This window comes from Lycorma delicatula, chromosome 2 (assembly GCF_047948215.1).
Source record: "Lycorma delicatula isolate Av1 chromosome 2, ASM4794821v1, whole genome shotgun sequence".
Taxonomy (NCBI): Eukaryota; Metazoa; Arthropoda; class Insecta; order Hemiptera; family Fulgoridae; genus Lycorma; species Lycorma delicatula.
In genome coordinates this window covers 202,392,892-202,641,845 of record NC_134456.1, presented here as the reverse complement: position 1 = coordinate 202,641,845, position 248,954 = coordinate 202,392,892, and the positions used below count along the sequence as shown (strand labels likewise).

General features: G+C 28.4%; 1 protein-coding gene and 1 non-coding gene across 3 annotated transcripts; one reads left to right on the top strand and one right to left on the bottom strand.

Annotated features, from left to right (window-relative positions):
- Positions 1-100,119: 100,119 nt before the first annotated feature.
- Positions 100,120-218,807, bottom strand: LOC142319580 (protein Wnt-6-like). 2 transcript variants are annotated; one of them, XM_075357032.1, is made up of 5 exons: positions 218,655-218,807; positions 151,220-151,440; positions 115,308-115,424; positions 109,348-109,586; positions 100,120-104,275 (listed from the first exon to the last, which is right to left on the bottom strand). In XM_075357032.1, the coding sequence occupies exons 1-5, from the start codon at positions 218,720-218,722 to the stop codon at positions 103,814-103,816; spliced, it is 1,107 nt and encodes a 368-aa protein (XP_075213147.1). In that variant the 5' UTR covers positions 218,723-218,807; the 3' UTR covers positions 100,120-103,813. The 2 variants fall into 2 exon arrangements, with proteins under 2 accessions (XP_075213147.1, XP_075213148.1); XM_075357033.1 differs by having other exon boundaries at positions 109,348-109,568.
- On the top strand, positions 161,957-162,028 carry TRNAP-CGG (transfer RNA proline (anticodon CGG)). Its single transcript has one exon. It is a non-coding gene; the product is annotated as a tRNA-Pro (tRNA).
- Positions 218,808-248,954: the final 30,147 nt, after the last annotated feature.

Below are 248,954 nucleotides of genomic sequence, written 5' to 3'. Positions count from 1 at the left end.
ATCAGTAAAAGATACGAAAATTAACCTAAATCGTTACTTGATTTAACTTCATAATTTCTTAAATAATAAAAAAATTTATACAATTAAAAAAAAAATATATATATAATATATGGATGACTTTTATAAAGCGTAATCTTTAATATCCAAAAAAACGCGATTGTCATTGAGACTTACATCAGCGAAACATTTTATTACCCATATAGGCCTAAAATATATAAATATCTTTAGACTTTTTGTTTTTATCTTATTGTTATTTATCTGCTTCATCTATAAACATAAGTGTGTAGCATAAATGAAAAAGTATGAGGAAAATTCTATTGTACTGAAAATGATGCATTAATATGGTATATTTTTATGATGTTACATATGATTGTAATCATAAGATTAACTTATTTTTTTATAGCAATAAAATATTAGAAATAATTTATTTATTATTTTTTAAATTTGTAGGCCTACATCATTTTGTAAAACGATATATTAAGTATGTATATTTTTATTATTTTATATAATTTATTATTTGTTTGATTTTTTTTTATAAAAAATGAATAATTAAAAGTTTTTTTAATGATTGAAAATTGTATATGTTAAAGTATATTTATGAAAAAAAGTTAAAATGATGTGTTCTATGGAGTGTTATTAATTCCCAAAAAAATTTATATATAGACGAAATGAGAAAAAATAAATATATGAAGAGGGAAGATTTTTATAATATTATTGTTGTATTTTATTTTATCCTTCAGCCAAAATTTCCTATTTGCTATAAATATGTAAAATATTTTAATCTATACATATAAGAAAATTGAATAAAATCAAGTATTAAGAGAATTTATCTATTTTATTATGTCTTCACCAATATTAAAAAAACTCTTATCAACATTCTAAAGAAATGAATTACATATTTGTGGCAGAATGCAGGATTAGCTGCAGCAATAGTAGATGTTAACAGATTTAACAGCTCTTTAATAAATTTATTGGACATAAAAATCTTTTGGTTAAAACTTTTAAATATAGGCTTAACTAAGTCAGATAAATATTTCACTACGGCAAAGGAATAACTCCAACATATTACTGCAGTGCAGTGCAAACGGAGCTCATCGTTATCGTATCAACCAATGCAACGATAAAAAAGTTGCCTGCAAGGAAATTATTCAATATCATACATCTAACAAATAAAATAAGTTTTTTCCAAAATAAAAATGTTTTTATTACATCTATGTTCAGATCTTTGTGTACTACTGCCAACAATATCCAGACATTTTACTGAGAAAAGATTTGTGTATATATGTACCTTTTTTGCCTTCAATCTAACGTGAAATCGTATAAAAAAAATTAAAATATAGCATTTAAAATCAATTTTGAAAATTTCTATTTTTTTGATACCTTTTAAAGCCGAAAAAAAATCAGGGATATACTCTTTTATAACATTCAGACTTTTTTGTAAATTTTGAACATAAAAAAAGGATGAATGACTATTTTTTAACGATAAAAATAAAAAGTAAAATATCCATTAATTTCATGCTTCAAAGGTATACTCTAAAAAAAACTTCGTGTGGATTTCAATTGTTAAACGATCATCATCATTATAGGATAAAATGAAATTAATAAAAATAAGTACTGATATTTAGTTATTAATTATTTACTTTTAAATTATATTGGATAAGTAAAAATTTTACCACTAATTAAAAAAAAAATTAAATAAAACTTTATTACAACGTACTCCCAGACATTAGTAAAATATAATATTTTTATTTATTTAAAATGTGTACGTTGCAATCTGTTCAACTAGTGAACAATAAACAAGTCCCCCCAGACCAAATGAGATGAGGATAATATGTAAATGAGATGTAGTCTTGAGTAGACTCAGGCCGAACATTCCTAAAATGTGTGGTTAATTGAACCACAAACTAGTAAACCACACTACTCTTTAGATTTAAATTTGTATAAAAGTAATTAAATTTTACTAGGATTTGAACCTCACAACATCTACTCTGAAAATCAGCTGTTAAATAAGCGATTTGCGACGATGTGTATACCACTGCATCAGCTTGAGCTGGCAAAATACTGTATGAATTATTTAAAAATTTTTCTCGTTGATATATTTTTGGTATTGCATTTGCTTTATTTATTTCAAGTTGTATTCAAATTTATGAATTATTTATTTAACATTTTTTTTTGTAGCCTACTTATATTAACTATTGTTTGTTTTTAACTACTGACTATGATTGTTAACAAGAAATAAAATTATTCTTTATGGTAAACGATTTATGAGTCATTTTATTTTATTTTAATACCCGTTTAGTATAGCTCATTTCGGTTTAAAGATAAGTGACTTATCTTCTTATTTAAATATACCTTTCACTTATCTTTAAATAAAAAGGTCTGGTAAGTTTTATTAGCAAAACAAAGTAACCCTAGAACTGACTCTGTTATTAATGAAAATTAAAAAACAGCTGACTAATTGTAAGTTTTGCTTTAATTTCAATAAGCAACGGGAAAAAAATTGATTTAAATACTGGATAGCCGGTAGGTTGTCTTCGCTGAAACGATTTGATGGAGCAGTAAAACGTCAGCTTTATAAACAATATTTTATCTCTAGAATTTTGAATATAAAATTTGTTGTTTCGATTATTTATTTTTTTGTTTACAATATTACAAGTTTAAAGTTTTAATAAAAAAGAAAAAAGAGATTTTTTGCCTCATATTATTAATACTTTAAGATATATTTTATGTTCTTTCTCTTAGGTAGATTTCATAAGAAAGCTACTTACTATAATGGGTAACTGAAAATTAATAATAGTAGTCATTCGACTACCTGAAAATTTCGACATATCTTCGCAATTTCACATCCCCCCATACCACAAAACCACCGTCAGTTCAAAAGTTTATATATATATATATATATATATATATATATATATATATATATATATATACATACATATATTTCACTTTCTTGTGGACACGATAACTGCCGTAATTTTCCGCTAATCACTTTCAAATTTATACATAAAATATAATGACTCAAAATCTCGATCGAGTTCGTTAATGGGCAAAATCGGACCATGCGGGTGGAAATAGGGGCTTTTTCGAAAAAAAATATCGCTATAACTTTCCTATTAAGTAAAATATCGAATTCGTTTAAAGTTACTACTATTCTTTGGATAAGGGCCTAAGATTTATCTATGTAAAGTTTTTTGATATCACCAACCATTGGTCCAGGGGGTGGTAAAAATGCGGTTTCGAAAACAAAAAATCATACCTCTCTTAATAGGCACAGTATAAAATCGGTTTAAAGTGGTCGTTTTAGTCCTCTAAATATTACCTGAAACCTTTGTGTGAAATAATTTTTGATATGACCAACCCTTACGGCAAGGAATGATCAAAATGTTGCTGGAATTGTAAGATGATGGGGGCTTTTCGTATGCTAAACATGTGAAACTTTTTTTCACATGCAACCGTTATCATAGAGTAAATTTGAAGTTCTTCTTAACTTTAAGGTGGAAATATTTTTTATCTCCTACTTTTTTTTCTGTCTGTTTGTTTTCCTGCTCCTCTGTTGTTTTCCTCCTTCCAAAATAAAATATTTATCTCCAATATCTTCTATAGGTTTTCCAGTACGTTTACACAGTTCATGTGCAAGTTCCCGTTGTAATTTTTTGGCAAATCTGATAAGTTTTTTCTCGCTATTCCCGACCCCGAAGTTTTTTCTCTCTATTCCCGGTGTATCGAGAATATTATCTCATTAATGAGTTAAAGCTGTGACAATAGCTCAAGAACAACACAAGTTATTTTTATTTTTAATTCTGATAATACATTTCTTTGTTCTCAAATCTTCAACCATTATTCTTGAGGATCTTCAACCTACCACTACCTCTAGGTACATTAACGATCTTAATATTAAATCTTATCTGAGTTATCTGCATTTGCTCATTCAATAATCAAATTTTCCCAACATTTTGCGTAAATTCTGATACCTTTATATCTAAATCCATCACCTTTGAAACTGGATGACGAAAACCGGGATGATCAGTAGCTATTTTAATTTTATCCACCTTTTAATTTTTGCCTTTTTCTTTTGGTTGTTTGTTCATAGCATTGACCACATTTTCAACTTCTATAATCTTATTCAACTTGATTGAATAACAGACCTTTGTAATTCCAATTTCCTTATAAACCTCGACATCGAAAGCAACCTTCTGAAATTTCGAATGCCTGTTTACTTTCTTCTTTAGCCGGAACAACCATGTCATCATCGAAAATAAAATCACATATTTTTTTTTAAAATTACATGTGATTTTATAAGAGCTTTGATCATCTATGGTTTCCGTGAGTTAGCCGGACATCGATCTTGTATTAAAGTGTGAGTTATTTTAATATTTATTTTACACAAGATAAAGAAAATTAAGTTAAAAATATTATTGTAAATAACTATAATACTGTTTAGTTGGAATAAATTGCTTAAAATTATTAACCGATAATGTAAAGGGCAAAAATGTATAATAAATCTGTGTGTCAAATTACTTCGCCAGATGTAAATAAAACTATTGAGGACCATATAATACATTTTTTAAATTGTCCAGACGAAAGATTAATAAACACATTTAATGATCCAAGAGCAAAATCATACGGAATAACAAGATTCGAATCAAACAATTTATAATTATTCTACTTTCGAAGATAATTTCTGTAAAGATCCAATAAAAGATCTTCTGATTCTTTTTCTTATCGTTTAAAATAGGAAGTAGAAGTAAGATAATTTTTTAACATAATGTTTAATATCACTTATAAAATAAGAGACTGAAGCCTTAAAAAATAAATTTGTTAGTTGAATATATTAATAACTACAATAAACTTTCTTGTAAGAAATTTATAAAATTTATTCTTCTTTCTAACATTATTTAATTGCGATTGTTCATCGTCTATAATTAATTTAAGATTTCTTTTTCCAGAATTTTGTCATTTTCTATAGATATAGTTCTGTTAAAATTAATTCCTAATTTAAATGCACTATTAAAACTAATTATTAATCGGGTAAAATTTTCTAAGCATTTAAAGTATATTTTTAGAAAATTTTCTTGATTATATTTGCAACTATATTTTTTACGAAAATTTTCTAAGGCTTCCAGATAATTAAATTTAAATATTAAAAAAATAATGTATGTTTTGTATCTTTACATTATAAGAATAATTAAAATGTTATTGTAAAAAAAATATACTAACACCAAGACGTTTACCTTTTGTATACAAAGAAAGAATTTGGTTATTATTTTTTATTTCTTGCATAAAATCATCGAACATAATTAATTGTGTTTTCTCTTTGCTAAAGCTGTTATATATTTTATTTACAAACTCTAAATCTGATGTTATAAAAAATTTTATTTTTTCTTCAAATTTAAATAATTTTAACAATTTTTTATCTGCACTAGTAAAAACACAGTATATAAAGTCGAAATTGTCAATAGCGTCAATATCTAAATAGTTAACTATGTTGTTTTACTGCCACGACAACCGATTAATTTGCAAGTAAATGGGTGTATAAAGTCTATAGTTTGCTCGTATTCTAAGAGTTTTTCACTTTTAATGGATATAATTTTATCTAGAAATGTATTACTTTTATCGATCTCTTGATTTTCTGTTTCTAAATTAAAAGTTGTTTTATTTTCTGTTTAGCTCTTCTGTAAATTATTATGGCGACAGTTATTATAATTTGATATTTTATCTAAATATCTTTCATCTAAATAATTCCAAATAAAATTACAATATTTGATAAATCTGGCACTTTTTTTAAAATATCTTTGCATGTTAATTTCTAGAATAAAAATGTATTGTTACAACTAATTTTCCCACTAGCATTTTTGTTATAATAATTCTTATAGTGTTAATCATTCTTAGATTGTTATATTCGTCTGTGGTTAGGATTTTTCTTTGTAGAAATTGAAAAATTTCAATAAATTTTATCACAAAAATACAATTTAAACATAATTAATAAAAATGATTTTATTAACAGATAAAGAAGATTTTATTACAATTTTAGAAGCTGCAGTTGAATGGGGCATAAAAGAAATTAAGGAAGATGTATTGACACTATATGTAGATCTAATAGAATTAAGCAATCTAAAAAGAATAAAAAATTATTTATAGAAATAAAAGATCAGGAAAAAACGATGGAAGAATTTAAAACAGCTGTTGTAGAAAAGGTAGAAGAATTAAAAAAATAAGATAATAGATAATAAATTAGATTGTCTAGTAGAATAATAAATTAGAACTAGAAAAATATAATAAATTAGAAGGATTAATTAAAATAGAAACAGAACTAGTAAAACTCGAAAATGAATATCTACATAAATAATAATATAGTTTTATTTTAAATCTACTTTATATTTAAAGTACTCGAAATACAAATTATTAGATTGTTTAGGGTATGTATTTTTCTGTTTCTCCCTTATGTTTTTTTTTTTTTAGTTTTTAACGTATTTTTCTGCTTATGTTTTACATTTATGATTGATTAAAAAGGCCAAATTCCTATTAACATTTCTGATACTTTTCCTCAAAGAGAAAATAAAATAAAACAGAAAAATTGTTTTGGCTACTCAAAAAAATCTGCATAGTGTTCTCTTTCAGAGTTTCTAATCTATATTCAAAAATAAGGAAAGAGAGGTTGAAATAAAAATAAGAGCTTAAATCGAAATAATGTAAGTAGCCAAAAATATTTTAGAAAATGAAGATTTAATTAACTAACATAAATGATTACTTAGAGCCAATAAAATATCTTTAAACATAACTAAAACAGAATAAATAAGTTTTTCTACAGATTGTAACTGTAATAGAATTCTATCATAAAAATTGTGACTGTCAAGAATTATACTTGCCAAACACTTAAAGCGCCTACAAGTATCTAAGTCGCAACTTAACGTTAAAAAAGTTTAAATAACGTTAAAAGGGTTTAGAAAGCGTTAAAAGACCTTTAATTTAATTTTAATTAATGCTAATCGAACAATAATTTAACGCTAAATCAACGTTTAAACAACGTTACATAAACGTTTGTCAAACGGCCGTAATGAATCTTAATAAAACGTAATTACATCATAAAAAAAAAAACGTGAGGCTACTTAATCGATCACTTTTAAAACTTTAAATATAAATAAATTGTTAAATTCTGTTAGCAGTTTTTTTAAAATTATTTTTCCTAGTGATAAATTAGTCACATTTTTCTTAATATCTAACGTATTGTAAAGCAGACTTAAAAAAAGCAACTAACGTTTTACGTCCTTAGTAAAACGTTACAAACGTTTTGATAAAGATCAAACGACCGTAATGAATCTTAAAAATACGTAATCGAACGTTTAACAAAAACATTGGACGATCTTGACCGATAATAGTTTATAAATTAACTGTCAGGCGTTAAAATAACTATCTAATATAACATGACTACCTAAAATCACATTCATAATATAATTAATTATTTTTTACTATTCACTAAAAATAATACCCTTTAAGACTAATAAAACATTGTATTACTTCACTACTTGTCGGGAAAAAATTAAAACACATTTTAAGATGTTTATTTATTTGGTAAATTAACTTATCAACAGTAATTAGCTATTAAAAGTAACACAATGCCCTAGTTTTCAATTTTAAGTGTTTTATTTTCCTTTAAATCTTATACAACACTCTCACATTTAATATCATATTACCGGTAATTTTTTTCTGGTTCTTTTAATGTAAATCCAACAAATATTTTATTACTAATATACAAATCAGAATAAAAAATCTTGTCATATATTTTATTTATAATTTGTTGGAGGCCTGAATACGGTGAGAATCTTTTCTTAGAATTCCTTTTGAAATACTTAAACTGAAATATTATTCCTGTATTATCGTTTCCGTTATAATTAGTATGTTGATAAAATCGTGCACAGGGATTATTATTATTTTATTATTATCGTTTGATTTAGGTCTACTTCTACTTTGCTTGGTTTCTATACTTGCCTGTCTTTTTACTTGCTTGAATTAATTATATAATTTTGGAATTTCAGCCGTTACATCTTGAAGATCTGCTTCTTTCTCAGGCTTATCTATATGGGTAAACAAGTTTAATATATACTTACTCTACATACAGCTTCTGATATGTTACCCTAATGTGTGTAGGAATTAATATATTCAAGGAATTCCTTTATTAAATTTATTCCTGTAATATAACCACGCATTAGGTGGTTATATTACAGTGGTGGTTATCTAAGGGAGATAGGTAATATTTCCTTACGTATCTCCTTATTTGGAATTTTAATAGTAACTGTATTATTGTGTACCATAATATGTGTAAAATGTCTTAAATATAACATAAAATCTAAAAATAAATGTACATCTTCAACTAATTCACCATATTTTCTGTTTTCAACTATTTCACGTAATCTGCAAATTTCATTAACTGTAATTTTATTATGAATTTCTATTTCTTCTGTTACATTGCTCAAAAGATTAAGTGTTCTCATTCTAATATCTCCATTTACAAGTATTTTCTTTAAACTATTTACCACCCCTGTTTATCAAATAATTATAAAACACTTTAGTTTTAAAATATATAATGTTAGAATAAGTACTTAGAGCTTAACACTGCTACAAACTATGTTGTACCCATCGTACCATTCTCCAATTTTAGCCACTTTATCAGACTTTTTAATTTTTCTGGTATTCCAGTGACTTCTAATGTGAATACATATTATAACAAAACGAATAATTTTGTCAAAATTGAAATTTACGAATATTGTTTGCATCCGCTTTGACAACTCCCGACAGCCTTACAGAAGCGTTAAGGAGAGCCCTTTTTACAAAACTGGTCGATTTTAGTAAATTTGAAATAAATTCTCTAATAAAACAGATAATTTTGTCAATAAAATTTCCGGAATTAAATATTACTTTTAGTACTGAAGAATCGTTCTCGTCTATGAGTACAATCACCCTTCTGTTAAAATACGAATAAAGAAATTCCAATAGAGATTTTAAAGATGTTACCATATCACATTCTATGTCGACAGAATTTAGACTAACACTTCGTTCCGGAAAATAATAACTTTTTACTTTTCATCCAAGTAATTATTATTCAGTAAGTATTCTTGCGAAGTATATGTCATTTCCACCATATCCCTAAAACGTCTCCTAACTTAATAGCTTAAAGTCCAAATATACAACAGGGAATTTTCTGAAATATTTGTTAAAATTATCCTTATTTTTATACATATTTAAATGTTCACTATCGTATATTTTTACATATTACTTCGAAAAAATCTTCTAGTTTTCTGTTCTTTTTCTTGGAATTTTAGTACCGTTAGGGAAAACTTGCACTTCACAAAATCGGCGTAACATATCCAGCTGGTACTTTTTCCGAATCGCCGAGGCGCTGTTATTAAAACATTAAATCTTCTTGATTTAAAAATCATTTATCATATTCATCTTGACGACAAAAAATACTTTTCAAGAATTTACAATACTTGAGAAATCACTACTAGGAGTATCGTTCAAATAAAATTTACCCTAAAACAAAACATCGAATAAAATTGTTTAATATGAATATTTATAAAAATTAATATTAAATACTTTCTTATTAATTTTTCAAATTTCTAACTGAGTATTTTTATTAATAAGAAGACAGTTACTAAATTAAACATTTAATAAATTTTTACTACTCAATATTAATAACAAAAAATATTATTTTCCCGTAAATTTTCTGTACTCAGAAAACCTTCTAAATTGTTAACTTCCTCTATATTATGTGCTTTAAATAAAAAAAAATTAAAAGTGAAACATTCTAACGCCAGAAAAATATAATTCGTCTCAAATAATGAAATATATCTTTGGGCTAGTATGGAATAACTTGGAATAAACGCACAAAAAACTATTTGTTTCTTCTTTTATATAAAAAAAAAAAAATCATTTCAACGCTTCCATGCAATTTATGTTACAACTTAAAACAGCTCATGGTATACATAAATGATAAATTACCTTTTTTATCCTAGAAAGTGTAATATTTATCTTCAATGGGTTCTAATTGAAGAATCTCTTCTGTTTGATTTAAAAAAACTCAAATATAAATGCAATTCTACAATTTTTATGCCTTACCTGATAATATCTAATAGTTCAATTCAGTTAAAGTAGAGTTCCACAATTTTTTTTTTGTATATTGTTACCATTAGAAACTCTAGAAGATCTTATAGTCACCACTATCTTGTAATTATCAAAATCTTTAGATCTTGATAAAAGATATCATGATGTAGTTAATACTTGAAATTAAAAAAAAATATATTGTTTAGTTCAGAAGTTATAAATAAATTAAGAACATTAATAAAATGTTATAAAAATTATTGTTAATACTTACAAATGAGTTCCCAAAAAAGTAGACTAAAAAACGATACTAAAAGATACATTGTCGTATTTTATTCAAAATTAACTGAAATCGCAAAAATAATTCAAATCGTGTATTCCATTCCTAAACATCAGTAAAAATAGAAGTTGAACACTGTTTTATAGAGAAAAACAAGGTAGTAAAAATAACTCGTGTCATGTTATCTGAAATAATTATATACATTCCATTTGATAAAATTCCTCTTAATAAAAAAATAATAAACCATTCTAAAATATTTTATCTCAAAATTCTATTATCGAGATAATAAGCAATCATTAGATAATTAAAAAGACAATAATCTTTCTATAAAGCAATTGCCAACAGCAAGAGAAAGTAAGTACGTAAAAATTAAATTTTTGACTAAAAGTACGTTCTAAAAAATAGAACGCTTGGGAGAAGAAAAATTTATCTTTTCATACATATTTAAAGTAATATGTGATGATACAATAAAGCAAACATCATTCTGTAGGAAACGACTGTTCTTCTAAAATATAATTGGCCACCAATACATGAATTTCGGGGGAATCGGTTTACAATACGTAAACCAATATTTCAAAATTATACAAGAACTTTTATTGACATTTGTTCATTTTACTTTTCTCTTTTTTCTTCATTTATATTTTGGGAGATTCCTTCATTTATTTTTTATTCTTTAATATATTTTTTTAAAAGGTAGATTAAATTTATCATTAAAATCGTAGTAGTTGAAAATTAAATCGAACATAGAAACGTTTTCTGTTTGTTTTATGTCAAAAATGTATAGTGGTCGAAAGTTACTAGTTATGTTAGAAATCGTACCTATTTGATGACAATATAGAACGAGATTACAAATTCGTTGTAGATGATAATGGAATTCCTGTGTATACGAAATGTTTTGTGAAACAAATTAGATGTATGTTGTCGATTAGGTTTTGACCTATGTGGTGTTTACGAAGATACTATGAGTAAATGTTATTTCGATTTTTATCGGGCGTTTGATGATCTAAATAGTAAATGGAAACAAAGGAATTCTATTAATTGTGAGCTAATAATTTGCCGTATTCTTAGAAATTTAGGTTTCGAGTGTTCTCTTATTGATTTTAAAATGAATCATAAACATACACCCAGCCAGAGAAGTGGTTAATGAACTCGGTTGGGAAATAATTTTCCAATGTGCAATAAAGATAAAGAAATGAAAGATTAGAAGAGATCATTTAAATGTTTGTTACTTAATTAAAGATATTAAACAAATCTTTAAATGCGGGGAATATTGTGAAAGATATCAAGTATCTGTTATGCTTGATAACAAAGATATCAACACCTTATGTTATCATTAAAGACAATATGGTTGACTGTGTAATACAAAGATGGTCTGAAGGCGTGAGGCTAATTAAGGGCCGTTCCTCAAAACTCTTTTCCTTTCTCTCCGATTTCCCATCACCCGAACAGTTAGTACCATACTTTGATGGCAGAGTCACGCAGTTCGAAAATAGAGATCGACTGCTATAGACCGCAGAGGGTGATAGCGCAGAATTGCAGCAACTTGAATTAAAGATCCACAGCTATAGACCCCAAGTGTGATCGTGAAGAGTTCACAAACTGTAATTAAAATTGTTAATCATGAGAACAGAGTGGGAATTGTAAATTATGTGAATTCAACGTGAGAGATTGTTTGACTTTAATTTCAAGTCAAAATTATTTAAAGAAATTGTTAAGTGAGAATTACTTTAAGAGAATTTGAAGTCAGTAAATAAAAAATTTTCCAAATCATCACCCTTATTACTCGTGGTGTATCTAACTTGACAAAATTTTTGTGGTATTTAAAAGTTGACATTTACGCAAGCACAGAAAGAATGGCGACGAAAAGAAAGAAATTTGTTGTATCAATGGAACAAAAACTTGAAGCAATCAAGAGACTGGAAAAGGGAAAGACAATGCAGAAGATAACTGTCGACTTTGGCGTCGACGGGTAACAGTAGAAGACTGAAAAAGGAAACGAATAGAAACAGAAAAATAATGTTCATCAAGAGTTACGGGGATGTATTAAGAAAAAAAAAACTATGAAAAAATGAGACTATGAAAAACTGAGTGAAGTTTTGTATATTTGGTTTACACAGTTCAAACCCACCGGGTTGGTCTAGTGGTTAATGCGTCTTCCCAAATCAGCTGATTTGGAAGTCGAGAGTTACAGCGTTCAAGTCCTAGTAAAGCCAGTTATTTTTACACAAATTTGAATACTCGATCGTGGATACCGGTGTTCTTTGGTGGTTGGGTTTCAATTAACCACACATCTCAGGAATGGTCGAACTGAGACTGTACAAGACTACACTTCATTTACACTCATACATATCATCCTCATTCATCCTCTGAAGAATTATCTAAACGGTTGTTACCGGTGGCTAAACAGGAAAAAGAAAAGTTTACACAGTTCAGGGACAAAAGTGCGGGTAATTCAGGGCCTATTTTACAGCAAAAGGAATGATTTTTGGAATGATTTCAGTTAAGGGGATCCAGATTCGCAGCAAGTGTCGGTTGGCTCGACCAATGGAAGAAACGCTACGGTATCCGTTAGTTATGTGTTTATGGTGAAAAACTGTCGTAGAATTTTGAAGAAATAGAAGCGTTCAAGAAAACATTTCAGGAATTAGAATTTCACTAAAACTGAAAGCTTAACGGGTGATCAAATGATTATGATGATCAGAAGATAATCGGATGATCAGTCTGGCCTTAGTTACAAAATGTTACCTAGTAAGAATCTTACAGCCAGAAATTAAGCATCGGTCCCTGGCTACAGGCGTAGTAAGGAAACGCTGACAACTTTTCTTGCATGCAGCAATGGTACAACAAACCTCAAAATGGACCTTGTAATGACTGGAAAGTCCCAAAACCCTAGAAACTTAAAACAGTTTCAAAAAACGCCCTTTTTGTAAAATACTATAGTCATAAAAGCGTATGGATGAGCAGTGAAATTTTCAAAGAATGGTTCTTTAAAGATTTCATTCCTTCAACAGAGAAGTTTTTGAAAGAAAACACTTTACTCAGAAAAGCTGTTTTTTCCTAGATAATGCTCAAACGTACCTTAATGCAGAGGAGCTTCAAGATGACATTAAGGAAATTTTTCTGCCCCCCAATGTAATCGCCATATGCCAACCTGTGGATCTGGGCGTTCTGAAAACGGTAAAAAGGAACGATCGCAGGAAGCTACTGACCACAGTGATAAAAGAAATTGAAGGACAAGACATGATTGGAAAATTAAAACGCATCAATGTAATGTTGCTTATTGGATCGCACGGGCCTGAGCTGACCTAAGGGCTAAAACAGTTGCCAAATCATGAAAAAAGCTGCTAGGGGATATGAAAACGGAAAGCATAAATGAATCCGAAGAAACCAATCTACTTTTAGTACAATGTATCCCTGGACATGAGGACGCATCTTTGCAAGAAATCTAAATTTTTAATTTATCTCTTGGGATTTAATGATGAGTATTTTTATTAATAAAAATTGATCATTATACTTGAATGATGTTTGGTTCTAGGTTCCCAACTTTTTGCTGTTCTTATTGAAATTGTAAAAATTTGCTTATCTTTTCTATTATTTTTTAGAAAGCCGTTTCATTTTCCTCGTTAATGAAGCTACTCAACCCTATTAGACATCCTGGGTCGTTAGCATAGAAAAAGCATTGTTATGGAAAAAAGACATGATTACTTATTTGACGAAGCTCAGTAAAAAGGTTAGATGTTAGAAGCAAACTTCAGGCAGATGTTAAATAATAGAAACAAAATCTTATCTCTGGAGAAAATTATAATTTATAAATAAATTTACGTTTCAAGAAAAATATTATTCTACAAAAAAAAATTTCAAAAATAAAAATATTTAAACTGAATTCACATTAATAAATAATTCCTTTATGTATGAAAGCAGTCTTCAAATCAATTATCGAAACAAAGAACGAAAGTATCTATTCCACAAGCAGCTCTCAGAAAGTATTAAAAGCCACCAACACCAGTATTCTTAAATTTACTATAAAATTAAGAAACTTGGGCAGTGTTATGACCGTCCACTTACCTTATCCTGTAGTGGCAAAGTTTTTACCCGCTGGAAAAACATGCATAAAATGGGCGAAAAGTTAAAAGGGAATTTGAAGACATTGTCCATACAGCACTATAAACATTAAGCAAAACAACAAAAATAGAGAATATATCAGCTAGTCTAGACCTTCTATTACCCGGGTGTATATGTAAGAAAAGAGATGTATTCCTGTCGATAAAATTCTTTCATTAGAGTTTTATATTACTCGACGTTCGTGGTCTTGTAAATAAAAAAATACTGTACATTTGGATTTGTGTATGAATTTATTTATATATGTATAACTTTTGATTTACAGTATGCCTGATAAATTATATTTTAATGAAATTGTGTTTTGATTTATATTTAACTTTATCGTAACATTTTTTGATTTGCGTATCAGAAAAAATTAAATCTATAATCAATATATGATAGCTTGTATGTGATACAACTGCCAAAATCTCTAATTTAATGCAAAGAATTTTAGAATCTTATGTCTAGTAATTACTGTATTTTAATTCTAACTGCAAAATTTCTAATTTTATATTGCAAATTAAGTTAAAATTAAAAAAAAAAAACAGAAATCCTAATACTTCAACAAAACTTTTCTATTTTATTAATCACAACTTTTAAAACAAACATATTAGTTTAATGAATTAAACCGATTAGAACTAAAATTAACTTTAGGATTTTTATTTAAAAAAAAAAAAAAACTTAAAATTACATGGAGTAAAAATTTAATTACACACTTGAAACTAAGTTAAATAAATAAGGATTATATACGAATGAAACCTTTCATAATTATATAATAACAAGAAAAAAATTGTATGTACATTCATTGCAGGCGTTCTTTTATGTCTAGTATTTTTTGTTGTTTTTTTAATCATATAATCGAGCCATTTAATTTTACGCACGAATAAAAGCACACAACAGTAATTAAAAAATTAATTAACTTTTCTATGATGAAGTGTATTAAGAATCTTTTTTTTATATAAAATTAAATACAAGCTAAGTGGCAGACGACTGATCAGTGTACAAGAATAAAGAGAAAAAAGGTTATACTGTTTACAGGTAAATGAGATAAATAAGTTTGTTCAAATTATTTTGCAAGTGAAGTAGAAGCTAATTATAAATGCAATATTAATAAACCAAGATACACAATAACTGAACCATTATTATACAGAATTAGTCAATGAAAAGAGAACATTGGCTTAAAAACTCTTTCCAGAGAATAAACTTTAATGTAAATTTTTATGGGTCATCTATAAACGACGTCACACATTTAGGGGATCCTGCTAAATTTGGATATTTGTGATAGTGAAGTAAGCCGTACTAAGTAGGATTTCATATACTAAATTAAATTATACTAAGAAATTTTATGTTGGAAATCTTTTGTAATATTCTTTAGATATGAATATTATTTACCCATTTACTAATTAATTAAATTTTATACATTTTTTAGATGAGTATTAATTCTTTGAAGTGGTAATTGTAATTAATGTTATTAGTTACAGTTGTCTTAATCTGGAAGACATAAAAGTACATTTCATTATTAACAAATATAACATTTGCAAAAATATATGTAGTTTAATAATAATTGACGATAACGGACGAATGTTATTCGAGTTTATTTTATATCACGTTACTATTATTAATCATAAAAATTTTAAATCCAAACATAACATTTGTAGTAAAGTATACATGAAAATGTTTTATAATTGAATTGTAAGAGGGAGTTGCTACTACATGACGTTCGTTTTAGGGGCTTATCTAGGATCTAACCGAATGTAATAAGTGGAGAGTGGAATAAAAGAAAAGCAAAAAGATTTGTAGTATTCTTTATGGATGATCTCTACCCAGTTTATGGAGTCATTAGGTTATTGATAAAAATTAACAAATAATTGTATGAAAATTTATTTTCGGAGAATGAATATATGTCATATAAAATGTGCATGATCTAAAATTTTAATTATATTTTCAAATTAATCAAAAGCTAGCGACTTGATAAACCATTCTCAAACATCTCAAAGAAAGAGGAAATTATTACATTAGATATAATCATAGAAAAAATAGAAAAAAAGACGATTTTTGTGATATATTTCCTGAAAATTCGAGATAATTAGATGAAATACAACGAAGATGTAGAAAATAGACTTCTGAAAAAATATAATAAAATGCTCCTAAAATCATCCTACATTGCGGACGACTTACACTTTAATCCTTTCAAATAGGTAGTAGTTGAAAATTATTATATCCTTATGGGCTTAATAAGAATAATTTGGGATATTTTTTCTTCTTTAATAATTATGAATATAAAAAGAATTTAAATTACTGACCTAGGATTATTAAAGGAGCGTGCGAATGACAATTTTGTGTAGAGTATAATATTTTTTTCAAATTTTCTACATTTTTTTAAACATATATATTTATGTAATCTATGAAACTCCCGGTAACTTTAGGATTTCATCGATGTCATACATCTAAATCGGTTCAGTCGTTGAATTGTTACGGTGGAACAAACATACATACACCTTAAATAAATTACACTCTTTTTTGGGCAATCGTATAAAAATATTCACGTGCGAATTATTATGAGAGTAAAAAGTATAAGTTAGCAGAATTTCAATCAGTTTAAACTAGACTATAATGAAATGTAATAAAAAATATACGAATAACTCTGATTTGGGTTATTAATATAAAACAGGAAACAATTTTTAAAACATTTAAAAATTTTCTTATTAATAAAGGTAAAAATAAATTCCACGTTGAAAAACAAACGATTTATGGAAACAAAATTAAAATAAATATATGTTAGAACAATAAAAATGAAAACGGAACTGCTACTTTTTAGTAAGGAGTACTTAAACTTTAAATAGTAAAATCTATTTGCACCTTATTGACATCTGATTTTGAAAAGAATATTTAAAAATGTTTGAAGAACTGAACGTTAGAAGAATGTAAGAAAACTATAATTTTAGGGTCATGAGGACAGTTTTATGATTTTTTTTAAATTTTTAATGACTTTAAGCAGATTTGAAATTATTTTTAAAAGTTGTAATAAAATCAGTTCCCCAAATATACAATCTAAGAAATAAATTTTTATTATTTTAGGGTTATAGTAACTTGTAAAGCTAAATAGTCAAGAGTTCCACACACACACACACACACACACACACACACACACACACACACACACACACACACACACACACACACACACACACACACACACACACACACACAAACGCGCGCGCGCTTGTAGTTCAGAAGCAAATGCTGCTGAAGCAATTTGCAAATACTCTTTTTTATATTCACTCATATTTTATTTTCACGGTATCTAATTTGAATGTTAATTGCTTGGTAAATAAATGCAACCAGTTATTGTTATCAAGTGGATGATGACGCAAGTAATATGACTTTTATTTACGGACAACGTTGAAGTCTTGCCAAATATTTTTGATAAATATAAAGATATGAATCTAAATAAAAACATTTATGTTAATTTTACGCAATAATTTAATTTGCTGATCTCCGTAGCGGACTGGTAATGTCTCTATCTTTCATCCGGTTGTTCTGCGTTCGAATTTCAGTCAGGCGTTATATTTTATCTTATCGCTACAAAATGTTCATCCCATTATCATCCATTCGCATGTTGTTACAAGGTGTCAGCCTAAATAAAGACGGAATATAGAGAAATCATTGTTGTTAAGCTTTCTCTTCTGAAGAAAATTATAGATATTCAATACATATTTTCATTGTTCCAAGGTAACAGATTGTAAATATTTAATTGTGTCAAAAATACTAACAGCAGTAAGGAAAATAGTAAAGTTATTTATTAGAAAATTTGATACATAAGTAAAGTATTAATTTATTAATTTGAGAAATTAAGGATAATGTCAAAGTTATTTTTCAGGATGGAGATGATAATACTTTAAATACAGATCAGAGGAGCGAGATTTAAAAAAAAAATATATAGAATACAGTGTTCTGTATTTAGTTCAAATATCAGTTTTCAAATTTATAAATGATACATGAAGATACATAATTTTAATAGGCTATGTGTATTAAGGTAGGTTGCAAATTTGTCAGAATGTAGCGACCACTTTTTACTGATAAAGATATTTCGAAAATAAATTTCGGATTCTGAATTTTATATATATATAACAAAAAAAAGAATATGTATATATATATTCTTTTTTTTTTGTTTATTTTTTTACTTCCTTATACAACGTAAAGGAAGTATTGTGATCGCTAAAAATTTCGGTTTTCATATTTCATTTTAACGAAAATTTCCATTTAGACCATCCCTGAATCGATTTTGACTAGTTTCGGCGTGACGTCTGTACGTACATATGTACGATCTTGCATAACTCAAGAACGATTAGTGGTAGGATGCTGACATTTTGGATTTAGGACTGTTGTAACATCTAGTTGTGCACTTTCCCTTTTGATTACAATCGACTGGACCAGAAGAATAAAAAAAAGCCCAAAATCCCTCCCAAAAAATGAATTTTGGATTTTTTTTAAGTACAATAATAAGCCCTCATTTAGAGCTTTTCAACGATATATGATAAGTGGTACTTGTGATATATATAACCAAATAAGGCTTTAATTAATGAAATACGAGTATTTGGATCAAGGAGGGAAGAAGACACATCGGTTGGAGTCAGACTTCATTAACCACTGATTGTAAAAAAAATTACGATGAATAATAATTCAATAATAAAAAAAAATTAATAAATAAAAATATATCACATGTTATTAATGAAATAAAATTTTATGTAGTTTTAAATATGTGTATATGTAATTTAATAGGCGTACAAGGAACTAATGTGGTGACCCCATCAGACGTTTTTGTTTTAAAAAAGATATTCTGATTTCATGTTTGTATTTTCCTGATTTTAGATGGGTTATACGAGACACCAAGCATGATTTTATAACTGATATTTTAATATTTTTTAACTATGTCGGGATCTCAAAATGTTGAAAAATAAAAAAAAACTGGGGACTTAAATTTCTATCGACCGCTGTATTTTCTATTGATTAAATATATATATACTTAAGTGGTAGGTAACTTATTTTATCGGTGGTTAAAACTTATTTTATGCAATGTAAGCTCCTTTTTATATCTATTTCTTGCAGTTGAAGAAAAAAAATAACCAAATCTACAGCTTATATTGGCAGAGACAAGTGTAACCGATACCAACTGAATTTAAAAAAAAATTACATAAATAATAATTCAATAATAACAATAAAAAAGTTTTTTTTAAAATAACAGAAGTATTAATGAAATAGAATTTTATGTACTTTTAATTTTAAAAAAAATGTTTTTATATGTAATTTAATAGGGGTACAAAGCAGTCATATGGTGTCCACATGAGATTTTTTTATATTGCGCACGAGTAGGGAGAAATGTTATATAATGAGAAAGTAGAATGCAAGATTACAGGTTTCGATCTGAAAGAAGCAAATGCTGCATTAAAGATGTTATGCGTGATGGAAATTTTGCAACATTTTAGTGACTAAAAAGGTTAATTAAAAGAAAGTAGAAAAACACTGTTCTCTAAAAAATTAAACTAACTAAATCTTTTGGGTGATTCTGGGCAAAAATATTAATAATATTATTTTCTAGAAACGAATTCTGAACAACTATAATATATCAATAAAAACTGAAATCAGTATCTTGATTTTCTCATCATAACTGTGCAATCCATTAAACGCATATTTCTACAATTTCTGTGAAAAAATGAAAAATCTATACTCAATACTTATAAAGTTTTCTCCATTCCCTGCTTAGGTCAGTTTGATTTTATCGACTGTCTTACTTGACATCCTTCGTAATTTTACTACGTTAATAAAAAAATAAAAAAATCAGTTTTCTGATTAGTATGTTATTCTGTAAATATCTTATCTTCTCAAATATCAATTAGGTTGTTTTAATTAACTTTTTCTTGTTTCATTTTATTGTTTGTCTTTTATTCTTATTAATTTTTAAATTGAAAAAAAATGTTTTTCTCTTAAGAATAAATCTGTCTCTACATCTTTCTTCCAACTAGTAGTTTGCTTCAAAGTAAAATACAAAGTTATACAGGAGAATCCTAAAATAATTATACTTGCTATGCTTGAGTAGTTGCTTTATTCTCATATTTATGATTCAGATTAAGTTACTGTAATAGACAGTTTATTCAAATAGACTTATCATTTTTCTAATGTGGTTTACACTGAGATAGTTTAGTATAAATGAAATAATGGATTTTTTTTAATATTGTTTATTTCTCTTAGAAGAAACTAGAATACGTATGTACAGAGAAGCACACACACACAAACACACAGACATATATATATATATATATATATATATATATATATATATATATATATATATAATATTTGAGAGAACTCTATCTTCACGAATTTAAAATATTATAATAAAAAAAATAGTTGTTTATGGTATAAGATACAGAAGTGATATAAGGCATTGTATTTAATCGTGTTTTCTCATCCTTTGAAAACTCATTGAAAAAAATTCTTTTTAGTGTTCCCACAGTTTGTCAATTTTGTATAAAAAGAATTCAGGTTATCCACATTTTGCCCGTTAATAGCTTTTACGTATAAACACATAAATTTTTGCAGTTAGTTATTATTGTTGTATTTTCTTTCCATAATATCATGTTAAGAATTTACGCTAGAATTAATTTAAATTTTTTTTTTAGACAAGACTAATTTACAACATAACGTAAGTTATGTACACAATATGAAATTCCTTTAGGATGAGATGCTTGCTTCTTCTCTACTGAAGAATTCCTCGCGTAGCTTCCGCTTAGTTATCTCTAAAATAGCTAACTTTAAAAGAGTATTATTATTTGAAGCTTTGCAAGTTGCTTCATCTTATGCATTTACTGTTTGTTATTAGTAAAACAATCATTTATTTTATCTATTTCCATGTTTATTTATCTATATATACAATTCGCATACTAACAACATAAGCATGCTTATAAGCGAACGCACAGATACCGACTCAGATGAATGTAAATGTTACTATGGATAGAGAATTTTCATATTCTGTAGTCTTGTACAGATTATATGCAAAACTGATAAGTCAGTTCTTGTCTGTTTCATCAATTAGGTCTGATAATAAACGTGCATTTGAATTTTAAAAGCTTTTTTTTTAGTATCTTTTAATAATTGATTTCGCATTTGTAATATAATTTTCTGTAAGTTTGTATATTTCTTCTCAGTTATTAATTTTCAATATTTCCATGTTAATAGAACAATTTTGAAACTAGGTTTACAAAGTTAAGAGTTAGTAAAAGCGATTTATTTTGTATTCATGTCGAAAAATGATAGAGGCCTTAAATGACTGTAATACGATATTTTTTGGATGTTCCTTAATACCACTTTGTGTAGCTTTCGACTAATGACTGGTTATTTTAAGGATATGAGTTGTATTTATTTAAATAAAATCCTCTCAGAAGTCCTTGTTTTAGCAGTACGAGGACTGATGAACTAGGAGTCCTGAGCTGTATGCAGTCTTTCATTTATCTACGTTTATGTTGTTTAACCTACACAGGGAATCCAGATATACTACGTAAACAAACGTATTAAAATTTTTACATCAAAATTTCAGTTCTACTATTCTAAATTTAAAAAATAATTACAGTAATATTTATCTAAGAAAATAAGGTAAAAAATCTATACTATTATACAAAGAGGAGGAGGTTTTCCTGTGTTCGGGATAAACAAAAAACTACCCGATCAATAGCAACCAAATTTTTATCCATGTTTCTTGGCATAACTGAGAAGGATTTTAGATATATTTCAACTCGAAGAAAAAAATATATATGTGTAATAGTAGAGATTTTCCGGTTGAAGTACAAGATTTAATGAATTGAATAAATGAATTGTGAACGTCTATCACTGTGTGAGCTGGGTTTGAACTGAATGGTTATGAATATCAAAAAATCAATTTCTAGAGATTTTGAAATTCCGAGTTTCAAGGGCTAAAATGGAGTTTTGAATTTTTCTTTGAAACCATGATATTTTTCAATTTCTCGGTAACAAGTGAAGAGATCAATCTGATTTTTTGCGAGTATAATCTTCATGTCAATAAACCAATTTCAAGATTTTTAAAATTCGACTTTGAAAGGGGATGAAGAAAGGTAAAAAAAATTTTGAACAATGATTGTAAATTGTTCCAATTCCGACTATAGTAAATGAGATATTCAGTAAATCTGGCTTTCCAAATACTCTTCAGATAATTATTTAGAAACAATTTTCGGCTTTTTTAAGGGTTGCGAAGGTATACGGTGCTGTGGCTCAACCGACAGAGCCACTGCCATCGTTACTGTATGTGTGACTGAGACAGTGTGACTGAGGCACTGACTAAAAAATATAAAATAAAAAAATTGACCGCTACGGGAAACGCAAGTAACCAAATAGCGCGGGCGAAGCTGCGACGGGGAACTAATTATTATTTATTAATATGGAAAAAATTCTTCCAAAGTTAGAAATGCCGGAGAATTGAGACCTCCCGCACCATTTAACACCTAGTCATAAGAGTAATTACCCATTTTTTAAGATAAATACCCATTGATTTAAGATAAATCGTTAATTGCTTAACGATTTCAAACGAAACTAAATTTATCTTACCTTACAAATTATAGAATGAATATTTTATAACTTAGCTAGATCTGTCATTTTGATTTCGTTTAGAAGTGAATTATGTTTAAACCCAAGAGAATATTGAGGTAGCGGATTTCATATTCAAAAATGTATTAAAGAAAATCTCAGTATATAAGTGATTATTTTTAAGAACCCATCCCTTTCAATAAATATTCATGTGAGTGAAGCAACACAGTCGTTTTAATTCTGTTGCGATAAATCAAATATCTTTCATTTAAATCCACTGATTATTTCAGATGTATCGGTTGGAATGGCAGGACAATTAATCTAGGAATAGTCTTAATATTTAAATCTTGGACATTCAGTTCCTGTTTTTTTTTTCTTAAACAACAGCCACCATTTAATGTTAGGTTAAATTTTAAAACTTCTCTGACCAGGAGACTTTACGGACAATTGATATATAAGTTACACCTTCAGATCCAGAGTAAATCAAACAAAATTATATATTCCTGAGATTTTCAAATTTCTTGTTTTTAATAATATAACAAATATTACTACTATTATTATTAGAATTATTATGTAGTAATTAAATTTTATTAAAATATTGTAATATTGTTTGAATTTATGTTTATTTTAAGATTTAATTGTGATATTACACGTAGCTTTAATCACCTAATTAATAATAAGAGTAATTTTCTTGGGAGTTGTTCTTGAAAGTAATTAATTGAAAGTTGACTCGCATTAATAATGTGTACTTTTATTGAGATTTCATGATAGGTTTAAATGAAAAGTGTACAGCATTAGAAATTATGTCAAGTTTGTATGCTGTGTATATATTTTTTTTTTCCCATTAATAAAGGTAAATATAAAAAATTCTAAATTAAAAATTTCATAACTTTTTTTTATCGTACTATTACCGAGTAACCATCCCGACATCTAATTACATTCTACATTTCGAAATATAAAGATGGAATGGAGAAAGGCTCACAGCAGCTATTAACTACGTTGAGTAAGCTCAGTCACTTCAAGGAAATATTCTTCAAGGAGATGAATGGTCCAGAAAATCAGAAGGTATGAGATGGGACGAAAGGCTGAGAGAAGCAGAGCTTCATTAGTGGTAAAATGTAATTAACAGGTTAGAAGAAGAGCGGTCATCAAACCGTTGATTGCCTATTGGTTATCCTCACTAAAACTATTAAATCATCAACTCAATCCCCCACCTGAGGATAAATTTAATGTAATTCACAAGTATATATATATATATATATATATTTATTATATGTGATGTACTAAATATACCACTAATAGTAAATGTTATACTATGATATTTTATTTTAAATTCTTCTCTGATGTTTCATTAAAAACTGTTAGGATAATTTTTTTTATAAGTCAGGGAGCTTTTAGTTTCGTATTATTGCCTATTATCTTTTTGTATTCATTATCTATTTTGTGTTTCTTAAATTTGTATTCATAATAGAGAGAATGCTAGCATGAAAATAGTCCATCAAGTGAATACAAATATTTTTAAACAAAATTTAAATAAAAAAAGAATAATTAAAACCAAGATTAGAAAATGTACAATGTAATTGTGATATTATTATAATTATATTTTAGTCCTGCCTGGTGTAAAGCATCTTTCCACCGATTTTTGCTACATGGCTTAAGATTGATTACTTAAACAATTTTAAAAGTACTACAAAAATATGCAGAAGGAAACCATTCAAGTAAAAAAAAAAATCTGATGTTTCATTTGACATCAAATGAGTTCCTTGTATGCCTATTAAATTACATATAGCCTACACATATTTAAAAGTTCATAAAATTTTATTTAAATATATAAATATCAGATGTTATTAACATCTGATATTTTACTTTTTTTGTTATTATTGAATTATTATTCATCGTAAATGTTTTTTTACAATGAGAGGTTAATAATTATTAATAAATCAATAAGCAGATGAAGTCCCCTAAGTCCACATCGAACCGATGTGCCTTCCCCTAAGATCCAAATATTTCATTAATAAAAATTTTATTTGGCTATAAATCTGGAACCAATGAAAATAAGTACCACATAAGAAATATTGTTGAAAAGCTCACAATGAGGGCTTATTACTGCAATTAAAAAAATAGTCCAAAATCCCCCAAAAATTGGATTTTGGGCTTTTTTGGACAGTTTTTATCAAGTCGACTGCAATCAAAAGGGGAGGTGCACAACTAGATGTTACAACAGTCTTAAATCCAAAATTTCAACATCCTACGGATAATCGTTATTGAGTTATGCGAGATACGTATGTACAGAACGCCAAAACTAGTCAAAATGGATTCAGGGATGGTCAAATTGGATATTTCCGTTGAAATCTGAAAATCGAAATTTTTCGCGATTACAATACTTCCTTGAAAGTACAAGGAAGTAATAATACAAAAGAAATATTTGTTTAAAATTGTTAAATTAGTAAAACCTAACTAATATCCTAAGGTGTTGTTGTATTAAAATTACATAATTATTAACTGAAAGTAATTTAATTGAAAGGATTCTTTAAATATTCAAACAAAAATTAATATAAAAAATTTATTAGAACTTATTTTCCTTCTCATTTACTATGATAAATTTGAAAACCGTTTCCATTCTTGATAACCTCGTTTAGAAAAATATTATGAAAAAGTATAAGTTAAATTAATTCAAAAAGAAAAAAAATGAGAAAAATTTACCCAAATTTTTGAGTTGGGGTTTTATAACCTACTTTCTGAGAAATTCTAAAACTATTTCCACCTTGAAAACTTCTTATTTAGAAAAAAAATTTAAATCGATTAAAATAGTAAAAATGTAGCGCTTCACCTATTTTTAAGGCTTGATTTGTACTGCCTCCATAACTTCTGTTAACGAATAAAACACTGTCTCACCCTTTAAGGCCTCACTTAGTAAAAATTACAATTCAAATTGTCCCAAAAATTAAAATTTAGAAAAAATACTGTACAGCTTTCGCAAGTATTTTAATATTAACATTTCCTGTGATATTTCCTGATAAGGTGCTAATAACGCAAAGGATTTTTTTTTTCATTTTTTAGAATTAAGTCAAACTGAAACAAGTGATGAACCGGGAACCGCAGAGTTCAAACCTCAACCGGCTTACATAATTTACGTTTTAATGTTATCTATTGATCGATGAGAGCTAACAGCAGCTAATGTAATAGAAATTTTAATCAGACTTCCCGCAAGGGTCTACAGCTGATCGCGTGCTCCTTTAATTTAGTTTCCCGCGTTCCGGGTTGATAGTCATCTTTGGAACATCCTGATTTCCTAAGGGGAAAATAATCATCTTGTGATTATTCCAGTTCCACATTATATATATGTGATTGTATATGTCTGTGTGTGTGGAATCCACACAATCATTCCTTTCCTAATTTTGGTGGGATTCATCGGAGATGGTTCATAAAGAACTTAGACACTGAACACGTACTTAAGTTATCAGCCTAGACTTCTGTCAGGTAGCCACCGATACAAATCACTTGGTTTATATTTCCATCAGTGATGCATTAAAGTTTTACCGCCCTTGCTTGTTAGGATTAACTTTTCAAAGATCCACGAAACCTAGCTCCTAGCTCTAAGTGCGCCTAGCTCTAACTGATCGAAGTATTTTTTTTGGACTTTGAAGAAGAAGATTAACAGAATTTTTAGCCGTCTTATTGCCATTAGATTTGTCCGAAGACAAAGTATTACTACCTGTAAAGAAGCTCTAACTAATCACTTTTGATTTAAGATTTATCTCTATGATTACATGAGGGTCTGAAGTGCTATGTTAGTAAAAATTGGTCATCTTCGAAGTGTTACAATAAAAGATAGACTCATCTGAAAATGACTCATTCAGGATCAGTTTCATGATATTCGATGGCTGGGAAATGAAACTCTTCGTCTATCTGGATCAAATTTTGAATGGCCATGGAAAATATGACTTACATTCTTATGCTCAGCAAAATTTTATTCATTTATATCTAAGGACAGTGACCTTAAAGAATTTTATTACTTAGAAACTACGGCAAAGAAGTACATGGTTTCCTATTTTACCATATTTAAAGGACGACTGTTTTATTTTTACTACTACAGTTTTTTTTCATTTTAATACTTCCAGCTTACATATAAATTTCATCCGTAGAGTTAATTTATTAAAATGAATACTCGGACTTTTAGCTAATGATAATATTTAATTTCAGAGAAACAGTTACGAGTAATTCTATATTAAATTTTTATGTAACCATTCGTAATATTTAATTTAAATAATCATGTTTAAAAATGAAATATTATTTGATGATTGTAATTTAATGTTATGTTAAGCGCCTAATTCTTTTTAACAACAAATGACAGCGCATTATCTCAGAATTATGAGTGATGCATTGTAGTTATTAGTAAGAGGAAAATCACAAGGCTGCTATCAGTACATCAGATGTGTGTTCATAAGTATTAGTTTATATCCGTTTTAATTAAATATACTTTTAACAAATTTCATGGCATACTCTTAGAACATTTATAATATTAAGTATGACACGTGGTCTTTTTGAAAGTTTTAGGATTCTGTTTTTTAGTAAAAAATAATTTAAATAAACTGCAGCAGGGAAAAAATTAAGAAATATCACAAAATATTTCTCAGAAAATTAAATTTTTTATGTTTCCAAATTAAAATATTATTTATTTATTTAACTTAAAACGATAAAAACCAAATTTTTCCGCTGAAATTTAATATGAGATTATTTTTTTAAATTATTTTCCTTGTTATTGTTAAATAATGCATTGTTATCAGCAAATCGGCTTACTTTTAAATGAATTGTTAAACATAAAATATTGTGGTTAAAATATTTTGGAATATTTAGTTAACTAGGAATGAATGATACTCTTCAATGAATGAATATCCCCAATAATCTGCATCCAATGATCACCAAGATTATTTAAATTTTTCTGAAATTTTATACATTTACATCAGAATATTCTTGTTTGAATTATTGAGTTAGTTTAATCGGGGAAAAGTAACATTGTTTTTCATAAAGTTTTAATTTAAAAATTCCTACCATTAGAAGACTGAATTTTACTTCCTAAATTCAAAAATATTCCATTAACAATTTTTTTTACGTTGAAAATTATACATGTTGCATGGTTTTAAAGACTACATACACTCTGAAGGAAAAATTAGGAAAATCAGGAACTTTTTTCATTTTTTAAAAAAAGTATAATCTTTTCATATTAGGCACTTTTACAGTACGTAGGAAGATGGTTTTTACACGATCTTTTCAGAACGGTTTATCTTTCAATGCTAAAATTTAATATAATCGATTTATTCTTTATCGAAGTCTAGTTTAAATCTCGTTTTGTTTTTTTTTATGATGTACTAATTTTCAAATATAAAGATAGTATAATCAATCCGGTTTTTAGGGAAAACACTTATTTCACAAAATTAAAAAAAAAAAATACTTTATATTGATGAAGCAAAAATAAATAATATCGAAACATTTTTATATGATACATTTTATAACAAATAAAAATACAAATGAATACATTTAATGTGTTCAAATAAATTCATGTTTATTGTGTATGCTGAAGATTCGATAAAAAATGTTCTAAAGGATGTAAGGATTAGGTTTGGAAGAAGACAAAGAAATTGTGTAAGGTTCGTAGGTGGACCTCAGATAATTTAAAAATTGGAAGGAATTAAATCAGAATAAGACATGAAAATGAATGTCAAGAGGACAGTAGTGATCCCGATAGGAAACAATAAATCAATGAATGTCTGCATAGAATAATGAAGAATTGAACAGGTCGTTAGGATGTATGTTTGTTAACAATATAATATAAAAATGAAAAAAAAACAAAAAAACTGCAGAAATCATTTAATATAAAGAAAGAATCATTATGCAGTAAGAGGCTAGGTTTGATGAAGCGTCTCTAAAATATTATGCTTGAAATCTGCTTCTCTATTTATGTGAAAATGATACCAAGGAAAAGGAACAAGGAAATGCTGGTTATGGAGAATACTGGAAAGAATTAAATGCATAGAACGAATTTAAAATAAGAGAAATATCGAACAGAAAATAATGAGATTTGAAAGAAAATACAATTGATAATGGATAAAAAAATCCCGACGAACTGATTCGGATATGTAATGAGCAGATGAGAGTAAATTAAAACACGGTAAGGCTTAAAGCAATGGTTCCCAAACTTTTCCGAGTCGCGACGCCATTTTTCAATTAAAAGTTTTCTATAGTGCACTGCCCTAAGCAAAAGTATGACTACTCTTAAGTAAGAGATAAAAATAAAGAAAACTGTGTATCTTCATAATTTTTTATTTTTTTTTTTACTTTATTAAAATTAGATTAATAATTAATTATAAATGTTTTGGTTGAATTAGTTATGAAACTTTTATTACAATATTTCGCGGCATCCCTGTGAAAAGGCCGCGGCTCCCCGAGGCGCTGCGGCTCACAGTTTGGGAATCACTGACTTAAAAAAAAGAGAACTGAACGATTTATAAAGTTAAAAACAATCTAAAAGGGAATGGACGTAATCAGGAAATCAAATTTAGCTGGAAATAGAAAACCATAGAGATGAACATGCTGGGTGAGACCAGCATCAGAATCCCATACATATACATATATACGTATAGGTAAGTAGGGCATATCGTGTAAATTCAGAGAAGAAGAAACTGAAAAAAGTCATCCATCAAACATTTGTAAATGAGCATTGATAAGCTACATAGTTTCAGAATCGATCGGCGACCTACGAAAACCTAATTTCATAGTTTATTGTCATTCTAATTATAATTCCATTTTTTCTAATATTTTTGAGGTAAAATTCAGCATTTATACTTCCCGAATATTATTATTATTGGTAAGTGAATTTATTATTATTCCGTATCTACAATATAAGAGGTAGGAGATATATACGTCTTATATTTAGAAAATTGTACAAGCTAAACTTTCAAACTCTTTAATTTTGCTATTAATTTTTATTGGCGGTAGTTTTACGTTCTACATTGCACACTCCATTGAATAGGTTAATGAAAGGACTATCAAAGTTAATAAAAAGGTTTTTTGTTTTGTTCTCTGAGATAAAAGCTTTTTTCTCATGTATATATATATATATATATATATATATATTTTTTTTAGAGAGAACTGTAGTAACAAAAGCGTAAAATAGAATGCAGTTGTGTGAATAGAACACACGCAGCGTTTGGTTACATTATATTGTTGTTTCAAATGAAACATGGTACAGATTGAGTCAAACTGTAGATAATCGATTGCTGCTCTGGATGGTTCCGGCCCAATTACACAAAATCGTTGCAACAGCGCTCCGCTCTTCATATTAACTACTGTATATCAAATAGCAGAACGAAATAACTTTCAGTCTCTATCAATATTGGAACAATACAATCGTTTGGACCTCACAATTGGATCTGAGACTATGTCTTGTTTATCTTTCCCAAAGGTTAATGTCATAGTTTAAATCTCTTATTCACTGTAGGCTTTCTTTTACCGTTTCTTATTTCTTAATACTTTATTTATTGTATCGTGTTTTTTATATTGTACTCATAAAGTTTACTTGCGTTAGAAACTTTTATTTATTGTATAAGGTATAGTTTTGTAATTTTTATTTTAATGTGTATACTAAAAGAAAAATAATAATTCAGAGAACATACCGTTTCAAAAATACTAATCTGTTGAGTTCCATCAATTAAAGTAAAATTTTATAAATATATTATTTCATTTAATTTAATTAACAAAATTAATATATATAAATAAAATAAAATTATACCGCTACGAAAGAAAAAAATGTGGAAAAAGTTGAATTCCTAGCCCAATGTCTTCAAAATTCTAAAACAATAAACGCAGTAACATTTAAAATTGAATATCCGGAAATAAACATAAACCAAAGATGTAAAATAGTAATGAAAAATAGATCATTTTAACAGCTTGACATATTTGAAAACAATATAATGCTTCAGTTAAACTTATTAACTTGCTGTATAAAAATTTCACCTTTTGGTGACATTTTGTTTTTATGCGATAACTCTTGCAACAATAAAAGATCCTTCTATTGTATAATGCAGACAAAATGTTCACAAGAATTAATATAAAATTTATAAAATAAATAATTACTTTTTTTAAAGTTAGATCATAATATTAATTACCTTACACACACGAGCGCGCGCGCGGGTGCGCAGAAAACACACACACACAGAGAGAGAGAGAGAGAGAGATACGCAATTTATCTCTTTAGCAATCTTTATATCTTTAGTATCTTTTAGCAGTTATTATTATTAAGATATATGTGTTAGCAGGACCCAATATTGTACAGTTTATAAAAACAAATAAATAAAAATTATTAATATTATTAAAAAAAAAAATTAATTAAGGTTTCGGTCCTATACTACAACATTAGATGATACTTTATAACATTTTTCACGATTATTGCAGTACCCCCTACAGGCTCTATCCTCTGGATGGTTAGTCGTGTAAACTGAGTATCCCCGGAGACGGAAATAATTACGGTTAGTAAAGTGTGTTGCAGAAACTAATATAGCATCCAGTGAGTCAGTAAATGTTCCAGGCAGCAATCCTGAGGAATCTAGCCATCGATAGATTTTGGCAATCACCGTGGTGAGTAGGCTTATCAGGTTACCTATTTGCTGTAAAGGAACTCTACATTAGATGCTAGGTTCTTCAGCTTGACCTTAGCAGAGTTGCAGACATGCAACTCTGCTATTGCGCTCAACAGCCATAGCATATGTTCTCGGACCAATGTTAAACGTTTTGTCCATATTTTTAATTGTTTCTTGACCTAACGTAGGGAAGTTGGCGTTGCTCAAGTCTAACGTTTCTCGTTTCTCTCGATTTTGTAATGAATTAGTAATCCTAGTAACATGCTGGTCCTTTGCCTCTGTTTTTTTCTTTAAGATTTCTTTATACACCATGCACTCTTTTTAGTTAGCAGGGTGATCGGATTGACAAAGGGTACTTGTCGTCGGGTATTTCTATCCTGTCTAAGACAATCCTCAGTTCTATGACTCTCTGCACACTTAACACAGCAATAAGGCCGCACGCAATTGTTTTTCGTAATTTCACACTGTTGGCATTTCATGAACTGTACCAAACCTGGAGGTTTCCTTGGTGTTTTGAATCTAACATTCAAAGTTGGCTAAATATTTTAGATTAAATATTTCTTTATTATTTCCATTCGGTTCCAAATTGAGAAAGAACATGACAACCGCTCTTTCGTCACTCTGTAGCGTACATTATCTTCAATTTCCTCCTTGATGACCTCGGTAGGAATCGAGCAGTACAGATTCCTCAGCATTAATCGAAAAGCTCTTTCGTCCTTTCTCGAAAATGTATGCCCAATTAATCCTTGCGCACGCAATAAATCAATGATCTTTTTGTGTCAATATTCTTCAAAACAACTCGTAGTTGTTTAGCATTAATTACCCTTATGCAGTAGTCGTTCTTGGATACGACCGTTTCAAGCAGATCGTAAAGCATCATTACATTTGTTATGTGCTACATAGCACTATCGACAAGGGCTTAATACAGTTCTCCCGGCTATTTTCAACGATGACATCCTCTATCAGGAGGTTTCGTATTTATTAGATAGAGGAAAATCATTTGTGTTGTCTTTTGGACTACGCAACTTTGGTGTACGCAATACTAGTATTGTTTTCCACGGTAGGGGCCAGTCTGAAAATCGGTAATCTCAACATTGGTTTAGCTTCCAGATATGTCACCCGCATCGAACGTTAAAATATCTTCTGATTAGTTTTTGGTGAGAAAGCTTCTTGGAGTTCTCTCCGAAGACACCAGGGATCTACGCTTCGTGTTAAATAAAAAAATTAGCACCATTGGAAGTCTCATTTTCATCGTTTAAACTGCTGATAGCTGATTCATGATCGCAATCCCCGATGTAGGCTAGAGGTTAACCCGCACAGTCGTTTATAAAACTGAATAAAAATGTCTTATCAGGAGTAGAAGTCAAAAAATAATTCTATAATACAATATCCTTTCAAGTTCTCTTTTATATTCTCAAGATACACTATTTGTCTTTTCACAAAAAAAGGAAGATTTTTTTTAGTTACTACAATTAAAAAAATCAAATTGTGTAACTTGAGAAAAAGTGATTGTATATTTAACTACAATCACGTCTATTATTATTGTAATAATGAAGCAAGTTATAATCGGCAAAGAAAGCTTATCAACAAATATATTTTACTTCTGATGTAAATTTTACGCCATGTATACACAGGACCGATCACATACCGGCAACCTCAATTGAGATCCTTGACTGGATTGGACTTTTAAGATTATCTGCAGTCTACTGTCCTCCCCGCCATGAACAGGGATGACTTGTTCTCTGAATTCCTTTCGATGTTGTGTATCCGTTTTGTAGCAGGAGGTGACTGGAATGCGAAGCATCCTGTCTGGGGTCCAGGCTCATCACTATTCGAGGAAGAACTTTAAAGAATTGTGTTACCAACATGCGCCTGAATATCATTCCTGGTTGCAATCCACGTACTGGCCGTCGGATCCGACGAAGGTCCCAGATTTATTAGATTTTTTGTCACCTCGGGTATTTTGCCGGTGTACACTGAAGTTAGGAATAGCTTTAATTCGTCTTCTGATCAATCAGTCGTACTTCTTACTACTGGTTAGTAGTAAAAAAAAATTAACCGTCTGTCCTACACAATAACAGGAATGGGGCTCTTTTCAGAGTTGGATTGAGGACAAGCTAAGTACGCCTGTTCGTTTGAAATGTAGTGCTGATATGGGTTATGTGACGCATTACTTAACCGCAATCCTGCAGCAGGAGGCAGCTTGGCGGTCGACACCGGAGGATAGACTTAGAGACTTTCACCACCTACCCGAGGGAGGTTACGAATCTTATTTCTACTAAGAGGAAACTTAGAAGGAGATAGCAATATTACAGAAGGCCTGAAAATGGAACACCTTTGACAGGGCTGGTCTTAGATTAAAAGGCTGCTGACGCCTACCAAAAACGAATCGTTTAGAAACTTTATTGAGAATCTCTCCGCTTTGCAAAAGAATGATTACTCACTATGGAAGGTCATGAAGGACTTCATAGACCACCACCATCGTTCCCCCTTTGAAAACGTTGGAAAAGTCGTGAGCTCGAAGCGACAGTGAGAAAGCTGACGTATTCGGAAGATACCTTACGAAGGTTTTTCAATCTTTTGACATAGAGTGGCAGGCGAGGAAGAAATTATCGAAACATTCCTAAGTAGTCCAATTCCTATGACTTCCTGTGAGGTTTCTCTTGTCAGCAGAGATTCTGCGAGTAATCAAGAGAGGAGGGTATCCAATGAAAGTTCCCGGGCACGTCTTGATAACGAATAAATGTTTTTCTTTCATTCACGGCCATCAAGAATATAACTCATGTCTTTAACGCATTTTCGAACTACCGAGCTTCCCGACAGAATGGAAGATGTCGGAGATGGTAAGTACAGACAGAATACAGCATTCAACGCAAAAAAAAATTAAATAATATCCTTTAAAACAGTAATTTATAAATTTATGAAATTTAACTATATAAAACATTTTAATTCTATAAAAAAAAGAAATGAAAAAGTTGGAAAAATATTAATTTAAAACAATGTGAGTTGGTAAAAATTGTTATATTTTTTTAAATAATTCAGATAAACTAACGACATAACACGTTTTTAACTCTTAATTCCAAAAATAAGTATTATATTAATTTTAACTGCCAAATTTTTCATTCTACTGCAATACTCTTCGGGTTGGAGACAATGAACGTTCAGTTTAAAAAAAAAGTTAATTGAAAAACAATAAAGTTATTTGTTTTGTGTTATTTATGAAAGAGGGTATAACCTACAGGTAAAAGAAAAATGTTAGCCAACTTATCTTTTAATAAAAAAATTATGTATGCAATGTAGCTCTTTAAGGCAATGAGACATGAAAATAGCGAAGCACAAGAATCCAAAAATATTGGGAATAGAATTGTTAAAAACTTCCCTTAAATGACATAAATATGGCCCTAACTCTCCTCTGATAATTTCCATATCAATTAGAAACTCTGAATCCAAAATTCAGAGACACAAGTATTAATTCTCGTACTAATTTAAAGAATTTGTATGTCCAATTCCGAGTATTAAAGCCAACAGACACACACACACACACACAAAATTCCTTGAGTTCATAAAAATCAATCAACTTAATCTAGTCAAACTTGATTAAACTGAAATTTAACAGGTAATTGAGGGTATGTAATGTAAGAAAGAGGTATGTTTTGATAAAAAAATTGATAGGGTAGAAAGGAATGGAAGAAATGCATCATACTAGTAAAACAGCTGAAGAGTAAGCAGAATTAGTGGAAAGAAAGATACAAGGAGATATTTTACTAACTGTTAACTTTTACAGACATATTAATTTTTGGAGTAATCTGAGGCTTTGCAATCATAATATATTTTTATGCCGAGAATGATGTCATGAGATGTTATAGGAATTTTACGATAGTAAAATTAGTTTAATTATCTATTACAAAAACATATAAATATTACTTAACAGACTGTATTTTCTGAGAAATTCTTATTTTCAGTCTTGCGTTGCTTCGATAAAACTAATTAGAAAAAGCATAAAGGAAAGTGAGATGATAAAAACATATTGATGCACCACGGAAGAGGAACAGAGAGATAGGCCTAGTTATGTTTGTGAAAGCTTCGAACATGCGTGCGGCGAGGTCATCAGTCATGTTGAACCGACATTACCGTTGGCTATTTTGCTTTAATGTTATGCACATGTCGGCTTTAATTTATATTCCACAAACAATTTAAATAAATCGAAGCCTGCCCGTGTACTGCCAGCGGCCGACATATTTATTTATTATCATTTGTAAATAGGGAGTCATTGTTCCGTTTAAGGCTGAATACATTTCAATTCAAACCTTTCTATATACTAGTGTTAGTTACTGTGTCGCTTTAGTAACCGATTTGTCACTAATTGATTATAACCCCCTTCATGTCCGAGACAAGATCACATCTATCAGAAAGTGGCGTGTTTTTATGGACATTATAAACATGTCTGAGCTCAGGAGGGAGTCGATGCCAACTAGCATAAATGAAGCAACCCCCACTGCGGTAGGTTGGTTAAAACTTTGAAATAAATAAATAAATAATCGATAAACGGTTGCATTAACTGAGACTTTATATAACATATAAATTACACCGCGTTTCATTACCTTTTCGCCTGTCACTCGTATAATAAACCTTTAGTCAATTCACATGTTAATGGGTACAACTATTCGCATTAAAATTAAATACTTATTAAAATTACTAATAAAATTCTACACCGTAGTTTAAAATAGTAGCACGTACTTGAATTTAATTTTAAATTCACATTACCTTTCCCACATGCTGGGTTAAATGTTATTCTGCACTACTTTTTATACGATGCGCTGCTGGGTATAGAAACCTGATTTAACCATTAAACTAATAATTTTTAAGTAACCTTATTTGTAATTAAAATAAGTGTCTTCATTTTCACTTTTAGATCAGGAAAATGGATACTGTAATATTACTTATTGATGTATAAAACACTTAACCTTTATAAGATCTGATGGTTTATATACACATGAAAAAAAAACATTCTGAAGTAGATTGAAATTATTATGTAAAAAAAGATTAATAAAAAGATGTAGTAGAGAAAAAATACATCCTTCACCTTTTTCAGAATACCATCATTTAAATACCTTAAAAAAATAATCGGGAAAAAATCTTGTAATTATTGCAAAGAAAAAAACACAAATTCATAAAAGAAATATTATCAATAAGTAAACCATAAAATCAAGATAATTAATTTCGACTTTTGCCTACGTAACTATCTCGCTGCATTTAAGAAGTTTTTAATGCATTTAAAAGAGTGTTTTATTTATTTATTATTATTTGTTATTAATATTAAATTTACCACATAAACTTCAACTTTTAAAGTACGTACATGATAATAGCAATCTTTTTTTCTACTTTTGCTGAATCTCGTTTATTTTTAATCATCTTCCATATTGAAGCTATTAGTAAGTCGTATGATAGACTATCACTTGAAATAGGCTCATCCAATGATAATCCTCAACGAGTGCAAGAACAACTGATATGATTAAATACAAGAAAACTAGTAACTATAAAGCAACTTAATAATATTTGATAGTATCTGAGAACTTAAGCATAAATTTACACGTATAATAATGAACTGATAAAATCCGATAAAGATGCTACTCACCATAGGATCTACCTTTCAAAACAGAGTTCATACATTTCGCCACACCAGACTACAGAGATATTAATCAAATTATGATAAGCAAGTATGATAATATAAAAGACACATAACTTAGAAGTTAATTATCGATAAATATAATTTAAATAAAGTTAAATTCAGAATTAATCTTCACACAATTAATCAAGTCGGATACGTAATAGAAAAACAAAAATGAATCATTAAGTTTAAGATAACCGTAGATGAAAAATAAACGTACATAAATTTGAATAACCGAAAATAAAATAAAAACAATTATAAGAAGTGGTATCTTCAACAAAGTTCGTCATCATAACGGTCCATCAACCAGATCAAACACGTACAACCTTTTCAGCCTCCTAACATCCTCACTGTTGTCAAGTAAATTTGAAGCAATATGATTAACATACTTCTCCAGCCTAGACACATATCTCAAAACTAGGCGTTCAACATCTTCTCGAACGTATGGAATTCCTATGTATCGTGTATTCCTCGCCATCCACGGCGCTTGTGTTATGTTCCATAGTATATTATTCTGGAACCATTAATGATCACATTACTGTTACTGGTTATGTCCTGGAGTTAAATTCCATACCGGCTTCAAGAGATTCTCGCATAGAACCTTAGTAGACGAAGAAATCCCTTATCCAATATTCAGTACGTATTTAAAACTTAATAACAAGCAATTTCTTAACATATAAAATAAGCCTGTCTGTGATTCGATACCGGAACTTTCAAAATGGCTATTCTCCGCCATGGTAGTCAGCACTTTTATTTTTTTAACTATTTATTTTTATAAAAATTTATTTACTTAATATTTTTTTAATATACTGTATATTTTTTGTGTTAAAATTGACTAATTTTATTTACTTTAGTTATATTTTTTATTATTGTTTAACAATTGCACATCTAATTTTAGATTTTTGTTTACCTAAAAGTTATTTTAGCTCTTCTCTTGCTAATTTTTTTAAAAGAACGATTAAGCACCATCAGTCTTTTTATTCAGATTATTTTCAACGAACGAACATTTCATTATTGAACTTCATATATATATATATATATATGTGTGTGTGTGTGTGTGTGTGTGTGTGTGTGTGTGTGTGTGTGTGTGTGTGTGTGTGTGTGTGTGTGTGTGTGTGTGTGTGTGTGTTGCGTGCGTGTGTGCGTTTGAGTGTGTGAACACTATTTGTCTCGGATTTTTATTTAAGATTTGGATTAAGCAGTGTTATAGAATACACACACGAATGGCCTTCAAAATTATGATTTTTTATTCATTACGCAAAAACGATATAAGCTATCAAAGTAGTTCAAATGGTAGTAATGTTAGATAATAAAATACTAAGGTGGTAAATGCTACTAAGGTAAGGTAATGTAATGTAATGTAGTGGTACTAATGTAAGATTTAATAAACTGCATAAAATATATAAATATCAATTTTTAAATTAACTGTAAGACCTCAAAATGGCGGAAAAACCATAACTTGTTTTAATTTATTTACTTTTTAAAATTTAAATAAACAAAGAGTTAATTAGTTACTTTTTTGTACAGAAATATTAATAATGTTACCGATAATAAATATATAACGTACCATATATATGTATATAATATATAATAACTATTTCATGTAATTTTTTTTTTTTTTTTTTTTTGTAAGTGGTAGTTAATACATCCAATAACATTAAATTATATCTTATAATCTAATGATAATGATAGTACTACAGGAAAAGATTAAGAAAAATATAATACTTATTATTGTCATGTAACAATTCAATATTGTTGCAATTTAGAGTTTAATATATTTAAGTAATTTTATATATATTAATTTTTAATATACAAATTTGAAAATCAATGTATATGTCCGTCTGGACTGCTGTTTGTTTAGTCGGCAGGACAATTGATTTATAATTTTTTTAATGGAGGTTAAGGGTAGTTTTAGTTATAAATTTATCCGGACCTCAATTACCGGATTAAACAGAAAAATTGTCATAATTTACACTGTTATTTTTCATGTATTAATTAGTCGCTTATTCCATAACGTTTCGCAAGAAATAATTTCATTATTCTCGCAAAATTGAACTTTGGAATATAGACGTAGTTTTATTTTCATGTGTCATTTATAAAAATTATTAAACAGCATATCTCTGATTAAATTGAAAATTCCATACATGGTTTTACTATTTTTACAAGTAGGTGAGTTACTGAACTGAAAAAAGTAATTTTTCTAGTAAGCGCTACCTACGCTCTTACAAAGGCTGTACCCTCTATAGGATGAATGTTGACTAAAATTATATGCGTTTTTTGTAGAATTAATTTTATTATTGTTAGTGCTTTTATTTAAAACTAGTGTAAAACCCATTGTGTTAAATAGCTACCATTTTCATATTCACAAATGTTACATAAATGTTTGTTTAATATTCTCTTTACCCATATTCGAGAGATCGACAATATTTGTTAACAGATGTTGCTGAAAGGATTTTTTTACTAGATATAGCCGTCTACACGATTAATATCTTAGCAATTTCTGTTATTTTTACATCGATTGCTTAATATTTATCAGATGAGGGAGGGGACTGCCCCTCTAGATGAAAAATATATTTTTGGCATTTACTCGTTTAGAAGGTGATTTAAAAAAAAAAATAAAGCACAAGAAGAAAAATTAAACCCGCACTTTTTAATTTACTTACTCCGGATGCATTTTGGCAAAAACGTTTCATAGGAAAAAATAAACTTAATTAATTTTCGGAAGTCTTTTCATTTCAAACAGGGATTGAACATTTCATTTCATTGGCTTAACTTTATCGGTCATCTGTATAGTTAGTACTTACAAAGGATGGATTCTAATGAAAATATTATTTATAAATTGAAAACCAGCAAATAAAATTGTAAGTAATATTCACAGTCTCTTAGGATTTCAAACAGGAGATCCTTCTTCCATCTTATGGATACAATAAGTTTATGATTTATGCTTCGTGAATAGAAGTAGGTGAATATTTCGGTAGAGAAAAAATAAAATAAAATTTGAAACTGTTTTCGTACAAAATATTATTTGCCGGTTTTACTGATGACTCTCTTCTGGAGAATAATTTAGATCTGGCATCTGGATGAAAATCGGGTTTATTCAGCTCGTATTTAATAGTTCATAAACATAAATTCTAAAATTTAATCCATGTACTTTTAATTTAGCCGTTTACTTGTTTATAACCATTATTTAAAATTTATCAGCCGAAGGAGAATTTTTAGCCGCTATTTAAAAAATGCATACTTTTAGATAAGTATAAATGATAAACAAATACGACATTTTGAAAATAAAATATACTACAGAAAAAACACATATACATATTTTTTTTGAAAATTTAAAAGAAAATTTTGAAGTAAATATGAAGAAAGAATTCAAAGAATGTAGTTTATTGCTTAGTATAATAAATTAATTTAAAAGCAGAAATTATTATACAAATATTCAGACTAATATAGTGAGTAAGTATAATTTTTATTCCATACAACATTTTTTTCTTTTTGTTATATAAAAGAAAGGAATTTGTCTTTTTAATAAGATAAAATGTACGAATAGAATAAAAAAATTGCTTGCATTAAATTTTCTTTGATAACAAGAAAAAACTACAAGAAATTATAAGACAAACTATAGATTATATACATAAACTAGGCCTTCTTGTAATATACAATATTACAAAAAATAAATATGTTCAAATAAGAATATTTATAAAACTGTTCAAGTATTTCTTACGGGAAAAATGTACGTATATATATTTTATATTCATCCACCGGGAAATTTGTTTTTATAATCTTTTACTCTAAATTTTTTAATATTATTTAGCACTAATTTATTATTATGGTTTTTTCACTTTAAAACAACATAAAATTACAGAGATTTCTCGTGATAAATGACTTGAATTTTTTTACTAAAATAAGTTCATTAACCTAACAAGATTATCCATATCGAAAAGATATTCTAAATAAAAAAATAAACATTTAATTTGATTTGATTAATTTGTGTTTCTTATATCGCCTCATTTATTAATTGGATAATTTGTACTCCTATTAGCGCGTGTCGTGTACATGAATTAATAGCATTTTATAAATGGTATTAGTCCTTTAACATTGCGGACTACACAATATTACTGAGTAGTGTTTACTTTACTTCATTAAGAGTCAAAACGAGTCCGGTTTTCTTGTAATTGTCAAGATTGAAGATTGATTGATCAACCGCAGCTTGTTTTCCCGGTATTACGATCATTCGCACCATCTTCAAGATGCATTGTCGATACCACCGTGGATGTATAAAGTAGAATACAAATATAGAGATGACCTCGGGGGCATTTACCATGGCTATCTGTCCGACCGATTTGTCTAAACCCGTCTTTTGCGAGGAAGCAGCAGCGAGAGCGACGGTCAGAAGCTGAAAGTATCAAGAAGTCCGGTAGTTGTGACTATAGGAGTTACCTTAGCACGGGCCGGTATCCATCTTTCGGTCGGTGACCGTGGGAAAGTTAACTGTCACAAAAAATAACCCTCGTACTGTTGTCTTTCCAGTCTCAGCACATCACGTGCCGGTATCGCCTGGAGCCCATAAAACTACCACCGGCATAGTTTTCATTTTCTCAAACTCGAGCTGCCGTTTACAATCCGTCCGATTGTTTAAGATAAAGAACATTTTGGAAGCGGTTAAATGATGTTTCATGTTATTCATTTAAATCAAGTCGGTGAACTAAACAGAACTAAACGGTTTGTTTTTTTTTTATGTAAACTAATTTAACAAATTCCTATGTTTTTCAGGTTTGTAAATAAATAAGCATTACAAAACCCTTTTATTCTAGAAGAAATAATACAGCATTTTTTAAAACTACAGTAGTTGATTTACAATGGATTTACATAAAAAAAAAATGGTTATGATTCCAATTTTTTTTGTATGTAGTAAATTAAACTGATGAGGTTCAGCGAACCAGAGAAATTGAAAGCAAAATATTAAATTATAAAAATAATACACTTATGTCTCTATTTTATTTAATTATTAAAAATTAACATGGAAAAAAAAACATCTTTAAAGTTCTAGAGAAAAATTATATTTAGATTAATTTAAACGGATAATAATTTTTTTACGTGTGTAAAATGTGTTATGAAAAAACGTCCTTATTTTTTTAACTATAACGTTCTATTTCTTGATTTTCATAAAATTTCAAAATGCTATAGATTTATTTTATTTTCATATATATTAAACTTTTCATAGGTTTTTGCTTGTAATTATTTCTTATCGTCGAATTATGTAACTGTTTCTTTGAAACTGTTTTAAATAACTGTAAAACAATTTAATTAATTAACTCAATAAAATTATAAAAATTTAAGTTTAAAACAATAATTGTTAATTACTACTATTTTTTAATTATTGTAGAACAGAAATTTTTTTATTACAATATAAAATGTATAACTTCTAATCAATTCAATTCATATATTACAAAAATATTAAATTGTTTTTATGATTATGCTAGTAGCAGTCCGAACGTACACTCGTTCGAGAAGTATAGCTTTATTGAATTACGTAGTTTGTAGAATCATTTAAATATCGCAAACTCTTAAATTTCCAATATTTAAAAAAAAATTAAAACATTAAAATTTAAATTTTTAAATAATGTTACAAGTATAAAAAATGTTTCTACAAATAGTTTTAATAAAAAGTGAAGTACCAATTATAAAATTATCAGAAGGCTTAGAAAATCCAAATATTTAGAAGAAACTTGTGTGGCTTAATGAAACTAAAAATATAGAAAAAAATATTTCTGTATCCATTTTTGTTTGCCAGATGTTTGAAATTGAAATTCTAAATAAGCAAAAAAAAAAAAAAAACAAAGACCTCTTTCTATATGCTATTAATAACTCAGAATGATAATAAAAATAACTAGATGAGTTTTACTAAACAATAATTGCAGATTATGACAGTATTTTCATTATTAAATGAAATCTCTTTTGAAATAAATATTAGTTAAAACATAAGTTTTATCCATTAGTGACGTAGAGTCTAGAAAAAATGTCACATAATATATTTGTAATTTCATAGAGTTGTGTTCATCGAAATACTATCTATCTATCTATATATAAGAGTGAAATATAAAATATGTATTTTTTATTGTGTGCGTGCGTGGCAAGTTTTTAAATATGTGCTTGCCTGACTACAGAATGAATGTGTGGATCTACGTGAACATTCATCGGTGTATGTTTGTAGGTATGTTTTAAGGATAAATTCATACTACTCGTCTTTCGTAGCAGCTAGAATCAACAAAAATATTTTACAACATACGAAGTAATGATATCAAATAACTCGTATTTTTTTGCACTTAATAAGTGGAATTTTGAAGTTTAAAAAATCAAATTTAATGTCTCCAATTCAAAAAAAAAAAATTATTATGCTGTTATTTGCTCTGAGATATTGTGTAACTGTCAACAGGGCAATAAATCTTTTTATGTTTTAAGATCGTATTCTTCAGTAAATATGTGGTTTAATTTAAAAAAAAGAACATATCACAGCAAAGTTTTTGTTAGCTGAGGTTTCTTTTAAATGTAATTAGCTATGAGAATCAACGTAAACATTCCTTTATGCTACATTCAATAATAAAAAATATAAAGTGGTTTACTCCAATAAAATGTAATTTTAACATAAAAAATATCTGAAAACAATATTTTAAAGAACATTTTATGCCATGGTAGAAAATATTTCTTAACATAAAGTATATACATAATTATCATTTAACTTCTGTTCATCTACTTTTAATGTCTCAAGCAATGTAAGATTTGAAGTGTCTAGAATTAATTCGCTTTCGAAAATTCCGATACCACCAGTATGTTTATATATGGATTAGATTTATAATGATTAATTTAATACAGGTTATATGTACATATGTGTATGTTTTGCGACGTAATTAACATCACTTTAAAGCTTGCGCAAGGAATTTTTTTTTTTGCATGATATCACCACATAAGTTTGAAACTTGTGCGAGGGATATGGAAATGGAATTTTGTAGCGAATGAAAAAATGTAATATTATTATTAATAATATATTAATATTATTATTTTATATTATATTTAGCGTGAGTAAAGTACTAGGATTCACTGGGATTAAAGTCGATTTTTTTTGGATGAAATAGTAATTTACTAGATTATGTAAAGTAAAACTGTCACCAGAAAAATTAAAATATATTATTGATTTTTGATTATTTAAATTTTTTAATATTTTTTATTTAAAATTTTTATAGTTGTAAATAGCTTTGAATAACAAAATAAAGAAACTATATTTCGATTTTTATTAGTTTTGTACTTTCCATGGTAATGATCCATGTCAGTATTAAGTTTCGTTATAAATTGTTTTCGAGACTTGGAGGATTTATCACTGCTAAAAAAATAACTTCAAGGACACTCTGGAAGCATGATGAGATGTTTAATAACAGTAATTTAGTAATTTTTGTAGGATTTTATTTATAAAATCCTACGAAGAGGGGTTTTTTTGTTCCGGGATAAACCAAAACAATTCTCGATCAATCGCAACCAAATTTTTACCCATTGGAAAAACTGAGAAAGTATTTAGATATATTTCATCTCGAAAAATCTTCAATATATATTTATATAGTAGTGGAGATTTGGCGGTTGAAATACATTCTTTAATGAATTGAATTAATGAACTGTGAACTGTGAGTTTCTAGCCCCGGGGAGACCCCGAGGAGCCCCTGTGTTTGCCTGGGTCCTGAGGATCCAGATTCTGACAAGACGGGCCGGCTAGAATTATTATAATATTACAATATATGTAAAATTTTAATCAACCAGGCATCAATTCTGGTAGAAATTAATAATCATTAATGAAGAAACAAAGTGATTAAATGAAAGAAATTTTTAAATAAATTATCAGAAAACTAATGAAATTTGACAATAAAATTAATGGTAGAAGCTAGATGAGATGAATGCAGAAAACGAAGATTACGGTGAAACGATATTTTAGCTCAGTAAATAAATTTAAAAAAATAAAAACAAATACTGTACATTCTATTTTTTCTGGATTCATATTTCGCATTTTCCATTTTATAAAGGGTTCAAATCAACAATTTTGGTTAATATTTTTTATAAGATAACTAATATACGAATAAATGTGAAAGTTTGTCGATTTGTCCGTTTGTTTGCAACAGGATCACGCGAGAACCAGCCGACTGATTGCTTTCAAGTTTTTAGGATACTTTTGTGTTATCCCAGAAAACGTTTTAAGCCGTAGATCGAGGCTCTAGCCTTCTTGGGGGCTAATATATTAAAAATATTCATTACGAATATCTGAAAAATATTTAGTATTCTCACAGCGAGCCCTGAACAGCTAGTCCAATATAAAATAACAACTGCAGTAAAATTAAAAAGAAATAACATCCCCAACAGAACTTACGTATAGATATATGTACAAAATCACAGTGGATTTTCTTTAATGCTTCTTTAGAAAATATTTCTAAAACTTGTATCTTAACGTGCGTAATTATTAGTCTGTGCGTTTTCATACCATTGTCATTTGACTTTTATTATTATTAAGATAGTTTATTTGTATATATATATATATATATAAGGGTTAAATATATATATATATATATATATATATATATATATATATATTTAACCCTTTATTTAAAATCGGTTTACCCAATTGAATTTTTTCATTTTTCCCAAATGAACCATTAATTCATATGACACACTATGATATGAAGAGGATCATCCAAAACTATTCCACAAGATTAAAATATACGAGTAAATATGCCAAAAAAATAATACTTTATAACAAATTGAGTTGAAGTTACATAAGGTGATTCTAAAAACAAGTCCAATTAGTGGATAATATAAACAAGGAATAATAATAAAAAGTCATAAAACACATTAAAACATTTTATACTTAATCCGAGACACATGTCTTACTGTTAGGATTTATAACACACCTCAAATAACATCCCTCACAGGCAGCATCTTTGCCTATTCCTCAAAGAATGCAAACTTTGATAAGATCGATTATTTACATTCTCTAAGAAAAATATAAAAAATAAACACGATAGTTAAATAAAGTGAACCGTAGATAAACAGAAGACAATAAGTTAAAAAAGGAAACATTTCAGAAGACGAATAGGATAACTAACAAGCCATCACCAGATTAGTCTCACTAATAAAGCAAAACTGCCTAAAAGAGGCATATCATCTCTACCATCAATACTCCTCGCCTGGGTTCAACACATGGAGCCTTTTGAGCCGTCTGATATCCATCCCCCGTTTTCCAGAAAATTTAAAGCGCATGATTAGCATGCGAATTCATTCGGGATGCGAGCACAAACGCCCAATCACTGACAGACAAACGGGGAACTCAGATGCCCGTGTGTCTCATTATTACTCACGAACCACGGCGGCTGCGTTATGTTTCTTAGTACCTTGTTCTGAAACCAACGAATGATATCGACGTTACTTTTGCTTGTGGTGACCCGTAGTTGAATTTCCTAGGTCCAAACTGGCTTTAAGAACGCCTTGTATAGTAATGTCTTGTTAGAGAGAGAGAGAGAGAGAGAGAGAGAGAGAGAGAGAGAGAGAGAGAGAGAGAGAGAGAGAGAGAGAGAGAGAGAGAGAGAGAGAGAGAGAGAGAGAGAGAGAGAGAGAGAGAGAGAGAGAGAGAGAGAGAGAGAGAGAGAGAGAGAGAGAGAGTGAGGAGGGAACCCTTTTCTAGAAATCGGAACATCCTCCTAATCTTAATGTTAAGTTACTTTACAACTGGTTATAAATACTGACTGTTATGAACATTAGCACACTTAATAATGATTACAGTGTCTTGAAAGTTCATAATTTATTGAGATTCTAAATAAGATGTTCAAAATTAAATACTTTACAGTGTCAGAATTGTATTTACACGCTAATTTGCCTATATTCTTCTTAATTTTGAGGAAAAATCCACAGAATTACTAGCAAATTTTCAAAAATACAGTAAACACAGAGAGATTTAATTTTAATTGTCACTTAATTTAGATCTTTTTATGTTGATTTTCCAGTGATATTTTAATTTTATAGGCAATAGTCATTAATACAGAACTGTTACTATCATTAATGTTATAATTTTAAGTTTTTCTAAACAAGTTAAGTGGAAGGGAACATTAATTTATCGATTTAAAAGTTGTGAAAATATTGTGAAGAAATGGTAGAAGTTCGCAAAATATTCTTGTTAACTTTTTTTCATATACATTGTTTATTTTATATATTAAATATATATAAACACTTTTAAATGCTTTCGTTTGTGTATCGGTAATGACGTGTAATGAAAATAAAGTTAATTTCTGGTATTGATGGTAGTTCACTTAGTTTGAACTATTATTAGTAATTTAGTTCTCGAAAGAAAATTTTTGCCAGATTAAAAACTTTTTTTTTGTTATACAGTTCTCTTTTAATATTAACATACTGATTTTAACTTTCATAAAAACTAATTATGGGGTAATTATTATGCCTAGTACACATTTATATCCTGAGTGATGTAATGATATTATATTATTATTAACATTTCTTTGATATAATAATAATAATATTATAGATCTTTGGTAAGGACCATTAGAAACTAATTAAATTTACATTTGTTAGTGCTTTCATTTGAAAAGAATATGCAGAGAGCTAGACGAAAGGAATCTGCACGGCGCAGAGTAGTTGAAATGTATTACAGTGGAACTTCGATTATCCGAACATCTATTAATCGAAATGTCTGTCATCGAACTAAATTTTTAGATCAATAGTTAATTAAAACAACTTATAAAAGTAAGTTTATTGATTCTATATAATAGCCATTATTATAAATTAATTAAAATGCATTTAACAGTTATTTTACTACAAATAATTAAATATAAATTACTGCATTACAAACGAAAATATCACATAACACAAACTCATACGTAACATTCCAACAGTACGTGTAACAGAATACACTGTTAACTTATATATAATTTATTATAATTTAAATTCTGTTACATATATATAAATTAATATTCCTTCAATTATAGATGTGGTAAATATTTATATTTTGATGGAGAAGATACCCACTAGCATTCCTCCGGTGTTTATAAATAAATAAGTCTTCAGAATTAAATAGCTTCCAATCTTTTAGGTGTTTGACTGCTAAATTTATGAGAAAATTATGGATTTTTGTAATTTTTTACAATTAATTTCATGTGTAGTACTGAAATGTTTAATCTCTTCTTGAATTATGATAGTGTCCGCAATCATTTCTATGTATTACAATGCTGTTTAAATAAAAAAACATTATAATACATACATCAGAGTGAACTTGCGATGAATAAAAGTTTTTTTGATTCGGATCGCAGAATATCTCAATGCTACTGTGACTTGTATACGTCACAGTAGTATGTTATTTGTCAATAAATAATTAACAAGCAGTATTTTCTATATTAATCATAATCATCTATTAACTGCTAATTTTGACTTTCTGTTGAACAGCCAATAACTTTTTTGATACTTCTATTCTGCATTAGTTTTCAAAATATATGCTAATTTTGTTTTTGTTTTTTTAAAGTTATTTATGCAATCACATGACATAAATGAATTATGTCGTATAAAAGAAAACCTTTAGTATCGTATGAAGTACCTTTACAAGTTGAAAAACTGATATTTTTAGCAGTTTCAAGTCACGAGCGGTCCAAAAAATCGATATTCCATTTTAGTTCATTTATAATTGTCCCTGATCTCATTTAATTTTGTGATTGCACTATATATTTTAGACATTTACCTAAAATGCATGCCCCTTATGGATTAGGCATTTTTCTTGAGAGATAATTTTTGTTTCTCTTTCTATAGTTTTACTGAACTGCTTTCTATGGTTTTTCATAAAAAATAAATAAAATAACGAATTGGAGTAAAGGGATAGTAAAGATAGTTTTCAGTTTTACTTGGTAAAACTGAAAACTATGGCGAGTTTTATGTTGGTTCTTTCATATAATTGTTAAAACCAATATTTTTCAAAATTAGTCTACTTGATTATGACTGATTATTGCTTCCTCTTATGCAATTTAGTACATATTCTTACACAAATACTTTTCACCTACTTAAATTTTTTAATATCATTTATACTAATGTTTTTCAATTTAACCGTAAATTTATTTGAATACATTTATTCATTTAAATTAAATTATTAAATAGAACTTAGAGAAAAAAAATAGCTTCATATTGAAATATGGCATCATACTAAATATTTTTAACGTAATTGAAGTTAGTTTCATACCGCCTATTACATAAAAATTACATACATTTTTAAACTAGTACAAACGATGTAATTTTTGTTTCCCTTGGACAGATCACTTTGTTATTATGTTAAAAATGAAATATCTTAAGTACAGTCAATACTATATATATATATATATATATATATAAATTATTGTTCACTTTCAGTTGGCTCGTCTACAGCATTCGTTCTCAAAGTGGGCGATAACGCCTCTTGTCGGCGTTGGATGCCTTCAGGGGGGCGGTAGATGGCCCACAGAAAATTGGGGGCGTTCATAAAATAAAAAAAAAATTCAGTGAGAAGAAAAGTTTTAAAAATTTGAAAGATTTTTTTCGTGTTTGATCGAGGGATTGGGAAAACAAAAAATTTTTTCAATAAACTGCATTAAAATCGTTTAAAAACTTAAAATTTTAACTTTAATTTATTTTTTTTTAAGTCTACGATTTTTCTGAACGAAATATTTCACTTTAAAGAAAAAAGGTTACTTTTGTCTTTAATCCTGCATATCTCCCAATCTAAGCAACGTATTGATAAAAAAATATGGAAAAATACTTCCAAATATGATTAAATACGCGTTTTAATTGCTCTCATTAAAATGTAAGTTTAAGCTTACAAAGAAGATATGCCACGTTTAAAACCAATAATTGCAACTGCTGTTTTTAAGAGCGCATCTTAAAAACAGTAATTGTGATTATTATTTTTAACAGATGGTAGGTTTAAAGATTTTATGCGGGCTAGAAAATTTTTGATGCTCAATGTGGATGGTGAGCGATAAAGTTTGAGAATCAGTGTTCTAAAGGATTTATTTTATATGAATCCTCGTATCGAATAAGTTACAACCTACAAAAATGGGGTCCGAAAAGGTTAATAATGTTGTTTTTTAGTTAACAATCGTTATAAATTTACAATAATAAAATTATGATTCTCAAGTGTAAAATTTTTATATCTCAATAAAATCACTTTGTCATCCTTTTAAAGAAGCAATTTACACAAAGACCTAATTAAAAAACACTAAAAGAAATTCCAGAATTATTGAAACTCGTAACGTTGGTGTTCAATTACAAAAAAGGTACTTTAAACGTAAATATATTATAAAATAGAATAAATGAAATTATTTATTCCGTTGATGTTTTTTTATTCGTTTATTTCGTTGTTATATTTAGTTTATTCTTAATTATAATCAATTTATCTACAGTATAAACTGTTTTATTATCTGATTATTCGTAAATTGTTTAGGAATAAACCATTTTGTCTTAAATGGTAAATGGATCGTACTTCGTAGAATCTGGTGAGATTCAGCTTGTGAAGGAATAAAACTATGAAGACTATTAATTATCTTTTCTTAGTATTTATGTTACCGGCCACCGTGGCGCGAGTAGTAGCGTCTCGACCTTCATCCGGAAGTCCCGGGTTTAAATCCCGGTCAGGCATTGCATTTTTCTTACTCTAAAACATTCAATTTTCACATTCCATTTACAAGCTTCAAAGCGTCTGTGTTATTTCATCAACGAAAAATAAATAAATAAAATAAGTATTAATCCTGTGTATAGTTGAAATTTTTTCTTATCCTCTTCTTCTCCATAAAATCGATCGAATCATAATTAGTCTTGTTTTAATCCGTATTTCAATATTAATACCTTTCGTACACACTGATGTTAACTTTATAAAAAATTCTGATCTCATTACGCAGTCCTTATACTAGACAATATTTAAACACTATAAAACATTAGATTTTTCTTATTAACATTACTGCATTTTTAATGTGTTTAATGAATATTTAAGTTTAATACACAAATTGCTGTATTAATCTGGTAATTTAATGCCATAAATAAATTGCGATTTAAATGATTAAATATTGATGTTTAATAATCGCTTAATGATTTCGTATTGCAAATAATAGTCGATAAAATGTTTTTTATGTAATATAAATATTTATTTTTGAATAGAAGGGGAGAATAATTAAATAAGATCTCACTGACAAAATATATTTAATGTGATATCGAGATAGTCGACTCACATATTTATTTATTCGTAAAATAACAATAGGCGGATACCTAATTGTAATTTATTTTGCAGATGAAAGCTTAAATTTTTACCAAGTAAACAAATAAATTTAGAAGGTTTATGATCTCGATTCAAAGATACTTCTGGAAAAAAGGCAGAGATGCTATCTTTATCTGATATGGTGGACGATATTTACTGGGAGATATAGAAAGATTGCAATAATCCACCATATTCTGAGTGAAAAAAAAAAAAAAAAAAAATATATATATATATATATATATATAAAACTGAAGCAGAGTAATTGAGAATCATATTTTTTGCTGTTTACAATACTAATTATAAATATATTAATTTATAGAATTCTCTTTTATAAATACAATCAATTAATTATAATATAAAATATAGTCATTCTAATTTAATAAAACATCTATAAAAAATTAATATTTTGTATCCATTTAATATTAAATAAATATTCCATAAACAAAGTATCATTTCCCTCACTTTTATTGATGTAATATTGTTATGAAGAACGAGGATATTACAAATGAAACAACATAATTTCATGATTATATTTTATTGCTTCTGCGGAACAAAATGGGTTAACTTCTGTCTAAAGGTAATAAACAATAATTGTATCTCAATCATCGGTGATATAAACATAAGAATTAAAGCAGTAACAGCAAAGCATTTGTTTTCTACATCTGTTCAACTGATCGTGTCCGCAAACGAAGCGTGTATCCTGTGTGGAATCCGTAATGTCCTCGATGTTAACTGACTCATCATCTAGCGAGTGTATTAGTCATGTTAATAGTTTTTCTTCTGTCATACCGCCAGGTATGAGATAGTTATGAGATATGACGACATATCTTGCTCTCTGAATAAATATTTTATGACTTTTTCAGGGTATTTTATCATTTCACCGCAGGATGAGATCAGATAAATCCAACTAGCAATTTTTTTACCTTTCATATCTGTATTAAATAGATATGTACTCTGCACTCAATTTTGTATTACGACTAATTTTTTCCTAATCTATTATTTATAATTAGAAATATAGTTGTTAACACAATATTAGTAGCCGATGAATAATAAATTATATATTTTATTTCAGAAAAATTGTAAATCATTATGCTACAGATTAAATAACGGATCAGTTCTTATGAAAAGAATTATTTAGGTAAAGTTATTAGATCTATTATTATTAAATTAAAACTAAAGCGGATTTTTTATGTTACATTTAATTTTAAATAAAAATGACAATCTGCCACAAGCAAAAAATTTTTGAAGAAGCGATAACTTCTTCACTTTCCTGAGGAAGTGGAATTTTGACGTGTAACTTCTCATTAATCTTGATGAGTGAAAAAGTATAATTTGTTTGAAGGGAAAAATATACGGATTTAAGTACATTAATTATCGATCCTGATTGTAGAAGTTAAATAGAAAAGTGAAATTACAAAAAAAAATATTTAAACCATTTTATTAAAAAAAAAACTGGGCGCATCTGAGCGACACTTTTATCCTTTTCTTATAATAATGTTAGTACTCTTTTTAATTTCTAAAAATATTTTACATAAAACATTTTCAAAGCTGCATTATATGCCCTGTCCTATAATTTCTACTAAAGAATAATTTAGAATACAAATGGATATTTTTTGTGAATAATTATTTTACATTATCTGTTCCAGTATTTTATGCATGTGATATATTTAAAACACCTGATTTACGAGATTACCAGTCAGAGTTTCCTTCATTAGAAGTATTAATGCTCCTTATAAAGATAATCCCTGTAGAGAATATTATGTGCCTAAATATCAGGAACAATGGAATTGACATGATTTTTAATAATTCGATATTCAGCTCAAAGAAGAAGAAACAACGGGAAAAATCTCATTTATATCATCTACATCAAGCATGGGAACCTTGCCTACATAAACCTTGCCTACAAAATTTACATTTTACTTGAATTAGTTAACCTGTCTGTACTGTAATGGATTATGGATTATAATCCAATATTTGTGTAAGTATCTGTGTTTGAGTGTGTGCACGCGATTAAATATTATAAAACAACTAAAAATATGATTAATATTCCGTGTAAAGATAATAACATACAAAATATAGCGGAAAAGATCTTGTTTATTATTATTCACAGTACAAATAAGAAACGGGAAATCAGTTTGTATGTTTTTAACGTAGAAGATCCAATTTCAAGTTTCAAACATTCCTTCGGAATTTTTTCAGCTTGTTTCAATTCTGTTGCAATGCTTTAAATCACGTACCGGTATGTAACATATAACATTAAGAACAAAAGTCTTGGATTAAAGTGTTTTTGTTATTGGTATCTTTCTTTTAATATTATCGAATATTAAAAAAAAAAAACATTATATTTTCACGTATATCTATTCATATTTATATTTCTAGACAAATAAAGAAAGCCAGAATTAACCTTTAAAATTGGTAGATTGGAATTAGTTACAATTAGGTATAGTATTAAAATTATTTTTGATTATTCAGAACCGAGCTTCAAATTTATGTTATTAATTTATTTTTTAATTAGATTTGTTTTGCTCATTTATCAATTAACTTGAGTATTTACAGATTACCAGTGTACTGTACTTTTTTGAACTAAATCAATAACTTGCTTCAAGGCTCATCAATTGAGATCGAAGAGGAACACGACATGCGAGTATATAAGACCTAAATGGATTCTAGCCTGTTTTGAAGAAGTATTATCGGACAAAGAAAGATTACACGTGATTTTTTTTCTTAAATAAAAAAGGTAAAGAGAGGAAATTAAGCTGATAGTAGGGTCAATATTTTAAATCTAAAATTTTAGATTAGTTTTTGTTGAAAAAGAAGTTAAAAGTTTCTTTAAAAAAGAAATGTAATGAGAAATTTGTAGATCCTAGGTTAAGCTTACGTACAAGTTACTGTCCTGTTACAGCATATTATGAGTATTTGTATACATGTATGTACATAGTTATTATTTGTTATGCAGAGATGTCTAGACAACAAAGTTATTATTCATAGGCTGTGTAATACGAAGTGTTTCAAAGAGGACGCAACACGAATTTTGATTAAGTATATTAATCAATTTTTTTCACTGCAAATATTTAGATCAATTGTACCTTAATTTCTCAACTTATGTTGAAAATGATTTCTCTCAGTTGGATGAACATTCTTAAGCTTTTTATGACACAACCGCTTTTCATAATACCTGTTCTCAGTCAAATTATTATTCATAATATCATTCAAATTATTTAATGATCTGGATCAAACTGGAATGGATTAGGGCTTTATCCTGCCCAATATTGTGTAAAAATATCTTTGTATAATTATTACTAAATTATTATAATAGACGTTTCCTCTACTGAGTGGACATTTTATGTAATGCATCTTTCCTTAGAAAAAGAGACATTAATTTAATATTCTACATCTACTTTCACAAATGACTTTGACTCATGAAAGCTGGATTTACTCATGTAGTACTGTGTGCGAACAGTACCGCTACCATGTCGTGACTATTTCAAATGAAAAATGGTCTAACCTATTTAAAATCCTTAGATAGGCTATTTTCAATTTACATATGTAGGACTTAACGCGTACCGTGCTCAGACGGTACGTTCTTTGATTGCTTCGAAGAGGATTCATCAAGGTCATGTGACAGACGAGAGTCCGGCAATTAATAATTTTTCATGTCAGATTTGTAACATTTCCGCTAATCTTTGCTTGTACAATGGCCTCTTCTTATCGCATCAACTTGCCATGGAATCTTTCCTGATACGTCAAAATAATCGCTGAATTTTTTACGAACTGCCGTGGCTGTTGTGGTGCCACGGTCTTAGACATTTGCAATGGAAGTAGGTCAGATTCGGAATCGTCAAACGAAAATTAAAAATTTTATTCCTGAAGAATATTATATAGAACTCAAGCAGCCAGTGTAACTTTTTCAGTTTACGTTTTCAGGCTTCATCTGAAAACGCCCGTAGAGTACGCGGAATCTTTGCACCGGTTGGCCAAAGCATTTACTGAGGTACGCCGGGCTCTTGATAAACAATTATTAAATAATTTTTTGATTTTCATTATTCTGCGAAAAAGATTTTGGGTAGGGTCGCAGCAAATATTTCTTAAGAGGGAAACCTTCGTCTCCCACCAGCACAAAAGCAATAGATCTGATATTTCGATAGTGGTTTTGGTGGAAGTATATGAACATCCCTTGTTCCAGATGCTAGAATCTAGAATCTCAGAATAGCGCCATCACTAGATTTTCCGTACCCTCCAGTCGTGGATGTACGACTACAAACTTGTAATTAGCATCAACTATAGCCAACAACACTATTGAAAATGGACCTTTATAATCAAAATACAGTGAACCGCTATTTGGAGGTGCTTGTATCACTACGTTCCCGTCAATCGCACCAATGCAGTTTGGGAATGGCCAATAATAGTTAAATTTTCTCTATAAATTATGAACCAAATAGGTTTTTCTTCTTTTTTTTGTTTTCTTCCGTTGTTCTTGTAAGAGCTCATATAAGCAGCAGGCAATAATTGCGGTCTCTTTGTCTCGATCCATGACACAACGTTTCCGTCTACGAACTAGGGAGTACTAATGAGCTAAAAGAAAATTAAGATGGAAGGAATCGGAGTTCGGTACGTGGACAGTACCATATGTGTAAACTGAGACGGTCGAAGACAGTCACAGCACGATAGTGGTACAGTACGCGCACAGTACTACATGTGTAAATCCACCATAAATCATTTGAATAAAGTAGCATTAGTCTGAATTGCTTTCTCTGAGGGTAATTATATTCATTGTATAAGACAAATTTCACTTTATAACAATTTTTTGCTAAACAAACTGATGTTATCTCTTGTGGGGAATCTACAGATTGCTTTTCGCTGGGATGCTACACTGGTATGCTGCAATACATTTTGTGAAGAAGGCACCTAGAAATCATTTCATTTCCTAGTAAGCCTGTATTGGGATGCTTATTATTCTTGAGAACAGCTTTGTCATTTTAAGATGATGGCATTTTAAGGTTTCACATCGGTTTGGTACAACATCTGATTATTTCACTTAATTTAAAGACTTACACATAAGCTAAGAATTTTAGAATCAATGTCATACCTAGAATAGAATAGAATCCTTTGACAGATGTTATACATTTATGAAATTCATAAATATAAATTCATAACTTTATAAAATCTACAAGGCGTCTTTACGATTTAAAGGTCGTATATTATAAATCTGTCCTTTAAAGAACAGTTTTTTTTTTTTTTAATTACTAACTTTCTCTATTTCTATACTATTCCGTAAAAAACATGAAAGAATCTATTAGTTGGTTGAACAGTAGACCTTACTCATTTTATTCTGAATTTAACCATTTAAACTATACAATGGAATTGAGTTAATAGAATGAAAATATAAACGAACTGTCGATCGTGTTGATTGTTGAAGGTTAAGCCAGTGCTAAAAATAATCTTACCGTATTAGGAACATTGTAAGTACTGTTTCTACGGATACCGGTCATCACTCACCGACTGTCGAGTAATTCCACTACAATGTTTTTTTTTTTTTTTTACAATAAATAATAGATATTCAACGACGTTAATATTTAAACAGTAGTAAATACAAAAAAAAAAAAAAATAATAAAAAAAAAATACTTACCAAGCAGAATTTAGTAAGGCTTGACAGTCGGTGGCATCAAAAATAGTTGTGCTGACTGTCATTTTGAAACGAAAAATTTTGTGGACTGAAACATACACGTCATTCTGTCTATTAGCAAGGAACTGTTCTGCAAAATTTTATAAAAACCGGGAAACGTGTTTGACCGTAGTTGTGTCGCAAACATATAAACAGATGAAATATCGAAAAGAAATATTTAAATTTATTTAAGAAGAAAAGTAATTTTAATTATTTAAATTAATAAAAATAAATTGAAATTAACAGGGTTACAGAATTGAAAAAAGTGAATACAGAGTAATTTGTGACCTCTTTATAAAATATATACTGAAATAATTTATATTAAGTCACTTTTGTTAAGAGAAACAGACCGCTTTCACCAGGAACTAGTCTACCGCTTGTACTTCAGAAATAACATGCTGGCATAACAACTTGTTAAGATAAAATAATTATTACTGGGCAGTAATATAATGTAACCATTTTGCTAGTTTTATGTCATTTCTCACAATTAATAAAGAACTTTTATGTCATTTTTAAACTTGTTCTGCTGGGAAGTTTAAGTAACTAAAATAACCTTATATTGCTGATTACGTTTTTAAGAATACATTTCTATGTTTTAATTGTTTTTAACATAACTTGCATACAGTTTTATTTTAAATTAAATAATAAAATAACATTTAATTGAAGTAATAAATAAAGTTTTATTACTCTGACCTGTAGTAGTTTTATTCCTATTCTCTCACATGTATTTTCTCTCACTCTCTCTCTCTCTCTTTCTCTCTCTGTCTCTCTTTGAACTGAACGTAGGCACTTTTATGAAAAGACAAAAAAACGAAATTAAGACTCTTACATGAAGTTAAAACGAAAGAGAGAGACAGAGAGAGAGAGAGAAAGAGAGAAAGAGAGAGAGAGAGAGAGAGAGAGAGAGAGAGAGAGAGAGTGAGAGAGAGAGAGCTAGAGAGAGAGAGAATAATGTTCCTTGATTTTTTATGATGTATAATTATTTCCCTTCATAATTTATTTTTTCTAAACTTACATTTATATACTAGGCTGAAGTATGCATATATACATACCCTACCTACATTTGTTTTAAATTTATTATTAACAATTTATTTAGAAAAAAAAAATTACTATACAGTTCAATGTTATTAATTAAAAGAAAAAAATGTATGTATTTTAAAATCAATTTTCTTAAAGAACGTTTACATTGTTTTATTTTTTACTGTGATTGAAAAAGAAACCCTAAATCACAAAGACGTCTGTCGTATGAATGATCAAAACCCATTATTATGTGTAACTGGAGGAGTATAAAAAGTATACTTATGCGTAGCTTTATATTTATATAATTTAGCCTTTAATTATTATAAAAATCAGTCAAAAAAGTTGTTTATTTGCAGTAATCAGTGAGCTAAATGGTAGAATACAAAAACATAAATTCCATTACAGAGGGAAGTAACATAGAAATGTATTCTATCACCACCTCTTTCTAAATTGTCCATAAAAGAAATAATAAACGAACTGAAGAAAACATAAAAGTGTCAGTATTCATGAATGAATCGTTTCTTTAAGCTAAAACTGAAAATCTAGTGGATTCCAGTGATTGCTAGGAGAGAGTTTCATTTGATAATAAAGTAACAAAAAAGCAGAAAGTTTATCAATCGCACTTTGACTGTTAAACAGTCAACAACCAACCGGGTTGGTCTAATGGTGAACGCGTCTTTCCGAATCAGCTGATTTGGAAGTCGAGAGTTCCAGCATTCAAGTCCTAGTAGAGGCAGTTACTTTTACACGGATTTGAATACTAGATCGTGGATCCCTTTGTTCTTTGGTGGTTGGGTTTCAATTAACCTCACATCTCAGGAACGGTCGAACTGAGACTGTACAAGACTATACTTCATTTACATTTATGTATATCATCCTCATTCATCCTCTTGAAGTAATATCTGAACGGTAATTCCCGCAGGCTAAACAGAATTTAAAAAAAACACTCATCAAACGGAGTTAGTCAAAATAAATATAAATACATGAATAAAATGTAACTAAACACATAAGATATAATTATATAAGAATAAATAAATTAAATTTTCTTGAATTTTTAGGAAAAAAAGAAGAATCAAATTAGCAACTAGGCCAAGTTGAAAGTAAAATAATAATTTAAAGTGTGGTTTAACCTCATACTATCTCGCATACTAGGTAGACCACCACGAATTTCCTCACATGAAGAAGGACAAAGTGGATTGAACTACTCATAATAAGATTATATCATATTAAACATTTTCTATTATTTTTTAAAAATAGGTAAGATTTCTTTTTTTGGGTTTGTTATACAATTGTTTTTGTTTTTTTCATTACAATTATTGATGTACGGTTCATGGGCGAAATCTTAGTTTACTATAAAAAAAAATCAAATTATAAATGAAGATATAAAAAGTAGACTGGTGCAAGTAAGAAATTATTTGCGCAAAAAAAACATCTGCTTACAAAATATTCATCTGATAATTAAAGAATTTATAAAGGAATTCTTTAAAGTATTAATTCTGTGGAATATAATACTTAATCGATTTAATTATGATTAAAAACGTAAGTTGAATTGAAAAATTTATCTGATTGTACTTAATGATAAATTATTCATCAAAGGAAATTACAAGCTTATTACTTTTTTGCCTGAGTCAATCACTAATTTATGTATTTCTTTTTTGTAACTTATGAAAATTTGAAAAATCTTTCTCTGCTCTTATTTATTAACGTTATAAAATGATTAATCATGATATAATTTTTATTAGATTATTTTATTCTACAAATGAAGTTATATAATTTATTTTATGGATTAATAAATAATATATTAAAAAAAAAAAAAACAACCGAATGTTTTGTTACAGATTATATGTTAGGTAACTTTCTAATAGGAAAAGTACTTATACTGAACGAGCTGTAAATGAGATGTAAGTGTATTTTATTAGTGAGTATGCGTGCACGTATGTTTTATGCGTGCGCGCGTGTGTAGTCAGCTTTCATCGCAGTGGATGACTTGCGATTTCGATGACAGCTTCTTCAAAAAGACGACTCCTGCCACGTTACATGATATACATTAATTTCCTGACAATAGGGACAAGCAAACACAAAGAGCACTTCGCCGGTGTTCCACACCGAGCTCGGTTTAATGATCCCACAAGCCACCGCCACCGAGCTGAGGCTCCTGATTGATGATACGAAGAACAGTTGATGATATCATTAACACAAAACCGGTACAAGTGTATCACAACTGTAAAGCGTATCAAATCTATTATACTTAATATTTTACAACATCATCCGAAGAACAAACAGTTGTTAAATTACATTTTATTGATTATTTAGAAGGTTACTCGTCGAATGATATTACACATTCCAAAACGAAACCGTAAAAATGTATTTATTATTTGTTAAATATTACGATTTAATTTACAACTTTTAACAATAAACACATTACCATTGCCTATAATTAATTAATCGATGTTATATTCAAATATCGTAATAATGGAGTAATGTAAATTGACATCTTACGTAGCCGATTTTTTTACCACTCTGTTATTGACTCGGTCGGAGCGGATGACGTATTTAATACAGTCACTCACCAGTACTATACCATTCATTAGAAACAAATGTGGTTGGTCATTTACTTTCTCTTTCTAATATTATACACATTCGAATCATTATAATCGATCGAAAATGATGCAATACTTTAATATTGTTTAAAAACATTATATTTTATAATACGTTTTAAATTACTATTTTATCAATAATTTTTTCCACTTTCTTTGAAGAAAATGACGATGAATTTTACAAGAACTTATTCGTAATCAATCACATTACTATTAGATGTATAGCTTACTTACTGTTAGTATAAGTGAAGTAAATTATTTTAATTTTTCGGGATTGTAATATTTACTCGTACTTTAATCTGTTGTTTGTGTTTATAATGAAGAAATAACAAATTCTTCAGAGTTTTAATCTATTGTTAAGGTAAAAAAAAAAAATTGTTGGGGAAGGGAAAATCATCAAATACTTTCAAAAAATTAAAAAACCCTTTTTTTATACAAATGAAATTTTAAACGTATTAAAAAATGGATTTGGTATATTGAATTAATAATTAAAAGTATTTAATAGCAAAATATAAAACTTTTTTGTTATTGTTACAGAATTTTTTGATTTTATTATAACAATTTTCAACTCAATAAATGGAAAATATCATGGAAAGTGTAGCCGGTTAGAAGAAAAATTCACTATTTATTAGTTTTGTAATTATTTATTAATACAAAAATAAAACAAATCTAGGATTTGCATTTTATTAAAACCGAATATTTGTGTAATATTACTTTAATTAATTTTTTTAACTTATTTACATCGTATTCACTCTTTCAGCATTAAGATTTACCGAAAATTACCTCTTCTGCCAATAAGATGAGTAAGTTAATGAAATATTTGCAAAATTTTTAAGGATGAAAAATATTTTTAAAAAATTTAGCAGGATAATAAAAAAATCATGAAATGATAAAATAAAAAAAAATTACAACTTATAATACTGAAAACCGTACAATATTATTAAAATATATAATAAAAAAATCCCTTTCAATACACCGGAAGGCGGAGGTAGATTTCATCGGTGCTAAGTAGTAGATAAAAAAGATTTCCACCTTAAAATTAAGAAAAACTTCAAATTTACTCAATACACAAATGTTTACATGTGAAAAGAATTTCACATGATTAGCTTTCATTTCTAACAAATATTTTGGTCTTCACTTGCCGTAAGGGTTGATCATATCAAAACTTGTTTCAGAAAAAGCTTTTAAGTAATGTTTAGAGGACTAACAACCACTTTAAACCGATTCGATACGTGCCTATTAAAGGAGGTATGATTTTTTTTTGTCTTCAACACCTAATTTTTTCCACTCCCTAAGAAAATGGTTGGAGATATCAAAAAACTTCACCAATATAAGTTTTAGACCCATGTCCAAAGAATAGTAGGAAATTTAAACAAATTCGATACTTTACTTAATAAGAAAATTATAGCGATATTCTGTTTTTTCATAAAAGCCCCCATTTTCACCTACATGATTCGATTTGCCCATTAATGAACTCGACCGCGATTTTAGGTAGTTATATTTTATGTATATTTGAAAGTGATTTGCGCAATATTACGGCAGTTATCGTGTCCATAAGAAAGTGAAATTTATATAAATGTATATATAACCTTTGGAACAGACGATGGTTTCGGGATCTGGGGTTATGAAATGCGAAGATATGTCGAAATTTTCCGGAAGTCAAATCATGGGACCCATTGCAATAGGTAGCTTTCTTATGAAATCTACCTAAAACATTAGGTTGTCCAAAAAAATAATTTGGATAATTCATTCGGTTTGAAAAACAGATATTTTACATAAAAATAAAAACAATAATTTAATTTTAATTATTAAAGATCTTTTACTGATTTTGAATAAAACTCCATTTAAAACCATGACCTCGTTTACATTAAATATCGAACCTCTACTTACTAAATATCTCGTCATTATTTTCAAGTCTAAGTATAAAGTGATGTGTTGATATTAAAGTGTAAGCTGCCCTATCCTATTCGTATTGTATTATAATATAATATAATGTTAAATTTAAACTTGTTTTCATATTAAAATTTATTATAAGCGGGTCATTACACGTGTATTATTCGTATTTTTTTATAAATTTTGTTTTTATAAGATAGGCATTTTTAGTATTATTACGTTCTATTAAATGAAATGTTTTATCTCTTTAATTTTTAAATAGCAAATGCAAAAATATTTTTTATTACTTTAGACCGGAAGACTCGTTTATAATTGTATTTTGTAATATGTCGACATTAGAATATAAACAATTATATACATATATATATATATATATGTAACCTTTTACTTCAGGATTATTATCTTTTTTTCTGTTTAGCCTCCAGAACTACCGTAAGGTATTATTTCAGAGGATGAATGAGGATGATATGTATGAATGTTAATGAAGTGTAGTGTTGTACAGTCTCAGGTCGACCGTTCCTAAGATGAGTGGTTAATTGAATCCCAACCACCAAAGAACACTGGCATACACTATCTAGTATTCAAATCCGTAAAAAATATATTTTTGCCTTTGCTAGGATTTGAACCTTACAACTCTCAACTTCGAAATCAGCTAATTTGCGATGACGAGTTAACCACTAGACCAACCCGGTGGGCTTACCAATTAAGCCTGCTACTCTTCAAGATCTGCGAAATCGAATTGTTACAGCAGCGAATTCAATAACCAGGGACAAATTATCAATAAAAATAATTAACTGTTATTTATAAATTTAGATTTTTAAATCCTTATACGATGTAAAGAAAATATTTTGATCGTAAAAAATGTTGGTTTTCAGATTTCAACGGAAATTACCATTTGACCATCCCTGAATCCATTTTGACTATTTTCGGCGTGACATCTGTACGTACGTATGTGCGTATGTATCTCGCATAACTCAAAAACAATTAGGCATAAAATGTTGAAATTTTGGATTTAGGATTTTTGTAACATCTAATTGTGCAACATTCCTTTTGATTGCAATCGACTTGACAAAAAGTGTCCAAAAAGCCCAAAATCCAAAATATTTGGATTTTGAGATTTTTTAGCTGCATTAGTAATCCCTCATTGAACGCTTTTCAACGATTATCATAGGTGGTACTTATTTTTAGTAATTCCAGAGTTACAGCCAAATGAAATTTTAATTAATGAAATTTTGGATCTTAGAAGGCCGTATCACACCTTCTAGGTTTGGATCTCACGTCGGTTCGTATCAGACTTCATATCCTTTTTTTTAACTTTTTTAATTTAAATATATTGATTTATTAGTAATTGTTAACCTGTGATTGTAAAAAACACTTACAATAAATAACACTGATAAACATAATTTTTGTTTCCTAACATGTGATACATGATTTTAATCTTTTTTTTTGATACTGAAAACGAATATGAACTCAGAATATTTCTATCACTCACCATTTTTGAAAAATCTTTAAATTTTAATTATAGGATTTTAAAAAATTTTTCTACTTATAGTTAGTATTTTAAGCTCCTATATTTTATTTTGTTAGCTCATTTTTTATTGTTTAACTTTGTTAATATAATTTGTAAGCTATAAATAAACAATACTAAACATAGAATTAAATCATATCATAGCCCCATATTATGACATCATATCTAATACTGAAGAGAGAGCCTTCATGAACAAGATTAATAATGTCTGTGTAGGTTAAAACATGTAGCTGAAAACACAGCTGTGTTGTTTATATTAAGAACTGGATTTAGGAATGAATTAATTTTGTTCAGTCTTATTGCTGTCTTAAGTTTGTTAAGAGTGCAGTATCATAATGTCCAAAATTGTGAAAATGATGTGGATGCCTTTTGTTATGTATCTGGTGAGTTTACCGTAAAATCAAATAGAAAAAACATTACAACTTTAATTTAAAAAGCATATCATTTGTACTTTCAGTGTAAAATTGGATGATTTGAAGGTTATACTATTTTGTTAGGCATGCAGTTAGGCTGTACTAAGTACATGTGTTTTCTTTGCGAATGGAACATCCGAGCTAGGGATAAATATTATGTTACCAAAGAGTGGAAGAAACGACACAACTTAACTCCAAATGGGAAAAATAATATTCATGAGCCTAAGTTAAAGCCCAAAAAAATATTTCTACCCTCTCTCCATATCAAGGTAGGACTAATGAAAAATTTTGTAAAAGCAATGAAGAAGGATAGTCCCGGATTTTTGTACATCAGGTAGAAATTTCGGAACGTACGTGAAGGAAAAATTAAAGAAGGAATATTTGTTTGTCCTCAAATAAGAGAATTGGTCAAAGATGGTGTATTTAACTCGATGTAAAACATTTTGAAAGTGCAGCTTGGGCATCATTTAAAGACGATAGCAAAATTTTTCTCGGCAAACAAAAATCCGACAATTTCCATGATATTGTTAATCAACTTCTTACTTCGTACAGAGCTATGGGGTGTTATATGTATTTGAAAATACATTTCCTCCATTCACATCTGGATTTTTTCCCGGACAACCTCGGAAACATAAGTGACGAACACGGTGAACGTCTCCAACACGACATTTCGGTGATGGAAAGCCGCTATAAAGGGAAGTGGAATACTAATATGCTAGCCGATTACGGTTGGACATTAATTTGGGATGTGCCTGAGGCTATTTATGAAAGAAAAGCATCAGCAAAATCATTCTGATGCAGGTATGGCCATGCAAATTTATAAATTTTAGAGATTTTAACTATATTTTCCCTTAATTTTTTTTGAAGCGTAATTTATTTCAAACTAAAGGTGGTAGAAAAATTGTATTTACAGATGTAATGTACGCAAAAATGCAATTCAAGAAATGGTATTACAATTAGGAAACATTAATTTTTTTTGTCTATTAGTGTTATTAATAAATCTATATAATTAAATTAAAAAGAAAATGAAAAAAAATTTCACCGGTGCTAAGGAGGGGATAAAAAAATTTCCGCCTTGAGAAAAACTTCAAATTTACTCAATACGACAATAGTTGCATTTGAAAAATGTTTCGCATGTTTAACATACAAGTCCCATCTTACAATTCCAGCAAGCATTTGGTCATCCCTTGCTAAGTGTTGGTCATATCAAAAATTGTTTCAGACAAAAGTTTTAGGTAATGTTTAGAAGACTAACGACCACTTTAAACGATTCGATACTGCGCCTATTAAGGTAGGTGTAGTTTTTTCTTCAAAACTCCATTTTTTCCACACCGTGGGCCAATGATTGGTTATATCAAAAAACTTTACTTATAAACGTTTTAGACCCTCATCCAAAGAATCGTAGGAACTTTAAACAATATTTTACTTAATAAAAAAGTTATAGAAGTATATTTTTTTCGAAAAAGCCACCCCATTTCCACCCCCATGGATCGACTTTGGCCGTTAACGAACTCGATCGAGATTTTTGATCAAGTTTTTCTGTAGGAAATAATTTGTAAGTAATCGGCGCAAAATTACGGCAGTTATCGTGTCCACAAGAAAGTGAAATATAAACTTTTGAGCTGACGGTGGTTTTTGGGTCTAGGGATGTGAAACACGAAGATATGTCGAAATTTTCCGGAAGTCGAATCATGGTACTCATTACACTTGGTAGCCTTCTTATGAAATCTACCTAAAAGATTATACTAAATTAAAAAAGTAGCAGAATATAAATTTATTTAAAAAATTTTCAAACACTGTTGATCAAGAAGTAAGGACTACAGAACAACTTAATTTTCTTGTTATTTGAATTGTTCCAACTGTGACGGTAATTTGTTATGGTTAAATAAATATAAAGGAATCTTTTTTTGGATTCTTCTAGAATCGTAATTGAAACAAATGCTCTTTTTTCACTTTGAATTGTTGATTACTTTTAATCGTTGTTAAACAGTTGACTATATTAAAACAGGTAAAGCTAAACTATACAACCAAAAACGATTTATATATATCCCGGATATCCGGCATGTTGTTTAATTCTATACGGACATACCTGAAGCAAAAACTAATCAAAGTTTTTAAGTTCTCAGAGGTGTTGCAGACATAATAAACATGCCATAGAGACCAGTATTGCCGAACAATAGGCCGGAGTTTGGGTGTGGAAAATTGATGCTGTAAATACGGATACCGCCTGATCGCTAAGTTAAGTTAAGAATAAAAGTGGAGATGATACGAGTGTAGTATTTATTAATTGAGAGGTATCTGATTAGCATAATACAGTGGTAGATAGGTAATTAAACACGTTGATGCGGTGTTGGTGGGCGGATTGCTAGTTCTTAGTTCTGGCGATGCCCGCGCGCTAGCGCTCGTGATGCGTGACTGCAGACCGGCCAAATAAACCATATCACTGCACGATTAATATTATTATTGTTACCACACTGGTCCATGTCTGGGCCGCCGGTCACGACACGCTATTGATTCTTCATACTTCATTAAGTTATTAGTTGGAGGCGGACATCCCAGCTCTCTTAATGGTTCCCTCCCCCTTTCTCACTCTGCATCCCTCTCTTTTTCACTTTCTCGCTCCCTCCCGCTCTTGCTATATCTCTTTACCTCCCGGTCAGAGAAATTCTTTTTTATATTCGTTCTCCACACTCATTATGCTGAAACATTGAAGTTGATTTTATATTTAAACGCAGTGTAATATAATAGTGTAAATTTATTAATACAGTTAATATTTACATTGTCGGTTTCATGATTACATTTACATTTAAATCAAGATACTACTATAATAATAGTAGTAATAACTATAATGATCAAAATAACTACTTAATTATTATTACTGATAGTAATTAATTACGCTCAATAATATTACGTGGCTTATTATGTACTCATTGAATTCATGAATTTATAACGTCTACAGAAAACCATTACGTAAACAATATTTTAGGCTCACTATATGTTATATAATTATTACTAGAAATTATAATATTAACCTGTTTTAGTCATAGATTACTTAAGGATTTTCAATTTGGATTTTATTTATATTTCCACAGTATATTTTTACAAAAAGTTATGAATTTTTGAAAAATGTTTAGAACGTGTATATTAAATCGTTAGAACTATCTTCAAAAAATTCTTATCAATTAAAAAAAAAAAATTGGCTGTTAATATTTTATTTTATATTTTTTTTATTGTTTTTAGTGAATCTCAGTTAACGTAAAATACCAATAACAAGTAAGTACGTACATCACAGTACCAAGTATGTGTTAACAAAAAACCTTGAATTTTCGAAAAAAAATTTGGACTTAAAATGGGCAAATTAGGTTCATGAACTTAATTAAATAATAGTTAACATTTTTTTTTTTAATTTATAGAAATTTTTGAGGATAGTTAGTTCTAAGGATTTAATGAATAGGTCCAAAACTTTTCTTTCGAAATTTAAGATTTTTGTTTTTTACACACACGCGTGCGCGCAAACACCCCCCCCCCCACACAAACACAGAGCAATAGCATATTTGACAATTATTTTTCTGGTTTCGCCAATTCGGATACGAGATAAACAGAATTTAGAGTGAAATTATGTCGAATGGAATCTTTCAACTTCTTTTACTTTTATTTTTCTAAGTAAGATGTATTATCAATAACGACGGTTCCCTTTCTGAAATTATAAGAGTTTCAACTGATTTATTTAGATTAAATCAACAAATTTCTGGCCCTTGTAAATATTGATCGGAATCGTTATAGATTTAAAACTAAGTCAATTCTACTTTTGCTTATAAGCAGTTTAATTGGGTTAGCTTTGAATAAAAGAACGTTGACTTGAACAAATACCTTTTTCTGGATTATATATTCTGGATTTCTGGATTATATACACAGGCATATTTTTGCCGGACAATTTCTCTGAGATTAGTTATTAATTAACTATCAATCTGATTATTTTTCTTTTTACGAGTATATAATTATCTAAATAACTATTTTGGTAGAGTTTTTGAGTAAGTTATACATCTTTTTATACCTATACAATCTTGGCCCCTAGAAATATCCACATCCCTGTACGAGCCGCAGTGGTAAAAAAATAAACAGGAACATACGTTACTAAGTTGCCACTTATAACTTCGGCTATAATGAAAACAAAATACAATATACGATATTTTTTAATGTAAATTATATCACAAATAATTGTTCAACAGATATTGAAATAAACTTGAAAATAAGATTACACTCCAAAAATCGTTTACAAAAACGTTTTATTAAAACCTAACTTGGCCATTTCGCTTCTTATATAATCATAATCAGCAGATATTACGGAAAATGTAAGAAATAAATATATGTAAAAAACTAAACTCGAAATGGCCGTCTAGGTTTACATTTTAAGTGAAATATTTTATAAATGATTTTAGGAACGTAAATCTTATTTTCCACTTTATGTAAATTTAAATTATCTGTTTTTATTTATTTTTTTGATAAATTTCTTTGCGTAAAATAAATCGTCATTAATGACGATCCCTTTTTAAATATTCATTTAAATATTTAACTTACTCATAAGCAACGTCAGTAGTAAAAGACCAGTTTTTTCCACCCACCTAGTCGAATATCATAATATCCTGCGACTATACCTTGCTGATTCGATCCGACATGTGTTTAAATACCTGTGTTTAGAATAAGAAAAGTCATAAAGATAAAGCGTATATGTTAAACAAAAGAAAACTAAAACTGAAATATAAATGAAAACTGAATACTCGGTATAAAATAGATATTGAATTAATTTAATTTTAAATTTTGTTGGTTATTCGGCCGTACCATGTCAATTTTTAAAATGTAAATCTAAAGAAAAATATGGGAAGCTTTAAATAAATGAATGAATGAATAAATAAATAAATTCTACATTTTGATCGATCGTAGCAGATGATTTATTAATCTAGTTAAGATTGTACAGCAAAATTATTTGTGTGTAATATAATTTTTATAAAAATAATGCGTTAACTGTTTTAAAATCATTGAATAACTTTTTTTAATATATTTCCCTGCAATGCTAGAAATAACAAAACAAACCGCCAATTATGCAAAATAAAGCGTTTATTTTATAAGTCCTGAATTAACACTTAACTAAACACTGAAGTGACACTTAATTTAACTTCTAAACTTTAGTTCAGAATACATAATAATAGCAAATAATTTCTCTGTCCATTCTTTTTCAGTCTGAAATTTTCCAAAATGCTAAAGTTTTGTATTTTTCATACTGTGGAAAAATGTTTATTAATTATAGAGAAAGAAACCTATTTTTCCAATGGGATTCCGAGAAAATTTTTATAAAACAAATATTTTTTAAGCCAAGATTATTTTAGTTACAAACGGTAAACATTTTATCTTCATCTAAACGTTATCTTCACTTTTAATTTTTTGAATAGTGTACTATATAAAAAAATCGAATCTTGAAAATTGTTAGTATTTTCGTACTCTAGTATTTAGATTAAGATTAATAATAATAATAATTGTAGACCATTTAATCACTGGCTGTCCGATTCTAGCTCCGACGGAGTACACCAGGAGGCACAACAATGTGGCAAAAATTGTACACATAGAATTCTGCAATAGATACAAGTTAGAGTTTCAAAAAGGGTCCTACTATACTTATGAGCCAGTCTCCTTTTTGGAAAACAACAACGCAAAAATTTTCTGGAACCAGGGAATTGTATCAGCAAAATCCATCAACTGTAATGAGCCAGATATAGTAGTAGTTGATAAAATGGAAAAAGTAACTTACCTAATAAACGTAGCAATCCCATCATGTAACAACACTAAACACAATGAGAAGCTGCGAAATATACAGGTCTTGTTTTTGAAATTAAAGAAATGTGGAATTAAAAAGAAGTTTATATAATCCCAATAATTATGTCTGCGGAGGGAATAATACCATCTACTTTGCACAACAGTGTTGAAAAACTGAAGATTCAGTGGAAGACCCTCGCGCTAATGCAAAGGAGCGTGATAATTAATACTTGCCATATTGCCCGGAAGGCACTTAGTCAACAATAGCAAGCCTAATCTCGTTGGTATAAATTACTCCGAGTTTAAAGAATGTCACCGGTAAAAGTAAAAGCTGTGAAAGTGCGGGATAATAATAATAAGATTTTCATAAGTGATATTAAGATTTAGTAACATTAAGATTTTCATTTCGATATTTCAAACGTTTTACGTTTCAGACACTTCAAACACGTATTTCACTGAATAAAACGAATAAACAGTAAATAGGAAATGAAAAAATTGGTCATATGAGAAAATTAACTGATTTTAAATCGAATGAAAACTATTTTTTTTTATAACTGTAAAACCATGAAACATTTCCAATGTTTTATTTAAGGAATGTTAATATTTTTTATAAAAAAATGTAGAGGTAAAGTTTTACTACACTGGTTCATAGTTGTAAATAATCTACATAAAACTATAAATTTTAATAAGCCTAATTAATACATAACTGAAGAGAAATAATATTAAAAATTTTATCCAGCACTGAGTTTATCATTCAAAATATTTTTAAAAAGACTTCATAGTTTTTTCAAGAAAATTCAGTTGCTTTCCTAGTTTCATAATACTTCTTACTGTAAATATTGATATTTATTTTTAAAAATTATTCTTACATCAGATAAAATTTTCTTTCTAGTATGGAAATGTTTTGATACAATTTGAAAGATGAAATTCTTTATCAGCAGCAAACTTTCTAACTCTTTCAGAGATAAAAAGTTTTATTTTAAGAGCTAATACGATTTTTTTTATATAGGTTCCCGATAGTTCTTAAAACTTGGTTTCAGAAATTATTTCAAAGTATGAATGATAGTAAAATATTGTTGTTATTATTCTTAGGTGATTTAAAAAAGAATATTGTTTGTTTTTAATTTAACGATGTAAACCTTATTTAGAATTATTAATATTTATTCAAGTAAAAAATCTGGTTTATTTTAAACAACAAAGCAAAGTAAATATCAACCTATCAAAACTTTATATTATAAAATGTTTCACCTTTAAAACAAGTTTAAATGCAAATATTTTTACTTTACGTATTATTTTATGAATAAATTTTTATTTTATATTAAATTCATCTGTCTTTACTGAATAGTTCGTTAGAATTCTTACAAAATATTTATAGTGTGTCATTTTGTATGATTGCGGGATAATTCCTTACGAGACGTTAATCCTTTTTAATACATATGTTGTACTGTTATGTTATATATGCTTACACGTACACACACACGCACACACACTTACACACAATTGTAATGATATTATGAATTCGTCGCCGTATTAAATGCGATCTCACTTGATGTGAAACCTTTTAAGATGACAAAACGTAAAGGATGTTGTTCGTTTAACATTTTTAAAGCAACAACAGGAGAAGAAATCTATATACATATATATGTATTTTGTATGTGAGAAGCGTTTGGTAATCGTTTTGACACTCAGCAGGTAGCCAGTTTGATCTCGATCATATATGATGTGCCACTGTAGCGTATATTACGATATAGTAAGAAGGAATGTGGAACCGGCATTCTATATGTCTTTCTCTCAAGTTTTTATTTATCTATCTTTTTATTTATTTATTTACTTTTTTTGGTCAATGTTGTAAATTATACAGACATTTTCCATCGCTATAATCAAAATCTGGTGTCAGAAGAATCAGTGGGAAAGTGTTAAATTATTCCTTTTAATATTAATCTAATGAAATATATGTAAAGATAATTTTGTTATCTCGACTTAACCAATCAATTAGTTTTTGGTTTTTGAATATAACCCGTTAAATGAGGATTCAGTTACTGCCTGTGTTGTTAAACCTAGATATATGTTGGACTACACTAGTTTGAACTTTCTGTTTAGGATTCAGTTAAGATTTTATATTTAATAATATCATCCTATTGCAACAGCTATTCATAAATTTATATAATTTACATTTTTTGAATAAATTTATAAACATTATTTTTATAAATTTGAATTTTTGTTTCACGCAATACTTTTTATTATTACTTATTTAAACTTATATTTGTCAAAAGTTGGAAAAATATATCAAAATACACTTTTGTATGAAACAGAATAACGATTGAAATAACTTTTAAAGTTAGATTCTTTAGTACAATGTGGAGTCAAGATAAATATTATACCAACAACATGACATTGCAAGTGAATATTACAACAAGTATACACTTTAAATTAAAACAGAAATATTTATTTATTTTTTTATAACAATTTCTATGGAATAATATGAAAAAGAAAAAAATCGTTACACAAAGCAGAGTTTTGTTGTATACATTTTTCTATTTTATTAAAGAAAAAAATAAATCGCAATGAAATGTATTTTGAGTTTTCTAAGTTCTTATTGATCATATATATCAGCAGACCATAAAAAATAATCATTAAACATTTAATAACATAAACCGTAAATCAATAGGGTTCATAAAATGTTTAAATTAGACAAATAACTTCTTGTAATGTAAATATCCGCTAAAAGAGAAATTTTAGAAGCTTGTCGTATAATCAGTGAAAACGAGTGTGAATGTTCCCTAATGTTTATAGTTTCATTCAAAAACAGCTTGAGATAAATGTTCAAATTTTATATTAACTTTTTAAATAACAGAACAGTAACGCATAAAAAGCATAGCAAAAAACATAATGTTGTTTGCTATGCTTTTGCTATCCGTTGTCACTGTAAATCAAAGGAAGTAAAAAATAGAAGAATAAATAAAAATGTCAGTTTACACCAACATATTACATTGTTTTTTATTTCAAAGTTAAGCTGATTTTTACTGTAAAGGGTTAATTATATTCAGCCTCGTTTTTATGTTTAACGAAACCCTTAAAAATAAGGATTTTATGTTTAATGAATATAATTAATTTAAAAATAATACATCGTTCGGCTTAAGTTAAATTATAAGTTTAAGCAAAGAAATGTCATGCTATATAAATAAGTTAAATGAATTAAATTAGCAATAAAAGGAAAAATTTTTTTTACGAAAGAATAATTATTTTCATGTTAGTTGAATTGTTAATACTTTATCTAATGTATACTCATATACATATTAACAACATCCGGTTTTATAAGATGTTTCAGAAATATATACATGGAAATATGAGCTCGCGGCCGTATCTGTTACACAATCATAATACGTTTGTTATTTTTTAATTTGGAACTGTGACAAATTGAAGACAAAAATCCGGATAGGGTACTATATTTTAACAGGAAATGATTAATTCTAAAAACATCAATGTAATAAAGATGACTTATTCGGTACTTACCGAAACGCATGACTTGTAATTTTAAGAAATTATCGCAATAGAATCATTTGCTTTGAATCACAATAATTGTGATTCACTCTAACGATTTAGATAACTGATGAAATTATACCGTACCAATCACAAAGGACAGCAGACACGCGCGCGCACACACAATTATGCGCCTTCGTACGTGTGTACGTTCTTACATGTCTGGAATGATATAGGATTGTAAATTTAGCATAAGAAGGCTAAATCGATTACTGTGTTAGAAAGAAATATGAGTAGATAGAAAATTGTTACAGTATACATTAGGTATCCGTTTGGAAATATATTTATCACTCCTTTCATAGGAAAGTGATTTTGCACAATAAACAACTTTTTAAAAAGAAAAGATTGTAACAGATAATTTTATTATTATACTTTTTCTTTATAATTCTGTTTTTTTCTTATTTTAAGTCTTCACTTGGAATCAGGCGGTTATACATTTTTCTTCATGGTGCACGGTAGGCTATGTAGCTTACTAAAATTATTAATTAGTTTCCTTGCATTTTAGCCATCGAAAATTCATTGTTATTCCATTGGAGGTAGAGTTTCTGAATAAAATTAACGTAAACAAATTATCTTATTTTTTTCTTTTGTATAAATTATTTTTTGAAAGGATAACCTCATATTAATCGGAATAAAAGGAGAGAGAAAGATAACTTCACATTCTAGTCGATTTTATTAAATTTAAATTAACAATTTATAGACAGGAGTACATTTTTTCAATAAAATAGAAGAGTAAAAAGATAACCGCTAAGTATTTAGTGGTGAAATTTTCCATAAACAATCTACGCCTCCAGCAATTTCAAAAATGTCTAATTAATATTACGATTTCTTATTCAATTTCTTTTTATTGGAATGTAGAGTTGTTAAATGCTACTGTTCAGCAAAAGACAAAGGTAATAAATTAAATAATAATATCATTTAAAAAGATAATACAATGATAATGCATTTAATAGATTACCCATTACATTATAATTTAAAAGAATATTTAAATAATATTTAATACTATATTAAAAACATTTTCTTTACCTTTGTATTCATTAGCAATTTATAAACATTTAATTTTTTTAATGAAATATTGCACAACAATATTATTTATTTTTTATCCTTTTAAGTAGAAAATAGAACCACATTGTTCCTTAATCTAAGTAACTTCAGCTACGTAAAAACACTGATAAATTTATTTCAAGAAAAGTGTGTATTTTATTTATTATTGTGCTAAGTTCAATTATTTTTTATTTAGAAGAATGGGATTTTTTCCTAATGGAAAGCCTTTGTTAAAAAACTAGCAATTGGAGTTTGCGAATTTGAAATCTGTAGCTTTAATAGAAAAAGAAAAGATGTCTTCATCTTAATTGACATTAAGATAAAAGGTTTTACTTTTTTCCACACGATACAAAATTAATTTTGTATTATAAGAAAAAAGTTCGAGCAGGATAGATGTAATTATTCTTAAACCTATAATTTACTTGAGGAAGTAATTAAATTAATAGTAAGCAATAAGGAATATCTAAAAAAAAATGTTTCCTTACCTCTTGAGTATTCCTTACCTCTTGCGATAAAATTCAATTTTACAATATTTTCTCCAAAATTATTGTTCTAAAAAATTTAAAACGATTCATATCCTTATAATTTGTAGTAAATATTCTTTAAAATATATATTTTTTCATTTTAATGCAAAAAAACGAGATAAATTCTTTGAAAAATAACTTCTTTAAAAAAAAAGTTCACTTTTAAATTCATACCAGTGAACGGTTGATGAACATTGTGATAGCACATCAGCTCATTTACAATGTGTCTTGTTTTTTTTTTTTAGGTAAATTTCATAAGGAGGCTACCTATTGTGATTGGTACCATGATTCGACTTCCGGAAAATTGCGACGTATCTTCGCGTTTCACATACCCCGGAGCCCAAAACCACTGTCAGTTCAAAAGTTTATATATGTATATATATATTTAACTTTCTTGTAGACATGATAACGGCCGTAATTTTGCGCCAATCACTTTCAAATTATTTCCTACAAAAAAAATCTCGGTCGAGTTCGTTAACGGCCAAAATCGATCCATGGGGATGGAAATGGGGTGGCTGTTTCGAAAAAATATATACTTCTATAACTTTTTCATTAAGTAAAATATCGAATTTGTACTATTCTTTGGATAAGGGTCTAAAACTTATCTAAGTAAAGTTTTTTGATATCACCAACCATTTGTTCAGGAAGTGAAAAAATGGGGTTTTGAAGACAAAAAAACAATCATATCTCCGTTAATAGGTACGTATCGAATCGGTGATTGTTAGTCCTCAAAATATTACCTAAAGATTTTGTCTGAAACAAGTTTTAATATAACCAACCCTTACGGAAAGGGAAAACCAAAATAGTGCTGGAATTGTAAGAAGATGGGGCTTTTCGTATGTTAAACATATGAAACTTTTTTCTCATGCAACCATTGTTGTATTGAGTAAATTGGAAGGTTTTATTAATTTTAAGGTAGAAATTTTTTATCCCCTACTTAGCCCCGGTGAAATCTACCTCTACCTTCTGGCGTGCCGAACGGTTTTTTTTTTTAATGTGAAGGTGAGCCTAAAGTAATATTTTCTTCAAATTACAATCGTTACCTTCCATCCATAATCATTTATTAAATTAATAAGTACACAAATGAAATTTTTTTGGGCGTAAAGGTAATAAAAGTGTCTTTAAAAAGGTCTTTAATTTTGTTTGTTAACTGTGTTAAAATCTCTATATTTTCCTCCGAGGTTTTCCTCTGATATAAACCTCACCGGTCAAATTTACTTTTTTTTATCAATAACTTTGTTTTGATACCTCTTGTATTGAATTTTTAATTTATTTTAACCTTACAATGAGCTCTTGTTCGCAATTATTATACTAGAGGTATATTAGGATTCGTACATTTTTTAAACTGATTATGATTTTTTTTTTTAAGTTGTGGGAGAGTAGGCTTTAATTTAGATATGAGATTGTGGGTAGTAGGATTTTTCGATATATATTTTGTACTTCTATAGCTTAGGCTTGGATTTTGACAATAATTGAAAACATTTTTTTTTAATCTTCGGTAAAAAAATCTAAAATTTTGCTAACATCTAGTATTCTATAAGACAAATACGTACATATATAAGTAATTAATACGTATAACAGTAGTATTATATGTTTTATAGGTAATACAGTATAATCCTTTTTTACCGGAAGTTTTCTCCTCTAAATAACGTCAATACTTAAATAAAACCTCTAAACATATTATGTTGTCAATGTTTTAATCCTTTAAAGAATGTTTTAGAGTATGAGACTTTCTAGGTGTAAAAGTATGGACATGAGATATTAACTAAAATGTAAAGTAAAACAAAAATATAATTAATTATTATACCAATAAAAGCCTAGGAATAATGTGCAACAAGAAAAAAATAACAAAAAGAAATAGAAATAAATGTCTGATGTAAGATGTAATGGGTGTGTTTTATTATATATATATATATATATATATACACACATAATGGATCAGTGAATGGGAAGACTGATAAAAGGAAATTTATAAGTAAAATATAATCGAGATACTGTGTTAGGGTTAAGATAGAATGTGAGGGATAAATGAAATACCTCTACGAACTCTCTGCCACCCATTGACTAAATACTTTTCGGCAGCTACTAATTTTAATATATAATATCCTTAAAGAAGGGTTAGCGGAAGGGATGGGCCAAGTATTTAACTATATCTTGTGAAGTGATGTGATGTTGTGTTGCCGTCAGATGATACAGGTTTTGATACGATACGGTTGTCTTATTTTATATCGCATTGCTTTTGGTCTGTTAAATATTTCTTTATGGTGATGATTGGACAGACGCACGAACGGAATAGTCCTCCTACCAAATTTAGCTTAACTCGTTTATATAAAATATAAATGGACCACTGATTTCATATATTAAAAAAAAAAAAAAAAAAACATAAATAAACTACCTTTATTCATTCAGTGTGCCTAACTGATGCATAAGCTGCATTAATAAGGCTGACTAAAATACTAGAAATAAAATATAATGTTTAGGAAAGATACCGATTGCTGCTTACATATTCTTTTATCAGAAATTTTTTTTTTATGAAAAGTTTTGTAAGTAGTATAATAATTTAGCTCGTAAAATATTTAAATAGTAATTTAGAGAGTAATCCTATTAATTTCTATTTATTTAATGTCTTAATAATGAATATAAAATATGCATTATATATATATATATATATATATATATACATTGAACTATTTTGTAATTTAGAAAAACTGTGGTAGAAAAAATTAGCTGATGAAAATATTAAACTAAGCATTCACAATTAAATGTTTATACTCCTGAAATTTCATGAATTGTAACTTCATTGTTATAATTTATTGCTTTAGCACACTAATCTGTGACTTTACATTATATATCCTACTTTTATCATGATTATGCATACCTAACACAATTAAAATACAGTCGGCTGTAGTCTAGAGTTGACTTCTCTGAAAGTAATATTCACTATACAGTCAGTCTGTATTGTGTGAAAATATCCTTTGGTAACTTGTAGAACTGAGTATCAGGTGCATTTTAATGAGTTTGATGTATCGATGTGAAATAGTACATTCGGCACAGTGAAGGAGGAATAAGATTTAATCTAAAATAAGGATATATCATAAAATAATTTTTGTAAATCAATACACCTAAGATATATAATTATGTGTTTATTTAAAAATATATGATTTAAAAAAAACCTCATGGTCTAAATTTTATTTTAAGGTTTAATTTATAAAAATAATTACATATATTATTTTGTTCTTTAATTCATCTAATTGTTAAAAATAAATTTATTATTATAAATCTTAGTTAATTATTTATTTTATCCATTTTAATCTTACTTTAATTTTCGGTAAGTTTTTTCTAAATGGTTGTTACTTAATTTACAATTGGAGCTTTTTTATTTGAGCCTTCGATCTTTTTTTTTTTTTATTATAAATTAACAATTTGAAGTTAGGGGGTAGCTTCAACTATTGTAATAAGAAAGTCAAAAAAATAAATAATTGAAATAACCATAAAAACTATTTAAATAAAAAATTCTAAATAAAAAAGTAAAAGAACCAAAAAGAGTACAAAAGATTTTTAAAAAAAACCCGGTAAACCACTTAAATTTCCTTATACAAAAATCTTGGTTTAGGATAGTTTACCGGTGATTTGCGACCAACACCAGATCGCACGGCATCATAACACCTTATAAAAAAGTCACATTTATGGTGCGTACATTATATAAATGATTGTAGAATTTTTTATGAAATGGAGTATATATAGCAGTTTTATCCTCATTGTTTTGTTAATAGCCTCAAAACTTCTTGAATCGTTCGAATATCTTCTATAATGCAATTTGTAGTATGATTTGCAGAAGTTGATACTGTTATGTATAATGCTTATTTATATTTTGTGTCTGTGGGCGAATGAGAATTCATTATATCCACGTAACGCAAAACAATTTCGAAATGTTACACACAGAAAGCGAAAACAAAGATCTCAAAAGATTTTAACATTATAAAATTTAGAAATCCACTAAAATTTACAAAAACAATGTTTAAACGAACAAACCAATGTAAATAGAATGTACGATTCGATTTATAACTGAAATGGTTTTTCAATCGTTTTTATATGAATGTCATTAATAAAAGTACTACCTTAAAATATCCCGTTGAAGAAGGAGCTAGTAATTAGCTCAGAAAGGCCTTTGAAAGGGAAAGTTTATTAACTTCATAATGTTTCATTCAGTATTTAATCACTGTAATGTAATTACCATAAATAAACATATTGATCTCATTGACCACTGTAATATTGTATTGGAATTATAATACTAAGAGAGTAGCTTAATACAGCCGGAAAGCTGTTCTGTAATGCTACAGAATTAAATAGGATTAAAGATAAAATTTAAGTACATTAGATTTAATAATCAGTGTTGAGGGTGTAATTTTGTCGTTAGGATTTAACTAATAGTGCTATTTAAACTGAAAAGCCTTATATCGTGAAAAAATTAAATTATAATTGATTGATTAATTTATTACTTTTAATTAAGTTTAAATGAATCTTTTTTTGTCCTAAAAGAGTGGGGAATAAACAGCTATGGTCCCGGTGAAAATTGGTAATATGAAAAATGCCATGCCTGACCGGGATTCGTACCCGGGACCTCCGCACGAAATGTCGACATGCTACCTGCTCAGTCACGGAGGTCGGCATTAAATGAATTTAATTTAAATTAAATATTGTTTTTCGATATATTAAATTATTTCCTAAATTGTCACATTTTGAAAAAAAACATTTCACAAAACTATTTAATATAAGGACACATAGATTTAAAAATATCGAATCGAAAAAAATGTTTGTGATTCAAAATGAATAATCGACTACGTATCAGAAATTATCAGCTGTATTTAACGTGATAATTGAAACAGACTAGGGCTTTGTGTTTATAATTGTTTAATTTCTTTAATCACTGGAATATTATTTGCAACCGTAACGCTGTAAATCTTTGAATAGCATAAATTTATTTCATATTGATAGAAAGAGACACAAGCCGTGCATAATTATCTATTTTTATTACATATCTTTTTTAAATTTATTGGAAAAATAAAATATTTTGCTTATAAATCATTGATTTACTAATCAAGAAAAAATTTAACGTATTATTAAGTTTATTATTTTATACAGTTTTATTTGCTTAGAATTAATTTTAATTTAAATATTAAAATTACGGAATTTAAAATATAACCTCAAACATTAAATGTTATTGAAAAAAAAATTCACCTACATAAAGACTATTAAAATATTAAGACTGTATATAAGTAAATACCTACGGTTTAAAATATACATAGTAAACAATGTAAAAAAAGTCTCAGTGCATCTTTAGTGTTTGCTGAGGATAGGCAGCGATGAGGTAGGTGTGTTCCATAAAACTGCTATTGTTCTCTTCTTATAATATAAACAGAAACAGCTATTAATGTCCTATAAATCATTGGAGATTCAAAAAGCTTTCAGTTAGTATAAATGCTAATAATTATGTTAATGAGTGAAGATGTCGCCCATCTGGAAGAGTTAGCTAACTGAGCGGTTAGGAGACTTTGACGGTGGATAAACGCAGATTGCTTGTTCTTTGGCAAACAGCCAGATGACCAATTAATCATTGCCTCTATGCCAGTTTACATGATCTCTAAATAGTTTATAAATTAATATTTAATAATAATAATAAAAATCTTATTAAAAATATTATGGTTATATTATTCTTATTATTGCGAACTATAAAATAAGATAATAAATCAATAGAAAAATATTTATACAGATATATTCGTTTAATAACGAAATAAAATAAACGACTATTTAATATTGTTATTTAAATTAATTTCTTGTTTTTCTGTTTAATAATTAACTTTTATAAAATTTATCAAGGTTATATTATTTTCTTTGTATAAAAATTCATTAGAAAACTAGGTATAATTAACCATTAAAAAAAGTTGATTGAGTAATTCTAATCCGGAATATAAGAATTATTCATTCTTATTTATGAAATGATGATGGCACCACAGTAATATTTTTAAACCCGAACCATAAAATTACTATTTTTTTTTTTTTTAATTGTCATGTTTACAAAAATGGAAAATTATTTCTAAATTTGTGCCATTACGTTACAGATTGTTTCTCTCAGGATAAAAAAAAATTAAAGATTAACAACACAATGATCTATCTAGTGGTAATTGATTGGAAAATCAAGAACGTAATCATTCGTTCTTTTAAATTTATTATTAGATACAAGCAGATAAATTACTTTTTTTAAATTTTGATTATCTGATTTAATTTGTGACTATTGCAGTTCGGTTGATTGAAAATCAACGTTTCGATTGATAATATTTCACAATTTCAGTACTGTTTATAAATATTTTCCTTAATCTATTTCATCTATAATATACGTTATTATGATGTTCTTAACTGACAATATATTTTATTAAAATAAAAATAAAACAAACATTATTTATAATATAAAAAAAGGAATTTCTAAAATGTTGTAAGTCTCGTTTTTTCTTAGACATTCGATAGTTTTGGTTATTGTGAGAAATATTTAGTTTTTTCCAGTTACGTAGTCACACAGAATGGTTGGTTGTAATAAAATCTAGTAATTCTGGAAATTAATCTGCACTTTACTGAGGGCTGTCAATGGTGGAATTTTTTATTTGAAAATTTCGTATACAGGAAATTGAAACCAGACACACTAGAACAGTAGTAAATACTGGAAATTATCAATTTATTTTACATTTCTTTATACAATAATAATTATTAAATTATAATATTTAATTTTTGGAAAAAAGTTTTATCCGTTTCTTGAACTTATTTGGTTATAATGTAGTCTTCAAAATCATTTTACTGAAGGAGAAAATCTTTAAATTTTATCTATTATTGATAAAGTTACCATATTAAACTGTTATTATTAAAAATTGTTATAATTTAAACATTTTTTGATGTTTTTTTATATTATCCGATTTTAATTTTTATAAGAAAATACTTCATCGGTGGCAGAAACAAACGATTTGAAAATTACAGTTTTTTTTTTATTGAATTAATATTTTTAAATACGAAGTTATATCGAGGAATAATACTTTTTAATGGTTTGAAGAGACATATCGTATAGAATTGATCAGAAGCTGCCGATTAACGATAACCAGTTTATCGTGAAAGTAGATAAGGTAATAGAAGGCTTTAAAGAAAACAAAAAGATCTAAGATCAAGACGGTCGGGTTGATCGGATCATTTACTAAGATCATAATCATTGAGATCAGATTTCAAAAGAGCAGTTTTAGCTCTTCGATTGCCTACAATGTCTCGGATCTCTTGACAGCCAAAGCTCGTTCGCTCGCTCTCAAACTCGAAACTAAGAGACGTAACATTACATTACACATTCATCTGCATCTATATATACTTCTCCATCCACACTAGTTCCAATTAACATACCTGGACATTAATTGCTTACCCTGTCCTCAACCGTTCGACTTCGATCTTAACAATGGGATATGAAAAAAGTAACAACAATAGAACATCACGTATACAACAATGTGTCAGTTAATGCCAACAAGAACGATCCACATAGAATTTTATTGAATAACTTTAACTAATTTTTTCTTCTCTTCTTTACTGACGTTGGAATAATAGTGGCAACAAATTTTGAAACATAATACTTATCGTAGACATTTGATGATATCGTAGACATTTGAAGTGAGCTGTTCACCACGGGAAAAATATATATACTCGAATAATTCATGATATTAAAGGGCAGAGATTATAATTATCGTTATTATTAATTCAAACTGGTAACTAAGGAATACTCAAAAAGCGATTTTTATATTCAAATTTTTAGCGTTTTCTTGTTGTAATATTTATACCAACAAGTTTTGTGTTTAATCAAATTTAAAAAAAAACAGTCGAATTTAAAAAATTGATTTAATTTTAGTTTTTAAATAAATCTTTAAAGAAATTATGCATGCATTTTACAGTATACAGTTTTTAAGGTTTACAGGCTATGCACCACATTGATTACTACAGTAGTTGATCCCGCTGTAAAATTTTTGTTCCAAAATTTCATATCTTTTTTAATCATTTGTTTTATTTAATAAACTAAAATAATAATTTTCTTCTCGGATGATTACATTTGACAAATATACTTGCTTAGCTTATTATGATATATAAATGGTTTAAAAAAAAAAAACATTATTATTAACTCATAAAATAAGCGCTTAAAACTTCCACTTAGCAAAAAACACAAATATCTTAATGGACAGTTATCTGACGAGACTACTTAACCGAAAAAAAAAATGTTAACTGAACATAGTAATTAAAGAAACAAAAAAAAACTGTAAACTTATTAAACGGATTCCATATTAAAGAAGAAATGTTAAATTATGAGGAAATTCTTTATGTTTCCTCATAAAATAAAATAGAAATAATTTCAAATCAATGAATCACAGTCAAAATTCTTGTCGTGTATATAAGTAATTTATAAATTAAAAATTTCTCTTGATTTCAGCTATTAGAAGTATTAATTAATGTGTATATTGTAAATGACTAATTCCTGTTTGTACTTCGAAAAAAGGTATTACTTTTCTTAAATCTTTTTAACTTTTTACATACATAAGATTGTATTTAATATTAAATATTAAAAATATATATAATATATTTAATATTAAATATAAATATTGCGTGTACATATTAGGTACCACCTCACTCCCATTTCGATTTATCTGCCTTTTGGTAGTAGCCAACTTGATATTAATTACAGGTTTCAAAAAGCATTCCTATAAAAGGTTTCCTATAATTTTCGTTACTGAGGTAGATATACTATTGGACATTGCAAGGATGTGGTATACTCGTATAGTGAATATTATTACGCTCAGAGGCAATAACTCTGACTAGTATTTTGAACCTAAGTGTTTTGTGTGTTTTATAGTAATTAAGAAATAGTGGGACAATTAGTAACTGTAAAGTAACAAATCAATCCATCCCTTCTGTTGTGAAATAATGTAGTATATCGCTAAGTATAAATGGTATTTCTACCTTTAAACTCTATTTTATATAATGATTTAAATTATTTTATTTTATAGTGTTTCGAATACCTATAAAAAATCCTTTCTTTAACTTCACTCATCAATCTACAAAAATTTAAATAATCAAATTTTAAAATAAATTGCTGATAAATCCAGAACATAGTTCAATACTTTACTAGATAAAAATAAATGTGTATGTGTATAATGTATGTGTGTGTGTGTGTGTGTGTATAGAATTATTGCCTTCACTGATGAGTAAAAAATCATTCTAGTTCAATTATTTTATGAAATGAACTGCTTTAACTGATGATACGAAATCTTGCGTATAAACAAATTACAAGAAATAATAATTTCGATAACGCATAGAATGCATTTATAGTTTTATATTTATGAGCATTGTTAATGAAATATTTAAACTAAATTATATTAATATAATCTATTAGGAATTACAGCAGTTGAATAATTAACAACGACAAAATGATTCATTCAGGTCGATTAAATGAGATTAGGTCCAGAGTAATAACATATAGTTACTACTTAATGAATAATTAATATTATTTAAATATAATTACTATTTGTATAAACATTTTAATCATCAATTCTAATTTCCCTTACTGTAACTTTTAGAGCAGTTTGACGTATTTTCCTACAAAATAATTACGATGAGGAATAGTACAAAGAACTAAGATATATAATTTGTCTTTCTATTATAAAAATTAATTATTACGTTAAAAATGGAAAAGTGTTATTTTCTCTTCACTACTGTTTTAAATTATAATAATTAATAAATAGTAAGAGACTCTGGACTTAATGCTCGTCAACTTTGGGATTTTCGTCTCACAAAATGCATGAAAATTGCAATAATTCGATTTTATTTTTTGAAGTTTTATAACTATTCTGAAAATGTAATGTTACGGAACCATATTATTTGTTTATTTACTTTGAAATCTTCTTTTCAAAAATTTTTAAATTTCAACATTTAAGTTGATAAAATTTAAGTAATACTGGTTTTATTTTGTTATAAAAATATTAATAGCCAACCTTTTTGATTTTTGCTAGTTTTCACATGACATGCTTATTTACGAGCTCATTAGTTATTATATTATGTTTATGATTACTAAAACGATTAATATCAGTTGTTGTACAACTTACATAAAAATTGGGGTGATATTCTAAAAGTACAGGATTGTAAACAAACAAATCACCTGCAAACATTACTCGATATATTAAAAATCACTTAAATCAAGAGCTGAACAATTGAAAATGTAGCAATGTTTTTAGGTGGTAGAAGTATTTTTTTTAAATGTACCTGAAGTTGTAAAATATTTTATTTACGTAATAAAATTACAAAAGTTAGATAAAAAAAGATAAATTAAAAAAATAATTGGCACAAGACAGAAGAGGTTTTATGAAAAAAATTTGTATGAAAGATAAATCAAAGAATATACCGTTAAAAAAAAAACATAACAAAAACAACAACGTGTTTTCCTAATATTTCAAAAATGATTGTGTAGTATTTATTGTTAGCGAAATGTAGTAAAAAAAAAATACAAAAGAATAGCGGTCTTTGAAATGTGATGTAACAGATATTAGATAGGTTGATAAAGTATTAGGAGAAAGTGAGGAGAAGATAAGGTTCTGGTAAAATATTACAAACGACGTAGGTTGGTTTCCAATGCACTAAGACATCAAGTTTTAGTTAATTTACAGATAAAGGATGTGTAGAGGGTAATAACTAAAGAGAAAAACGGAAGTTGCTTTTGGATAATTAATATCATATCCATAGCCAAGGATGGACAATCTACTCATGTTGACGTTAAGAGATTAGTACAGAACAGACAGGAATAGAGAACATAATTAAACCGTCAAACCTGTTAAGAGAAAAAAAGATAGATAAATTTCATGAATTTCCTTTTAAATACTGCTGTTACCTTTTTAGTAATTCTTATTGGTTTGTTATCAAAAAGTTCAAAAATAAAACATTGTTGCGGGTAATACTTGATGAATCATCTATTTTGAATAGTCGATTATTTTACATAATCCTTATTTTACATAAACAAAAAACACACACAGACACACACATACTCAATAGATACAATGCTATGAGTATACAGTACATGATCAGCGAAAGGAAAAACATCTGATAGCATAGGATGATGCAAACAAAAGAGTTTTATGTACGTTTCACGTATAGAGGGGCTTTTTAATTTTACTATAATTCACGTAAGAGTAAACGAATTTGTTTGGAATAATATGTTTTATTTATCATTTTATGTATAAAAAAAAAGTTTGTTATATGCCCTACAAAGATACAAGGTTACGAAGTGAAAGTACTCTACTTCAGATATAAACTAAATGTCATTCACAAAGATTACTGTCAAGAGTTATTCATTGTTAAAGTGTTACATGATCAAAACAACACTGAAGAAAACATTAAATATTTAAATTAGTGATTATCTTATCCTTATTAAGCAAAAATATATCTCTGACCCAGTACACCCAGTAACAAATACTCACGGATATAGCCTGAAAAAAAATTAGTCTATATATTGAAATCTGTTCATAACAATTCTGTAATTATTATTGGGGTAAAAAATTGGGGGATTGTAATGCTAGTATGGATACTGGAATCGAGTTATTCATAAATTAAAAAAATATATATAAATTTGTAATGCGTAGGACGACAATTTTTAATTAAACCCGGACAATTGTCACTGACAAATCAGTAGGTTATTTTAATCACCGAGCCGCAATCCATGAATTCTACGGAAAAATTTTGACAGTTTCTAATTAATCAAGATTAATAATTCTGTAAAAGTCATATAATCTTGGTAAAACGATTTGCGTACCTTTACTACAACAAAGTTTTTTGCATTAGCCTAATCAAATTTTGAAATTCTGCCCTTTATCAGAACTTTATTTTATTTTTTCTAAACATCTAACAGTTATTTAGAATATGATAATTTAAAAAATTATCATAGTCTAAATAATTTAAAAAATTATCAAATAAAAAGTTGAATCTCATAAAATGTATTTTACCAAGAAATTCGGAATTTAAAATAATAGTTTAATGAAATTAATATTTCATCATTGTCACGGAAATTGTAGTGCAAAATCCAGTCTATTCAATTTTTATACAAAATTGACTATAAAATTGGAAAATGGTAAAAAGGTTTTCGTAAAGACCAAAAAATTAAAAAAATCTGTGCTTCATTAGCAATAAATAAAAATGTTTACTTAAATAAGTAAATCGATATTTATAAATATCAATAATACAAGTAATCTTCTTACCTATAAAGCCGAAAGTAAGTTTCTTTGTTTGTTCTCGTACCATCTGAGAATCAACCGACCGATTGTTTCAAATTTGCAAAATACATTTGTGTTATTGTGTTATCCTAGGAAAGGTATTAAGTCATAAACCGAGGCCCTAGACCACTTGGAGGTGAAGTTGTGAATTACCTATATTTATTAAAGAAAAAAAAAAATAATCCTTTTACTTCGTTATTATATTTCTGTCACCATTGCAATAGAAAAAAATTTTTTTTTTACCTCCGGGACGAACGTTAGGTATTGCTTCAGAGAATGAGATGAATGACAATTTTTGTAGCGCGTGAAAATATCATTCCTGACCGGAATTCGAACCTGGGACCTCCAGATGAAAGGCCGAAACGCTACCACTCGTGCCACGGAGGCCGGCAACAGAAATAATTTAAGAATGTGTACTTTAATTACTATTGTTACTGCTATTCTGTCTTCTGTAATTAAGTTTCTTTTTCAGGTTTTTTTAATAAAGCCTGAATACTTCAAATTTCATTTATCAATATTATTTTCACAATCATGTGGATAACGAACTCTGGGGGTTCCAGTGGCTAGACGTGAATGGTTATGGAAGCGAGCTCTATAGGAAGTCAAGGGGACGGGGCCCCCTGGCAAGATAGGAGCGACGAGCGAAGCGAGTTCTGCTGTCCTGAGGTAGGCCTCGTGGCCCTAGGAGGCCGCGGGGAGCCCCTGGGCCGATGTGGGCTCGGATCCCGGAGCCCAGGACGTAAGCTAAAGATAACCAAATTAAAGAGAAGGGATTACTTTTACATGAACCAGCCAATTGGAGCAGCGGTCAGAAGCTGGCTTCTAGATCAGTTAGTTTCAGGTAGAATTTTCGAAAAAGTCTAGTATTTTTTTACTACCATTTCCATCTCCTCTTATATTTTTATACATGCAAAACCATGCACAAGATGTTTTACAGAAATAAAATATGTATATACGTTATTTACAAAAACGTTTTGTAAATATTTTTCAATAAAAGAGGCATTTTATTTTATCTATACAAATATTTCCAAATAATTTTTGTCATGACAGCCCAATAACCCGAAACCGATTTGAAAGAAAATCTTGAAAAGTTTTGTATGTTTTATAAATCCATTTTGATGATTTGGGATATTTAAAGATAATGATGAATTAAAATTCATCTATTACATTTTCTATTGATAGTTTTAATAGTAATAGGATTTCATTTTAGGGAAATATAGATTAAATGCGGAATAAAAACACAGAAAGAAAATCCTACTTAAACAATGAAAACAGTAAATAATGCTAAAATTATATTGGAAATCGTAAAAGTAATTAATTAATCCTTACCTAATATAAAAAGTAAAGTATTCATATATTAGTATCTGTTTTAGAAACGTTCTATTTAGAAACGTATTGATATTGAACACTCAAAAAATGTATGCAGACTACGTAATTATAGGATTACGAGTTACGAGATTTTAATAATTTGAGATATTAAATTTTTCAGGCGAATTCGGCAATATTTATAGTAAGATTTTTTTTAATACCTGAACTTAAATATATGTATATTGCAGAATTAATATTACATGAGCAATTAATACATCAAATACGTATTTATTTTCATACTACCTTATAAATTAAAATCAATCACAGACAAAAGCTGCAGAGTTAATATGCCGAAGATCCAGGTTTCCATTCTTAACTTGGACTTTATCACAATTTCATCTTTTCCTCAAAAAAATACTTTAAAAAAAAATTAAAAATATAAATAAATTTTAATTTTCTTCACAAAAGTTTTCAAATATTGTTCTGTTAAAATTTTAATTCTCTATTCTTCTGCATTAATTGAAGAAATTCTATTAATAATATTCAATTTTCATAATTTTTGTTTTAGTTTCAGTTTTATTTAAATAGGAAATTAAAATAATTTCAACCTTTCCTTAAATTAGATTTTTTACATAAAATTTTTTAAATCCACGTATTTCAGTTAAAAAATATTAAATAAAAATGTAGTGTTTTAAATATTGTGCTTAATTAAGAATAAAACAAAAAATAATGAAATGAATTTATAGTAAATAGTAGGCCAGTATCGGTACGATTTAGCCAAGTTTAATTCCATTTATTTCGTGCGAAGAGAACAGTAGAGACAGGAAAAAAATATTATCTTGTAATTATGGAAGCTTGTGCATACTACATCTTTTGCTTGCGAGTTCAGTATGCGTGCGTGTGTGTTTGTGTATGCGCGTGCATGAGCGTCTATAGTCTGTAATATAGGTATGCGTTTGTGTGTAAATACTGAATGGTTGTAATGAAGAGATGGCGTGATGGCATGGATTCGAATCCGTACAGCGGCGGTAGGGATCCGAGAAGGGAAAGGGGTTTTCAGACAGTCAGTGGGCCCACACGATCGCTAAATTATTTCCTCACATAGGAGTATTACATAATGTGATCATATTTAAAAACAAATGCATAAAATATGTTAGCGGTAATTTACTGTCGAGAAGGAGGCATAAATAATACAGACTCGCCAAGCGGGCAGACTGGGTGGTCCACCACCTCGAAGGCTCCTACCTACCCCAATTATCTGACCTAATCATAAATTAATAGTGACCTCTCGATCCGTGTGCTCATTAATAAATCAACCGATGACCTCCGATTGTGTTACAATCTTCACATCTTTACTACATTTCTTTGTCTTAATTCCTCCTTTTTCCATCACTTTATTTCACCCATTTTTCCGTAGTATTGTTCACCACCTTGACAATTATTCATAATAAAAGTTATACACACAATCTACTAGATTATTTTTCCTTGTAGAACGTTTGATATTTTCTTCAGATCTTTATTTTATGAAATATTTTTTCATTAGAAAAGTACACGTCATGTCTCAAATGCAAAGTTCTTCTGATATCCAACAACTTACCGAATTTTAACAGTATAAAAGTATGAGTACGCAAGTGTATGCAATTAAAAAAATTTCACGGGTTGTTTATACATGATTTTTTATTTTGTTATACAAAGTAAAGGAAGTACTGTGATCGAGAAAAATTTCCGTTTTCAGATTTCAACGAAAATATACATTTTGACCATCCCTGATTCCATTTTGACAAGTTTCAGCGTGACTTCTGTACGTACGTATGTGGTACTATATACGTACCTATATATCTTGCATAACTAAAAAATGATTAGCCGTAGGATATTGAAATTTTGGATTTAGGACTGTTGTAACATGTAGTTGTGCACCTCCCCTTTTGATTGCAATCGACTGAACCAAATGTGTCCAAAAAATCCCAAAATCCAAAAAAATTGGATTTTGGACTTTTTCTTAACTGTAGTAATAAGTCCTCATTGAGAGTTTTTTACCTATACCTAACATATGAGATACTTATTTACATTGGTTCCAAAGTTATAGCCAAATAAAATTTTAATTAATCAACTATTTAGATCTTGCAAAGGGAAGGCACATCGGTTGGAATCAGACTTCATCTCCTTTTTTAACTTTTTTTTTTTAATTTAAATATATTGATTTATTAATAATTATTAACGTGTGATTGTAAAAAAGGTTTTACGATATATAATAATTCAATAATAACAATAAAAAAAATTATGAAAAATTTCAGAAGTTATTAATGAAATAAAATATGTACTTTTCATTTAAAAAAAAAAAAATGTGTAAATATAATTTAATAGGCGTACAAGGAAGTCATGTGGTGTTCAGATCAGATTTTTCAGCTTGCCTTCCTAACAAGTATTGCATAATTTATTCCAAAAAAAATATTTTCAGCAACACTATTTTTAGATATAATAATTTTTTTTGTTAAATACAAATAAACAGTGAAAAAGAAATCTCATAATTTTCGAATACTTATTAAGAATAAACTTATCTGTTACTCTCTGTATCAAGTGTTTGTGTGGGTATGTATTCATATTTTCAATAATAATTCTAATTCCTAATTATGTTTGATATGCTACAACCCTTTAAATATGGCATATGATGTAATCAATTTCATTTTCCCTTGCTGAACTATGGCAACTATATTTAATATAATACAATTTAAGTTATATTTATGACTTATAATTTAGGTTTTTATATATTCTACCTTTATTTTTTTAAGATGTTATCAGTATTTCTACATGGATTTTATCTTTAGATATCGAGCGTAAAAATCCTTGCATGTCTTATATTTGAGAAAGATAAACATTAAAATTTATGATACTGGAAGGTTAGTTTTTTGTAATTTTTTAATAAATCGGCCACATAGCTTCTATGTTTACTAAACGATATTGATTTTTAAGTCTTAAATCAGCACATTATTTTGTGTAAACTGTCATTTAGTTTGAATTTGACAACGTAGAGACCGCAACAGAGTCGCCGTCAACTCTGGATTAATATCTATTCTACTTGAATGGCGGTAAAAAAATGATTAATTTTATTTGTAAGATCTAATAAAATGAACGACCGCTTAAGGAAAATAACTTAAAGCTTAAAATTTGTACAAATTTTAGATATTTTTAAATAAACTAATAAAGGGTCCCGTTATTAACTACTAAAAGTTAGATACATTTCTAAAGAAAGGTATCTGGGACTTCACCTGGATCGGTGTTTGACCTGGAAGTGTTACGTGAGGATGAAGAGGAAACAGCTAAACGCAAGGTACAAGAAACTTCATTGGCTGCTACGGAGGAACTCAGGGCTCACGTTATCCAACAAGATCTTAATTTATAAGGCTATCCTGCGCCCAATCTGGACGTATGGTGTAGAATTGTGGGGAACGGCTAGTACTAGTAATGTGGAAATTATACAACGATTTCAGAACAAAGTAGCAAGGGTAATTGCCGAAGCTCCATGGTTCACGCGGAATAATGAGATTCACGATTATCTGGAGCTCCCGTCGGTTCGTGAGATTGCACAACAGCGCAATGTCAAATACATGCGGAGACTTGTGAATCATGTAAACCACTTTGCAATTAATCTACTCGATAACAGCAGAGACGTCCGCCGGTTGAACGTACTCGACTTAAGGTCTGCGTAACAATTTGGAATCTAATACCGTCAAGTTTACTGGTGTCGTATCTAATTTCTTGTTACTTCTCTTTCTTTATCTTTTTTATTTGTTATTAATGTTTATTTTGTGGACTATATGGTGATGAAATTAATGGTTTGTGATTCATGACTGAGCTTGAAGTTTCATATTTGACTTTAAGTTTACTTGCAACTATTTATTGTGTATTATTTATTTTGAGGTTCCTTAAGGACCTCCATATCACGTGCTTTTGTCAGAAAACTTACTTATGGCTCCGTAGGAGAGCCGATTGTAATTATAATTGTTACTGAGCAAAAAAAAATTCTAAAGAACTTAACTCTCTAAATTTAGTAAATTAGATACCTTTAGATTTTGGTTACTTGAAGTAATCTTTATGATTTGTTAATTTAATAGTGCAATAATGTTGTTTTTTGAGCAATAACTCTGTAGCTATTCCGATATCTTACTTATAAAAATATTCTAATCACATAACCGGAAGTAAGCAAATAAAGCTTGTAAACAATTTAAGCTTTTCACGTGTTAAAATTTGTGAGATATACCGAGAAATGTGTTTATATTTCTTATCAAATTAAAATTTTTTCCGGTTTCGTAAAACAGTTGGTGTCTGAATCTTTAAGAGTAGAAAGTGTTAAAAGAATTATTATTACCTGTATAATAATCTTATAGCCGACGGTAAAATCAAATTATCTTTTTTAATGATTATTTCTACTCAAAAAAGTAACTTGATATTTATGCAAATAAATATTTAGGGCCGTAGATGAACAAACCCCATTATAAAAAATGATTTATACGCAAAAAATTGTCAGAGGTATTGCTAAAATTTTCCGGAAAATGGCTCGCGCTATGATCCCTGACCCCCCTATCAATTATCCCTCCACTACTTTAAGAACCCCGACTCTAAACTTTAATTGCATCAACCAAATCAGTAGAAGTCATAAAGTCAAATTTGAAAATTTTTGATCCAGTCAATCCCGATTTATTAACCTGTTTAAATGCCAAGTTATTAGTTGTTAGTTCCATAAGTAGGAAAGAAAAATTTTACCTTCTTTTTTAGCATTTATTAACTTTTAGAAGCCCTTCTGTCCAATAAACCAAAATTGAGATTTTGGGATCATCAGTATACACTTTTCCTATGTTGTAACATAAACTTTACTATACCTGTCGGTAAAGAACAAAAAAACGTTTATTTATTTTTTTAAATAAAAAATAAAATATGCTGTTTTGCTATTTAAAAATAGATTGTCTGTCTATCGGCTCCTTAGTTTGCTTAAAAACGTATCCTTTCCTAAAATTAAAAAAGTCAGTAAATGGCAGTCGATATTAAACTGTATTGCAAATTCCTCCTTAATCTTTCAAAAAATATAATTTGAAAATAATACAATCTATTAAAAAATTACAACTATTTTTTTTTTAATACTTGGAGATTTACAGTAGTAGCCTGCTTGAGGTAAAACGGTGAACATGTAGTTATTTATAATTATTTTCCACCATCGCTTAATATGTTAAAAATATTTTCACCAAGAGAAAAAAAAAGTAAAAATAAGGTAATAATAAACAATTATTGAAATGAAATAACCACGATAAAATGCCTCTAATAATGTAAGTCTGTGATAATCAGTTGCATATTTTAAGTTTGAAAAGTCATCATCCATCTGTAAGGACAAGAAAAATCAATTAATATAAAAATGAAATTTATGGAAGATGATGGAACCTTCGCAATTATGATTCTAATAACAATGAAAATTAGCAAAAGACCGTTTTATTGTTGTAAACGGTTCTTGTGAATTATATTTTGATACTTACAATGAAATTGATAAGCTTATTTTTCGTCTTCCTGAATACAATAGACTAATTATGCATCTGAATATAATTTTAATTTAATAGAATATGTAACTGATTCAAGTAGACAGAAAAAAGGCTAATTTTTAAAAAAATATATTTTAATTTGCTCTAAAAAGATTTTAATTAGTAAAAATGTCAGTTTTTATAGTAATAATAAACAAAAAAGTTACTTAAAATAAAACTGATTTTTTGGATTTTATTACTTGAAAGGAAACGGTTTATTAATTACTTCTCATGTCGGTATAAGAATGAATTAAGTATGCAAACGCGTTAGACCAGCACGTGGATATTATAATGCATGGATGTAGAGTGTCATAATTACAGACCGTGAATGTAATTGGTCTATTAAATAAATGCACGACCACTAATTAAGTGACACGTCAATTCGTCTCAATTTCAAGTTCTAGTTTAAGGGTCGATAAAGCAATCAGAAACTGATTTGTTGTATGTTTGTCCCTAATTGGTGTGGTACCGGTCGGATGAGGTAGGGAGATGATTCTTGTAGTTGGGTGGGCTATCCACTCCCTGCATTACCAATTTACTGAGCGTGTATTATAGACTTTCTTGGCCCGCTCAGTAATTGAGTGTTTCCCGTAGGTGATAAAATCAGCGGTAGTAGAATCTTCTTGTCGGGTGACATGCTCAAATCCCCACCTCCTGACTACCTGTATCCGTATACAACTTACCTGTATGATACACTGTTGCTTACAATCGCATTTTAAGGCAAACTGATCGCGCACAGAATTTTATAAACCTTTGTATTCAGGTAAATAACTTGGACATTTTTATGTATTCTGCTGTTGTAATATGGAAGGAGAATATCCTATTAATTTAAGGAAAAAAAAGCAAAATTGACTAAATAATTTGTGAGTTTTTAAAACATTTATTACCAGATTTAACCATTATGTAACTAAGAGTCAATTTTGTATAATCTTATTTCATTTACCAATGAATTTTTTATCCTTAAAAAAACAAGTTAAAATATTTTGTTAATGGGTTGTGATTTATTATTTCACTAATAAATAAAATTTTTATAACATATTTTAGGATAAAATTCATTTCAAGGTCTTCTTCTTTTGTAACCAAAATGGTTTTATTTTTAACTCCAATTAAATACAAGTCAGATATTTATTTTTGAAAATTTTTGGCTTTTTATGTCAAGAAAATCTCAAAATTTTTCGTACAATAAGCTTCACATGCTTTTCCAATTAATTTCAATTCAAACATATAATTTGAAGTAATATATTTATTTTGCAAATCCTATAACGGCCGGCCTCCGTGGCGCGAGTGGTAGCGTCTCGGCTTTTCATCCGGAGTTCCCGGGTTCGAATCCTGGTCAGGCATGGCATTTTCACACACGCTACAAATCATTCAGCTTCATCTTCTGAAGAATGCCTAAAGGTGGATCCGGAGGTTAAAAAAAAAGTCCTACAACGAATGTAGAGATCCAATTTTTATAGACGCTAACGGTTTTTGCTTTTCTTACCATATTATTTCTTTATACCACGTTTTATTTGAAATATTTTTGCTAAAAAGTTGAATTATATCTAGAGGACGTTACCCTGGACATAATCTGCTGTTGTGACATTTTTGAGTAAATCTTGTTAGTTTCTATGTCCATATTAAGTTGCCCTATGTTAACATTTAGCTCTCAAATGCTTTATCTTAAATTTTTCCAAATTTTATCAGAAAATCGGCTCACCTGAAAAAAATTGAGCTTTAACTTAATTTCAAAAAAAAGTAATTCTAATAAATTTACTGCAGTTCAGAAGTTCAACAGTATGTGGTCATATAAAGAAAATGCGCTATTGTCATAGATTCCAAACTTTTCTATTAGAAAAAAGTGACTAATTCATAGGGTAGGTATTTTTGTAGACATTGAGTGATTAATATACTTGTATTCATCAGGAAACTTGATTAAATAAATCATTCGTTCTTATAATTCCAAAAATTCACAAGCCACTGATGAAAAGCCTCTGTATAGCTCTGTAGTTAAAAATATAAACAGTATTATCTTTGAGAAGAATGATTAGCTCCATTCTGAAGGAAACAATAATCATTTATTGTTATGGTACAGTTGTTTTGTAAATGTTCATAGGTGAAAATATATTTTTTTGTTGAAAATAGTAAAGCATGGTTTCAGTTAGACATCTCCTTAGATTTATATGTACAACTAGCCAATCAATAAATCTGAATATAAAAATAATCAGGTATAAAAGTTGTATCAAATTACATCAGATATAATGTGGTGTATTTTAATGGGCTCTAAAAATGAGATTTACAAAGAATACCTCCATAAAATCTAAGAACTTAAAAAAAATAAGATTACAGATTTTGGGCATTTAGAAAATTTTCGAAAATATAAAGTCTAGGATGTTGTCAGGCAACATAAAAAGAAATTTAATTTTATGATAAAATTTTAAAATTAATTTTTTATGAAGCAGCTGTTACACATGTGATGTAATCAATATCATCTTGGTAACGTAACATAAAACTTTACTTTCTAAATATCCAGTGTGTAAAAGAAAACTGATAGAAGTTTGGGTCAGGTTTGTTTCGCTGGTTGTTTCCACATCTGTTATAACACCCGCCCCAATCGGCATATTACATAGTTTCTTTCTGGACAAGGTGCTTTCCGAGAAAGGTTGGCCAGATTTGGTTTGATTAATCAAGCTTGTGTCCGAAGTGTAGGGCCGTTGATGATATGTGCCATGTCTAATATGTCTACCCCTCGTACGAAGTTAAAGTACTAAAGTATCTAGAGAGCTTGCGAGGATTAATTGTGGTTTTGATCAGCAAGTTAATTGGAAAGCCGAAAGGGAATGGAACATACTTGCTGGCTTCCTTGTCATTCTTTCGGAGAATGACTGAGGGTCTGATGCTGTTATGAATATATAGACAGAATAGCAACCCGGGTGCGTAGAATCCGCCTGGGTGCTTACTTCGACAAGATAGGCGTTTCGGCATCGAGACTTGGTTAGCCTAGATATTCGCTGTTAGGATGAGATGGTTGTATGAAAACTCTGTAACGGAGCTTCGATGTATGAGATTGTAGACGTTGACCTCGCTACCGAAAGCGAATCACAGCAGAGAGAGTTAGGGTATGTTTTCATTAGAGGCTTATTAAATTTGTGAATCTGTTTCTTGATTTTTAAATAAATCAAGTGGACTTTGAATTGTAGGACAAAATTGTTGTTGCGATTAACACTTGTTTTGCAGGTATGTGGATAGTATTTTTGGTGTTTAAAAGACTCAATAAAGTAATGATCTGAATAACAAGTCTAGTTGAAGTTTTGGGAGGAAGTGCTTTTCTGTGAAACCTTCGGTGTTAGAGGCAGGCTCGGGGATCGCGTTGCCACGAATCAGTTTATTTTATAGTTGAGGGTTGTAAGTTATGCTAGATGGCCGTGGTTGGAAGAGGCCTACGTATGCGTAGGCGTAATAGGTTGTGCAAATACATTGATAGAAATATTGGCATCGTGACAGAGGCCAAACTATGACTGTGTTGTGTTATCAATTCTAGAGGGGTTATCAAGTTTAGTGCCCATCAGGATAGGATCGGAGGTGGTGGTGTGGTGACCGGAATCGTAACAAGGCGGGTGTCTTTTCCTATGGGTCAGGATCTATTATAACAGAAAATCAACGGTCTTTTATTTTTTATTTAATAATTTTATTAGTTTGTATTTAGGAAGTTAGTTAAAGGATGTTTTTTTAGTAACGTATCTACCTTTCCTCATCTCAGAGGTATTTGATTTTTATTTTTCATTAAAAGTTATTTTTTTATTTTCTGTAAGAACTTAATGTTTTCATCTCCTAATATCAGTAAAGCTTTTTACATCACCTTATGTAAAAGAATTCTCTTTTTCTCTTTTTTAAACTAACTATTTTTATTATATTGCCAGTCATTATTGCTAATATTGTGAAAATGAACATAGTCACTTGTAGGTCTAATTTTTACATGTATTTAATGTATTTCATATTATTATTTAAAACAATAATCTACAGTGGGTTTAGTAAAGAAAGGAAATCACTTCACTCTTCAGTTTTTTGAGTAAAAGTAATAACTAATTACAAGTTGCACATAAGGAAGCCATTCCGGGAATAATTTATAACACATGTCAGGCTATAGTTACCGCAATAAAAGGAATTTGTAAACTATATGACTCATTTTTGAATGAACATTTTTTTACAAGAATTTTTCCTATTAAATTCAGTGAAGTAGCATCTTATTATTAGCATTAAACGTTAAATTAATGACTAGATTTTTATTAATGAATTGGTTATTAAGGTAATGTCTTATTAAGAAAGGATTGAATTCCAAATTATACGTCACTATTTTATGATGAATATACTTTGGTTCATAAACTAAATAGATTGGGCACATTGCTTAATAGTAGGGAAACAGTACTAAAGCAAGATATACTATCTGTGGGCACAATAAACTGATATTTATTGGAGAATTCTCTGATCTATATTTAGGAGAAAAATTTCATTTGAAAGATGCTGTGATCGTAATTAAAATAATTATTATCAGGATTGATCTTTTATTTTGATTCAGTTGTAGCAGAAATCTTTTGGAAATCCCTTGACGCTCAAACTGAGTTATCTCCTCTTCTTTCCTTTCGGCAATTGATTTCAGGTATATATCTGGTCAAGAGGTTTATTTGTAACTAGCTTAAATGACTGAATACTGCAAGGGAAAATATGTCTCATAGAAAAAATTAAGAATAGCATTGTTATGAAGAAAAGCTAGGATGGATAGGATAGTTTGGAGAACTACCAATGCCTTACGCTACGGTGAACGTATATATATATTTTTTTTCACGCAAAAGAATTTGATTTTAACTAATTCAATCTATAACTTCTTTTTAATTATTCTTTTGTAATTTTTATAATACATCGTATACCATTTGTTTCAACTAAAATGTAGCGTCACATAAAAGCTGGAAAATTCAAATTTAAACCAGGACAAATATAGTTAATTTTATTCAACTTTTATTGCCTGTATAGATACAAGAATACTAATACCAAAAAATTAGTCCAATGCCAAGTTACTTTATACTAACCAAAATATTTCGCTCTCTTTCTTGTTTTGGGTCGAATGAAAAATACTCCTGAATAGAGGGTGAACTGAGCTTGAACATTATCAAACACTCTTACTGAAAATTGTGATTATAGTAATATAATATAATAGTTTATAATAAAAAAAGAAAAAAACAATTTATATTTAAGGCATTTATTTTCAATAAACAATATTAAAAAAAAAAATACATTCAAATATATATATATATATACCTATATTAAAGCACATATTACAGCCAAGCAAATGACTTAAGCGGAATGCTGTCAGCCTTTGATAAATGTAATTTTGTAAAAACGTTTTAATTAGATTTTTATAATAATACATTTAAATTTTAGGTAAACTATTATTCTGATATCTTAAGTGTTCTCAGATTAACATATACTTTTTATTTCATAAAGCGATGCTTCAAAAATAAAATTAATTTTTAACAAAATGTAATAAAAAATAATTATTTTAATAAGAAAACATATTAATTTTTTAAACATGCTGGTAGAAAATAGAGTAAAAATAAAGATAAAATTTCTATCTATTGAAAGGCATTTCTTTGCATGTAATCTAATTTTTTTCGAGTAAATGATATCAAAATTAATGAGAATTATGCAATAATAAACATTATATTATGCTTAAAACAATATCACATTATGTTCACATTTAACGGATGCACATTAATACAGAAATAAATAACATACAATTTATACAATTAACTTTTATTGTGAAATTTACAATATTGATTTTATACCCAGTATATTCATTAACTATAAAAAAAAAATGTGTAATTATACCGCAGTGAGATTTGCAGGAAAAACTTTTAAATAAAATCATATAATATTGTAGATTATTGTATTAAAACATATATATTTTTTTATTTACAATGTATAAATGAATTCCGCAAATAAGTATTTTAAATATATTAAAAATTATTTACTGTTTAGCAATATAAATGATTAAAATTTACATATTTTTCGAGAAAAAACAATCTTATCTCATAAAAGAAGTTAATGATAAAACATAATTTACGAGAAAAATTAAGAATTAAAACACTGTATAATTTCATTCACACGTTTACATTTCTTTTTAAATTTGGTCGTTCACAAATAAGAAAAATAATGAAGAAAGTAAATTCTTTACTATTATCAAATGCAGAAGGGTAGCTAAGCTGATATATATCAATATTCAATTCATAGGTTTTGTGCATTTTAATTGTTACAGCTTTTGTTTTTAATTTTATTGTTTTATTTTATTTCATTTCCTTGATTCTTTTTCATAAAAAAAATCATAAGCGGAAAAATTTTCTGGTAAATAGGTAGATGCTTTTCCTTATATTAACGAACTAGATAAAATATCTTAAAGATAATTCAATCAGACTCAAACATATTATACTGTATAAAATAAATTATCATTACAACAAAAAGAATCTTGATTTTTTTATTGTACCAGACAATATCATAAGCTCCGTAATGGAAGAAGTTCTGGGCAAAACTATTTAAAAATATGAAAGATCTAGCCAATATGTATTTTTTGGCCTATGATCGTTGTACCTAATAAACGTGTACCTAAATAAATATCAGTAATTCATCTTATACAATATCAGTCACATAAATGAAATGTAGTACAATTAATTGTAGTCTAACGAAAAATACTTCGATAAAAAGAAGTTCAAATAGTTACAATTATACTCTTACTGGTCTTGAAACGAGGGACTTGGAGAATTATTTATTTAGAGCAATGTAAATTTATACAGAGATAATTTAACCAAGACATTCATTCTATTGTTCTGACTATTCAATTTAAATTTTACAGACGAAAGGTCTGTTATACAGTGGTAAAAATAATGCACAGTTACTTTGTGTGTTGGATGTTCACCTGGTACTACAATTGATGGGAAGGAAAGTTTGATGAAAACTTTGATTTCGAATATTACAGATTAATATGTATATTAACTAAAATTCCTTCTTTTCACAAAAAAAAAACATTGTAATTTTATTGTGAATATATATGTATTATTAAACAGGTTTAATAATACTATTTAAACAGGTTTTAATTAAAAGTAATCTCAAAACAATGATAAAATATAATGTAAATATATTTATTTATTTTCTGACATTTTCTCTAATAAACATCCGTTATATTTTAAGCCAACATTTTATTTTAAATAAAACATAAATAGACATGCTTTTTTTTAAATTTATTTATTATTCTTAAGATACTAATAAGATTTTCATTGTTAGTTAAACCCATTGAAATCAAATAATATAATTAATAATTAATATTTATAATAACTAATTAATAAATAAAAAAACAGTCAGATGATCCAAGCAATTACTAAAGCTGTATTATTGAATTACTGATTGTAGCGTAATATGTTTACATAACAAAATGTAATTGTAAAAATATAAATAAATTACATCTATACGTGACGTATAAATTATCAATACTGTATTTATTAAGCATTTTTCACTGCTATTGAAAATGCTTTATAATATAAAAAGTGTTTCTGTAAGAAAATATAAGCATAAAAATTCACTGTCAAAAAAAAAAAAAATTAAATATATTTTTATTATAATTATTAATGAAAAAATAGTTAATGCAAGGCACATTGGAAAATTTATTTTTTTAAATATTTTATAGTTAAAAAAATATTTCTAAAAATCCTTATAATCAAAACAGAAAAGATTTTCGAAGTGATATGTAACAAATTCATACTATTTTTTTTTAACATTATTGTAATTATTATTATTATTATAGAAAATTAACATAAAAAAACTTTTATTTTGGATAGTAATCTTTATTATATATATATATATATATATATTGTTCTTTTAGAAAAAAAAAACTAAAAAATATTTTTATAAAAATTGGACAACATAATAAGAAATAAAAATCGCTATTTTAATAATCATAAAAAAAATAAGTATAAATTTTATAAGCTGAGCTTAATCTTTTATTTTCTTCATTTACCTTTATAGATAATAAACTAGTAAATGAATAAAAACCGTTAAACTTACTCGAACATAATCGTATTTATTAAATCTAAATCATGTTACATAAATTTTATGTCCATTATATTTTTTTTTCATGGTAAATTATTTTCAACCAAATTAATTAAATTATGCTACATATTACGACATATACATATATGAAAACTTATGTTATTTTATGAAAGCAGTGAAAATTGCAATATAAGGAACACCTACACCCTTATTAAAATAGGCACACTGATAATTATGTAATGTTACTCTAAAATTACTTTTTTTGTTGATATGTGTGTGTAAAAGTGTTTAATTTTTAAAATGAGCGTTTACGCACATATATTTTAACTATTTTTTTGGACATGTAAATGTGCATAGCTATTATAACTGAAAGACAAATACTTGTTTTCTTCTTCTTGTTTAAAATACTAATAATAGACAATAAAAAAATCAGTTTCTACTTTAAAAATAAAAAATTAAAATCGGCTTGTATAAATAAAATAAAAATCATGCATAAATATGCATAAATCAATAAAATTTTACACTTGTAAAAATGTTTTGAAAGAAAATAACATTTAAAAACAAAAATTGAAAAATATTTTCACATAAAAATATACAACTTGTAAAGCCTTTTTATGTAAAGCCCTAAGTTAAATTCATACTACGAGTCACTCAAATGAATTCTGTAAAAAAACTAGTGTTTTTATTCCAGAAAAATTTAAAGAAGAAGATTTACAAGTCTCACGAGTCAGTTAATTATATCTTACTATGCTAATATCTAAACGATTTAAAAATCGCAATTTTTCAATGTTCGGTCGCACTGTTGCTTTGACGAAATATCCCTAATGACACTTTTAAATAGTCATCGACAAGTGTTGATGGTCCTACGATGAACACATGTACTGCATGTAACTTCGCAGCACCATCGAAATCTACACTTACAATTCACTTTTTCTCGTATTTGACGAGAATCATAACCGCGTCCACAACACAAAAGTTCACACCCGTCGACGCCCGGTGATGTGGCATTACATTCTCGGCCTTGAGTTCCGAGAGAGCCGGTCTTACGATCCGGCCAGCAGAAATCCGGCGAGTCTTCCGAGTAAACTAGGTCTGTTCTGGCAGGTGGTTTGATGGTCAAACCCTCGGGCATAAATCTGTGTCCGTCATTACTAGGTATCACTTTAGCGGCTCCATCAAATCTTTCTTTCAGTCGGTAACCTACTTCACGAAATGGCGGCATCTTGCGCCAGCACGTCCTCAGTGTACACGAACCGGATAAGCCGTGACATTTGCATTCCGTTCTCATGAAGTTCTTTACAGACTGAAATAAGAGAAAAAAAACAAAAACTGCTAAATCTGTTCTAAGTATGAAAACAGAAAAAACTTTAGCCTAAGTCACTTATATTTACAAACAACTCATGTTAAGTTGAACAAAAAAAGCGGATTGTATAATCTAATTCTTTTTATTAAAGATATATTTCAACCAAAATGCAATAAGAACTTACAGTTCCTTATAAAATTAGGATTTTCATAGTAGGAATCATACTTTTTCCTTTAGATTGAAAGATCTGTAGGGACTTAAGTAATTTATAACGCAATCACATATTTTGCAATTGGTATTCATTATTTATTTTTTAGTTTGATACATAAGTTTTGATACGGTAGTAAGGACAGAAACAATAAATATATAAACTTCAATAATTTACATTTTATATGTAGAATGGAATATTTAAAAAAACGTTTAGAAAAGTAGAAGAAAAATACGTTAAATTTACAAACGCATTTAAGGTAAATTATGTAATATTAAATTATATCTGTGTTTGTGTGGTCGTACAATAAATAGATGAGCATTGATATTGCTTTGGATTAATACTTTGTGCTTGTGTTAAGTCTTTATAAAATCGTTATTAATATGTGTAAATGTTTCAGCTTATTGGTATTTAATAATAAAAAAAAATCGAATTGTTAGTGGGGAAATGACATTTATTGAGAGTTGAGGGTCATCAGTGATAATTTATATTTTTTAATCTGAGAATCTACCATTTTGTGCCTCACGAGCACCTTACATGGAGTAAAATGTTTTTGTGTAATATCTGCATTTTTTCCAGACCATTTACCAGTACATGTTATGTGCACCACAAATGATGTAGTATAACAAACGGTTTAATATACAACACAAGATGAAATAGCGCTAAGTACAATGAGTGTAATCTTGTAAACTATGTGAAAAAATTATGTGTCATTCAGAAATAGATTAACTAGGCTTTATTGGACTTTTCCAGTCAATTGAAAAGATGCTATAGAATAATTAATGGATCTAACTTGTAGACAGATTGTAATTTAAAAATAAATTATGTTTATTTTTACCGAAAAATTTACTGTCAAAACACTTCTTTAAAAGTAAACAAACGATTTTTTAATCAAAATACATTATTCTTTTAGAAGGCGTTGAGAGAAGAAATTAAAATTTTTATTGGTGCAACTGAACATTCCAAGTCTTCCTATAATTTAAATAAGTGGAACTGATCTTTTAAAGAGATGCTGCATTTATTCTACAAACTTTGAGAATTTCATTTATCAGTAAAATAAAAATCAGTTTGCATTTTTTTAAAATCTACTTCTTTTATGTGAATAAAATTCAAGGTGTAATGATGTGAAAATAAGCACAAGTCGAGCACTATCATGACTTTTCTATGGCTTGGCTAATAAATTTAATCAATAATTTTTTTTTGAAGCAATATCATTTTGTACTTAATTTATATAAGAACTATTATGCGTTCTTATAAATAATTATTAGTTCTATTAAAAACTTAAAGTTTTTTTGTAGCGACCAACAAAATTGATTTCATAGACCGACCGATAAGTTTTACCTAATATCAGTTTTACAAATTTTTATAACAATTACAGGTATGTAATATACAAGATTATCGTTTAATGGAGTTTACTCACAAGGATATTGAAAAAGTGTCGGAAAGAATGTGTCTTAGTTGTACTGTAACACACACACACACACACACACACACACACACACACACACATATATATATATATATATATATATAAACGTTTTTGGTTCAACAATTTTTTGTTTATCCGAAATTTTTTCCAACAATGGCGATTTTATTTCATTTAAGCCTAGAAGGACCTTTTTCTTGGTGATGAGGGCTTACGTAACCTGAGAGGCTATTTCAACTACTGATAAGGCCCAAAGTCATACAGGTTAAAAGTTAACAGTCAGACTCTACTGAAGCGTCTATTTAATATGTAAGCCACTTACACATCAACAACCGCCACGGTTGACGTGTAAGTGGATGGCAACAAACCATCACTGCCCAGTGATTTTTTTAAATCCCTGATTTATAATCAGAGCAGAATTTTCTTCTGTTACTTGTTTCAGAGATAAAATTACTTGCCATTCTTTGAGGAATATAAGGTCATCATAATAAACAATTTTTTTTTTTAAATCATAAAAGGTAATTCAACATGTGAAAATCATCAGGAGATGAGATACATATTTAGATTGAAATAGAAATGTAGAAGAGAAATTCAGAAAATAAAAAAACACATGATCTTGTATAAGTAAACATAAGTAGTAATCTTGTATTTCCGGTAGCATAAATAAAAGTAGTTTACTACTAAAAACCCACAGGGTTGGTCTAGTAGTGAACACATGTTCTCAAATCAGCTGATTTGAGAAGTCGAGATTTCTAGCGTTCAAGTCATAGTAAAGCCAGTTATTTTTACACGGATTTGAATACTAGATCGTGGATACCGATGTTCTTTGGTGGTTGGGTTTCAATTAACCACACATCTCACAGGATTGGCCGAACTGAGAATGTACAAGATTACACTTAATTTACACTCATTCATCCTCTGAAGTATTATCTGAACGGTAGTTACCGGAGGCTAAACAGGAAAAAGAAAGAAAACAGATTACTACTGAAGAGAGTTAAAAGAGCGAAGAAAATAAATCAACAAGACCGGGAAAAATAATTGAAATTGAAGAGGAGATAATAAGGAGATTATTGTAGAAAGAGGTAACAAATACAGTAACTGAAGGAAACAGTTATAATAGGCAACTTTGTAAATGAGTTTCGGGTGAATTCGTAAGGTTCTTTTAACATAGCAATGGAATGAACAATTAATTTTGTTAACGAAGAGGAATAAAGAAACAATGGGTAACGATAAAAAAAATAAAAACTTGAAGAAAAGATACACGAAAAAGGATCTTTTTAAAGAAATTGTGTTATGAATTAAGATGAGTAATACAAGAAGCAAAGGGCATGTAGACCAATATCAAAATACGACAATTTAGAAAAAAAAACGATGCGTATGTGTTTAATGTACAAAAAAAGTTAAGACTACATTGAATATATGAGTCACTAAAGAAATTTCCGGTTCATTCCTTTTTATAAAACTCTTTGCCATCTTGGAAAGAGAGAGAGAGAGAGATAGAGAGAGAGAGAGGGAGAGAGAGAGAGATTCTTAAAACGTGGAATGAATGTGTGGAGGAAGTATATCAATTCACAGAAAGAAATGATTTTCCTGTAGAAGGTCATAATGAAATGTAAGAGGATGAAATAGGAGTAAGAATCCTAAAATCGAAAGTTTTGGAAGCAATAAATGTTATAAAAAATGGAAAAGCTGCAGGGTTTGATGAGCCGACAGTAGAAGTGATTAAGTTTCTAAATGAAGAAAGATTACATAAGATGGTGAAATTGATTAATGTAATTTTCAATGGCGGGATGTTGAGAATTTAACGAATAAAGCAGTACGAACATTTAAGTAAAATTGATAAATGATTATAAATGTGAAAATAAAATAAAAATTAGAATACCAATGATAAAGAAAACTTCTAAAGAAACAGTTCGTTATTATGTAGTAAAATGGGACTAATATCTGAAGAAGAATCTCATGTGTAATCCTATGATTCAGATAGTATGACTGGATACATATTTTATGTTATCAATCATCATATACAATTACTGGTGTAAGTCTATGTAAATGTAAAATATGGATAATGTTTTAATGCCGGCCGAGACGTGGAGGCCCGTTAGAGAAAAGGTCACTCCCCTGGGCCGTGTAATACTACTGCAGGATCCGGACCGAAGAGACCGGAGAAGAAAAAAAAATGAATAATAAGGAAAAGGGAGAATGAAAGATTGGACATTTCAAATGTGAGCATAAAGGAGATTAGAGAGGAAACATATAATAAGAGAAACTTTGTTTAAAACAGTGATAGAAGGATCAAAAAGGATAGAAAGGGCAATAAAGAGAGGTCGAAATATAGTGAAGATTGTAGACAATCTAAAAAACAAACAGGAGCTACTAAGAACTTAAAAGTCTTGCTAGGAATAGAAGAATATAGAAATGAAGAATGTGCAAGGATCCTGCCACAGAGTATGTAACCTGCACAAGGTAAAAAATTGGGTGATTTTTAATTTAAAAAAACCTTGTATGTGTGTTAATTGCTATGTAATCATTTTCTTGTGAAAGCTGCTGCTCCATCAACTGTATTAATGAGAAACTTTTAATCAAACTTTTATCAAAATGTATATTCCAGTTATTCCAGTTTTGAATCATTTCTAACTGAAATGATTGAAAATGATTTAAAATAGAAAAAAATAGCCTACAATTAAAATACGTCGATCGAAAACGTCGCGCTACAATAATGAGAAAAGGCTATCAATTAGGTAGTTATTAGACACGTTTTTAGAAGGGTTGCATGTTTTAAATTAGCGTAAAATCAAGCTGGATGGAAAAAATTGTCTAAAACGGGTACTAAAAAGATTGGGGTATCACCACGAAGTTTTCCAATCAATCAAGTTAACAAACTTCAATCACATATTCAAAGATACAACGCGACTAATTTAGATTTATAAATACAAAAAAAGGCTAATTTAATAAATATGTCTCGACCAGTAAGTAAATAAATATGATTAATAATATTGCAGCATAATTTTTTTCAACGATGGTGTTTTTATATAGATATAGACCATATATATTTTTATAACACGTTTATTTTTGTCGCATTTTTTTCAGTAATGCGTCGTAACTTGTTGACACAAAACATGAAGTTTCTTTGTTTTATTTATCCAGGTGTAACATGACGGCTAATAGTTTTATGAGGAACTCTAATGTGATTGATGACCGGTTAGCTTGTTGTTGAAAAAGGGCATCGATAAGGATCTGTTGGCCTCTTTTTATTGCTTGCAAGATCATGCTTAGGTAGCGGCAATAGAGGTTTACAAGATATAAAAAGGTGGCACGAAGCAGACTTGTGCTGCTGTTTACACGAACACAGCATCTCTAGTGAAAATGCTGTAGCTGTAGTTTTTTAAGAGCGTGAATTGTGAGAACAGTTGTTAAAAGAGACGTGACAAGTATACTGACCAAGCGCCCGGCGTCGTTGTTGTGCAGTTTCACCAGCGTCTTGATATCGCTACGACGTCGCCGGTACGGCGCGTCTAGAAAAGCGCGTGACTTTCGATAGCCGAAGTTAACGTTGTCACCGCATCCACCCCACTCCCAGTCGGTGTCTTGAGGTACTCCTTCTGGGGGTGTGACTCCAGTACCTGTCATATCCTTTGTACGCCCTCCGCTTCCGACACCACCTGAAACATACCTCGCCACTAGGGCGTTCTCACAATGCGATCTTTTGTATCAGTTTTTATGTTGAGTGTAAATTTTAAAACGTATGGAATTTACAAACAAATAAATAATTTATAAAATAATCTTTAGTGTGCACATGCTACCACATAGATAACTTATTAATTTTTGAGTGGTTAAATATATTCTAATGATTACTGGATTGCAAGAATCATATTATTATATACCAAATGAGTACAACTTCGAATTAAGCTGTTGTTCAATTATCGATTTATAAATTAATAAAAGTAATTAAATAAAACCATTTAAAAAATAAAATCATCGTTAAAATTTGCAGATTAATAGTAAAATAACACTCTTTGATTAAATTGTACATTTTAAGTGTAAATTACTTAAACAAAAATGTTCCTTTTATTTATGCAAATCAATAGTAAAATTCCTCATATATGAAATTAAATTAATTTTCTATTAAAGAAACAATTACAAGAGAATTAGTTTATCTCTAGTTGAAGAGCAAACTGGAATGCTGTTAATACTGTTAATGCCAAAATGGTTACTGTGCCAATCGTTACAATTAGTTCTGCTTAATTTTTGACATGCTAATAAAAATTACATTTTTTATTCTAGTGGTACATCTAGACCATTAGATACTAGCGTTCATTAGATGATAATAAAAGTGTATGTAGGATTCAATATTGCCATAACTTGTAACGAACAATATTATTAGAATTAAGTGAAATAAAAAAGAAAAAAGGGAAAAAATTTTAAGAATATTTATATTTCTTATTTTTTTAAAAATATGTCACTATTTAACATATTTTTTGTTCATGAAATTTATTCAAAACAAAAATTGAGAGTAGGGACTAGGGTGTTTTTTAGTAATACATATCCCATGTTATTCAGTAATATGACAAATAATATTATATGTACATATATTTGAAGCGTAAAAAAATATATATTTACTATAATTACTTCAAATTTATCTGTAAGAATGTTTATAGCATTTATCTGTAAGATAAATACTTAATATATTTTTGAACAAACAAATAAGTGTATACTAATAACTAACAATAATAATTTTGGTTTTTTTTTAATAAACATTAAAAATAGCTTGTCACTAATAAAGTAGGATATTAAAAATTAGATATTATCAAAGTCGTAATAAACTAAATACTATCTTCTGAGATAAGTAATTCAAAAATTAATTTTTCTTGAAATTTGATTTTAAAATATTTAATTTTAAAAATAGAATTAAGTATGATATTTATTATTTTGCATTTGATGTCTTGATAAGAAGTCGTTATATATATATATGTGTAACCTATGTTGAAAGGGTGAGCAAACAGAATTTAATAATTAACAATAATAAATTATTATCATCTGTTTTGTAAAGTACAAAACCCGGCTTCGAAGCTCTGATTCGAAATCCGTTCTCATCAGAAAAACATGTTTTTCTGTCTCTTATGATCATCCACTTATAAAAATAAGATCAAGGAAGAAAAGACTTAATATATAAACAAAATACAACAAATTTTGGAAAAAAGTCTTAGAAATTTAAAATTGGTGTTACATTTTTTTAAAGTGGAGAAACAAAATTTTAATTCAAGGGAAAAGTTATTGTCATCCTAACTGGTAAAATATTAAATTTGGTAATTGGAGGAGCTCTGTTAATTATGCAAGTAGTAAAGTAAAATAAATTAATAATTATATCATATTATTTGTTAGTGCCCTACATCAATAAAATTTTATACATTTTTTCAAATCTTCATTATTGTCTGTAAAATAGAAGGTATCAAAATAATTTTATCTTATATCAAAAATTTTATTAATATTTTTTAAGTTGTTATTAGACACGGAGGACCACGAAGATTCCTTTGCTGGTCCTCCTTCAACAGCAAACCGTGGACGGCCATTATGAACGAATTAGAATGAAGAGGCATTAGCCCTTATCTCAGACCGGCGATTAATAGTTATTTACATGGGAGGGAGGTGCTGACAGAAACTGAAGATGGTGAGGTACGGTTTCTAATGCAAGGGGGAGTGCCCCAAGGTTGCTCTGGAATCTTGCTTGCTCTGGAACGTGTCATTCAATGGGGTGTTGCGACTCGGATTCCCTGCCAACGTATCTTTAATCGGATACGCTGACGATTTGGCTTTGTTAGCTTCCGGCCATTCAGAAGAAGTGGAAAGAGCAGCCAACTTGGCGATTAGAAGAATAATCATTACGCTCCGATCCAAAGGATTACAGCTTTCTCCTCAAAAAACATAAAGTACTCACAAAAACATAAGTAATGGCGGTGGCGGACGAAGAAAAATATATCGTATTAGTATCTATGTGGATGGAATCCAAATAGGCATGATGCTACTTGTTAAATATTTGGGCGTTTGGTTTGCTCAGAGTGGTCTGTTCGATAAACACCATCAAGAAGTCCCAAACAAAGCAGAAAAGGCTCCCTCAGTCGTTTGATGGGCTCTAAATGGGAGCAAAGAGCAGAAAAACGTTAACTATTAATGGCAGCGGCTATAGTTGTGATTATCTATGCTGTGCTTACACGGTACGTCGCTTTCGATAAGAAAAGAAATGAGCGAAAGTTGATCTCATTGCAACGTCGGACCACGCTAAAGATTACGGTTGCGTACAAAACGGTGTCGGCTGTTGCGACGGAGGTATTGGCGACAGTTCCTCTCATCCGACTGATGGCTTTGCAAAGAAAAAGAAGATACGAAGGAATGTCGAAGGAGGACCATTTTATACCAAGAATGGCAGAAGGCGTGGAACGCGACACAATCCGGTGAATGGACTCGCTTGATAATTCCCAGAATAGATCCTTGTCTGGAGAAGGGTCAGGGTGATGCGGGTTATTACGTTACCCAGCTTCTTTTCTTTTCGGTCATGGGGAATATGGAGCGTACTTGCATAAATTTTATCGAAGAGAACTGCCCAAATGTATGTATTGCGAATTGATAGACTCGTCCCATCATATATTTTACGAATGCCACAGATGGAAAAGACTCAAGCAAAGACATGGCCTGGGGTGGATTGCTCCTGAAACCACTGTGGCATACATGTTACAAGCCACCGCAGAATGGGAATTAATTGGAATACTGGTTACGGAAATAACACAGCAGAAAGAAATTGAATACCTAGACTGGCGAATGATCTGAAAAAAAGAAAAACGAATCCCGGCGACTGGGACGAGATCAGGGAACTGCATAGCCGGGCCCGGCCTCTACCGTCTCAAAGCTTGAGGCAGGCAAACAAAGTTAATTAAAGACCGAGTCCTGGCTGGCTGGGCGGGGACCCCGGGAACGGCATAGCCGGGCCTGGGTTCACCCTTGTCCCGTCAGTTAGAGGCAGGCTAATGATGGTAAAAGATCCAGAACCAGTGGACCATGCCGGACATACTGCCGGCGGGTGGAAAGGCCCATTAGAGTCGCAGGACACTCCTCTGGGTTGAGTTAGTATCCACATACTTGATTGCAGGGCCAACCCAGGAGAGCAGAAAAAAAGTTGTTTAGAATATAAAAATTCTATTAAAATTAATGATGAAAGTTATAATCTGCATTAATTTTTTTTTTCTTTTAGTACAGGAGACATCATTTCCTAATAATGTTACTTCTATTGTCGCTCCTCTGCAAATGGTGGGTATGTCAAAACAACTCCCTTTATAATTCTCTATGCAACGAATCTTTATAAAATTATGATTTTTGGTAATGGTTATCTTTCCTTCATTTACATTTTCCTAACTTTTCCATTTTTTAAAGTTAATTTATATTTTTTAATGTAATATAATTCATTAAAATTAAATTATTAAACCAAACTTAATATATTCCAATTACATCATACCTTATTATCAACCCGTAATAATTACGATAACTACAGTTTCGCCTGCCTCCATAACAGAGCATTAGCAACTCTGTCTTAAATCCGGATAGTTCTGGCATCAAATTTACACCGAGCATAGAGTTTTTCTCTGGCTTCAGAATACACTTCTCATGTAGGAAAAAAGAAGAATTTATAATTTGATGGGAGTATGTTATTAACAAGGAGAATAACCAATTAATAAATAATATATAATTGCATAACATTATCCAGTTATGAAAACTTAGAAAAAAATTTCTATTTCTTCGCTTTCGCAAAATATTTGATTTTTTCATTACCTGTAGAGTTATGCTGCAAGAAGGAAAGTATTGTAATCAGTCAGAAGATGGGGTATAGATTTTTTTCATTTTTCGACCGTTTCATGACCCACGGATCCCAAAAAATCCGGGGATAATGATCGCACGTGCATAAGTATTTACATGTGTTGGCGTGTTTGAAGATTAATAAATTTTGACTGTTAAAATCGATTTTTATGATATTTTCTACAGAAAATCGCGTACATAGAGCAATTTGTTGGGAAAATTTTGGGGTCAGTATTTCAGACAGGTAGGGGTAGATATTTTTTTTGGGTCAATTTTCTTAGAATTTTGCAAAATAACCCCACTTTATGTTAAGTTCAGTACATCCGTACAAACTTATTTTACCATTTAAAAAAGAAATTGCTCCAAAATTCCCTCCTTCCCCAATAATCTAAAAAACGTTATCGTTTTATTTATGGCATATCTTTGTAGGCATAATAGTAGTGAAAATGACCTAAAAAATACTTTGGGGCAATATTGGGGGAGAGGGAGCAAATAAAAATTTAAAAATATCTATTTTTTGAATTTTTTATAAATTTTTGGTTTATTTAAACTTTTTATAATAGTATTAAAATAAATTCTCATCATAATTCACATCCCCCAAATAAAAAAAGAAAATTTAGGCATTTTTATTGGTTGACTATTTTTCAGAGGAATTTTTTTTTAGTTTTTTCCATTTATCATAGTAAACGTATAAAAATCAAAAGATTTTCTTGATAGGTGATTTTGTAGGTTGGGAAGCAGAAAATTACCGATTTTTGAATTTAAAAATTTTAAAATATAATAATAATTTTACAATAAAGTTTCATCTTAGATTACCCCCATCCTAAAAAAGAAATCTTAGGTAACTTGTTTTTATGTATCATTACTTTTTCACTATATAAGAATAAATAACCAATACCAGGTAAGTATTACAACTTTATAATCATCTATTTTATTTAATTTTAATGGTAAATCTCGTTGTTGTATTGTAAACTGTATTTAATAATTTAAACAAATTCCTATAACAAATACAAAAAGTTTAAAAAAGTGAAAAATGTTAAATTGAAATAAAATTTATTGTGAGAATTAATAAAGGGAAAGCTACATTTTAGTGATCGGTAGTATTAGATGAGAATCGTGTACGTTGCAAGGATTGTGGCTTCCTTGTACGTTTTCACTGATTACGCTCTTATAGTGTCTTGACTAAAATCATCAGCTTTTAGAAAAGGTTTCACAAAAAAGGTTTCATTAAAAGAGAGGCTTTAAAATTGGTGACTGCTGTTTAAAGTCCTTTAACCAAATTAAAAAAAAAAATAATTCTTTTTATGGACTTTGAAAGACCGATAAAAAAGTAATTCTGCGCAGTATTTTAATATTATACTATGAATAACATTTTTATTATACTATTCAAAATAAATTGTACAAATTTTAGTAATAATCCGTGAAAATCTTGTACAATACCGTAAAGAGCAGTATATTAAAACTATTGGTTACAGACAATTATACTTTAGATTTTTCATTTATATTAATTTCAATACATTTTATGATCGTATATTTATAGTTTTAAACGGCTTTCTTACCTTTGACAGTTTTGTCACAGCTACATTGTATGAGATCTCCCGTCGTGCATGCTCTGGTCAATGAGAAAGTCACTCCAGCAGACATGATAGCCGTCACGAAACTACTCTCCCTTGTGTCTGCAATAAAATAATGACACTGTAGAAAATTTATCTTTACAGATATATGTTTCAGACAATATTATGAGAAGATAAAACTAAACTAATGTAATATATAGTGCAATAAATTAAGAAATATACTTATTACAAAATGTTATCACATCGTAAAATTATAAATTCAATTACGTATTTTATTTAATATACAAGTACACTATTTAGTCGTAGTAACATAAAATTATTTTAAAATCTTAAAACATGATGTGAAATTTAAAATCTTCGTGTCGGAAAAATAAAATTATCGTTTGTATAAGACGCATTAGTTCACCTGTTCATGGTAGAAGTACGCTTCAAGTGTTCTAGGAAAGTAAATATGGTAGATTTTTATCTGGCTGTTGTCGAGACACGGTTACAAATACTGAGCTTCCTATAAGAAAACTGGTAAAAAGGGCTTTTACAAATATTATATAATCCTTTAAAATTAACTTATCTTTAATCTTAAAATTAATATAAAGTTTATTTTTTGTTCCACATTTTTCAAATTTTATTCTAACTTATCATCAAATAAAGATATACAATAAGATTACACCCAGAAAATTCGTCTATACATATATACACGAATTAACTCCAAAAAATTCCAGGTTCATATTTATTTCACAAAAAAAATTAATAAACTCATATAAAAAATTTTACAGAATATTTTCTTTTGACAACTGCTCATTTTTGCTAAGTTCATTATTTTATTTTTTATTTTTTGGAAGCATTCCTAAAACCTATCCTTAGAAACCTCCTACAGAGTGACTCATTGTTGTCGAAAATTGATTTATAATTTCTCTACAAATTTTACTAAAAACTCTATGAGTTAACTTACAACTCAATTTAATTTTATAACCGAAAAAAAACGTTTATTCGATTTTGTTCGAATCTGTTTGGGCTTGTCAGAAACTAAGTTGTAGAATTTAATTACTTTAATTTTTCAGGTCAACAATCTTACAAAACCGTTAAATTCACTTTCTATTTTAAGTACCAAAAATTTTAGTATGGCTACATTTACCAGACATTTTAGTTATGGATTTCTTGAAGAAGAGATTAATGCAAAGTATGTTGCCAGCTGTGACTTGAAAACAAAACATTTCCGGATATATATATTTGTAGAAAACTTTTTGCTTAATTTCACATACCAGCTTCCTAAATATTGCCGTGCAAATTTTTTTTTTGCATGCTCCAAAAAAAAAAAATAAATAAATATATATATATATATATATATATATATATATATTTATAGAAGGCAACTTAATAAAAAAAAAAAAAAAAAAAAAAAAAAAAATTATCTAATCGTCTGTCGTGCACTCCAAATAGAAATCTCATACCAAAAACTAAATCGCTTTGAGGTAGAGACATTCGCTAAATTTTATTTTTAATATTAATATTTAATGAAAATATTTAATGGTTGCCATTTGTTTAGTTGTCTTTTAGTTTAATGTTTTTTAAGTAAAAAGTTATTTTTTAAGGGACTTTAGAATTGTGTGACACATCCTACATTTCCGTTTAAAATTTTGTAGCTGCCCTCCCATGGGAATTTCTGAATGTCGAAAAAAGTAGATGTTTGTAGGTAGAAGGAATTGCTAATTCTTTTTTTTTTATTTTTAACGAATTAAAAATTATTTTAGGGATTGCCATACTTTATGAATATCTAATATATATAAATATATGAATACTGAATTTTCTAATTATGAAGGAAGTGTTTTCTACATTGAAATAAGTAACTAGATTTTAAAAATGGGCTGAGGAGTGAATATAAGCAGTTAAAAATATGAAATTCTTTTAAAATAAGAGTAAAATTTATGTTCAAACTGATTAGGATTGATTGATTAGGAGAATATTTTTTTTAATATTAAATCATATTAATCCTAATGTTTTTAGATTTACGCCTGTTATAGAAAGGAAAGATTGGAAAATATAGGTTAATCAAAACGGTATGAATGAACTGATTTTTCAACTAGTAAAAGCTATGTTGTCTTAAATAAGATTACGCAAATCACTATAATGTATGCAAATTAACGCAATACATAACCAAGATATAAATAAATATGAGTAGCTTATTGCGCAATATAAATATTTTCTATTTACTTTTTTAATTTTTGCTTATTCTATAACATGATTTTATATTCAATAATAGTCGCCATTTATTAACCATTCAATAATTGCAGAATAATTACGCTCATGAATAAAGAAAACAACTATTATGTATCTAGCAATAAATAAGCAATGACTTCATAAATGGGATTGTTTCACTTTAAATATGTTTTAACTATTTTTATTTAATTATTTTATTATACAATACAGGTAATTCTTACATACTCGTATAGATATTTAATAACAAAATCATATGCAGTTTGCGTTTCATAATTTATTAAATATATTCTTTAGAAATTTCCTATTTTGATTTCAACTGTTTTAATGTTATTGTAATTTTGTCATCGTCTGTTTAAATTTATTACTAAAAATATGTTTCTTAACTTTTTTTGTATAATATATTAGCTTTTTTGTTCTACCTCATTTTTCTTCAAACATATTGTTTTTTTTTTTGGAATAAGACGCTGAAATTTTCATTTCTAACTCTTTGTTAGAATAATATAGAATACTTCTTAACTAGATTTGATTTCACTTTCTAACAATACTTACTAATTTCATACCATTTTTTTATATTTATATTTCTTCCTTTATTTTAGTTATCATCTTCAATTAATCAATATCATAGAACCTATAAGCTCTCTTTCTTAAAGAAATTTATATTCTGTGACCAGTCTTTTATATTGTGATGTCATCAGTTATATACTTCAGTGATACAGTGAAATTTTAATCTTTTCAGAATTACTTTTTTTAATATCAGTAGTTTTTGAAAGTGCTCCAAAAGAAAAACTAAACTTATTTGTTTTTATTAAATAATTTTAAATCTTCATCATAATATTTAAAATCTGGAAATGTTTCTATCACCTAAATAATACAATTGAATCGTCTGTTTTAATCGGTTCTCTTTCCTATGTACACCTACAATGTAATTGAAATAATGAGAATAAACTTAAAAGTAAGATTACTTGGAATTGTATATTTATTTTTAAATGCACGAAATTTTTATTTAAATTTAACGTTTATCAACGTAAAAATAACATATTAATTAATATTTTTCAAATTAAAATCAAAAAATTTGTTTTTTTATTTAAGCAAAGGAATGTAAGTCAAAGATATTCTTGAAACAAACCATTTTTTTTCCACTTTATATGAGGGAAAAGTGGAAATTTCCTCTTATATAATGTAACCTAAACCTTTGCTTTTCGTTTGGACACCTTTAGTGAGTAATAACAATTTTTTTATTAAATTTTAATTTTCAGTTTTTATTTCAGAGCGTTAAGAGCATATTAATTAATTATTGCTTTTACTATTTTTCTTAATGTCTCAAGACACTTGAGTCACCGTTCAGAGAACTTTTTTTATGAAATTACGGGCTCAACTGCTATGATTATTAGCCCAAATGTAAATTTTTATCGTAGAAAAATGCCATGCCTAACCGGGATTTGAACCCGAGACATCCGGATGAAAGGCCAAGACCGCGGAGCACCATTCAGAGTTTCTTTCTTTAAGAATAACAATTATTATATATCCAGTCCTTGTGGTGAACAAAACAAGGTTGTCTCATGATGGGAAAAATATTAAAGGTATTTCGATTGACATACTGATGATAATTAGAAAACTACTTTACTCAAACTTTTCCTTAGTAATCCTATCACAGCAACTTGTTTGCCTTGAAAATAGTTTTTCCGTTTTCGGAAGTTAAATATCTACGTCACTTGCACCATTATTTTTACGGTATTTAACGTACACTTTAATCGATATTCCTATTCTTTCGTAAATTTTATTTTTTTATTTGTATTTAATGTACATATTTTTTAATTAATTTCTTTAAGAATACTATTATTATTTTTTTTTTTAAATAAAAGAGCTTTACTTATAAATATAAATATTTACTTTATAAACGATATCTGAACGCTCTTTTCATATTTTAGAAGACATAAAAATAATAATTTTTTTACCAAGCAATTAATTTTTTAAAAAATGTTTGATTTATAGGTTTACATAAAATACGTTAATTGATTTTTGTTTTATTTCAGCTAAAAACGTTCAATAAAATTTTATTTTTAATGATTTTAAGATTTATATTTCATCATAACTCATGATGTATGATTAGTATGTACATAAATGTTTGTTTGTATTATGCACAATTAAAACTGAAACACGTTTTACAGTGTATCATTACAAGGTTACTAGGTAAAATGTAAGAAAACTGCCAAGATTAACTTAAGAAATAAATAATTAAAATAATTATACAAGAAATATTTTTCTGTGTAGAAAATTATTTTATTTATAATTGGCTACCGAACATTAATGTTAACTTTAATAACAGTCAATTAAAATCTCTTATTTCTAATGAAATGTATTCATAATGACTCATAACACTAGGTTTTTTCTGCTTCTCAGAGGAATAATAGATACTTAAAAAATTCACTTTGATTTACATCAGTGAAGAACCCAGAAATCAATTATGTTGTACTAGTAAAGGATTCAATTCTTATTATTTATTAGCCTTCCAACAAATATAATTACAAATAAAACAATCCGTTATCAATTATAATATCAGCAAATTATATTCTCAATTTGTACATGGCATTGAGATCTATAACTTTATTATTAAAACCAATTAATCGATTTTATTGAGCGCTCGATTGACGTATATTAAGATTATGATCGTTCGAGATTGGTTTTAGTCGTAGCTACAAGTCGTCCCTCTAAAGTCAGCATTGTCAAATTATCACATATCGGTAACTAGGTACCCTATCAGTAATCTGTCTACTCTCGTATAGAAAGCTACTCTTGCGGTTACGGACACTGTGGATGAATAAGATTGACAATTTCAACTTCTGTCAGTCGGTAAAATAAGGAGAGAGAGAGAAAGGGAGTTAGAGCCGGTCAAGACTCTATCAAATAATTTCACTGACTCTATCGAGTAAAAAGAAATTAACGAGAGTAAGTAAAAAGTAATTAACTAGGAGTTTGTTACGTCTGAAATCTCTACTCGGTGTTTAACTATGAAAAACGTAGACATAAACCTAACAGCTGACTTCCAGGGTGAAGTTACGTAGGCTAATCCAAGAACTTATTTAAAACATATTTATGTTTTGCAATTCTATGTATGTATGTAATGAAAAAAAAATTATGGACTGTAAAGCACATTCAGAAGAAACGTGGATTATCACCACAATTTATATATAAAGAAATCATTAAAAGTTTAAATAAAGATTATTAACATTTTAATGTAAATTTCATTAAAATAAGTGGTTAAAGTAAAACCCTCAAAGGGATGGGATATAAATAAATAAAAAAAAGTGATTTAAAATAATAGTATAAAGAAGCAATAGGAAAAATATTATGTATCAGGGAAAAAAGAGATAATGTAAGAAAATGAATAGATGACATTAAAAAAGGATAACCTGTTATAAAAAACAGGATGTGATCTATTTTTTCTTGCTATTACAGCATAACGGAAATCTGCAATACAGTAATTAATTATATTAACACAAAATTAATTATATTTAATATAATGGTTTTAACTTCACAATGGTCGATATTGTGATCAAGTACTATAAATAAATAAATAATAATACATTATTTTGTAAAACCATAATGAAGTTCGGTGTTAACTTCTTGGTGTGATAAAAAAGAAATACCCTGTTATAGAATTAATAATTACATTAAAAAGAGCTCATTAATATTTTTAATTGTAAAATTTGCTTCTTTCCATAAATGAATTATGTTACTCAGTACTTTGAAATAGCTAGTATAAAATAAAAGAACGACAGAGAAAGTATAAAGATAGAGAAAATTATTTGTTTACTTAATGCTATAAAACACACCTATTAAAACGTCTCAATTAGAAGGTATAAGAAAGGTCTTCTGAAAAATATTCTGTTTTAGTTAATAGAATGCTCTATATATTAGAAAAATAACCATGGATAAGTGAGATTCTTAGAATTGGTGGATGGATTTAAAAAGTATACATATAAAATTGTTAATATGTATGATTGAAAAAAAATTAAATTATTATGAAGTGCAAAGAAGGAAAGCAAGATTAGTTAAAGGAAAGATATAGTGGGATATAGAAGAATATAATTAATGAGGTAGATGTGAACTATAGAAAAGTATGACAAGATTTTTCTAAAAACAAAGCCAAAATATATAAGTATTAAAGATATTAATGGAAAACCACTGTTAGGAAAGAAGAACGAGACAAATTCAGTTTAAAAATTAGCAAGAATATAATAAAATAAGCTTAAAGAGTTGTATGGTGAATGAAATATTAAAACTGGGGAAAACAATATACCAGATATTGTTAAGTTTTGTTTTTTAACTAATTAAATTTCAAAGATTGGAAGGAATACGGAATATATATTAAAAAAAAACAAGGAGATCTTTCATTTAGAATAGAAATTTAGTAATATCAAATATACGATTTGATCTAGGAATTAGATAAAAGTTATTAAAAATATTTATATGCGTGTACCTTTTACTGTTGTGAAACATAGCTAAAGGAAAATAATATTGTGTTAACATTTTCTCTTTTAGTAAGATATTAATATTGCTTAGTATATATAGCAATATTGAAAATCATATAAGTTAGCAAAATTTGAAATGAAGTGATCCTTAGAGATAAAATTTTAATAGAGTAGGAAAAAGAGAAAAATGTTGGCAAAACGTTGCAGAGAAATGAACCGGTTTGGTGGGTTGCATTTTAAGACTTTTAAATTAATTTGATCATAGAGAAAATGTAAAACTAAATAGTAATGGACAACAAAAACAAAGACAAAGCCAAAGTATGTAAAAAGAATCAGTAAATGTGCTGAGGTCGAACGATTATAACAGAATATAAAGGAACGAGGGAAAGCATCAAACCGGTCAACGACTGATGACTAAAAGAAATATAAAATATTTATTTATTGTAATAAATGCATTATCCGTATTAAAACATCAAACAATCTATTTGGAGATTTTCTTTACGACAGTTAACAAATGTAACTAATTTTTACAATTAGAATGACTGTGGATGTGAACTGGATAGTTTCTTTTAAAAAGTAATACCACTCGCGTACTTTATTAAGAGTAAATACATGGGTTTATGTCACCGTATAAGTCATTGTATTTAATGTCACCGGTTTAATCTTTAGTGAAGATTGAAATTTCTATATAAAGCTACTGTTAGATAAACGATACTTTTACTTATTATTTTTATTTACAATTTCTTATTTTTTAATTTATCACATACTTAACTTCGAATCAACATCGCTTTAACTGTCTCTAACAGGAAATGATAAAGATAAAATATGATACTCGTAGTTAAAAAAAAATTCCGGGAATAATATCAGAAAGAATAATAGAAAGTAAAGACAGATAGTATTTAGCATTATGTATTTAAATTGCGTACGAGAGCCAGATGACGTTGATCTTTTGTCCGTAATTAAATTATTAATTATCAAGAGATCATACATAATATCATTCAAAATTGAGATTCCCTTTACAGTTCATAAACTTTCAATTATTTGGTGCCATATGTTATGAGTGTACGATTTAGAAATTATCTAAACTCATACACTGACTATAGAATACAATGTAAGAAATCATTACTTAAAATATATATATATATATATATATATATATATATATATAATTATTAAACATAAATAACGTAATGAAAAATGTATCTATACAAACAATTAATAAATCAAAGATCAACAGTTAGGAAGTAGTAAAAAATAATTTTATCTCCATCTATAAAGGAAAACTACGAGAGGTTATCTCTAAAGACCGTTTCATTGTAAAAAGCTTTATTCTGAAAACCTTATAAATATTCTTTATTTCTCTTAAACTACATGCCTTATACTACTTCTCTATATAATCGCCACATGAATTAAGACATTTTTCGTAGGGATACACCAACTTCAACATACCTCGTCGTGTTCTGCCGCCAATCCATTTAGCCACTGATTAACATAATTTTTAAGATCATCCTCACCCGTGTATTGATTACCTCTCAAAAATTCTTTCAATTTCCCAAACAAATGGTAATCAGAAGGTACTAAGTCCGTACTATATGGTGGGTGATCGTAAACTTCCCATCCAAATGTACTCAGTAAATCATATGTTGGACCCGCAACATGTGGACGTGCATTATTGTGCAGCAGGACGACGCCGTCGGTCAGCCGCCCACGTCGCCAATTTTAAATGACGCGCAGTAACTTATGTAGAGTTTCGCAGTAGACTTCTGCATTTATAATCGTTCCACGTGGCATGAAATCAATCAGCAGTATGCCAAACCGATCCCAAAAGATTGTGGCCATCATTATGGGTCCAAATGGCTGTGGCTTGACCTTTGTTGGTCTGGTTGGTGATTAAAGGTGACGCCATTGACTTGACTACCGTTTTCTCTTTGGCGTGTAATACGAAATCCATATTTCATTAAAACTGAATTAAGGAACTCATCACCTTGTTCTGTGTAGCAAATCAAAAATTCCAAAGCAGATTCCATTTGAATTTTTTTTGACGTTCCGTTAAGATGTGCGGCACACAACGTGCACAAACCTTACTGAAGCCTAAACGGTCATGAACAATACGATCAACCACAACTCTTGAAACATCAGGAAAAAGAAGGGCCAGGTCGGAAATCGTTGAGCGACGATCTTTTCTGATTTCATCATCGACGCTTTCAACAAATCCTCCGTGATTATAGAAGACCTCCCCGAACGTTCTTTATTGTGGACAAAAAATTCTGCTATTTCTAAACCTTTCACACCATTTTCGGACGTTTCTTTCATTCATTACGTTATCACCGTACAAAGCAACGAACTCTCTATGAATTTCAACCGGCTTAACGTTTTGACGATTTAAAAAACGTATAACTCCACGTATTTCACTATCGGCGGCAACATCGATTTTCCTATTAATTTTATAACGTAATAACTCACACGACAACAATAAAGCGTGTACATTACTAGCGTGCCCGTGAACGACACAAATTCGCCAACCTTAAGAAGAGAAATTTCCAAGAGGTATTTATATTATAGATATCCCTCGTAAAAAAAAAATTATTTGGTTATAATGCACGATGGAAGAAATTTATTCAAAAAATTAAGGTCTAGACCAGTTAAATATTGCACACAGACTGGAAGTTCAGATGATATTTTCTTTCGTCAGTTATTAATTTAATTCACTTCTAGTTATACATTTTGTAGTTATTATTATTATTACTTTTTTTTTATAACAGATCTAGAGAGTTTCTCTTTATTATTTTATTTTAATAACCATTTAGTATAGGTTTTTATTTTAATTTAATAAAAATAAATAAGTAAAAACGAGTTACTGGAAGGAAAAAATAAGTGAATAACATGTGATTTGTCAGATTCAATTTCAACACCTTAATATTAAAATTGACAAAAATACAAAACAAAAAACAACGGTATTTAGGTTGTGTTTTTATCATTAATATTTATTTTAAGTAAAGAAAACATAATCGATATATTGATTCGTTTTACTTATACAAAAGAATCAAATAAATATATTTTTCTCTTATCTTTTTTCATCTTTTTGTCGAGTGTTTTATTATTTTATTCTTAATATTCGACAACTCAACGTTTTGAACACAAGCTCATATATTCTAACGTTTGTTTTTAAACGAGTGCTACAAAAGAACGTAATCGTTAGGAAGTGTTCCATAGCTTACGCATGGGTAAATTTTGCGTTGCATTATCTGTCATATGGCAACACTATACCAAGGTTAGCCGCCTTTAGAAGTTGAAATAATCTTGCAATGGATTAGTATCACTTATGTCCATTCCTTTGTGTTAGGTTTGTCGTTTTATAACTGTTGATGATAGAGACTTAATTCTCATAAAATAAACAAGTTTCAGTTGGTATTTCCCCAGTGTCACAGTTCTGCAGTTAATGTTCACGTTTGACACATATACATAAATTTCGTGAGAGACTGTTAACTGTAGAACTTCTTAATTGCGTAAAAGATTATTAACTCGCGCACCCAGAAAAATCTCTTAGAAGTTATCCAACTAATTCGGGCCGTTAACTGCTATCACTTTTAATTACAAAAAATTTAAACCCCATATTTACGGTATTTGTGATGGTCATGTATTGAATAAACCTATATAGTATTGTACTTGGCTTCCTTTTGTTGATGAAAATGGAATTAAAGTGCTGAATCATATTCACCTAGAAAAGATGGCTTGGTTTAATTTGGATGGTTTTTTGAACAATCAAAAAACTAATTACGCAGCAATGAAAATCTTCACACGTTTTACGAAATTTGCTATGCGCTCATGAAATCCGTATTTCTTTTTTTTTATAATATTGTGGCTGATAAAGTTTGTAGTAACTTAATTAAAAAAATTATTGTCCTGCTAGAAAAAGCTGAACAAGAAAATTTGGTTTCAAAGAAAATGGCGTTACCTTCTTATGAAATGTTAGCCATGATGTAAAACCTTTTTGGCCATTTCTTAATTTTAAAAGACTTATGACCAAAAACATTTCCAAATTTTTTCAAATTCTTATTTTTAATATTTAAAAAGTACATTTTACAGAATAATCCTCTTGAAGTGAAAACTGGGATACTAAGGTTACTAAACAAATATTACAAAAAATAGCTCCAAATGTTCAATTTTATGAAAAATTTCAAATAAGCATTACAAAATTCGGGATGCGTTTTTTTAAACGTTCTACACTTTTTCTCGTTAATAAAAATCTTCAGATAATAAAATAACTAATGATATATGGTTCACAAACTTTATTTCCTTTAGAAGATTCTGACACAAGCTTTTTTCTTTTACAATTCTTTTTCAAAACCTCTTTATTTCGTAGTTTATCGTACTAAACGCAGATTTTAACAATCATTTAAATACCGTGTTTAAAAAATATTCTTAGTATTTTCTGGTGTTCTAATTGTCCACACATAACTTTAGTATAAAGCACTGCAATCCATATAAATATTTTTAAAGAATATTTATAATTCTAGTTAATACGAGTACTAGCAGATATATTTTTGGCAGTGTGACAGTGCATTTGATGTTTTCTTTATTTACATTTTTTTAAATTTCTGTACCTATGTAACAAACCTTTTCATCTAATATTGTTATATTATCTCCTATCTTAATCTCTTTCTTCATTATTTACTTTTTTATATACTTCATTGCCTTGTTTTTTCAATTTTTATTTACTTTTAAAGTGAATTTCTCATCAAGTTCAAATCGAACAATGATTACACTTTTTCTTTTCTAGAAAAGTTATTTTTATTAATGTTACACGGAAAATTTAAATTTAGAAGTTACAATATTTTTTTTATATTTCATTCATCCATTTTATAAAGATGTTTATTTTAAATTACAATGAAAAAGAATTGAAAAATAAAAATAAAATTTAATATTTAGACCTTATAAAATAATAAAAAATAATTTTTCTCAACTTTGTTAAAATTTTTATTTTAAATTAAAAAAAAAATTATATATCATACATTAAAATAGCTACATATCGGCTTAAATAAAAGAAGTTATTGCGCGATTATATTTTCTTTGAAGAAATAAAATTTATAAGTATAAATAACAAAGTAAAGAAGTTGTTGAAATACAAATCTCGTAAAGGAAGTTATTGAAATCATAAACTGAAGTTATGGAGCAAAATATAAAGGTCTTAATTTAATGTAGTTCTGAAATTGTAAGCATCATTCTTCTTTAAGAAACATTCTTTGCATTATTCATTGTAGTCTACGTGTTATTTAAGTCTACTGCTGTAATTTTTAAAAGGATTTAATAGGTCAATTAAGCTACTCTTATTTTCATCTATAAAATAACCGGATTAACAAAATGGTAAAAAGAATATAAAAAACTCTCAGTTAATACCTGCCTGTACTAAAAAAAAAATTATATGACGATTTTGTAAGCGATTTCAACCTTAAGAAACCAATCAATACGGCAAAGATTTTCTGTGCAGTAAAAAACTTTTTTTGTTTCATCAAACAAAAAGAAGCAAGAATGATGGAAAAAGTTTACACAGAGTAACAGATTTTATTTTAACTTTTATACAAAGATGATTGTACGTAATAGTTCTGATTACCTTTTCTCTTACTCTCAGAAACGCATCAAATTTTCCAATGTTCAACCCAGTCCAGTAAAATTAATGCAGAATATTAAAAAAAAAAAAAATGTAATTTGTGTAAGGAAATTGTTTTATGATCCCTATTTTTGCTCCCGCCTATAAATTAATTTTTTTTTTAAGAAGAAAATATTGTTCTATGTAATAATTCAATGTAAATACTTTTTTAATGATTAATTTATCACAAAATTATTAAAAGCTTGTACGTAGGAAAAATGATGAAATATTTAATATACGAAAAATTTCAAATTTAACCAGGATTTGAACCCACAACTTTCAAGATCAAAGATTAAGATCTTATCATTAACCTCGAACGTCGGCCAGTTAATAGATTAATTTTATTTCTTTTCAAGTAACAATTTTAAAATTAAAAAAAAATTCGGTTTCGCTATAGTAGATGTTTATGTATATTACAAAATAAGATAAAAAGTAAATATTGTATTGTTATACCAGAACGATATATTTCTAACTATACGATTGTTTAGTCCAGAAATGATATATAGGTTCATAAATACAGAGTAATATTTTTAAAGTTAAAGGTAAAGTAAAACGTTAGCTTTTACCATAGCTATTCATGAGAAAAGACGATGATTACGATGTTTTATTGATAAAAATTCAAAATTTTCCTAAAATCTATATTTAATTTTCACTTATTTGCTTTTACTAAAAATACTTTATGTTTATTTTATATAAATAAAATATTTTTTTTTTTTTGTTACGAAAGGGCGGGAATCAACGTAGTCCTGTGGAAATTGGGAGTGTATGAAATGATGCCATGACTGACCGGAATTCGAATCCGGGGACTCCACACAAAATGCCGGACGCTATTTACTCAACCATGCAGGTTGACCACTATGATTTATTTATATAAATAAAGTTTGAATATATTTTATTCTTTATCCTTTTATCCATTTAAAACCTCCTAAATGTATAGATTCAAAGAAACGCAATCCGGTAAAGTAGATTATTCCACTATTCATTTCCAACCAAGGGGATTTTCAACCGATTTAGATCAATCATTTGTAAAATTAGCTCCAAAAAGAACGATTTCCATGTAAGTTGAAAATGATTCTTTAGTCATATTTAAAAACTAGTACTTTTATTTTTATCATACTCACCACCGAATCAATGAGTCTAATTGTTAAATATTTCAACACTCTTTCATCCTGCATCATTATATACTGACTTACGCCTATAATTCAGTATTAATTAAATTAATTTTTTATGTTATTTAAACAGCAGTGAACTGCTGTTTAAATATGAACTACGTGAATTATTTAGCTATGAACCTTTTAGACAATAGTGAAGACGTTAGAAGGCTAAAAAAATTCTACGCGTTGGATCTTGGTGATTTTATGTGATTTGAGTTGAAATTTGCAACTTAGTGTTACATATCATATACTCGTATTTCACTTCGTTAAATTTTAATTATTCTTCTTTCATTAATTATTATAGTTTTATTTTCATATTTTTTCTTGTTTATGAATTTTTATTTGTTTTGTGTTGAACTACCAATGGCACTGTTCTCTGTACCAATCAATATTCTGTTTAGGAATATTAGTAAGTAATTTTTGAGTAGCATCGATGGAAGCCTCACTACATGTGATAGTACACTATCATATTTACTTATGGTTTCTGTAACGGTGTAACTGATTGTAGATTTTATTTTGAGACAAAAAAATATAAATGTCTCAAAATTTATTTATTTATTTTTTACAGGTGATTAAAAAAAACGGGACATTTTGAAAGTTATGTTGGTAGCCGTGGGCGATTGTTAACACTAGATAAGTGGCGTCAGCCTCTCTAACCAAACCTGCCATTTAGTTGTCATGGATCCTTGGAGTGGTACGCAACGTGCATTTGCTATCAAAGCGTTTTACAAAAACAATGACAGTGTGGAGGGAGCACATAGATAATTTCGCCGTCATTTTAATCTGGGACCGCACGACCGTGTTCCATCAGCACATGCAATTAAAACATGGATATCTAATTTTGAGGAAACCGGTTCGGCAATAAAAAAGAAACCTCCAGGCCGTGAGCGAACCGTCGTACACCACAGAATGTTCAAGCTTTACAAGATGCTGTCACACGAAGTCCACATCGGACAATCCGTCGTCTCTCAGCATCTTTACAATTGCATAGTTCAAGTGTTCGAAGAATGTTAGGGAAGGACTTGCAATACCATCCATACAAGTTGCAGATCGTCCAGGAACTGAAACCGAACGATGCAGTTGTGCGAGCACAATTCTGTAATGTAATGCTTCAGAAGATAAATGATAACGAAGAGTTTGTTCACGAACTGTGGATGTCTGACGAAGCGCATTTCCACCTCAGTGGATTTGTTAACAAGCAAAATTTCAGATACTGGGCGCAAGAAAATCCTACGCAGCTACACCAGCGTCCGTTGCACAGCCAGAAAGTGACCGTGTGGTGTGCTATGTCATCTTACGGTGTTATAGGCCCTTATTTTTTTGAGGATGACAACGGTCTTGCGATTACAGTGACGTCGGCTCGTTACGTAGCCATGCTTGAAACCTTTGTTGTGGAACAACAAATGAGATTTCCACCGATTCTTAACACAGCCTGGTTTCAACAAGACGGAGCAACGTCACATACTGCACGAATATCGATGGCAGCTGTACGCCGATTGTTTGGACAACGTATCATTTCACGAAATGGTGACATTAGATGGCCTCCCAGATCGCCTGATCTCTCAGCTTGCGATTACTTTTTGTGGGGTCACCTTAAAAGCAAAGTGTTCCACAGTAGACCTGCTACAACGGAAGAACTGAAGGCAAAGATCCGAGAAGCAATTGTGGAAATTCCAGTTGAGATGTTACGTCAAACCATGAACAATTTAACGAAGAGACTTCGTGAGTGTTTACGTAGAATAGGAGGTCACCTGGAAGATGTCATCTTTAAAAAATAAACTAAAATGTATTTATCCTAATATGGCAACATTTGTACAATTACATGAAATAAAATTCATTTTTAAAAAAAAAATTTCATTAACGTTATTTAATTTTTTAAATTTCCCGTTTCTTTGAATCAACCTTTATAATTAAATTACTCGTATATTTATAAATTAATATAAATTTAATTAATAATTTTTAATTTTAAATAAAAAGTAAAATAAATTTTACTCTCCTAATAGTAATCGGCATGTACACAAGTATTGCTTCTTTTCTTTATCAACAAAAACATTGGTAATTTTCACTGATATCGACTACGGAGATAACCATTCTACTGACAATTATGTATTTAAATATAAAGTACTTTGATTAAAGTGAAGACCTAAGAGTACCATGTGTGTGTGTGTGTGTGCGTGTGTTTTTGTATAATTTTATTCTTGTTAAAGTGCTGATTCTCTCTCAAGTGGAACGAAGGGTGAATGCAGAAAAAAAAAGTGTTACCGGTAGCCTGGGAACCAGTCCCGTGCTATAAACAGCTGAGTTTATGCGTGCGCTTACTTGTTGCTCACTTGCTCCTCTATCTTACCTCCCATTCCATTCTATTTTGTTGAATTCCATTTTGTCTACAAGTCCACAAGTATGCAAATTGAATTATGCTGTCGTTCATTTCATGCTAATAGTTTTCTACAAAACGACATTGTATTTGTTTATGAATACGTATAAACAAGTTATTGTGGCTCATTTTTTCCCTTTTTCCATAGCTTTTATTATGTGATATTTAATATTAATAATAAAAACATATCAGTGTATTTATAATAATATCAGTTTTATAATCGAAGAAATAAAAAAACAAACAATTAGTTACAATATTAAATACCAAAAGATTCATAATCTCAAAGTTGTACTATTGTTACAGCTTTAGTTAGTTTTTAAAATAACTTTTTTAGCAGTTGTAGTATAATTGAGCATCCATAAAAATAATTTTCAGAAAATTTCGGCTTTTACTAAGGTAGTAAACAGGCATACCTTAGCAATCCAAGATAATATGGAAGCGGCCAAGTAATCTACGATGAAAACTCGAAAGTACTGGATGTGTTGAATAAGACAAATTTAAACGTTATAAAAGATATATTTCATCGCAGTACATTTAGATACGTCTATTGCTTAATGATTATTTACAATTAAATCAAAATTTTTTAGATGATAATCAAGCAATATAATATCTATTTTATCGTTGCGAACAAGAAACTGTAACGCTATGAAAAAATTACTAATTGCAAATTTATTTTTTTACAGATATAGAATTTTACAGAAGTTGAATTAGAATTCATTCTAATTCAATTTCTGAAAATGAAAAAAAACTGTTTTTTTTAATTTAAAAAAATAACATTTACGGTAAAATAGTTATTATCTGAAAAAAGTTAGTTCGTAATGATAAAATCTTTGGATCAGAAACATAAAAGTAGAGAATGAATGCTGAGAGAAAAGTAGTAGTAAAAGGAAAACTTATATCACTTATTAAAAAAAGATTTTTCCTTTCATTTCACCTGGTTATAATTTTTTAAAGGAAGGAAACTTTTTTAGTATTTCTTAAATTTTTTGAAGATTACTAAAAAAAAATGTCATTAAATTTGCTGAAAATTAAGTGAGGAATGATTTAAAACCATTTTTTATAATTATTATAAAGTGAGTAAAGCATAATATTAATCGATAAAAAAATGGCGTCAATAGACTATATATAAAGTAGGCTAGTTTCATTTATCGTTTTAGAGAAATGTTATATTTGTTAAAATATATTAACATAAATTAACATAAATCTTATTGCTACTAATTTAAAAATTAACTATTTATTTATTATTTTTGTTATTCGTAAGAAATTTTGTCTGAATTTCAGTGCTATAAGTAGATTATTTTGAATATTTACATATTTAGCTATGTTATTATAAGTTAAGTTATTACATATGTTAAGTTAGCTAAGTTATTATATTAATATTAGCGTAGGAAATGAGTAATAAAATGTATTCGGTAAAAATGAGATATCTCTGTATTTGAAAATGTAATTAATCTACATTTTATTCCTCATTAAAATACTGAAAATAATTTTCAATGTTTTTGTATTACATATCGGATGCAATATGATATCTTAAGAGGTTTTCTTAGAAATTTTGTTTTCTGGCACGATTATCGTTGATATCTGTTTAATCTTTACATAGTTTATTGTTGTGTAATAGTTTTGTAAGCCAGACGTCGGAACTACGCTAACTGATGTTCTGAAAATAACGAAATCTTTGTGATTGATGAGTGCCAGCATACCTTCTATATATATATGTGTTTGTGTGTGAGTCTATGTGATATCAATTCCTTAATCTCTGTTAGATACCGGAACATTTTGTTTATTTTTCTTTATCTTTTCTTTTATTTTTCATATCGTTCATAATTAGGTCGAACTGTTGAAAATAATTTTGTCAATCGGTAGTTGAATAAAAATATTATTCAGTAACTACCCGGTATTTATTTCTATTCCAATAATATTTTCATTCATCATTGTTATAGACAAAGAATTCCAACTTTAAATATTTTATTTAACAATTAAAATTTATATTTTAATATCGGAATAATTTACTTAACTCCACCTCATGTAGGATGTAAAAAAAAATAAAAAAATATCTATTTATTTCTATATTTAGTCAAACGGCTGGTAATTAAAGTGCTAATTAAAATAGAAATTATAAATAAATTACGAAAGAACAATGAACGAAATAAATTTTCTCTTATAATATAATATACTTCTTGCTCATCCGTAGACAACACAAAATAACTGTGCTGCTCAAAACAGGTAGTTGTTTTTTATTGATTTCAGAATGCATAATCTAATTGCGGAAGGAATACATCCTTTGTGTTTTGGTTATTTTTTTTTTTTTTTTTAAAGCCGGTTCTATTTTTTTTTTTTTTAAGGGAGATGCCTTCTGGTTTTTTAGTGAAACATATCCAAAAGGCTTTCTAAAAACATGTTTTAACATATTTAAACCTCAGTTTCTCTAAAAATTTATGGTTTATTATTTTTATTTCATTTACTATATTTTATTTTTGTATATAAAAACAATTAATCTACATATTTAGTTCAAAATTGTCCTACTATAGTATATTTAAAAAATAATAAAATATAAATATTAAATATATTTGTGTGTGTGCGCGCGCGCGCGTGTTTTAAAGTATATGAATTAAAATGTTAACTGCTAAGTAATTAAAAATTAAAACAAATCCTTTTGTTTCCTCATTTCTTTTTATTTTATTTTAGTGTGTCTGGTCGATAATCACTAGGAAGAGGCGGAGTTCATTTATTTATAATCTGCATTTTAACGAATATTATGATTATCAAAGTTTTTAAACCGTACCAAAAATTATATTAAATTATTGATATATTGAACGAATGGTTATATTTACATAACAAATAAGGAATAATCAGATGAATTTAAGTAATAAATGGTTATAAAAGATGATATAACAAATAGTATTCCTACCTTATAAATTAGTATTTTTTTTAATTTTAGTTTTATTACCTCAAACATGCTAAATTATTATTTTAATAAAGAATATTAGTTGTATGATATAACAGTTGATAAAAAATTGCAAACTCTTTTTTTGGAATCAGAGCTTACGTTGATTTAGAAAGCAACATATTCATTATTATTCTAACTAGCCGGTCGGTAAAATAAAAGTAATAAAATATAAAAGAAAGGAAGATAAAATTTAGCTGAAGGTTCAAATCAGAGAATATAGAATGCTGATGACCGAAGATTTTTTTTTATTTCGGCAGTGAAATTATGAAAGAGAACGAACTAAGGAAGAAATTTAAAGCAAGTGAAAAGGATAATTACTATTAAAGATAGTATTCACATCTTTCAATGAAAGATAATCTGAAGCACAACAGATCTGAAATTGGAAAAACGTTTGTCAAATATTTTTTTGGCTTAAAGCGTGTTATATAAGCTAAATATATAAATCAAAAGAAAATCAGAAGGCTCTATTCCAGAAATTTGTGAAATTATTTGTTGCAGAAGAATGTCAAGCCTCAACTGAGTGGCACTGACTTTATTCAGGCAATTGCTTTACTTATGAAAGGGATACATTGTATGTTGTTCTACACTACTTATCCTAATTTTTAATATAGCTTTTATATATTTAAAGTATCTAAGGTATAGGAGAAATCAGTCAAAGTTACTTTTTCTAAATTTCACCATGTATTGTTTTTTTTTTTTACCCCTGTGTAAAACATAGTGATGGTATCTGATATAGTCTGAACTAGTAACCACATATTAAACTACCTAGGATTAATTTAGTAAAGGAAGGAAGTGCAGAGGTGAATTCTGTTGAAGGAAGATGAAGGTTAAAATATATAAAAGCAAGATATGTGAAAAATACAAATTAAAAATTGGGTGAAGAATAAATAGGAATGGATACGTAGGTAGAAAACACAGGACACAACTGATGACAGAAAAAAATTAGAAAAATAAAGTGATGTAAAAGACATTTTAACTCGGTTAAATAGAATTACTACAAATAAAAATGATTAACTTACATCCTATTGAGGATTTCACTTTATCTAGAGCAATTTTTAATAAATAAAAAAGTATCTACAAAATTCATCATATTTAATTGATTATCAATAACATGAAAATTAAATGAATACATTTTTGTTTCATAACCTTAAGAATTATTCAAGCTTTTTTCCTATTGAACATTACAAAAATAAAATAAAATGTTTTTATTTACTTATTAACGTTTATAATTCAGTATATTATTGTTATTTAGAGGTTAATTACTGAAATTTTTTTTGTATTAATTAATAATTTTTTACAGAAAAAAAATTCATTTTTGTTATATTGTTAAACAGAAAATTATAATTGAACAGCCCGCATTGTACGTAATAAATAAATCTATTTTTCGCGAAAAGAATTTTATTCGACTAAAGAAACGATCAATGATTTAGAATTCTGTCAATTGGTGTTACGAGCTGCTCGAGCAGTCAGTCAGTCAGCTGCCGTAGAAGGCCGACAAGTGGAAAACAGTGGACGATACGTAAGTAGACTGGTAGAGATGGTGGACCGTACATGCTGAATGAGAGTCAGGGTTGCGGGCGGATTCCTCGAATAACACAGTGTTGTTAGCGGGAATGGGATCCAGAGAGTCCGATACAAGTATTTGTCTTATACCGGAAAAAATTCCAATTCTGCAATTCTTGACATAATGGAGGTTGGATTTTCGTGTGAACCAAATGGTCTTCTCGTACTCGTGTAACCTTTTGCGTAATTCTATGATATTTTAATCTTTTAAAATAATGCTTACGAATATTGATAATTCTACTGATAAACCGTGTTATAATTATTCAAATTGTTATCCCTGTTTACATCTTTGAATAAATGGAAATGATTTTAACAGTTACTTCTACGGTAAGAACTTACGTTGGAAAAAGAATTTAAAGGAAATTTAAGGTACGTGAAAAATGGAAAGAAAAATTTGCCTTCATGTTCAATGACTTCAGTAATAGTTAAATTAAAGTTCAAAATAGGAAATTACAGCTGCTAAAGATTTCATCGCAAATAGTTATGCCTGTATTGTAAATACTGTGAAGGTGTTTATATATAATGATTTATAGAGAAAAATTAAAATAAAAAAAAATTTAATTTTTAAAAAGTTATAATACCTAATGTAAAAGTATGGAAATCGTCATAAATTATTCAGCAAAAACTAAAATCAGTAAAAGAAAGGAAAAATGTAAAAGTTTTACATTTAAAAATTTACACTAAAGTTACTACTTCAAATGACCACTGCTTAAATTCTAAGTAACGGCAACTGTTTAGTTTACTTCAGGCTCAATTTTTGTGTATGTAACACAGTGATAATGATTTTTTTTTTTATTATAACTTATAAAAGAAATTGTTTAATAAAATTAATCAAAAAAACTATTTCTTTTAAATCTAAACAAATATTCCATTACCTAAATAATTATAATTGAGTCAAACATATAGCTTCATTAAAGAGCGATTATTTTAGGGATGGAGTCCGAAGTAAAAAAAAATTGCTCTTGTAATGAATGAAGAGAAAAAATATACACGACCTAATTATTTCACATAGAAAGATGTTTCTTAAAAATTGAATGATGAGTGGGTAAAAACTTCAAATGATGAATTAAAATAACTTTGGCTTGTGCTTAACAATCAAACGCCGTTCTTAAGATAAATTGATTAAAAACAGTCCAAAAATGAAAATAATTAAATTTTTTTATGACTTTTCGTCAAATATGATTGGGAAACATGGATATTGATAATGCCCGACAAAAAGAAAACTTCATTATTAGAAAATTTACGAAAAATATTTTACGATGATTTTTAAATGAGTGAATAGAAAACGATTGGAAACTGAAAATCCTTAAAAAGACAAAAATTTATCAGGTTTGAATATATTCTGTGATTAATTAGCAACTATACTGAAACAGTAGATAAATAAGAAGGGATAACTAAGAAAATGTTTTGTACTTATTACGAATTAAACGCTTCTTAATAATCAAAATAAATTAATGATCCCCTGAAAAACATTTTAACAATTATTAGTGTTAAGGTAATAGTATCAGTAGACGACATAAAAGCTTAAAATTTGAAGAAAATCCCACTAAGTGCCACAAAGTGATTAAAATAAGTACAACGTTATCATTAAGATTTTTTTACGGAAATGATTCTATACGTAATAATGGTATTCGAAAACCAATTTAGAAAAAAATAAATTGTAAACAAATGTATATCAATATTTATTTTTCTATTGCATACTTCATTTTTTGAAATCTTATTTATCATATTATCAAACATTAATCAGTACTTCTTTAGTAAATACTCAGGAAGTATAAAAAAGTACAATAAAACTTGTAATTTATATAATAATTAATTTTGTAAAGATTTACATTGATGATTGCATTTATCAAATATGCTTTAAAATTTTTCTTTCATAAAAAATTCGGATTAATTATTACTTTAAATACGTCAAAATACTGATCTGGGATAACTCTTTGCCGACGTTTCACTGATGTTATTGCCAGTGTGTGTTCTAAACCTCTTAAATTATATCAAAAACTTTAAGAAATTTTTGATTCTTAAGAAGCGTTTAATTCGTAATAAGTACAAAACATTTTCTTAGTTATCCCTTCTTATTTATCTACTATATTTTTTAATTTTTATGATTATTCAGTATATGTAGTATCTCCTAAAAAAATAAATAAATGAACTTTTAGAGTAACTGCTATTTAAATTTTTAACAACTTTATTTTCCATTTTAGATTTAATGTGGTGTGTAAGTTACAAAAACCTTAGTTAAACAGTTTTTATTTATATATTTGAGCATAGAAAATATACTTCAAAAACACGTGTTCTTACGCTTATTTCCCGTAATTTAAAAAAAAAATAGATTACGTGCTATAAATTTCTTAATATCAAAACTAGAGATTTTATCAACTCTCACTCGCTTGTACTGATTAGGAAAATTTGCAAAAAATGCATACTTGTTTTTATTACTTTTACTTGTTTTTATTATTATACTTGTTTTTATTATTTTTATTTCCCAGCAACTTTACAATCTGTTCAGCAGGATAATTGAACAATAAGTAAATAAGATCTATATTTGAACTAACATTAAGTAGTTACAACCCAGCGGCTGGTGACTTAACGATTACAACGAAATAAAATAGAAGAACACTTCGTACAGCCTAATTGAAACGATAAGGCAAACCAAGAATATTGTTTCTTAACAATCTTGAAAAATCACGGATCGTGTAATCCAATAAATTGATCGCCAAATAATTCGAGTGCCGATCAAAACGATTTTGGTACTGTAGGCTGACCAGAAAGATTTCCTGCCGAACGGTACGCAACTAAAGATCATTATATATGAGGCTATTCCTTATGTATCGTACTGTTTTTGTCTGGTAGCGTTCAAATATGTCAATATTGGAGTTGCACGCTGTACCCCACAATTCAAGCCCGTTAGTCCAAATAGGCTTCAAAACTGATTTATAAATCAATAATTTACTTCCTACTGAAAGCCGAGATCTATGTCCTATCAGCCGTACATGCTTTTAAACTTGAGATCCATGTGTTTCCGCTTAGATTTAATATGTTTCGCTCAATAAATCGGTCAAGATGAAAACCCAAATATTTACAGTCCTGAGATCTCGGAGTGCTTTACAGTCCTGAGAACATTGAAATAGAAACAGGAGGACAGTTCCTTATGAAGGGTGAACATGATGTGCTATTTTTATTTTTCAACGTGTAAACCGCGATTCAAGAAGAGTTATATAATCTTGAATAAAGATTATTCGTGGAATAATTAAATCTAATATAATTTTGTACACCTCAAAAATTATTAATTTTATATGTAATGGTGTTATAAACAATTTGGGACTGGGTAAAAATTACTTCTATATTTAAATTTTTGTGTTTTATTATTATTTTATCCAATCGTTTTCAAAATAGATATCTGTTTCTTAATGCGTAAGGAAAACAAGAAATGTTTGCTCAGTAAGTAAAATTGTCTTCTTAAAATATAGGATGCAAAGTTTGGTTTTTCTTACATGTTTAAGGGATTATTGAAGTAAAAAACAAAAATATTTGTTTCTATATCACACTATCCTAAGAAACAATCGATAATGAAACAAACTAATTTATTACCAACGACTTAAACGATGAAGTCCAATTTCATAATAAATTGTATTTAAAAGTTGCAAAAAGAGAAAACATCCTATGATTTTATATAAAGATAAGTTTATAAAAGGATCACATAATGGATTTTGTATAATAATCGATTGAAACGTGTAAAATAATACGGTGAAAAAAATAAAGAAAAATTATTACGTACACGTAATTTCGAAAAAGCATTGCTATCGAGTATCGGCTAGCGAATAATTTTATTCTGATTATTGATCCAGCGATAAAATGAAGCTAAAATGAAATTTTTTGAGGCAGAAATTACATCACAAAATTAGTATTTTATATGTTTTTATAACGAAAAAAATGGGTACCAAAATTGTGTCTCCAGCAATTTCCGAAAAAATGGCAAAAGACAAGGTAAAAAACTAGTTAGAAGTTGTTTTAGGATACATTGTTTTAGGATTGGCGTACATTTTTACTTTATTAAATTACATTTGTACAATTATTTTAGAAAATATAATTCTGAGAAAGTCTATATAAATGGTCAGTTAAAGACAAACGAATGTAAGGAGATTCAGCTTTGTTTTAAACAAAGTGGTTGAAACGTGAAAGAAATTTGTTAAATTTAATTCAACAAAAAGTTATTTGATATTAAAAAAACGTTTAATTTTTAAAAACTAAATGAGAATAATATATACGTAACTCTTACATCTGATGATCCTGTTGGTATTTTTATTCTTTTTTTAAACAATGTGACGAGAGCGCTAATGACTTTGGAAGTCGATGTCCTTATAATAATATTTCACTTATAGTCGCATCAACAATTACTCATTATGACTCATCAGTATTTGTGTGAATGTACCCGGTTAACGTGTAGTCTTGAACAGACTCAGGCCGACCATTCCTGAGACCATGTACGCAAAAAAGAAGTATATAAAAGAAGTGTAACACAAACATATTTTGTGTTACAAAATATACAGTTACATGCATTGTTCAAAACTTTCTGTCACTATTTACACAATTATCCGCTCGCTGCTATTTAAAACACTTTATAGTCTCCCTCATTTTTTCAGGGTTCTTCAAAACTATCACAGATTCATAAGATTATTTTTTGTGTAGTTTATTCCCCCTTAAATATTAGAAAAAATGTATTAGAAGAAATGGTGAAGAAGAAACAATTAGCATTTATTAGACATCAAATGTACTACTATCTCTTAATTACTTCTCATTTAGGATGTAGGAACAGCTTCTTTAAAACACATTGCCACTGGATATCATACCAGAGACTCGCCAGGTATCGTGGAAACAAGCGGTGATATAGATATAACCTTTGATCCTGCAGAGGAATTTCCAATTGCATACCAACACCAAGTAGCATCGATCAAACGCTGAAAAGTTTGAAAGGGTTTGATGTAACTATGGATTTAATTTCTAAGGATTTGTCTCTTTTTATCATTTTCTATTTTCTATTCTTTATCTTTTTTCTATTTAAATAGAAATTGGTATGATCGTATATCTCCCTTCACACTACGGTGAAGTATAGATATACTGATGTTAAGAGATGTGATTACAGAGAACCCGAACTCCTGAAAATTTTCTCCCTTGCTTGAAAATGAAAGATGTTTGCGAGGTAGGAACACAAGGCAATTACAATTGTTAAATTCAGGAACAGAAGATTATGACAGTTATTTTCCGAAAAAAGTAATATAAATACAATATGGTTAATGAAATATCTGGACTTATTATCAGATAATATATAAAATTAGGTAATTTTTCTCGGATCATACTTTTTAAAAGTGATTAAATTATTTATTTTTAGAATGTATTTAGTTTTTTTACTTACACATATTTTAAACGTTTTGTAGGGTTCTTAAGGGACATAATTATTTTAACCTTTTGCAGGTGATAGTCGATTTCCAATAGATTTTTTTTATTTCTGTGGAACTTAAATTTAATACTTTATTAATGACCCGTCTTCGTCTTAATTTTATTTATTTAGTTTTTTGAAAATATATAAAAACAACTGTTTATTAGTCTTTCTTTTTTTCTTTCTCTCTCTCACTCTATCTCAGTTTATATATATATATATATATATATATATATATATATATATATATATATAAAGGTAATTTTTTGGTTCAAGTAAGTCTTTGCCCTAATCCATGCTACATTCAATTGGAATAAATTAACTCAGGTAATTTTTCAAGTTTAAACATTTTCGGATGTAGCATGGTACGACAAATATTCTTTTATACGGCTTTGTAATAACAACTGATATTATACCAAAATTAAGCAGGCAATAGATTTGTTGTACCACCTTTATTTAGCTTACAGATGAACAACTACTCTCGAACAATATTAAAATTAACTTTCAATTTTTTACGCATTAAAAAAAAATATTTATAAATCAGTTTAAAAGCAGAACTACAAGCAACGGTGACAAAAATTGTATAAATGTTCTCTACTTATTCATTACTATAAAAATTAAGTTTTAGTCTTATATCTCTCTACTTACTTTCATCTTGTTTGATAGACGAAGCGTTGGAATGCACCAGATACTCGGGCAAAAGCTTTTCGCCAATGTTCTGTACCTGATAACGTAAATGTGTAGCGCGAACAGCACTTGTTACTTTTCATACCATTCTAGTTGTGTCAATAAAAGAAGAAGAAGAAAAATAAAAAGAACGAAGAAGATGAAGAACAGTAAATAAAATAAGAAAGAAAGAGGAGACCAGGTTATTTTTCAAAGCTCTTTTTCCATAGCCACGAATTATGCAGGAACAATGTATGGGGCAGCGGCCGCATTTATAGATAATTGAACGCGATTTACGACGATAAAATTCGCATTTAAAAAAGCTCACATCAAAAAGCCATTCCGAGTGCAGGATTGGTGACTGGCTTTAGAGAAGGAGAATGCTGATAATTGCAAGAGGCCGGCTGCTGAGATTTATAACATTCGTTTGTGCTTTTCTAACTATGCTAGTTTTTTTCATTCCTACAGAAACCTTTTTTGTTTGTTGTTTTTTTTAAATTTCATTCCATTTTTATTTTTTGGAACAAAATCCCGCTATACAACCACTTGTTAGACGTTTTGGTTCTTTCAGAAGTACATCTGTTCTTTTAACAATAATTTTACTTTTGATAAGTTCGTTAATTTGTATTTAAATGGTTAGTTTTTCGTTTTCTTGATTCGCAGTAAAATGATACTAATAGTGGTACAAATACTTTAATTAATAATTTCTTACATTTATATTCTTTTGAAATGTGTTACTTTATTTTTAATAGTTAATTAATCTTGCGTAATTTTTCATATTTTACGAGTTGAAAAGATAAATTAAAAATTTAAAACTATCAGAAATACGAAATGAAAAGATCATATTTCTGAAATCTCATTAAACGTAAAGATAATGTGCTTTTTATCTTACTGTTACGCTTTTAGTGTACTTTAGAATCTAAATAACAGTGTTTTTAATGACTAAATGAGTTTTCAGAAACGGATGGATTTAACATTTCATAGCCATCAAAATGCCCATGATATGGGCATTTTGGTGCCCATATGGGAACGAAGGTGGCACACAAATGGCACCTTCGTTCTGTTCAGCCATACTATTGACTGAGATAGCGTAAAATAATATATATAATTAATATACTATTCGTACATTTCATACCGTTTCTACTGTGAAATAGTATGTTAAATACATTGTTTTAACTAAAGAGGAGAAACAATTAAGATGCTGTATTTAAATAACAAAGAGTTTTTTTTGTGAAGTAATAAAAACTGAGCACTCTAACCTAAATTATTAGTTAATTCTAATGAAAAAAAATAAAAACAAATCATTTAAAAAGTAGAAATTTAATAAAATTTAAAAAATTTTTTGATTCCGCGAAGAAGAAAACGGGAAGCCACTTCACTCCTCTAGTAATATGCCTAAATAAACCTGTTATGGAATGCTTATTATTCTTGAAAATTGTTATGTTATTTTCGTTACCAATGACTACTACCTGCACTAGTAAATATGACGGTTATGACACTAATATTACGGTTTTATTTTTGGTAGAGTCTTCATCTTACAAAATTCACATAAGAAATACAACAGATAACAAGAAATTACTAGATTAAAAATGATTTTATTAAAATTATCAGACTAAAAGTTAATAATATAATACCTTTTAAAAACTGAAAGAATGAAGTAAAAGATTAAATCTTATTCTATACATCAGAAAATTGTTATCGTACGGAATGAGTTATTTTGTTTCAATAGGTACTTTCTTACTCTTGGAAAGAAAGTATACTTCTGTTTACATGGAGTACTGATTTGTAACAATAAGTTGTATTCAACTCGGTATTGAGGGAACGGAAAATTACTTCACTTCTCATTTCTTTTGGTAAGTTTAAAATGATTTATTTTTATTCCTGAGAAGGGTTATTTTAGTTATTGTTTCTTTTCGAGCCACCTACTAATCTTTTGGAGTTGGAGTTTCATGTATTCCATGTTTCGTGTTACTCCAGGAGTAACACCTGAAAAATATTTTATAAAAATCTTTATTTGTGTACTTAAAAGGTTGGTAATTGAAACACCGATTTGTATTTCTATCCAAGAGCTAAAATATAATTCCTGGACTGTTTATCGAACGAAATAAAATTGCTCTTCACAAATTCCTCCTCGTACCTTTATGTCATTAATATCAAATTCAAACACAAGGAAAAAACAAGTACTATCAGAAGTAATGTAAAATATATGAATTCTGCGTATATTTATCTCTGTTAACGGTTAATACAGAAAATCTATGCTTTACATTTCACTAATATCTGGATGGAAGAATGAGTATGAAAGCATGAAGATGATAGTTCTAAATACAATTTTATACATAATTAACTGATTTTTTTAACCTAAAATATTTTTTTCTTGTTTTCCATAGAACTTAAAAATAGTTTCTGATTTATATGAAACTGCAAATTAATTAATATGTAATTTTATTATTTTTTTGATAGCATTTCTTTTTGAATAACATATTTTAGTTGAAAAATAGTTTTCAATTTATGCTTTTATAAAGTATACATATTAATAAGTAATTAATTAAATTTTACTTCCTCTACTGCTTGTACGAGTAATATATGGTAGGTGGAAAAAGTGATGATTGTCAAAAATTTGACCTTATACCAAGATAGTTATATTTTTAAGATAAGAGGAGCACAATGAAATAGAATTTACACCTTTAAAATTGTTTAAAAAAATTTATATATGTCCTCATCAGTGCGATATAATTTTTTTTTTCTATACCAAATGACTTACTTTCAAGGAAATAATTACATTATTTATATATAAACCGAATGCTGATGCTACCAAATTTTTAAATAATTGAGGGAAAACTATATCTAATATAAGATGAATTTCTCTAAATGAGATATTACTACTGTGGGAAATTGTAATCCTTATCAAACGTTAAGACTTTAATATATCTTTCTAATGTGGACTTGTATTAAATTTCTTCTGATCCAGTTTATAGACCTGATAATTTTTATCTATTTATTTATTTTTTAAAATTAATTCCTTATTAGAGTTAGCAAAGTATTTTTACCATATCAAATGGATTTCCCTAGCTCTGGTAAAGCAGTTAATATTATTTAACGCGTCATTTCAGATTAGAAAGCTGGTTAACTGATTTGTTGTTTTATTCAGTATTTAACCGCGTTTCTTAAAGTTATGATATATAATGCTCCTCAGGTATAAAAGACGCTGGTCATGGTTTTATTTGAAAGGAATGATGTTTACTAAACAGATTGTCCTTGCAATAGACCGAGAGAAAGTGTTAATATGTCTGATATGTCAGTAAAATTGGCATGCTGATAAGCAACATTATATAATATTTGGCTCACTGAGAACGGCAACGGAGAACTATTTTAATCCTTTCTTTCCTTGAAAAGCCTGACACTGGATGTTTGTTATTCTTGAAAATGGAACTTATTATCAGAAGGTTTGATTGCCCATAATTGTATGGTTACGGGACTCAAGATATACTTATATATCACCTGATTATAAGTATTAAACTCCCATCCCTAAAAATTGCAATTATACAATTCTGTTTTTTTTTTTTGTTTTTTTGTTTCAACCGATCAAATTAAAAATGTTTATTCATTTTTTCAAAATGAGATGTTATCTGGATGGAAATAATCCTTAATATTTCTTTAAATAGGTAAAGAAGAAATTTTAAAATAGTTTTACTAAATGACTCAAAATATTGTCAAGAGAGTTGTTTTTTCTTCGAACAGCAAAGAACAATTCTGTATTTCTGGAAAAAGGCTAAATTTTAACTTCTATCCATATACTAGGAAATTAGGTAGTTAAATTATGGATATAACCGTGTTATGGTATATTCAAAATAATTATTTTAATCTTATATAATTTGCTCGTAAAACATAAACATGATATAAAACAAAATACCAAGTAACAGTGAGAACTAGTGGAATTCAGTATCTAAAATAAATTTTTAAGAGCTATATTTAAAAAACACACTTTTTTATCAAAAATAGATTACATTTAAATCTATAACCATAAAAACTCAACTTAAATTTGTTATTTTTATCATTTTTACTGTTTTCAAACAATGTTATTTGCTGGGAATACTATAACATGATGAACAGGTAATACGTGAAAGAAAGAATTCCTTTTAGACCGGTTTCTAGACGTCCAGTGACTCCACTTAATTTAATTTCTTCGTTTTCTGATTTTGTAAATTAATAAAAAAATAAAAAATAAATAAAAACTCAGCAAATTGCTTCTCTAAGCTTAGAGGACTTTTACAAATTGGATTAAAGAAATAAGATTAGTATTGCGTTTCTCTTATCCGTTTGAAAAAGGGTAATAATGTATCTTTAACACATACAACTGATACATTAAGTAAGGCCATTAAAATTCTAATTGATATAGATTCTTGCATAAAAAGTTGTGTATACATTCTTAAATGCCACGTTTATTTATTTTCCTACGTTTTAGAAACCGACTTCTAAAAACATAAATAAACAAACGATTTTATGCCCATAACTTATGTAATGTAAGTACTAATTTATTAGTACCTAAAATTCATTATGTTTATAAAACGAGCACCTTTTTTTTCTGTACAGTTTATATCGGTTTAAGTGCAGAAATGCAGAAATGTATACATTGGTCAAAATATTTTTAAAAAAGTTATTTTTTAAACAATAATAAAACTGAATTACGTAACATGTAAAACATGTATTTTGAATTAACACAGTACCATTAGCATTATTGATAATAATTATTCTGCCAAAGGATATTACTAATGCTTATTTCATAATTCTAACTAATTATACTCTACGAATGGAAAAATTTAAATTAGAAATACATTTTTAATTCTACTGTTTTTAAATAAAACAGGCAAATATAGTAGCATTATATTTTTCCGATCAGTTTTGATGCTTAATAACCCATTTTATAATAACGAGAATAAAGGCAGATAGTATTATTTTATTTCTTAATCTTTTTCCTCCTAACTTATAAAATTATATTTAGCTTCAAAAAGTTGAAAGAAAACTAAAGGGAAATACCATTATAATTTAATCTCTTACAAATATTTATCAATTTTACATTCATGAGAATATACAAAAAAATATATGTATACGGTGGTAGATTTTCCGCATTTTTCCCTCCCATTTTTTTGGGCATTCCGTAGATCGATAATTTTTCCTTCCTGCCTATTATATTTTCAAGTAATTTCAATTCGAAATGGTTACTTTTACAAGTTTATAAAACTGACACATTAATTTTACTATTATTATTTTCTTGAACGGTACAAGGAAATATTGTAATAGTGAAAAATACTGGTTTTCTAATTTCATCGGAAATATCCATTTTGACAATTCCTGAACGCATTTTGACTAGTTTCGGCGTGACGTCTGTGAGTACGTATGTATGTATGTATGTAAGTACGTATGTATCTCGCATAACTCAAAAACGATTAGCCGTAGAATGTTGAAATTTTGGATTTTTGATTGTGGTAACATCTAGTTGCGCACCTCCCTTTTTATTGCAATCAAATGAACCAAAAGTGTCCAAAAAAGCTCAAAATCCAAAAAGTTTAGATTTTTGACTTTTTCTTAACTGCAGTAACAAGCCCTCATTGAAGCATTTTCAACGATATGTAATAAGTAATACTTATTTTGGTTGGTTCCAGAGTTATAGAGCCCAATAAAACTTTAATTAATGAAATACTTGGGTCTTAAAAGGGGAAGGCACATCGGCGATAATTCCTTTTTTTTAATTTAAATTTATTGATTTATTAATAATTATTAACCTGCAATTGTAAAATAATTTTTACAACAAATAATAATTCAATAATAACAAAAAAAAAAAACAAAATGTAATAAAAAATATATGTAATTTAATAGGCGTATAAGGAAGTCGTCATGTGGTGTCCACGTCGGATTTTTACATCGGGGAATAAATTATACTTCAAACTCGTCATGTGATTATTACATTAGCATCTCTTCCTTTTCCTGTTTAGCCTCCGGGAATTACCTCAGGTATTACTTCAGAGGATGAATGAACATGATATGTATGTGTGTAAGTGAAGTGTAGTCTTGTACAGTCTCAGGTCGAACATTTTTGAGATGTATGTTAATTGAAACCCGACCACCAAAGAACACCGGTATCCACGATCTAGTATTCGTGGATACCGGTGTTCTTTGGTGGTTGGTCCGGAGGCTAAACAGGAAAAAGGAAGCATCTCTGAATGATGCTAATGACACTGTAACGAACTCGTAATATCAACAGAATGTGGGCTGTTGCTTATAAAACTAGGCACCAGATAATAATTTTATGGTAAAATTACTGTACACATCACCCTTACATATGCAAAATACTTATTTACAAATCTCATTTCATCTTTGACGAAAAAAATCTTTTTTTTTTAATTAAATATTTTCTAAGATTATTTATCAAAATAATTATACCGGTGTTATTATTTAAAAAAAAAAATAATAATAATTATTGAAAAATGAAATACAGGTTATTTAAATAATGGCTGAAAATTAAAAAAAAAAATAATCGCCAGTTGAACATCATAAAATTGACTTTCTTTCATTAATACAATGAAAAAAATGTTTAGCATTTTTTGTACGTTTAAATTTCATTTAAGGAAAATTTGACTAATTTTTTGAATACACGTTAAGTAATAAAACGATGAATGTAATCAGTGCTCTCTCTTTTTCTGTTTAGTTTCCTGAACCACCTTACGGTGGTTCAGGAAACTAAAGAGAAAAATTTATCATTTATTCTTCAGAGGATAAATGAGGATAATATGTATGAATCATGTATTCATATGTATGAATGATGTGTAGTCTTATACAGTTTCAGGTCGACTATTCCTGAGATGTGTAATTAAAAGAAATGAAATATAATCAATGGCTTACAGATAAAAGAATAATGAATGAAATACGATATGGAAATACGCGTGAAAAACGATACCATGTGGAAATACGATATTTGAAATACGAACCTGGATGTTTTAACATTATTTTAAATTAGTTACTTTGAGGATTTTATTTTCCGGTTACGTTTATATTAACTTATAAAATTCCATTTCATTACTAAAAGTATCTTTAAAAAGCTCAAGACCGACAAAAAGTACGACTATTTTTTAAATTTGTACTTCTTACACTCATAGGGTCGCTTGAGAAATATAGTTAACACTTGAGTAGTAGTCGATAGCTGGAAGACCTGTAGTCGGAAAATCACCCAAATTTTCCAAAAAATAATGTGGAAAAATTTGTTATAATACATTTAACAAGGGATATTTTTACAAAACATTTTTGCCCTTTCCAAGTAAGCTTTAGATTAGTTTGAGTTAGATTAAAAAGCGGTAAAAAGAATACCTTTCTTTAGTCATCTTCCTGTTTTTCTAAAGACAACTTTCTTTAATAATATGAAACAGCACGTGTGACAGAAAAGTAATTTAGAAATAAAATTACAACCCTCTATTTTTTTTTCAGTGTACAAAGTTAATAAGCTTCAAACCAAACGTCAAAGAAATAATGCGACAAATATAAGTAAAAAGAAAATTATAATAAAAAACACAAACTTATATTATTTTTAAAAATAAAAACCAAATAATTTACTATGACATTATACACTGATCAACACATTTTACAAAAGATTTTTTATTTAGTTGTTGAGATTTGTTATATGACCCATTATTTATAGCTATGTATATTAAGAAAAAACGAACGATGTCACATGTAAAATGCATGTAGACGTTAGGTTAGGTCGTGTATTATTCGTCGTTGGTCATAATTTAATGGTATTTTTTAACGGATTGTAAAGTTGAAACGGTAATAAAAATTGTTGTTACTACAAAAAAATCATGTTATGTCCTGCATTTTGAAGGTCATCTAGTAACTGTTACTTAGTTCACTGTTACTTAATGCACTTTTATCATGCAGTAATTTTATTGAGCTTTGTAGAATGATATAAATTAAGTTTAAATTTTACTTTCTGTGGAATAAATAATTTTTTATTATTTCAAAAATATAGGTAGAATATTTGCGCATACTTTACACACACACACACACACACACACTGAGAGAGAGAGAGAGAGAGTGAGAGAGAGAGAGAGAGAGAGAGAGAGAGAGAGAGAGAGAGAGAGATAAATACGTACTTTTACCTCTTATTTCATTTTAATTTTAGTACCGCAAGGTAAGGAAAAAATTATATTTTTTGGTAAAAATAATTTCTGATAAATGTTTAAATCTTTCAAATTGATAATACTCTTTTTATCTGTAGTTTATTTTTAAATATTTACTGTTTAAATAAAAGATTTCTTACAAAAATTATTTACATTAAATACTGTCGCCAAAGTTATTTCCGAATGAGAAGAAAAACTTTAAAATAATATTTTCTAGTTTTATTATAAATACAAAAATATTTTACCGATGATTGTATATATTTTATTTTTAAAGTTTTTTTGTTTATAAAGATAAAACTGTTTCGGTTCATTGTTTGATAGCATAATAAAGTATAATTAAATCTCAAATTTTGTGTGGTTAAACAATAAATTTTACATACATATTTTTTTAGCAGTTTTAGTAAAATTATAAAGATTTCGCAAAAAGAGCGAAAATTCTCTTTTTTATATTCACGACAAATTTACTAATTTTCTTAAATGACTTGTGAATAATGTAATTCAAAAAATAAGTTTTCAATTTTGTATCTGTTATTTTTTAAGGTATTTTTTTTTTTTGTTTGTAAAAATACAACATTGCACCTATGGTGTTCCTTGTTCGTTTTTTACTTATATTTTTCTCACTAAATAACCAATAGTGAAGCAATAAATTAAGCACACTTATAACAGCCGTAATAGGTGTAATTTGTATCTCTCAACAATTTTTAAAGGTAACAACTATAAGAATTGTTCGTACCCGTAAAGTGCGTATCACTCAATCAATCCAAGAAAAAGTTTTATCTTTTAGAAATAAAGATTGTTTTGGGTAGAAAAAGAAAAACATTTTACAAACATTTTTTACATTTGTAAAAATTTCAATCTCTCAATCAACCAAAGAAACTTTTTATTTTTAAAAAAGTAACAAAAATAATATTTTCCGTCGTTTATTGGTCTCCAAAACCTACTGTATGAAATACATTTTAAACAGATTTAAAAAAAATTTTGAATTCAATTTAAACTGTCGTAATTATAGTTTATCCACGGACAACATACTCGTATAACCGCTAAACTGTCTGATAAAGCTTTTCGGGTTTATGCATTATCTTAGTTTTTTTTTTTTTTATTGTGCATTACTCATTAATTAATAAACGAGGTTTGATATTTCATTTGACAAAAACGGTTACAAAAACAAAAATTGACAATTCGTACAGTAATAAAATACATATAATTTAAGCCTTGACAGCATTATTTTTCTAATATTTTAATATGAAATTCTTACCTCTCAATAAAACTTTCTTAAGACTTCGTCTAGCTGTGGTACAGTTCCACCTGCGATCACGGAACTGAAATTGACACTCTTTTGTTCCAAGTTGTATTCCTCTAGAAATTTCTTTTAGAAGGGCCGGCTCATTTTTACATATATCAGCTACTTTTCCCCTCAGCCTTCTCGTTTTCTTACATATCAAAGTTGGATCCATAACCACTTGACTACCGACAGCCCTAAAATGAATAAAAAAATGCGTAAATCATAAAATTGAAGAATTTTTTATTCTTTCTTTAACAAAAAAAACCAAAACCAAAATAATTAAAATCGATTTTAATTTTAGCATAGTCTGGCAAAATATTTTTCATTAAAATGTATTAATAATTATTATTAATGCTTAAAATAAACAATATTAAATTATTATTATTTTTTTTTTAAATCGAAGTACCTAAATTAAGTTGTTACCTGTAGGAAGCTCTAGGAATGTAGAACAATGTTTTTAATTTTTTAACTGTTAAAAGAGACTGATTTTAGATGCTTTAGAAGCGACTCTAAAATATCTTTAAAATATCCGAAGAAGATTTACATGAAGAAGTAAAAATGATGACCTCTAAAGAGCGTAAGTAAGAGTATAATAAGTTAAACGAATGGATTATTTGATTTTGGATTTTAATATGTTGAGGTTTATCATATAAAATAAATTAAGTTAGTGGATAAAAAAATAAAAATTTCAGTAAAAGTAACTTTAATTAGAATGATATTCTTTCTCAAGATCTAAAAAAGATTAATAATGCCATCTAGCCACCTCTACCTTCAACAAGAACACAGAAATATGTTGAAAAAATTGTAACTTTAGCATCACTATTAGAGCATTTGACCAATCTTTCAAGGAAAAATTTAATTAGCATAGTAACAAACAGAGCTATATCCTTTCCGAGTATGAAAAGACACTAGAAAAGGCATTCATTGACCTTCAACACTAGAATAATTGGTCGCCAATCAAAGCATGAGTGTTATCGAGGATGAGTTTGAGTCCAGTTTTTAAGATAATTCATTCGAAATATATAAAGGTTAAATGAGAAGCCTTCTTAAATAATAAAATTTCAGAAAATCGTATTAATAAATTTCTGGATAACGGAGACTGATAGAAATCTCATTTTGATAATCTAAGAATTATCCGAAGGTGTCATTGAAGTATTTGAAGATAAAGTAGTTCGGTCAGTTGTATCAGAATTTCAAAGCTTTCTGAAAAGTTAATAAGAGAATTTTTGGGGTTAGAGGGAAGGATCACATTTATCGTTTAACCAGAAACTCTGAGAATTCGATGAGAGAGTTTTCTGGTTTGTTAAACATTTTTTCTGCATTATAAAGAGAAAAAATAAAATTGTAGATACGTACTCGCAGCCGAGAAATAGCTCTTTCAGATTTGTTTAACCTCCGCGTCCACCGTTAGGTATCGCTTCAGTGGATGAGATGAATGATTTTTAGCGTGTGTGAGAATGCCATGCCTGACCGGGACCCCCGAATGAAAGGTCGAGGAGCTATCACTCACGCCACGGAGGCTGGCTGTACAGCCGGCCTCCGGAGGCCGAAGGAGTAGTTGTACAAACAAAACATTATGAAAACTACGGTGCTGAAATCTGCCGATCTAACTGATATTAGCAAATAAAGATCGGTAAGAAACATGAATTCGGAAAATGACAGACCAATGTTCATATACGATTTGGATGTCAGACGATGGAAGTCACTCGAATAAGCCGCATCATATTAAATGGATTTAAATCGTTTCCGTATCCAGTTTTAACAAAATATTCGATATCAGCATGAAATCACCTAAGAAATGGCTTAAAATAAAAACAGGTAATGTATCAATTGTGTATTGGTGATTTAACCAGTTAAATGTGGTGTGATAAGGGATTCATTGTATTACATTTTTAAATATTCGGATGAGTGGTTGAGAAGGCATTGAAGAATTGCTATTTCCTAATATTCGATGGGAAGTAATGGATTTGCTGTTTTTTTCTATGCAAATTCATTTTAAGAATAGTTGCAATGACTTTCATTTGTGTATATCTGACTGCTGGCCTACGATATCGTAATACAGGCATTTTTTTACAGGTATTGTGAACGATGGCAGGAAACTGAAATAAAGAAGGAAAGTGGATTTTCAAACAATATTAGAAAACTGAAAACGCCTAGCGAATGCCCACAGCATGGGTAGAAAAGTTTAGTACTTCCCCACCAACACACCTAAAAATTTTACGCGTTTGAGAAATTGGGTGCAGTAACTAATGGATTCAATTTGAAATCCTATGATGTCAAACGAAGACGGAAAATGAGACAAGAATAGATATGGCATGTATCAACAGTTTAAAAAAGGTCTACACGATGTGCGGCTCAGAGACTACTATTGCCTAGAAAGTTTTTGTGGTAGTTTAATAATAAACTTCATTTTTTCCATACAACCCAAACTGTTGCATGTTTTGAAGGAGGACGACCTGGAAGGGGAGTTGTAATTCTGTGAGATCATGCGTAACCAAATTTTTGACGAAAAACTCGGCTTGATAAGATTATCTGATCGTATGGGCCTGTTTCAAGCTATCTGGGCAAGTGAACAGGTCAGTATTTATTGGGCAGATTAAAATTTCCATTCGGTTGTTGGATTTCAATTAAACCAGCCAGGCGTCGCAGAAAGGGGTACTCTCTCCAGTTTAGGTGTTCAAGACCAATTTTCTTTAATGGAACTGTTGATTTATCAATCACTTAAACATACGACGCGGTGGGGTAATGCCACTACTGAAAACCTGTGCTTACTTCACTGAGCTATAAAATAGGTTACCTTCTCATTTTTCTTGCTCTTAAAAAGCTATCATGAGAATGTTGTAACTTTTTCTAACATTTCACAACGAAAAAATTTTACATTTCGACTGGAATTTTGTAATATTTTTTTCTTTGAACGACAAAATTTCTTGAATTAACTATACAGTTAAAGGATTCAACTATTTTACGTTAAGAGTTAACTTTAAAATAAAATTTTATGGGTAAAAAACTTATTTTTCACTGTTTTTGTTTTCTTTAGTGAAACCATTTCAAGATGGGTACAATTCTCTCGCTTAATAACAGTGTTACGTTTTAGTAACCCCCGTCTCAGAAGTTAAATTATTTATTTATTTTTTACCGTTTTATCCAATAGAATTGAACATTTGTATTATCATAATTTTTCCAGACATTTGGCAAATAATGGGATATAATTCTTACTTCCTTGTACGAAGTAAAGGAAATATTGTGATCGCGAATAATTTGGTTTTCAGATTTCAACGGAAATATCTATTTTGACCACCCCTGAATCCACTTTGACTAGTTTCAACGTGACGTCTGTACGTACGTAAATAATAAACTTCATTTTTAAGAATAGTGGCAATGACTTTCATCTGTGTATATCTGACTATTGGCCGACGGTTTATTTCCAAAGTGATCCAAAATTAGGATTTTTGAATCCTACGTACATATCACCACCATGCGTACGTACATATGTGCGTATGTATCTCGCATAACTCAAAAACGATTAGTCGTAGGATGTTGAAATTTTGGATTTAGGACTGTTGTAACATCTAGTTGTGCACCTCCCCTTTTGACTGCAATCGATTGAACCAAAATTGTCCAAAAAAGCCCAAAATCCAAAAAGTTTAGATTTTGGACTTTTCTTAACTGCAGTAAAAAACTCTCATTGCGAGCTTTTCAACGATATATCATAAATGGTATTTAGTTTTATTGGTTCCACAGTTATAGCCAAATAAATTTTTAATTAATGAAATATTTGGATCTTACAAGAAAAAATTCTTTACAATAAAAAAAATCTGTAATTTAATAGGCGCACAAGGAATCATGTGGTGTCTACAACAGATTTTTATCTCATTGGTAGATGTTAAATTAAACGGTTATTTAAAAACCAATTTAAATTCAATTAAAACAGAATGTTGATATTTTATGGTGTTATTTACTTCATTTTACCATAATAGTGTACAACAGTGAAAATTTAATTTAGCTAATTTTTATAATTTAATAAATCATTAATAGTAATACTTCTTTCTTATATATAAGAATAAAAGTAAGTAAACTTGTAAGGATAATAATAATTTTCTAATAGGGATTATTTATTTTTAGACTGGAAAAAAAGATAAATTTAGAGATTTATGAGAATACTACCAGAACATTTAGCACTATTATTGCCAGATTTCTCTAATCTAATTAAAATTATAAAAAAAAACTTCGTTCTTTCAGTTTAAGTTAATTCAATCTACCGACAGATAACTTCTTTGTTAATGTTAATATGTTTCTTTTTTTGTCAATTAATTTAATGTTTGAATAACAATTAATAATAATCTTAATTATTTCATTATTCATTACAATAATAAAAAATCAGTTTGTTTATTATTGTTTTATTTTGTAGTAACATTACGTATTAAAATACAACTTCTTGGAAAAATGAATCGTTTATTGTTTTGATAACCCGTGATTCAGCAAGTTGTATAGAATTAAATTATCTGACTGCAACTAAAAAATTTCAACATTTTTAAAATGATTGGGGTATGGTAAGTGTATTTTATTTGAATAAAACGTATAACATCTATAATAAATTGTAATTTAGCTTAGCGGTTTAATGAAGCCGTTAAAATAGCATCACACTCACATAACAGAATCTATAAAACCGCATGAAATTCGGTTTCATAAACGAGTACTCATACCTTATTATTTGAACTGAATGAAAACACTTCATTGATTATTTTTAGAAATATCACATCACAACTATGCAATGTATATCTCTTAAATCACACTAGGAGGTATTACTATGTTTATTATTTAACTAAGCATAAAAAACAAAACTTCCGTTATATTAGAAAAAAAAAACTTTGATATTTTGTGGGGATACGCTCACCCCAAACAGATTAAACCGTGATTTGTTTATACGTACTGAGCTTCAGTACACAAACAAATGGTCAACCGTTTGACGAGATGAGAAAACTTGGCGTCATGTCTCTGTAAACAACACGTCTTTAAATTGTTAGTCTAACCAGACATCGAGTCGTCTGCTTCATATGTTTGATAGTTACGTCTGCAACAACTTATACTTTTATCCAGTAAAACCGAAATACTAACTTTATTAGTTTTGCAACATTTATAATTTTGTACTGAAAACTTTATCACCGTTACAGTATTAATCATGTAATCATACCGAAGAAAGTTTTTCTTTCGGAAAAAAGAGGTACTTTTAACTTCTCAGAAAGTTGAAATTTGACAGTTTTCGAAGATGGAGAACCTCTTCACAAACGTATTTGAAGGGCAATTTTTTTTTTTTTTTGCTGTAATCTTACTTCCAGTATGTGAATAAAAACAATTTATTTATAAAATCAGTCTTTTGAATCTGGAAATACACTTCTGTATTCGTTTCCATGAAACTCAACATACGTCCTTAAAACCCACATATCAATTATATATCTTTTTTGTTCTAACTACTTATTTTCACAGACTATTTTTTACTCCCTCTTTTGCGTTACACTTCCTTTGACAAAATTATAACTAAAATAATTAATTCTCAAATTTTTAAATGTTAGACTATGGTTTTGAAATTATAAAAGATTAAGTATATTTTATTTTTCTGGATTTTCAATTCTCTGATCCTTTGTTAACGTAAAAATAGCCTACACTGATACAAATTTTTTTTTAATAATTTTATTTAATTTTTTTATTTTATCTCCTTAATCGATGTTTGATGTGGGGAGATCTGTTTTAAGCGTAAACATCTCTAACTTGTACAGTCCGCCTTCAATGTTTTTTCATACTTTAATCATCCTTCTGTAATTTTAATAATTAGATATCAAAATTCTCTAACATTTGGTGTATTAGATATTACTATCTACCAACGTACTCCTTGTTTTTTTATCGTTTATATTTCATTATCTAATTTTTTGTCTCAATTAATTATTTAGTTAACTGGGTTTGTTTTTTTTACTAAAAACTATTTTACACCTAAAAAATTATTCAAATTAATCGTTATTTTAATTAAAAATAAATTTAATTTTAGATATAATAATATATAATAAATTTCTTATATTGTTTACTCCCAAGATGAATGTTTCTAGAAAAAGTGATGAATCCCTTATCTTCAAATATTACTTCTTCAACCTCACTTATAGTTTCTTATGAAAAATCAATGAATCTCAAAACTATTTGTTGCGTGAGTTGTTTCTGCCGCAAACAATTATCTTATTTTCAAATTAAATATATGAAAAAAGATGTTATGAATTTGGACAAGGGGAATGAACAAAGCTTAATATTGTGATCTCTTTTAAAATTTGAATGATTCATATTCTCTGTTTTTATTAATCCGAAAACGAATTCCCCAGAATACGAATTCTGGTGAATTTGGTGTCTGTACATTATTGTCCTGTTTAACTTACAAGAATGCTAGTATGAATCATCAATGGTTAAATCGCATCGACTAACCCCTCAGCCTAAAACACAACAACGCCTTTATGATAAACGGATACACCCATTCTCTTTTTCTAGGTTTATAAAATTAACCAATACGTGAGGAGATGCAAAACGTAAAGTCATGTTCTGCTTTTTAAATTTGATTTTTTTCCAGTGTATAGGGTTTTCATAAAAGAAATAAAATATTCAGCACCTAGCAATTTTTCGTTCAGTAGACCTCGGAAGGTAATATTTTAGTAATGAAGAAGAAAATTATGGATTTTATGGTACCAGTAATGGTTATTAACGATGTAGCATTTTGTTAATTTGGTGGAAAAATGGTTTCGTTGATAGTAAATGGGGCATTGATTATTGCAGCAAAATATCATAACTTAATTAAGTTCGATTGATCGTTCCGTAGCCTACGTATTGTGCTTACAAAGTTGTTTTTCCTGTTTAGCCTTCGGTAATCACCGCCAGGTGTTACTTCAGAGGATGAATGAGGATGATATGTTTGAGTGTAAGTGAAATGTATTATTGTACAGTCGACCATTTCTGAGATGTGTGGTTAACTGAAACCCAATCACCAAAGAACACCGGTATCCACGATCTTGAATTCAAATCCGTATAAAAGTAACTGCCTTTACTAGGATTTGACTGTTGGAATTCTCGAATTTGTGAAGACGCGTTCACCATTAGGCTAACCCGGTATATTGCATGCAAAGTTTATGCTAAGCAAGACAAACGATTATGAAAGTTTTTTAATACATGTTATTTTCCCGGATGGGAGTACTTTTTGTGCTGATAGATATGTAAATTAGCATTACTGCCAAATTTGCGTGTCAGAGCGATTAGATAAAGTGGAAACTTGACATGAATTCAGTTTCAAAGCCGTTATTTTTACAGAGAATAATCACTGCTACCTACTATCCAGACTATCTGCTTCAGCTGTTTGCTTTCCTGTAAAATTGATGAAGTTAGTGAAGAATGCGGTTAGGTTGTGTACCAACTGCATGGAGCAGCATCATCATTTTTGAGTATTTTTGAAAATATATTTTCTAACTCCATCGACTGAAATGTTACCAAATGTTCAAATGTTTTACTATTTTTTTAACCTTTATTTTTAGAAGAATGAATAGACATACTAGCCAGTCATGACTAATATAGTTCTCACCGCTTTGCTTGCTCGACTGTCTTGACTTCCGACGCGTTCGTTATCCTTATGGTTGTGAGAATATTAAATATTTTACAAATATTCATTAAAAAAAAAAACTTAGTTATTTACTTCATTATATTTCTGTTGCCATGGTGACAGAAATATAATAAAGCAAAAGGGTTAATTTTTGTTCCTTTAATGAATATCTTTAATATATTAATCCCCAAGGGGGTTAAGGCCTCGATTTATAACTTAAAACCTTCCCTGAAATAACACAAATATGTTCTGAACATTTTAAAGTAATCGGTCGGTTGGTTCTCTCGTGATGTTATTGCAAACAAACAGCTAGGTAGAGAGATCCACAAACTTTCGCATTTATGTATAAGATATATATATATATTATATATATATACATGAAGTAATTAGGTGGTTCTAATATATCTAATGAAAGTAACAACGCATTTAATACATTTTTTATTTTAAATTTAAATTTCGTCAATAATAAGCTCATTTTATATTTCTTTTACAAAGAAGCTAAAAAATAAATAACTAAATAATTATAATAAAAATGCGTATTGAAATTCTTAATAAAAATTTATTCATTTTTTCAAGAAATATTATTGATTGATAAGATTTCTGTTTACAGATTAATTATTATTTATAAGGCTATTCTTTAAAAGAAGTTATTAAAAAAATATTTTTTCTAAAATGAAAGGCATATATGTGTATTTTTAAAATTTAATTTGAATCGGTTAATAAATTTTAAATATTATAATTAAATTTATATTTATCTTCTTAAATAATAAAAGTACTAACTTTGAAACCCCCCGATGCGTGTCGCTTGTTTTTAAAAAGGGCAAAGCAAAACAGCAGTTTAAGAATATAACGTAATTGCTTTATTATGTAAAAACATTTCCCAAACGCTCAAGTTCGCTTCTCACCTCATATAAGTCAAATAAAAAGAGAATATAAACATAAGCTGTTGTTTACAAACTGACGGCAATATAAAGTCCAGGTGCCTTCCATGATGAATAAAAACAATTGATGACTGTAAACTGATAATTTTGCTATTTTCGGGGAGTTTAACTGTTTCTCACATAGTTCTAGATTTAGAAAAAAAAGGTTTTTTTCATTAATAAATTTATAAATTACTGGGATATGCTAAACATCGACTATCTTACTTATAGTAATTAATTTGTAAGTTTGTATTTCCTGTATGCGAGTAAATATTTAGAAACGTACGTGCAAAAAGCAGTTTTACAATATTTTACTGCTACTTCATAACGAGAAAATACGGTTTAAAAGACTTATTAATAGACATGCAATTGAAATATTCATATAAATCTAATATTAGGTTTTTACTTTTAAAAATCGACTGCCATTTATTTTATTGATCAATCCAGATAATGTTAATTAAATTATGATGAACAAGTGTATTAAATCTGTAGAATGCTTATGACATTTTATTTTATTATATAACGTCCAGCTAAAGTTAGTATGTTAACTAAGCAACCAATGATTAGTCAGTAATCTATAATAATTATATTTAAAAAGGAACTGGCCTTTACCACAGTAACAATAAATAACTTTGATATTTTAAATAATTTTGGTTATTTAAAGCTTCCTAACCTTTCGGTAGTAGCTAATGATAGAATGTAAAACTCAAATCAGTTAAATAGGAAGAAAAAAAATAAAAACGTCGGCTGCATAAATCAAAATAAATTATCCCATCTTTTAGTACCTTTCATAAAGTCGTTCTAAAATATTTATAAAGGTAGAGTCCTTGAAGTAGAAAAACAAAAAAAAAAAAAAAATGGTCTAGCTGATTTATAATTCCTAGGGTCTATTTCACTCACCTAAACCAAATCAGGCCTTTAGATTATTTGAAATGTCTTAAACTTACTTTGAATAAGTAAAACAATTATAGATTAAGTTAAGATTTCGGTAAAAGTTACGAAATACTTGATTACAGAACAGAATAATTTTTTCTATCTCGTAACAAATAAAAAAGCAAATAATTTCATTTAATTTCTGCATAGTCAACAGAGTTACTTATTTCAATAAAATAATAATAATAAAAAAATTATGATCTGGCAAAAAAAGTAGATATCTTTCCTAAAAAGATGTTCTAAACACATTTATAAAGTTTCCGATAAAAGAATGGCTATAGGAATTTACTACTTTAAAAAACTAAATGAATTATACCGCTTTCGTCGTAATACATTTCTCCATGAATAGCATAAATAATAATCAATAATAGCATAAGTAGTACATAAATAGCACTCATAAGTTTTTTTTTTTTTTTTTTTGTGAAATCATTTAATAATGAGTTTTTTTTTAATAATATGAAATTGAATAGACACAGATTTAACATGCATTCCTGACTGTTATGTTACTCTGTCCTCTTTTAAATAATCATTAAATAAGTAATAATTCATTTTTTTTTTTAAATTAGGCTACATGAAAATTATTATAAATAACACAAAAAAAAGTATCTGGTAGAAATTCGGGTAATTTGAATTGTTTATTAAAGCTTGCGTATTTTAAGTATGAGGAGTATGTATGATAAAGAGCATGACGATGAGTGTTTAATATTTTACTTGCTTTTTTCTTGAATCAAATGAAATAATTAAAAATAATCAGCTTCCATTAAACATTCAGAATAAATGTATTTAAAGGGATAAGCATAAACGAAAAAAAATTTATATATATATAATTATATATATATATATATATTATATATATTATATTTTATATATATAACGAAACATTATGTTAGTAATTGTTGTTAAAACGATGTAAATGTAACAAGGATAGTTTCTTTAACGATATTTGTAATGAGAACGAAAATCTCTGAACAATTGTGGTTTTAAAAAATTATTTCTTTTTAATGGAATATAACATGCATAAATTTAGTTATTTGAATGGGATTTTTCACAGTACGGTTGTCCATTATAAAACTGTTGACTGATTTTTGAAAAAAAATGTTGGTTATACAATATAATGAAATGTAATATAAGTAATATATATTTTTTAAACATAAAAGCAATTTACTCGATATTTACGCATGCTATTTACTTTAGAGGTAAACTTCTTATAGCATTTATTAGGAAATATACTCTCATGGCCTGTTGGTCTAGGGGTATGATTCTCGCTTCGGGTGCGAGAGGTCCCGGGTTCAAATCCCGGACAGGCCCAATTTTTTTTTCAACATTTTTTTCACTTTTTAAATATTCACTATTTATAAATAATTTAAAAATATTTCGCTTAATTTATTAAGGGAGAAATATACTATTATTAAAAAAAAAATATATATATATAAAACAAAAATATAACAATTATTATTCAGTTCATAAATTAAAAAAAGCAATTTTTTAGCATTTCTATAACCTCCATAAAAAATTGAAACGTAAACTTATAACGCACACGTATATATACAAACACAGCATAAAATTTATGAATATGCCCATTACACAAAATAGTGTCTGTTTATTTTTTATATAGTTTTAAATTTTAATTTTTTTTATAAAATTTAAAAAAAATATAAAAATTATATTTTATATAATTATAAAATATAGTTACTCATATAGCTACTCATTATATTTTATTAACAATGCAATACATTTAGTTAGATTTTAAATTAGAATTTACTGAAATATTTTTCTAGTAGAATTTTTAGGAAAAAAATCAATAATTTATAATAAAAGGTATGTTCTTAAACAATTTGAACATATCTGTGAAAACACAAAAAAACCCAGTAATAGGAAGTGGTCTGAAGAAGAAAAAAATGTTAAATTAGAACATACGATCAAATTCTGGGAAGAAAGAAGTCAAGTGATATTTGCATCATCCTTTGAAGGTCTTAACGAAAAAGGTGTTCTCATATATACATTCACAGACGTGATTCAAATAACTGAAAACTTGCTTACGTACTTATTTCCTTTCATGAATGTCTCATATTTAAACAAAAAAAATAATAAACCGGCAAATACATATTTCAATTTTACGAATAATCATTCGACGTGTTACAATTGAATCGTAGGGAACGTTTACATGATTTGACCTTTTTATAAAGGTCTATGACCTCAAATCACATTGTATATTCAAAAATAATCTACACTAAGTAAATCATCAGGAATTTTAAGATATTTACTAACTTGCCGTAATTTTTATTTTGAGAAAGAAATTTTGCATATCATTTACATAAACGTTCGTTTTTTCCCTTCTCAGTACAAAAAAAAAAAAAGAAAGTACTCTAGAAGATAAGTCTAAAACTGAAAACACACACATACAAACACACGCACGCATAAACATAGGCTACAAATTCAGGTTGGTACTTTAATGAAAGATCTATTTTTAAATACAGCAGCGTGTTCTTCATCTCATCAATCAGAGTGGGGAATTGCACCCTGCTAAGTTAAAATATACTTAAAACATGAGTAAGTGGTTTATTCCAACGATCCTATGTTTATTTTTCTCATTTTATAGCTCAAAACCAATTACCTAGTCTCCCCCCTTTTTAGCTACATCTTTACAAGAGGGGGTGGAATGATTGAAAGTAACCTGCATACGTATGTTTTGTCTGTATGTCTCGCTGCCTGTCCTCTTGTGATATTCGGCTAGTTTTTTCCGTATTTAAGAAAAACAAAGATCAATTTAAATTCTTCTTTTCTCTTTTAACTTTACTCACGTACATATATATAAATATATTATTTAGTTTTCCATCATTTTTGTTCATTTGAAAAGTATTGCCGTGCGACATCGAGTTGTAATTATAGATAGGATAAGTAAACAAATAAAACAACTATTAAAATACTACTTGTTTACTTTTTGTTACATAATTTTAATTATATTTATTAAAATCGGTTTACAGATTCCAGGTTTTATAAATTATTGTAAAAAGGCCGGACATCTGGATGAAACAAATAAATTTTTTTCTGAGTACATAAGAATAGCATAATAAAAACAGTAAGAGTACAGCCGCTGTTGCTACTATTACAATCAAGTTTTTTTTTTGTCTTCAGTCATTTGACTGGTTTGATGCAGCTCTCCAAGATTCCCAATCTAATGCTAATCGTTTCATTTCGGTATACCCCGTATATCCCACATCCCTAACAATTCGTTTTACATATTCCAATCGTTGCCTGCCTGCACAATTTTTCCTTCTACCTGACCCTCTAATATTAAAGCGACTATTCCAGAATGCCTTAATATGTGGCCTATAAGTCTGTCTCTTCTTTTAACTATATTTTTCCAAATGCTTCTTTCTTCATCGATTTGCCGCAACACCTCTTCATTTGTCACTTTATCCACCCATCTGATTTTTAACACTCTCCTATAGGGCCGCATTTCAAAAGCTTCTAATATTTTCTTCTCAGGTACTGCGATCGTCCAAGTTTCACTTCCATATAAAGCGACGCTCCAAATATATACTTTCAAAAATCTTTTCCTGACGTTTAAATTAATTTTTGGTGTAAACAAATTATATTTCTGACTGAAAACTCGTTTCGCCTGTGCTACTCGGCATTTTATATCGCACCTGCTTCGTCCATCTTTAGTAATTCTACTTCCCAAATAACAAAATTCTTGTACCTTCATAATCTTTTCCTATTTTTCACATTCAGTGGTCCATCTTTATTATTTTTACTACATTTCATAACTTTCGTTTTGTTCTTGTTTATTTTCATGCGGTAATTCTTGCGTAGGACTTCTTCCATGCCGTTCATTGTTTCTTATAAATTCTTTTTACTCTCAGCTAGAATTACTATATCATCAGCAAATCGTAGCATCTTTATCTTTTCACCTTGTACTGTGACCCCGGATCTAAATTGTTCTTTAACATCACTAACTGCTAGTTCTATGTAAAGATTAAAAACTAATAGGAATAGGATAGGAAACATCCTTGTCGGACTCCCTTTCTTATTATGTAATCAAGTACATACTTTCTTATGTACACTCAAGTACATAAGTTTAATTTGATTATTATTATTATTCCTTGAAAAAATTAAGTTGATTGTAGCTAAAAGGCTATGAAAGTTGGAACTCAAGTTTAAAAGCATGTACTGACTGATAGGACATAGATCTCGGCTTTCAGTAGAAAGTAAATTATTGATTTATAAATCAGTTTTGATGCCTGTTTGGACTTACGGGCTTTAATTGTGGGGTACAGCGTACAATTCCAGTATTGAAATACTTGAAAGCTACCAGACAAAAATATTGCGAAAAATGCTAATCATACCCTGGTACATAAGCAATAGCCTCGTGTATAATGATCTTAATTTGCGAACCGTTCGGCAGGAAATCGCTCTGGTCAACTTATGTTGTCAAAATCATTTGGATTGGCACCCTAATTATTTGACTGTCAATTTATTGGATAACACGGTCAGTGATTTTTCAAGATTGCTAAGGAAAAATATTCTTGGTTTGCCTTATCGTTTCAATTAGGTGACCATGGAGTGCTTTTCTATTTCATTTTTTTCATTTCGTTGTTATCGTTAAATCACCAGCCGCTGGGTGTGTGACTACTTAATGTTAGTTCAAATATAGATGTTATTTACTTATTTTTCAATTATCTTGCTAAACCGATTGTAAAGTTACTGTGTCGTTATAACAAATTTAGTGTATGAGTGACGTTTTTACCAGACACTCATTTTTAGCGGATTTCAATAGAATCTGGAAATCGTATTGTAAATAGGATAACCTATTGGAAATAGGGTTCTTTCAAGCGTATCGGTTCACAGGAACCGGAGTTAGGATCAAAAAAGGGACTTTGGAGTACATTTTTAGCTTTCTTCTAATATGCGCAATTTTTAACCAATTTTGATGAAACTTGGTAGGATAATGTAAATCTAATAGAAATAAAATTATTGATTTTCAATCGAATCGGTTCACAGGAACAGTAATTAGAGGCAAAAACCTGGGTTTTGGGTACGTATTTAAGGTTAACTAAAACCGGAAATCCGCCCATCTGACGCACATGCTGCGACAGATTTTTTGTATAAATTACACATTCTGAATGATTCAAGGAAATATTTTCAGTTGGCAGATATGAACGAAGATGAAAATAATAGAGACAAATTTTTGTAAATATTTTTGCTAATGTGAGTTCAACTCGTGGAAGAGTGAGTGAAACACGATATTTGTTGATGGAGTAAGTACATAAACACACAAACATTCATATACATACACCAATATATATATTGAGAAAATTAAAAATAATTAGGTAATAAAGTTCTTAATAGAATAGTTAATTATTCAAAATTAAACGTATCTAGAGTTAATGGTTTAATAAATTAATATTACTGGAATGTTTGAGAAAAAGTGCTACAATAAATGGAAGGTAAAAAGATGTCTAAAAATTTTCCCTATTGAAGTATTTTCCAGTTTTTAAAGAAATATTTAGAAACCTCAAGATGCTAGGATTACTCAAAAATATATAGCGTCAGTAAGAGAAAAATGAGGAAAATGTTATATTTCAAAAATTTTTGTTGGTATTGAAGGAATTTAGTAATATATACTATTCTAACATTTCTTTTGTGTTTATTATTTTTTTTAAATTGGTTATTTAATTTATTAGAAACATATTCAGTCATATTTTGTGACTAGACTGTAAGTTTAACTTTTTTTTTTAATTTTTAAATTTAAAGATTTATGAAACGATTCAAAATTATTACCGGAATCAGGTGGATTATGTATTTTTTTTTTTTCATTTTATAACTACTTGTTAGCAAGTCACCAAGTATCGAATTGTTAGACAAATTTTAAGGGGAAAAATAAATTATTTGTTTTGATTCGTAGAATGGTACTGAATTTAATTATTTTTGTTAAAAACACAAACAGTGCATATTTGAGTAATGTGCAAGTGAAATTTTACGTTAAGTTTTTTTTAATCTAATATCCAAATTATTTAACAGAATCATAGACTTTTGTCAAAAATTATCTAATTATTTTCGATTAAACAGGATACAAGCATCTTTTATAATTTTTTCTGGAAAAAAAAAAGGGTAAATAATTTTTTTTTATCTTTAAATTAATAATAGACATAATAAAACTCTATTATTGGGTACAGAATTCCAACTAAATAGTTTTTCTCAAATGCTATTAATTTACTATTTAAGATTCTACTTATACCAATATATGTAGATTTTTATCCAATATTAATTGGATTAATTTAGATAAGATTATTTACTTTATGAGGTTTTCAGTTTTTTGTTTGTTATTTTTTTAACTTTTATTGAACACTAAAAAGATTATAAAATAACTTTTATTAATAATATAAAAAAATAATAATATAATAGATTTTATATAATATATAGTTTTTCTGTAGTATACTTAATTATTATCACTGATTAAATGTTAAAGTTAAATTTATGATTAGAATTTGTATTTTTTTCTTTCTTATTACCTTATTAAAATTCTAAGCAACTTCTACAAGCATTGCTTTGTATTCATACACATATACATTTATTTATGTAAGGAAGTTTTACACAAAGATCGTCTTTTAAAATAAAAATAGTTTAAACTTATTTCAATTACATAAGAAAAAAATACCAATGTAGAATTAGCTATGTTATAGTTTACGATTTAAGTGGTCGTACTAGGATATAACACGTTTTCATTTAAGATTAACGTAGAGTTTATATGTGTTTCAAAAGACAGACAAACAATACTATAGAGTCACCGAGTGCCGGTAGGTTTACTTACCATTTTATGCTGTGAAAACATTAAATATTTTCAAACCACTTAGCTTTAAGACTTTGGTTGACGCCTTGTTTAAATAAGGTCTCTTCATGTGTATTTAGGAATAGACCTTTTCTAAAACGAGAGGGATGAAAATAAAATTCCTACTTCAGAACGCTCTACTACCATAACCGTCTTCCATTATAAACTTATGATAATCCTTTATTAACGTATTACCTTTACTTGTGTTTTTTAATGATGTAAGTTATAAAATTTGAACTTTGTGAATCGTCTTATTAATGCGTAGTATAATAATTTTACTTTATAGGTCAAGAGATGAATAAGGTATTTTATTACAGGTATTTACTACTAAAAACAAAATCATATTGATACGTCGCTAAATATAGGACGTAAGTGTTAAATTTTACGGTAAATTATATGAACATGATTTATAGATTATTGATTCATCTCAACACAAAAAAAAAACTTAACCAAAGTTTAACCTAATCTTTTGGACTTGCATTATATATATGTAAACTGGTGTGTAGATTTTGACAAATAAAACAAAAAAGTTTTTTAAAATATTTCAGCTTTTCAGATTACTTTTTAATATTAATTTAGGGCAACGAGAATGTAAATTATCTTCTAACTGAAGGGTTTTTATGAAGAACTCAAAAACACATATTTAATTTATAAACATGTTGAATAATGGTAATTTTTTTTTTTACTTAAACAACTTTTCCTGATAATGAAACAATAAGATCATTCTTTAGTTCTTAATAAACCCTAAGTTTAAATAAATTATAATGTTTAGTAACTTAGGACTGACACCCGGTAGAGAAAATTGTTTTCGTTTGCTTTTCCAGTCGACACCTAATATTTTCTGTTTCAACTCCTGAGATATGATAGGGGATCCTTTGTCAGGTCCACACAGATTATATTTCGTAGTCATCAGAATACGACGTCACGGATGCGAAGAGTTTTGTAGATATTTATATTTGTGAACTATTTAGCCTTTTGTCTTCCGTAAGGTTATCGTCGGTCACATTTCATCTCACCTTTTAACCGTCTAATTCTGATGTACCGTACGAAGAATATATAAACATTTAAGACACTTAAATGTATGATTTAAGACACATTTAATCTATGAACACCTAAGATACTTTCTATAGTGATTCAACCGAGTTTGTCTCCAAATTAAAGTATAACACAAATTATGTCGTATCTTCAAAACAAGTGAATTAAAAGGAATATTAAACATAAATCTATGCTTATTCTTTTACCGTGAGAGCAGTACGGATTCTAAATATTTACTCTGCCTAGTTTGTATGATAAGCATAATGAACAAATGAATTTTTGAAATTTTTTGAATGCTGGATGCTGTTTAGAGCTTTACTATTTAGTGTTTGTGAATCCTGTACAATTTCCGAACTAAAGATTTTTCCCATCATCAAAAAAACATGTGAATTTCTTATTTTACAAAAAAAAAATTTCATTCTCTCGGGTGTGGTAGTACTAGTGGCCACTTTAAATACTTCTTCACACTTTAAATATTATTGATTTATTTAATTCTATCGACCATCTGTGGCTTCAGATCATAGCAGACGACTATAAGAGCGTATATCAGTGCTACACTAGTGCTCCTTGTGTTAAGAGGAGGTACTATTAACGCAGTTTACCAGTTAGCCACTAGTTTATTTAGAGTATTTTTTTGGGATGTGGGTGCGATTTTACAAACCCACCGGGTTGGTCTAGTGGTTAACGCGTCTTCCCAAATCAGCTGATTTGGAAGTCGAGTTACAACGTTCAAGTCCTAGTAAAGCCAGTTATTTTTACACGGATTTGAATACTAGATCGTGGATACCGGTGTACTTTGGTGGTTGGGTTTCAATTAACGACACATCTCAGGAATGGTCGAACTGAGAATGTCCAAGACACTTCATTTACACTCATACATATCATCCTCATTCATCCTCTGAATAATTATCTAAACGGTAGTTACCGGAGGCTAAACAGGAAAAAGAAAGAGTGGGTGCGATTTTACAAAATCTTTTTTGAAATATTATTTTTTAATTGTTAAAAAATGTTCCTAAGAAAAATAAGACCTAATAATTAGGCGAAATCTCGAGATGATGACCTTGTTGCATAGGTGACCTTGCTGTACAGCCTCACCCACTTGACCTTTTTAGTTGAAAATTTAATGGCATCAATGCCCCGTATATAGAAGTAATCTGATCAAGTTTGATCAAAATCGGTCAAGTTATTCTGGAGATAAAAGAGTGCAACACCAAACATCCGGAAATTTCCATTCGGTTTTTTGGGTTCCTTAGGTGTCAAAACTTCAAGATCCAGTGAAACCGCATATGTCCAAATTGGACCGATTACAATACTTTCCCTTCTAAAGCTATAGCTCTGGTATAGCGCTAGACGGAAAAGTAATAAATTATTTTAGACTTGACTGATAGATCTTTAGACATAATTTAGTAAAGATCAACCTGTATAAGCAATTGTTTTGCGTTAACTTTTATCAGTGTGATCTTTATATTCGTAATTTATTATCTTCTTTATAAAATAAAAATTCTCAGCTATGATTTTGAGAATACTTAATGTAATCAAATGCAAATAATTTTATAAAATTTTAGAAAGTTAATTGAATAAAGTCTTTATTAGAAGAAAATCTACAAGATGAGATAAATAGTAATTTAAATAATCTTATTATAGCCTAAACTCTATTTACTCTACTAATCTAGCCAATCGGGCTGGTCTAATGGTTAAATAGTCATCGCAAATCACTTGTTTAACAGCTGATTTTCGAAGTCGAAGGTTCTCAGGTTCAAGTCCGAGTAAAAGTGGGTGCTTTTATACGGATTTAAATTCTAGACAACGAAGACCGGTGTACTTTGGTGGTTGGGATTCAATTAACCAAATGTCTCAGGAATGGTAGGCCTGAGTCTGCACAAGGCTCACCTTATTTGCATGTCATACGTATTATCTCATTTGACCGTAGGAAGAGTTGCTTATTATTCACTAGTTAAACAGATTGCAACGAACACATTATAAATAAAAAACTACATAGCCGCTGGCAAGTATTAAATTAAATTAATTTTTGGCGGGTATATAAATAATCTTCTTTATGGCATGTTTAAGTTAAATAATAGTTAACCCCAAGATAATAATTAACTTTTAATAATAAACTAAGTGATAAGGTAACAGAAATAAATTTAAAGCAGGAATTAATTTTATAACTTTTAAATAAAAATAATTTTGGTGTTAATAAAATATTAAGAATTATTCTAACAAATTTTCAAATAAATAACAATAAAAACATTTTATCAAATTAACGTGGATATAAATTAGCGTGTTTCATTTAATAAATAAAAATAATCCACTTATGTAGGTTTTATAGTTGTACAACAAACACACACACAAAATTTTATATATATATATATATATATATATATAATTTTATGGTATAAAATTTGGTTTTTTATGTATATATATATATATATATAAAATACAATTTGAAAAGTAATATTGATCGTTTTGTCACAGCGCAATTTGCACCATCTAGATATAAAGAACTTAATTTTTATGAAATAGATTTTATGGAACTTAAACTGTTTATATAAATTTTGCCTGCTTCTCACTACTTTCAATGTTCATTGCTTACAGTTTAGAAAACATTCGAACGGCCTGTGACTAGTTGTGTATTCTTCTCTTTGTCTAACAATAACAGTTCGTTGTGCGAGCATTGAAATCTGATTTACCTTAAAATTACATTGATCTATATTCTAGTAAACTCAATTTTTTTACTATACTGTAAAATCACCATACAGACTTGTATCATGTAACTGCAGATAGCTTTTTCTTATTGTATCGTGTTCATTTAATTAAATAAACACAAATAACTTAATTTGATGGATGGTTTTAGCGTTACATAAATTAATTTTATGATTATCAATTTACTATACTTTACCGCACTCGAAACAGCATTAAAATTTTTCTTTATCAACACCGATGTGTTGTTTACGTTAAAGTGTGAAATCCGCAATTTGTTGCAGAATAAAGCAATACCCTGTTAAAGTAAGCTGTATTATTTTATTTAAAGCAGTATTAAGGTAATTTATAGCTATTTTATTTAAATCTGACTAATCTGATTTCATCAAATTACATCAAAATTAAATCTATTCTATTTTTATCCTGGAAGATTAAATAAAACTGGTTAACTGAAATTCCTGAACGTAAAATATTCGTAATTAAAATCAAATTAGGCTATAGTTAAAAAATAATTGTATTACAGTTTCATTTACATAGCTGAAAAAATATATATATATATTTTTTTTTTTTAAATGGTTAGATCAGTAAGAATTTAGTAACATTAGAAGTAAATCTATTTCATCTACTTTTTTTTTTAATAACTTACGATGAAGAAAGTATTGAAAAGTAACGAGGATGAGAGAAAAGAGTAAGGGATTTGGTGAGAGAGAAAAGTAAAAGAGGATGACCAGGAAATAGATTCATTGTGTTTAGAAATTCATGGTGATTTATCCAACTATTAAAAACATCAAAATATTGTGATAGTAGAAAAAAATGAAGGAAACCGATTAAATATTAAAGACCTAAAAATTTCCTTATATTCATATTTTTTCTATTTAGCTAATTTTGTCTCATTGTTGTATCATTCGATTAAAATAAAGTATTAAGAGAACTTCACAAATTATCTTTTAAAATTCCCTATATCAGTAACATTTTACTTCAAGTTATTTAAAATAAAACAAAACTATATTTAGACAAAAATTTCTCTAATTTCCAATATATCTTAGGCGTTCTAGTATTTTGTGATCTCCAAACCATCAAAAGATTTCACTCTCTTGGGTAAGAAATGTTTAAAACATTTCTTAGTGGATAATTATGACCTAAGTAAACTCTTTTCGTATTTTCCTCTATCAGAAGTTTAGCAGATATTACGATGAATATATTCGATGAGAATTATTTTACGTTTATTGATTCTTGTTCAAAAATGATTGTAACCTCTATGAATCTTTACTAAAAGTTTTAGCTCTAAAAGTATTTCTCTGTATTCTTTCTCGCTAATTAAAGCTATTACATATTTTAGAATTCAATTAATTCATTCAAGAATTTAGAAATATTAATCTTAAACAACTAAGCCCACGGGACTGGGTCGTCGTCACAAATCAGTTGTTTAACAACTGATTTGAAAGTCGAAGGTTCTCAGGCTCGAATTCTAGTAAAAACTAGTTGCTTCTTTTATACGGATTTGAATGTTAGACAGTTGTCGGTTGGGGTTCAATTAACTACAAGAATATTCGGCTTAAGTCTGTACAAGACTACACCTCATTTTCATGTCATACATAAAATCCTAATCTCATCCGGCCATGGGGGGGTGGAGGTACTTATTGTTCACTAGTTTAACACATTAAAACGTAAAGTTAGAAAATAAATAAATTTGTACATGTAATTTCTGTTTCTGACCGTTTAGGAAGTGAAAATATTAATTAGATTAGATAGCTAATTTCACCCGTATTTTTGCTTTTTAAATGGTTGAATTTTTATAAAAGATCTATTAATTAGTGCGTTGGTTTTAAACGAAACACGCTGCAAAATTTCAATTTTCTAGGACTATTGGTTCAGGAGTTACTATGATACATGACCTAGTCAGTAGTTATTTTGATTTTTTTATGCATGAACTCCAAAGTTATTCAATTATAAAGAATTATATGTTATATTGAGAAGGAAACTATTTAATTCATTACATTATTATTTTATTTTTTATCATAAATTTACCAAAACTAGGTTACTCTTTTCTTTTAGGACGAAATATCAAATAATCAGTAAACAGTTTAATATGAATAAACGTTTAAACATTTACGCTAGGTAAAAAACAGTTAAAAAAAATAGTTTTCTATGGTTGTACTAAAGGCTCACTTTTGCAGACCCATTATTTTCACTTATAATAATATCAAACCAGATAAAAATAACCAAAACCGTATGAATATTCTCGTGAGTAAATCGAATCATAAAATGGTTATTTTATTAAATTAAATATCACGACAGAATCTAAATGTTTTATGTAATAAATATATACCGGTAAATCTATCCTTTTTCACTAAAAGGTAGATTTTCCCAGGTGGTGTATAGGCTATCTACGAGGGATATCATACGTGAAAATCAAGTGATCATCGGTCCGAATTAAGGGGTCGGTCGACTCAAACACTGTACCGGCTCCCATCGGAACCCTCTACTCTTCTTTTATACCCTCAAATATATTCTTTTTCACCTGTAACTTATCCTACTCAAGAGCTCTTAAAACCCTCTCATCGACCGTTCTATTTCAAGCCTATACAATGAATAGATATTACTCGTATCCTTTGTAAGGACCGTTCTGTCTTTAAAAACATTCCGACCAGAAACTCTCAGGTGACAGTTTACAAACTATAAACAAGCCCTACCTTACTGCACTGTAATAATGTTATATGAGCGCCAATCAACTGCGTGAATTAGAAAACATAGATAGCTCCCCTTCTCATAAAAACGTTACATGTCTATAATCCTTTGTAAATTTTTTTAATGTTTCAGTTTTATTTTAAAAAATTTACTTATAATTGAAAAGATTAAATGTCATTATAATCTTATCGAGGAATTGGTTTTGAAAAAAGATTTAAAAAAAGTTTGAAATTAACTTAAAAAAAAAAATATATATATATATATATATTATTATGGGCTGAAACCATAATAAAAAATGCCTCTGAAAATTTACCCTAGACATAATTCGAGCTATAATTATAAGGTTAAAACAGCTTTTCAGCGTAAATTGTATAAAATATTAATACATAAAGAAGTAAAATGGTACAGTCAACTTTACTTGACGAAATAATTACTTAAAAAGAGTAATATGTCATCTGTATTTTGTCTATTAAAGTTTCTTTAGAATTAATCAAAAATTGAATTTTTTTATACATTACAAGAATATTTAATTGTAATTTGAAAATCCGATCGCGGAAGTACCCCTTCCTGTAGTGGAAAGATTATTAATCTTTATTGGATTACAATTATAAATATATTTATTTCGTAGTAAATAAAAAAAGGCAAAATAAAAACAACAGAAACCCATCGGGTTGGTCTAGTGGTAAACTCGTTGTCGTAAATCAGCTGATCTCGAAATCGAGGTTCTCAGGATCAAACCGTAATGAAGGTAAGTTACTTTTATTTGGATTTGAATACTAGATAGTGGATACAGGTGTTCTTTGGCGATTAGATTTCAATTAACCATACGTCTCAGGAGTAGTCGACCTGAGTTTGTTCAAGACCACAAATTTACCGGTACAGCTACATTACACTGATAAGATGCTAATGACTTTAATTATAGATGTGACTATAAATAAAATTACTAAAAAAAAACCAAAAAAAAGAGAGTTGTATAAATTCAGATATTTCAAATAGTAGCTAGCTGTAATTATCCAATTAAGAAAAAGTAGCGTCAACGTATAATTTTTTTTATCTAAATTTCATTATTGTATCAAAGAAAAAAATATAAAAAAGTTAACTTATCTAAAAAAATTCTTTTCCTGCGTTTTTGTTATGCAATATTCTTTACAGAAAACATAGTGTACTCCTTTTGCTTTGGATGAAATTTACAGTATTGTAGAAAAAAAATTATGATAAATGTTTACCATAAATTTAATATTAACCTATTATCCAACAACTAACAACTTCGAATCAGGGCTTCTGGGTTAATATACTCTACAAATTTTGGATTTTAATTATTTTTTTCATGTATATATGTATGTATATGTATAATGTTTCTTTATATATATATATATATATATATATATATATACACACACATTAAATGATTTTTTTTTAATTCATCAGTTTAAAACGTATGTGAGAATGTGGTACGGAAAGTTTGTGGCGTATGAAAAATACCGTATCTAATTAGGGCTCAAACCTGAGAGCTTTCAGTAATAAAAACCACTTCTGATCAATAATTTAACCATGAATTTAAATTATGAGGAGAGAAAAGTACTGAAACGATTTGGTAATTACACATACTATGTGCTCCTGTTGGAGCTGCTACTCAAAAAGCAAAAGTAACCACAAGCCATTTTAATACAAAATGTTTTATCTCTTTTATTGAGGCGAATTATTTAATCACATTTTATTTAAAAATATCATTCCCAATGTCAATTTATTTTCTGGAGAGATTTTATTAACCGGCAATAGATACTACTTGAAAAATAATTGAAACTGAAAATCTGTTGATTAAATAAAAGTCAGATAAAGACTCTTTTATTTCTCACTTTCGTAATTTGAGATGATATAAAAAAAAATTACTTTTAGAAATAGAATTGCGTAGGTTAACAAAAAAAGGTTAAGGCTATAAAATAAGACCATCACAGCGGTTAAGAAATAAAAAAAAAAACTATCAAAACGAAGAGAAATATTTTATTTCAAACTCATTGGAAAAGATAATTACTTGTAGTTTGTATAATCTAAAATAAACTTCTAATTTTTATTAATGCCAAGAAGAAACAACAGCAAAATTTATTTATTTATTATTTTTTAAAATAGAAGAAATAAGGAAGTATGTATAATAAAGAGATTCTAATAATAATATTAAGATTTTTTTTTCATTAACTTAAAAATATTTAGAAAACTTAATTAACATTTTATTTTAAGGTAGAATAAATAAAAACAGTTTTAGATTGTGTTCCGGGTAATTATTTACTGTTTTATTTACTGAATTCTATAATTTCATAAACTTTATTATTATAAATGAATAGTAGTTTTAATAAGATCATCATTCAGGCTATATATAACTTCTGTAAATTACGACTGAAATATCTCCTGTAAATCATCGATTTCACTGGTAAATCTCACCTTCTCTAGCTACCATCAAACAATACGTAAAAACCAACGACTAAATTTAAATATCAGGAAAGTATTTTATTTATGGAACAATTATTTTTTTTAAGTTACAAATATCTTTAAAAAATATACCATTTATAGAGAAAATAAATAACGAATTTTAGTAATTTTTCCTAACTTTGTAATTCATAAATATTTCTTATACTTTATCAAAGTAAATATACTATGAAATTGTCATCTTGTCGCTCAAAAATTTATACTTCTACAATAAAGAACAGAATATTAATTATTTGGTTAGTTTCTTTAATCTATCTTGTGGATTGAAAATTTAAGTATACTACATTTAAATATACATTTAAAATGTTCATTTCCAATATTGGGAAAACGTTTTAAAAAATCAATTTAAAAATGCCAATTAATAAAAATTGTTTACTCAAAACTCCAGTTTATTTTTAAGTATATAATCATAATTAATTTTTGATAAGATTATTTAAGCAGATAAAAACATAATAGCAAATACCGCTGCAGAATAAATATATATATTTCGATTGTTAAACAATCAATTAGTAGTTATATTAGAAACAGTAAAAATGCATACAAAAATAAAAATTAATAATAAATGAACAGAATATATCATTTACAATGGAAAAACCTATTCATTTTTTTTAATGAAACGAAAAAAGCTTGGAACTAAAATATAACTTCGCTATGAGCAGTCTAAACTGAAAAATAAAAGGTTGACTTACAACTCCAATTTATAGTATATACGTATGTACATTTCTTTTAATGATTGATTTTTGTTTTATTTAATAACGGAAATAATTTTCGTTTTATAAGTGTTATTTTTCATTTAATTTTTTGTTTGTATTGTTTTATTTATAAATTTAGATGATGATTGTTTTAAAAGGCGAAACCCGTATTTAATTATAGAATCTAAAAACATTTTTGAAGGTTATCTTTTTTTACTCCAGTAATTATTTGGTATAGATCATTCTATTAAAATAAACTAGAAGATGTTTTTTAGTTATTTTTATAATTTTCATTTAGAAGAGTTTTGTAAACTAAATGGTCTAAATCATAGGCTTTCATATTTTCTGAATTTATAATTTTTTTCTTATGACATCTTATTTATCCCTACAATTTCAGATTATGTCGAGTTGAAATCAAGAAATAAAGTTCGTAGATTGATGATTATTTTTACAACAAATCTAGCTGCTGATAATAAGCTACGTTTCAAGTTTTAATGAATTCAGTGGTGCCTAGTAAAGCTATCATTTATAAACAATTCTTTTTAAATATACCATATAAATTGCTTATACTCCCCAGGTATACAAATGTACACACTCCGTAAAATGTTTCTTTATATATACAGCCAAAATTTATAGCTAAGTTTACGAAATAATCTTTGAATATTATTGCCGGACAGAATTTATAAGTGATTATTTATTGTAAATCGTTAATTAAAGGGGTTCAATAATAATCACTGTAATTTATACTTATATAGAACCAGCAACCACTGGACCAACATAACCAGACTGATTCCGCGCTTTTGGGAAAATTAATTCGGTGAATAAGCTACTGGATTGAGGCGAGAGGTCTGAAGTTAGCTCCTAATAAAAGCTTCTTAGTAGCGTTGGTCGGGAGAAGAAGACTGCGAGAAACGCAAATGTTCTGGGACCATAAAATATAAAATACTGGGCCAGTATTTCCACGGGATGCATTAAGTATCTCGGCGTGTGGTTGGAGAGGAGCTGAAACTACTACGTCCACCTTCAGTAGACCTTGGCACGTGCTGAGACAGTTGTTGATAATCTCAATCCTTAGTCAAAACCCGGCGGGTTTTGACTAAGATCGAGGCTAAGGCATTACGTCTGGCCGAGTGGCAGGAGGTCTGGAACACCTCACCTAATGGTGGATGGGTACGTAAATTAATTCCGAAAATAGATGTAGGGGTGCAGAGAGGACTGGGTGAAGTTGGTTTCTATATCACGCAGCTCCTTTCTGGGCATGGCGAGTTTGAAGTCTACCTGCATCGATTTGGCAGGAGAGCATCTCCATTATGCAGGTACTGCGATCTTGAAGATACCGTTGAGCACACCATTTACCAACACAAACTGTGGGTCGTGGTCAGACAAGATCTCGGGTTAAGCTGCTTTCTCCGGAAGAAACAGTTCGATACATGTTGACAGAAAGAGCGGAATAGGACAAGGTAGTACAGCTAGCAACAAGTAACCTGAAAACTAAAGCGAGAGAAGCTAGAGAACGGATGGAGTCTGATTTAGAATCCAGATCAGTAAGAGGATTGAAGATCACCCAGCAAGGAATCAGAGTTGCGTACAAAAGACCTGAGACTCAGGCGAAGAAAGGAACCTGAGGGGAAAGGGGCGAAGGACAGCCACTATGGAGCCGTCGTGCAGCTGCAGTTTTGCGGATGGGTGACGGTGAGGAAGCATGGGAACTCTGAACCCCTGGACCCTAAGGGCACCTCCTGGGGTCGCGCAATGCTTAACTGCAGGACCGGTCTCGGAGGGGGAGAAATGGTGAGATAGGAGTTTTAGTTGGTTCTTAATAAGCACATAGGCTCTTAATAACATCTAGCCGAACCCCTGCGAGTCCAATACTCCCCCATTTATGGGAGGTGCGTAAATGGTATTTCTCCGACTCATCGATAACAAAAAAAAAAAAATATGTATACATACATACATATATATATACATATACATATACAGAGTAGTTAAGGAGGAAAGGGAAATAATTTGGGAACTAATTCTAGATGCTTGAAATAAGGAAAAAAGTTCACACAAACATATGACAGAAACGCTTTGTTACAGAGTTACAGCTAGCGTAATATTTCGCCTGGATTTCAGTTGCCCGATGGAAGAAGGTCACATTGAAATTTTTAAGGTGTATATAAGGAATAAACTTATTAAAGGGGGTTTCTTATGGTTTTTTACCTGAAAAATCTAATAAAACAGGTCCCAGAACTGTATCTGCGGCAGTTTTCATTATATCCATTTTTCTGTAAATCAGAAAAAATCGATATCGAAAAACACATTTTTTTAGTTCTGAAGTACAATACGTTTGTTAAACGACTAATAAATGCGTAAATTTTATTATAAAGACTTTTAGAGAATGTAATTCTGAGAAGAGTGATGTAATAACGTCTATGAAAAACAAAAACCAAATCAACTTTTATTTTAAAAACAAAACAGAACAAAGCTTAATGTTATGAATCTGTATGAAGTGACTATTCCATTTTCGAAAATGGCTTGTATCTCATGTCAGGTAGCCTGCAACCGTTAGGTTTTGCACTCGTATAAATATATTAACACAGAAATGTACCTTTGATAAATATTTTATTTAAATGGATCCTATCAGCAGAATAATTTAATTAAATTCAAATTAAGTTTATTTGAAAAAATTAATATAACAGTTAAATAAATAAATAAAGTTTATCTTTAAAATGCTGAATACCGTCTAATATTTAATAAAAAATATAAATATAGTATAATAAATATTAAATTAAAAAATAAATATTTAAATAAAAATTCATCAATAAAGATGAATTTTTCTATCCTATGAATCTCATGTTAATAAAATAATTATTAGCAACATTACATGATTTTTTTTTTATAAAATAAGTATATTTAATATATTTTTATTTAGTTAAACAAAAATATATCTTCTAAACAAGAAAATATTCACAATTACGATCCGTGATTCCGATGTTAAAAAATCTCATGCATTCTAGTTTTTTTTTTTTATGTGCTGTAGATTAAAAATTAGGATTCCTGGGACATATATGATCTAGAAAGATTGTTTTTTGATCTACAAGAATAAGTAAATAATTATATGAAAAAATTAATGCAGTTTTAATACTTTGTAATAATATTGTAAAAAACTAAACTTTTTCACAAATTTAATTTTTTTTAAATTTTCATTCTGTTCATTTTATTAAAAAGAATAAAATGTGTTATAATAATTATTTATCCTAATTACCTTTTCAACCTAATTATCTTTAATCTAATTACCTTTACCTAAGTACCTTTTCATCTAGTTTAAAACCATAGACTTCAGCATTACATAAAACAGCTGATAAGCAACACTAATAACCAGCCGTACTATTAATAGGTTTACAATAAGCTATTATCAATAAAAATGAACTATTACTTTATAATTTTGGTTATATCATGAACAGTTTGTAAGTTGTGGTGAACAAAAACTACTTTAATTATACAACGTGTAAGAGATGTGTTCTTCACCGAACTATTTACTTAATTTTGAAAAGTTTGCTTTGATTCTTTGTATATGATTTAATCAATGCGCATACTAATAAAAGTACTGAAATTCTCTTAATAAATAGAATAAATAATAAAAAATTAAGAACAAATTATAATAACATATTTGCGTTCAAATTATATTAAAAAAACCAAGGAAACAGTTCTTTAGGTCACTAGGTTATCATTTTTTTAAAGACTTTTTTATAAATATGACCTTTCTACAAATGATAACCGTGCGGTAAAAGAGCATTCGTAAATTTTTTTACCAATTTAATTTTTATGTCACATTTATGTTTAGTTACGATAAGAATTTACAATAAATTATAGTATAAGTAATAATTTTAACGATAGAAAACTTTGTGAATTACTTAAAAGTCAGGGTTTATTTAGGTAAAAGAAAATGTATTATTTCTCTAATTACCAACGAGCTAACACAAAATGCTACAAAATTCTATATATTATGCAATACTTTATGTTTACTATCCATTTTATGGGTTGGTCTATAATAGACCATCTTTTTGATTAGCTTTGTTTCAGTCTTTTATCAAATATATCCTTTAGATGCTGCTTGGATTTTATTAAACTCCAGTGTAAAATCAAGATTGCATGATTTTATTTTATTCATGTAAAAAAATCATATAAAACAATACTAGTATATCCAGATATGTAAATCGAGGTTTAAAAATGAAAAGTGAAATTTTGAAATTTCAAATAACGAAATGAGATTTATAAGAATTATAGAGTGCATATACCAGGATAGAATACGTAATGTCATCATTAGGTAAAACTAAGCATAAAACATTCATGAATGTTTAAAAGAAAACAAAAGTGGTTCTTCACGTGCACAGAATATCATAAGAAAATAACCTTTAGGAGCATGATATTTGAAACTAAATGAACGGTAGACTAAGAAAGATCTATACCGTAACTATCAAACCAAATCTCGAGGGCAGGAGAACAAGGCGGTCAATAAGAAAGACGATGAAATTTAAAAATTAAATGCTACTATAAATGTTAAATAAAAAAAAAATTACGATGAAAACTTAGAAAACAGATTTTTTAATATTTTAGTAAACAAGCAATTAATTTATGCCTTCTTTTACTTGAATTAATATAATTATCAAAAATATTAATTTATTGCTTAAAAAATATTAATAAAAATATATATATATAAAATAATTATAAAAATATTAATTATTGAAAATATTAATTTATTTGTTTAAGAAAATTTTATGCAAGAATACAAAAAAATTGTATTGTTAATCAATAATATTACTCTCTGAACTGAAAACAGAACTCGGTGAAAGGACAAAAGATTTATATTCTTTACAAAATTTTACACTTTATGCTCGAAGTATCAAAAAGAAAATTATAGTATACAGAAATTTATTTGACTTTGCAGAAAATAAAATAAAAAGAAATACGGAAAGAGATAAAAAAAAAAATATATTACCAAAGAATTTGTCTCTAGTAAAAAGAAATACATTAAAAAGAAACAAATAAAATACTTAGAAATAAATTTTTAAAATAGCTCGTGGTTGTAGTCAAACAAGAACTATATACCAGAATAGATGTATTTGAAAAATGGTTATGGAAAAAAGTATAGAAAATAAGGAAGGTTAAAAAAAATCGCAAACTTTAAATTGCAATCAGAAATTCGTTGATAGGTCATGTAAGCCGTTTGAAATTATTTCATTTGGAAATAGAAAGAAGAACTTTATCATAAAAAAAGGATTACGGAAAAAAATGAAATAGTTTACATAAATGAAGGTAAAGAATGTTAGCGCTGTTTTGACATTAAAATAATAGTATGAAATATAAGGGAATGAAATGCATCAACTAACTGTACAAGAGACTGACAACGAAAACCTTACTTAAAAAGAATGAAATATGTTGTTAAACGGTTATAGAAATAAAACAGGAAATAGAACGCTAATAACCTGTTTAAGAATTGTAAAAATATACAATATTTTATAAGAATTTTAATTGTTAAAAAAATCTGTAGATTTAAAGAACTAGAAAAAAAAACAAATATATCTATATAAAAAATATACAATATATAACAGAAAAACATAAAAAATAAATTTTAAAAAATAAATAAAAAGCAAAACAACACTCATGGAAGAATGCAGAAATATCACCTGCATTTAAAACGTCTAAATTTTCGAACTAAAAAAATATTTTACCTAGCTGTGAAAAGTCCAAGTTGGAAACAAAGGTATGGGTTATAATAAATTGTAGATTACGCTATTTCCACTCTCAATTGTACAGAGGCCACTACTCGTATATGAGAATGTAGGTGTGGTATGGATTATATTGTGAAATGAATAGTTACTTTTTTCGAATTTCCCCTCTCTGGATGGCGTGAACAATATTTAGTTTTCTTTTGAGACTTTAATCTACTATCACTCAGTCATCATTTTTCTCTCTATTCTTCTGTGATCCTACTATTATTGTTTTCTCTTCCATCTTGAGCTCCTTAAAATCTTTTAAAATCCGATAATTTTTTCTTGAAAATTTCTCTGCTTTAAATTTCTTCTTTTCTTATTCCGATCTCTTGGAGATCCTTTCCTATCTCTAGAAGCCAATAATTTATAAACTACTTTTGAGATTATTAAAGAAGTTGAAAATCGTTCTTGTCAATCTTTCTTCATTCATTCTCTTTAAAGGTATAAAACATTATTCTCCGTATTTTAATAGTGTCGGTTTTTTTTTAAGTATCTAGATATTTTATTTTTTGTAAAGGTTTTTTAGTTACTAATAAAAAAATATAAAAAATAATTTCTCTTACATAAGTATTTTAGTATTTATAATAATACATGTGATCATAAATTATTCTGCGCATTTTAGATATTAATAAAAAAGTAACAAAACAATGTATTTATATGCATGTTTTATTGTTGAACAGGACATTTCAACAGTTCTATTTACAACACTTATTAACTTCAAACAAGTCCCACATGCGCACCTTATGTGGCGCGTAAAATGTCTAGACGATACTACGATATATCAACTTCACGCCACACATTACAAAGAATATCTGGAGTTATTTCGTTAATTACAGCTTCGATTCTTCTTTTTAGTTCATTAATGTTGATCACCTTTGTTGTGTACATCCTTTCTTTGACAAACCCCCCAAAAAAAAAGAAATCGAGTGCGTAACGTCAAGGGATCGAGGTGGCCAGGGAATTGGTCCATCACGGCCGACCCAATTTTGTGAAACTTGTTCATGAAGGTAATCCCTAACATGTAAACCCCAGTGAGGTGATGCGCCATCTTTTTGGAAGTAAACATTGGGATGACGACGTTCAATTTGTCATACTCTTGTAACATAGATAAATAACTAGCGCTAGTAACCGTTGGCTGGACGAAGAATCATTTCATAAGCAGTCAAAGCATTCCAAACGTTAATTTTCGGGTTATCGCGTTGTATTTGTAGAATGGCATTAGGGTTCTTATTACCCCAAATCCAACAATTATGGTGATTAACGTGACCAGAATCACTGAAAGTAGCTTCCTCAAAGGTATTACTTTGTCTAATAACCGATTATCTTTGTTCACTTTATAAAGAATGTCCACGCAAAAATTTTAACGGCGTGTTTTATCGTTATTTTTAATGGCATGCAATAACTGAATTTTGAATGCATGAAGTTTTTGGCGCATGAATAGAACCTTCACAATTATCGATTGCGGTTTTCCCATTTCTAAATTCGCACGACGAGTCGATTTACCCGGCTTCTCTGAAAAATTTCTCTTACTCGATCCACAACTTCCTCGGAGACGGCAGGTCTGCCAACACCTTTTTTTTGTGTACTGCACTTCTTGTATCCTTAAACTGCCGATACCGACGTTTAATAGCGTCTTTATTAGGAGAATCACGGCCATACTCTCAATTAAACCAACTTTAATCGCCGGCGCGATTTATCTGATGATAAATCGCGCCGGCGTGTTCATTCAAGATCATCAGTAATTTTATTACCTACACTAAAGTCTGGAAAAATAAACTCGTACTACATTGCTTTGTTAATTTTTTATTAACCCCTAAAATGCGCTGAATAAGTTATGTTCATCCTGTATTATTTTATTTAGATTTACAGCACTCCAACGTAAAAAAAATTGCATAAATTAATAAGAATTTTGTAATCAATCTTTCTGTAAGGGAATAAATCTATATTACAATATCTGATACCCTGAGCAGTCATATTGTTATATAGACATAAATCACTTAGTAGTGCCTTTTATGCTTTCAGTTAACTGCAAGTGTTATAGCTTGAAAAATAACACTCATACGAGAACAGGTGCACATATCTTAAACGCGTGTATGGAATACAATCACAATTAGAGTATATCTCGGACTTACTAATGTATTAACTCGACTAAATACGGTTGTAAAGTGTATTTTGCTAATAAGGGGGCAAATTAATATTATTACTTAGAAATAAAGAAGGAATTAAATACTCTTAATAATCTTAGATATAATAAATATCTGTAAAAATCAGGGCCGTATCTTAAAAATATAAATGTAATTGGGTAATAAAAAGTTCAGTAGTCATTTCAATCTTTTATTTATGGTAATTTATTCAGTTAATAGGCTGTAAATAACAGAAGATCATTATATGTATGTAATGGCTATTTACCACATCCAGTTTTCATTATTATTATTATTATCGTTATTATTTTGTTATTATTATTTTTATTATTATTATTACTATTATTTTATAGTGAGACTGGGAGCTGGCCTTGTTTGTCCTATTGGTTGTAGGTCAGCAGACAGAAGCGGCGACCGTCGCATAATCTGACTCTTGATTTATGTGACGTGGTTAGAAGACAATGACGGCGATACGCTGCTCTAGAGAGAGGCCTAGTACGCTGGTCACCTTCTGCCTTCTTATGCAGCTCAAGCCAGTCAATCTTAAGCGCTTTGCTTTCTACTTTATTCAGTCGTCTAATGTAAGATTAAAGTCAGTGAACATCAAGTAATAGAATTCAATGACTAACCGAAGTGGATTATCTTAATTTGAATTACATTGTGTTTTATTTTTTAACTGGATAAACTGTATCCTAGAAGCGAGGTCCACTCTTCATTCATGCGTAGGTGAAAAAAAATCTACTGGGTAAATGGAAATTTTAAAATTATAAAAATAATAAATCACATTTCAACGGATTTATTTTATTTGAAATATTTTCAACAAATAATTTTAATACACCAATTTTTTTTCAAATCCTCAAAATATCAATAATTACGGCAAGAGAAACACCTTAAAATAAAAAATCAATGTTAATGAAAAATAATTGAATTTAAATTAGTAGATTATTATTTTATTTACTAGATTATTCGTAATAATGTAATGAAAATTGGAGGCACAAATCAAATTTTGTCTAAATATTGAAAAGACACGAAAGCCGTATTTAATAACCGTCATTATTTTTCGCACCATCGAACTATGTTTCCCTAAGGAAACACTTTTTGGGTGCACCAAAAAACTATTCATTATTCTTTGAATACGGTACACTGGATGTTTACTGTTCCACTGGTAGATAGTGTTCTACTTCATTTAGGATTTCAATTGAAGAAAGTTTTTACCTACCATAAGCTATCCAGTACAACATCTTCAAAATGAATTTAATTCACGAGTGAATGACCATCAATCATTCTACTCAACTCTACATCAGTATTTCAAGTGTCTGAAATTTAGCTTTACTTGCTTTGGAGGAATACGAGTAACCCAAAATTAAAAGTTCCAAACCTAAGTTTTCAAAAGTTGCTCCTTCATTCATTTAATTTACAGATCAGGCATTATTCAAATAAGGGACTCTTTAGCTAATTAAATTGAATTTTTAAAAAATTTTTCTTTGCCATAATTATCCTTTGTCTTCTCCTTTATCAGTTTTCAAAAATTATTTTATCTATAATATTTCATTTTGGACCAAATTGCTTTTTTCTCTATCATAATTCATTTTTTCAAATCACCTGTTTCGTTAATCTTCGTTTCCTTAAAAGTAATTTTCTTTCAGTATTAGGAACCTATTTTCTAGTTGACTATCCTAAATTTTTAAATAAATTTAATTGAAATACTTTGTCATAAACTACCACATGTGATGGGTAAACCGGAAGAGTTTACTTGCTTCATTATTATTTCTTGAATCATTATCCAGCAACTAAGCAGAAAAGTATTAAAAAATGTCTATTCATCTTCCCTCCAAAAACCCTTCAGTTTTTTTTTTTATACTTTTCCTTAGTAACTGAAATTTCTTATTAATTACATACTATATTGATGGTTCAGAATTACAGCTTTGTAATATGGAATATGAAATTGAAATTATGGAATGAAATATTGAATTTTGAATATATTGTAAAATGGTGTGGGTTTAGAAGTAATTATTCCCAAAAACGATTAAATTTACTTTCAATTCATTTAATTGTAACAAGGTTGGCTAATAAAGTTCTTATTTGTTTGATTCCCAACTCAATTTGGGTATTTTTTATCTACCCAGATTGAACAACTTATAAAAAGTGTCAATGAAACATAGTACCTTGACAGAAAGATAACATTAATTCTGTCGTTTTATATTCCGTACTCAGTTTTTCTTATCGCTATAACGCATGTAAATATTCTGAGGTGCAAGAGACATCAGGCAAAGTTACTTTTTCTGAACATGTAATATTCATTATACAGCCAATCGTTCTGGTAAATAGAACGAAAATCTCAGTTGTTCTGTTGAATCTTATCTGCATTTTGGTTAGATTATTATGCTGTTATACTAAAATATTTCTTGCTCAAAGAAGAGAAATCATGGAAACCACTTCATTCATCACTTTCCCTAATAAGACTATTTTTAATTGTTTTAAAACTTTTGGAAATGAGTTGTGTTATTTTCAGATCACGTACACACATCACCTCGCATATAGACACTTGTATATACTGCATTATGTGTATAGTGTCTGTAACAAAGTATTTCAAGTAATTATTTTGGATAAACTATAATAAAATTGGAAAAGTAATTATTTTGGAAAAGATGTATATAATGTATTAAAATTATCTGTCGGTCTTGAGGTTGACTGACAGATAAAATAAATTGATAAGAGATACTAAAATAGAATATAGATAAATATTAATGCTTTTTGTAAAATAAAAGAAAGAAAAGTGGTGGAATTAATGATATTAAATGTAACGTAAATGGGTCAGAAGGTAGTGTAAATAGGTTTTAAACATGAAGGGGTGCTCTTTAGTGTATATTAGGTTAGTTTGTCTTTATTTAGCGTCTGCTGACCTTTATATTATAATTCTTTTAAGACACGGTTCTCTTTTTCCGTTTAGATTGATCACCCATATTCAGGTAAGGTGGAAAGAGGAGGGAACCATTTATCGATCGGTAAGTCGGGAAGAGTCTTTTGTTAATATTCAGATTGCATGTCGGAGAAAGGAGGCTATTTTATTGATTACCGGACTACTTAACGTCAACTAAGTGTAGTGCCATATGACAAGGACGAAAAGAGAATTTTATATATGTCGCTTTTACCTATATTACATTTCCTTTATATATAAAACGAAAATAAAGTTGATATAAGTTACTTTAATTTTCTCTTCTACTGATATTTTTCATTAGTAAATATATTACTAATGTAGTTTATGAAAGAATAATTGAATAGTATTACGCAACTGTAGCGATCTATTTTTTTGTTAATTTATATATTTCAAATTCAGAAATAACAAATTACAAAAAAATATTGAACTAGAATAACCTCCTTTATGGTTACAAGAAAAAACAATCTGGAATGAGGCAACTTTAGAAAGCTGTGTACAGTATATTAATCTGCTAAAATTTCATGCTGATTTCGAAATTATCAAACAGTAACGAACATATCAATTTATATTAAGATTGCACGTATTTTGATTATTTTATTAATTAGAACCAAATCACTCTTTAATAATTTAAAAGAATACATAAAATTACAAATAATTCACATCACAAGTTAAATTTGTTAACAAAAGATTTCCTTGTAGTTTTCCTAACTGCTTTGGAAAGTTTTGGTGATTCAGAAAATGGTAGAAAAATTTCAACTACAAATTTTTATTGGTATTATTAAAGCTATGTTTCTTTTTTAATACGATTTTTATCAAGAGCCCACATTTTTTCAAGAAATAAACCATTAATCTGTTTTCATAATGAATCATTTGTATATAGAAAATATTTTCTTGAAGAAATTTATTTTTTTTCATCCAATCATCTACCAAACTTCTACCGACTGGTAGATCCCATACTACCATTGTCTCCAACTGTTCCTGTCCCATGTCTACTCTTTATTCAAATTAATGTTGAATTAATTATGCTTCGACTACTATCCTGTACTGTGTATTATTCGTTAATTTATTTATATAATTTTCTTCATGCTCTGCTATATATAAACATGTTTATTCTGATCAGAAACCTTAATGTGTTACGCTTGTTTATATTATGTTCCAAAACTGATTTAAACCTTTCAACAGTGGCTTGTAATTTTTTTTTAATTCTATGGTAAATTATGTAAAAATATTTTATTCAGATTCTTCATAATCCTTAATTCTTCATTATAAACCTGTATTAGCTAACATAACATGTCCTCATTCTTTTAAATAAAATTCTCAAACACTCGTACTTGGACTTATTTATGAAGAAATTATGTAATGCGTTATTTAGTATTTTGGTAATTAAACTGGCATATCTGTCGATAAATAAAATGAAATTCTACTTGCTAGTGTTCACGTTACAGATATACCAAGTTTTTACCGATTTAAATATCAATGAAATGATGTCGATAAAAAAATAATAAGGTTTTGTTTGTAAAACATAAACGTGGAATATTTACCATTAAGGCGGACGAATTTTTACTGATTTTAATATTCTGCTCCTCTTAGAAAGAAAAAAAAATCATATAATTATGTAAATCATATACTGGAATATTAAGAATATAAGTATTTATTTTAGTTAAAAAAGTAAGTAATAAAGTAAAAAAAAAATAATGGTATTAAACACAAACAGCAAGGAAATGAAAAGCACTCGAATTGAAATGTAACTGATGAAAAGGGAGTTAGACACATTCGTTCTTAATTATTCAGTAATTTATAATATTAACTAATTAACACCTTAAACGAGTATTTACACAAAAAAAGGTATAAATTATATTACCTAAGACTGTTTGTTTAAATAATTTGAACCCTTTCGTCACAGATTTAAGGTTTTCTGTGTCAATAACGAAGTGCTACATCCGTTTCCTTTCTCCCCAGGCACCTTACATAAACTTTTTCCTGTATTTCTTAATATGTGACACTGTGTTTTTCAATATTCTTTCCCTGTTCTGTAAATGTTGAGTTGTTTGTATGTGCGCGTTTACGTTGTTTTACGTATAATCCGTGTTTAAACTTAATATTTTGTTTGAGTTCGCGTAGGTACATGTTGACATTCGATTAAATATTTGTTAAACAATTTGTTTGCTGTGAATTTATAACAGTTCCTTATCAAATTCGTGTTAATATTGAAGGGAAATAATGTACTTAGCTCTTGTTAAATAAACACATAAATATATTTTACAGTAACGACAAACCTGTTTAAGTCAAGAAATAAAAAAAATTAAATAATTTTTTTTTGTGTATGTATATAACTGTAAATGATAAGTTCAACATTTTGTAAATAATATTCTAATTTTTTTAACTGAAATAAAAGTTACCGAACTTAAATTTGCTGTACATCCGAGGTCAAATATTATTTTCTAGAGTTCAAGTAGGAAGAAACATAAATATATAATTTTTCCTTAATTTAGATTTTAAATTATTTACAAAAAAAAAGGTATTTTTCATTATATCCTTGATGAAAAATAAAGAGAGTGTTAAATATCGTATTCTTCGGTACATACATAATAGAGAATAAAAATCATAATAACAAAATTCTACCGTTTTATTATGGTGATAATAACCTTCTTATTTTTTACCAAAATGTTTTCAGGGGTTTAATTGCCTAATTCAGCGGTATGTCGCAGATCTTACTTAAAATATATATATATATATATATATATATATATATATATATATCACAAAGAAAGCACAATACTGTTCGTGTTCTGTAGAGTACAATACTGTATGTGTGGCTAGCCACATAATAACATTTTTTTTAATTTTATATTTATAATATTTTGACTACATATTTTATATGTTATAATTTTAATGTTTGAATTTAATGTGTGATTTGAGAAAAAAAGAAGTTTAACTGATGATGAGGGAAAACCTCGAAAGCGCTATTAAAGAATAATAACCATAAGGTAAGAAGCATTATTAAATTCTGTACTCTTGGTGGTAAACGGTTTTTATATTTTTGTCTTTGAAATATTAGTACAGAGGGGAATATGGACAACTATAATAACAAAGAATTGTTTTTGCTAAGTTAATATATATATATTATTTAAAAGTGCAGGATGATCATTCTTAATCAATGTTATAAACCAAACTGGTTTACATGAAAAAGTGAGATATGAAGTGAGCCTATTTTACTGAATCGAATATTCTGTCAGACATTTACAACTCCAGCCCATTGAAACAAATGTGAAATTAGCTAACAAGTGATACCTTTACCACATGGACTGACAATTTAATAAACTTCATTACTCCCAGAGAAATAACATTATTTACTGCCGATTTACATTCCTTATAGTCGCATTAAATGTTTAAAACAGCAGTTCCTAAACTTTTTGATTCACGAAGTCCTTTTTAGAATCGATTTCTATGGTGGAGGCCCTTTGGCCTTCTCTAACCTTACAAGTTAAGGGTGTTCAGTTGTACTCCGGGTGGGGGAGGGAATGAAGAGGTGATAGATAGTAAGTGAATGTAAAGGAAAGAGAAAACCAAACAATTGAGCAACATTCATGCAATGAAATTATATTTCATCACAGTTAAACACTGACAAATGGGTCAAATGCACAGAAAACTCGCGGAAAAATTGCTAAGAAATCGCGATTATCACAATTAAAATTCACTCTGAAGTGAATCTAAATCGACTATCCAGCCTCTGCCTTTACGGGGTAAATTTTGAGAAGCTTCTAGCAAATTCCAGGAATTCTCGAAGAGTCGAAAATGGGCGAGAAACTTCTCGAGTATGCTGTTCCATGAGATCAACCAAATGTTTAGTTCCGGAATAAAAACGCGGCACGCAATTGACCGTTGACCCGCTTAGCCTTGTCTATCCATCTCGTGCCACTATAATTTTAAATAGTGGCAGTAGAATGACGTCGTCTGCTGAAGAGGATTCAATTTTGTAAATTTCCTTTCAGAATGTAATTTATAGTTTTGATTCTTCTTTTTGTTTATTATTCTTTAATTTCACTCAATTTTTATTTTTCTAGAGCTGCCGTAGAGCCCCTGGAAAGCGCCTTAAGGGTTTCGCGTAGCACAGGTTGGAAACTATTACTAAGGCATCAATTTAGGGTCGGTCTCCTTTGGTTGTTAAAGGACATTACATATATCACCTCAAACAGTTACAAAAACTTGAATATTGGTAGTCTTCAAAAATTACACCAGTACAGTTTTTAATGCTCATTTTTTAACCCGGTAACGACCATTAGTATATACTTTATACAATCTTTCAGATTTTATAATTATATTATTGAGAGGTATTTCTCATTATGAAAAACAATTTTTTAACTATGTAATTTTTTAATTTATTTTAGAATTTTTCTTACGTAATTTAACTTTTTTAGCAGCAATTGAAAAATGTAAAAATATTCACTGTTATAAACAAAAAAAAAGAAAATATTTTATAATTATATATTTTCTTTTACAAATATTTAAATTAAAAACGTAAAATTAAATTTCGAAGTGAGTCAAATAAAACGGAAGGATTCAACGGAAATAGCGTATATAATTTGTAAATTTTAAATTAGGATTTATGAGGCTGATTTTGTTGAGACGAACTACAAACGACTCACGGTCGAGTTAGAAATATCCGACAACATGATGAGTGGATAACCGTATTTAATTGAAACGTGGCCAAAAAACAGTTTTCTTAGTTCAATATCAAAGGGTTTTAAGAAATTAATAATTTTACACTTAGACGCTCATTTTTAATGAAACGAAACCGTAAACGTAATGTGTAGGTTTTATTATGTTTACAGTATAAAAGTATTAGTATTAATACACTGTAATTTGTAATTTTGAGTTTAGACTAATGTTTAATAAAATGTATGTTAATTTAATTATATAAATAAATCTCTACCAGAGAATAACCGATTGAATACAAAGTAATATTATTAACGAAAAGAATATATATAACAATCCAATAGAAAATGTGTTGACATAATTGCAGTAACATGGTTTAGTCGGTATGATTTTGTAAAACACACACATACACAAAACAATTTAAATTATATAAGTTTAATTAATCTAAATCATTATTTTAAGCCTAGTAAATGAACTCTACGTAATACAGCAACTACTGTAAATAATTTGTTTAGAAAGGATTTAATCATGTAAATCCATAACTTAGGTAAGTGACTAAGGTTTGCACATTCTTTTTATGTCATCTGACTGTATAATTGTTGAGAATCAAACCGGGCTTTAGTCTGGTAACCTTTATGTGAATTCCCAATATGGTTGTTAAATGAGTCTAAAAACAGTTACGGCTACCACAAGACAGGTAAGAAAAACTGGGTTAGTAAAAAACATTTACGGATTGGCTAGATAAAAATAATATACTTGTGCAATTAACAGGCTGTAAAAAAGTTGATTTTACTACTAAAGAGATATTCAGCCTGCACGGCCTCTGAACCTTCCTTCCTATTTTTAAACATTATTATTTTTTATTCTACCTATTTTGTCGCTGAATATAATACAAGTGATTTCAGTAAACGTATTCTATGTAAGTTTAAATAATTTTGTTAGAAAACTCGTAAATTATTACTTAAAAAGCAGATATTATTATTAAAAATGTCATAAAAAAATTTCATATTAATTAATATTAAACTTCATAGGACAAACAACAACTTAAATATGAATAATTTTGTAAAAGAAAGTTCTACATACTCGGTGTAGGTATTGTACTATAACTTTTGTCTCAAGTTCAGGAGAGAAGATAATTAAATAGATGTCATATCTGTAATTATTCTGGAGTATCTTCTTTTGTAGCACTTGAACAATGCCATAAATTAAAAGAGAGTGGCTAAATTCAACTGGTGTCTTCCATTTCAAGAGAGCATACTTTAGATTTCTTGAACAATTCTAAATTTAATAAGTTTTATTTTGACAAAAAGGATAATAAATATTTTGCTTAATATTTTTTTTCCTGTTTTTTATTATGGTTATGATACATATAAAATATTTTAGATCAAGGAGCACCAACCAGTCAGAGTTACTTTCTATTAGAGTAATGTTGTTTAACTTACTCCTTGACAGTTGCAACTCCTTACTTAATATCTAGGCAAGGCGATGCATTTGGCTCATTGACGAAAGCAATAGGGAATAATATTATTTCTCACTTTTTCTATTAAGTCTGAAAGTTGACATCAGTTATTTTTCGTAATGGTTACAACTCTTTTTTGTTGCTTTATGAATTAATTAACTATATAAGCTCGAAGCTTATGCGTGAGATAAGAATGCTAATTTTATAGCCTATGAAAATTGCCATACATGGCGGCATTCGAAACTCGAACCTCCGGATGAAAGGCCAAGAAGCTACCACTCCGCTACGGAGATCGGAATTTTTAGAAGTAACTTGTGTAATTTTAGGTCTTCTAAAATTGTTTACTTACAGGCTAGCACACATAAAATTAGTTATTTTTATTCAGTTTGTGGTTTAGATCAGTTTTTATTAATTTAAAATTGTGTAATATTAAAATAATTGATTTATTATAGGATACCATACTTAAAGATGTCAATAATTAGTCAGAATTTTCAAAATCCTTGATACATTTTGGTTATTTATTTTTTTATTTCATGAAAACAATAATAAGTTAAGCATTTTTCAATTACAAAAATGAATAGTTTCAACACGAAACAAATCAGAATACTAATAATACAAGTTCGGAATTTATTACATTAAATTTATTCATCTGAAAAGTAATTTATTTAATAGACAGTTTGGTGTCAAGAAAGATAATTTTCTTATAATTTAATTACTAGAATATAGTCCTGAATGTTATATTATTTTTATTATTAGATTTTATAAGAAAGAAGAAATACGTATTATCTCTTAAGGTATAAATTAGATTTCCGCTTTATTTATTTACGAGTGAATGAATGAATATTAATGATTTCTAGAAGATTGAATATTCACGAATTCTCTAAGCTTCTACAAAGGTTTTTACTTCCATTACATAAAAATGAAATTAACATTTTTTGGTAAACATTTCCAGTCTTAAACCGAAAATCAACCCGGAATTTTCTAAACATTAGCCATTAATATATCTAAATTAAAAAAAAAAATTAGTTTATTAACTTTCATAAATTTAGCATAAATATACATATATATATTTTTTTTAAATTATTTGAGATATGTAATTGAGGTATTTAATTGCAAGTACAAAAAGCTATTTCCCTACATTTCTTCAATAACTTTTCAAAATATTTGATTTGAATCTTCAACTTCTAAATTGTTATTGCTAAAAAGTACTACCGTGTTATATTAATGATTTCTAGAAGATTGAATATTCACGAATTCTCTAAGCTTCTACAAAGGTTTTTACTTCCATTACATAAAAATGAAATTAACATTTTTTGGTAAACATTTCCAGCCTTAAACCGAAAATCAACCCGGAATTTTCTAAACATTAGCCATTAATATATTTAAATTAAAAAAAAAAATTAGTTTATTAACTTTCATAAATTTAGCATAAATATACATATATATATTTTTTTAAAATTATTTGAGATATGTAATTGAGGTATTTAATTGCAAGTACAAAAAGCTATTTCCCTACATTTCTTCAATAACTTTTCAAAATATTTGATTTGAATCTTCAACTTCTAAATTGTTATTGCTAAAAAGTACTACCGTGTTAACGAAAATTAATTAATACAGATTTATAAAATGCTGATAATAATATGCGAACTAATGATATATTTCATCTAAATACAATAAAATATTGGTTAGCATTCTTGTTGAAAGGGTGCTACTTCATGCTGCCGAACTCTAACTCAAATACGGTTAGACTTGAATTAATCTCAGCCTTACAGTCACTGAGCCATCCAACAGCTGATAACTTCAATATTTTTCATATTTGATGGTCTCAATATTTTGAAGCCACTCATTGGAAAATAGCATCTAATAAGTCTACAGACAGCAGAGTCATTCCCGTTAAACCACAAAAATACTGACTGTTAAACCAAAATTCATAAAACTTTACAGAATGGGAAGGATCAAGGTTAAGCAAAAATAGCCGGTAGTTAGAAAGAATCGATCACACACTGATATGATGAAACGTGAAAAATAACTCCACTGAAACGAGTGGTTCAATTTTTTTTCAAGCGAATGACATAGGCCTACATCCCAGCTGTAATTCCTATAATTCATTGGAAGGTTCAGATACCTTTATTCAGGAATAGACCGTTTCCTTTTTTACAGATCAACCGTTTTGCTGTTGAATTTGCTGATAAACTGTAGCAAATTTAGTTCCCTTCAGATAGCGGAAAACTATTTGAAATATGCTACGACAAGTTTCCTTTCATCAAAGCGATAAAGAACCTCCTAAGAAACGGCAGAGGCTTCTTTAAGGAAATACCACTCCTTAGCATTATGTGGATTGTGGAAACGTAATCTACTTATCCAAACTTCCACTAGAAAATAAATGATGTTGTTAGCCTTTTAATTTTTACTATTTCAGTAAAGATTGACCTGAGATTAGAAAGACCAATTACCAAACTAATTGGAATAGCAGATCATATTATAATCTCAATATAAATAAATAAAAATATAAATAGAATATAAACTGCCAAGCAAAAAAATAAATGTACTACTGTCTTACGTACTTAACGTGAAATGTACTTAATGTCAGTTCAAAACATTTAAAATTTTAATTGATTAAAATAATAGAGTACAAAAAATCGTTTACAAAAACAAAAAATTACGATATACCAGGTGAAGATTTCCACTGATCCATCAATGAGCGTTCATCAATAAATAGATGCTCATTTTTAATAATGGAGGATGATTATCTCAGTAATACAAATTGATAGATTTTTAATAGTAATCTTCAAATATTAATATTCGTATAATCTAACATAAAAAAATGTTGTACTGATATATACAATTCACATAGCCTAACACATTTTTATTTCAATGATACTGAAAAACTGATTAGCGCGTAATATAGTCTACGTATAAAAGTAAATCAATACTAATTTTATTTGGTAATGATTAAGTCTATTGATGATTTTTTATGTAAACCATAAGATAATTTCCACTAACTTGATTGTCAAATACATTCATAAAGATATAAAATTACGCAAATAGAATTTTCTTCTGATTTTAATTTCTGATGTTATTAAATGTTATGTTATGGTGTATAACGTTTAGAGATAATTTTGTAAAGTTAAATGATTTTTTAAATAAAATCCCAAAGCAAATGTTGAAAACACGTTTTATAAATGACTAGCCCATTAACAAACTGATACAAATTATATAATAAGATAAGATGTCAGTGGAAATTGGTAGCATATGAAAAGATACCATGCCTGACCGGGATGCGAACTCCAGATCTTCGCATAAAATTGCAAGACGAGACGCTACCTACTCAGTCGTCACCTACTGGTGGCATTTAAATTTCTGATTTATTTTATAAATACAACTTGAATTACTTTTTTGTTATTTTTAGTTATTGTAAAAAATTACTATAAATATTATTAATATTTGTTTTCTTTATTGTAATTAAAATTTTCATTCTTTTATATCTAAAGATTATGTTTGTTTAACAATACAAAGTAACATCTAGTTATCTATAGACTATATTTTTTTAACTATTTTTGAGAGTTTAATTTGCTGCTGTTTTATTAAATTATTACTTAATATTATAAACGGTTTTTTCCAATGTATTTAATTTAAGAATTAACAGTACAATTAAAAAATTCAGTTTGTACTTAGCATAATTTATTTTTAATAGATACTTTAGAAAACAAAAGCGAAAGAATAATAGTAAAATTTATCTATATGAAAAGAACATACAGTTTATTCGTAAATAAATAAGATTTTAAAACAAAATAATCTTGTTTACAAAATAATGTAAATCATCAATTATTTTTTAATATTTTTATAAATATTTAAAATGATATTTAAATAAATTAAGGAAAATTTAAAAAAAATTGGAACAAGAATAAAAAAAAAGTGAAGCCGACTTAATATGTTATCCTAAAAATACAATATACTGTTTTAAGATCTAAAAAGTAATTCTTTCTAAATAAATTAGAACATTTATAAAATGTGTATAATTTTGCAAGTTAAAGAAGACAAGTGCAACGGTAAAGAGTCAGAGAATGAATTTTATGTGACATCAGTGCAGTAAAAATAGCATTACGTGGCTTAATTATTTATAATATTGCAAGATATATAAATAGCACAAATGAATTGAAAGCACGCATCATAAAAACCAAAGCCTTCTAGTAATGCATCATAAGTATAAGAAAAATCAAACAAGTGTCTTAATTTAATAAATAAGACAAATAACGACGACTTCTTCAGTGTAAATAAAGTTAAAAATATATATGGCCTATATATAAAGAGCATAAATTTTTGGATTTTTTGAATTCTCAATTCATTTTTTTAATTTATATTACTGAATACGATTTAAGTCAGATAATTACTCGAGCAAATATTATTTATTTTTCGATTAACACCAAGTACTTCATTTTAACTGTAAAACTGTAATGATTAGATTATCTGAAACTAGTCGTAAGTGGAATTCCTCAGCCATTCATAAAAATAACAAGATTCCATGTAAAACTTAGTAAGGAAAATGAGGACTGAAGTAATTTCTCGTTGCTTTCATCACTAAGCTGAATGTACAATTGCATATCAGCATGCTAGATCCACCAAAATCCAAGTATTTAAGCCCTATAAATGATGCTATCACACTGTCCACTAAAAGAACTAGGTGTATGGTAAATACCATTACACTCAGAGAAAAAAAATCTGATTTGCCTCTCATAACTCTGGTGTTTTACATGAGTTATGGACATTAGAAATACTCGGCTAGATAGTATTGTAATTTACAAAGTAATAAACTCCTGTTGTAAGAAAGAACGTTATATACTTTACATTAACTAGCAGAAGAAATTATTGTTATAATAAGTAGAAGACTCATATCCAAGATATTCTACTCAAAAAAATCTTCCTATAAAAATTATGGTTTATTAACAGTTCCAATAACATTTTTATAAGTTATGTTTATTGTTATTACAGTAACTGAATTTAAATATGTTTGAGCACAAGTTATGTCTTATTAGTTATATGTATAACGGCTATAAATCCCTAATCGTGGGCAAATAGTTACACTACCACATGATCTATTCAAATTAGCTAAGTTAGAACTTGGAAAAATACATTACAGCCAACTACGGAGGTAATTTACAAATCTTCTAGACTACTAATTTAATGAAAATAATATTTCCAGACTAATCTATTAATATTTGATAATCTTATTGCTAGAGTAGAAGTTGTGAGAAAAGGAATTTATTAATTTTATTAAGTAGACTACCGTTTTAAATTTTATAGAAACAGAATAGTGGAAATAAATTGTAGAAGTTTCTAAAATTTTATTGTGAATATAATTTTAAAAATAATTCTATATTTTACTGAAACGCCCCTAAGCTCACTGGGCAAGGTGTGTCCGTAAAATTACATTAAAGTATTTAACAATTAATTAGTAAATAACTATCAGAATTCTAACGAAAGTGTTACTGGGTTTTAAATTTATTTCATTAGCAATTTTTTTTAAAAATTGAAAATCTCATTTGGAAGTAATTTTGTTTTATTCCGTTGTTTAACTCTAAAGTAACTAAGCTGATACTTTTTAAATTATTTTTTATAAAAATTATATTGTTATTTAATTTTAGATATAAATCTTTCTTTACTTAAATATTCATAAAACTAAATATCCTAAAGCCTACTGGTGATAAAAATATTAATGATACAATAATCTAATGAAAAAAGTTCGTTATTTTCCATGCGAAAAAGCAACAAATTCTATGATGAGGAAGACACTACTTCCTCATCTACGATAGGGATTTTTTTTTTTTTTTTTTATACGAGGTGTGACAATAAAGTAATGAGACTGATTTTTCTTTGCAAGATGTGGCAACCCTGCAGCTTGCGTAGGCTTGCCATCTTTGACATTGGTCTATAAGCTACTTCTAGTCCAAGCGGCACATTAATGCAACTGCTCAGTCGTGAGTTGTGCTGTAATAAGTGAACAAGTGTTTGTGTCTCTCGTCACAGAAATGAAACCGCAAAATATTGCGCAATTTCTTTTTGCGTTAAATCGGGTGAAATCGCGACGACAACTTACGATAAGCTTCAGAAGGCTTTTGGAGAGGAGGTTATGTCAAGAACTCAAGTTTTTCGATGGCATAAAGTTTTTAGTGAAGGCAGAACGAATGTTGAAGATGAAGACCGCAGTGGACGACCATCAACCTCACGGACAGATGTCAACTTGACCAGGGTACGTGAAATCGTACGATCTGATCGAAGATTATCCGTAAAAATGATTGCAGAAGAACTCAACATCGATCGAGAAACGGTTCGTCTAATATTAACTGAAGATCTTGGTACCAGAAAGATTTGTGCAAAAAAGGTCCCCAAAAATCTCACACAACAACAGAAAGAAACACGGAAAAATGTGGCAGCCAATCTGTTAGAGCAAACGGAAATCAATCCAGATTTGTTGAGCCGTGTTATCACTGATGATGAAGGTTAGTTTTTTCAATTCGATCTAGAGACAAAACGCTAAAGTTCGGAACGGTGCTCAAAGGGATCACCCAGACCAAAAAAAGCTCGCATGTCAAAGTCAAAAGTGAAATGCACGCTTGTGTGCTTCTTCGATTCCAAGGGAATTGTTCATAAAGAGCGGGTGCCTCCTGGACTAACAGTTAACCGATATTTCTACAAAAAAAATTTAGAAAGACTTCGTAAACGAGTTCTTCGTGTCCGCGCCAACATTGCTGATAATTGGATTCTGCATCACGATAATGCGTCATCCCATACTGTCAGTACAGCAATTTTTAACCTCAAAACAAATTTAAGTACTACCACAGCCACCTTATTCACCAGATATCGCTCCGTGCGACTTTTTTCTATTTCCAAGAGTCAAAATGGCGGTCAAGGGACACCATTTTCAAACAATACATGATGTCCAAAAAGCTGTGACGAGGGTCTTGGAGGATATTACAGAAGATGAGTTCCAGAAATGTTACCATCAATGGCAGAAGCGCTGGAATAAGTGTGCGCAGTCAGAGAGGAACTACTTTGAAGGAGACAACACTAAACATGACTAAAACGGTAAGCAACATTTTTTTCACATCAGTCTCATTACTTTATTGTCGCACCTCGTATAACAACACAGCAACTTTACAATCTGTTCAGCAAGATAATTGAAAAATAAATAAATAACATCTATATTTGAACTAACATTAAGAAGTCACAGATCCAGCGGCTGGTAACTTAACGATAAAAACGAAATTAAAAAAATGAAATAGAAGAGCACTCCGTACAGCCAGACCATAAAGTCAGCTAATTGAAACGATAAGGCAAACCAAGGATATTGTTCCTTAAAAATCTTGAAAAATCACTGATCTTGTTATCCAATAAATTGACCGTCAAATAATTCGGGTGCCGATCCAAACGATTTTGTTACCGATTGCTGATCAGAGAGATTTCCTGACGAACGGTTCGCAACTTAAGATCATTATACACGAGGCTATTACTTATGTTTAGCATTTTATCAATGTTTTTGTCTGGTAGCGTTCAAGTATGTCAGTACTGGAGTTACACGCTGCATCCCACAATTCAAGCCCGTAAGTGAAAACAGGCTTCAAAACTGATTTATAAACCAATAATTTACTTTCTACTGAAAGCTGAGAACTATTACCTAACAGCCAATAGATGTTTTTAAACTTGAGACCCGACTGTTTTCGCTTAGATTTGATCTGTTTCGCCCAAGTAATTCGTCGATCACGATGAAAATCCAAATATTTACAGTCCTGAGATATCGGAATCGGAACATTAAAGATAGAAACAGGAGAACAGTGTTCCTTACGAACACTGGGTGAATGTGACTTGCTTTGATTTTGTTTTGTTTATTTTTATTTTCCAACGTGTAAGCCTTGATTCAAGGAGAGTGATATAATCTTGAATAAGACGAGACGCAGTAACCGGATCCTAGTGGGCAGCAAGATTTGCAGAATCGTCAGCAAACGTTGCAACTGTGGTATATGCCGTAAATGGCAAGTCAACCGTAAACAGAACATACTAGATTAGTCCGAGAACGTTTAGTCGAGGTCCCCTGATTGTATAAGAACAAATCCGTCAAAACCTCTCCATGTTTAACGTGAAAACACTTGTATTCCAGGTAAGATTCCAGCACTACCTAGAAAACATGCAGTAAAACCTTTTATAGTTTATAGAGCAACACGATAGGAAATAATTAATTTTTGTTTAAAGTGCATTTCTAAATGCCGTTATAAACTTCTGAAATTACTCCCTTCCGTAATTTTCCAAAAATTTGATTTTTTAATGAAAAAATTATTTCGTTAAATCAGTTTTTGAGTGATGGTTAAAAGTCCATATTTTAAAACGTATCTGATGCTTGGGCAATATACAAAAATAAAAACTTTAATTAAAGTAGTTGAATCTTGATAATTAATTGATGAATTTTAAAATTATGGCGAGTTCAAATAAAAAAAAAACATTATTATTTTGGTTTACAGTGTGATGTTTCATTCAGTTTTTTTTGGAATGGAGAGATCATTAGACATTTGGTTGATTTCATGCTTTTCTCCATTTCATTCTGTAATATTCTAATTTTTAACCTCAAAGCATTTACAATCCTCATTTTTAATTAACAAGGTTGTTAACAATACTAAGTTCTATTTTGATTAGGAAGTAAACAGAATTTTCTTTTCGTAATATGTTTCTGTTAAATCCACCGTTATTTTATCTTCTGTAGGTTTTTCCTTTTTTTCAGCTTTCAGGAACCAAATTAACTAAACCTGGAAGACTTTAACAAGTGATCCAACAGTGAAATTCTTATCTTCATTACTGGTCCTTATTTTAGCACCTTCCTATAGTAATATATTTAAAAATCTTGCAATTTCTCCTTTCTGCATTTCTTGTAATCCATATTTCACTAAAACAAATATTTCGTTACCGCAGAAATATTTTTTATTATTTCTTTATTTTGTAGGTCTGTATTCAATAATACTAGCAGACTTATTTCCTGCACTAAAGCGTCTTCTCTGTTATACCATTCAAATTTGTAGTATTTACTTAGAAATCAATTAAATATCTTTTCATTAATCTGTACTACGTTAAAAATAATGTTTCCTTTTCCAAGTTCTACGCATCAAAGGTTAACTGGTTGTAGACAGCAGAACAAGATTGGAGTAATATCTTGTTTCTCATCATCAAAGACCGCCAGATAATCAAATTATTGTACCTTAGAATATAAAAGATGTACACTTCAATAAAAACCATTTGAAAACAAAGGAAGAATATCTTTTACATTTCTGAAACTTGTTTTAAAATATATTAAATGGAAATTATTCTGTTTTTTCTGAAAAATAATAAATTGTTTCCTCGAACTGGTAATATAGTTACGATTATAGCATCAATAGAAAACTATCAATATTATCCATCAACAGAAAACTAGAACTTCTAAAAATTCAAAGAAAAAAATTTCTTTAACATTGTAAAGAACAGAAAAATTATGAATGACGAAAATATAAATTAAAAAAACTGTGTTAAACTCAAAACAAATATTGAATAGAGAAAAAAACGTTTCCTTATATTGAAGAGATACTAAATTATTTTTTTCATTTAGTAAATTTGTTGTCTACATTCTGATTATTGTTACAGTTTAGTCTGACAGAGAATAAAGTTAAATTAGATTCAGGTTAAAGAATAATATTAAATAAAAAAATCTATCTCAATTAATTTTAATTCAGATAGATAGTTACAACTGCAAAAATGAATGTTCTATAGCAAATTAGCATAACAAAATAATAAGTGTGATGCATTTGCACACGCATCACCAGTCTTACACTCTACACTATAATATATTTTACACTCGTTTTAATCGGTTATTATCCGACAGATTATTAAAATGACCTTAATAATAATTAATATTAGGAGTAAAGTCATTATAAAAACGAAGATTTATCCAATCATTAAACCGTGATGAATATATTTCGTTAATTAAAAAATCATTTTTTTATTAGCTTATATATTACAAATTTATATAGAAGAATGTAATTAATTATTCAAGAGGATTTATATATAAAACTGTAATTAAAAAAAAGACAAAAACAAAAAAACAACTTTTATAACAGTATAAATAGTAGTGAAAAATCCTACTGAAATTGGGTTAATTCTAATCCATCTCTGCAACCTAACTATAAAGTAAATCAATTTATTATAAAGAAATAAAAATAATATTTTGATTTTTGGATTCGTTAATCTTTAATAAGAAAATAACAACTGTGATTTTGTGACATTAAATGATTATTACAAACATTATTCAAACACTTTTATACCATTATCCCACACAGATCTAAGAAAAATATTTTTAATGAGACCATATCTATGAAACCTGGTGCAGTCGTTTTGGAGTTGCAATGTATTATAGACACATATATACATAAAAGTTGTTAAAAATCTTTTCTCTCCTTAAGCGAAGTAAAAACGTAACAAACAGATGTAAAAAAAAAACAAACTAAACCTTGCTAATACTTGGTTTATTATGTTTTCAAATGAATAATTAAATATTCTTGGCAATTCTTATTATTCTGATGTAATCAGTTAATCTCAACATATTATTCTATATCACTCTACAACTTAAAGTAACATTTTTCTTATTGCATGGTAATCTTTGTTTCCTGTACAACTTTTATCTTTCCTTTTTATTAACTAAGTAAGGAAATCCAGTCATGACTGTCATAACATACTAATCAATATCTTACATATTTACATGTATATTCGTAAGTTCTTTTCACAAACATTTTTTTCTTCTATTTTTTTTTAAATAAATGTTTTTAAAAAAATAGGCTTTAATTTTAAACTTTTTCAACTTATCAAATTATCAATATTTAATAATACGAGTAACATGACACTGTAATTTATCTCTTACTATTCTTTGCCTTTATAACGTTTTTACGTTAGTTTTTGTCATGAAATAAAAGTAAATAAAAAATATTCCGAATTGGAGTACCGAAAAAAATTTTCTGTTTGTGTGAAAGCAGGGTATATAATCCGTGTTTTTTTTTTAATAACTGAAAGGAATAAATTAATTAACTTGCTGTTTTAAACTATACAGTTTAGTTTTCTCTATGAGCACATAAAGAATGATTTGAATGTGAAAAGGCACTTATGAGGGTTGACTTTTCTGATAGTAGTGATGTTCACTGCTGTGGTGTACAATCTCACTAGCGAAAACATCAATTACAAGGTCATAGGAAAATTGATGGATTTAGTATATTTATATGGGAATGTATATTAGCTAAGTTTTATTTTTGAGAAAGGCTATTTTCCGAAGCCATCAGGCCACCTACAACTTATTGCATATAACACTTTAAATACATAATACGACGATAAATTTATACAAACAAATAGTAAGTATATAATATTAAACGTATTTAATAACGTGATTTATAAACCATAAAAGGTGGATTATTATTTTAATACTCGAACTATCCTGGGGATTAACTCTCGTCTCAAACCTATTCTTCATAATAAGGATTTAATTACCGTATCTACATACCGGTTTTAGACAAATCTTTCTGGTCAGATCTTTTAATATGGTTTATGAATAAGTGGATGCAGATGAACGTAACTATACTTGAAACCGATATTCCAATTTGTAAAATCTTTTTATAAATGGCCAGTCGGTTCGGCCGAATTTTAACATAATACGGTGATTATCTTAATTCATATCTTTCAATGTCAAGGAAAGTATCCTGAAAATTGAAGGAAAAAATAAAATGTCAATAGACTAAGTAACCTACAACAAACCGTTTCACCTAGATCATAGAAATCAAACAAGGTCTGGTAGAATTTTTCCAATATTGTTTGGATTTATTACTAGCTAATGAACATACCAAGAATGTCACCTTAAGTTACTGTAATAGAAGAACTCGCACAAAAACAAAGGGTTTTTATTAGAAAGTTTTTGTTTTGGAAATAATCTTAGCTCCGGTACGAACATTTGGGAAAAACTAAAAACAATAATTCCTCATAATAATGAAAAGATTATTACTATTACAAAAACGATTAAAAACAATTACAAAAATTGAATTTCTACACTATAGCAACAAAGCAGTTGTTTGTTTGTACATGTCAAAGCCGGCAACAAAGCCGGTAGACGAATAGCAGTTCAGACAAATTAAGTTCATAACCACAAAATACGTGAATGAGCGAAGGTGTACCTTTACTATGGCCGAGCCAAGAGGCTCAGGGGTTTTGTTTAATTTCTGATAACTGTAAGATTGACTCAGGATGTGCCCACGTTAATAAATCCTATGGCTAGAATTGGCGCCCACATCATTTGAGTAGGGCTATTTTTCTTGTTCTGAGTAGATAGTCTTTTCTTACAAGTCAATACTTTTCCTTATTCTTGATTTCTTCTCCCTATTTTGTTCGATATAAATGTAGACAGTATTTGTATTTATCCTCCTAAAATAAATGTGAGCCGGTTCCGTTAGGTTCAATAATGAGAATACGGGGATCTGCAAAGCTAAGTATGATATAATGTTGGTTATCGGAGAACTTTCTTTCTTTCTGATGAGCCAGAATGAACCGTGAAGGTGCTATCGCAAGAAAGTAACAGTCCTAAATTTTGTTAAATATAAATTTTTGAAATATATGAATAGACTGGAGATTTCATTTTTTTTTTTTAATGGGGTAACTTCAAGAAAAGTCAAGAATTTTTTTTAAGTTTCTCTTTTATGTTAGCGACGAAAAATAGTTGTTATCATTTCATAATGTTCATTGTTGCAACATTTGCTGACCAGCATTTTTTAAATTTATATAACGAGCATGAATAAATAAAATTTATCGATTTAATCGAAAAACCTGGGATGAGGAAAGAGTTTACAGGCCATTCATGTACGCGGGCGCGCGTATATGAATGGTCTGTACACACACACACACACACACACACACACACATATTCTCGTTTAAAGTTCAGCAGGAGGGACCAGGGGCAAAAGCTGTAATAAAATTATTTTATATATATATATATATATATATATATATATATATTTATTATATACTAGCCTAGCAATTTTCTTGTTTGACTGTACATAGATATCGGCATTTTAATACGGACATGTAAATTTACTTCTCCCACCATCGCTTTACTGACAACCGCTGAAATACGCTGCGCAGTAGACAAAAACAACTGAACAGTATCATTCTTGTGTGCCTCTTTTTCTCGCTCTCCTTCAGCTTATTTGTGTGAGTGAGAGAGAGTGAGAGAGAGTGTGTGTGTGTGTGTTATTTCGTGTGCGTGTATGTACAATGAGTGAAAAAGCGTTCGTGAAATTACTTATACATAAGCATGTCTTAGAATATATTTGTTAGAATGATTATTACATATTACATAGATACAATATATTAAGACAAGTGTTATAACTTTTAATCTTGAAATTTATAGAACTAAGTGGTACTAATTTAATACAGATATTTATATATTAAGTTATAATTATTTACTCACAAGGTACTAATAAATATTAAATTATAATATGTAGTTGTAGTTAAGACGTCATTTATTAAATTTATTAGCAGTAAACAATAGAAAACCTGATTTTTTTAATCAAGGACAACTGAATATATACTCTACTCACTAAAAAACTAGATCCTTATTTTAGCTTAAATTCATTTATGACGTTATTTAAAATTTAATTAATTCGAGAAAAAGATCCTTTTTTATTATATATGTGTTAAAAGAAAGGTAACCCACCGGGTTTGTCTAGTGGTAAACTTGTCGTCGTAAATCAGCTGATTTCGAAGTCGAAGTTCTCAGATTCAAATCCAAATAATGGTAGTTGTTATTTTTATTCGAATTTGAATACTAGATCATGGATTCCGGTGTTCTTTGGTGGTTGGGTTTCAATTAACCACTCGTCTCATGACTGGTCGGTCTGAGTTTGTGCAAGACTACACATTTACCGGTACAGTTACATAACACTGATAAGTCGCTAATGACTTTATTTTTGATATGACTATAAATAGAACTATTGAAAAAAAGTATTTACTACATTATGTGATCCTGTTTTTACTGTATTGTATTAATACGATTTTTTTTTGTCAGTATAGTACTGAATAAACAATTGATCGCTAATATGGTTACTATTGCTGAATCTATTGCTGAATAAACATTTTACTTAAAAAATCGGATGCAATTTTAGAAACTCTGTCAAACTGATGAACTGAATAACGGTTAAAAATAAATTTAAAAAAAAACCGTATTACAATGAATAATAAAACCGCATTAAGTAGAAACAGCTGTAGAAGTTACTATTAGTAAAAAATAGGACAAATTTAGTTAACCGAAAGGCAGGAAAAAGACAGAATTCGGAAGAATAACCCAGTGGATCAATAATTGTATCATTACAGTTACTCACGCTTTGATATTTGATTTCCATCGAACAGTTGAATTACGGATCTGCTGAGAGTCATTGAACAATTGTTCGTCCCGGAATTGATGCTAAAAAATATCTGGAATACTTTTATTTCTCAACCTAGACGTCATAGATAAAAAAGGAAAAATGTAAGTAATCTAGGTACCATGAATGTTATGAACTAGGTGAGTGTCTTCTAATTATTTTCTTGTAATAAAAAAAAAACCATCAAAAGCAAGTCGTATTTGATCTTCAGTTCCAATTTCATTAAATATTTTGTAAATTTTCCTATATCTGCTTTTTAAAATTGGCTTCTTAATTTTTTTCACTTAAGAGCAAAATAATAATGAACATGTTTTAATTTTTAATCTATAAATTCTTTTGGTATTCCAAAATCAAGAATTCGAACTAATTTTTCAAACATTCTTGTTCATATTGAGTGGAGTGCTTAACACCGAAATTTTTCCCCAAAAGTGATTTAATAATATCGTTGTAAATTGTTTCAAAATAAAAAATGTTATAAGTATTAAATCTATTCCAAATTTTGTGTAAAAAATTTAGACTTCAATGTTATTAAAATTTTCAATAAAAAGTTTAACTTATAATTTATTAAGTAAATACATTTTTGTACCACAAAGTAAAATTTATTCTGACAAATTTATCATAAGCTATGTTTTCTGCAAAAAAATTACTTATTAGACAGTCTTATCGAAGATATTCAGTTAAGTGAAAGCAATATTAAAGAAATTATTTAACCTTCACGCTGGGTCTACATTTTCCAAAATAATTTTATTGAAAAAATTAATAGAGTAATCATATTCTGATTTTTCAGTATATATACGATAATGTTACAGGTAATTATTCTGATAATGTTACCAGGATTATCACATGATGATCATACGGGATGTTTACTAAAGACATTCTTAAATATTTTTTGCTAAAGAAAAATAAACATCGCTTTCTTACTTTCATTTAAGCTATCTGTTATATTATAATGTTGTTCTTACATTTCTGATCGCACCCATATTCTTTTGCCCTCATCTCCATTTTACAAATCTTGATATTTTTATATTTTTAGTATAAAAAGAACAATTATCAGTAAGTGCCATAGCTATCTTTATTTAAAATAGCTGTAGATATTTATTTAAGTAGTTCTGTTTTTAAAAAAAAATATCTAAGTCTGAATTAAATGTAAAAAGTACGTCTCGTTCAAACATCAATTATTTAGAAAAAGGAATAAGATTAAAGTTAAAAAAAAAGTATTAATAACCCTAATTGGTTTTCTATTGTATTAATGCGCAATGATGAGTAATTTTTCAAAAGGTCTGTGGAAAGGAATTTTAATTTCTCACAAGAGCTTTACTTTTTTTATGACCTTAGTAAGGAATCGAAATCACCTTTTAGCCCTTTTTTCTCAAGTAAACTATTTTATTTCGTTGCAGAATGAAGATGCAAGTTATAATTAAGGTTAATCTATATTCTTTAGGTTAATCTTGGGGTAGAATTTTGGATGCATTTATGTTTTTAAATTAGTTTTTTAAATGTAGACTACAGGTTATTGAATCTTTTGTTATTGCGATGATACGTTCAGTACACAGGGAAAAACTAAATAAATTAGAGTTCTTAAAAAATATTTAGTAAAATATTTTAATATTATACAAGGCAAAAATTACAGAAAATTTAAATAAACAGTAGTAGTACACGTATGGGACTAAATTATTAATCAATTTTACTGTTTTAATTCTACTAATGGAAGATGATTTCGTGATGCAAGATAAAAATGTTAGCTGACAAGTGTCTGGTTAGTGTTGGTATTTTTTTTCTCTCTCAATTAACCTTATTTTATACAGAAAATTAGAATCCTGTTATTTATTACACCCTGTTCTATTTATTATTTCACGACAATTAAATTAATTAATTAATTCAATTAATTGTATAGCTAGTTATAAATTCCATCTAGTTAGTTTATTTCTGATAAAAAAAGTGTATATTAAGGTTATATTTTATTTCAGATATTTTTATTAAATTTTTTTATTTCATTCATTATTTATACTTCTATATTTTTTCAGTAAAATACTCATATACATATGAGTATTTTAGTATAAAAAAAATATGAATCGGAAACAATTCAGAGCGTAAATCTTATTATTTGGCCAATTAACAGAATTAAGAAAAATTCTAGAAGATTGAAGAACTTCATCAATATATGGTATACTTAATGATTAACAACGGTACCGGTGTTGTTAGTGAAGTTTTGCGATACTACAGAACCTACGTATAAGTCCAAAAAAAGGCACTTTACATATTTTCTGTTTTAGATAAAAATAAAACCATATTACTAATGTTCTCTAATAGCTAGGGTTAAATTAACGAAACCGTCTGATGGATTTCATTCCAAACTATAGTTTGGTAAGAAGAAGGATATGGCGAGTGTAAGCTCTTAAAAGTTTGTGAAAAAAATCATATCACACTTATTAACGTAAGTAAATGGGTGCTCAAAGTAATTTTCGATAGCGGTTTTGAACTATGAATTATGTTGTAGTAATTTTTTTATATTTAAATTTTGATACGTAATTTACAATAAAAATTTATATTTAACGTATAAATTACATATATTTAGCGAAATATTGCAGTTTTATAAGTGTTTAAAATTTTAATTATTTTTTTTAGTATGGTAAGTTATCAATAAAATAAAAGTTAGATTAACTAATGTGTCAGTGATATTTTAAAATACTGAATTGAAATAATAAATTTAGTACTAAAACAGCACTTGAAAAGGTAAGCTAAAATTTTTCTCTATGCAAATTATATTAAACAAGTAGAGGGACCATAACGGAAAAGAAATGTCTAGTGAAAAAAAAGAAAAAAGTAGCTAATGTATTGTATAATATTCAGCTACATTTTCCTACAGAATGGATTTTTATTTATAAATAAATAAAATCTCTATTTCCATGATATTGAAACGATATTTACTGATAATAAACAATTTTATTATAATAATTTAAAATTTCACTTATACGTTAAACTAAAATCATACATTTAAAATTGAAATATAATTTGAACATTTTTCACATAGATTATCAAATTTGCAAGTAGAAGAGGATAATCATGGGCTGTGATAGGGTAAACCTGACGATAATTTATTTTAAAATAATCTAATGCAGTTTACTTATTGATATTTAATGGAAGGAACAATAAAACACAAACTGGGAACAAGAAAAGTCTTGCTAAGAAAAACATTAAACTAATTTTAATCTACCAGTATAATATTTTAGAATTATAGATAATTATATCTATAATATTTGTGTGAAGGCTTGGGCTTCTAATAAATGCAAAACTGGTTTATTTTTATTATTATTATTGTTGTTGTTATTATTAATTTAGAATCCAAGTTACGTGTGTAAATATAATGGATTAATAGGTTATTAAAATAGGTAAAATGAATGACGAATTTATTATGAATTTCTTATATTCTTTAAAACGTGATGATGAAGAATTATATTCGAAACGTAAGTTTAATATATTAATAACTAAACGAACTAACACCGCATACATTAATACTTGTGAATTTTTAAAGTATTGAAATTCCAATCATTGTAAAAAACTATATTCGTTATGAATGGAAACTTGGCATCACAAAATATTCTGGTAGTGTCCAGGAAAAGTTGAAGGTTCTCAATTTATGTAACATTACTTTCCTTACTTACTGACTCATAAACAACTGTATAGCGCTCTCCTAAACACAATTGTGAGTAACATCTTTATCAAGGATCAGGTTTAGATTTCAGAGAGATTATATTAGTCTGTAGACCTATACAAAATACCAGAGATACTATCCGATTACCCAGCAAATTCACAATAATAAAAATAGAATAGATAAAAAGCAAATCATTGGAAATGCATATGTAAATAGACGTATGTTTAAAAACACTTAATAATGTAAATATGTTCAATGAAGAAATAATTTTTTTTTTATAGAAAAGATATCTTTACTTTTTATTACTAATCAAGAAGCAATTTGTTTAATAAATAAATGACTGTTAAAAATCCATCCACTGTGTAAAAGTTCCATCTATAGAGAGATTTTTGTGAATCGATTTATAATTTTTATAAATCTCTCATTCCAAAGAAGTTTTATTGTCCCGTGCTCCCTATTTCTTCACAATTTCTTAAAATTAAAGCTCCTGGAAACAACATATCTGTGTGGTGTATTCTCATTTGAAATCCATCTTAAATAAACTCGGAATTATCATAAATTTTTATAATAAAAAACCACATCCCTGGCCATTTTTTGAGTGCATGGAAGACGATTTTAATGAAATGTATAATTTACCTATTCAGCGATGGATAATCAGATGTATAGCTTTTGATGCCGATCGGCTAAATGTTTTTTCAGTCTCAAAATCAAGTTTTTTCAGTAATCAAAAATTTCATAAGATCTATATAAAATATTATTCTTCTTTCACGGTGTTTGTGTGTGTGTATGTTTTAATCAGAGAGAATATCATCCCCATTTTTTCCTCTTTTTAAAGTTATACCGTTAAATACTTTAACTTTCATTGGCCGTTGAATTTACTACCACTTGTTATTCTTTACAACTTAATATCCGAAAAAAATAAGTTTTTATAAATTTATTTTTATAAAATTCATAAACAATAAATAATGTATCAATCAGTTACTTATTTATACACCAGCAAGACATTTTCTTATGCAAGGTCGAGTAAACATTTGTAGTTTACAGAACAGTAACATTTGTAGTTTAATAAATCAGTCATGTACCGTAGTAAACATTGCAGTACAATTGAATCTCTGCACACAGCTAATAAAAGCATTTTATCACCCTTCGTTAATATGAAATATATGAATATAATGTCGATACTGATTAAGATCCAAGCAATTTAGATTTAAAAAAAAAAACCAGCAGCAAATGTTAACTCTAATGTAAGAATAGTAGCATAAATTACTAACGATGGTGGCAAAAATGACTAAAATATTCATAATTTATTAGAAAAGCTGTAGGACTATCATAAAAGTTGGCTCGGTTTGTTGTTGGAAACGCTTGTATTTTAACATTTAAACTTGTTAAAAAATCTGTTAAAGATGTATGAGCAATTAATTTCAACAATTTTTTTATTGGTAATAACATTTAAAAAAACGTTTAACTATTACCTGAGATTATTATTCCGATATTGCTAGAAATCAATGGATTTAAGCTTTTAATTACCTTAATAACAAAACTCTAATAAAACAAACTGTTAGTATAAAAAAAATAGGACTTTTCTAAATTCACGCAATATAATGAAGTTGTATCAAAAGGAGATAAAATGACTTGCCGAAAACGACATTTATGTTTTACGGATCGTAGATAGTAAATACTGGTCTTTCTCTTCTGTGATACAATCATTATATCTCAATTATTGAATAAATATAGAAGTAAATAATAGTAAAAAATAACTTAATTACATTTTACAAAACTTTTTCCAGATTATTTTTTAAAAAAAAACCATAGTAAATGTATACAAATAGTAGTTGTTCAGTTTAATAATCTATATGAATAAAAACATTTTTATAGAAACAATAGAAATTTCGTTTCAGTTTAAAAGTTACACGAGAAATCAATTATAAAATAGTTTTTTAACGATTTATTTTTAAGACCTACAATATAGTTTTTTTTTTGTTTTACAAGTTCTCTAAAATATATAAAGTAAAAGCCCAAAGACATCTCTTATTTTCTTCACAACGATAAGAACAGTTGTTATACGTAATGCTAATGTACTTTAATATTTAGAAGTATATACACCGGTTTATTATACAGTAAAAAGTATAAAAGACAAATTATTATAAAATGTATATTCTTAAAACCTATAAATTTATAAACTTATATGCTCAGTTACAAATACCAATTAACAAATGATTAAATCAAAGCAGAGGTAAAGTTTAAATATCTTTTACTTAATAAATAAATTGTAGTATTAAATTAAATCTGGTAATAAACTTTGTCTTCTCGTTGTTTCTAGAAGAATTTAAACCAAATCTGTTCGTAGTGAATCTATAAATACACAAGAATGATAGCAAAAGGAAAAATCTACTTGTATGACAGTTTTGAATGAAACGTACGTAAATACAGTTTTTGTTCCCTAAATTTTATGATGGTATATAACATATCATTGCTAAGTAGTAGTTTATTATCAGTTTACAGGAAACTAATAACATTTCTTAAATTTTCTTTGGATTCTTTTTCGGCCAGTATTAAAGAAGTATCAAGTTATTTATAAGTAACATATTCGTAATTCCTTTTTAATTTTATAATTCACATAATTTCCATTGTAACCTTTTTGATTTTTAATAATTAATTGAATATTTTTGGATCAGGAAGTAGTGTAGAACGGTAGAAAAATACTTAATCTCATACATTGAGATGAATTGAAATTAATCGTTTTTATAATATTATTATTATTTAGTTACTAGAAGGCCTAAAGCTATTCAATTAGTCTGGATTACTAAACACCATTGTAAGATTTACTTAAATCTTAGTTTACTCTAGCTTTAGGACATATCTGAGATTTTAAATATCAACCTCGTTATTGAAAGGCTGTATGTAGAAATATTAAAATATATATCAGCTTGACAATTTTCTTTTTTTTATATTGATCGATTTTCTAGTTCTACAATATTGCAAACCAGACAACATAAATAATGAAAATTGTTAATGATTGTATTCATTCAAGAATAATCAACGAAGTATTACAAAATTTCAAACAATAAATAGATATTCTATGTAGCTGTTTTATAACATCCCATCAAGAAGAAAGTAAAAGAACTTGAGAATTTAAAATCAAACATAAAAAACTTATAGATCAGAAGAATAATTATAATTTCAATTAATAAAATTAATTAAGTTCATCCAATTAGTCATGGATAAAGCTTGATTACTTCCGACGAAGTGACATAACCAAACCTAACTCGTCAACGCAGTTTAGCTCACATCTACAAAATAAAGTATAAAATTTCAAGCAAAAGACATAATTTATAATAATAAAACTTATATATTGACAACCATTATTAAATTTAGTATTTCAATTACAAAAAAATATATAACCCATATTATAGTTCTAAAAATACATATAAAAGACAAATAAAAAGATTTTCATAGTCAAAATTTGTGATGAAATATTTCAAACTTATTTTGTCTCATCTGATGCTTTACAGTGTAAAACCAAATAAAAAAAAGAATTCTTATAAAAAAACTGATGAAAAAAAAATTATTTAGAAATAACTATAACTGAAGGAAGGTTTAATGAGGGTTTAATGAAGGTTTTTCACATGCTTTAAGGAAGGTTAATTAATGAATATTCTCAACAGAATTTTTAGTTTTAGTTAAATTATTTCTATTATAGGCCTATAATATTATAGTAATTATTAAAAACGTTAATGCTAGATATTATTAAAAATGTTAACATAATTGTAACAATAAAAAAGTATTTATTTTTTTTATCTACGCGTACTATGAACTAATAGGCTAATGTTTATAGTCTACAACAAGGAATATTTTGCCGGTAGGCTATAAATGTTGACATCATAAAGTTTGACTCATCATAAAAGCTTCAGTGAAAAATGCAGATAATTTATTTTTTATAAAACTACATAGGTAACTGGATTTTTGGTATTAAACTAAAATTTATAAGATAAAAAACTATATAAATAAAGTAATTTAAGATAGGCTAATTATGTGTGGTTTTTTATTTTAGATAGAAAATAAAACAAGATGTAGGCCTATATTTATTCAATATTTACAGATGGTATATTAATAAATTTATTATTATTATTCAATGACAATTAAACTAGTAACAAGATTTATTGTATAGAAATGTTTGCTTTTAATGTAAATTATTTGTTCAGCCAAAAAATTGCAAAATAAAAAAATTAAAAGTCAAAATAATTTAAATATTTAAATTAATTAATATTTGTCCTTTTTTAATATTTAATTTCACATATTGTAAACATAATGTTCTTCTCTTTTAACAAAAATTGTTACTTTAAATACGCCATAAATTTAAAATTAAGAATTACCTTTCTTAGTAATTTTTACTTTTTTATTTTTTCGATATTTTATTTATTTTGTAACAAGCTATTTTTTACGATATGTAGATTATTTATTTTAATGAACAAGACACTAAATATAAATTAAAGTATTAAAATTTCTATTAATATTTTTACGATTGTATATATTTTTTCTGGTTTTTAAAGTAAACGTAATTTATATATTATGATCTTAATTAAAAAATATATATTTTATAATAAGCAACAGTAATAAAAAATAACTCAGTGACTAGGCAATTAAAACAATTAACATTTAGGCCGACTAACATACTTAGATTAATTGTAAAGAACTGTTAGTAAGGTATTATTACCGTATTAAGAAGGTTAATTTTGTAATTAAAATAAAGTGGATAGATAAACTTTCTTCTTTTCAAAAATAAATGATTTCGGGAATATTTCAAAGCAAATGTATATTTTTAGAGACGATGTAAATCGAAAAATTTAGAAACTAACCTAACTAAAAATATTGATCCGTCTATAGCCTAAGCCAAATTAAAATAAAATATAATTAAATAAAATTGAAATAAGCTAAAAAATATATATATTTTTTTTAAATAGAATTTTAAATTCTATTAAAACTTTCAACAATATTTAAAAATTATCATAAAACAGCTGTTAGCTTAATAATATCAAACGTAGTCTTATCAAGTCAGATAGCCTTTACGGATGGACAATAATTTATGTAGCATATTTCCATTGTTTTAATGTGTAATACGTCAACCAATTCTGTGTTACAACAAATTATTATTATCTAATCACTTAAATAAACTAATTATAAAAAATTAATTAGTTATTATTGTAATAAAAATAAAAATCTAAAACTTTATAAAATTTTATGTAGTACAATTTGTTTAACAAGTTGTAAACATTATTTCTCAGAAAATAATCATGTAAAAAATATTTATAATAATTAATTTTTTTTTTTAATTTCATTTCGTCAGTTTATAAATCCACTTTTTTATTTTTCAGTTAAATAAAAATATACTCTTGCTTTACGACAAGTAAAACGAGGGATAAGTTTATAATAAATGCGTGAAACTAAGTTTTATTTACAGCTACCGTGAATTTATGCAAGAGATAAGGAAATTAATATATTTTTGTAGCTTTGCTTTAATAATTATTAGTATTCATTAAATTAACTTATCGCCAAAACTATTCGTGCGTAATGGTATCCTTGTGCTCGTGTGTGATGAAATTTAATCGGCAAATTTTTATTTAAATATAAATTATAATTGTAAAGAATAAAAAATGAAAACAAAACTCGCGTAAATGTGAAATATAAAAGCCAAATAATTACGTAGAAGATAAATTTAATTTGAATAAAAAAATTTTACTTATTCCGTTTGAAATATTTTACCCAGATAAAATGAAATAATTTTATTGGCATGCATTGCGTCACTTAACTTCATTTATTTAATAATTAAAATAAAATTTAAAAAATAAATATATTTAGTACAGGTTTTAAATTTTATTTTATGATTTTTTTAAATTCTGATCAAAATCGTTCATTTAAAATGAAATTTGAAAAACTTGATTTTAAGTCAATAAGTAAGCATAAAAAGTTTTATTAAAAAATTTTTTTTTTTTAAGTTAAAATAATTTTTTAAATTATTTAATAATTCATTTATTTTGTTTTTTATAAATTAAATTTTAATTAATATTATAAACGTAACCTACTAACCTAAATGTAATAATATTTCCAGTTCACAATTTTGTTACGCACAAACTTAATACACTCGATTGATATTAAAATATTAACTAAAAACTTAAAGGATTAAAAAATAAAAATGCGTTAAACAATAATGATACAATTTTATAAATATTAAAGAAATTTATTTCATCAGATTCTTGCAAAAATGAATTTATATTTTACGTTAAAATATATATTTCGTAACAAGATTTGAACTAGGCTTATTAATATATCTATGTATACCACATACGGGTACATAGTTTCCTGTCGAGCGTGCATTGTTCACTGAGCCTATCCTTAACCTAGACTACGTTATTATATGTTATGATAAGGCTATGTTACCGACCAGGAAGCGCCGGGAGTAGGAGCCTGGCCGAGGAGAGCGAGCAGTAGGGCTACGGTGGAATAGCGCATCGCGGTCAGCGCCCCCTACCGGAGGCCTGCAGCCCCATCTGGCCCGGTTGCCGCCTGCACCCGCACTGGTCGCTCTTCGCTCCCCGCAGGCCCCCTCCCAGCCTTCCACCCCTCCACCACGTGCTTTCCGACACGTATTTAAATTATTTCAAATTTATCTTCTTAAATCGTGTTTGAACTTGACCGCTTTCAGCTCAGAAAGGCACCTATATACTGCCCCCGCGGTGATGGGTAGCAAGGTACGCACGGGTGCAAGTTCAGAGACGCTCTGGCACTGGGGACAACATCTGCCCCCACCAACCCTAATGGAATCGTAGGGGTGGGGATATTATAGTGACGTGTGTCAACCGGTATAATTGTCTAAAGACTCATACTTCTGTCGAAACAAAAATATTTAAATTTGATAATTTGTAAAATTATTTAAATCAAATAAACTATAAGTAATTTATAGTGTCGTATTTTAGGTGACGATCTTTAGGATATTATTTATTTTTATATTTTACACACAGCTGTAAACGTACAAGAAAATTTTAATTAAGAATAAATTAGTTCTAAGTTTATTTAAAGAATTTTAGTAATATACCATTTATATAGAATAATTAACGAGTATTTAACAAGATCTGACATTAACGACTTCAATACAGGGATCATGTCTTCATTTAATCTGTTGTAAGTGCTTAATATTACCGAGAATAGTAAAAAATTAAAGATCATTGGAATATCTAAAGAGTTTTAGAATTAACTTATGAAACAGAAGCGTTTTACTTGTTTATTAATTTATGTAATTTAAAAAAAAATGTTATTTTTTGTCGTTCTAAACAGGAATATACTTTATACACTTAAAATTTCATTATTTCAAATCATTGTTTAGTTTTAAATAGAAACAATCTCATTTTGGTCATAAATAAAAAAAAGTAGTATATTTTTTACATTTATGAATTCTGTTGATTAAGTCTAACTGCTAATTATTTTGGTTTCATTTATTGTTTTAACTTAGCCAAAAATTCTTTTTATAGAAAAATGTTATTTATCTCGGAATACTGGCTCAAATAATACAGAAACATATCTCAAAGTATAAATGGAAGAAAATTACATTTATAGACCGGTGATATGTTTTAACACGCGTGTGAGGATAAATTATACATTAAGTTTATATTTAAGACAATGATGAATTTAAAATACCCAAATAATACAAATAGTGCTATTTAAAGAGGGTATTTAAATAATAACAGTCTATAAATAATAAAACAAAATTTTTGTTTAATTTTTCTCAATCTTCATGTCGCTTAAATTGTTTCAAAATTATATTTTTTTACTTCCTTGATTTTAATTGATCTTAAAAATTCTTCATTTGCGAATAACAGCATGTTTCGGGAACAAGTTCCCTTAATTAGAAGTACAATAAAACACAATTGCTTCATCAGAAATTGTGTTTATTGTCATTGTTGTAATACATAAAAATTTATGTATTTTAATATTTTTCCGTCAGTATTTTTGCAAACTACAATCATAGACTCCCTACCACAGACAATAATGGAAACATAATTGTGTTTTGTGTTCGTACGTATATTTTAATATTCGACATTTATCCCTACAACCTACAATAATGGAATAATATATTAAACATAATTCCCTTTGATGTTGTTTCTACTAAACAAATAAGTAGAAATTACGTTACTGTAGACAGCAAGGATAAGACACAGTATTAAAATACACAAATTTTTGTTTATGTATATATAACACAAAACAAAATTGTGTTTTATGTGTATTATATAAAATATCGTATTTTATCATTGTTTCTTCACCTCCCAAAATATAAAATAATGGGCTTGTCATTACAGACAACGATGAACACAACTGTGTTTCAATATTTTTTGTGGTAGATACGAGTTTTAATATTTGGCCTTCATCCCCACAATCTACAATAATGAACTAATGTATTTAACACAATCATATATGATGAAAATTTGATCTAAAAATGTTCACTTCAAAGAAACAAGTTACAAGACGAACTTTAATCAACATATTTATTTTTAAAAATATTTTAATTAGCAATTTATCCTTAATTATTACAATAAAATTAATATTATATCAATTTCTTTACAGGTAAATTACTCGAGAAAATCGATAATGACAAATTAATAGCAATTAATCAAATACTGTATCCTTAAATAATTTAAAGGATTTTAAAAAAGTGAACACAACTACAATTGGTTTCATATGAAACTATTTTAAATTAATATAATACAGAGACGTAAAAAGTATAAGAAAAACAAAACTATGATAACCAGAGTCGAATAAAGTACATGAACAAATTGACATCAATCTATAACACACTAATAATCTTCAGTAAAGACCAAATTCTCCTTTAAACAAACACAAATTTCAAATACCTCATAGCATAACGAACACTTAAGCTTTTAGATTCATAAATAAGATCTCAAAATTTGATCCAGCTAATATTATTTTAAAAACAATTATAAATGTAATATAAAGTAATAAGTAAAACAACAATCAAGTTCTATGATAAAAAAAACATGTGCCTTTATAAAAAAAAAAAAAACTGAAACATAATATGAAAAATACAAAATAGATAAGTGGTTCAAGCAGAAAGGAAAAGGTTAACTTACAAATAGTCTAATAAAACTTCGAATTTTTTCATGCGATATTTACGAAGTTAACTTTCCGCATGGATAACTTGTTTTAACTCCTTTTCCGTAAAGTAGTATGGAGTTCAATTTTATCCCGAGAAAGAGCGTTAGAAAAATTTTTCAGCCGTCAGAAAACTATCACACATCTTTTTAACTAAGATAACGTAATAATTCTGTTACATTACACATTAATCTTATTTATTTCAGGAAAAATTGTTAAGAAATTAAAAATTTCCTTAAGTTTATTACATAATATTTTCTTACTATTAATTGTAACTATCTCTATTAATTTTAATAAAGTAAGTACGTTTCTAGACTGTGTAATTCTTGTTTATTATGGAGATTTTTACTGGAATAAGGATTTATCTTAACTTATCTTTAGCGATTTTGAAGAATGGTAAAGCTAATTTCTTCAGTAATGTTAAAGTAAGCTTTTTAAAATTGTTTCTAATATCTTTGGCTCTAGTGAAAAATCGTTGAGTCGTTTAATAGTTTATAATTTTTCTATTACTGTATTTTAAGATTTTACTCTCTTTAGAAATTTTAAAAATTTATTTTCTTTATATTTTAATTATTTCTTTAGTAAAAGTTATAAATTTTACTGAATAATCAATTTTACAAAAGTATTTGTTTTTAAATTTTATTATTTAGTTCTACTCTTATCAATATTTTCACTATATAAAAGTGACCGGGACACCAAACTCATCGTTTGCTTATTTCAACAAAATCCGCGGGAAGTAATGAAATTGACTAATAGTTGACATTTCTTGGTTAGTCGTGAGTAGATTAACTAGGAATCCAGAGAGAGACCGTTAGACCTTACGTATAAAATAAAACTATTTCCATTTTTATAATTGTCTTTGTAAACAATTAGATGAAAGAGTCTATATTATTTTATTAATACAAGAAAAACAAATTTTTAATGTGGTTTCTATATTGTTATTTTTCTAATAATAACAATTCTTTTGTTTCTTTTATATTTCTATCTTTTTTAATTCCTTTAAAATATCCGATGATATTGCTTAACAATCGTAATACACTTTTAATGTCGATCAGTTCTTGATAATCAAACGTCTAGATAATTTTTATACGAAACAAAAAAGGTTTATTTAATTAAATTAGATAAGTTACTAATGTTCAGTTATTTATAGGCTAAGTGTAGTAGACAACAATATGAACCTAACTTCACCTTTGTTTACAGATGAATGAACCCTTTTATTTGTTGCATGTAAATAAAGACAATATGTAATTTATTTTTTGAAGACTGCCGTTTGAATGAAATTTTATATTCACTATAGAAAAATATTTGTTGAGGAGGTTTGGATTTACTTCCATTATCTGATACTTGAAAAAATAAATTAACGTCACTTTTAAAACATTAAATTTTATATCTATTCGTTTAAATTTATAACTTTTATAAAAATTAATGAGTAACGTTGTATTCAGGATATAGAGATTTGAAAGAAAATATAAAAACTATTTTTTTTTTTTTTTAATTCTATTTAGGAAACAATTTTGGCAAGGTTCTGCGTTTATATATATTAAATAGATTTTGTTTTGTCTCAGAGTTCATTAAGTAATTTGCTAAACCAAACTTTTAAGCTGTCAACTCAAATTAATGTTATTCCTAATTTACAATACAGCTGAAACTTCAGTCTGATCTATTGCATAATTTATATTTCTAGTAATGATATATTGTACCAATATCCATTTATTATTTTGAAAGTTAAACAATTTTTAGCGTATGGAAACTACTGCTCATCTGGTTGAAAATTGTAATTTTCAACAAAAGTAATAAAATAAAAGAATAGCTGAGAAAAGAAAAGAGGTAAATAAGAGAATAATAAGAGATACTAAGAGAATAGTAATATTTGAAAAGTTGAATAATTTATTTTATTCGGGAAGCATTTGGCATTTTTCATGTGCTACAATATTCATACATCATAAAACACAATAAATGTATCACATTAAAGTAATTGTAATTGCACGTAAGCCTGTTTGTTTTTACCAAGTGGTAGCGTTCGGCCTTAACAAAAAGCCTGTTTGCCGACAGAATAAGTAAATAAATGTAAAGTATGAACTAAATAAGACGGATGAGGATGATAAAAGAAGACAAGAAGGACTGCATCCATCTCTATTTACTATGAAATCTTTAACTTTAAGTAATGTTTAACTCTATGCCACTTTCGTTTTTTTCTTATTAATCATACGTAAATTTTACAATATAATTTTTTGTGAGCATTAAACATAGATACATTTGATTTTAAATTATAAATCCTGTCTAGTGAAAAAAATGAACGAATACAACAAAAAAAGAAAGCAATAGTAAAACTACTAAAAGAAGTCTTTAATTAAAGACTCTTATTAGTAAAGTAAAAATTTTACTAAAAAAATAAAAATAATTAATCTAAAGTAAAAGAGTTAATTTACTATCTAAACCGCTAATGTTCAGAAGATTTATTAAAGTTATAATGTAGAACACAAATCTAACATCGTCATTATTGATTTAGTAGGACTCATTATTGGTTTAGTTGATTTTCATTCGAAGAATTTAACGCAACGGCAATGGGAGAAGCACACGGAAAAGGGACCGAAACACATTTTCCGGGTTGAAACACATTTTACTTTTTTACAACTCTAGCTTAATAGAAAATGTAAAAGAAGATATTATGAGTTGGTTAAATACGTTTTGACACGGTAACTAAAATAAAATTTAAGCTGGGGAAAGCTAAGTAGTGTAATACGACTATTGTTAATGAATTTTTTATCGAGTATTCACACGTGTGATTTTAAAAGAAAATATTTTAACAACTTAAGTCTAATCACAGATGTGATGACCGTAATTGGTAATGTTTACCCACATGTATTTGAATTTGTACGTCAAACACCGAATATAAATTGAATTTAGAATAATTGACAGTATTATGTTTTATTAAACGCAACATAGATTAGTAAACGAAAGATGGCTGTGATCAAATATGAAAATAAATTCGCGTTCTTTTAGAGGAAACAAAGCAAGAATTTTCCCCGTACTTTATTTTAATCAGAACCGGGCGTAGAAAAAAGAATATTTTTACGGAATGTTTAACAAAAATCGTTGTAGCCTTAGAATTAGACCATTTAAAATGTAATAACCTTTTTGAAATAATCATTTCAATTTTAGTAAGCAGATTATCTTTTTAAAAAAATCTGATATCGACGCTACATAACTTCCTTGTACGCCTATTAAATTACGTATACACATTTTTTTCTTCACTTCATTTAAACTTATTTCATTTGAAAGTGAAATACGATTCTCCAACTCTTTAATAAAGTGGAAAGTTATAAAATTGCTGAAATATTAGTTTTTATTAACATCAAATATTTATACAATTATTAATTGAACAATCTTACATGAAATATTAGGATAGAGTAAAAGTTCCTTTATTACTCGTATTACTGGATCAGTATTATTCGTATCTTCGTGAGTTGCTGATTAACAAACGTAACAGATTTCTGGTGTATCGTATAAATAAAAGTTAATAATAACTCAACTATTCTGTTTAGTGAACCCCTATGTACTGAAAAAAATGTTAATTTCGACCTTATGGTGTACAAAATATTCAGTTTTTATTATTAGATTATTTGGTAAATAATTTAGAAACAATTATACAGGAAAAGAAAGATAACATGAAGAATAAAAGTTTTTTAAAAATATCTTAAAAAACTGCAAGAAGATGAATATGAAGAGGAAAAAATGTTAAGACCAAGGAAAGAATAAAAAGATTAAGAGAGGATGATGAATATAAAGAGAAAATTTGAAAACTAGAGAACGTGTCTACAAATGAGGATCAGAAGAATTATATCAAACAAAAAGCGATTGAATGATTGGCAACAAAAACAAATAAACAGAATGATGATCAACTCCGACTTAAGGAGAATATTGTCCGACAATATCAGAGGAATAATGAACTAAAAGATAAGAATTTTTTGCAATTTATTAAAGATCCGGCATGTATGCCTAAGTGTATATGTTGTTCTTGTGATAGTTTATTTTTCAATCACTCTGTAGTTAACTTTAATGTTAGTAAAGCCAGTTATTTTTACATGGATTTGAATGCTAGATCGTGGATGCCGGTGTTCTTTGATGGTTGGGTTTCAATTAACCACACATCTCAGAATTGGTCGAACTGAGAATGTACAAGACTACACTTCATTTACAATCATACATATCATCCTCATTCATCCTCTGAAGTATTATCTAAACGGTAGTTACCGGAGGCTAAACAGGAAAAAGAAAAGATAAAATTAAACAGAAATTCCAGAAAAAATTAAATAAAATTAAACAAATTAAATTAGAAAATTAAAAAATAATACGATTTTAAACTATAATTTTCAATTAATATTAAATAATCAGATGATTCACCAAATCTGTTACATATAAATATATGTAATAATGTCTATTAAACTACATGAACACGTTCTTAAAAGTATATAAACTTTTATTTCACTAATAACTTCTGATTTTTTTCACAATTCTATTTTTTCAAATGTTTTTACAATCACGGGTTAATAATTATTAATAAATTAATATATTTAAAGTTAAAAAAAGAAAAGGAGATGAAGTCTGATTCGAACCAATGTGCCTTCCCTTGTCAGATCCAAATATTTTATTAATTGAAATTTTATTTGGCTATAACTCTGGAACCAATGAAAATAGGTACGACTTATGATGTATTGTTGAAAAGCTCTCAATGAGGGCTTATTACTACAGTTAAGAAAAAGTCCAAAAACTAGTCAAAATGGATATTTCTGTTGAAATCTGAAAACCGAAATTTTTCGCTTTCACAATACTTACTTCCTTTACTTCGTACAAGGAAGTAAAATCAAACAATTTATGTTGTAGTTCAATCATAGAAAAGTATTCGAAAAACATTTACAACCTACTACCACTACTGCTTTAATGCAGCCATTAAAGAAAGAAGTTTTCCTAAAGTGATTTTAAAGTGAAATTGATGTGTAATTATTATATTTAATATTAATTATTCAACAATATTAATTATTATTGATATTAATCATTATTATTATGATATTAATTATTATATATAATTGATATGTAATATGTGATTTTATAGGTGAAACAGATATGTACTAAAATAAAGAAACATTTTTACAATTTTACTATTCTTGATGAATTTACGGCATACCATTATTAATCTTTTGTATATTATTCTAATATATAATAATTGATGTAGGTTTTATAAAATTAAAAGTTTTTCTCATCTTATTAGATGACAAATTTTCTTGGGATAAATAAAATGATTTCGTTTGCAATAAGATCAATCTATTCTATCATTGAAGATCATTCTATCTAATCTATTCTGTTACATGTCAAAACGTTTCCTTGAAACGATCGCTTAACTTGTCATCAAAATTATTAAATTTTAATCTAACTACATGTAATGCCGTCTAAAAAATAATGTTATATTTCTAAGCTAAGAGTTACAATGAATTTTCAGGATATTAGATTGGCTATCAAACCTTCATTAGGTGTTACCGACACCTAATGAATGCGGTTAATGTTGACTGATTTTAAGTAAAAATCCTTATCTTTCCATGAGTTTTACATTTATGAATGTAAGACCGAAAAATTTTAATTTATTCCCAAAAAGAAAAAAAGTAAAACTCATCCATTTTAGTTTGTAAAATAAATTCATTTATTTTACAAAGTAATTCATTAATTTTTTCCAAATTAATGGAGTTCTGCCTTTAATAAAGAACCTCATTATACTTCATATATTATTTTTAATTCAGAATCTAAAATGTGAAAAATATTTAGACCAATTTATTATAAAAAAAAAATTGAAAATAAAATAAATATATATAATTTTTTTATGTATATATATATATATATATATATATTGTTAACGGATCTGAGTAACGGATTCCTGCCAGTTAATAAGAAAGTAGTATAATATAATAATGGAAGAAATCCTGAAAGGGACCAAAAGAAATCATCCTTTGTCTACGGCTTCCAGGTCCGTTTAACAATTGTTCTTTGTAATAATGCCCGCTAACATACCTAAAACATGGTGTTAAATAAGAAGAATTACCGGACCAGAGTAGGAATTCATGGGAAAATGTAAGGACTTGGACGATCATTCTCACGCTTCAACTTGGTTCTGTTTCTGCAGGTCAAGATGATAGTGGTATAAAAAATCTCGGAAAGATGAGTTAAGATCAATTTTGAAGAGACGAGTATAAGCATATTGCTGATTTTGTCGGGCGCAATTGTAAAACGGTGTTATCTGTCAACGTGTAGTTCTACAGAGTGCAGGTTTGTGTTCAACGTGCCGTCACAAGAATTCCAGTGTCGACAGTAGGAAAATGCAGGAGGTTGTTTGGTGAGTTACTATAGACAATTAGCGAAAGGAGTAAAGTATTAAACTCATTCGTAGATTGCTAGGGTAGTAATGTTTGTAAAAAGGAAAGATATTTGCAGTGAAAGAACTTGAAACTAATCTTATCTTCGTAGTAACACAATACAGGTCATTAAAGGTGTAAATATTAGCGGTCATCATAATCACATAGTCTCACATAGTTTTTTGAAAAATGTTGCCTACAGCGGCCGAATTTTTATAAAGTTTACACTACATTCACTACATATTCTAAGACTTGGTTCAGTGTAGGATTTAGTTATTTTGACGTGAGTGCTTCCCTGTGAATAACAAAGTGGGTCCGCAATGCTTCAGCGACTTTTCTTCGAATAAAAGCCTGCAATGTTCCATAACAACGGGACATAGAGCTAGTCCCAACAGTACAGATACTTAGTCCACTTCAAACTGATTTCGGATATAAAAACATCAAGGATCAAGGATCAAGGAATCTTGAGTCTTTGCACTAACAGTGATACTTTTTTTAAAAGACAAAAGAGAAGGTCTCCTACAATGTTATTGCCATTTACAAACCGTACATAACAAAATAAGTGAGCTGGATTGAGTGATTTCTATATACCGTTACAACTTTCTCGGTAGCATGCACTCCTGGTGCCAAAACGATTATACACAGAACACATTATGGCTCCTTTTCGCCATTGATTTCTTTCGACGTAAAGCTAAAGTCAAATAAATCATATTTTCGAATTTTACTTGCTACTAGTTGACGATAGATACTGTTTTAATTTCACTCTCACAATGCTCATTGTTGTTTAATAGAAAACGATCCATTTTTTTAAATGCATGCGAGAAAAGATACTTCAAAATTTCACTTGTTTTGACCACAACAATCTGTTGATACAATTTTTGAAAAACTAATTCAGCACTAAAACTCTGAGAAACCGACATATTTACACATATACGAGCAAAAAATAAAATAAAATTCGAGAAACTACTAAAGAAATCTAGTGACTAGTGTCCCATTATCAAGTATTCATTTACCAGAAGCTTCTGTAAACAGTAACTAAGTGGTTTGCACCAGTTCCTCTACATGAAAACACGTCCTGTGATATTGAAATGAGAATCGAAATAAAATTATGTAATATATCGTGTGCCGCTCTAGGGAAAGGTTCCGGCTCTTCGGGGCGCCGAAGCACACACTTTGGGAATCACTGAATAAAACTACCTTCTGATATTAATAAATTATTTATTTATTTGACAAATTATTTATGGAATTTTTAGATTTCATTTTTGTAAAAAGTTGAAATCTAGTTAATAAATGATATTCAACAATTAAATACACACAGTTACTTTTTTTAAATGTATTTAGTTCCATTTTTTTTACAGCATTAAAGCTTATTATATTGCATAATATGAGAATTATCTACAAATAATATACATATATAGACTACAGACCAATTTATAATACTACATTAATCTTGTACAAAAAAATTCATCTTATGAAATCCATAACAGATAAATCATTGTAATTAGATCATTTTTTTTAAGGAAATTGCAAAACTTGCAAATATAATCATTATTAAAGCAATACAGATTAAAAGCACCGTTATAATGTTAACTTGAATATAATATTGATAAAAGAATAAATTACTGCGTTTAGTTTATTATTATTATTATTATGTAATGATTAAAATGGTATGGAATGACCGTTTGGTAAAATGAATGTGAATACAAAAGAGGGTCATGCTAACCCACTGTATTTGTGTCACAGAGGGGTTCCAAACAACAATCTGATGTAGATTTTATCGTACAGTGTAGTCCCTTCTGTCAACATACGTGTAATACATATCTATCACTCTTCTTACAGACCATATACGCGTTGTATGTACTCACGCACGAGCATTACACACGCACGCATTTTATTCATTCATTCTTTTATTCACCCGATTCATAAACAAATATATTATTTTGTAAAAATCGTTTATAACAAAAAGACGGTAGTTTTTTATTTTATATAAATATACCAAATACACCCACGAAGACGCACACCTAGGTTTAGAAAATTAGTAAACTAGTAGTAAATTAGTAAGTAAAAAATAAAAATGCTATTATTTTCTTGAACTTTATTAACAAAATCACCTTAGAAAATTATGCTTGTAATAGTGTTTATTGTTTTCATAATGTCAGCAAATCAGTTTATACTGTAAATATCTTTTTAAAAGCAAAGAAATTATAGCAAATACCTTAATTCCTGTCATCGGTAGAATTGCAGTAATCATTTAAAAGCAAATAATCGTCCTCACTTCCACTGAGTGTTTGAAATACGTACAATATTTCTTGAACGATTTTTAATCAATCATTCGGTATTTCTGACTGAGCAAATCCTTAACAAAGAGGATTTCTTAATTTTACTAGATTATATAGTCTAGAGCATCGTTTTGGCCATCCTGTTTGCATAGTATTTATGTAGTCTGGTTTTAAACGGCTACTGTACCCAGATATTAAAAGGTTGAAGAGTAGATATCATTCCATCAAGAATAATAATCTGATCACACTTTTCAGCAATTGGTCCTCGCTTTACTCCATCGGTTGTATTACTCTATATGTATGGAAGAAGGTTTTCTTAATAAATCGTCTGGTCAATGTTTCCAGATGTATCTAATCCGGTTTGCTACTATTAATTATTCATTCATTCATTTCATTTCTTGTGCTCGTACGACAATATCGACAATATCACCTACGTGGATAATTTTATCTCATCTGAAAGTATTGTCAGAATCACCAAACAACAACGTTGTTTGTTGATGCTGAAAATACTTGTTTTGCGTAATCGTCAGTTCGTATCTGAATACTCTTTCCACCTACATTTTCAATAGCTTTTGGAAGGTCACCACCGGTGTCCGATCTACAATCCCATTTTGATCTAGGGAATAATTGATTCTTTTTATAAATTTATGACATATGTTTGAAACTTTATCAGTTTATCTTCATATGCTTCTGGTATCGCTGTGCTATTATCGCTCTTCTTCAAATAGAAAAATTAAGTTTGAATCGAAATCTGTGTATCCAGATAAAATTAGTTTTAAATTCATCCCTACTGATATTTAATTCATCGGTAATTCCCAGAGCCTTCAACTGACACATTTTTGTGGAAATTGCAAATCCAAACTGACGTTTTGCAGTTTGCATTGCATGCAAAACTGCATGCAATGCAGTTTTTCTTTTACTCCTGGATATATCCCAATCTTTCACCGACATGTTCCCTTGTATTTATGGCTATAAAAGATTCGTTTTCTTTCTTTTGTCGCTTACAAATGAAGGACTCTGCTATATAAAATTTTCTGCCTGTTCACGATTTCAATGCTCCAAAGCAATAACGTGAAACTTTTCTACAGAAGTTACACGAGAATGAAAACAATCTCTCTTTTTCGCTTACTCTATAATTCTAACGTACACGAAACTTTTACGTACTGAACGATCGTTGTTACAATGAAAAATGATCATAAAGTGATCACAATATTATTGATAAGAATGTTTTAGTAAGAAATACGAATAGCCTGTGTGTGAGAAAGATGCAAAATACAGCTTCCGAGCCTGTCATCACATCGTAGATAATAGATTCATTTTATAATACCGGTAATTACTCATAGACAAGTATTTTGTTTTATCTAAACCATTTTATTTCATTAGATTAGCTTCATAGTCAAAACAAAGCAATTTTATATGGATTGATTAATGTACATAAATTTAATGATTGTATCATCTTTAATGAGAAACCTTAAATCCATGTACGACGCACAAGCTACTCGTATTTTTGTAACCATCATTCCGGACAAAATGTCGCGTTTGATACATGGGTGTAAAAGAAAATATTTAAATAACTTGTTTATTGGAATATTACAGCTATATTTAGTATAGTATGTAAAAACTTATCTATTATTGTTTTAGTATCAGTAATATAGCCTGTAATAAAATGAATATTTCTAATTAAATTTCATACGAATTTTCATAAAAGATTCTAAATTCTTAGATTTGTATTTAGTTTCTATGAACCTTATTCATACGATTTTATTAAAAATAAAATTCTCTATAAGTTTTGTTTAAAACTCTTATGTGTTTATTACCCGTTTAACAAAGTTATTTTAGACCAAATATAAAATATTTTCGACCCAATCTTTTGTTTTTATCTCCAGGTTTCTTGAAAACAACTAAAATTACCCTATTTTTTTCACTTATTTAGGTCAGGTTTCATATAAAACCACACAGTTTACCCATTAATTTTTTACCCAAGAATTACTGTCGGGCTTAATTTTACTGAAGGCGCAAAACTCGACACTCGCTAACTAAGCGTTTCCGAACATATATTTATGTGAACATTCTTATTTATTTTCACCAGTAGATCACCTAAAAGTTGGTTACATTCTTCCTAAATCACTCTGTATATGTAATATCAACTTAGCAATATAATTCTGATTTTTTTTTCTCGTCTTTTTTGCTAAATACCTTGCAATTAAAACTCTATTAAAAATATACAACCAAATAATAATTTTTTTTTAGTTTTGTTAACTGGTTCCTAATATGTTTCTAAAGCAATTTAACATACACATGCCAATTTAACCTCTAAGTTATATTTACTATTTGGAAAAAAATCTTTCGCAAGGAAACGGAAAGGTGAGAAATCCGCCTCTTGATAAGAATAAGAAGAGAAGGACAGTGAAACAACCTAAAAAACTACTTTTGATTGTGAGTTAAGGCTATGTAAAGAGAAGAAATATGTAACTTCAAATTTTTGAAGTAATTATTATAAAGTTTAATGAAAAGGTTTCATTAAATATCAGAATGATTTCAGTTTATATTTATATATACAGAAATCATTTCCACCAAAGGGATTTCCTTTATAAATTAAAAGATAAGTTATCGAAATAGATACATTCAGTCGAGAGAAAGGCTTAAACATACACGTATTAGTAAAAGGTACATACAGATGGAATTGAGAACTTATTCCTTTTTTTTAAATCGATAATATATAATCAAATTTAAATTTAAAAAATAAATAATTAAATCTAAAATTATTTATTTTATAATAGAAATAACGTGTTATTTTGTGTTAATTTTTAATGAAATTCTAAAATGTGTGTAATACTATATTTATACTCTGGACTAAGTTGTAATGAGAAGACGAATCTTTGTCAAAGACTCTTGAAAAAAAAATTAGACAAAGGTTAAAAAACGTAACAATAACTTCATACAGATAGTTTTAAATGGACCCATCGGTTAGTCTAGTAGTGAACGCGTCTTCGCAAGTCAGCTAATTTCGAAGACGAGAGTTCCAACGTTCAAATCCTAGTAAATGATTTTTATACGGATTTATAACTTTTATACGGATTTGAATACTAGATCGTGGATACCGATGTTCTTTGGTGGTTGGTTTTCAATTAACCACACACCTCAGAAATGGTCGACCTGAACCTGTACAAGACTGCACTTTTACAGTCTTGTACAAGTGCAGTACAAGTAATATTTACACTCATTCATCCTCTGAAGTAATACCTGACGGTGATTCCCGGAAGCTAACAGAAAAAAAAAAGATAGTTTTAAATGACTGTAGTAGAAAAACAATGAACAGTTCAAAACGATTCTGTAAATTGGATTAATTTTAAACGGATTATTTAGCTTAAGCTGTTTCCTACCTGTTATAAACGGAATTAACTATCAAAATAAATAGCATGTTTGACTACTTTCCGTTTTCCATGATGGTAGCAATACTATATGCCATGTTTAATCCTCTCCCTCTGATACAGCAGTATAACCAATAAAGTTAACGAACGTATTAATGTAAAGATTAAATTTGTTTTTGCATTAATTTTTTACTAGAACGACATTCCAGAATAGCCAAGTAATCTGACCAACCAGAATACTAAAAGAAAACATTACGAGCGAAGAAGAAGGTGTACCTGTTTTACACTTTTAAAGTACTATATGGCGATGTTTGATTCTTTAGAAATGGGTAAGCCTACAGAAGTGATAGCTTAGCAGGTATATTATTTAAATTTTTATGTATAATTGTTGAATTACTGTACGTAAGTAAAGAAATAAGTTACAATTAACTTACGCATAAATAACAACAATTTTAGTAATTTTTAAATTAAATTAATTAGGTCTAATGACTCAACTTCATTTGAATAATAAAATTACAAAAGTGAGACGGGATAGAAAATAGAAATTAAATTTTGCTTATTTTATTCATGAATGTAAATAATTTTGTTTTCAATGCTGTAGAAGGAAAAGAGTAAGCGAGGAAGCTGCAGTTTACATTAATTAATTGCGTTGATGTAGTAATTTAATTCTATTTTTAGAAATTTTTAAAAGACTGAAACATATATATTACAGCATAACCTTGTTTAAAGTTGAATTAAAAAACGCAAATTAATTATGTATTTTTTTTTTACTAAATTATTTGAAATTAACTTTTAAGTGATTTTTTCCATTAATTTTACTGAATGAATACAACAGAAAGATCAATAAATATGCCTTATTATTTAACAGCACTTTTTAAGGGAAAATAACCACATAATTCTACTAACTCTTCTTCCTCACAAGAATTTTTTTATGAATTTAAAGTGACAGTTACGAACACATTTGTGTTGATCTGAAAATTCTACCTACATAAAAAAAAAAATTTAACTGCTCTTTTATCTTAAACGGGCTTATTCTATTCCAATTAATTTATTTACAAACGTATTTAAATAACTTATTTTAATACGATGAAAAATTAGCCGAAAAACATATCTAGTATCTATAATGACAATAATAATAATAATAATAATAATAATAATAATAATAATAATAATAATAATGAGATTATTATTATTACAAAAAGAGTTTTTTAAATAATCATGCAATTTCTGGAAAGAAATAAAATTGATGCACAGTTTTCTTTCAAATTAAATGCTGAAAAATTTTAGTACTTTTGTTTTAATTTACATCAAGTTACCTTTCTTAAATTTTTTTTAATTTTTGTGTAATAATGTAACCCAAAAACAATTTTTGATAATAAGAGAGCAATTTAAACTATTAAAAAGAGAACCAAAGCAGATTAAAGAGGATTAATTCGTGATACAGAGAATACAAATTGTAAACAAAGTGAGACTAAAAAAGAAGATACAATATATTATAATACGAGTAGAAAGAGGTTATAAACAGCAAGAATAAATAAAGTGCGTGATAGTAGTTTATATTCATACTAAACATTTGTCAAATTGTTAAGAAAACAAAACGCTTAAAGCGATCGCTTAAAGGTTATGAACTGAACTGAAGATAATGTCTAGCTCCTTGTAGTGAATTCTATATGTGATCCCATACAAAATTTATTTAAACATAGTATATTGAGTTTATTTAAAAGGGTATAGAGATTCAGTAAGTTAGTTGTTTAGTACGTAAATGTAATATGTGAGAGTCGATGTCGACCCCAAAAGGTGTGTGTTTGTGTTTACAGAAGGGGAGGCAGTCTACCGGTCTCCGTACGTGTTTGTCACGGGACATGCCATTTACTTACCCATATAGTAAAAGCAATAAAATGACACAGGAATAGCTTTATATGGTACGGGCTAATTATTCCGGGGCTCGCGCGAGCTGCGTACCTTATTGTGTTCGATCGATGCAAAGAAACTTACATATTCCTCACGCAGAATCCTTTCTCTGGGACATATAACGTACCGAGGATCAATGCTCTCGAGTTATAGACTAACAAGTGTCGCATAGACAACCTAACATTGTGCTGCACAGAATGCAAAGTTCATTCATGCATCAATAAATTTTTATTCAGTTGCAGGCTTCAGTTTAATGGAACAATAAAAACAGCGAAATTTCAATATCAACAATCTGTGACGCTATGCATTCATCATATTTTAAACTCGAGTTATCGTAAAACATTTTTTGATGTAAACTAATAGAATGCAATAAACATTTTATTACTCTATTTCTATTGTAATTATCTTAGCAATCTCTATTCATGCGATTTTTACCGTTGAACTGTAAAAATACTTGTTTTGAAAATGGCAAAAATATTATTTCTTACAGTATAAAATCTTTTTATTAAGTCTTCAGAATTAAATTCTGGGAAAACGTTTTGTTATAATTTGAATAAATTTTATAATAACACTATTTATCACCCACTATATATAGTAATAGATTACCAAGTAATTTATACTCATAAGGAATAAAGGAAAGAAACTGATCATTAACTCTGAATCGGTAAAAACAAACAGTGCATTGCAATTTTTTATTTGTGTAACAGATTCAAAAAATTAAGGTTAAGGTTTTGGATCAGGCCTTTTTTTAGAAATATTTTGTATGAAAAATGAATGAATAAGTAGGCTTCTTTTAGGTTGGGTAGCCTTTAAAGGTTTGGCAGGTTCAATGAATTTTTAATTTGTTTTTATTTTTTTCCAGTTTCTTAGTCTTAACATATCTCATATCCTAAATCCTCAGCCATCTCTTTCGTATATTTTTAGCTTGTCATTATTTAATGTTTTTACCAGTGTTCTAAACGTCTAGGAAAAACTTTTAACCCGGATTGCTTAATAAACAGTCCATAACCACTAACTTTATTTTTATAAATACTGCTTCAAACAACGCTTTTTTAAATTTATCTTTCTAAAAACTCTAAACTTCTTACTTTTATCGACACCCTTAATTTCCTGTAGGAAATTAAAGGATTGAAGGATGTATCCTTCTGTAACCACAATTAAAAGTTTCTACTCTTTGTTTTTTGGTTTTCCTATTGTCTATATTTCCCGGCCATAAAACTATACGCAAAATAAAAATATTTCAAAATGTTTCTTTCCAGTTCTTAAATCTGTATGTTTTAGCAAAAAAATTTGTTGGTCGAAGTCTCTCCTTGCTAGTCCACTACCATCTGCTTTTGATGTCTTTTTTACTTCATCCAAGCTTTATAATTTTAGTACATAAATTTAAAAAAAATATATCGATTTATATATATATATATATATATATATATATATATATATATATATATATATATATATTTAGATGTTAGAGCCTTCTTTATAATGCATTTCGTGTTTCTATACGCTCAGTGGGGCGTATAGAGTATTATACTACTTAACTGCTTTTTTTCTTCTACTAACAGACTTCTCTTTAATAAAAAAAAAAAATATTATGAAATAGTTATTATGAAATAGCTTTGTCCGTAACGGAATATTTTTGCAGATATTATAAGAGTTGGTAATAAGTACGATTTCTAAGACGGATGTTCTAAACGAATGTTAAGTCTTTAACATCCATTTAGATTTGATTGACATAGATTTGAGAGGCATAATTATTTAAAATTGCCTTTTGTACAAAGGAAAAAATAATTTCCTTTGTTTTATGAATACTTACAGAAAATGGGTAACGATGTCAAAAAGTGATCACCGTTACTGTTTCTTCAGAAAAATTATTAGATTTTCAGGACAGGTAAAAATTAAATTTTTGATATTTTTCTGATTCATTCAAATCAAATAATGATAATAAAATTAGAATGAGTATGACGATACAGAATTAAATTTCCTGTTTTAAACATCTCAGATTTTCTATTACGTTATATTTTTTCCTTTTAGTCTTCCTTTCACTATAACATTAAACTAACTAACCTTGAAAAGATAATCAAGGTCATATGAAAGGATTCATGTGATGTAAACAATCTGTAAAATTCAATAGGGCTTTGTAACAAACTTCTACAAGTTTAGCAACAAAATTCTCATATATTTTAATTTGAAATAATCTGTTCGCTTCTTGAAACATCGATATATTTTTCCAATCTAGACGTTCATCCTAAATTCTTGTCCCTTTTTTCTCAATAAAATTTCCGTACAGACTAAAATTCTAAAATGATATATTTCAAGATAAAAATGCCTGTTCTTTAACGATTTCTCATTTACTATTGGATTTATACTGTGTGAGCGATCTGTTTTCTTCATTAAGAAAAATTGTTTCCTGTCTTAATTACTTTATTTATGTCTACCTTAATACATTTCTTTTGTAACCTATTATGTAACTTATTGCTCTCTAATTTTCTATAATAAGTTAGATAATAATCAGTGGCTATAAATATATTTTTCTTTTGCCATCAGTCGCTTTATTGGTTTGAATCATTTTTTCCATTCGTTTATAATTTCAACTACCCTAATCGTTTTGTAACCGAGATTCGTATCTTTAACCTTTAGGTCGTTAGGCAGAGATTTTACCACTTCACCAAGGGGATCGGCGCAGAAGAAAAAAGATAACATAAATCTACATATTCATATTAAACAGTAGTATAAAACATTTTTAATTTCCTGTATCGGTATTGCTTATTTTCTAGTGATTATCCTAAAACCAGCAAGGATAGGGGGGTAAAAGTTATGTTAAAGATATCGTTAGAAATCTTACGAGAAATTAATATTTTTGTATTCCATTTCATAAAATCATTTTAAGTTTTAATTAATCTCTTATAAATCATATACTTACAAAAATATTTTTTTTTACCCTCACCATTAATGTTTTATAGTACTTTAAACAAGATCAGGACAAATTAAAAACAATAAGTTAACGATCGAAAAATTTCTTGTACTCTTTTCAATATTACGTGCGGCCCCCTGGGGTTGCCCCCCCACAGTTTAAGAACTACTGCTTTATAATACTCTATAATATCCTATCATTATATATTATTGTTAACCGTGAAATTAATCATAAAAATAATGAACGGACTTCCAAAAAATTTAGGCTAACAATTTTTGACTTAATTTCGAAAATATTTTGTTTCGGCCGATGACCTGTTAAAGTTAGTATGGATTCCTTTGTATCTATTCTATAATATAAATTTATGATCTACGATGTCATATTTTAATCAGTTTAATAAAGATATGATTTTATTAAATAATATAAGTTTTATTATAGGGCTAGAATCTAGAGTAAAACAGGAGTTAAGAAACTGTATAAGTGTAATCGTTGCGATTAAGTATATCGTTTATAAATATTTTAAAATGTAACATCTTTTGATAATTACCTTTTGCGTCAAGATTTCTATGAATATAAACGATATTAATTTTTAATTAAATTGTAATTAGGTTCGAAGAAAGACGAAACAATTTATATGTTATTTAAAACCGCTATCTAAATAATGGAAGGTTTTGGAGAAGGAAATACTTCACAGTTCACTGTCGGTGTAGGAATAGAGTCTGACAAACAGGATTCCTCGACACATAGCCGCTTCAGCAGTATGCAGACATCCGATTGTCGAGAAGAATCTCCGTCCCGCCGCTAATATAATGCACCCGGTCGACCGAACAATGGCGGGTATCGAGACTGTCCCATGGTAAACGATTAAAATGTCAACTATCTAGAATTATTAACGATAATAAGCGTTTAAAACCAGTAGCTGTCTAGTACAGGCTACTCTGATAAACATCACCATATCCAATTGAAATATTGTTGCGGGTTAGCACTCCATTGTGCGCTACTAAATAAATACTCGCCTTTTCACTCATAAAACCCTTTGCATAAATCTATTACCAAACAAAGGTTGCGTGCTTAGTGCTCGTTTAATGTATATCCTATTTCTTCGTCAAGTCTGTATAAGAATACTTACTTTTATTACGTACACATGAAAACAGTCATCGTATTGTATCTGAAACAACGCGGCCACCGCACTTCAATTTGTTTCTTAAAATTATTGATTATGTCCTGTACCAATCAGTCAACTGCTCAATTGCTATTTGAACCAAGTTTAAACAAAAAAAATTACCGCTAAACCTATTTATCAATCAAATTACTAGAAAGCATTCCTAATTTTATAAGAATGTTAGAATACCAAAATAAATAAAATCATTTGAACAAATTTTCTTTGTTAACGTAAATAATTTTCAAATTATTAGCTTTGTTTTAGTAAGTAAATTAATATTTCACTTTTTACTACAAAAATTTAGAAGCATGTTGTGGGAGAGTTTTTCAACTTTACATCGTAAAAGTGTTTTACAATAAAAACAAATTCAGGAATTCATTATCACCCGACCACGTTAATACAATATTAGGATGCTTTATTTTATTAACTTATTTTCTTAAAGAAAATATTAGATGGAAGCTACTGTTCAAACATACCTTAAGGAATAGCTGGAGAATATGGGTATAATATAACGTCTATCATAATGTCTTTACTTTTATTATCTGATGCGAAAGTGGTTTCATAATAAATTCATAAACTAATTATGGTAACGGTATTACAGTTGACTAATTATATACCTGTACCTTCTGCCTATCAAAGCCACATTCTACTGGTAATAAGAACAGAAAAATTAATTGTTACTCGTTTTTAGAATTGCACAAACAAATACAATTGTACCAAAGTATGCTACATTTGGAAAAATGAAAAAAGCAATGTAATATTCAAATAACAAATAATCTGTTTAGGTATTATACATTATATAAATCGCATCAGTTTAAAACTGGATGTGAATTATTATTATTAATTTATTAACGAACAGCAAAAAAAAACTGCTCCAGCATTTGCCCAGATTGATTAAGGAAAACTGTGAAAAAACCTTGATCATAGCAGCTTTACGAAGTAGAAAATTAATAAGTACAAAAAAATAAGTAGTTACAATTTATATTACTACATAAATATAACAATTGCATGAAATAAGAGTAATAATATACTAATAAAAAAATAAAATTGGTTCGATTAAAAATAATAGTTTTGAAGGTGTTAATTGATAAGTTTTTGAATAAAAATTTAAGTAAACCACGTTAAACGGGTATCAGAATACTTAAATTAATCTAATTAAATTATTTAAAAACGTATACCTGGAAAAAAAAGTGTCCAAAAATATTTTGAGAAAAAATAAAATGGTATTGTTTTTATTATACGAAAATTGTAATTTTAGATAAATTTGTAGATCTTTTTTAAGTATAGTTTCTTAAAAGTAAAAACTAAATCGTTCTCAGAGGTTGAATTATTATGCTGTTCTCATTAAACGAATGAGTATTGTTTTTATCAGTAAATGAAGATAAAATTCCATTATTATTTTTATCTAGGTTTAGGATGAGCATATTACGCTTATTTATACATTCCCAAATTAACAATTATTATAATTGATATGCTACATGCTAAAAAATCAACAGTTTTGATATTTTAGCTTATTCTTTTCTTTTTAAGTAATTTAAGAATAACTATTTTTTATTTTTTATTATTTGTTCGATGTAGTTGCTTATTTAAATATAAAATAAATAAACAACTGTTATCAGATTTTAATTATCATAGCATGAAAACGTACTACCCTAAGGTATCCCGTATAAAACGCAATAAACCTATGTGAGTAGGTATATTTAAACATAAAAGGCATTTGTAAGTTATTAAATTAAATATTTTATTTCCAATACATTCTAGACTAAATACTGAAACTGGCGCCATCTTCATCAATACATGCTTACACTCTTTTCACTGTGTTTCTTGCAATTCTTTTCAGAGTTTGTGGGTTGATATTTAAAACAGCTTATTCGATACTGGCCTTCAGTCATTCATGTGTTTGTGGTTTGTTGCTTTTTCTTTGAGGTAACCCATTAGGTGCAGTGAAATCTAGGAGCCGTAAGCCACCACCGATAACGTGATCACCAAAGAATTCGTTAACGATATCGGAAGTTGCTTAGTGTGATGTTGCACCGTCATGTTGTAACCAGGAATATCGATCTTCCTCTTCCAAGAGAGCAATGAATTGCAATAAAAATTTTGATATCGTTCTGCTGTAATAGTGTACTCGAAGAAAAGAGGACCAATAATTTTTTTTCGTGATATCGCACATCATAAGCCCATCTTCTGCAGGTCCAGTTGTTTTTCATGATATGCGTGGGGATTTTTATCACTCCAAATTCTACTGTTTTGGCTATTTACGTAGTCGTCCAGATGAAACCAACCTAATCAGTGAAAAAAATCAAGCCCGTAACATGAATACCCTCACGTACGAATCGACGAAACCAGTGGCAATATTCTAACCATTTTTCTTTGTCTGATCAAGAAGTTGATGAACTGTTTGAATTCGATATGGTCGTAAATTTAATCTTTTTGTCGCTCGATGAACATTTGATTTTGGTAAATTAATTTCAGCTGACAAGCCTCTAATTGATTTTTTTGGTGAAGCAGTTAATCGGTCTTTGATTTCAGCGACTATGTTTGCATTCAAAATTGTCATCGATCTCTTGTGTTCCTTGATATTAACGGAATCTGTCTCTTTTAATTTAGCCACTAACCTCAAAGCTGATATCTTGTTATGTGTTGGTTTATTACGGTACTTACTGTAAAAAGATTCTTGCAGGCCAATCACTGATTGCGTGTTAAAAGTACTACTAAAGAATAAAAACACATTCGTCTTGTGAAAACACCATCTTCTCTCTAACAATGCACTGAGCGTTATGATCGCTTTTTTATGGCTAACCGCAGCGTTCTACTGCGTCGGCGCGATGTTCACTTGTCCATTCGAGCAAAACGTAGGGGAGATGTTTATAATTTCTTAAGATACATTTCTCATTTGAAAGTTAGACATAAAAGTAAAGTAAAAGTCAATACTTGCCTCAAGAAACTTAATTTAAAAAATATTTTGCTTTGAAAAATCCGTAATAAGTTTTTGTTCTAGTTTAATTATTTTGGTAAAGGGCACCAAAATTAAATTCGAACATAACTTTCTAAATTTCGAACATAATTTTCCTGCTGTAAGGATCTTCAAAACTACTTTCCATCTTTCTCAGTTCAGGGCCACTGCAACGCAGTTTTTCCTCCAGAAATTACAATATCGTCCTTCTACCTTTTTTATGGCCAACCACATTCACATTCATTATCAGTTAATTTTGTCATCGCTTATCTCCATATATCGATAACAAAAAACCTTCCTAATTCTAAAACCACATTTCATTTTTCAGCAAAGTATTTGTTCTTCTGTAACTAATTTTTATCCCAACACCATACCTTACAATTTACACATCTTTCTCTCATTTTTCTAAAAATGTTCCACTATTTATTTAGCCAGAGACTCGTTTCACTAATAAAATAACCTTGTGTTGTTCTTTTTACTGATACCACCTTAAGATATCACTTTATTTTACTAAAAGATTACCGACCAAGCTTAACGCTCTAAAAGATTAATCTTGATTAATCTTAAAACTTAAGAGCTTTTTTTTATCGCGTCACCTCGATAATACACCTGCACACACATCTTGGAAACTGCATGACCTACGCTTTGAAGTGCTTTCACGCGCTCCGTATTCGCCGGATTTTTCTCCCAGCATCACTTACTCCGAAACCTACAGAAATGGTTCGCTAAATGAAGACCCATTTCAAATGATGAGATAAATGCTGAATGAAACGCTTATTTTACAGTGTTGGATCATATTATACTGAAGCTATTAAAAAGATGGAAAGTCGTTGATCTCAACATATCGAATTGTGATTACGTTAATAAATTGGAAAAAAAATTCTGATAAATCTTGTTTTCTTTGTCAGGCCTAGGACTTTCCGTAACTCATTCGTATAAAAAGTATTTTTGTTATTTATCTATCGGTCTTTTTGTGTAATTATCTAGGCTGAATCCAATTATTATGCTGGCAGCATAAGTACTGTAATTTCAATTTTTTTTTGTACATTTATTTTAACCATTATATGATTTAATACAAAAAATTAGTTAAACTTGTAATACTATTAAACGAAACGGTTAATAACATTTTCATAATATAAGTAATAAATAAATAATTAAAGATTATTTATCGATAGTAACAATAAAGAAGAATAATAAAAATACATTGTTGATAATAAGAGATAATAAAAGTAATAAAGGTAATACAATGAGTAGGATGTTTTCAATGATTGTAATATTTTACATCGGATTGTCTATTTATAAGCTTACAACGTTTTTTGTAGTAAAGATGATCGTTCTTGTAATACGAGTATTAATGTACAGAAGTATATTATAATTCATAAACGATAAATTATTGACTTGATTACTTATAATCAAATATGTTTGCACAACCTATACGAATACTTCTACTAGTAGTTTTTCATACGTGTGGGTTTCATATTGAATAAAAACACTTTAAAAAGTCAGCTGTGGATGAGTACAGAACAATGTGAATTTAAAAGTACAAGGGCTTTAAAAAAGAAAACGCTTTAGACAATCAATTATATGTAGGAAATACCAACAAAATGTCAACTTAGCATTTCAGAACAGTCCCGACGTGAAGGAATTTCTCATCCTATCAAAAATTATCTTAAGAACATGTAATGCAACAGGGTTCTATTGAAATAGGTAGTGCAACTCCACGATTTTTTTTTCTTTAATTCTATCTGTGGAATGTCGCTTGACATAATATATGTCATCCACTAGGCAAGCGGCATTACCTATCTATCCTTCAAGTTACTGAAGGTATCGATGGTAAGCGATCCAAGGCCGCAATACAAAAAGTTATATTTTTAAATTCACGGAATTTGATGAAAATAATTCCACTCACCAATATGTTAATTATTAGAAGATAATACACAAAAATATTTTTGTCTAAAATATAGTAGAAACAATGTAATGCATCAAATTTCATTAAGATTTACTAATATTGTTTCGATATACTTGTAGAATTTAGAAAGTTTTTCTCTCTGAAAAACCTTGAGATGATCAACAAATTATGCATTTGTTGATTATCTCGGTTGAAGTCGTACTCTTTTCCGTTATTATCCAGCAAATGTTAAATTTTATTAACTTTTTGTAATAAAAGTGGCAGTATAATGTAATTTTATAAGGGAAATTTGGGAAAAATTATTCCATTAATGTATATCACGTTAAGGATAAGGTTGAGGTTAAGGCTAAGGGTTTAGCTTGAAGAGGAAAAAGGAAATCAAATCTTTTTTTGTACCTAATTTTACCGTAATCCTATCACAAAATACTATAACGGTGATAATAAAACAACCTTGAAAATTAAAATTTTATAAATGATGGGGAACAACAAAAAAAATTCGATGTCGGTATTTTATCTGACAACTAACTGACGTCTCTAGTTCGATTCCAATTCTAGTCAGAATTTTACGGAAATATAAAACAGTTTTTCGAGGTCTCCTATTAAGTATAAATCTATGGTGTATAAAATAAATTACTTTAATGTTTATGATTTACCTGTATTTTCTTGAAAAGCTGGCTTTCTTTAACCAAACTGGTTAAGGTATTAGAGGAAAACTATTAATGGTTACTGAAAAACAATTCATAAAAATGGAGCGTAAAGAAATTACATGTTTGATAAATATCAATGAATTCGGACAATTCATTTGTTTACTCATAATACGTACGGTGCAGCCAGTCTAATTTGGCAATTTCTGTCTATTGAACACAAAGCTATAATAATTAGCTATAATAATTTTAAGGGCGGAGAGTACCGCCCTAAAAATTATTTACATATGCGTACGTAATACCATTCAAACTAAGAAAGATATCCATTCTAATTAAAAAACTTTGCTAGATAGGGATTCGTTAAAATAACAAATCAATCTTATTGTTACAAAGTACATTAACTAATCATGTAAATGAGTAATTTACTCATATAGATTAAGATTTATTTTTCTGATAAAGTGCTAATTTTAATTATAATTATTTTATTAGATCACAATTGGTTATCATTTTTCAATGCAAATGCGTAATAAAAAATTAATTTGTTAAATTTAATTAATTTTAAACAAATGCTTAATTAAGATATATAGTGAATACATTGTATTTTTTTCTGATTCATATATTCCAAAATTGATGTAAGACATATAATAAAATATATCGATATAAGAGATATAATAAAATTGATTTATATTGTTATTATAAATAACTTCTTATAATAGTACTGTATTCTGTTGCGAGGAATTCGAGTTTTAAAATCTAATCTATTAAACACTAGGCAATCATCTCTAATCACGACCTACCTAGTCTTTCACATACTAGGAATTCGGTAGATAGTTACCATCAACGTAAAAGGCTGGCAAATTTATTAGAGTAAGAATATACGTAGTTACGACAATCAGATGTAGGAGGGATGGTCTTATTTAGGATAAATTTTCATACATGAATTAACTAACTATACATTCTATTGAAATAAATTGTCTATTTTTTGTTAACTACTTTATTTTTCAAAGGAAACTGAAACGAAAATATTAATATAACAAATGAGTTCGAAGCCTACGTATAAGCCTAGTAAGTAAAAACCTAATTCATTAAAGTATTATTGATTATTTTTATTATAGTATGAAGATTTGAAAGTAGCAGTAATTACTGTTAAGCAAGATTTACCCAGATATTGATTTTTAGGTTAGGAGTGTTGTTTTATTAATGTTTTGAACATGAGATTTTCTTTATACTTAAAGACTTCTCTTTTTTGTGTTTTCCGGATATTATTGTTAATCAGACATGTGGTTAATTGAATTAATTTGAATCATTGCTGATTTAAATTAGTTAACTGATTTCGTTTATTTATATTTTTTCTTCTTTTTTTTTTGTTGGACTGTGGTTGAACAAGATCAGCCCGGGGATATCCCTCCAACTCCGGTTGGGGGAAGGAGATCCGATAGGAGGATTTCCCGGGTTATCGTCCATGAGGTTGAGTCAGATAGTTGTGAAAGTGACAGTCTTGTGGAAATGGCGTTCGAGGAGATCAGGCGTGCGGAGCGGCTACTGAGTAAACCTCGAGAAAGGAATAAGGGAGAGGCATCGATCCGGCAGTAGTAGAGGGCTACGGGTGTGCCGATTTAAGTTTCTGGAGGCGATGTTGATGCGAATCCGCATCAAGGGGATGTTCAGCCTCCTGCGGTGGGCTCTCGTGCTGTTGTGGGTGTTGAACCGAAATTTTTGAAGCCGACCGGGAAACGACGAGTGCAACTTTCTCCCCCGGTTACAAAGGAGAAAAAGGACTCAAAGGCGGACAGTAGAAGTTCCTTCTCCTCATGAGAGGAGGCCTCGGATCTGGATAGGGAGTATGCCTACCCGATAGAAGAGGAACAGCTCAGGGAGGAGCGGTTGACGAGTGGTGTGACTTTTGATCCTGGCAAGCGGAGGTGTTGTCTAGCTAATAACACGGCTATTCTTCTCCGTTATGTTAGGCAGTTTAGTTCTCTAGTTAGCCAACACGTTTGGCCAAACGCTTGAGGGAATCAGCTCGGTTGGTGTTGGGTGTGAATGCCAATGCCTGTTTTTGTAGGTCTCACGGGAGAGTGGAGCTTCTTTTGAATCAAGTGACTGAGTATGTAGCTCGGAGGCGCTCTTGTAAAATCCAGTCGCACACATATTTTATCACTGGGTACCACAGTGGGTAGAGTCTCGGTTAAAAAACCGCCAGGGCCCCCAACCGCAACAGTATATGTGGATCTCCCCACTGTAAAGGACTCCGCGTCGCGTGCGAAGCAGGTATACTCTCGGCGAGTTTATCTGCTTACAGCTGAATATAGAGTCGAGATCAGGGAGAGGACATTCACATCAGAGACGGATACTGGAGATGTTGCTGAGCAGCTACAGCGGAAAATTTTGGATAAGGTGGAGGGCACGACAGTTGCGGCTGGTAGGGGCGTTCGACGTGCTCACTTGCTCATAAAGGACCTAAACGCCCTTACCTATGAGGTGGATTTAGTGCGTGATATCCGTAAGACGGCTGGAGACTCAGTTACGATAGATGTCCTCTCCCTGCGGCCCAGATTTGGGGGATGGTGATGGTGGCGGTTCCACCTCTCCTCGCAGATAAATTGCTGAAGGACGGCCGCATCCGCATTGGGTAATGTCATGCCGGCTTTCCAGAAGGTTAGCTGAGGAGCGTTGCTATAGATGTTGGGGGATTGGGCACCGAGCTGGGTCCTGCGGCAGTCCCGATAGGCGAAGACTTGCTTCAACTGTGGGATTGCAGGGCATCTACGTTAAGATTGCGTAACGGAGGTCAAATGTACCCTTTGTAATCCTCGAAGGCTTTCTCTCGGGGGACGCAGCTGTAGGAACAAGATCAAATAATGAGGTGCTTTTCCTGTGTTTTGGGGAAGACTTGGATTGGGGCAACTCTGTCCAGGAGGGGTGGGCCGCTTAGGTGTCCCGCTGCCGGTGATTGGACAGTGAGTTCCTTAGTGTTCCGATCAAACTTCAATGAGGGGCAAAATAAGACCGTTGTCCCGGTGGGCGATCCCTTTGGGATTCCTCATTTAAAGCGTGGCGTCAAGGCCATTAATAAAATATATTAATGTCCTTATTAATTTCCCCCAAGTCCTAGATGTCTGGGGGGAACGTCAGTTCTCGACTAGGCAGTTTGAGGCGACGACACCACCTGTGTTCATGATTGGTTTCGGGTCAGGGGCGGGGGAATAAAAACTGTTGAACTCAAAAAAAAGAGGATATTGATCTTTGATCATCTTCAATTGTTACCGATAATGTTACTTATTATTAACAAATCTTTGTTTTATGGATATATAAAAACTATTTTTCCGTTTAATGAACTCTGTTGAGATGTCTAATTTATAAATTCCATTATTTTTGTGCGTATTTTAGCATTAAAAAAATAAACAGGATATTAATAACCGGAATTTGATACTGCATTGCAGTTTTCAGGATCCATAACCGTTACAGACCAGTTTAAATGATTTTGAACTTATTAATGTTGATAGAATTTTGAATTTACTGTAAAATTATGAAATGTGCTGCTAACTAAATAACATACACCTATGAATAAGTATTAAACATAAGTATAAAATAAATATCAAACAAAATAATTATTTACATAAAAATCCTTTTTTCATTACAAATAATATTTGTAAAAGTTCAGTAGGAATTAATCTTCCTGTGGATTGATAAATACGAGGTGGACTGATAAATAGATAAACAAATATTCTAGACACATTAATACATAATCACATGCGTCAGCAGTGGAAAGTGTCTATTGGGTGGGCCACAAAATGAACTGTTCTAGTATTTACTTGAATGGATCAAGGAAAACTTATTAGAATATAGCATCATACAAAGTGTGCCAGAAAAGTTGAGACTGGCAACACGGGGAGCGATCTGACAAAGATTCAAACTTCCTCTTCACATAGCTTGTGCGTCATCCACTCTGTATGCGTCAGAGGCTCAGTGAAAGTTTTAAGCTAATGCTGTAACTACGTGAACCTAGAGAGCGTGATAAGTGAAGTTGTGTTTT

Excerpts from the sequence above, each read along its gene's own strand:
- LOC142319580 (XM_075357032.1), bottom strand. The coding sequence starts at position 218,722 with ATGCGCTATTCCACCGTAGCCCTACTGCTCGCTCTCCTCGGCCAGGCT. Across the intron at positions 115,425-151,219 it reads TAAGAAAGTTTTATTGAGAG|ACACAAGGGAGAGTAGTTTC; the intron begins GTAAGAATTTCA and ends ATTTTATTGCAG. Across the intron at positions 104,276-109,347 it reads ACAACGACGCCGGGCGCTTG|TCTGTAAAGAACTTCATGAG; the intron begins GTCAGTATACTT and ends CTCTTATTTCAG.